General features: G+C 43.4%; 1 protein-coding gene across 2 annotated transcripts; it reads left to right on the top strand.

Annotated features, from left to right (window-relative positions):
• Positions 1-41353: 41353 nt before the first annotated feature.
• LOC144792500 (arylacetamide deacetylase-like) lies at positions 41354-239287 on the top strand. Of its 2 annotated transcripts, none has more exons than XM_078667548.1 (5): positions 41354-41625; positions 92133-92355; positions 192315-192384; positions 193774-193945; positions 234863-239287. In XM_078667548.1, the coding sequence occupies exons 1-5, from the start codon at positions 41485-41487 to the stop codon at positions 235469-235471; spliced, it is 1215 nt and encodes a 404-aa protein (XP_078523674.1). In that variant the 5' UTR covers positions 41354-41484; the 3' UTR covers positions 235472-239287. The 2 variants fall into 2 exon arrangements, with proteins under 2 accessions (XP_078523674.1, XP_078523675.1); XM_078667549.1 differs by lacking the exon at positions 41354-41625 and adding an exon at positions 42049-42414.
• Positions 239288-288358: the final 49071 nt, after the last annotated feature.

Below are 288358 nucleotides of genomic sequence, written 5' to 3' on the forward strand. Positions count from 1 at the left end.
CTTAGATACACTCAGTGTAAACAGACACTCACAGACTGTCACTCATCCATGGAGTTACTCACACACCTAGTCAGTCATGCAAAGAATCAATCACACCTCTATTTCCTCAACTATACAGTTATACACACCTTACTTATTGAAACATATACTAACACATATTTACTCTCTTACACAATCCCTGATACAAGTTCACAATGATCCATACAGCCACTCACACATTCACTGGCTCTTATGCATAGTTATTTATATATGTCAACTCTCACATGTACTGTGTTTTACATATGTACTTACTTTGACATGTAGCACTGAGATATCCATTCACTCACCAATACACTCATGCACACAGTCAACCGCCCATACAGCTGTTTCCACATGCACTTTTGAACCCATACATCTAGTGAATCAACTGCTCACACATCTATGCACAGAGTCATACACCTCCCAGCCACCCACACACACACTCAGTCTCCCATACAAATACTTGGGCAACCAATCAATAACCCATATAGTTACTCATATAGCTACTGATCAACACATGCAGCAGTTTACAGAACAACAGACATAATGATGCACAAATTAAAACAGTTTAGTCACTAACCCATGCACTCAGTGAGACACATTTAATCACTCACTCATACAGTCAGTCATTCTTCAATATGTAAGACATATTTTAACTTTACAGAAACATACAGTCAATGGCACATGTCACATCGACAGAGTGCAGATCGAGCTTTCACCCGGAGACGTTGTTGGCGGGTGCTGCCGTGCTTGAGGGCAACGTGGAGCGTGAATATGTATGCGGTCGGCCCGGCCGCAGCGGCTGGCACCACCCCGTGAGGACTGGGGGCCATGGGGCCTTGAATATTCTGGGCTCCGGTTGTGGACCAACAACAGGGATTTATGGCTCATCTACACTCTGGGGGCCCATTCAGGACCCTTCATGAACAGTAATAATTGGTGCAACCATCAAGGATTAATAAAGTTAGGCACTACAAGACCCACAAGACATTGCGTTCTACTCATCTGAGTTTGATTAATATGGGTGTGTCTACAAACGTACAATCTCTTCGTCGAAGCCTCTGATGAGGGCGGATGCCCAGAAACGCGTCAGGCTACAATTGTCGACATGAGGACTGTAAATCGACAGAGTGCAGATCGAGCTTTTACCCGGAGACGTTGTTGGCGGGTGCTGCCACGCTTGAGGGCAACGTGGAGCGTGAATATGTATGCGGTCGGCCCGGCCGCAGCGGCTGGCACCACCCCGTGAGGACTGGGGGCCATGGGGCCTTGAATATTGTGGGCTCCGGTTGTGGACCAACGACAGGGATTTATGGCTCATCTACACCCTGGGGGCCCATTCAGGACCCTTCATGAACAGTAATAATTGGTGCAACCATCAAGGATTAATAAAGTTAGGCACTACAAGACCCACGAGACATTGCGTTCTACTCATCTGAGTTTAATTAATGTGGGTGTGTCTACAAACGCACAATCTCTTCGTCGAAGCCTCTGATGAGGGCGGATGCCCAGAAACGCGTCAGGCTATAATTGTCGACATGAGGACTGTAAATCGACAGAGTGCAGATCGAGCTTTTACCCGGAGACGTTGTTGGCGGGTGCTGCCGCGCTTGAGGGCAACTTAGAGCGTGAATATGTATGCGGTCGGCCCGGCCGCAGCGGCTGGCACCACCCCGTGGGGACTGGGGGCCATGGGGCCTTGAATATTCTGGGCTCCGGTTGTGGACCAACAACAGGGATTTATGGCTCATCTACACCCTGGGGGCCCATTCAGGACCCTTCATGAACAGTAATAATTGGTGCAACCATCAAGGATTAATAAAGTTAGGCACTGCAAGACCCACGAGACATTGCGTTCTACTCATCTGAGTTTAATTAACGTGGGTGTGTCTACAAACGCACAATCTCTTCGTCGAAGCCTCTGATGAGGGCGGATGCCCAGAAACGCGTCAGGCTATAATTGTCGACATGGGGACTGTAAATCGACAGAGTGCAGATCGAGCTTTTACCCGGAGACGTTGTTGGCGGGTGCTGCCGCGCTTGAGGGCAACGTGGAGCGTGAAAATGTATGTGGTTGGCCCGGCCGCAGCGGCTGGCACCACCCCGTGAGGACTGGGGGCCATGGGGCCTTGAATATTCTGGGCTCCGGTTGTGGACCAACAACAGGGATTTATGGCTCATCTACACCCTGGGGGCCCATTCAGGACCCTTCATGAACAGTAATAATTGGTGCAACCATCAAGGATTAATAAAGTTAGGCACTACAAGACCCACGAGACATTGCGTTCTACTCATCTGAGTTTAATTAATGTGGGTGTGTCTACAAACGCACAATCTCTTCGTCGAAGCCTCTGATGAGGGCGGATGCCCAGAAACGCGTCAGGCTATAATTGTCGACATGAGGACTGTAAATCGACAGAGTGCAGATCGAGCTTTTACCCGGAGATGTTGTTGGCGGGTGCTGCCGCGCTTGAGGGGAACGTGGAGCGTGAATATGTATGTGGTCGGCCCGGCCGCAGCGGCTGGCACCACCCCGTGAGGACTGGGGGCCATGGGGCCTTGAATATTCTGGGCTCCGGTTGTGGACCAACAACAGGAATTTATGGCTCATCTACACCCTGGGGGCCCATTCAGGACCCTTCATGAACAGTAATAATTGGTGCAACCATCAAGGATTAATACAGTTAGGCACTACAAGACTCACAAGACATTGCGTTCTACTCATCTGAGTTTAATTAATGTGGGTGTGTCTACAAACGCACAATCTCTTCGTCGAAGCCTCTGATGAGGGCGGATGCCCAGAAACGCGTCAGGCTATAATTGTCGACATGAGGACTGTAAATCGACAGAGTGCAGATCGAGCTTTTACCCGGAGACGATGTTGGCGGGTGCTGCCGCGCTTGAGGGCAACGTGGAGCGTGAATATATATATATATATATATATATATATATATTCACTGAAAAAACCATAGGTTAGAGACCATATATAGTTAGCTGGACATTTTATTGACATAAAACCAATGAAATTCCATATATAGTTAGTTGCACTAACTATATATCGCGCACCCGCAATCCACTGCTGATGATGTCACATATTACATCATTCATGACATGGTCAGTGGCATTACTGATGACATCACTGATGACATCTCAAATGACATCACTGATGACATCACTGATGACATCTCAAATGACATCACTGATGACATCATCTAGTGTCTGTGTTTTTGTAAAGTTTAAATATGTTTTACATATTGAAGAATGAGTGGATGTATGGAAGACTGAGTGTGTGTGTGGCTGGCTGGGAGGTGTGTGACTCTGTGCATATCAATGTGTACTTGTATCAGTGATTGTATAAGAGAGTAAGTATGTGTTAGTATATGTGTGAAAAGTATGGTGTTCTGTGTTTAACTGTATAGATGAGGAAATCGAAGTGTGATTGATTCTTCACAGGACTGACTAGGTGTATGAGTGCATATGATAGTGTTGTAATAATGAGTGACTGTATGTATGAGTGATTGTATGGGTGAATGAGTGAATGTGTGTGTAGACGTAGGAATCAGTGAGTGCGTATGTAGTAACTGGTATTGGTGTGTCATGATGTCATCAGTGATGTCATTTGAGATGTCATCAGTGATGTCATTTGAGATGTCATCAGTGATGTCATCAGTGATGTCACTGAAGTATGGTGTTCTGTGTTTAACTGTATAGATGAGGAAATGGAAGTGTGATTGATTCTTTACAGGACTGACTAGGTGTGTGAGTAACTCCATGGATGAGTGGCAGTGTGTGAGTGTCTGCATAGGTGTATGAGTGCATATGATAGTGTTGTAATAATGAGTGACTGTATGTATGAGTGATTGTATGGGTGAATGAGTGAATGTGTGTGTAGACGTAGGAATCAGTGAGTGCGTATGTAGTAACTGGTATTGGTGTGTCATGATGTCATCAGTGATGTCATTTGAGATGTCATCAGTGATGTCATCAGTGATGTCATTTGAGATGTCATCAGTGATGTCATCAGTGATGTCACTGACCATGTCATGAATGATGTAATATGTGACATCATCAGCAGTGGATTGCGGGTGCGCGATATATAGTTAGTGCAACTAACTATATATGGAATTTCATTGGTTTTATGTCAATAAAATGTCCAGCTAACTATATATGGTCTCTAACCTATGGTTTTTTCAGTGAATTTTCAAGGTTTTGTAAATGCAAATTCCTAACTATATATGGTCTATAACCTATGGTTTTTTCAGTGAATTTCATTGGTTTTTTAAAAGCTAATATCTATAGCTGTAAAATATATTCTTTATTACGTGACGTATCACGTAGCCACGTGAGACGCCTCATGACGCGTCGCATAACCGTGACGTATCGGCTCTGCAGCGCAAACAAAACCCGTAACGTAAGCGTGCCAGAGCACGCTTACAGATATATATATTTTTTTTAACCTTAATTAGACAAAATCCACACGTGCACATATCTTGAGGCCTTGCAAAGGCACATCAAACAAACAGTCCCTACAATTTTGCCAAGTTTGCTGGAAATCTATTCCCTTAATTTTTTTTTTACTGTTTCTCTTGGTTTTCCCCTTGTTACGCTTACCGGGACGCTACCCGGTACGCGAACCGGACGCTCCAAAAACACAAGATGGCGGACTCCCGTTACGCTGCCAGTTAGCTGCCCGGTTTGCGTACCGGGAAGCGCCTCTACCGCGAAAAATCGCGGGGGACTTTAATATCCCCCTCATCAATCCTAGGGGGTCAGGAGGGGTTTACCTTGCCCCCTTTCCTTCATTTCCCCCTTCTTTTTTCACCACATCTTGTCTCTCGAACCTACCGAGAGACAAGATGGCGGCCGCTCCGGACTGTTTACAATGTTGACAGCTACGCTGCCGGTTAGCTGCCCGGTTAGCTGCCCGGTGAGCTGCCCGGTGAGCTGCCCGGTTCGCGTACCGGGACGCGCCTCTACGGCGTAAAATCGCAAAAAAAAATGTATTTTTATTTTTTGCCCCGCGGGGCACTTTAATATCCCCCTCATCAATCCTAGGGGGTCAGGAGTGGTCTACCTTGCCCCCTTTGCTTCATTTCCCCCTTCGTTTTTCACCACATCTTGTCTCTCGATCGTACCGAGAGACAAGATGGCGGCCGCTCCGGACTGTTTAGAATGTTGACAGACACCGGAGAGCCAATCAGCTTCGCTTCGCGAAGTTCCGTTACGCGTCAGGTACGCGAACCGGGGCGCTAACCGGAGCGCTGTCACAGATATATATATTTTTTTAAACGTTAATTTCTCAAAATCCACTGGAGCACATATATTGAGACATAGCAAAGGCACGTCGGGCAAACCATATCTACAATTTTGCCAAGTTTCATGTAAATCTATTCAGCCGTTTGAGCTAAAAGTGAGTCCAACCGCCCTATGGAAAAATGAATGGGAAAAACGCGTTTTGGGACCCCCCTTTTTTCTCGACCCCCCCTTGACGAAACCCCCCCAAATTTTTAGGGGCTGCTCAGAAACAAAATGTGCCATTTTCCTGAAAATTTCAGCCAATTCCGTCCACAAACGCCAAAGTTATTAGACATAGAATTTTCAGAAATCCCATAGAGAAAAAATCCTAACTATATATATACCCACTGGCTATCGCCAGTAGGTAATATACATATATAAACATATATAATCTGCATATCTATATAAATATAAATGCATGCATACATATACATATATGCATACATATGCATGTTATTTACATGAAAGTTTTAAAAACACTAATAAAAGCAAAGCTAAAAAGCCACCTCATTACAAACAGAATGGCTTTAACTTAAACGAGGGCGAGATCTATTGCATTTTCAATGCTTGTTTACTTTGGTTCTATCAAGAAGGCATTCAGATGTGTCACACATTTGCCATAAATTCTGAATGTTAGCACTCTAGTTGCTCATTAGATCACTGTAGTAAAGCTAGTGCTCACCAGGGAAGTCTGCTGCTAATCATGGTTTGCAGCCATTTTCCCGCATTTTTTATCCCGCAGACTTTCAGTCCGCATACCATTATCCCGCAAGGTCATTGACCTCGCATACCATTATCCCGCATTTTTTCAAAACGCATGTGCATTTATCGCGCATGCCTTTACAAAGAATTACGTTTTAAAGGCATGTATGGTAAATGCATTTGCGTTGTGAAAACCACGATGACGAGAGAGGTAAGTGGGTTTGTGTTAATATTTTCGTGGGTTAGTGATTGTGTAGTGTAGTGTAGTGTTGTGTAGTGTAGTGTTGTGTTAGTGTAGTGTAGAGTTGTGGTGGTTGTTTAGTGTAGGGTCATGCTGGGGGTAGTGTTTTAGGGTTTAGGGTTGTGTTGTAGTGTTTGCGTAGTGTAGGGTCATGCTGGGGGTAGTGTTTTAGGGTTTAGGGTAGTGTTGTAGTTTTTGCGTAGTGTAGGGTCATGCTGGGGGTTGTGTTTTAGGGTTTAGGGTTGTGTTGTAGTGTTTGCGTAGTGTAGGGTCATGCTGGGGCTAGTGTTTTAGGGTTTAGGGTAATGTTGTAGTGTTTGCGTAGTGTAGGGTCATGCTGGGCGTAGTGTTTTAGGGTTTAGGATAGTGTTGTAGTGTTTGCGTAGTGTAGGGTCATGCTGGGGGTAGTGTTTTAGGGTTTTGGGTAGTGTTGTAGTGTTTGCGTAGTGTAGGGTCATGCTGGGGTGTAGTATTTTAGGGTTTAGGGTAGTGTTGTAGTGTTTGCGTAGTGTAGGGTCATGCTGGGGGTAGTGTTTTAGGGTTTTGGGTAGTGTTGTAGTGTTTGGGTAGTGTTGTAGTGTTTGCGTAGTGTAGGGTCATGCTGGGGGTAGTGTTTTAGGGTTTTGGGGAGTGTTGTAGTGTTTGCGTAGTGTAGGGTCATGCTGGGGTAGTGTTTTAGGGTTTAGGGTAGTGTTGTAGTGTTTGCGTAGTGTAGGGTCATGCTGGGGGTAGTGTTTTAGGGTTTAGGGTAGTGTTGTAGTGTTTGCGTAGTGTAGGGTCATGCTGGGGGTAGTGTTTTAGGGTTTAGGGTAGTGTTGTAGTGTTTGCCTAGTGTAGGGTCATGCTGGGGGTAGTGTTTTAGGGTTTAGGGTAGTGTTGTAGTGTTTGCGTAGTGTAGGGTCATGCTGGGGGTAGTGTTTTAGGGTTTAGGGTAGTGTTGTAGTGTTTGCGTAGTGTAGGGTCATGCTGGGGTGTAGTGTTTTAGGGTTTTGGGTAGTGTTGTAGTGTTTGCATAGTGTAGGGTCATGCTGGGGGTAGTGTTTTAGGGTTTAGGGTAGTGTTGTAGTGTTTGCGTAGTGTAGGGTCATGCTGGGGTGTAGTGTTTTAGGGTTTTGGGTAGTGTTGTAGTGTTTGCGTAGTGTAGGGTCATGCTGGGGGTAGTGTTTTAGGGTTTAGGGTAGTGTTGTCGTGTTTGCGTAGTGTAGGGTCATGCTGGGGGTAGTGTTTTAGGGTTTAGGGTTGTGTTGTAGTGTTTGCGTAGTGTAGGGTCATGCTGGGGGTAGTGTTTTAGGGTTTAGGGTTGTGTTGTAGTGTTTGTGTAGTGTAGGGTCATGCTGGGGGTAGTGTTTTAGGGTTTAGGGTAGTGTTGTAGTGTTTGCGTAGTGTAGGGTCATGCTGGGGTGTAGTGTTTTAGGGTTTTGGGTAGTGTTGTAGTGTTTGCGTAGTGTAGGGTCATGCTGAGGGTAGTGTTTTAGGGTTTAGGGTAGTGTTGTAGTGTTTGTGTAGTGTAGGGTCATGCTGGGGGTAGTGTTTTAGGGTTAAGGGTAGTGTTGTACTGTTTGTGTAGTGTAGGGTCATGCTGGGGGTAGTGTTTTAGGGTTTAGGGTAGTTTAGTTGTTTAGTGTATGCTAAAGGCATATTCGTTCTAAAAGTTTTCGTTATTTTAATTTGCGACCTAATAGTACATGCGGGATTTTTTTTGCGGACTGATGGTATGCGGGATTTCGTCTTATATTCGCTAATCATACTTTCTATGGCAAAATGAACCCCCTCATTTTGTTCCTTTTTAAATTAAATGTTTTAAGAGTTACCACTTTATTCCAATCAAGATGGCTTCAGGTGTGCCATACCTTTGTAATAAGTAGGACTGTTAGCACTCTAGTTGTTCTTTAGAACACTCTGGGACATTCTGTCATTGGGCTATAGTTGGGCTACATCTGGCTGATATTTGGGCTACATTTGTTTTTTTTTGTCTCTGGTGGCCATCTTTGGGCTACATTGGGCTACATTGGGCTACATTGGGCTACATTTGGGCTCCAACATATATATAGCCCAATGTAGCCCAATATATATTTTTCAAAGTTAATTTTCGTAAAAACCACTGGAGCCTATATCTTGAGACATAGCAAAGGCACATCGGGCTACCAGTCCCTACAATTTTGCCAAGTTTGGTGTAAATCCATTCAGCCGTTCAGGCTAAAAGTGAGGCCAACCGCCCTATGGAAAATTGCATGGGAAAAACATGTTTTGGGACCCCCCTTTTTTCTCGGCCCCCCCTTGACGAAACCCCACCAAATTTTCAGGGGCTGCTCAGAAACAAAATGTTCCATTTTCCTGAAAATTTCAGCCAATTCTGTCCTCAAACGCCAAAGTTATTCGACATAGAATTTTCAAAAATCCCATAGGAAAAAAATCCTAACTATATATACCTACTGGCTATCGCCAGTAGGTAATATATATATATATATATATTCACTGAAAAAACCATAGGTTTTACACACGTTATAGTTAGGAAGTAGCATTTCCAAAACCTATGAAATTCACTGAAAAAACCATAGGTTTGACAACAGTTATAGTTAGCTGGAAATTTTACTGATATAAAACCAATGAAATTCCACGTTATAGTTAGTTGGACTCACTATAACTTGCGCGTGATGTCATTTGAGATGTCATCAGTGATGTCACTGACCATGTCATGAATGATCTAATATGTGACATCATCAGCTGTGGATTGCGGGTGCACGAAATATAATTAGTACAACTAACTATATCGGAGCAATTTCAATGGTTTTGTATGAGTAAAATGTCCAGCTAACTATAACACCACTAAAACTTATAGTTTTTTGAGTAAATTTCAAAGGTTTTTTAAAAGCTAATTCCTAACTATATAACTCCTGAAACCTATGGTTTTTTCAGTGAATTTCAAAGGTTTTTTAAATGCTAATTCCTAACTATATAAGGCCTGAAACCTATGGTTTTTTCAGTGAATTTGCAAGGTTTTTTAACCCCTTCCATGCTCATGACGAGCTCAGCTCGTCATGAGGCACACTGGAGCTGTGCTAATGACAAGGTGAGCTCGTCATGAACAATGGGATTCAATAAATGTCATCAAAGGAGGAAAATACCCTTAGCATTGAAGGTGTTAAATGATAATTCCTAACTATATAAGGCCAGAAACCTATGGTTTTTTCAGTGAATTTGCAAGGTTTTTTAACCCCTTCCATGCTCATGACGAGCTCAGCTCGTCATGAGGCACACTGGAGCTGTGCTAATGACAAGGTGAGCTCGTCATGAACAATGGGATTCAATAAATGTCAGCACAGGAGGAAAATACCCTTAGCATTGAAGGTGTTAAATGCTAATTTCTAACTATATAAGGCCAGAAACCTATGGTTTTTTCAGTGAATTTCAAAGGTTTTTTAAATGCTAATTCCTAACTATATAAGGCCTGAAAACTATGTTTTTTTCAGTGAATTTGCAATGTTTTTTTAAATGCTAATTCCTAACTATATAAGGCCTGAAACCTATGGTTTTTTCAGTGAATTTCAAAGGTTTTTTAAATGCTAATTCCTACCTATATAAGGCCTGATACCTATGGTTTTTTCAGTGAATTCGCAAGGTTTTTTAAATGCTAATTCCTAACTATATAAGGCCTGAAACCTACGTTTTTTGCATTGAATTCGCAAGGTTTTTGAAATGCTAATTCTATTAGCGGATAACGTTTTTAAATATTAAAACGTTTTTTAAATCTCAAATGCCTGCTTTGCTAACAGAGGATTTGAGAAGTCACTCAAAATGTGCCCTAATTTTTCTTTCTTCAGCACTAATCATAATTTCTATGGCAAAATGAACCCCCTCATTTTGTTCCTTTGCAAATTAAATGTTTTAAGTGTTAACACTTTATTCCAATCAAGATGACTTCAGGTGTGCCATACTTTTGTCCTAAGTAAGACTGTTAGCGCTCTAGTTGTTCTTTAGAACACTCTGGGACATTCTGTCATTGGGCTATAGTTGGGCTACATCTGGCTAATATTTGGGCTACATTTGTTTTTTTTTGTCTCTGGTGGCCATCTTTGGGCTACATTGGGCTACATTGGGCTACATTTGGGCTCTAACATATATAGCCCAATGTAGCCCAATATATATTTTTTCAAAGTTAATTTTCGTAAAAACCACTGGAGCACATATCTTGAGACATAGCAAAGGCACATCGGGCTACCAGTCCCTACAATTTTGCCAAGTTTGGTGGAAAACCATTCAGCCGTTCGGGCTAAAAGTGAGTCCAACCGCCCTATGGAAATGAACATGGGGAAAACACGTTTTGGGACCCCCCTTTTATAACAGCCCCCGCTTGACGAATCCCCCCCAACCTTTCAGGGAAGGACCGGAGCGCCGCGAGGCAAAGTTAAGGAAAATTTCAGGAAGATTCCTCAACCGAAGTTATTCCCAATAGAATGTTGCGATTTCCCTATGGAAAACAATCTTAACTATATATACCTACTGGCTATCGCCAGTAGGTAATATATATATATGCCTGCTTTGCTAACAGAGTTTTTAAGCACAGGCTCTTTTGTCTCTGGTGGCCATCTTGGGAGACTGCATATCAGAATTTTTTTAATGAAATATAAGAGGATTTGAGAAGTCACCCAAAATGTGCCCTAATTTTTCTTTCTTCAGCACTAATCATAATTTCTATGGCAAAATGAACCCCCTCATTTTGTTCCTTTGCAAATTAAATGTTTTAAGTGTTAACACTTTATTCCAATCAAGATGACTTCAGGTGTGCCATACTTTTGTCATAAGTAAGACTGTTAGCGCTCTAGTTGTTCTTTAGAACACTCTGGGACATTCTGTCATTGGGCTATAGTTGGGCTACATCTGGCTGATATTTGGGCTACATTTGTTTTTTTGTCTCTGGTGGCCATCTTTGGGCTACATTGGGCTACATTGGGCTACATTGGGCTACATTGGGCTACATTTGGGCTCTAACATATATATAGCCCAATGTAGCCCAATATATATTTTTTCAAAGTTAATTTTCGTAAAAACCACTGGAGCACATATCTTGAGACATAGCAAAGGCACATTGGGCTACCAGTCCCTATAATTTTGCCAAGTTTGGTGGAAAACCATTCAGCCGTTCGGGCTAAAAGTGAGTCCAACCGCCCTATGGAAATAACATGGGGAAAACATGTTTTGGGACCCCCCTTTTATCTTGGCCCCCGCTTGACGAATCCCTCCCAAACTTTCAGGGAAGGACCGGAGCGCCGCGAGGCAACGGTAAGGAAAATTTCTGGAAGATTCCTCAACCGGCGCCAAAGTTATTCCCAATAGAATGTTGCAATTTCCCTATGGAAAACAATCCTAACTATATATACCTACTGGCTATCGCCAGTAGGTAATATATATATATATAATGTTAATTTCCATAGGGCGGTTGGACTCACTTTTAGCCCGAACGGCTGAATGGTTTTCCACCAAACTTGGCAAAATTGTAGGGACTGGTAGCCCGATGTGCCTTTGCTATGTCTCAAGATATGTGCTCCAGTGGTTTTTACGAAAATTAACACTGAAAAAATATATATTGGGCTACATTGGGCTACATATATGTTAGAGCCCAAATGTAGCCCAATGTAGCCCGATGTAGCCCAATATATATATATATATATATATATATATATATATATATATATATATATATATATATATATATATATATATATATATATATATTACCTACTGGCGGTCGCCAGTAGGTATATATAGTTAGGATTTTTTCTCTATGGGATTTTTGAAAATTCTATGTCTAATAACTTTGGCGTTTGTGGACGGAATTAGCTGAAATTTTCAGGAAAATGGCACATTTTGTTTCTGAGCAGCCCTTGAAAATTTGGGGGGGGTTCGTCAAGGCGGGGCCGAGAAAAAAGGGGGGTCCCAAAACGTGTTTTTAACATTGAGTTTTCCATAGGGCGGTTGGCCTCACTTTTAGCCCGAACGGCTGAATGGATTTGCACGAAACTTGGCAAAATTGTAGGGACTGGTAGCCTGATGTGCCTTTGCTAGGTCTCAATATATGTGCTCCAGTGGATTTTGAGAAATTAACGTTCAAAAAAAGATATATATCTGTAACAGCGGACCGGGCAGCGCTCCGGTTCGCGGACTTTTCGCGGTACGGAGCTTTGTGAAGCGAAGCTGATTGGTTCTCCGGCGTCTGTGAACATTCCAAACAGTCCGTAGCGGCCGCCATCTTGTCTCTCGGTAGGATCGAGAGACAAGAGGAGGCCAAAGCGAAGGGGCAAATGACCATAAGGGGGCATAGTAGATCCTCGCTGACCCCCTAGGTTTGATGTGGAGGTTTTAAAAGGGTCCCGCGGGGCAAAAAAAAATAATAATAATAATAATCGAACGGCTGAATGGATTTGCACGAAACTTGGTAAAATATTAGGGACTGGTAGCCCGATGTGCCTTTGCTAGGTCTCAATATATGTGCTCCAGTGGATTTTGAGAAATTAACGTTCAAAAAAAGATATATATCTGTAACAGCGCTCCGCTTCGCGTAACGGAGGTTTGCGAAGCTGATTGGTTCTCCGGCGTCTGTAAACATTGCAAACAGTCCGTAGCGGCCGCCATCTTGTCTCTCGGTAGGATCGAGAGACAAGAGGAGGCCAAAGCGAAGGGGCAAATGACCATAAGGGGGCATAGTAGATCCTCCTTGACCTCTTAGGTTTGATGTGGAGGTTTTAAAAGGGCCCCGCGGGGCAAAAAAAAAAAAAATAATAATAATCGAACGGCTGAATGGATTTGCACGAAACTTGGCAAAATTGTAGGGACTGGTAGCTCGATGTGCTTTTGCTAGGTCTCAATATATGTGCTTCAGTGGATTTTGAGAAATTAACGTTCAAAAACAAGATATATATCTGTAACAGCGCTCCGCTTCGAGGAGATAAAATTATATCTGTATTACCTAGCTGTTGCTAACACCAGTTAGCGACGGCTAGTAGGAGATAGCGACCATCTTGGGCCCCACTTTGCATGTGAGTGATATTTATCACTAATGACATGCAAAGTGGGCATGCCAAGATGTTAGCGACTGGAAACAGTCGCTAACATCGCTATCTCCTATTATCAACTTTTGGAAATATTCACGATAAGCGCGAATATCTCCAAAAGCGAGCACCTGCCCTGAGCAGTTCTTAGCCATGTTATCCAATGGGAGGTGGATAACATGGCTAAGAGCATTAGCTCGGTAATGCATGAATATCGCTGAGTTTTCAGCGATATTAATGCATTGCGGTCGTTTTTTATCGTATTTGCGATAAACCTTGATAATAGCAAGGTTTATCTGCGATAATTTCTGACGATGCTTAGCGGTAAAAAATCGTTGCTAAGCATCGTTAGGGATAAATATCGCTTAACTTTGGTAATATGCCCCAACGTCTGTTAACGTTCGATTCGAAGGAAATCAGGAAGTGTTGAAAAACATTGTCTGCGCCATCTTGTCTTTTTTCAAATGCCACACTTTTGTCGTGCACGGCAGCCATTTTAGATGCCTTGACCAGACCCACTCTGTGCACGCTGTCGATCCTTAGCATGGCTCCCCACCCTCGCAAGCATCTCCCCCAGGCAGTGGTCACCCCCGCTCTCTGTCTTATGCATGGGTAATAAACCTCCCCCCATCTGCGCTGCTCTTCCCTGAGAATCACACCCTGTGCCCGCCCGACACCTCCCTTTCGCCGTATTCACTACCGCACCCTCTGACACTCCTTTTCCTCTGTGTCCGATTGTCCAGGCCGGTCCTAGGGTATCAGCTAGCCCTGCAGATGTAGTTTATGGCCCCAGCTGTAAAGAATCACCCCTCTTCAAAGGAGTTATAGTAGATCAAGGCCCACACTCGATGAGATCCGTCACAGCAGACGCGTTCCTATTATCTGAAAACCATCCTGTATTGTGATTGGGGAGGGGACCGAGCCTGAAGCGGAAGATTCCAGGGATGACTCTTTGTACATCAAAGTTTTTACAATTATGTGTCACATTAAAAATATATAGCACTCCGACAAAGTAGTAAGATTATAAAACTTTAATAACTTATAAATATATACAAGAAAACAAAAACAGTAATAACATATAAACATTTTTAGGGAAAAACAACGAAGTAGCGGTCGGCTGTGCGAATAGTCCCAACGCAGCACAACGTCCAGATTTCCGGCGTGGGGCGTCGCGGGGGGTGGGTCATCAGTAGCAAACTGTTGTGCGAATAGTTCCAAGGCAGCAGAACGATGGCACCAAGGTGATGTCCAGTAAGTTGCCGCACTGGTTTTGGTATCCTACAATGCTGCTCCGAATAACGGCGTGGGGCGCCCCGGGGGAGGCGGCGTGAACGGGCCTCTCCAGGTGGAGTGTCATCTGTTGTAGTGGGGCGCCCCTTTACCGTTTCAGTTGCCATTCCGTCCGTTTTTGGTCCACTGTGTCAAAAGCCGCAATTCAGCTGAGTTGCGCCCACTCTTGCGGTGCAGCGATAGGCGGCTGTCACAGGACTCTCAAAATGGCGGCAGGCTGTTTCCTTTTTGGGCCTGAGACACCTTGGAAATCGGACGCTTGTCTGCTAGGTCTTGGACCCCATTCTCGAAAGCGTCCCCTCCGCCTTGAGGATTCATCAAAAGTTTTGGGGGCCCCCGACTCCTGTAGGCTTCTGGTGGGGAGCGGTTGCCATGATTGCTCGCGGAATGATCACGACGGAGCCACGAGATGGTGGTGCTCTCATGCTGACTCCAGCTTCAGTCTGAAACATCCAGAAACAAGGTGGGGCTTTCATCGTTTGGGAAAAAAAAAAAGTTTTCATCCAATGAAAAGTGTTGTTTTTAGGTCATATGATCAAGCCTTCCATCATTAGGAAACCAAAAGTAAAATGAACCAATGAAAAGTTTTATAAACAAGTCACATGACCTGTTATGCGGCATAGGGTATAAAATGCGGAGAAAATACGTTGGCACGTGAGGCGGCGTCAGTAGCGGACCGATGTGCGAATAGGCCGAAGGCAATACAACGCGCCAAGATCCGGATGGCACCGAGGTGGTGTCCAGCAAGTTGCAGCACTGGTGTGGCCATCCTACAATGCTGAAAGTCGGCGTGGGGCGCCCCGTTGGCCTGTGAGTTTGCGTCAGTAGCGGACCGATGTGCGAATAGGCCGAAGGCAGCACAACGCGCCAAGATCCGGATGGCACCGAGGTGGTGTCTAGTAAGTTGCCGCACTGGTGTGGCCATCCTACAATGTTGAAAGTCGGCGTGGGGCGCCCCGTTGGTCTGTGAGATGGCGGCAGTAGCGGACCTATGTGCGAATGGGGCCAAAGGCAGCGCAACAATATTTTCGGAATAGAAGACACCACAAGGCGCTGAGATGCCAAGATCCGGATGGCACCGAGGTGGTGTCTAGCAAGTTGTGGCACTGGTGTGGCCATCCTACAATGGTAAAAGTCAGCGTGGGGCGCCCTGTTGGCCTGTGAGATGGTGTCAGTAGCGGACTGATGTGCGAATGGGGCCAAAGGCAGCGCAACAATATTTTCTGACTGACACCACAAGGCGCTGAGATGCCAAGATCCGGATGGCACCGAGGTGATGTCTAGCAAGTTGCTGTACTGGTGTGGCCATCCTACAATGGTAAAAGTCGGCGTGGGGCGCCCTGTTGGCCTGTGAGATGGTGTCAGTTGCGGACCGATGTGCGAATGGGGCCAAAGGCAGCGCAACAATATTTTCTGTATGGAAGATACCACTAGGCGTTGAGATGCCAAGATCCGGATGGCACCGAGGTGATGTCTAGCAAGTTGCTGTACTGGTGTGGTCATCCTACAATGCTGAAACTCGGCGTGGGGCGCCCCATTAGCCTGTGAGATGGCGTCAGTAGCGGACCGATGTGTGAATAGGCCGGAACCAGCACAAGGCGCCAAGATCCGGATGTCACCGTGGTGGTTTCATAGTTGAGAGGCACTTCATCTGCAGTGGGGCGCCGAGATCCGGATGGCACCGAGGTGATGTCTAGCAAGTTGCTGTACTGGTGTGGTCATCCTACAATGCTGAAACTCGGCGTGGGGCGCCCTATTAGCCTGTGAGATGGCGTCAGTAGCGGACCGATGTGTGAATGGGGCAAAGGTAGCGCAAGAATATTTTCTGAATAGAAGACACCACAAGGCGCTGAGATGCCAAGTTCCGGATGGCACCGAGGTGGTGTCTAGTAAGGTGCACTGGTGTGGTCATCCTACAATGCTGAAACTCGGCGTGGGGCGCCCCATTAGTCTGTGAGATGGCGTCAGTAGCGGACCGATGTGCGAATAGGCCGAAGGCAGCACAACGCGCCAAGATCCGGATGTCACCGTGGTGGTTTCATAGTTGAGAGGCACTTCATCTGCAGTGGGGCGCCGAGATCCGGATGGCACCGAGGTGATGTCTAGCAAGTTGCTGTACTGGTGTGGTCATCCTACAATGCTGAAACTCGGCGTGGGGCGCCCCATTAGCCTGTGAGATGGCGTCAGTAGCGGACCGATGTGCGAATAGGCCGAAGGCAGCACAACGCGCCAAGATCCGGATGTCACCGTGGTGGTTTCATAGTTGAGAGGCACTTCATCTGCAGTGGGGCGCCGAGATCCGGATGGCACCGAGGTGATGTCTAGCAAGTTGCTGTACTGGTGTGGTCATCCTACAATGCTGAAAGTCGGCGTGGGGCGCCCCATTAGCCTGTGAGATGGCGTCAGTAGCGGACCGATGTGCGAATGGGGCCAAAGGCAGCGCAACAATATTTTCTGAAGAGAAGACACCAAAAGGCGCTGAGATTCCAAGATCCGGATGGCATCGAGGTGGTGTCTAGCAAGCTATGCAGTTGAGTTGTGTGCGCACTTGCGGCGAATAGGTCGAAGGCAGCATAACAATGTTTTCTGAATAGAAGACACCACAAGGCGTTGAGATTCGGTTACCACCGAGGTGATGTCTAGCAAGTTGCCGCACTGGTGTGGCCATCCTACAATACTGCTCCGAATAACGGCGTGGGGTGCCCGAAGGGGGGGGGGGAGGCGGCGTGAACGGGCCTTCCTAGGTGGAGGCTCGTCTGCTGTAGTGGGGCGCCCCTTTACCGTTTCAGTTGCCATTCAGCTGAGTTTCGGCTGCTCTTGATGCTACAGCGACAGGCGGCTGCAACAGGACTCTCAAAATGGCGGCCTGTTCTTTGGATTTGGGCCTGGTCCACTAAAATGGCCCTGGGACACCTTAGAACTCGGACGCTCGATTTTTTTTTCCTTTCCTGTACATGCAAAAAAAGGTAAATGCCCGGTACGTTACACGCTTCATCTGCCACGATGAACTCTCCAGAGGAACCGAAAAAAAATATAGTTATGGTAACTATACCATGCATCGTCATATGGAGAGGTGGCACCAATTAATTATAGTGCTGCATAAAAGAGAGATTTGGAGGAGAACCCCTGACCTGCTAGTACATTCATCAAAGAAGTGGCACTGACAGCATCAGAGGCAAGGGAAACGGTCCCAAATATTTAGAAGAACTTTGGAAAGATTAAAATGACATGTTTAGATTGTGGCAAATTAATTTCATGTGGACAGATGAGTGTTACTCTAATAAATACAGCATATGAACATCATCATAGTCGATGGTTGGTAGAGACATTTTGACTATATCCTGGACCTGCCCGTCCTCGCCCAAAATGGCGCCGGAATAAATGGGACTCGTAACTCCTTGTTGTGTACTGGTTGCAGAACCTTGAAATCACGAGATACGTATGCAGTTTTGAAGCACATGGCGGGCGGGGACGAGAATTGATTGAATATTTCGACATCCCTATTGATATTAAGTTCTGATGTGTTATTGATTGCTGTACTATTGAAAGTTCGAATTAACGTCACCCATGGTACTTGCCCGCAAATGTATATCTAGATAATTTTATTGTAACTGGCCCTGTCGTATTTTAATTATAAAATGTACGTCCACCGATTCCGTAACTGTTAGACACCTTAGTTCTTGCAACCTAATGGCCCGCCCGTTACGTTCCTCTACAGTGTAAATGTCTACTCATCATATACGATTACAGTTTGCTCCGTGGCCGGCCCACGTGGTTATAGGCTCGTATTTGTATAATGAAATTTTCACAATAAAGGTTTTCAAAAGAAAACATGGTAGTAGTATATACATTGGTAAAGTTTTTAATAATAGTCACTGTTTTAGAATCATTAAAAGGCAAGTGAAATATAGCAGACCAATTACATGAAGGGTAAAAGGTATAATACGAAGGAACGCAGTAAAGATAAATGGTCAAGGGCTGTTGTGTTTTCTATTCCTGCAACATAAAGTGATCGATAAGAATCTCATATTCAGGCGTATCGGCGACTAAGACAGCAGGTCGACCCTCTTTTGCTCAACGGCTCCGTCATGGGACGAAGAAACGCTCTTTTTCTCGAAAAAAGAATATATTTTACTTGCAGGACAGTTGTAAATTTTCCGGGAAAGTACATTAGCCTGGAACATTATAACATATATTTAAGAAAAAATAATGTTCGGAAGTAATAAAAAGCGTAATTTTTAGGACATATGACCAAGCCTTTCATCATTAGAATAAGAAAAGTAAAATGAACCAATGAAAAGTTTTATTAACATGTCACATGACTTGTTATGCTTACGTTACGCGCTGCGCGCCCCGGATGACTTCCGGATGCGCTAACGCGGCGCGTCATATGACGCATTACGCGACAACGCAGGTCCAGAATATAGTCAAAATGTCTCCACCAACCAGCGGTCGGAACACAACCCCTTTCAGCAGGCTAAATAGTTCTGTTAAATGACAACAGAAGGGACAGGCAACAAGAACCATCAGTCAAAGAGGGGAGGGCTAGTTCTTCTCTACCGGGTTACATTGGGGCGCTACTGGAACTGATCGAATTGGTAGTCTACAGTGTTTCTGGATGTTTCAGACTGAAGCTGGGGTTAGCATGAGAGCAGTACCATTTCGTAGCTCCGTCGTGGCCATTCCGCAACCAATCATGGCAGCCGCTCTTTATCGTTATTTTGGGCGGGGTGGGTGGCGGAGCCGAGCTGTTTTGCAGCCATCATTGTGTGGAGTTCAGTTCATTTCACTAGTTTTGTATTTGTCATGAGGGGTTGTTCCTAATGTTTCTATTTTAGCGAGGTCAAAAAGAGATCCCATTAGTGGCCTACTGATTTTGCTCGATTCCTTTTCTTTTTTTTTTACACGATTTTTCGTTATCTGCAAAGACTAAACAGAGTATTGCGACTCTGTGTTTGTTTGTAAATAGAGAATGAACCAAAGAGAACCAATTCTAAAACAGTAAATACTTGGATAACAATCAATCAAATGGAGAGAGAAGCAGGCACGACGTATTACAACGGGGGCAAAGGCCTGCGTTAACTACCCTTCACTATGTGCAAAGAGAGAGTACTCCTAATAGAAATGAGGGGGGGGGGGCACCATTCAAAGCAGATCAGTGTGCATAAACACGAAAATGTTTTCACTTACCACGTACTTGACATTCGACAGTTTATGATATTTGCTATTAAAAAACCATTGAAATTCACTGAAAAAACCATAGGTTATAGACCATATATAGCTAGGAATTAGCATTTACAAAACCTTGAAAATTCACTGAAAAAACCATAGGTTATAGACCATATATAGTTAGGAATTAGCATTTAAAAATCCTTATTTTACTCATACAAAACCATTGCAATTCCATATATAGTTAGTTGCACTAACTATATATCGCGCACCCGCAATCCACTGCTGATGATGTCACATATTACATCATTCATGACATGGTCAGTGACATCACTGATGACATCACTGATCACATCTCAAATGACATCACTGATGACATCACTGATAACAACATCCAGTGATTTTATGTTTCTGTAAAGTTTAAATATGTCTTACATATTGAAGAATGAGTGGATGTATAAGTGTCTGGACGCAGGATTTAGTAGGTGCATGACTGACTGTATGAGTGAGTGATTAAATGTGTCTCACTGAGTGCATGGGTTAGTGACTAAACTGTCTTAATTTGTGCATCATTATGTGTGTTGTTCTGTAAACTGCTGCATGTGTTGATCAGTAGCTATATGAGTAACTATATGGGTTATTGATTGATTGTCCAAGTATTTGTATGGGAGACTGAGTGTGTGTGTGGCTGGCTGGGAGGTGTGTGACTCTGTGCAGATCAATGTGTACTTATATCAATGATTGTATAACAAGGTAAGTATGTGTTAGTATATGTTTGAAAATGTAAGGTGCTCTATGTTTAACTGTATAGACAAGAAAATGTAAGTGTGATTGATTCTTTACAGGACTGACTAGGTGTGTGGGTAACTCCATGGATGAGTGGCAGAGTGTGAGTGTCTGTATAGGTGTATGAGTGCATATGATAGTGTTGTAAAGATGAGTGATTGTATGTATGAATGATTGTATGGGTGAATGAGTGAATGTGTGTGTAGACGTAGGAATCAGTGAGTACATATGTAGTAACTAGTATTGGTGTGTCAATGGTTTCAAAAATTATACTCTGTATTTAACACTGGGTGAAACAGAGGTTATATTAAAATATGAGGAGATGCATTGTATTGTCACATGAATGATATCATCAGTGATGTGGTCATTGATGTCAAATGAGATGTCATCAGTGATGTCATCAGTGATGTCATTTGAGATGTGATCAGTGATGTCATCAGTGATGTCACTGACCATGTCATGAATGATGTAATATGTGACATCATCAGCAGTGGATTGCGGGTGCGCGATATATAGTTAGTGCAACTAACTATATATGGAATTTCATTGGTTTTATGTCAATAAAATGTCCAGCTAACTATATATGGTCTCTAACCTATGGTTTTTGCAGTGAATTTTCAAGGTTTTGTAAATGCTAATTCCTAACTATATATGGTCTATAACCTATGGTTTTTTCAGTGAATTTTCAAGGTTTTGTAAATGCTAATTCCTAACTATATATGGTCTATAACCTATGGTTTTTTCAGTGAATTTCAATGGTTTTTTAATAGCAAATATCATAAGCTGTCGAATGTCAAGTACGTGGTAAGTAAAAACATTTTCGTGTTTATGCACACTGATCTGCTTTGAATGCTGCCCCCCACCCCTCATTTCTATTAGGAGTACTCTCTCTTTGCAGATAGTGAAGGGTAGTTAACGCAGCCCTTTTCCCCCTTTGTAATTCGTCGTGCCTGCTTCTCTCTCCATTTGATTGATTGTTCTCTTTGGTTCATTCTCTATTTACAAACAAGCACAGAGTCGCAATACTCTGTTTAGTCTTTGCAGATAGCGAAAAATCGTGTAAAAAAACAAAAGGAATCGAACAAAATCAGTAGGCCACTAATGGGATCTCTTTTTGACCTCGCTAAAATAGAAACATTAGGAACAACCTGTTGAAAATAGCAATGCGTATGTACATAAGCGGCGTTCATTTGTGTTCACAGTACCCCTTGTTGATTGTTTCAATCGAGCATTGAATTGTTCGAAGTTGGTTCTCTTAAGGATCTTCTCTGCCTGCAAACGAGGAAGAATAGGAATATTCTCTCTCCCTTTGCAGATAGTGAAGGGTAGGTAACGCAAGCCTTTAACACGTCGTACCGTTTTCATTCCTCATTGATTGATTGATTGTCCGAACATTGACTGTTTGGGAATTAGTTATTTTTGGAGGTATTCCCTGTTTGCAAATAAACGTAGGAAAATCTTTGCAAGTAGTGAAAGGGTACGTAATGCGGACCTTTCTCCCCCGTTGTAATCTGTCATGCCTATCTACTCCCCACTGATTGATGCACCTGTTTCACCCGGACCATTTACTAGAGATACGTCATCTGGCCCGACCAGAGAGCACCCCTAGTGAAAAGGACATATGCAATAATAACGAAGTGATCACTGTATCCTGTTAACAGAAACTTTAGCATGAAACAACCTGGAAAGAAAAGAATTGGAAAACGAAAATCAGTAGGCCACTGATGAACATGAACTTTTATTAAACAACGAACAAAGAAACGATAACATAACGTAATGATAAAACCTATTAATGTCCTAGAAACAAGAAAACGTTAAAATATGCCAGTGGTGAGAGACCAGAAAAACAGTAAGAGAAACCAAATCACCCCTCGCTGTCCCACCGCCTGCCACGCCAAAAAAATCGATAGACTAGGGAAAATGCAAGTCAGTAGAACATCCGCCCCCACTCTGGAAACTTCCAAGGTGGGGCAGGGTTGCGGCTACGCCCAGCCGGGAGCAGCCCATATAAGGCAGGTCCTGCTGCCACGCCTCGGCCAGGAGATCCTAACGTAGGGTGTAGCCGGAGGAGAGGCCGAGGCCAGCGGGACCCGGCCAGGGGATTGCCTTTACAACGCTGAACAGTTGCAGGGGGGGGGAATGTCTCCTCGACCCTCCCCTCTCTCTCCCAGTCCGGCCGCGGTGGCCCTTGAGAGTTGCAGGTACTCCCGCCACATGCTCTTCCGGTCCGGCCACCAACGGTCGGGGGGCCGAGGACGACGGGATCCGGCTGCAGCCGATAAACCAAGAAGCCCGTTCATGGGGCCAGAGCCAGGGGCGTCCGGCCGACATCTACCGGAAGCCCGGCCCGAAGACGGACGGGACACTTCTTCTTTCATGAATAATGGCTGCGACAACACTGGGGGGGGATGTCTTGCACATGCCTCCGACCCCCCCCTCCCCCCTCGTCCTCATCGCCTGGTCCGGCCATAACAAATCTCAAGCGAGACGCCGTGGGGTGCACTGGGAGGGAGAGACGGTGCGAACAGGCCTCTCCCGCCTCCCCAGGTGGAGGCTTTCCAGCTGCACCCTCAGCGCTCCAGGCGCCCGGAAAAGGGTTCTTCCACTGTGGCCATGCTGCAACGTCTCGCCCGGCAGGGTGGAGCCCGTCCGCTCATTTGACCCCGCGATCGCCAGTAGCTACCGAACTCTCAAAATGGCGGTCGACCTGGCAAGAGCGGGCCCAGCATAAAGAAATGGCCCGGTCACTGGTTGACTCCACCACCGTAGTCCTCCACGACCTTGAAGATTCTAGAGGAGCCGCGGGAGTCTCCGACCCCCGATGGGGAATGACTGCCATGATCGCCCGTGGAGTGACGAAACTGTATCCGCGGCACGTCGGCGCTCCCATGCTGGCGCCAGCCTCACTTTGAATTACTAGAATCCTGCAGACCTCAGTTCCGGTGAAAGCACAGTGTGACCCGGTAGGAAAAATTGTTGCACCCCCTCCCCTTTTTCACTGATAGTTCAAACCACCGATCCTTTCCTTTGCCCTTTTAACGGAACTTTGGACTGCCTCCCCCTCTTTTACATTTTCTAGAGAAAACAAAACATTAACCACTACATTAGCATAGCAGTTGACACCAGAACTGTTTTCAAATTTAAAACCAACAACATCTTCAACAAAATCCTTTTTGTTTCTGCTGTGACCCTGCTACAGCACAGGCATTGTCCCCAGCAGTAATTCTGCGATGCCGGTAAGAATAGCTGTGGTGCCTACTGGACTCACTCACCCCCGCGGCGCCCCACGCCGTTATTTGCTGGGCGGCAACTTACTAGACATCACTTTCGTGCCATCTAGATTTCAGCGCGTTCTGCTGCCTTGGAACTATTCGCACAACAGACCGCTACTGACAAGAATATTTCATTATTGGTGCTGTCAATTTCAATAAATCTATTGGATAATTCAAAAGAAATTGCCACGGTCTCTTCGTTGTTTAAATGTTTTTACTGTTTTTGTTTTGTTGTATATATTTATATGTTATTAAAGTTTTATATTCCTACTACTTTGTTGGAGTGCTACATATTTTTAATGTGACACATAATTGTAAAAACTTTGATGTACCAAGAGTCATTCCTGGAATCTTCCGCTTCAGGCTCGGTCCCCTCCCCAATCACAATACAGGATGGTTTTCAGATAGTAGGAACACGTGTGGTGTGACGGATCTCATCGGGTGTGGGCCTTGATCTACTATAACTCCTTTGAAGAGGGGTGATTCTTTACAGCTGGGGCCATAAACTACATCTGCAGGGCTAGCTGATAGCCTGGACAATCGGACACAGAGGAAGAGGAGTGTCAGAGGGTGCGGTAGTGAATAGGGCGAAAGGGAGGTGTCGGGCGGGCACAGAGTGTGATTCTCAGGGAAGAGCAGCGCAGATGGGGGGAGGTTTATTGCCCATGCATAAGACAGAGAGCGGGGGTGACCAGTGCCTGGGGAAGATGCTTGCGAGGGTGAGGAGCCATGCTACGAATCGACAGCGTGCAGAGAGTGGGTCTGGTCAAGGCATCTAAAATGGCTGCCGTGCACCACAAAAGTGTGGCATTTCAAAAAAGGCAAGATGGCGCAAACAATGTTTTTCAACACTTCCTGATTTCCTTCGAATCGAACGTTAACAGACGTTGGGGCATATTACCAAAGTTAAGCGATATTTATCGCTAACGATGCTTACCAACGAATTTTTTACCGCTAAGCATCGTCAGAAATTATCGAAGATAAACCTTGCTATTATCAAGGTTTATCGCAAATGCGATAATAAACGGCCGCAATGCATGAATATCGCTAAAAACTCAGCGATATTCATGCATTACCGAGCTAATGCTCTTAGCCATGTTATCCACCTCCCATTGGATAACATGGCTAAGAACTGCTCAGGGCAGGTGTTACTTTTTGGAGATATTCGCGCTTAGCGCGAATATCTCCAAAAGGAGATAGATATCTTGCATGTTGTAATGCAAGTTATTGTGGTATATGGAACTCATACCATAATCTCTCAGGAAAGCAGAAACTGATCCTTTTGGGACCGCCTAAAAAGGCCTAGGGGGTGAGGAGTACTCTACTTTGCCCTCTTTTCACGTTCCGAACTATTTTATTTTACTCTCTTCTGTAATTACACAAAATAGCAGCGATAAGATGCATCGGAGACACACAGTGAGAGAAAGGAGGCCGGAGATGAAGAAGAGATGTCAAATACACATTGGAGATAATATAGTGGCAGAAGGGAAGTAAATATGAGTAAACTTACCATGTAACATAAAAATGTTGCACTCTATACTATAAGTCTCATTTTATACTACAATCACTTCGCTACAACCTCATAAATTAAAAATAAAAATGAATAATGTCTCAAACAATTTTTGATTTCTAAATATAAATTTATTCTTCAGAATTTTCTAAATTTGAAAGAACTAGTAACATGTCCTCATCAGCAATGTCCTCATGAAAAGTCTGCAATGATGATTCTTGTAACTCTATGGTCTCCAAACATTCGATAAATTCGCCATCAAGAGATTGATCAAAAAAATCATTCAAGTCATCTCCTCCTTGTGACAATATTTCATTATTGGTGCTGTCAATTTCAATCAATGTAGTGGAATCATTCAAGTCATCTCCTCGTGACAATATTTCATTATTGGTGCTCTCAATTTCAATCAATGTAGTGGAATCATTCAAGTCATCTCCTCCTTGTGACAATATTTCATTATTGGTGCTGTCCATTTCAATCAATCTAATGGAATCATACAAGTCATCTCCTCCTTGTGACAATATTTCATTATTGGTGCTCTCAATTTCAATCAATGTAGTGGAATTATTCAAGTCATCTCCTTGTGGCAATATTTCATTATTGGTGCTGTCCATTTCAATCAATCTAATGGAATCATACAAGTCATCTCCTCCTTGTGACAATATTTCATTATTGGTGCTCTCAATTTCAATCAATGTAGTGGACAATTCAAAAGAAATTGCCACGGTCTCTTCATTGTGAGCCATTTTATTTTGAAATTGCTTGCTGTAAATTGCAGAAAAAAATAATCACTTTCATTTATCGTTTTTAGTAATACATAATATAAAACTAACTTTATCAAGTATTTAGTATAACAGAAGGACTGCAAATAAATAACAGAAAACATTTTTCAAATTATCTTCAAGTGTACAACATAGTTCCCCTTACAAATTAACAACTCACCTTTTTAAAAGTAGGAGAAGTGTTAGTACTGTGTAAATCAAACACCAGAAATTCACCACCAAAAATTCCTCACAAATGTACCTCAGACAGTAGTATCACAAAATGGCTGTGGTTTCCTCTCATTTGAAATATATACATAACCAATTAACTTTCATCACACACAAATACAAAACCAAACTAACATTTTAATTGGTTCTAAATTTCAACACTTTCAAATGTGTTTTCCCCATGCAATTTTCCATAGGACATTTACATACGTCTACAGCCTGAATGGCTGAACGGAATTACACCAAACTTGGCAAAATGGTACATCAAACCTAAGAGGTCAGGAAGGATCTACTATGCCCCCTTATGGTCATTTCCCCCTTCGCTTTGGCCTCCTCTTGTCTCTCAATCCTACCGAGAGACAAGATGGCGGCCGCTACGGACTGTTTGGAATGTTGACAGACGCCGGAGAACCAATCAGCTTCGCAAAGCTCCGTAACGCGAAAAGTACGCGAAGCGGAGCGCTGTTACAGATATATATCTTTTTTTGAACGTTAATTTCTCAAAATCCACTCGAGCACATATATTGAGACCTAGCAAAGGCACATCGGGCTACCAGTCCCTAATATTTTGCCAAGTTTCGTGCAAATCCATTCAGCCATTCGATTATTATTATTATTTATTTTTTTTGCCCCGCGGGGCCCTTTTAAAACCTCCACATCAAACGTAGGGGGTCAGCGAGGATCTACTATTCCCCCTTATGGTCATTTGCCCCTTCGCTTTGGCCTCCTCTTGTCTCTCGATCCTACCGAGAGACAAGATGGCGGCCGCTACGGACTGTTTGGAATGTTGACAGACGCCGGAGAACCAATCAGCTTCGCAAAGCTCCGTAACGCGAAAAGTACGCGAAGCGGAGCGCTGTTACAGATATATATCTTTTTTTGAACGTTAATTTCTCAAAATCCACTGGAGCACATATATTGAGACCTAATTAAGGCACATCGGGCTACCAGTCCCTAATATTTTGCCAAGTTTCGTGCAAATCCATTCAGCCGTTCGATTATTATTATTATTTTTTTTTTTTGCCCCGCGGGGCCCTTTTAAAACCTCCACATCAAACGTAGGGGGTCAGCGAGGATCTACTATTCCCCCTTATGGTCATTTGCCCCTTCGCTTTGGCCTCCTCTTGTCTCTCGATCCTACCGAGAGACAAGATGGCGGCCGCTACGGACTGTTTGGAATGTTGACAGACGCCAGAGAACCAATCAGCTTCGCTTCACAAAGCTCCGTTGCGCGAAAAGTACGCGTCCTGGAGCGCTGCCCGGTCCGCTGTTACAGATATATATCTTTTTTTAAACGTTAATTTCTCAAAATCCACTGTAGCACATATATTGAGACCTACAAAAGGCACATCGGGCTACCAGTCCCTACAATTTTGCCAAGTTTCGTGCAAATCCATTCAGCCGTTCGGGCTAAAAGTGAGGCCAACCGCCCTATGGAAAACTCAATGTTAAAAACACGTTTTGGGACCCCCTTTTTTCTCAGCCCCCCCTTGACGAACCCCCCCCCAAATTTTCAAGGGCTGCTCAGAAACAAAATGTGCCATTTTCCTGAAAATTTCAGCCAATTCCGTCCACAAACGCCAAAGTTATTAGACATAGAATTTTCAAAAATCCCATAGAGAAAAAATCCTAACTATATATACCTACTGGCGACCGCCAGTAGGTAATATATATATATATATATATATATATATATATATATATATATATATATATATATATATATATATATATTTATATATAAACAAAGCTTCGCCAGATGCTTGAAGCGCCTCCAGTTATCCAATTATCGTTCTCAACAGGATAATAACGAAGAGTAGAACCCAGTTTAGTGCCAGAACAAAAGGTGCCTTTATTCGTGCAAAATTCTGCTCAGCATGCCGCCACGACGCGTTTCGACTGTCTCCACAGTCTTGATCACATGGTATGATTGTTATGCCACAAATGAGATATAAATAGTAAACACAAAGGGCGGACCATATCGTCCCACCCTCCATCAGTCACAGGTTCATTTCAAGGAAACAAAAGAAAGACTGAAGACCAAATAATAGTCTTCCGTCTAAAATGTGAATAAAACTCATAGTAGGTTAGTATAATACATAATTCATTGTATAGATATATACATGTGCAACAAATCGCAAAGGTCATATATATGTACATTTAAATTAATATAAAAATGTAACAACTTAAAACCATATGCCGATTTAAATCACATATAAAATCTTGCATTTCCTTGTTGACAACCTTGATTGATAAATCCCAAGTGGGAATTTGGACTAAAGTGCTATTATGAATATTTCGAATCTAAGTAGAAAACTCTTCTCAACATATCTCGCTAATGTGACTAGGAGCATTTATTGCTATATAGTGCAAAAATTTGTAGAAAGTGCTAAGTGCAAGAAATATATGAAATGATATGATTAAAATTGTTAAATTCATGTTAACATGAAAGAGAGAGGAGCCCCTCCCTTTTGTGAGTTTAGTTCTATAACAGATGTTTACAAACAGCTAAAGCCATTCTTGATCTAAAGAGCAACCAACTGGGTTATAAACATAAGAAACTATGATATTAATGACTTGTATCCCTGAAACGCCATGAATTTGATATAGAAGTCATTTAAAAAAAAAAAATTCATAGGCAAGTGTAGAGGTCCTCGCTTGCGTTTAAACCCCCTGGGCTACGGCTGTCCAGTTATATCTAGTTTCTAAAACCCTCAAGAGAGCATCTCTATTGCCCCCTCTTTTAAGGGGTGGGATGCAATCAATGACATAGTATGATAAATGTTTCGGGTCACTGTCATGGGTGCTCTCAAAGTGGCGTGCCACTGGGTAGGTTTGGTCTTTGGTACTGATTGCTCTTATGTGCTGCAGTATCCGCTTATGAGTCGGAAGCCAAGTGCTCCCTACATATCGGAGCTCACAAGGACACTGCAGCATATAAACTGCAAATTCAGTTTTGCAGGTAAGCTGTTTAATAATTAGTACAGGCAATTCTCTGAATGGTGTATCATATTGGGTCTTGCTGCAGCCATATTTACAAGCTTTGCAGCTTGAACATTTTTTGAAACCCTTCCTCAGAGCCATGAAGGTCTCTGGGATTGGTTGTTCCAAATGATTTTTAACCAAACGATCTGACATAGAGACAGATTTTCTAAATGAGAATTCAGGTTTCCTACCTACTAGGTCACCGATGACAGGATCCCCTGTCAACAGGTTCCAGTTTCGAGAAAAGATTTTACGAATCTCTTTGTGCTGGCGATTGTAGGTAACAATAATACGAGAGGAATCCGGTACAGGTGCAGTACCAATCATACTCTGTGTTGTCTTAGGTGTCAAAGCCTGTATTCTAGGTATGTTGTTCGAACGATTAACTGCTTTTTGAACAACCGCCTCCGAGTAACCTCTCGCAAGAAAACGTTTTTTGCTTGCTTCCTGGGCCATAGCACATTCTAACTCTGTACTACAAATTCTTTTGATGCGCAGCATCTCCCCAAAGGGGATGCTACGGATCAGATGATGGGGGTGCTGACTAGCCGCGGGTAGGACAGTATTGCCCGCTGTTGGTTTACGATGCAATCTAGTCGCTAATCCCCCTGATTCCACATAAACCTCAATGTCCAGAAAGCAAACTGACGTTGTACTCATTGTAGATGTAAAATGTAAATTTAAATCATTAGTATTAAGTTGTTCTACAAACATACGTGCCCCTTCAAAAGTGCCCTGCACAAAATATTCTTCTTTCCATTTTATGTGTTGTATTTATAGATATTGCTGTTTCTGTTACTAACATAGCTAGTAGAATTTGGTGTGAAGAGTGGTAAGACATATATATATATATATATATATATATATATATATATATATATATGTATATATATATATTACCTACTGGCGGTCGCCAGTAGGTATATATAATTAGGTTTTTTTTTAATAGGGATTTCTGAAAATTCTATGTTGAATAACTTTGGCGTTGATGGACGGAATTGGCTGACATTTTCAGGAAAATGGCACATTTTGTCTCTGACCGTCCCCTGAAAGTTTGGGGGGGTTTCGTCAAGTGGGGGCCGAGAAAAAAGGGGGGGTCCCAAAACGTGTTTTTAACATTGAGTTTTCCATAGGGTGGTTGGACTCACTTTTAGCCCGAACGGCTGAATGGATTTCCACCAAACTTGGCAAAATTGTAGGGACTGGTACCCCGATGTGCCTTTGCTATGTCTCAAGATATATGCACCAGTGGTTTTTACGAAAATTAACTTTGAAAAATATATATTGGGCTACATTGGGCTATATATATGTTAGAGCCCAAATGTAGCCCAATGTAGCCCAATGTAGCCCAAAGATGGCCACCAGAGACAAAAAAAAACAAATGTAGCCCAAATATCAGCCAGATGTAGCCCAACTATAGCCCAGTGACAGAATGTCCCAGAGTGTTCTAAAGAACAACTAGAGCGCTAACAGTCTTACTTAGGACAAAAGTATGGCACACCTGAAGTCATCTTGATTGGAATAAAGTGTTCACACTTAAAACATTTAATTTGCAAAGGAACAAAATGAGGGGGTTCATTTTGCCATAGAAATTATGATTAGTGCTGAAGAAAGAAAACTTAGGGCACATTTTGAGTGACTTCTCAAATCCTCTTATATTTCATTAAAAAAATTCTGATATGCAGTCTCCCAAGATGGCCACCAGAGACAAAAGAGCCCAAATGTAGCCTAAATATCAGCCAGATGTAGCCCAACTATAGCCCAATGACAGAATGTCCCAGAGTGTTCTAAAGAACAACTAGAACGCTAACAGTCTTACTTATGACAAAAGTATGGCACACCTGAAGTCATCTTGATTGGAATAAAGTGGTAACACTTAATACATTTAATTTGAAAAGGAACAAAATGAGGGGTTTCATTTTGCCATAGAAATTTTATATAGTTGAAGGCAAGGAGCCGAAACGCGTAGACCGTCCATTTTGATGCACTTTATCTTGCACATGGTGTAAATAAATTCGTGAAAACCAACCTGTTGCTGTGCCGTGTCTTCATCTACAGGATCGTCGGAAGGAGAAACAGAAGTAATATATATATATATATATATATATATATATATATATATTCACAGAAAAAACCATAGGTTTGAGACCATATATAGTTAAGTATTTGCATTTACAAAACCTTAAAAATTCAATGAAAAAACCATAGGTTTGAGACCATATATAGTTAGGTGAATATTTTAATCATAAAAAACCAATGAAATTCCATATATAGTTAGTTGCACTAACTATATATTTCGCGCACCCGCAATCCACTGCTGATGATGCCACATATTACATCATTCATGACATGGTCAGTGACATCACTGATGACATCACTGATGACATCTCAAATGACATCACTGATGTCATCAGTGATGTCATTTGAGATGTCATCAGTGATGTCATTAGTGATGTCATTTCAGATGTCATCAGTGATGTAATATGTGACATCATCAGCAGTGGATTGCGGGTGCGCAATCCACTGCGTCATCAGTGATGTCACTGACCATGTCATGAATGATGTAATATGTGACATCATCAGCAGTGGATTGCGGGTGCGCGAAATATATAGTTAGTGCAACTAACTATATATGGAATTTCATTGGTTTTTTATGATTAAAATATTCACCTAACTATATATGGTCTCAAACCTATGTTTTTTTCATTGAATATATATATATATGTATGTGTGTGTGTGTGTGTGTGTGTGTGTGTATGCGTGTGTGTGGTTGTGTGTGTGTGTGTGTGTGTGTGGCTCTCTCTGTGTGTGTGTGTAGGTGTGGCTCTGTGTGTGTGTGGCTCTGTGTGGATAGCTTTTTTTGTAGGTGGCTCTATGTGTGGGTGGCTCTGTCTGTGTAAAGGTGGCTCTGTGTAGGTGGCTCTGTGCGTGTGGGTGGCTCTATGTGAATGACTCTGTGTGGGTGGCTCTGTGTGTGTGTGGCTCTGTGTGGGTGTAAATGCAATAGGTCATGCATATGCGAGCGATTAAGCTATTGGCATTGTAAATTACAATGCCATTTATTTAACGATTAAGCTATTGGCAATGTAAATGACAATGCTATTTATTTATGATTTTAAAAAAATATATGTTTTTTAAAAATGTCATGAGCAATGCCAATAGCTTTACCTTTAATAATGCCGAGACCATTGCATTGTAAATGCTTGTTATATTAACTCATCCTGTTCCGCTCTCCTGTAGTTCAAGCCTCAATTCTGATGTAGTGCTAATGGAATAAACATACATTGACAAAGCTATCAGATCTAGCTTTTTGTGGGCGCCAATTGAGGTTCGGACAGGCAGGTAGGTGTGCATCATAGAATGAGGTTTGGCATTTATTATCATTAATAGGCTATGGTAAACTATCCAAAGATGGCCGACCATACCTCTCAACTATTCCACTGTGCCTGTTGCATTACTATACTGGAATGGTGAAGATTGTATTTTTAAAAAGTGTTTAAAACACCTTTCAAAAACAGTTTCTTAGCTTCCACTTGTAGAAGTGGCCCTCTTTCTGATTTTTAATCAACTCTTCACTAGTAACAAATTATGGAAAACCTATTAAAAATGGTCACTGTTAGCAGTGCCAATTCAGAATGTGGATCATTGCAATAAGAAGCGAGGCACAGTACTCGTTTCTGGGAGCTGCATGGCCCTTGCAATTGTAAAGAAACAGATTTATTGTTTAGAAGGAAAAACAGTACTGAAAACGGAGGCACATACTATTTGACCAGCCATGGCCCTGATGCAGACTATTTGTATTGAGCATGTGCAAAATGCTGTCACTCGGACAGAGGAGAACCAATGACTTAAGGAGACTGGCCCATTAACCATGAAGTAAGCTGTGGCGGGTGGAAGCAAAATGTGAAAGTCAGTTTAACAGACCGGTGGATGAAGACCATGTACATGTTGAATAAAAGTAGTCTAATGGTAGCCTAATCTATCTCAAAAGGCAGACCCAATTAGTACCTCAGCCAGGGGCCACATTACTGTTTTTCCATAGCTTCCATTTGGCCATGGCTACCTGGTCCCGGTCTTTATTCCCATTGTTGTGATGCTTGCAATTTTTGATAACTTTTTCCACAGAGACACTTCAATGAAACAAAAAAAATCAGATTGAAGTCAAATATACAGAAATCTAACTTGTCTAATGAAACATTACTGCACCCAATTTTTGAAACGTCCCTTCTTCTGATTTTGTCCCTGCATCTTGATGCTTTCAGAAGAGCTTGGTAACATTATCTTGTAGTCTTGAAACGTTGTTCTAGACAGTCGGATCTGCATTGAGTAATATTTATGTGTTTTTATAAACATTTCTTGTGACATTTAGTGTACTATAAAAAAGAAAACATCTGAATAATTAATTATCTCAGTTGAAAGATTTCACTTGGAATAGCGTGACTTGCCCAGCACTAAGGGTATACTCACAGTCAACACCTACCCCGCAATTTCCTTTGGATAATCAATATCTGACTGTTTACATGTGTACAGGTAAGTGGTCCATCAGTTAGCATGTTTATTCTTAACATCACACCTGCTGCGACGGCAACACTCTTATCCGGTGACACACTTCTTCGTCTTGAGTCACCCTTCCAGCTCCCAGTGACACGCAGTCTCTCAGAAGGCCCAGCTCAACAGCAGGTACTTCAATTCCCAGCAAGGGAAGGAAGGGGAGCTGGTTGGTGAAGTCTGTTGTCCCTGAGACAATCAAGAAAATAATAAAGAAATACTGGGGCCTAGTCGCATCCGAGATTGGGATCACAGAAGATCCATTGTAGTCAGTGTATATCTGGAAAAGTCAAAAACACTGGATTTAAGAACACAACTCAGTTTAAACCCAGTAACTGGCCATCACAAATGTGGACACTGTAAAAGCTGCCCACTTACCATTGAGGGAAACAGTTTTTCACACAATAATCGTACGTACACGCTATCTCATTTCACTAACTACAACAGTACCAATGTAATATACTCCATCAAGTGGCCCTGTGACAAACTGTATGTGGGTCAAACCACACAAAAGATCAAATGCAGGATCCTACAACACATTAATCGGATTAGATGCCATACTCGAGGGGCACCATTAGTTGATCATTTTGCCAATTCCTCACCTCACCCAGAAAGCAGTAGATGGACTGTGCTTGAAAAGGTACATCTACACCTTAGGGATGGTAACCTCTCTGCTTCTATAAATCTCTAAATCTAAAAGAACGCAAGTAGATCCATCTACTCAATACGGTGACTTGCGGATTGAATGAACATGAGGAGACCAACAAACAGATGGGCCAACTTAGAAACAGGTCATATTTGTCACATTCCATTCCATAACATGAATGTACCGGCTAAGACTAGGGGGCACATTAGTATGGTGGGCGGTCTTTGTCCGCCCACCATACCAGTGGGAAATGGGACCACCCGCAATGCTAGTGGCGGTCCCACACATCCCATTAGGATGAGCCTGCCACACTGGCGGGCGCATCCCTCATTTTTTAAATTGCAGCAGCCCTTAATTCATCGATCCCTTGACTGTTTACCACGGTTTTGGCTGAGAACTATTGAGCAGCTTGGAATCCCTTGGTCATTCATTTACAGGTATGCTGCCCTCATCCATGCTTGGTCTTCACACTCATAGTTGTTATACATATAATTCAAGGGACCTACAGTCACATTCCTTATGTTTTTCATAATTACTCTAGGGTACCAAGCCCTTTCATTAATTGGATTTTACCCTTGAATTACTCTCCTCAAGGCTTTGAGGTTGAGAATCAACTACACTGTAGAAATCGCAAGATTATCGGTGAGTGCAATGTTCGTACCGTTTAACGTTTTATTCATAATTGATCCTTAGACACTTGAACCCCTTTCTCATACTAGTCTTCTTTCAACAGTCTGTCCTTTTATTTGTCCTGAAGAAGACCCGTGTTGACACCCTCAATTAATGTAGATTGTCAGGGTCGAAACGTCGACAGCTTCTTTGTCAATACATTAGGTCCCCTAACAGATTAATTTATGTAATTCACTTACAAAGGTAGGGCGACCTGTGTTAGTATAATTGGACCTTCTTTTTTAGTATCTATCTGTGAAATTTTTTGTACAGTAATTGTTCATCTTCTTGTACAATACACAAATGTTGTCACTTTTTCACTTTCCTCACTATGTCAAATTTTGCACATATGAAGTAAAAAAAACTTTGCTAATAAGATGAATTAGATTTTTCTCTATTGTGTTCAAGTGCACATTGTATTTCAATCACGTTAATTGCATTGGCTATTGAAAACCACAAAGAAATTGTTTTGACCCAACAGAACCGATTGTCATATGTATAATACATGCCCAGGTTCTGAGGGATACTGGGTTACCCGATTGCTTTAGATAGAGTCCGTGAGACTTCAACAGGAGGCAAGCTCTATCTCAAGCCCTTGGGGATCCTTTACAAGTTGATTTGAAAGTAGCACAAAGTCCTTTCTCCTTTCTTTGGCAGTCAGGCAACCACTGCAGACCAATCCCCCAAACAGCACTCAGCTTAGGGATAGTCCCCTCCTTAGTTTCTCTGGTTCCTCTCCTCAGCAAAGATTATTCTTGTTTCCCAAAAGTGATCTAAAGTTCTTGGGTCTAGGTCCAAATATCTATACTAGCAAATCCTTTGTCCTCTGAAGGTAGAGGGTCCTGTACCTAGTCCAAACCAGTTCTGTGCAGTCCTGGAGAACTTTGTGACAAGACTCCTTCTTTCCTTTGACAGTGTGGGCCAGGGACATCAGACACACCACAGGAGGTGGAGCCAGCTTTGTGAAAGGCAGGCACAGCCCTATTCAGGTCCCAGGTGTTCCCCTCCCCTCACTCTACATGCAGATGGGTCTATTCAGCCCTGTGCTGACTCACCCTGTCTCCTGGAATGCCCCAACCCTTGTTACTCAAACTCCAGACAAGGAATACACAAACTGGCAGAGGCAGGCTTGAACAGTTAGGCAAGAAAATACCTACTTTCTAAAAGTGGTATTTTCAAACACAGAATATTAAAACCAACTTCACTAAAAGATGTATTTTATCATACTGAGTTTAGGCATACTAAACTCGAATTTTTACCTGCTTCCCACAGTCATTTACAACATGTTATAATCAAACTGCCCTTCTGGCCTATGCGAACAGGTAGCCTTGCAATAGTGAAAAACAAAATTGGCTGTAATTCACTATCAGGACATGCCAGCAACATCAGGGCATGTCCTACCGTTTACATACAATGTACACTGCCATGGGGGTACCTTGCGCCTACCTTAGGGGTGACTAATATGTAGAAAAGAGAAGGTTTAGAGACTGGCAAGTGGGTGCACTTGCCAAGTTGACAGGTAGCCCCAGGCTGCACACAGGCTTCGCAGTTGCAGGCCTGAGCCATATTTTACAAGCTGCTTCTGTGGGTGGCACAACCAGTGCTGCAAGTCCACCAGCAGCATTTGATTTACAGGCCCTTGGCACACATGGTGCACTGTACTAGGGTCTGACAAGTAAATCAAATGAGCCAATCATGGAGTCACTAATGCATTACATCAATTTGCAATGGAGAGCTGTTAGAATTGGGGGTCTCTAGTTGGCACAGGTAGGTACTTGTGACAAATAGGGACCCTCTCCTCTAGTCAGAGTAAGGGGAATTACATTCCTAAAATAACCCATGCTCACCCTCAAGGTAGCGTGGCCCGAGCAGTCAAGACTTATTTCAGAGGCGTTGTAAGTTAAGCACTTGTGACCACATACAATAACCCAGTGACAACACTACAAATGGACACCACACAAGGTTTTATATCAAAAATAAGTATATTTTATATAGAGTTACCACAAGACCAATAAACCACAAAAAGAATCCACAGTACTATTAGATTTCAAGAGTTCTGGTTAAAAAGGTTTAAATCAAGGTTCTGTGTGAGTCGGTAGCTCGGACGGGCTACAGCGTTGTAAAAAATAACAGAGTCTATCAAATCCAGCGGACGCGTCGGTACAGGTCCAGTCAGTGGTCGACAGACTCAGTCACAGTACCTTTTACTTGGGGCGGCCGGCACGGATGTGCGAGCGGGTTCCGGTGATCGTCGCGGTGCAGAAAGGAAGCACTGCAGGAGGCGTTGTCCCTCGATGTGGTGCAGGCAGCGGCCCGTTGACAGAGTCGGTGGATCCAAGGCTTGCGTTGCAGGGCGAGACGGTGCTTCGATGCGGTGCTTTCAGCTTGCGGTGCAGCGAACGAGCCGGAGTTTGGGAACTGGCATTGATCAGTAAGGACAGCGGGGCGAGTCGGGCGGTGCGTCGCAAAGCGTGCGAGGCGGTGCACAACTCCGGTGTGGTCACAGGACTCGAAGTCAGTAGCAGTGACCGTGTCGGTCAGACCAGTTCGATTCGGTGTAGCAAGGCCTTGCACATCGCGGTGTCCTTCCAGTCGCGGTGCAGGCTATGGCTCGGTGATGGCATCATGACAGAGCCGGTGAGCGCAGAGCTTGCATTGTTCGAGGTGGACATTGCTTCATGCGGTGCCTACAGGGCACCGGGCCGGTCTTGAGAGTCGGTCACAGCTCCCTGCCTCTGTAGCCACTTGTTTCCAGCAGCAATTCACAAAGGCTGGTGAAGTCCACTGGTCCTGGGACTTCGGTCAGGGGGCAAGCTCTCTTCCAAGCCCTTGAAGATCTTTGCACAAGTTGAAAGAAAAGTCCACAAAGTTCTTTCTCCTCTCTTTGGCAGTCAGGCAACCACTGCAGGCCAATTCCCCAAGCAGCACTTCAGCTTGGGAATAGTCTCTCCTCAGTTTCTTCAGGTTCCTTCTCCTCAGCAGAGGTTTCGTCTTGTAAGTTCAGAAGTGATCTAATTTCTTATAACTATACCCCAAAATCATTTGTTCTCTGAGGGGAGAGGGGTCTGTGCCCAGTCCAAATCAGTTCCGAAGCACTCTGTTTACCAGACTTCTCCTTTCCTTTCACAGCGCAGGGTAGGTACATCAGACGCCCCACAGGAGGTGGAGCCAGCATTGTGGAAGGCTAGTACAGTCCTGGAGCACTTTGTTGGCAGTCTTCCTTCTCTTCTTTCAGTGTGCAGGGCAGAGACATCAGACGCACCACAGGGGTTGGAGGGAGCACTGTGGGGGGCGGGCACAGTCCTATTCAGGTCCCAGGTGCCACTCCTCCCTCCCATCTAGATGCAGATCTCCCTATTCACCACCGGGCAGCCCCAGCCTGTCTCCTGGAATTCCCCAGCCCTGTCACACATTAACCCAGACAAGGAATACACAACCTCGCAGAGGCAGGCTAAAATGGTTAGGCAAGCAAATACCTACTTTCTAAAAGTGGTATTTGCAAACACAGAATATTAAAATAAACTTCACTAAAAGATGTATTTTATTATTCTGAGTCCAGGCATACTAAACTCGAATTTCCACCATGTTCTCTGAGTCGGCTAGGATTATAAAGTGTAATAATTCTAACAGCCCATTCTGGCCTATGGAGAACAGGTAGCCTTGCAATAGTGAAAAACAAAAATGGCTGTAATTTACTATTAGGACATGCCACACACATCAGGGCTTGTCCTACCTTGTACTTACAATGCACCCCGCCCGCGGGCCTACCATAGGGATGACTAATATGAAGTCAAGGGAAGGTTTAGGGACTGGCAAGTGGGTGCATTTGCCCAGTCAGCATGACGGTACCAGACTGCACGCAGGCTCTGCAATGGCAGTCCTTAGACACGTTTTGCAAGGCCACTTCTGTGGGTGGCACAACCAGTGCTGCAAGCCCACTAGCAGCATTTGGATTTACACGCCCTGGGCACACTCAGTGCACTGTACTAGGGTTTAGCAAGTAAACCAAACATCCAATCATGGAACCACTAATCAATACATCAATTTACAGTAGGGAGCACTCGCACTGTGGCACTGGACAGCAGTGGCACAGTGCCCAAAGCATCTAACACCAGCAAAAACACATGAGGCATGTCTCCATTATCTCCATTTGAATATGCCCCAGGTCAGGACAAACAGCAACATCATTCGGATCACCTCCTTCCTTCACCCTCTATATCAGTGAATGAATGCATGAGATATCATTCTTTTTGCTGCAGCTATGCTGCTACTGTCCTCCTCCAAATCAGGCCGAATGGCTCTACGTCAGGTACTCAAATTTCCCCTGCATTTAAGTGTGCATGGTGTTTCAATTTTCCTGGTTCGTCCTGTTACCAGCCCAAAAAAACTTTCCAACACTCTTGTACAAATATCCTAGTCTAAAGCAAGGTGCATCATTTTAAGCACATAGTTGAATATAGTGATGGCAACCATGTCTATGTTTTGCATTCAATCCCACAGTGAGAGTTTCAAGTAGCTTCTGATTTTCTGCTTCCCAGGCATTTGAAGTTATAGCCCACTCATGTGGAGGGAATTGCTTGATTGTCTTATTTCAACAGTGTTTTGTGTTTGGTGATGTTCTTCATATTTGCCCCTTTATTCGGTTATTTCCTAAAAGATTGAAAATAAATGATATATATTAACTGCTTGAAAACTATTTGGGGATTGGAGATTGTCAACATACATGAATATTATAATTATTTTTCTTGTTATTGAATGAAGTTCCACAGTTGATTTTGAGTATTTGTGGGTCAACATGTTTTCCATATGTATGTTAATGTATATACATTTCCTCTGGTGAATGTAAGCAAAGTTTTGTGATTTTGCCCACTGTGAGATTAAATCTACTTGACCCGCTCTCAGTCACTATTTCTTGCCAAAGGATGTTCTGTAGGTATAGGATGTTCTGTAGGTTGTTTGTGCTACAGAATATTCTGTAGGTGGGACATCCTGTAGCAGAGAATCATTTGGCAACCTGCAACCCTCCCTGGCCGTATATGTTGTAAAGGCTGCTATGCTTTAAAGATGAGTTGCAAATTTGTGATTCACACAAATTTGCTTCTGCTGTGCAACTGAGAGTAGTCCTTGGGGCAATAGGAAAAGAGACATGAGCTCTTGACTTTGTCATAGGATTCCAAGTGTAAGCCTCAAATCAGTGCTTTATTTGTGTTGGTGGTTGCAAGTGGGGCCCATCGGCACACATTTTTGGGGTTCGTGACTTTAATCCAGGACAAGAGGCAGAAATGTAGAAAATGAGAAAGGAGGAGGATCAGAAAGATGGGAAAACGGTCACAAATTCAGAATGCAGGAATGAAAAAGAACCAGCAAGAGTGAAATATATGGACAAGGAAGGTAGAGTGGTGTAATAAAGAGGAATAGTGTGCAATCCAGACCAGACAGCCCCAGTATTCAGCAACCCCGATATCCATCAGGACCCCTGCCCTTATTTATTTCACAAATTAAGCACTGCCTTAAATGTATTTGTTTGTATTTATGTAGCTATTGCATCCTGCTAAAAAGAAGGTTTAAAACCAAACCTCTTAATCATACATCACAGACAGGTCCAGTCCATAAACAGAGAGGCCCAGTTGCATGCTTCCCCAGTATTTAACAGAGTGAACTTGAATTCTGGAGAGTACTTTGCTAACGTGCCCTGAATGTCCCCTTAGAAAAGAGGAATTAGTGGAGGGATCAGTAATCCAACTTCAGTAATTCTACTCCCCTGGTAATTCTTTAATTCTTCACAAAGTCCCACCCAGAAATTCTGTTTGCTGAAACTAAACAGGTGTGTCGTGTTTCCACGGGTGACATAGCCCCGAAAGGGCGGTAACTGCCGTTACTGGCCCCATCAGATTTAGAAGCAAGAAAGCAAGTTAAATAATTGTTTATACATACAGTGATTTTTTCTTAAGGAATAATTGTTGGCAATCTATTTTGCTGAGCATTACGATTTCTTATTTTGTAAAATGCTAAATCATAAAGCAGAACTCGAATGTATTGCATAACCATGCACTCTGCCAGGCCACACAGATAAAGCCTTGAGACAAAGGCTAGCACGCCTGTTCTTGAAACTGCCTTGTGCAAACCTTGTTACTAATTCACAGCATGGACTGCTTGTGGTTTGCCAAACCCCTGCTCTCCTCTTATTGGACAGAGGGAACCTGAGTCCAAGTTCCACCAGGTGTCAGATGAAAGCTGCAACTGTAGTGAAACCCCGTGTGTGATTGTTCTGGCTAGAAGGAGATTTACCTCGAGCAGCACTGAATGAGTGGGTAATTTATGATGGCCTCGAAATTACTGTTCTTCACAATCGCTGCTATTTTTGTGGCGTATTGTTTTTACAAACCTCTTCCAGAAAACACCGAGGAAAGATGGAAAATGACTGTATTAAGTTGGATGTTTGGAACAGTTACACGTGTGGTAAGTTCCAAATGTTATCTTCAGACCTCTAATGCGACGACATACTCTAGAAAGTACTGTTTGCTGCTATATATATATATATATATATATATATATATATATTTGGAAAAATGTTAAATATGTAACTAAACCCAAGAAACCTCCTATAAAAATGATATGTCTAAATGCATTATTCGGCATCTTACATCATACGTAGCTTATTAAGGGTAACTTACATATGTTTTTTAATGTATGGAACGGTTTATGAACTGAAGATTGTCTTCCTGGCCAGAATACATTAATCTCAGCCATGGGATTTGTGTTGCATTGGGTAGGCGTAGGATCTCTTGGAGCTCAGTCCTATAATTCACGAGTTCTGGCGTGCTCCAGATGCGGCGCCAAAAGGTTATTGGTCTTAGTCCTAGCTCTTCCGTGATTGGTCTCAGACCCAGGTCCAGTCTTATCGGGAGGAGCGGGGTGCTTACTGGTAAAGCCGCCAACTGCCTGATGAATCTATTTTCGGTAGTCAGCAGATTTTGGGCAGGGATATGACCCCCCAGTTCCCCTCCATATAAAACTGCCCCTCTTGCCTGCATTTTGTAAATTTGAAGCACGGGACCAAAAGGTTTATAGGTCGACCTGCAAATGCCGCCCGTTAACTGGACCAGTTTCATGGCCTTGAAATTACTGTTCTTCACAATCGCTGCTATTTTTGTGGCGTATTGTTTTTACAAACCTCTTCCAGAAAACACCGAGGAAAGATGGAAAATGACTGGATTAAGTTGGATGTTTGGAACAGTTACACGTGTGGTAAGTTCCAAATTGTATCTTCAGACCCCTAATGCGACGACATACTCTAGAAAATACTGTTTGCTGTTATATATATTTGAAAAATGTTAAATATGTAACTAAACCCAAGAAACCTCCTCTAAAAATTATATGTCTAAATGATATGTCTAAATGCATTATTCGTTATCGTACATTATATGTAGCTTATTAAGGGTTACTTGCATATGTTTTTTTAATGTATGGAACGATTTATGAACTGAATGTTGTCTTCATGGCCAGAATATATTCATCTTTATTTCCCAATGCTGTGAATCTATTTCATGTACATGTGTGAAGCCTAATTTAAATAGAACAACGAAGACACAGAACTCTAATGAGGCAATTTTTATGCAAAGGCTTAGCAGCAGAGGTTAGCTAACTCCAGGACGCAGGGATTCAGTAAGTATTACACACGCACTCACATTGAATAAACTGACTATCCGCCAGAACTATTTTATTAATCAATATCGGCCTCATTTACAAAGCAATATGGCAGTCGCTAAGTTCAAATCGGAGCCTGGTATTTTTAAATGTGCGAAACTCAAATTGTGATTCGGTAACACATTACATAATCGCAGTTTGGATTGGCGAATAAATATCAAACAGGTCTTTGTAAAGGGTGTTTAAAGGGGTCCTTTCAAAATACCCATTTCTTTGTGTATTAATGTTTTGAGAGTGTAATCCGGTCACAAAACATTAATATTTTACCACCAAGTCAAAGGAGATGGTAACCATTCGTCAATGAGAAGGGGTCTCCATTACGAGGATACCTTAGCTCACGTACTGTTAAACTAAGCATGGGGGTGCCCCAGGGCTCTTGCTTGAGCCCGACCCTATTCAATATCTATGTGACCCCCACGTTCTGGGTCTACAATGATGAGAAACAGTAACATGTGAAGCTCTGCTCCTGAGATGCACACAATGGCTTGATAGATGGAGCTCCTTCCTGAAGCACAAATGGAGCTTACTCATTAGAAAAGGTAAGGGTTTCCCACTTTGGGTGACGGGCAGAGATCCAGGGCCAACAAACACTCCTTCAATTTGGATGCAGTGCATTTTTGTGGGCTGGCTTCTTAGGCTTTTGCAATGCAGGGAACAGCTAAGAAATGGCCTGAGTGAAAGCAAGCAACCTGCTGTCATATCCACTAAGGCTAGAAAGAACACCTGAAGGAAGACCACGATTTTGTACATGTGTTCATATGTGTGTATGTTTTGGTATTTACATAGCACAAAGCTAAATGGGGAGAAATTGACTGTTGCAATGGATGGCTGGGACATGAATCATAGTCCTTTTTTCTATCAAGTGTAATTTAACATACTTGCAGCATACACATGTTTACATTACACAGATGCATTACATACTATTAGTAATCCACAAAGTCTCCTAATTACATATCGTAGTATACAGGCACTGGTTTTCAGATCTGAATGGTACGAGTGGATGACTGGATGTGAAGTTTCAAAGCCCAACCCAGAAGCAACAGATATTCTAATCTTCTCTCATTAGATTACTCCTCATGCCCTTCATACTTGCTTTTGGTCTTCCCAATCAGCCCCTAACCAATGTATGTTCTCTCTGCATGAAATTCGGGTTTTCTGTTTGAGGAAGAGCTCTTTCTGCCTCCTCGGATAAGCAAACTATCCTCCACCTGTGTTCTGGTGCTCAAACTACTACCTAAAATTCTTCCATTCCTTTCGAGTTAATCTTGACATCTTGTTGTGCAGGCTACTATTTTAGTCACCTGGATTATTTCAATTCTTTATTTATAGGCTCACCATCCTTTTTTTGACTCATAGACTTCAGTGAATTCCGGTTGGCACCAAGGGTTCTGTGGTAAATAAATAAATAATACCTCTATTTTTGACTGGATATAACAATAACAGATAGCTCAATAAATAAGAGTCAAGATTCGAGGTAGTAGGAGTTTGCAGGTTTAATACAGCATAGAGGACAGGAACAGGACAACCTGCACGGGCAAGATCTGGGATGGCTAGCGCTGCACACCACTTAATAACAGTACACAAGTATATATACTAAAACAATTGCATTGCAGTGGATACAGTAGGCGTAGCAGTGGGAGGGGTTTGTAGCAGTCGCGAAAGATAAGGCTGAAAGTAGGTGTGACAAGAGGCGTGTACATAGACATGTGATCCAAACGTAACAGAATATGTCATAAATGGGGCGGAAACATGGAGGGGGCTACCTAAGGAGCCGGGACCTCTGACCTACTGGTGCGCGCAAGCTGGCAGTGACGTGTTACTAGGTAGAAGCTGGGAGCTATGACTTCTGAGCTAGAAGGAGAGACGAAAGTCTGGAGAGTCAGAGCGACATGTACCTAAACACTATCTAGTATCTGATGTTTAGAGAACATGTTGATAGAATCAAAAAGTTATCAGGGCAAAGGCTAACAGACACTAAGACTGGTGCATGCATTATTCCACATGTAGTGTGTGTTGAGGAATATTAAATGACCATAAATACAGTATTTCTCTTACATGGAGACGTAAAGGCTAGACGATGACTGAAACTATTGATGCGATTCAGTAGCTTAGGAATGCAGAGGAGGAGAGCTGGACTGATAACTGGAATCATAACATACTCTTGGCAGACTGGCAGGCAGAGCCAGGCCGAGCCGGGCACTCTGAGGCAGGAAGTAAGTGAAGGGTCAGGGATACAGGTGGGGGCTGCATCGCTCCTCAGCGAGGGTTCAGGAGACAGGAGCTGAATCTGAGTCTGGGCCCTTTTGAGGCCTAGGAACGGGGACTTTATAATGAAATAACGTGCACACTGTGAAACGTGGCAACGCAGCTTTACATAGGCCTGATATTCGTTGTATTCACGAAAACCGGGAACTGGCATACTAGAGTTGGACACAACTGTAATTGCGTCTTTAATTGATCATAAGGGAATACATATGCATATTAATCGTGCACATATAACATAACATGGGGAACACGTAGGGACACAGAACATGGCAAAATTTACTTTTCCACATTCCCTCCTTGTCACTACGTTTCCATCAGGAAACATCAATATTCATGATACCATCTATCATTTCATACAGTATCATTTGTTCGTCTCGAATTTTCTTGGAACTGGATTTAGGACGGGACTTGGGACTAGGAATACAAGAGGTAGCACAAATGCCGCAAATCGCAGGGCCACATTGTATACAGAGGCAGCAACTGAATATGATCGCTATTGCAATACCTAGAAGTGACAATATTTTCCATCCCCAGGCAGAAATAATACTCCAAAACCAACCGGACCATGTCCAGGTGCCTGGATCCTGGTGTAACTGATGGGCAATTTTATGAAGTCTGGTTATAGCTGAATAAACAGACGGCGCGTTATTTGGAATGAAAATGCAGCAACTAGATCCGATGACTCTACATGCTCCTCCTCTATCGGCCAGTATGACGTCAAGAACGAGACGATTTTGGAGCACGACAAATCTCATAGTAGATTGCTCTTCGGTTAAGTTACCTAGGGCAGAAGCAGTCTCATTCACTACTGCCTCAAGGGTTCTGGTTAATCTACGGATTAACTTACTATTCTGGATAGGTCCTATAAAGAAAAAGAATCCTCTATTGAAATCTGTATACTGTTCTAGAGCAGTTTCAGTTTGGTCGACAATCGGGGACTCGATCTCCCTTCTGTGTCTAATCTGTACTAGATGTGTGTTTCTGTGATAATCAGATGGGGCTAGGAAAACTGGTGGCAGTAGGAAGGCAATGTAACAGGTTCCCTCCCAATCGAGGGGCAGACGAACATATGCGGTCTGACCACAAACAAAATAAGAATGACGTGAAGCTTTGAAAATAGATTTCCCACTGTCACTATACTCGACAATAGTAGTACAATCACTATGTCCTACATGTACGGAACCGTTATTTCGGACACATAATTCGCCTTTGACTGGTAATACTGAAATAGCAGGTAAGTCTGGAGTAGGATCAGACTGAACATTCAGGACCATAAAATTCGAAGAATAATTACCTAAATTATAAACTTCATTTTCTAGATCTAACCCTGTTCTGTGGGGAAGACCTTGCTTGTCTGGAAAACATGTACTGTTCAGAAGGGACATATCAGTTGAGGATGACGTTAACATGGACCAGGCTCCACATGAGCCATTATGTGAGAACGGATAAGGAAAAAGTGGCAGAACTCCCTTCGGTGTCTGGAAAGGGGGGAGTCGACCACACACCCAACAATTAGTGGCATTGCTGGTCTGGTGTGAATAATGTAACATTCTGATGAAGGTATTATTTCTCATAGCAAGACGATAGGATAACTCGTGAGGAGGCAGATCACTAAACGTGTGCTCTACTGTAGCATTAGAAGATTTATTTACATGAGAAATTGGAAAACATAAATGAAATGCATAACTCGTGCAGCTAACCATCAAACTCAAAAATAATATGAAACTTAGAAAAACGATACATCGGATTGAGTTTTGACTAACTCTCTCACTATGGGGGTCTATTTCATACATGTCAGATACCTGTCTAACCGTTTCACCTAGGGGAGGACTTAGACAATTAAACTGGCTGACTTATTTTACTAGACCGTAGCTTACTTTTATACTCCTGCTGCGGAGTTTTCTCTAACAGGGAGGGCTTGATATCAATGTCATTTGCGGGACAGTCCTTGATAATAGGCAAATGTTCGGACTTAAAAGTGTCTGTAGAAGTGTCTTTGAGCTGTTTAGGTCTCAGTCCGTGAAATTTCTTAACATGCGACAGATGCACCCACCCCTTCCTGCCTTCCAACTTGACGGCAGTACGGGTGGTTAGGAGGACTAACTTCGGCTCCTTCCAGCGAGGCTCCAGCGGACTTGAACGATCAAAATTCCGGACAAGAACCAAGCTTCCTGGAACAATTTCATGCGGTTTCACCTCGGTATTGTCTGGAAATGCGGCGGCAACCTGTGAACGACAAGAGTGTAGGGCAGACATCAAGGAAGCTAGGTAATCTGTCAGCATATTACTGGAAACATCTGTAATACTTCGGGGTCTAGGTGTACCCCACATATTCGGGGGGCGGCCGAATACGACCTCATAAGGGGACAGACCTGATCTGGAATGTGCGACCATGCGCATATAGAACAGAGCGACTGGCAGGGCAACTAACCAGTCTACACCTTTTTCTTGACAGATTTTGGCAATGCGGATTTTCAAGGTTTGATTATGTCTCTCTACGAGACCGGCTGCTTCTGGATGGCGTACACAATGGAACTTCCACTGGTACCCTAACAAAAGGGAAACGTGCTTCATTAATTCAGATGAGAATGGTTGGCCGTTATCAGAATACACGACCCTAGGGAGTCCATAGCGGGGGAAATATTCACGAACCAGCTGCTTGGCAGTGGTCGCGGCTGTGTAATCTGGGACTGGATATGCTTCTGTCCACCTGGACAAAGCGCATACAACTACAAGGACATACTTGAAACCTCGACATCGCTCCATCTGAATATAATCCATCTGGAGGACTTCAAAAGGGTGGTCAGGGGGCTGGAATACACCTTGTTCCACCGGGACACTTTTACCTGGATTGAATTGACAACATATCATACAAGTACGGACTTTCTGCTTGGCTGCAGCTCGTAAATGCTTGTTAAACCAAATGTTCTGGATACTGTCTAACATGGCTTTTTCTCCTAAGTGTGCAGGACTATGTGCGGTATTGATAATGACTTGAACCATTGAGTCGGGGAGAAACCATGTGGCTCTACCCTTCGTCAACCATCCCTGATCTGTCTGGACCCCTCCTTGTTCGGACCATTTCTTGATTTCATTGGGAGTAGCATGTGACTGGATGTCTATGATATCTTGAGTGGGGTCCTTAACTGTCATACAAGTAGTCTGTTCTAGAGTGGATGTCGGTGTCTTGTTAACTGGTATGTCTGGTGTCTGTGCTGTAAGCTTGGCTGTTCTGTCTGCTAGATCATTACCTTGAGAAATAATGTCAGTGACTTTCGTATGTGCTTTGCACTTCATGATAGCGATAGCTGTCGGTAAATGTATTGCATCTAACAGAGCTTGAATGAGGAGACCATGTTGAATCTTGGTTCCATGAGAAGTCATGAAACCTCTCTCCTGCCAGAGCACTCCGAAGTCATGTACAACTCCGAATGCGTAGCGTGAATCTGTATAAATATTAACTTTCAGGTTCTTGGCGTGTATGCAGGCTTGAGTCAGAGCAACTAGCTCTGCTGCTTGAGCAGACAGGGTGTCAATACGGTGTGTCTCTATAACTTCAGTGTCAGTAGTCACTGCATACGCGGCTACTAGTTCTCCTGTACTCGTTCTCATACATGAACCATCCACATAAAGTGTCAGGTCGGGATCTGGTAATGGAATGTCTGTCAAATCTTGTCTTGGCTTTGTCATGGTGTTAACTACTTCCACACAGTCATGTGTGGCAGGATTTGAAGTAACTGACGGTAACAGTGTAGCAGGATTCAGAACATTGCAGCGTCTGATTTCTATGTGTGGCTGGAACAGTGTCAATTCATAACCTGTCAAACGTGCAATGGTCAAGTGCTGAGTCTGGGTTCGGTTTAGAAGAACTTCCACGGAGTGTGGAACTTGTACTGTCAAGGAATGTCCTAATACTATGGAATCACTTTGTCTGATAGCTAGTGCTGTGGCTGCAACTGACTTGAGGCACGCAGGCAGAGCCTGGGCTACAGGATCTAGTGTGCTCGAAAAATAAGCACAAGGCTTGTATTGTCCTGCTTTATCTTGTGTGAGAACAGATAATGCTGTACCATCACGTTCTGTGACAAAAAGTGCAAAAGGCTTATTGTAGTTCGGTGTAGCTAGAACAGGAGCTTGACATAAGGCTTTCTTTAACTCATTGAAACTAAGTGTGTGTTCAGATGTCCAAGGGAGGACAGTCGATACGGCTGCCTCCTGTGTCGTTAACTGTATCAGTGGCTTGGCTAGAAATGCATACTGAGGAATCCATTGTCTGCAATAAGAAGTAAGGCCGATAAAGGCACGTACCTCCTTCTGGGTCTTGGGCTGAGGAAGACTCGCTATTAACTGGATGCGATCGGGTGTCAACTGCCTACCCCACTTGGACAGTAAGTGGCCTAAGTAGATCACTTGCTGGACACAGAATTGAAGCTTCGAAGGGGACACCTTGTGCCCCATCTCGGCTAGGAAATACAGAACTGTAAGTGATGCTTGCTCGCAGTCACGTTCAGAACGGGCTGTGATCAGTAGATCATCGACATACTGGAGCAGGGCAGTGTCAGTTGGCATGTGAATATTGTCTAGTTGTCTCTTAAGTGCTTGACTGTAAATGCTAGGACTTTCTGTGAAACCTTGAGGAGCTCGTGTAAATTTATAGCTCCTTCCGTTTAAACAGAATCCGAAAAGGAACTGGCTGTCTGGATGAATGGGGACACTGAAAAACGCGTTCTTGAGGTCTATGACTGTAAAAAATGTGGCTTCAGAATCAATGGCTGTCAATAGGGAAGAGATATCTGGAACAACTGGGTACTGGGGAATAATACATTTATTGAGTTCTCGAAGGTCAATCACTAATCGATATACTGGAGGTGCATTTGGATCAGTACGTTTCATGACTGGAATGATAGGAGAATTACATACATTGGAGTCAGTTTCTACAACTACTCCTTGAGCCATGAGCTCGTCAATAATTTTGGACAAGGCTGCTACAGCCTCAGGTGGCAATCTGTACTGTCTGATTCGTGGTAACACTACACCTTGCTTGAGAGTCACACGATAGGGTGTGATTTGCATAAAACCGACATCAGTTGGACCTTGCGCCCATAGATGCTGCGGAACATTAGACAATCTTGGATCAAAATCTCGTAAAACATAGTGACCCTTGAAGTCACGTAAAAACAAACGTATTCCCTCTGGGGAGCAGCAAATAACTGCACCTAATTCTTTCAGTGTCTTAATGCCTAACAAATTTTCTGGACATGATTTCGTAAGTAATAGGTCAGTAGTTCGGGACAATGGACCTACTTCAAGAGTAACTGGCTTTGATATCTCGTTAACAATTGGCTTTCCTGAAAATCCAAGGGAAACATTTCTTGAGCCTGAGAGCGGAGCCCCTGGAACCTCGTCGCGACTTATGGTAGTCCTACTTGCCCCTGTATCAATCAGAAACTTTCTGTCTTTCCCTAATACTTGACTGTGAACATAGGGACCCTCTTGATCTACAGGAATCTCGATAAGAGGCAAGCCTACCTCCCTCTCTAGGCTGTTTCATGAATACGCTTGATACTCTGGATACTCTGACTGAGCATACTGGTACATCTGCTGTGTAACATGCTGTGTTGCAGCGATAGGCTGCGGTGCTGGAACTGTCTGTTGTGCATTCTGTGGCTGAGAAGTCTGTGAAACTTGTTCTTGTCTAGGCGGACGTGGTCTTTCTTTAGTTTTACCAGTGGCTATGTTGTGTTTCAGAACTGCACACTCGTTTATAAAATGACCTGGTTGTTTACAGTAATTGCAGGTCCCTTTAACAGGAACTGCAGGATGACTGGCTTGATTCGTACCCCTCTTCTGACTGTCTTGTGGAACAGATTGTGCAACTAGTACTTTCATTTTCGTGTCTTTCATACGTCTTCTCTCGTGTTCTTGCTCTTCTCTGATTCTATTCTGGTGGTACTGAAGCATCTGAAGCATTTGGGACGGGGTATTAGCTTGCCAAGTACTTTCGACTTTCAAAACTCGATTTTTAACTTGTGGACTTGAATTCTCGACTAATTTAGTAACAAAAAGATGAGGGTATGACTCGCTACTCGTCTTCAAACCACTGTTGATGCTAAAACATTTCTCAAATCTAGAATAAAAATCACTAGTATCTTCGTCTTGTTTCTGTTTACAGGCTGAGATTGCATCCCAGTCTTCCTTTTTAGTGGCTAATAATCTTGGCAAAACTTGTATTAATAATTCTGGTAATTCTTTACATTTGTCTCCAAGACCGGTACCTGGTACACGTATCTTATCTTCAGCTTCTAGAGCTGTCCAATCGATCTTTTTCTCTCCCACCTCCCAATCCTTTTCCTTGAGTTTTTCGTATACCCCTGCGGGCAACAGGACTTTTAACATTTTAATAATATCTGGATACGTGTATTCTCCCATACGGAGCATGTCTTTTAATTCACGGTGGAACCCTGCTGGATCTTTGTCGTGACAGGGAATTAATTTCTTCATCTCTAAGAGTTCCATCTTGGTAACTGGGGTGTAAACAAATACTCGTTGCATTTCACCATCTGGTGTCCTAACTGGGTGTACTTCTCGTAGCGGATGCTGTCTATCTATGTAAAACGGTTTACTTTCTGGAGGTGAGACGTGAACAAAATGCGGGTTCAAAAACGTTCTGTATTTGTGGCGCTGTTCTAGAATGACACTAATTAAATCAGTACCTAAACCTTTCCATCTATACTGGAGTAACTCGTTCAGGACATCATGTAACGGACCTGGATCAGAATGTTGACCCTCATACAGCGTAATGAGGTGCTGGATCATATACATACCCACCAGTCGCTGCTCGGCTGGGGGCAGTTTCAGAAACATTTGTGCCACTATTTCGTCTGGAAAAGTGGTAGAATCAGTAATCCATCGGACTGCTGATCGGGCTAGTTCTTGTTCATGCATAGTACTGAGTTCACTATAACCAATTCGTGATTTCAGAATGTGATCGGTAGCTTGAAATACTTGTTCTAGAGAACCTTGCTCTGGTGCTGGATGACGAAAGACTTCCTTGTGTTCCAGGCGTGAATGTCGGTCTGGAAATCTAGATTTACCTACATACGCTATTCTGGCGGTATTCTCGTCGTCTACCTCTTCAGTAGAAGAGTCATTTTCTTTCTCGCTTACTTGTGCTTCTTTGCGTTGTTCGTGTAACCTTATTATTTCTTTACGTATTTTCTTGTACATACTCTCTATACTATTGAGTGTCTTGTGCTTACCCTCGGCTATATTATCACTCCACTTTGTCAGAGCTTTCATTTCGGCCGGATCTTTAGTCGGGGAATCTTGTTCCCGTACTAAACAATTGATCAGAAACTTTAATAGCATGAACTGAATCTCGGCTTTCCTTTGAGACATGGCTTCGCCAATACTTTCTGGATCTTGTCCTGTACGAATGAAACGATACATTCTGTCTAGATCTTCTTTCATATTCGGTAGGGTGACCAAATACTCGGACACCTGCCTTATACGTACGGAGTATATAACCATACTATCCTCGCCTGGGACTGGATCATAACAGCATTCAGTAAGAAGTCGCCTGATTTCTGCAATGGACTTATATTTAGGCGTACGCTGTAACGCACGTTCATGTAACTCGACTGCCCCTAGACGTCTACTTGGCGGCGGCGTACCAGGAGGACCTCCTCCTGCGGCCCCTATACTGGAATCATCGACTGATACTCTTCGTGCTGGCAGAATGACTGAAGTAGCGGGAATTTGTACTACGGGCTGGACCGGGGGTACCGTAACAGGTACTGCAACAGGTGCCCCGGTGACTGGAGGAGCAGGAATTGCATTATTTACAGGAGCTGGCGGAACATGATTAGCATATTCTGGGACTGTGTCGTCCAAATAGGACGAGAGAAAAATATCAGCTGCGGTCGGTTTGTGACGTAGCTTGGTCGGAACTAATGGCGGCGGAAAATTACTGGATGCCTCCGGGGTCGCTTTTGGCAAGCCCTCGGCAAGAAGAGGATACATACCCTTAATGAGGGCATTTCTCTGTCTGTCTGACTGTTCGGTTTTAACTCGTTCACCTATCTCGATTAGTTCCCTTTGTTGGGCTCTTTCTGCGGATTCCCTACTTAATTCTGACTTCCTGATTTCTTTTTCGGTTCTTTTATGAGATTCTTTGCGCCATAACTCGATGGCATCTTTCTGTGACTGTCTGGCTTTCTTTTTCCATAATGCTTCTTCTACTCGCATGATGCACTCGGCATCCCACGTACCCGATACGGGCCATCTGTACTTTTCTTCTAACTGTTTGGTGTACTCCACCCATAAATCTAGATATAATATGGCGCTTATGCCATGCTTTTGATACATAAAGTGACCTGGACTGTCCCTAGGCGGGACAGGAACTGCTTCTTCGAGCAGACCTTTTCTAGTTTTTAACTGACGTAATTTCGAGAACAGAGGCATGACTGAACTGTAGTCTAGACACAATACAATACACAATGAACACGATAATTACACCACTTTCATACCACGACATTGAAATACACATTGAAATAACATTTAAAATAACAGTTCGGACAAGATACTACCTGAAATATTGAGAACAGAACACATGAATTTTCTCGAGAACAGAACTGACTAGAATTACTAGATGCACTGCTGAAACAGTACGAAACTTACCGGTCTCTTAAAGAGACACGTCAGGACCCGCATCCACCTAGGTGGACACTTCGTGTTGGATCTGTGTACCCCAAACCCACGGACCAGAGACAATGCAATTGACCCTGTCTAGATACTACCCCAGCAACGGTACTCACCGGGCAGCAAGAACGGAAGGCCTCGGACTGGACTGGACTGCTACGACGCCGGACGGACGAACTTCGGACTTCAGTTACGGGTGGGCCTCCGGATACCTCGGACCTTGGACTCTCGGCTTGGGCTCTGGTCGGGACTCGCCGCGTTCCTCCACCGCCTCGTCTGGATGCTGGACCGCAACCTCCGTCTCCTCCGTGGGCCTGAGGGATACTTGAAGCAGAAATATCTGCACGTGCACGGTATGGTTCCGTCACGGCTGCAGAGGGTCAGGGGGCTGGCGTGGCTTCACCGGCGCGTGGGGAAAGGGCAAGTCCCTGTTCGGGCGCCATTATGTGGTAAATAAATAAATAATACCTCTATTTTTGACTGGATATAACAATAACAGATAGCTCAATAAATAAGAGTCAAGATTCGAGGTAGTAGGAGTTTGCAGGTTTAATACAGCATAGAGGACAGGAACAGGACAACCTGCACGGGCAAGATCTGGGATGGCTAGCGCTGCACACCACTTAATAACAGTACACAAGTATATATACTAAAACAATTGCATTGCAGTGGATACAGTAGGCGTAGCAGTGGGAGGGGTTTGTAGCAGTCGCGAAAGATAAGGCTGAAAGTAGGTGTGACAAGAGGCGTGTACATAGACATGTGATCCAAACGTAACAGAATATGTCATAAATGGGGCGGAAACATGGAGGGGGCTACCTAAGGAGCCGGGACCTCTGACCTAGTGGTGCGCGCAAGCTGGCAGTGACGTGTTACTAGGGAGAAGCTGGGAGCTATGACTTCTGAGCTAGAAGGAGAGACGAAAGTCTGGAGAGTCAGAGCGACATGTACCTAAACACTATCTAGTATCTGATGTTTAGAGAACATGTTGATAGAATCAAAAAGTTATCAGGGCAAAGGCTAACAGACACTAAGACTGGTGCATGCATTATTCTACATGTAGTGTGTGTTGAGGAATATTAAATGACCATAAATACAGTATTTCTCTTACATGGAGACGTAAAGGCTAGACGATGACTGAAACTATTGATGCGATTCAGTAGCTTAGGAATGCAGAGGAGGAGAGCTGGACTGATAACTGGAATCATAACATACTCTTGGCAGACTGGCAGGCAGAGCCGAGCCGGGCACTGTGAGGCAGGAAGTAAGTGAAGGGTCAGGGATACAGGTGGGGGCTGTATCGCTCCTCAGCGAGAGTTCAGGAGACAGGAGCTGAATCTGAGTCTGGGCCCTTTTGAGGCCTAGGAACGGGGACTTTATAATGAAATAACGTGCACACTGTGAAACGTGGCAACGCAGCTTTACATAGGCCTGATATTCGTTGTATTCACGAAAACCGGGAACTGGCATACTAGAGTTGGACACAACTGTAATTGCGTCTTTAATTGATCATAAGGGAATACATATGCATATTAATCGTGCACATATAACATAACATGGGGAACACGTAGGGACACAGAACATGGCAAAATTTACTTTTCCACAGTTCCTACGTCTTCTTCTTCAGCATGCCTCAGTTCTTTTCATTGGTTGTCTTTGTACAAACACGTCCTTTTAAAATCGATGTGAATTGCCTTCAATGCTTTTCAGTGTTCCAGTTCAGCTTATCTTTAACACAAATTCTTTCGTCATCACCTTGGTTGTTCTCTTATGTTTTTTAAGGATCAGTTGGTATCAGTTTCAAGGGTCTCCCACGTCCGCGTGGGGCCTTTGCTGTTGTGGGAGTGAAACTTTGGAACCTTCTCCCGCGCCTCCCCTGTGGAGGCATAGTATTGACACACATTTCCAGATTTACGACTGCGCGTACATCTGGAAATGTGTCTCATTCCATGGGTGTTGTGTGGGAACACCCACAGCAACACCCATGGAATGCCCCTTCCACACAAAGTGCTTTGTGTGAAGGGGGCCATATTTACAAAGAGAGGAAAAGTAATGCAGGGTGGCTTTTCCTCTCCTTGTAAAAAAGTGACCTACTGGTGGCGCAGGGGGGGAGGGGGTGTAAATCTGCCCCTCAGTACTTTGGGTCATGTAAGACTTTAAGTGGGTTAGATCCGATTTAGCAGACCCTTTTCTCTGATGATGGAATGCCAGTGAAAATTAGGTTCTCCTATACTGGACTGTGCTAAATGGTTTTGCCTTCGCAAAGAGTCCGGTTTGCAGAATCGAGCCATTTAAAAAACACAAAAAAGACTTTTCTTATGTACAAAGCCCATGTTGCGATTCGGTAACCTGTTAACTCATTAATATTCATGAGGTATGTCTATTTGCGACTCTCTAGAAATGGCTAATGAAACTCTAAATAGTTTTACACATTAGGAATCACGATTTCCAAATTGTGATTCACAAACAATCGCAATTAGGAAATCACTATTCTTACCTTTCGTACATCTAGCCCAAAGTGACTAATCTGGGGAGAGAATGCAGGGTAATTCATTTTTCATTTAAATTCCCAGTGTTGGGAATTGCCTAGTTAGACACAGGGTCAAACCACTGACTTTTCCCTGAGTGTTAGTAGTAGTAGTACCAAGAGTATTAGTAATAGTAGCAGTAATAATAGTAGTAATAGTAGAAGCAAAAGTAATAGTAGTAGTAGCAGTAATAGTAGTACTGGAAATAGTAGTTGTTGTCATAGTAGTAGTCGAGGAAGGATTCTGAATTGCTTGACCACCCTGTGGCATTTGTGAATGCCAACTGTGACACAGTGAAGCTTGGATAAACCAGAAGGATTACCTAAGAAGAAGAAGGTTTTAATTGCAGCGTATTGTATCCCAGGGAACCTTCAAAGTGCATTTTACATGGGTAGTATGCTACTCCACTGAAGGTGCCTAGAGAGAGGGTTGTATGTGTAGAGTTAAAAATAGTACATCTAGACTTAGATCTATATATTTACCTTCACAAGTATGGGGTAGGGATATTAAGGATATAATACTTTTTTCAACCTGATATTTTGTCTAGATTTTGTTTAGATTATCCAGTTTCTCCCCTTAGTAGATTGTCTCTCCAGGAGAAACAACTTAGCAATGAACATTTAGGAAAATAAGTAGTTGTAAGTAAGAAACACATTTAGAAGAAATATATATTTTTTTGTATAGTGGTGGATAAAATAGGACTGTAAATTAGGATTTCAACGTAAACTGTAAAACGTGTTGGCACCTTTTGGTGGCAAGATGCAAACGAGCCCGATTCATCGAGTTTACACACTGTGGCTCCATTCAGAAAGGTGAAAACGTATATACTGACTGCCATACAGCCAATGGATGGGGCAGAGATGCTGAACAATATACAACAAATCATAATTTCTCTTTTATATATGTGCCCTCTGTGCTATTATCTTTGTAGCCTTAGGTGAAAGATGGGATAGATCAAAGTACATGAGCCAACGAGGCCATGTTTTTCCACACAAACTACGTAAAAATAAGTAAATGGAAAAGCCCACCTCCCAAACGAGAACAGGGTTTCCACTCTGGAGAAAAAGATAAGTTCAAGGTATCGAAGGCCATTTCATGCTAAATTGTGATACTTAGTTAAAGGGGGTTCCGTTGGTCAGGTCGTGAGGGATTACGGAGCAATGGACATAGACGTGTAGTAGGGACCAGTTGGGAAGAGTCTGAAGACATATTTCTGAAAGTGGGCTCAGTGCCAAATATTGAGAGCTGTCCAACAATGTCACCAAAGTGAGGCTGTATCTCCCAGGTGGCCAGCATGATGAAGATGTAATTTGGCTAAAACATTCACAGGGTTATAGACTAACTAATTCAAACAGTAGTGACAGTGAAGTGGGAATAGGGTCAGTAGTAATGTATGATTTTTAATACGCCCATCTCCAGAATGTCTAGGAGAAAAAGACCACTTTTACAATTGCATAAGTAGAAGCACATAATAGACTACTACATCTTTGCTACAGAGTTATAACACAAAAAGGCGAATTAATTAAACAAAATAAGTGGTAACGTAACTACAAGCTGTTTGTGAATTTATATAAAAAAATAATTAAGGAGGTATTCTACTGAAGGCAATATGCATCTGAGTAGTGGATAGAACATATTTGACCAAGTTGGTAAGCATATACTAAGGGGAGTTGTCAGCAAGCCTTCAAGGTGGCCTAACTGAGCTGCATAGAGTAGGAAAATGTATATCTTTTAAATCATAGAGTAAACACATGAGTGGAAGCCTATTAGGAATGTTGGTTAATTAATAACTTAGGGATATTCTAGTCTATGCTTAACCCTTGTTACGTAGGCATTAGTTGCCATTTCCAGTATATGTGTCAGTGTAATACTACTAAAACAAGGGGTGTATAGTTAGGACAGAAAATGGAGCCTGCAACAAATGTACACATGATAGATGGTGCAGATTGTTTGCTCTTTCATGCGTGCACAGTTCCTGGGAAAAACACTTATTTTTTCACTTGGTTCAGTATAGCTGTATTCTAACATGATGCAGAGGCAGGAATGATCCTAGGTACTTAGCCAATTCCTATGTGTTATATACCAGATATAAGGCAAAAAGATGTGCATTCTTCCAGTGGAGTAGAAAGTTCGGGTGGTACCCGGTGCAGAAAATTTCTGGTCACCCTCCCGCCCACATTGAAATGATTAAAATAAGGCAGAAAAAATATAGTTACAAATATTTTTGGCATTTTGTTACCACCCTCAGTGCCATTCTGTCACCCCCCTCAGTGATGACACCCGGGCCGGCCCGCACCCACCGCACCCCTCTTCATACGCCACTGCATAATTCCTTTGTCACAAGTGACTATGGCCACGCATTACGCACCTTGGATGCTTCCACCACTTTAATAACTATCACTATAAGGGGAGCAGCACTGCAATTAAGCCCTAACCAGTAACATCATTATTCAGGACCAGATTCTGCTGTTACTATGTCAGCAGTGGTGCCCTGTAGAATTTGTGCAGGCCCTCTTACATTAACCAAGTAAAACATCACAAAAAACAGTCATGCAAGCTAGATGATGGCACGCCTGGATAGAGGGAGAATATATTTTATACTTTGCGTACACAACATTATGAGATCTTCATATTTCTTGCCAACACAACACGTGCCATAAAAGCACTCCCAATTATCTAATCCTGCTCCTATCCACAACGCAACACTGAAAGCAATCCCAATCATCCAACTACTTTTTTGTTTAGATAAACACAACCAAATAATTAAACAGCTTCAGGTGGCCACTGTTTTTCCATGACAATTCCTTCATGTTTTCTCAGCCAGCCCAAACACATGGGCAGCCTGACTTTGATTGAGAATTATTTCATGCAGTGGGGAGGTTATGTTTGAAAAGGAGCTAGTGCGGTGCTTAATTTTTTAAAAAAAATAAAAAAATAGTGCCAGGGACCTCAACAGGAGAGCACTACAGCTTGCACCATCCGTTGCCCCTGCCAGCGGTGCCGGTGACAGTGCCAACACAACTAACAATCAGACTGGTTTGGGAGGAAGGTATTAGTCATTGTAAATGTAAATGTGAATTGAATTAATAAGCAGCTATTGTTGTAGTCATATCTAAATTAGGCAGACAGTGCCACCATGTGGCACATTGTCATAAGTGCTGGTGCTGGCAATTAAGTGCCGGTGCTGAACACCTGCAACCACCGGCTCAAATGAAGCACTGTGCAAGTTTTCTTTGCACTCCATATGGCTAGTAAGTATTGACCTGTTCCTGGATCTCAAAGAGTGTAGCTCGAATTGCGAAGTCTTGCCTTATCTCACTACATTTGTATCCCATTGGTCTATTGATGATGAAGTTACTGCCTGAAATTTGGCCCATTGCATGACACCTGAAACACAGTAAATAGCAGTTTATCACTTTAGGGAACATTTCATGATGATCCTCAAATTTACTTAGGCTTGTGAGACCTGTATCAACTATAAAGAGGCCATTCATTTTATTTGTTGCCTGAGATACATGCGACAGAGCATTCACCTGGGTTGTGCCCGTTTCTGGAAATGACTGCTGTTTTATTTTACTTTTTCACTGCAATGTGTAATGAGGGCATTGATGTTTGTTGAATGTGGTGTATGAGAATTCGATGATAGGTGGAGGGTGTTTCTTATTGACATCAGACAAGTGCAATGTAACTATCAGTGAAGTGCCTGGTCATTAGGTATGAGCGTAAAATCCGTTCCACTCGTGGATTTTGCGGATTTTCGGTAAATTCGCAATCCGCGAACTCTCGCGAACTTACCGAAAATTCGTAAATCCGTGCGAAGCGGATTTTTTTGCTTGGTCGCACTTGCCAACTAGAATACTATACAATTTCGCGGGAGTAAACACTCGCGAAAACGTAGATGCGGCGGGCAGCGACAATCTCGCAATTGCGAGATTGCAAAATTTGCAATTTCGCACAAGAAATCCACCAGCAGGCAGCATAAACCTTGAAAATTATGATTTTTATTAGCATAACTCCTCAGGTTGACATTTGCCTGCACTTTTTTTTGCAAGGAGTCCATTTTGGGGGGGGGGGGGGTGGGAGGAAGGAAGTGCCCCACAGTCTCCAACTTCCTGTTCCTGTCCAGCAGGCTTCTCTCAGTGCTTTCTTCATGTGCTGGTCACTTTGATTTGGATCTTGACCTGGAAGCACTCAGCAGGTGCAAAAGTTCAAACTCATCATTAGTAACCATTCCCTGTAGTGCTTCCTGAGGGGCCCCTCCAGAGTTCAGTTGCCTACTTGCAACTATTCTATGACCCTGCTCTGACCCTCACAGCAGGCTCAGAGAATAGCTACAAGTATACAACAAAGGTCCTGTTAAAAAAATTACACTGCAACAGACAGCAATTACAGATAAGGAAGCAGGTGCCAGGGATCTTGACCTGGAAGGATTACTTTTTGTGGATGCTGCTGGATATTTGGATTTTTGCAAAACTGAAAGCACTCAGCAGGTGAAAAAGTTCAATCTTATCATTAGTAACCATTCCCTGTAGTGCTTCCTGAGGGGCCCCTCCAGAGTTCAGTTGCTTACTTGAAACTATTCTATGACCCTGCTCTGTCCCTCACAGCAGGCTCAGAGAAAGCAATTACAGATAAGGAAGCAGGTTCCAGCCAGAAAGTTCAAATTCAGTAACACATTAATCAGCCCCTAATTCATTTATGTCAGTTGAGGCAGGGCAGGTGTGCTTTTCCACCCATAATCTACAGTGATGAACTAGAGGGTGGCATGGGTGAGCCAGAGGGTGGCATGGGTGAGCCAGAGGGTGGCAGTGGTGAAACAGAGGGTGGCAGTGGTGAAACAGAGGGTGCTGTGATGAACCAGATGTAGAAACAACATGTTCGCGACCGTTGCTACCCGAAAAGTAAGTTCGCGTTTGCGAACTGGTACAAAATCCTCGCGAACTGGCAGAAATCCATGCGAACACAAAAAAAAAATCCGCAAATTTGCGAGAGTTCGCGGATTTTGCGGATTGCGAATCCGTAAATACGCAATTTCGCGGATTGCCAATTCGCATAATCCGCCCATGCTTACTGGTCATTCACCCAGGGTAATGTTAATCACCTTCTTAAATCCATCTCTCTGTGGTTACCAGTCTCGGTACATCGCCTAAGTGATTTTGCAAAACCTCCCATTGGCAGTGAGAAGGAATGGTGTGTCATGTTTCTTATTTCTGGTGCTTCATGGTCTAGTCAGTGGTCGCTGTGGTGCCTGTTAGACTGAGACCTTAATTGCTAGTATTTCCATGGATATTGCAAAAATAATTGATGTAGCAAAATAATTTGAATTAGCCAAGATAACCCAAATGTTGAAGAAGAGTTGGGACAAGCAATTTTCCCATTATGGTTATAATGGGTCATTAGGTCTTAGTAAATCAGTGAAGCAGTAGTATTGCATCACATATAATTAGGTACTACATCTGTGGCAGCAAAGACAGAGGGCCATACAACAGCAAGATAACACAGCTTCTAAATATAAAAACATATCTGACATTGTACTAAGCTCTGTTATTAGCTCTATTTTGGCCAACGCTGGCACTGCAATGGTTGTCCTTCCTAAAGCCTTTGCTGGTCTTTCATTCAAATATCACTGTGTCATTTGCATTTGATGGCAAGTCTCTTCTAATAGAATATTTGCTACTGTAGAAAAGTGCATCTTTTGACATGGTTAAACCCCCACTTTTTGCCTGATGTCTGATATAATTTTGAACTGTGAGTGCACTGAGTCCCTGCTATTCAGGTGTTCCCAGTGTCAGATCCTCATTCCCTATGACTGTTCCATGATTGGCACACCATCAGTTGTCTCTGTAAGCCCCAGTAAATGCTACCACCAGTGCCCAGGGAATGAGGATAGAAGGTCACCTAGGGACACCTCACCCGGATCTGGCAGTGCTGCTATCGCAGGCTGTGTGTCAAGATACCAGACAACCTGAAGAGTAGACATGGCACACAACCCTGTATGCCTTGCGAACCCTGCACTGCACAAGATATAGGTAAGTCCCCCTATGGCAGGCCTTTAGCCCTATGGCAGGGTGCCCTATATCCTATGTGAGGGTCCATGGTCACAAGCAGATGGGCCCTATGATATCCAGTCCATCCTGGGTGTTGTAAGTAAACAGGGAGGCCACAAAGAGTACATGGGCTGGTTACTTGTCCACACAAGTTACCTAGCTCCATGATGGCTTCACGGATTCCTAAGACATATAGTACCAACCATCTTGTGTTAATAAATCCATGCTCCTGCCAGTATTGGATTTATTACATATTTCACACAGGAGACCCTGCCAGAGGGACCCCTGAAACAGACCAAATCCTGGTTTTGTTTCTGTCTGGTTTTAGACAGTCTGACATCACCAGACATATTTCTGTACCCCTGAGTAGAGAGCCAGAGCTCTCCTGATTCGAGAACAATGCCTGCTCTAGGTGGAGGTTATCACACCTTCCCCCCTTCAGGTTCTGCCTCTGAAGAAGCATGAACTTCAAAGGACATGCTGCCTTTGCATCCTGCCCCCAGCCTCCACTGTTAGAAGCAGATGGCACTCCCAGTTCTGCTCTAATTTTGGCTGGAGGATGGGCGGGAGGTAAAATTGAAGGTGAGTCTACCCTCACCCTGCACCATCCCTCAGGTGTGGCAGATGAGGTAGACTCCACTTTTCACTATCTGCAATCTCGAGAATGGGGATAGTAGCCCATTAGAAGTCAGGGTATGGCCACCCCCATGTGGGGTGAGCATAAAGAGGGAATAGACACCTTACGAGTAGGTAGCCCATTGGCTACTACCTTGCTTCCCCTAAAAATGCCCCTAAATTCAGGTTTTAGGTGGCTCACTGAGAACCTGACTTCAGAGTCAATGGACAGAGGAAGACAACAGAAGAGACCGCTGCAGTTCAAAAACTGAGACCCTATGCAAAATAAATAGGCATAATCCCCCACCGCTGCCAGAAACCCAACAATTGCAACCTCCTTTCTCTCCGGAAACCTGTGAGGCCCTCAAGAAACCCTAGATCCTCCCAGCCTTCTGTAAATTGCCAAAAACCTCCCATTGAGCTAGAGGCTAAAGTCCCCGTTGTCCGCTGGTAAAGGAACCATTGTGGCGAGGACCAGCACACTCCGTGTTGACACATCTCACCATTGAAAAGGAACCTTCCAGCCTCCAGTCCTGTGGTTCACCAGTCTGGTGGAATCAACCCCTGCAGGCCTCCATCAACTCGGGGGATCCTCTCTTCACAGCAACCAATGCTAGAACCAGCCCCGCTCTTGAAAGCCTGTATCCTCTTGCCAGTGGCATCAACGGCATACAGCAACAACGTTGGCACAACTGCCTCTACTGGGGTAGGCAGCCCTGCATCACACCTGTGGCTTGACAGCTGCAGGTAATCTTCGAAACCAACACCCATGACCACTGGTACCTCAGATCAAGGTCCAACCCAACTGCCTGTGATACCCGAATCCTGGACACCCAAAAACCATAAACCTTCTTGGCAAGATCACCTCTAACCTTCCAATGGACCGTGGTCATCTGAAACCCATTTGCAGAGTCCTCCTTCCAGAGAGTGTGACGGTAACTTAGCTGGTGAACCTCTGCTACCAAGACTCTACACTCCCTCAAGCCACAGCAACCGCTGGATTGGAAGTATTGCGGATCCATTGGCTTCCAGTGATCAGCTGACAGTGATGGTGGTGGTAACCGGGTTGGCGGGCAACTGAACTCATTTGCAATTATACCCTTCCATTGCGCTTCCTGCTGACCGTGATGGCAAAAATTTGATGGTATCAACCTCTAAAAGCCTAGATACTGAATGTACTGCATACTTTGAACTGCACTGCCTTTATTTCGATCCCCCAAAGTATACAAATTATTTATTCAACTATTGAGACTGTACAGAGTATATTTCCAATTTGAAGTCTTGGTAATCAAAACAAATATAAAGATTCTTGTTATTTTAATACAAAGTTGGTCTCAGATTTATTCTTGAGCGAGTGTCTCATTTATCGCCTCTGTGAGTACAACAAATGCTTAACACTGTCCTCTGATAAATCTTACGGCTTACCCACACTGCCACAAAAAGAGAGTTAGTATTATCAAATTACTACCTCTATCTTCCTCTGCAGATTTATTTGACTCTCTACATATTATTCTTCATTTCAGAACACTGTACAGAGAAGGGGTATCTTACTTTGGTGGATCAGCGGTGGGGTACACAACTTTGCATTTGCGGGACCTCTTTGTCAATAAGTGAACAAAGGAGTTAATCCATCAAAATTGCCTTTAGATAGTCTAATTTTTGATTTGGCCTATTTTTTCTCCAAATTTCTAAAATAAACTGCTAGGACCTTGGTTAAGTCCCTGAAACACACAGTTAGACATTTAAAAGTCAAGTACTTTAGTTAGGACAAAGTATTTTAATTGTTTTTGTCAATTTCATATAAAGATCCCAAATGTAGTGAAATAAAGCCTGAAACCAGTAGCCAGAAACGGGAGCTCGACCTGACCCCTTACATGGATCTAAACCATGTGCGTGGCAGAACCATCTGTGAGGGCTACGTTATCAGAATGGGCAACATTCTGAAAGCAGAATATCTCAGACAATTGATAGCTGAGATTGAGAAAGATCATCCAGGTGAGGTGGCCCAGTCTGAGGATGATGACACTATCAATGATAATAATAATGGGAGTGGACGTGAGTCAGTCACCTCCGAAACAGCTGAGACTCCTTCAGAGGACCTCCAGATAGAAAGATTGACCAAGAAACAGATTTTAGAAACCCAGGTCCTGGAACTAGAAAGACAAAGAAAATAGTTAGACTTAGGATCCATCTATGGTGACAGCATACAAATAAATATGGAGAGAGAGAAATCTTTGAACCTACGACTCCTAAAAGGAGTTGTCTCCCCATATGTAGAGGGTGATGATATCACCAAATAGTTCACAGCTTCCAAGCGAGCTTGTGTAGCAAGGGAAGAAACATTGGGTCTCTCTCTCTCTCATGGGAACTGTCCTCAGGAAAATGGTGGGTCAGACTCTTGACATTGAATGAGGCAGATTCTAAGACCTATGAACTCAAGCAGGGTACCCTGATTGAGAGCTTTGGTCTTACCACTGAAGAGTATATGATAAGGTTCTGGGAGACTCGAAAAACCCAGAGTCAGTCCTGGGTCGAATTTGGAGACTTTTCATTGAAAACACTAGATGGTTGGTTAACAGGTAACAATGTGAAATACTGTGAAGGGCTTTACAATTTAATTACGAAGGAACATCTTTTATGTAATAATTACAATGAGAAGCTACATTAGCATTTGGTAGACCTAGGTCCACTTTCTCCTTTAGAGTTGGCAAAGAAGGCAGACCACTGGTTCAAAACTAAGGTGACAAGAACTACCACTGGTGGGGGGAGACCAAAAGAAAGAAGCTCTCGCAAAGAGGGCAATCCTAAAAACTAACAGTCTTAGTCAGGCCCCCTAAGAATCTATTCAGGAGGGTGGGTCATGAGACTCTTCATAGCCAAGGGGCGGGTACCAGGGGAAGAACTGGGATCCCAAGAAGGCTTGGTGCCAGGACTGTAGGTCCTTGGGGCACTGAACTGGATACCCTGGCTGTGAAAGCAAGAAAATGCCTCTAGTCTTCCTGCAGTGAATGCAGTGGCCAATCTTCAAATGGGATCTCAGTAGGGCCCTGACCATGTCAGAGAGCTCACTGTGGCAACTCTCATAGAAGATGTGAACTTTGCCTCCTTAGTTGTCTGGCCCACTAAAATACAAAAATACGGATAGCATCCTGTGGTTAATGGTGTTAGAGTGGACGTATGGAGAGACACAGGTGCTTGTGTCACCATGAGGACTCAGAATCTAATGTCTCCTGATCACTACCTATCTAGAAAGTCCTATCCAAACACCACAGCTGACAATGTGACATCAAACCATCCCATGGCAGTCATGTCCTTTGACTGGGGGGGTGCTACCAAGAAAGAGGTAGCAGTCTCTCAGACACTCCCAGTTCAATGTTTGCTTGGTAACAATTTGGACATCTCACCCTGAGCTGAGAAAGAACTAAGGATCCATGCTGAAATCCTAAGAATCACACACAGGGCATGTGCAAAAACCCGAGCACAGAGCACAGCTCAGAGTGAAAAAGTGGTGCTGAAACAATGGCCCAGCCCTCTAAGAGAAAAGGCAGGAAGACTAGGGTACCAGCTTCTGAACAGGAACCCAACCTCTCTCCTCAGGGAAAAGAAGAGTCAACCCCAGAGGGAACTGAACCTCAGCAGCTGGAGCCTTACCAGGCTGTGCTCTTGGCCCATGAGGACCCTCTAGGGAAGACCTGTGCCTGGGGCAGAGGAACTATACCACTATTGAAATCCTGCAATAGCAAGCTGCTTCACAGGAAAGTGGTGATGTCAGTGGTTCTCACAAAACCTGATAGGAGAAGGGGATCCTTTACACGGAGGACAGAGAACCAAAGCCCGGTGCCACTCGGCAAGTAATAGTGCCTGAGATGTTTAGTGAGTTACTCCCTATTAGCTGGCCACCTTGGTCAGAACAAAACATGGAGTAGGCTTGTCAGCCACTTCTACCGGCCATAGATGCGCCAAAAGGTGAAGGAGTTCTACAACTCCTGCCCCACCTGTCAAGCCAGTGGCAAGACAGGTGGGCACCCAAAGGCCCCCTTAATCCCACTCCCAGTGGTTGGTGTTCCCTTTGAAAGGGTAGGGACAATCATTGTTGGTCCCCTTGACCCTCCCAAAGTATCAGGGAACAGATACATTAAGGTCTTAATAGATCATGCCACCAGATATCCTAAGGCTATTCCCCCTTAGACTACCACTGTCCCTGCTGTGGCTGGGGCCCTTATTGGTGTCCCCATACGAGGTGGTGCCAGCTACAAGTTAGGCTACCTAACACACATGTAGAACGGGTGTGGAGTGACTTACACGTTCACTACCCTCTACCACCGACAGTGAAATGACCTTGTTGAAAGATTCAACAAGACCCTGAAAGGTATGATTGGTAGACTCACTGGAACGCTCCAAAGGAAATGCGATGCTCTACTACCATGCATACTTTTGGCCTAGAGGGAAGTGTCACAGAAAAAATGTGGGGTTCTCTCCATTTGAGTTATGTTTGCTCATCCTGTCAGGGGCCGTTGTGCTTTGTAAAGAAGGAACAGAAGTAGTCTCTTGTCAAAAAGCAGGACATAGTGGACTATGTGCGTGGCCTCTGCTCTTGGATGGCTGAGTATATGGAAATGCAAACCACAGCTTTTAGGCCAGCCAGGAGCTCCAGAAGCAATGGTATGACCAAAAGGCTGCTATGGTGGAGTTCAGACCAGGGCAGAAGGAATGGGTATTGGAGTCTGTGGGCCCTAGGGCCCTCCAATATAAGTGGAGTGGACCCTATGCCATCCTATAAAGAAAAGGGGCAGTCACCTACTTGGTAGAACTTGGCACTTGCAGGAACCCCAAGCGGGTCTTCCATGTGAACTGCCTTAATTCCTATTAGGACAGGGCAGATGTGACCATGTTCATGGTTACAAATAAGGATCAGGAAGTAGAGAGTGAACCCAAAAGATGGGTCAGTAGAATGAGTGGTCTGGCCAGACATCCTCACATCCCAACAGCAGACTGATTGCAGGCAAGTCCTAAAATAGTTTGCTGAGTTCTTCTCTTTGAAACCTAGTCAGACTAGGTGGTGTGCCAATTAAGTGAACACTGGTGAAAGCATACCTGTCAAAAACAAAATTTACAGCCAGTCTGATCGCATAAAAAAGAGCATAAAAGCTGAAGTAAGCAAAATGCTGGAATTGGGAGTCATAGATCCATCTGAGAGCCCCTGTGCCCACCCAGTCATCTTAGTCCCCATACCTCAAACCCAGGGTTGTAAGAAAGAAATGAGGTTCTGTGTGGATCATAGGGGCCTCAATGCTTTGACCAAGATCAATGCATACCTAATTCCTAGGGTGACTAATTGATTGACAGCAGCCAAATATCAGAGTACTATTAATTTCACCTCAGGGTATCGACAGACAGGTCCAACTCCAGGAGCCAAAGAAAAATCTGCATTTTCAACTCCAGATGAGCATTATAAATTGTATGTAATGCATTTGGACTGAAGAATGCACCTGGCACTTTTCAGAAGTTGTTGACTAAAGTCTTGGCTGTCTTGGAATCCTCTAGTGAGGCTTATCTTGACGATATTTCTGTCTTTAAGTCCCCCTGGCCAGATCACCTGAACCACGTTAGGAAAGTATTGGAGGCTCTGTGCAAAGCAGGCCTCCTTATCAAGGCAAGCAAGTGCCAGACAGATCAGGGAAAGGTTGTATGTGCGGGTTACCTTGTAGGAGGAGGCCATGTCGTCAAGCATTGCAACCAAAGATCCACACTATTCTGGACTGGGTAGCTCCACTAACCCAGACTCAAGCTTCCTTGGCTTGACTGTGTACCACTGGAAGTTTATGAAGTTTTATGGCACCATGGTGGCCCCTCTTACAAAACTGACATCCAAAAGAATGCCCCAAAAGTTTAACTATATGGTGAGCTGTCAAATAGCTGTTAAAGCTCTGAAAGAAGTGATGTGACCTGTTCTGAAAGGTCCAGATTATGCCAAGCAAATCATTGTGCAGACTGATGATTTGCAACATGGGATAGGAGCATGCTCCTATCCCAAGTACACAATGAAGGTCAAGGCCAGCCTGTGGCTTTCATTAGCAGAAAGCTACTCCCAGGGAACAGCATTGGTGTGCCATTGAGAGGAAAGCCTTTACTGTGGTTTAGTGGTACCTGAAGAAATTGAGGCCATACCTGTTGGGCTCTCGCTTCATCGTTCAACCCGACCACAGGACTTTCAGATAGTTAATGCAGATGAAAGGAGGGAATCTCAAACTGCTCAGGTGGTCCATAGCCCCACAGGGAATGGACTTTGAAGTGGCACACCTATCAGGAACTGCCCATGTTAATGCAGATGGACTTTCCAGGTTCATCCACTTAGACAATGAAGACCTAGTCGGGGAAGGGTAGTCTCACCCTCTTTCACTTGGGAGGGAGTCATGTGGGAAAATGCTTCTTTTGACATAGTTAGCCCCCCACTTTTTGCCTGATGTCTCATGTAATTTCAAACTGTAAGTGCACTGAGTCCCTGTTGACCAGGTTCCCAGTGCCAGCTCTCCTTTCCCTAGATCTCTACCATGATTGGCACACCTGTTGCCTCCGTAAGCCCCAGTAAATGGTACCCCAGGACCCAGGGCATCAGAACAGAAGGACGTCCCCTTGGGACCCTTCGCTCAGATCCGGCAGTGCTGCTACTGCAGACTAAGTGTCCAAGGTACAAGACAAACTGAAAATTTGACATGGCACACAGTCCTGTGTCATCCACAATAAGGAGCTCAGGAGGGAAACAGCCAGTCAGGTCGCCCTCCGCTCCCAAGCAACAATAAACACAATAGACCCGACTGTAAAGGACATGATCCAATTTCATTTTTAGAGCTCGTGGTCGGGAACTGTTACCTCAACTCAACCGATGTTCTTTTCAATTACCAGTTTTATCCAGTCCTAAATGTCCCAAACATTATTTTTTATATAAACACATGTTTATCAGTCCACCCCATGTAGCTATACCCCCATGAAAGGTGTATACAAACAAAACATTGTGTGAAGGTGAGAAAGTACCTCACGTAAGCTACCAATGTACAGATTTAAGGCAACCATCCATGAATCATAATTTATGGCGCTAATTAGGCAAGAAATTGCAGAAAGAACCAAGGCAACAGAAGTATTTATCAAAAACACAATTTATCATTTATTTTTATTTTTTCAAAAATGGATGACCTAAGATATTCATATGTTCACATTCATATCCATCAATCATAATCCCATTAGGACTGTATACAGATTAAAAACATTGTTGATAGTGTAACATTTTGCACCAGGTTGATAAGTTGACACAATATGTTTTTAAAATGGATTCAATCGAAACAATGTTGCACGAATTCGAATGACTGGTGGTATTTTTACCCTCCGAGCCCACGCCCTGCCCCAGGAGTCGATACACATAACCTGGGGGACGCGAACCCACTCTCCTCTCCTCATCCAGAGGCTGGGCCTCCAATACAGCTTTGTGAATTGGCAACAGTGGCCCGGGCCGGCAACTCAGCTCCTCCGAGACTGACAGTCCGGGCCGCTTCAGTTGCGAAGATCTCAGGCTGCCACAAAGCACACACACACAGCGTCGCTCAGTCTTCCTTAAGCTTTGGGTGCACGATCACTAGGCACTCCACACACAGGTCTCAGGATGCACGAACATCATACGCACAGCGTCGCTGAGACTCACTTTAACTCCTGTGCACACGATAACAAGGCAAATACTCACGAAGGTCTCTGGCGCACAACGCACACAGCTGCGATGAGACTCACTTGGATTCCCATACACATAATAACAAGGGAAATCCTCACGAAGGTCTCAAGGTGCACAACGCACATGCACACACTGTCGATGAGACTCACTTGGATTTCGGTGCACATGATAACAAGGTAAATCTTCATGAAGGTCTCACGGTGCACAACGCACATGCACACAGTGTCGATGAGACTCACTTGGATTTAGGTGCACACGATCACTGGACAATCCTCACAAAGGGGTTCAGGCTGCACAAAGCATCACTGATCCTTGCTTGCACTCCAGGTGCCCACGATTACAGGGCACACCTTACGAGAGTCTCAGCTGCAACAGGCACGTACTCACAGTGTCGCTGAGATGCTCATGGAAACTTTTATGTTCCTGTGTTTCCAAACAGGGAGCCAGCTCACCTCGGGTCCTTGGTGATAAGTTACTTCAGGACACAGCACACAGCAAAGTCCTTCAAGCAGGGGGACACATCACTGAGCAAAGTCCCTTTAGCCTTTCCTTGGTTGAAACAGCAAACTGCAGGCTAGCCCCAGAACACACAGCAAGGGTCAGTCCTATCCTTCAGTTTCTTCAGTTGTTTCTTCCTTGGCAAAAGTCTTCTTGACCACGAAGTAGCTCCAGTCTTGTTCATACTTGATCAAGCCATTTTCCAAAGTTCAGGGGCTTTAGCTCTCATAGTTATACTGTTGTAAATAGCGGAGGCAGGTAGAAGTTTGGAAGTAATTTATTAGCAGGAGACAGTTTATACAACCACCAACAACAAGTACTCAGTCTAACTGTACATCTCCAAGTATGTAGAATGTTGAGGTAAGAATGAACCATAACAATTCTAATAGAACGTGTAAAGGTAGGATGCTACACACCTTCCCCCCTAAAAAAAACCAAAAAATTAAGGAAGAAATGGAAAAAAAAAAACAAAAAAAAAAAAAACTCAATGAAAATAGTCACGCAACTTTACAGGAGAGTGTTTAACTCAGACACTTTTTCTTAAAGCAAAATCATTGGAAAAGTCAGCATTCTGTATGATAACATTGTCACTATTTACATTGTCTACCCCACTAGATGGTTCCTCATCTTGATCGCAATTATCAGACATGGGAATAGGGTTGTCTACATTATGACTCTCACATCCAAAAGTGTCTAACAGAGGTGAGTAAGAGTCATCATTTTGTTCAACAGGACCATTAGGTTTAGAGACAGAATGATCATCGGCGGGAAGATAACTGGGAGATAATTTTGTGCTAGGATTCAACTCTTTACATAAAGAAATCCTCCTGAAGTTCCATATTTTGCCCCCATCAACCCTTACAGCTTTGGAGAACACTTCGGTAATTCTGCAAGGATCAGACCACTTGTTCCATCTGTTACCAAACACCCTACCAAACTTGACACACACAAAATCACCAACTTTGACCTTCCTGCAAACACTTTTTGATGACAAAAATGTAGTCCTCATTTTTTTTTGATATTTCAAAACTCTATCCTTAACCTTATCAGGATCCAAAGAGGATTCACATGGTAGTTTAACCTTCATCCACCAGGGGAGTAGTTTGGATCCAGGCTTCCTACCTCTAAGTAGTTCAAACGGAGATAAACCAGTAACGGAATTAGGTGAAGTGCGATATGAGAGTAACGTTGCACGTAAAGTTTTCCTCCAATCTAAATTGCTTTTGATAGCTAACTGTATGGACTCTTTGATGACTCTATTGAAGCGTTCAGTTTGACCATTGCCCTGGGGGTTGTAATTAGACACCCTTTTGTGCACAATGCCACACCTCTGAAGAAAAGATGAAAATTCTTCACTAACAAATTGTGGACCATTGTCCGACACAATCTCTGCTAGAATGCCTTCCCTACAAAAAACTTCATCTAGAAATTGAATCACCTGAGTGGAACCAACCTTGTCAACAATCTTTAATTCCGGCCACTTAGAATAATAGTCAATTAGAACTAACCCGAACACATTTTTGTGAGTAGATAAATCAAGAGGACCGATTATATCAATACCTACCTTCTTCCAGGGACAAGAAACAAATTCAATGGGAGAAACATCCACAGCTAAAGGTTTGACAGTTTTGTCGCTTTTAGCACAAGGAGAGCATGAACTAACCCATTTATCGACCATTTTATCTATACCGGGCCACCAGTAAAATTCACGAATGCGTCTTTTGGTGCTTGACATGCCCATATGGCCTTCGTGAGCCATAGAAATGATTTTTACTCTTAAGGAAACAGGAGGAACAATCTTATCGCATCTAATTATGAAACCATGATCAAACATAAGTTCATCTTTTACTTTGAAGAAAGAGAGAATATCACTAGACAAATTTCGTTCCTGGGGCCAACCATACTGTAAATACCTTGTAACCAAAGGCAAGATAGAATCATTCGCCATAGCTTCCATCCAATCAGTTTCAGAAATGCTATCAGAAGAACCTACAGTACTGCATTCGTTAACATCATCAATGTTAAAAACAACATCGGAATCATCTTTTAATTCGTCAGAGCAAATGGAGTTGACTAATGGCAACCTGGACATGCAATCGGCGTGAACATTTAAACGACCGGGGACATACTCAACCACACATTGGAACTCTTGTAGTTTTGCTGCTAAGCGTGCTAAACGCGCAGTCAGAGTTCTACCACCGCCAGCCGCTAACATGTTAATTAAAGGTTTATGATCAGTTCTTAGACGAAATCTAGTTCCCCAGAGAAACTGTCTAAAGTGCTCGGAGGCCCAAGTGCATGCTAACAACTCTTTTTCAATGGTAGAATAGTTGTACTCAGCTCCCCGCAAAGTCCTTGAAGCATAAGAGACTACATATTCTTCTCCGTAGTCTTTCTGCATTAAAACAGCGCCTAAGCCTACGTTGCTTGCATCGACACAGACTATACATTCTTTTCCAAGATTAAATGGCCTCAAGAAAGGAGCATTGGTAATTTCCTGTTTTAGTAAATCAAATGAACGTTGTTGATCATTGTTCCAAGAAAATTTTATATCTTTTTTTAATAACAGCCTAAGAGGATGTACTTTAGAGGCATAATCTTGAACAAATTTGCTGTAAAATTCGGTGAGACCCAAAAATGAAACAAGGTGCTGGTGCTTTAGATATACTTTTGATGTGATTGAGTTTAGGTTTAATGCCAAAAGAAGAGATTTCATGACCAAGGTATTCAACTTTACTTTGTCTAAATTTGCATTTGGATAATTTCAATGTCAAACCTTTTTCTTGAACACTCTTTAGAACTTTTACCAAATTTTTATCATGATCCTCAAGATCTTTCCCATGTACTAAGATATCATCCTGGAATGCGATCGCTCCCTCACAACTTTCTAATACATTTTTCATGAGCCGTTGGAACACAGATGCTGCACTGGCTAGACCAAAAGGCATTCGACAATATTGGAACATGCCTTCAGGTGTAATGAACGTGGTCAAAAATTTTGATTCTTCGTGCAGAACTACCTGATGATAGGCGCTGGTTAAATCAAGTGTGGAAAAAATACATGCGCCTGAAAGAGTGGAGATTAGTTCATGTATATGGGGTAAGGGATGTCTATCGATCCAAATCTCCTTGTTTAGACTGCGAAGGTCTACACATAGACGAAGTTCGCCATTACTTTTAAGCGATAAAACTACTGGCGAAACCCAAGGAGATGATTCTACGGGTTCAATTATTTTCTTGGCAATAAGATCCGACAGGATCACTTTTAATTTGTCGCGATAGGCCAAAGGTACATTTCTGACCTTATGTCGAATGGGAATGGCTGATTCTTTAAGGACAATACGGTGTTTAAAATTGGCAAAAACTCCCAAATTATCATTAAAAATAGAGGGAAATTCATTCTTCAATCGAGCAACAAAATCATTCTCAGGTGGAACTACATAAACAGGAGGAGAGGCATTGGGGTCAAGTTTAATCCCTAAATCATGTTGGTGAGGCCAACACAAGATAGATGCACCTTTAGCGGCAACATATACCTTTCCTCTAATAGTTCTATCTTTAAATTTAATGTCAGCCAACATGTAACCCTCAAGATCAATTTTCTTCCCAGTATATCCCCCAGGATGTATATCAGGAGGTAACAACTTTGTTGTGTTCCAATATCTGTCAAAAACATTTCTGCCTATAATGGTGTACCAGGCACATGAATCAATAAGCATGGATATTTCTTCTCCAATAATGAAAATAATATCACTAGGAAAACCTTTACATTCAGTATCACCCACACATAACATAGTGTTAATTTCAGATGGTTGTTCAAGGTCATCACATTCGTCATAAGACAAATAATTTACTTTCTGTGGAGACTTACACATTTTGTTAAAATGGCCCGGTTTTTTACATTTAATACATATTTTGTTCAATGCAGGACAACCTTTATAGTTTCCTACATAGTCATTAGCTCCACATCTGTAACATATAATTTGAGACTTCTTATTAAAGAATCTGTTATCTTTCCTAAAGTTTTCTTTTCTAGAAGGAAAAAATGTAGGTTTCCTATAATTGGAAGTATTTTTTACTAATAAAACTTCAGGAATTATTACTTTACTTTTTATATCTTGACCTCTTATTTCATTCACGAATAACTCGGATTGTTCAATGCCCTTGGCAATGTTTAACACGGCACTAAGGGAGGATTCGGTGCCCATCCATAACCGTTCTTGTATCTTTTTACTCTTAGTGCGCATCATGATTTGATCTCTCAAGACTTGTTCAAAATTTATAGTCTCGAAAGAACAAGAACCAGCCAATGTGCGCAAAGCAGCTACATAACTTTCAATGGATTCGTCATCTCTTTGTACCCTAGAATAAAATTTAAATCTTTCCATGACAATATTGATTTTCCTTCCAAAACGGATGCTAAGTTGCTTAACAACAATTTCAAAAATATTTAAATCACCAGAACCTATATTCTCAACAGGAGGCACATTTTCTAATTCTTTTAGTCCTGCACCACCTAAACAGTTCTTTAATAAAGCAAGCTTTCTTTTTGGAGAACAACCATCCTCCTCTATTACGTCTACATATGCCAAAAATGTTGGAAACCAAAGATCCCATTCTACCTTGGGATCACCAGCTGAGGGTAAAAAATGTGTAGGTGAGGTAATATTGTTAGACATTTTTAAAAGTACATGAGTAAAATAATGAACAAAAACAATAAAAGTAGTCACCGTTGTCTAGGCAATAGGTAAAGTTTGATGTAGGTTGAAGATGCAAATTGCAAATCTGCTTCAAAGTGAGTTTGTTGAAGAAAACGATGTTCCAAGTTCTACATGTGGAGAAATACTGTGGGAAAACGCTCTAGTTGTGGTGTTTGATTATAAAGTGTAATCTTGCGCGGGCTTTCGATCTTTAGCGCGCTTGCGCGGACTTCCGACCTTTGTTAGAGAAGGTTGTTATGGATACCAAGACTTGAAGATGGCCGCTGGAACGCAAACGTCGGATTATGCGTGAGGACGTGGCAAATGACGATTGCGCTACGTGATGACACAACGAGTCATGGAACGTTGAGAAGAGCGGAAATCCAGGCGCGCTGAACAATGAGTTCCAAGCTCGAGGTTGAAGACTCGAGCTGAACAGTTTCAGTAAGTTTTAAAAAAATGCATATTAGATTGACACTCTAATTAGTCATAAAAATAGTGTGAAAGTCGGAAAAATTAGGGATTTTGAAGCGGTTTCACACGAAGTGATAGAGAAGTCAACACTACGTTTTAGGCGTTTCAACAGTTAGATTATGAATGAAATGCAGGTAGTTAGACAGCCGCAGGTGCAATCAGGGCACATAAAATAACAGAAAGCTGCCGCTGGTGCTATCGATTTACACAGAGGGAAGAATATTTATAAAATAAGTACCTTAATTGACACGGTGAACGCTGTCTCCAAACTTCCTTTCAAGGAAAAAAAATCTTGTAGAAGTGAGTTCTTTACTTTTCTTGCTTCTTTTGCTTCTGTATCCCGATCATCGTCAAGATTATGTTGTAAATAGCGGAGGCAGGTAGAAGTTTGGAAGTAATTTATTAGCAGGAGACAGCTTATACAACCACCAACAACAAGTACTCAGTCTAACTGTATATCTCCAAGTATGTAGAATGTTGAGGTAAGAATGAACCATAACAATTCTAATAGAACGTGTAAAGGTAGGATGCTACATATACCCCTCAATGGCTTTGAAGTCTTTGTGCTTCAGGCCAGGGGTACTGACCCCTGTTCAAACCAGTTCTGGTGCCTCCCTGCCAGCGACACCTTTCTTCTTTTGATTAGTAGGGGTCTGGATTCTTAATCTCTCAGCAGGAGATGGGACAATTGTTTTATAGCAGCAACTCAGGCCTCTTCACCTCTAGGGGCTTCTCCTCCCCCTACACTCCAGATGCAGGTTAGCCTGTTGCTGTCTCACCTCCTCCCCTGGATCATGACATTCTCCAGATCCCATCGCTTTCAAATCCAGACAGTCAATCCACAGCCAGGCAGAGACACACAGAAATGTTAGAGCACAAAAACTCAGCCACTTCTAAAAGACTGGCTTCTTTCTTTTATTTTTTACAGAGTTTTATATAGCGCGAACTTAACCCAAATAGGGTATCAGAGCGCTTTACATAGCACCAGTTACATTACATGAGGACACATTCATTTTTGTTAGGCACGGGCAGATTACGTGATTTGCCCAGAATCAAGGATGTTCAGCGTCATTGCCGAGACTCAAACTCAGTTCCCCAGAATCGAGGTCAACTGCCCTAACCGTTAGGCCAACTCCTCTCCCCTTCTCAACACACAATGCAAAAACAACCTTCATAAAAAGATGTGTTGTTACATTGTGAGTTCAGGCACACTAAACTTCACATTTCCATCTTGAGCCTCTGGGAAGATAGGCTGGAAAAAATATTACACAGTGGCAAAGTGTCCAAAGCATCTAAGTTGGCAACACCATGTCAGAAAAAAAGGTCTGGAGGAAAGCAAAAAGTTTACGGACTTTAGCCAAAAAGGGCCAAGTCCTACACCAGGCAAGAGGACAGCAGGCAACAAGTCTGCACAGCAGGGCAGCAGTTCCTTCAGAGCATTAGTCCAGCAGAGTGGCAGTCCTTGTAGCAGCATAGCAGTCCTTCCTGGCCGAGTATCCATAGGTCCAGAAATGTACTGAAGTGCTAGTGTCTGAGGTCCTTCTTTCATACACAGTGGTGCCTTTTAAGTAGGAAGGAACTTCTAGATGCATGCCTTTGAAGTGCACAGATGCCCTTTCATCCTTGTGCTGGCTCCAGACTAACCACAGGGGTATGCAACCCTTTGTGTGGAACAGAACTCAGTCTATTAATGTGTAAGTGAGGTTGGGCCCAGCTCCTCCCTCCCAACCTACCATTGATGGCTCACGCAGTCACTCTTAAACTTTCAGAGGAGGAATACACAAAACCGAACAGTTAACTCCATTTAGTCATATGACCAGAGACAGGCTGCAGGCACCGAATGGCTATGGCAAGAAAACCTCAACTTTCTAAAAGTAGCATTTCCAGAATTATAATTTAAAATCTGACTTCAACATGATTTGGGATTTTAAATTTGGATCCCAGAGACACCAAACATGAACCAATTATCTATTCTCATTTGGAAATTACACTTATACAATGCAAAAGGGCAACACCAATGTTATCCTAAGGGAGAGATAGGCCTGGCAGTAGTGAAAGCCTAAAAGATTTGGGCCTGGCAAGGGTTTATTTTGACAGGTCAAAATGGCAGTTTAAAACTGCACACACAGACCCTGAATTTTCAGGCCTGGTACATGTTTAAAGGGCTACTTAAGTGGGTGGTACAATCAGTTTTGCAGGACCACTAGTAGTGGACTTTACTAGGCACCGATAAGTAAATTAATTATGCCAATTTGGTATAGCCAAAGTTACCATGTTTTAACCAGGTATCACAAGCACTTTGGCACTAGTTAACGGTAGTAAAGTGCACAAAGTCATAAAAGCCAACAATAACAAATTTAGCAAAAATTGGAGGAGTGAAGCAAAATGTTTGGGGATGACCCTGCAGGGAGGACCAGGTCCAATACAGCTCTCATTCAGCCTAAAGCCAGTTTAGAATAATCATTACCTTGATTGACTTCCTTGCTTAGGTAATAGTAATATGGTCACTGGCCCTATACTGCAGGGGCATTTTCCAGTTTCTCACCTCTCTGAACTCAGTTGGATCCCACTGTCTATACTCTCCTGAGCCACTGAACTGTCCAATAGGGAAGCCTTCTATCAAACAACATCCAAAGGTTTTTATAAATTACTTGTTATGATGTCACAATTTAAAACTAAGAGGCCCATTACAATGTTGGACGGATCCCTGTCCGTCTGACATTGGAAGCTGCAGTCCAACCTCAGCATTACCATGCAAAACTCATTGGGGTGTCGTCGGACAGATAATCCACAAATGGTGGCAGTGCCTGCTCAGCACCGCCATCAGGATTATTATGTCCATTTCTGACAGCCTTTCCATGTTGGACTTTCTGACATGGAAAGTCTGTTGGAAAGTGACTTTGAGGGCCCCTGCCACTCCCGCAGCCTTAATATGAGGCCTCAGGAGGCCACCTGAGGCTCAACCCCAAACATCCATCATGCATGTGGCAGGCACTGCATTGTGCCTGTCACATGGTGCATGGGTGTCTTAAAAGTGTATCTTTTCTATTGAGGCTTGAGCTGCAGACCGCAGCACAAGCCACAAAAAATACATACTTTCCTCTAAGATGTTGGTCGGGCGCTCGTCTGACCGACATCGTAATGGGCCCCTAAGTTGTTAAAATCCAGTGGTATTTGCAGCAGGAATTGCAGCAGGAATTGTAGAGAAAGAGAGTGATCCTTTCACCTTGAAATTCAAATGAAACATGACCAGGAGATGGACAAAGCCTTGGGAGGATTCTTCTGGACAGGAAAAGGAAGTTGAAGTCTCTGTGGCACTTTCTTCCTGATAAAAAATAAAGCAAAAAAAAAGTGTGCTTTGATGTAACAAAACTACCTCAACCATCTGTTTGACTACAATATTCAGTTAATAGGGTATTTTTGAGTTGATACAGCAGTCTCTGTAGTAGAAACTCCACTTGAGAAGCAGTCCTGACCACTGGCGACCACTAACATTACAAATGGTGCCGAAAAACTATTTGGTGACCGGAAATCGTGGCACAGGCCGGAAAATTTTACTTGCAAGTGCACGTTGATGGAGCCTTGCATTCTTTTCATGAACATCGTACTACTTGAACATCAGAACAATTCTTCCACATGCCAATTGGCAGCATTTGGCAGGGAGTCTGTGTTACAAGCGTAATGCGGAGTAACCAAATGTAGCCATTTTTCCTGAATGGTGTTTAGACTAGAGGCCCTTTCAAACTATTACAAATCCAACAATAATCTTTGTAACAAATCTAGCAGTTGTTGTAGATATATAAGAGCATCATCTGCATACAACATTACAATATCGTGCTTCAGAGTGCCAACTCCTCTGGCTGCCCTAACATATCTAAAATTAAGGGATACTAAGGTGCGCGCAGGGGAACATTGCTGCTACTGACATTGATATTTTGCACAGCCGCTAGCTCGTATTTTTCACAAGTTGCCTCAAGTTTTAAAAAACTGCTTTACTTAACCCATATTACCTCACTGTATTTCCTTACCTGCCCTTCGCTCCCTTGTCCGCCGTGGGTGCTCCTGTTTGTGCGGGGAAGACTTGGGCCAAAACCCACGATTTGGCGCTGACACCATCTTGGGAGTATGGGGTTTGCAGTCAAGTCGGGCTTTACTCCAGGGAAAAGAGGATAAAAGAACAATGATGGCCCGCAGCGGATGCGCGCAACTGCCGCGACCAAGGCAGTCCTGTCTGCGCCCATCTGCACCCATCCGGGACCAGGGGCCGGGACCCCTGTAAAAACTGCAAGGATTAGATACTCTACAGAAGATTTGTATAGACACAATTTACTCAAAGAAAATAATTGTGAAATTGAACCAGACGCAGGGGTGCCGGAGCCTGGCGGAGGCGGCACCCCTCGGAACGGTCGTTCGAGCTGCTGTGGAAACATGCTGGGCAGAGAGGGGTGACGGTGTGGCGTGTGGGGCCTATGGACCTGCTGGGCAGCAGCATCCGAGGGCCATAGCTAGTTATTGCAAGTGTTGCAAATAGAAATGGACCACCCCTCACAATATAGAGAAGACATATAAGGTACCAAGGAAGTCAGAAATAAGTCAGAACTGGGACTGCGGATTAATTAATAGCAGATCCTTGCCTAAACACACAATTGAATTACGTATATTACTAGAGGACACAAAACTAGATGTCCTATCTGTAACGGAAAGTTGGCTCAAAGAGCACTCCTCGACTGATATAGTAATGGTGGTGCCGCCAGGCTATGAGTTACATAGACTGGATAGGATGGGCCACATAGGAGGAGGACTAGCCATTATTTTGAAAAAGGAGCACAACTGCACAACGGAACAATTTGCTCTGAAAGGCTGTGAATGCCTCCTATTCTCAATACATCTAGCTCCAACCTTTACGCTATCTATCGTTCACCGGGTCCTTATGGGGAGTTCCTAGAAGAGCTACCTAACGCAATGGCCACTCAAAAAAGCTCACATTACAATACTTGGATACCTGAATCTTCACATGGAAGATAAAAGCACACCAAGTATAAAGAGACTGCTATCAGACCTAGAAAATCTACAACTGGTTCAGCTGGTAGAAACAGCTACACATAATAAAGAACACACCCTGGATGTGATAATCTCCAACGACCCCGATCTCACAGTTGCCTCCGCTGTTCCAGTGCCTTGGTCGGACCATTATTTTATTCCTTTCAAGGTACTAAAGTCAGGAAATGAGCACAGAAACATTGCACTGAGGAATGAGGTAATGAAAAGATCTTGGGATAAGATCCATCCATGTAATTGGCGGGACATTTTAACAGGCACAGTAAACTCACAATCAGATACACCAGGGTCAGCTGAAGAAGGCTACTCACAATGGGAATCCTGTATCATGCACTCACTAGACGTAGTAGCACCTAAGACCACTCACAAGCATAGAATCAAAACCAGAGCAGAAGGATGGTTTAACTCCCAGCTATTGGACCAAAAAAAGAGTGTAAAAAAATCAAAAGAGAGTGGAGAAAAAAGTATGATCCCCAACTCAAATCAAAGTATAAATTGGCTATTAGAAAGTATCATGATGACATCAAAATGAGTCAAACCAAATTCTTTGAGGAGAAAATCATGTGGGCTCAGAACTCTGCAAGGGAGCTGTTTTCAGTAATCAAGACCCTGACCACCCCATCCATCGATAGTTGTCCATCTGAAACTTCAGAGGACACAGGTGTAAGAACCTAGCTTCATACTTCCTCTTGAAGGTGACAGACATTTATAGTGGCTTCATAATGGATGGAGACCACATAATAGTGGAGGAGGAGGAGGAAGAACATGTAGTAGCCTCCTTACAACAGGTTGTCAGTATGGGGCGTAATGCTGGTACAGGCTTCTGCTCTTGGTAAAGCAGTTGTGTTGAGTTCTGCTGCAGAGGTACACTGAGGGCCCTACAATTAGTTTGACAGTGCAGGAGCTGGACTATAGCGCTCCCACACCGCCAAACCCATGTACGAACCGCTTGCCAGATCAGGGGTTTTCTTCTGTCTGGTGGGCGGTTCTTTAACATTCCCATGGCGGTGCCTACGAAATTAGCACTGTAATGGGACCGTCCAAGACAGTACCTGTATGGCATTAACTGCTGCAGTCCATAGCATCCAGGTGTTATGATCAATCTTATAAAATAACAATAAGTGTACTACACACATTTTGACATGTAGCTAAGATCGGAACGGAAAAAATATACATGAAAGCAATAATACCTCTTAATCTAGGAGTGCATACTAACCATGACCATCTGCATCTCTACTCTGTATAATGCATCTGGCAAGTTTATTCTCAATAAACAAATCACAAAAACAAAATATCATAAACAATCCTACCCCGCTCCCTCCTGGTCACAGACATAAAGAATCTCCGGTCATGCCATAAGTCACTTCACCCAATCGCTATATACCACTGTGTGATTATTCTAGGGTTATCACGGGAGCTTCCAAACGTTGCTCCCTTGAATCATCCTCAGTGCGGGCTACTTGTGGGCCCTCCAATCGCTGCACGTCAGTTGTAATCTCCAAGGGTACCTCCAACATCAAAGCATTCCAGGTCCTAGCATCCTCTTCCAACTTATCATCCCTCCTGACATTCTTCATACGGATCCATTCCGCTGTTGCCCATTCACTCAAATCCTTGGTCCAACTTTCCACCTTCGGGGGTTGGGAGCCCATCCAGTGGATTGCTATCCGTCTTTTGGCCAGCACTAGCCCCAGTTGGAGATATCTACATGTAAGCTTCTTACCTTTGAGGCAGGGGAATAAACCCAACAGTATCTCTTTAATAGACCGGTGTAGTGTCTACTCCATAAGTCGGCGCAATCTCTCTAGTATGGAGTCCCAAAAAGAATTCATTCTCAGGCACTCCCATACCATATGCAAAAAAGAGGCATCATCACAGCCACATCTGGGACAACAGGAGGAAAGATCTGGATATATTCAATGCAGCACTCGTGGGGCTAAATAGGTTTTATGCAATATTAAATTGGATGAGTTTTAATCTGGTATTGGAACTGATTTGTTTTACTCCCTCATGTGCCCTCTTCCATTCAGAATCTGTAAGGGGCACCTCCAACACTTCGTCCCATCTAGACTGAATCGTAAGTGGGTGCGCAGCAAGATCCACCCGTAATGCTCTATAAATGTATGAGACCAGTCTGCAGCCTCCAGCAAGACTCACAAGGGCCTGAAGGGTGGCAGCTATTGGAGGCTCCAGATCTCTCATGCCACTGCAGCCATTTTTTTATACTGAAGGAATTGACCCCTGCCCAGATCAAACACAGTCACTGCTTCCTCCCGGGTCAAAAAATGCTGATTTAAATACAGATCTCCCATCATTCTACAGATGCCCTCCACCCATCTAAAGACAGACATAACTTGACCGATCTGCCCAAATGGGACAACCACCCACAACGGGGTCTCAGGGGCATAGGGCGCTCTTCGTATTGTAACCTTAACTGCAGACTCCCATGTAGAGGCCACTTGCCTAATAATATACAGGAGATAATCAGGCACATGTGAGACCACCATCAGTAGGTCCGGGAGTGAATTATCCGCGTGAGTACCCCTCAACAATTGTTTCTCACAATTATCTTGATAGTCAAACCATTGTACAGCATGCTGGAGCTGCGCTGCTATATAATAAAATTCCAATTTTGGAACTTCCAGTCCTCCACGTTCTCTAGTTCTCTGCAATGTTTGCAACCCCACTCATTTTCTTTGTTTCGCCCACAGCAGTTCTAGCAGCAGGCGGACTAACTGGAGAAAGCACTCCCGTGGTATCCGATAAAGGAAGTTAAGCATTACATATAAACATTGGGGGAGGACCACTATTTTTATTAGAGCCACAGGTCCCATTAGTGATAAGGGAAAGGTAAGTCAAAACTTTACTGACCTGCAGACACCCTCTACATATCGTCCCATATTTTGTTTTAAATATGCCTCCTGCAAGTGAGTTAAGCGGACCCCCAAATAGCGCACTGAGTCTGAGACCCAGCTAAACTCCACAGTGGGCAGATCACTCTCCTCCTTGTCTCTTAGGTTTCCCATAGGAAATAGCTGAGATGTCCCGGGTTAAGACAAAGGTCCGACACCACCTCAAGAGCTGTGAATTCCTAAAGAAGCTCTGTGACCGAGTCCCCGGGACAATGGAGATACCCCAAGGTGTCATCAGCATACATTGACACTACATACACTGCCGGGCCTATCGTCACCCCCCACCGTGCCATCAAGTGTCGCAGTGCTGTCGCCAGTAGCTCCTTCATCAATGCGAAAAGGAGCGGAAACAGGGGGCACCCCTGATGAGTACTTCTCTGGAGCTCCAAACTGTCGGATACTTGGTTGCAGAGATGGACTCGAGCCCTTGGTCGAATATAAAGGACTTTCACCCAACTTATATAATTGCTGCCCACCCCCATTTTAGTGAGTACTGCCCAAACATAATCCCATTCAACTGTATCGAAGGCCTCTTTAATGTCTAAAAGTGCTGCTGATCTGTCAGCTTCCATATACAGTTGTTGTCGATAAGTGGTATATCTATGCTTCTCCAAACGAGACCAAGCCTCAAGCAATTGTCCCTTAACACGTGTACACTCGGTCATATTAGTCAAGGTCTTATAGAGTGTGGACTCATGTTTCCAAGTAGTCAATATCTGCCGTAAATTGGTGTTGGACCCCATAGGTAGTCCTCATACAGACTCCCCTGATCACAACTTTTAGCGCTTCTCATTCAGTGGCTCTAGTGGAGGTGGAGCCCTCAATTTTCCACAAAATAATGTTGAATAGCCTCCTTAACTGTTTCCACATGCGGGGAGTCCGTGAGGGCCTCCGCCCAAAGCCTCCAAAGCGGGATAGACGGTCGTCCCGGTCCGCTCAGCACCGTCAATACCAGCAGAGCATTATTGTATATATATAACGCGGCAAATAAGAAATGCCTTCCATTGCTGCGGAAAGGCCCGCGGAAAGACCACAGTGATCAATTTGGGAGAATGTTTTAGCCGCCGAAGCAGGAAAACTCTCTCTTAGTAGGGTTTTGGGCTCTCGATTCGTGCCTTAAATGCATACCCTGGAGTATATCAGCTAGGGACGCCGCAATGCAGGGTTTGGTACTTTTCCTCGTGGGCTCCCTGTCTAAGGTCCAATCAAACACACAATTAAAATCTCCAAAGAGGAAAATTTCAGCTCCGATATAGGGAGTCGCTGCTTTTAAAACTGCAGGGTAGAAATCAGCACAGTCTAGGTTGGGCGCCTAAACGTTTATAATGCAGTACTCTCTGCCCTCCCATTTACCAAACACAATGACATATCGCCCCTCTGGGTCAAGTACATGCTGGATATTGTGGAATGGAACTTCAGGCTCCACCCAGACGAGTGCCCCACGTGCGAAGTCTGAGTATGATGTGGCGTACAACTGTCCCCTCCACAGTTTATGAAGACTCAGTAGTGAATTTCCCCAGATATGTGTTTCCTGCAGTCCTGCTATTGCTACGTTATATCTCTTCAGAAATGCATATATTCTACAGTGCTTATCTAGGACAGCTAGCCCGTGGACATTCCAGCTAAGAAATTGCAATGTCTGTGCTGTCATATTGTCGTTGTAAAAAGCAACTGGCATCTACCACCTCCCTGAGCGTATCACCTCCTCAAGGGGGCTCAAATCCGTGTACCATGGCATAATATATTGTGACCAATAAACTTCCCCAACACAAAAAACAACCCCCAAAAGTCAAACAATGCAATCTCTATCCCCCACCACCGGGCAGTAGTAAAAGTTCACATGCACAATGAAGAATCCACATTAGAGACAGTACACACCGCCCCAAACTTCCCCCAACCCCCTTTTCCCCAATCCTGTAATGGCTGCACAACCTTTCCAGGCCGAGGCCCAGGGCAGCCGTATTCAACATATCAATATAAACATTAAATTAAATGCTGTGCAGGTAACGTTGAGGCGCGAGATTACTCTCAAGCTCCCTCAGCAGACCTGGGCTCTAGAGGGGGCGACACCATTCCGGCGGCCACTCATTTTATAAAATTACAAGATATACACCTGAATGGCTTCCGACCCATATAAATTAAAAGGAGTAAGAGGAGAAAAAAAAGAAACAGTTTAAACTCCTGCCTCCCAGACATCGTACATCAATGCACTTCCTAGGGCCACATAATATTAGATACTTGAGGACAGCTTATCTGCACAGTTCAGTTGTCGATGCTCAGTTCAAGACGAGGGTCATTCACAACTACTGCCTGGCCCTCCCTCGTTCCGCACAAGATCTGGTGCCAGCGGCACTGAGTCCGGAACCACCTCCGAATCCAAAGAGTGTAGGGTTCCATCTTGACAGACCGTGACACGGCCTAGGCTCATTGTTCTCCTTTTCAGTTTCTGACGGGTGAACTGTCTATGACCTCCCAGTGTGGACGGCAAGGAGTTAGTCTCCGCAGAACTCGTAGAGGGCACCAACCTTTGTCCCTCCGGGGCTTTGGCGTCCAACCAGTCTCTTGCCTCCTCAGCCGAGAAAGAAAACAGGACACGGCCTTCACTCACCATCCGAAGTTTCGCCGGGAACGTAAGACTGTATTTCAAATTCTGATCCCGAAGGTGACGTTTGATGGCCACAAAGGTCTTCCTCTGCTCCTGAACATGCTGCGTATAATCCGGATACACCGAGATAGAGTGGCCTTCGAAAAAGAATCATCATCCGCTGCGAGAGAGCTGAAGCAAAAGGTCCCGATCCCTAAAATTAAACAAATTTGCAATGATAGCCCGAGGGGGGCGCACCGTGTCTCAGGGGGGCCGCCAATGCTCAATGCGCCCTCTCCACACTGAAGAACTTCGATAACTTTGTAGGGGCCATCTCTCGGGTAATCCAATCCTCCAGAAACAGGTCAACTGCAGGACCCTCTACCTTTTCCGGTAAACTCACAAAACACAGATTTTCCCATCGGGACTGTCCTGCAGCATCTTCAGCCCGGTCATCGAGCTCGATCACCTGATGTTTTAACTCCACTACTGTGACACTGAGGCTTTTGACTTCTTCTCTCAGTGTACCAGTATCTTTCTCCGTGACCGTCACTCTGTCTGAAACCTTCGGATGGTCACATCGCAGGAGATTAACGTCAAAAGCCACTGTGTCAATTTTACGTATCATCTCATCTCTAGTGGACTGGATGGCACACAGTGCATCCATCAATGTTGGTGCCTCCTCTGCCCCACACTCCGCAGTACTTCTGTCCACTGCTGAGTTCTCATCCGCTTCCTCAGGGCCATGGGAGACTGGCTGGGCATAGTTTAACATTTTATTCGCTTGCGTCTTCACTGGGTTGTCCTTCCCCATGGCTCATGGAGGACTATTCAGGAATACCCTACGAATAACACCATTCACATGGGGGAACAGCCAAAGCGCCTCTACAAGGTGCAGCAAGCGTAGCTCAGCCACAAGTGGCCCTCGATTGCAGCTGGTTATACTCCCCATAGAATCACTGTTGAGGCACGGATCAATCAAATCATAGCTGTTCAGCACTTTCGTAGTCCATCATTCGTCTAGACCACTGCTCAGCGACCCTTACAAATAGGCCGTGGAACTTAGACAGAGGGGCTCCTCTAGACGCTCCAATAGTGGCAGGAACTTAAGCAGGATAATCAGGGTGTCAAATAATGTCCAAACCATCCCCTGTCACCAACGCACCTCTTAGCATGATCCCGAGTTGCTACTGGGATCAACTCACACCAGGGCATGTCAGACTCACCATGCGTTCCTCACAAGGCTTCCCAGCCATTAAGGTCAGTCACATATTCCACTTAGATCTTCTTTGGGTTCCCAGCAGAGGAGCACCTAGCCTCTAATAATGAAAATGACATGCAGAGGGTGTGCTGAATACCAGATACAGTCCACAGACTCTTAAGCTTGACTTGACTTAGTTTGGACCAGCCATAGGGAGAGAGGGTGGTGCAACTGTCTTGCCTACAGACTCCTCTTGTTGCAGAAGCCATACTGGCCTAGCACCGGTGCCTCAACGCACCAGGGACTCGTTGCTGCTCAGCTGCCTACTCTCCCTCTCTCTCCCTCTTTCCCCTTTTCCCCTGCCCTTTTTGACCAGCCTAGTGTCAGCTTTTATGGTTATTGCCACCACCCTCGGGTGATCATTGATGATTTGTCCAGCAGGCCCTTCCTGTACGCTGCAGGACAGGAAAGCGTCCCACTTCTTGGTGACATGCAGAATATTATTGGGCTACTCACCCAGTAGCCTGTATCAGTATCGTTGCTTGAAGCTCCTTGGCTGGCCAGGAGTTTCAGATTGTGCTGTTGGCTCAAGTTGCACTGTTGGTCTCATTTTGCTGCCCACGCCCCCCCCCCCCCGCGGCTCCGTGCTGCTTTGCTGGGGAGCATACTTTTTAGTTGCGGTCACAGTCACTCCCCAAGGTTCACCACAAGCAGTGCGGGAGGTAGGGAATAGTAGGTGCCATGGGAGCACCGGGGAGGGAGCTGCGTTAAGTCTGAAAACAGCAGCGGCTGCCATGCTGCAGTTACAGGTTCCTCCTCCTTTATGCATCATGGCAAAGAGCCGTGCAGCGAGAATATGCTTCAAAATATAATTTGGAATTTTTAAAGCGAGGATGGAGCAGACATATAAAATATGAGAGAAAAATTGTATTTGATAGTTGCAAGTCTCCTCCACCAGGACCAAAGCAAATGAGACAAAATACTAAACAAACTGGTAGTTTTAGATTTCAAGGCAGAGGTATTGTAATCAATAATCTTTATGACACTAGGGAACCCAAACTGGCAAGACATTTATTGGAGCCCAGAAATAGATGAGTTTAATTGAATTCTCTCCAAAAGGTGCTAAACATAAGGCAAATAATAGACGAGAAAGAGGGCAACCCTGCCTAGTGCAGTTTCCTCACAAAATGACTTATTGAGAATTTACAATATATCAATTTATTGAGTCTAATAAAATAGTGACCTTCAAAGATACATATTCAATTCATGAAAAATAAATATGTAAAACCTTTTTCAGAAGGGGCTCTCAGAAAACAAACTTTGGAAAAAACGCGTACAAAAGGACAAGAATTGACAAAATGCATGCTCGGGTTTGTAACAATAGCGAAAATAATGAGGATTTGATGCAATGATTATTCAAGACAAAGTGACATGATTGCAAGAATTTTACAGCAACATTGGAATGTAATTGTGAATGAGGAGGCACTGAGAGAATTGGTGAACAGCAGGTTATTGATGGAGTCTAATAATGATATATTAGAAGACTGTTGCACACAGTACAAGTTCATATTTATTAATCATATTATAGTTAATCAAATTGAATAATATTGTTTAAAGAACTGATTAATTGATGACTGAAAGACTATTATGAACACAAAAAAAATATTTAGCGGTGACCTAGTGAATGATAAGCAAAAAGCATTAAAGAAATACATGACAAGTTAAGTGTTTTTTGACTTTCATATATGATCCTCAAAAACTTGATTTAATCTCTGTGAGAAGAAAATGCATTTGGGGGAAAGAATTAGAGATCGCATTTCACTTGAAGTTAGGGCGGATATATAAGACCCAGTAATATGAATAAATACTGGGCCTTATGATGGACCAGTGCTCATAAATACAGTTAAAGACAATAATGGTAGGTGCTACCTAGAATGCTGTGCTTTATTGTCTGCTTATTTATTGTTAACATGTATTTATCCAAATAGGGAGTGTGACTTTGCTTTACTTTCTATTTAAATTCTAAAGGTGAAAACTACATTTCCTCTCAAGACAGCACAGTTTGTAAAACGTATATTAATACAATGAGAAAGGATGATATAAATACATGAATGAATATGAACGGAATACTTGAAAAAACAAAAATAAGTATGTAAACTTTTTGTAACTGTGGGGCAGATTTATGTTGTGTAAAACACCGGTGGCGCAACCTGCTGAGAGATATTTACAAGCACAGGTAAAGCCTGCCTAACTTTACCTGTGCTTGTAAATTGCACCCATTTTCATGCAAAACTTTGTGGCATATGTACAAGCCCCTATCGCCATGGGATTGTCACTTTTAGAGACGTTCCCAGGGCGATAGGGGCCTTGCCTTATGTACCCGGCACCATTAAGCCACTTAACGTGGCTTGACGCTACCTTGTACATAAGGCACCCTTTCACTCTAACTAAGCGTGAAAGGGGCGTGCAGTGGGTGTTGTGGTGGGCGTTCCACCGCAACATCCATTGTTGTTGATGCTGCCCCTATGTACAAGGATGGCGGAGGCAGCTGCAAAATTAAGACCAGTAAAATGCCAGTCTTAAGTTGGCGAAACAAGGAGAAATTAATTATTTCTCTTCGTTTTTGCCTTTTCCATGTGTGTTGCCGTGTGCAGCACACGTGGAAAAAGCAAAATGCCATGGTTTGTTTATGTACAGGAAGGTGTCCCTTCCTGTACATGAACAAACCTTTTTAAAAAATTCAATTTTGTAACTTTCATGTGTGCTGCACGAAGCAGCACACATGGAAGTTACAAAATGGCATTTTAGGATTGTTGATGTGCAGGAAGGGACACCTTCCTACACATAAACAATCCTTCGCTGAACGCAGACACCCTTGCACTCGGGTTGTTAAACTTAGCGCCATCGCAGAGGGCAACACTAGGCTGCACCACATTCTAGTAAATATGGTGCAGCCTTGCATTTAAGAAAGTGGCGGAGCACGTCGTTAAGCCAAGGAGGGTAATGGCACGCTCTGCCACTTCATTGTACATATCCCCCTTAGTGTGTTAGGGGCATGACATGGGTGTGCTGTGGGTGTTCCCATGCAAAACCCATGTGCACTGATGCATTTGCAGATTTACGAGCAATGGTAAATCTGGAATTGCATCAGAATGCTACGCCACTAGGGGTGGCGTAGCGAGGTGCAACGAGGAGAAATGTTTTAATTTCTCCTCGGTTTTTTTCCTCTTTCAATACGTGCTGCATTCTACACCACGCATTGGAAGAAGAAATCACATGAATTGATATTTTTTGTTCAGGGAGGTGACCCTTGCTGTACAAAAACAATCTCCCCACGACACAAGTATCCTTGCACCATGATGCAAGGGTTCCTGCATCGGCACATGGTAGCAGTTTGTGCATCAGCGCAGGGGGAAGCCTAGAGATGTGTCATACTGTTGGAAATATGCCACATCCATGTGCTTCGAAACTAACGCACCGCGGCGCACCAAAATGCACTGTGCTGCATTAGTTTCTTGTAAATCTGCCCCTGTAGGCCTTTGTGTATTGTGGGAGTCTCATCTTTAGAAGCAGTCATGTGTATGTACTTCCTATGATTTGGAGGGGATTAAGGTGCCCCTATACAGTTTTAACAAGGAGCTGAATATTATTTGTCAACCAGGAGAAAAATAAACATGGTACTGTATTTTGTGCAGTTGTTACTCATCGAACGCAAATAGAGTAACATCAATAAAGACACACGACTATAGCCTGATTTCTTGTTTGTTCAACTTCCTTTTTTTTTTACATTGAACCAACCAATTATTTGAAAACCTACCAAGCATTTGCATGCAACTGAATAGGTAACATTGTTTTAGTTTTGGGAAATATGTGATATGGCATTCTAAGTTTGACATGTAAATTACATTTATTACATGGATTATAGGATGCTGAGATATATTATTGTTTTATCTTTTGCAGGCAGAGTTTACTGATATGATTGGGATGGTAGATTACATGGACATGATGAATCTTCTTGTTTCATCTAACAATGCCCCTGCAACATCAGATGAAAACGTCACAGTGACGAAGACCACATTTAATAATGTTCCTGTTCATTTATATGTTCCAAAAAAGTCCTTACATACTCAAAGGAGAGCAATGATTTATTTCCATGGTGGAGGATGGTGCATAGGAAGTCCCGGTACGTCACATAGTAAAATGATGTCACTTAATGCAATAAGATAATTCATGCTTATTTATTTTTAGTTTATAATTTTTTATTCTAAGTAGTGAGTTGGATGAAATTTGAAAGAGACTGCTGTCATTTACCTCATCTCCAATGTGCACTTGTTGCTCTGGCTGTGTGAATTACCTCCTTTCCAACCCTCGCTCAGTGACTTCAGGTGAAGTTGAACACTGACAAAGCTAAAGAGGAGGACCCTAGAGTTTTCACATTCGTTCTTCACCCCCGTTAAGTTTATGGGTCCTTCACACGATGGATAAATCCAAGAAGAAACAGAGTGTATGTGCCCAAAACTGAGGCTTTTTTCAGTATGTGTTTTCTTCTGTTTCGTTTTTTCCTTAGAAGGCCAGAATCAAATACAGCCAAAATGTGTGGTGTCTTAAAAGCAGAGGAATCTATCTATGTAAAATGGATTTTGGACTAATTCATTTGTTTGTCAAGGTGTAAGAAAACGAGTGGATGTTTCTCCAGTTGACTTCTTGCAAGTGTGACTACATCCTAGGGGGATTATGACCTAAAATTCTTATATAAACACCTATAGTCTTGAAAACCATTGGGTGACAATACATTGATTGATATTGTATAACCCTACCTGTAGCAGCTGTTTGTTTTATTACTGTGGGTTTTTGTTTATGTCCTAAGACTTTTTGTTTGTATCATGAAGTTCATGTCCAGAGATCCTGAATCAAAAACAGAAGGAATTGTAGAAATTTGTATTGGCTGCTATTTCTAGAAACATGTATTGATTAGTAGGTAATTTCTCATTAAATCAAAATTCAATCAATAATTGTTTCATTCTGAGTAATTGCCATAGGCTATAATTGATCACCACCATATACTGTCTTCCTTGTTTCCTTGAGTAGAGATGTCTAGAGTTTGGCTGAGTTATATGGCCAGTAGAATAGTGGGCAGTACTTTTTTTCCCTTGGGTTATTCCATTCATGATACTCTACATGACAGTTTGGGAAAGTAAACAATGATCCTCCCACCAGGTTTGAATAAGGTCATTCGTATGATGTCTAAAACCATCCACTGGACACCAAAAATGTATGAGTATTTGTTTGGATTAGGGTTCTATCTCTGCCTTTTAAAAAGTATGGCAGAATTGAAAAAACAAGTGAAAAGTCACTGCCCCTTCCATCTGCCAGGTATGTCCCAGTTACGACTACTATAGCACACAAGAAGAGAGACATAAAAAAGAGATGATGGGCCCATTGATTTCGCAATTATGTCCCAGATCCTCCAGGACCTTCTTTCTACCTCTATCTATGTGGGCCATTAAGAACCTCTAGTTATGCCGCTCCTCCCTTATTCGCCTATATTTATTGTGGCACAAACATGCCCTGGAAAGGCAGCAATGACATTATATGAGCTCACAAATATGAATGTTAAAGATCATACAGAGAGCCGTTTTTGCAGAGCTGAAGGTTATTGCGAATCTTCGATCAATACTCAATGCCTCAGCTCATGCTCTAAATGGCATACATTTAAAAGATAGATTTCCAAAGGGACACTGGCAAACTGCATCATTTCATTTGATGATAGATTCAAGAAGTTACCTTATAAGGTATTCCATTCCAAAGTGGGCACCCATTTGGGAAGTATTGAGCTGCAGTCTGATTTTAGATAATTTTGGCAATTTACAAGAACTATTGGCCACAACTGTTAACAACACAAATAGGAATGTAGATGGTTTCAAACCTGATGCACCACCAATTGCTCATCACTGTTCAGATATGGCCATTTGAAGAGGAGAAGAAAACGTACTATAAAAATAATTTAAGGTTTCAGGGTCCTGTACAGCATAAAGGTGTATCTTTATTTTCATGAGCAATAAAGTAAATGGTGTTGTCACGTATAGTGATGAATCTATAAGAGAAGGTATGGATAGCCAAGGTTAGCTCACGCCAATCTGAGTAGAGGTTAAATTAGTGGATAACATGTTGGTGAGTAAAATGTGGAAACCCCTATTTTTTTTTAATTATGTTGTAGGTAAGATAAAGTGGCCACAGAGAATATCATTTGAAAGTCTTGAGGAAAGCTCCCACAACTTATAATCCACAGAATATAACCAGGCAATCCTAGATGTTTGTTATTGGATATGTAGCGGGCAACCCTGGAAGGGCTCAATCGTGTCAAACGGAATACATGACTGGCTCATATCTGTTCAGATGCCTGATTTACCAGCAAAACAGGTGGAAGAATCAACATGGAGTAGTATGTCATTAATAGATCATCACTCAAGGCTCAGGAAGCTTAACACCCATGGGAGGACATGGAGCAATCCTAGTAAGAGGCCAAAGGAAATCAATCTAAGTACTTGCCACTCCAAATGCTGGTTATGCACAGCATGTGATACTAGATACAACTTACATGTCTAATGGTAATCATGTTAAATTCATTCAGGATACTATCCTTTGACTTTCAAATATGATTTCAGGACCAGACTTATGTTAAATTTGTTAATATTGCATTAGTAGCTTTCAGAAATGAATGCATGAACTAACATTAGTAATATTTAACAGTGAGGACTTAGTGGATTTAATTTAAGCCCACCGAGAAATCTTCAAGGCACTGCAAATTGGCAAAATAATTCACTGTCATGCAAATGCACTGGGCTCATTTTCAAACACAGCTTAGGACACATTTTTTAGCATGCATATTTTTGCCACGTGCATGCCTTTACAACGCATACCTTTACCATTTAAGGTAAGTTGGGAGTGTGGGGTTCTTCCCCACAAATACATGGTTTTTATAAGTAAAAACAATGCATGGTAACGGCATGCATTGTAAAAGCATGTTCGTGGTAAAAACATGTACGGTAAAAAATGCATGGCAAAGGCATACTATGTCTTTACCTGAGTTGTACCGTCGTACAACCCAAAGATTTTAATAAGCCCAAGTATCAGTCTTTTTCTCTTGATGCCACAAGGGATTCCATATTTTATATTTACTGTCTTTCATGCAACTGACCATTGCATGAAATGTGGCACAGCACCAGCGTTAGTAAGAGTCACCTGACGATTATGTCACTTGCAGAACTCACCATAAGTCCGGCTGTTCTGCATCATTCAGAGCTGTGTCAAAAAAGGCAATTCTGCTCTGTGAAGACCAGCACAGGAGTCACATATGTAAAATGCCTGCTTTAGGATACACAACATAAGTTACATGTACCCATATCATATCATATGCCACTTGGCTCTTTGCTTGTGTCTGTTTTACTAAAATCTAAGGTTTTGTACTGGCTGTCTCTAGACACACCCTCCAGTGCAAGAGAATGATGAAGTATGAGGGTTAACTGTCAATGTAAAATATGTGTTGCAGAAGAAGGTTGATTAGTCACTGCTCTTTGTAGAGTTTTGTATGCCTCACTCAGAGTCACATAAGCCCTTGCACAAATCCTTAGTATGTCTGGTCCCAAGTTTAGAAGAGTAAAGGGAGGTTGGAATTTCCAGTGTCCACTATATTTCACTGTTGAACAACTAAGTTAAAAAAGTACTGATCATAAATAAACTTATAAATCTGCTTGTACTGCCGGATACTATTGGGCTGATTACGATGTCGGTCGGAAAGGATCTGAATGGCATTCGGGTTCATCCGAATCCGATTCGGAACCCGTCTTTTCGACCAATTCGCAAAACCTTCTGAACGCCCGATTACGATAGTCAGAAATCATTCGGACTTTCCGACTCGGTTCCGAACTGCATTTGGAGTAACCGAGTCATCAGAAGCCGACTCGTAAGGGTCTACGTAGCACGTTTCCGACCGACGTATTATGATGTTGGATTCGGACAGCCTTTCCGAATCGGTTGTCTGACATGGATTGGCTGTTGGAAGCCTACTTCGGGGGCCATAGCAGCCCCCCCTTCACCCAGGGCCCAACAAATGGACCCCGTGGGGGTACCCATGGGGCCCCTTTTCAATACCATGCACAGTGTGGCAGGCACTATAAGGTGCCTGCCACAGGGTGCTCAATTTACCCCACCTCCCCTTTTTACAATGGGAGCCTGTGTAGTCAGTCAGAACACAGGTCCCATTGAAGTCAATGGGAGTCCGACCGAACGGTGTTCAGAACCATTGTAATCAGTTGGTTGGACTCCCCGAATCTGATTCATTCAGAAACCATTCCGAGACCAAGTAGGTCGGAATGCTTTCCAACCGACATCGTAATGAAACTCAATGTATTACTGGATAGTGACTGCTGTGGCATGCTCATTATACTGGTTGGCGGGTAATGGGAGGTGAGGGACAGAAGGGAAGTTCTGCTGTTGTATTCCTAACAACCCAACAAAAGAAAATAGATTAAGAAAAAATACTGATCCTGTATTAACAGTCACGTTAGCATCTGTAGATGGGAACCTGGATTGCTTTGATTATAGAAATCTGAATGTCTAGATCATTGGAGAGGAGCTATTATGCATTTCCTTCACAAAAATGTTTCTGCTTGAGCACTTGATAACTATAGATCAATCTCACTTTTAGACACTGAGGCAAGTGGCATGCAGGCCAACTTCTACAAGACTTTGCACACCGGGCTGCAAACACAACATAATTCAACAATATTAAATGTGGTTTTTTTCAGACTGCTGTAAGGTAGATAAGATAGGAGATTTAACCAATTATGTTCTTGATCAAGTGACAGAAAGGTATTGTAGGCTTTATGTCTGTTGAACTGTCTAGAAATACATGTGAATAAAACTAATGCATTAGTATTTAGAAAAAAGGGGAGGCCCTTAGAAACCTAGGGCTTATTCCCAAACAGCATTTTGATGGACATTTTGTAGTACTACAAAACATACTACAAAAGGCTATTTCCAAACCTAAGTGCAGAGTTTATTCCTCTGCCATTCCCATGTTTTTCTGTAGGAAATAGGTGTGCAGTTTCTGTATGGACCTAAGTTGATGTTTTTTCAGTAAATTCGCAAAGGATAGGGGAGTGGCAGAAAAATGTCTGTATGTATGAATATTTGTATATATATATATATATATATATATGGATAGATGTAGATGGAATTTCTATAGTGCGAACCTAGAGAAAAGGCAGTGGAGCACGGTACATGGTCAATGGTAAGCTTTAAGTTGGCAAGTAATAGGAGAGGAAGTTGAGTTGTGCATTGTGGGGTAGTTTTCTTTAAAGAGGGGAGTCTTCAACTCTTAACGTATCTGGAGCAGCATTGGGGCAGCCCTGATTGATACAGAGATGTTGTTCCAGTTCCTGGGTGCATAGATGGAAAAGGACTGTTGTCTTTTTTTTTGTTTTTTACACTTCTGAAAATGGGGAATACTTATGACTAAAGGGGAGAGGAAGGGAATGGGTGGAGTAAGTAGGGTCTCAGGAAGGGAGGTTAATCACCCTCAAGAGAGTATGCCCATTCCTATCCAGAAACTGCACTTCTATGTCTATGTACGGGTATTTATAAAGCGCTACTGCTACTCCAAGGAGTGTCCTGGTGCTGAATGCCAAAAGTTAACAGTGGGGGCAAGGGAGGGGATTATGGGGTAGAGAAAATCCATGTTTTCAGTTTTTTCCGGAACACGGGCATAGACGTAATGCTTCTGAGGGTCAGAGGCCGTTTGTTCCAGAGGGACAGGCCCAGAAAGGAGAGAGCCTTTCCCCCCCAACCTGGCTTTTTTAATACTTGGAGTACTGGTTAGGAAAAGATTCGAGGAATGGAGATTTTTCTGTGGGACTTCGAGCGAGATCCTGTGTTTTAGGTAGCCAGGGCCCATTCCATATAATGATTCCTGAGTCACAAGTAGTGTCTTAAAGATAATTCTTTTCCGCACTGGAAGCCAATGGAGACTCCTCAGAAGGTTTGATATGTGAGCATCATGGGGGAGCATGAAGATAGTTTGGCCCGCTGCATTCTGGACCAGCTGAAGCCTGTCCATCAGATACTTGGGCTTGCCCAATTTAAGGCAGTTCCCATAATCAAGATGAGATATGATCAGGGCATGAAACACCTGTTGCCTGGCTGCCACAGACCGAAGGAACAAAATCTTCTGAAGGAGACGGAGGAAGGCAGAGCAGGTGTCCACTACCAAATTTAAATTGGTATGAAATAGTAGTTGATTATCAAATTCAAAACCCAAGTTTTTCACCACCTGATTTTTGATGACGGGGTGGGCCAGAAGGACTGAAGCTGTGTTTCTGCATGCAAGCCAAAGAAAAGCAGCTCCGTCTTTTCCGCATTACATTTCAGCTGGTTCAAGGCCAGCCACCCAAATACCGCTGAAAGACAAGTACTAATTAAATTGCCAGGACAGGGCTGGTTGTTCTTCCACATGAACAGCAGCTGGGTGTCGTCTGCATAAGACACCATTTATGCTCCTAAGGAATCCACCAAGTATGTAAAGGTGTGAGGTAGACATTGAAAAAAAGGTCAGACTCAGAGCAGAGCACTGCGGGACACCAACTATATATATATATATATATATATATATATATATATATATATATATATATATATATATATATATATATATATATATATATATATATATATATATATATATATATTCACTGAAAAAACCATAGGTTATAGACCATATATAGTTAGGAATTAGCATTTAAAAAACCTTATTTTACTCACACAAAACCATTGAAATTCCATATATAGTTAGTTGCACTAACTATATATCGCGCACCCGCAATCCACTGCTGATCATGTCACATATTACATCATTCATGACATGGTCAGTGACATCACTGATGACATCACTGATGACATCTCAAATGACATCACTGATGACATCTCAAATGACATTACTGATGACATCATCTAGTGTCTGTGTGTTTTTGTAAAGTTTAAATATGTTTTACATATTGAAGAATGAGTGGATGTATAAGTGTCTGGATGAAAGATTTAGTAGGTGCGTGACTGACTGTATGAGTGAGTGATTAAATGTGTCTCACTGAATGCATGGGTTAGTGACTAAACTGTCTTAATTTGTGCATCATTATGTCTGTTGTTCTGTAAACTGCTGCATGTGTTGATCATTAGCTATACGAGAGGCTATATGTGTTATTAATTGGTTGCCCAAGTATTTCTATGGGAGATTGAGTTTGTGTAGGGGTGGCTGGAAGGTGTGTGACTCTATGCATAGATGTGTGAGCAGTTTATTCACTAGGTGTATGAGTTCAAGAGTGCATGTGGAAACAGCTACATGGGCAGTTGACTGTGTGCATGAGTGTATTGATGAGTGAATGGATATCTCAATGCTACATGTCATAGTAAGTACATATGTAAAACACAGTACATGTGAGAGTTGGCATATATAAATAACTGTGCATGAGAGCCACTGAATGAGTGAGTAGTTGTATCGATCATTGTGAACTTGTATCAGGGATTGTATAAGAGAGTAAATATGTGTTAGTATATGTTTCAATAAGTAAGGTGTGTTTAACTGTATAGTTGAAGAAATGGAGGTGAGATTGTTTCTTTGCATGACTGACTGGGTGTGTGAGTAACTCCATGGATGAGTGGCAGTGTGTGAGTGTCTGTATACACTGAGTGTATCTAAGGTTATATTAGAGTCTGAAGAGGTTTATCGTATTAGCACAAGAATGATGTCAAATGAGATGTCATCAGTGATGTCATCAGTGATGTCATTTGAGATGTCATCAGTGATGTCATCAGTGATGTCACTGACCATGTCATGAATGATGTAATATGTGACATGATCAGCAGTGGATTGTGGGTGCGCGATATATAGTTAGTGCAACTAACTATATATGGAATTTCAATGGTTTTGTGTGAGTAAAATAAGGTTTTTTAAATGCTAATTCCTAACTATATATGGTCTATAACCTATGGTTTTTTCAGTGAATTTTCAAGGTTTTGTAAATGCTAATTCCTAACTATATATGGTCTATAACCTATGGTTTTTTCAGTGAATTTCAATGGTTTTTTAATAGCAAATATCATAAGCTGTCGAATGTCAAGTACGTGGTAAGTGAAAACATTTTCGTGTTTATGCACACTGATCTGCTTTGAATGGTGCCCCCCCCCCCTCATTTCTATTAGGAGTACTCTCTCTTTGCAGATAGTGAAAGGTAGTTAACGCAGGCCTTTGCCCCCATTGTAATCCGTCGTGCCTGCTTCTCTCTCCATTTGATTGATTGTTATCCAAGTATTTACTGTTTTAGAATTAGTTCTCTTTGGTTCATTCTCTATTTACAAACAAACACAGAGTCGCAATACTCTGTTTAGTCTTTGCAGATAACGAAAAATCGTGTAAAAAAAAAGAAAAGGAATCGAGCAAAATCAGTAGGCCACTAATGGGATCTCTTTTTGACCTCGCTAAAATAGAAACATTAGGAACAACCCCTCATGACAAATACAAAACTAGTGAGATGAACTGAACTCCACACAATGATGGCTGCAAAACAGCTCGGCTCCGCCACCCACCCCGCCCAAAATAACGATAAAGAACGGCTGCCATGATTGGTTGCGGAATGACCACGACGGAGCTACGAAATGGTGCTGCTCTCATGCTAACCCCAGCTTCAGTCTGAAACATCCAGAAACACTGTAGACTACCAATTCGATCAGTTCCGGTAGCGCCCCAATGTAACCCGGTAGAGAAGAACTAGCCCTCCCCTCTTTGACTGATGGTTCTTGTTGCCTGTCCCTTCTGTTGTCATTTAACAGAACTATTTAGCCTGCTGAAAGGGGTTGTGTTCCGACCGCTGGTTGGTGGAGACATTTTGACTATATTCTGTACCTGCGTTGTCGCGTAATGCGTCATATGACGCGCCGCGTTAGCGCATCCGGAAGTCATCCGGGGCGCGCAGCGCGTAACGTAAGCATAACAAGTCATGTGACTTGTTAATAAAACTTTTCATTGGTTCATTTTACTTTTCTTATTGTAATGATGAAAGGCTTGGTCATATGACCTAAAAATTACGCTTTTCATTACTTCCGAACATTATTTTTTCTTAAATATATGTTATAATGTTCCAGGCTAATGTACTTTCCCGGAAATTTTACAACTGTCCTGCAAGTAAAATATATTCTTTTTTCGAGAAAAAGAGCGTTTCTTCGTCCCATGACGGAGCCGTTGAGCCAAAGAGGGTCGGCCTGCTGTCTTAGTCGCCGATACGCCTGAATATCAGATTCTTATCGATCACTTTATGTTGCAGGAGTAGAAAACACAACAGCCCTTGACCATTTATCTTTACTGCGTTCCTTCGTATTATACCTTTTACCCTTCATGTAATTGGTCTGCTTTATTTCACTTGCCTTTTAATGATTCTAAAACAGTCACTATTATTAAAAACTTTACCAATGTATATACTACTACCATGTTTTCTTTTAAAAACCTTTATTGTGAAAATTTCATTATACAAATACGAGCCTATAACCGCGTGGGCCTGCCACAGAGCAAACTGTAATCGTATATGATGAATAGACATTTACACTGTAGAGGAACGTAACGGGCGGGCCATTAGGTTGCAAGAACTAAGGTGTCTAACAGTTACGGAATCGGTGGACGTACATTTTATAATTAAAATACGACAGGGCCAGTTACAATAAAATTATCTAGATATACATTTGCGGGCAAGTACCATGGGTGACGTTAATTCGAACTTTCAACAGTACAGTAATCAATAACACATCAGAACTTAATATCAATAGGGATGTCGAAATATTCAATCAATTCTCGTCCCCGCCCGCCATGTGCTTCAAAACTGCATACGTATCTCGTGATTTCAAGGTTCTGCAACCAGTACACAACAAGGAGTTACGAGTCCCATTTATTCCGGCGCCATTTTGGGCGAGGACGGGCAGGTCCAGGATATAGTCAAAATGTCTCTACCAACCATCGACTATGATGATGTTCATATGCTGTATTTATTAGAGTAACACTCATCTGTCCACATGAAATTAATTTGCCACAATCTAAACATGTCATTTTAATCTTTCCAAAGTTCTTCTAAATATTTGGGACCGTTTCCCTTGCCTCTGAAGCTCTCAGTGCCACTTCTTTGATGAATGTACTAGCAGGTCAGGGGTTCTCCTCCAAATCTCTCTTTTATGCAGCACTATAATTAATTGGTGCCACCTCTCCATATGACGATGCATGGTATAGTTACCACAACTATATATTTTTTCGGTTCCTCTGGAGAGTTCATCGTGGCAGATGAAGCGTGTAACGTACCGGGCATTTACCTTTTTTTGCATGTACAGGAAAGGAAAAAAAAATCGAGCGTCCGAGTTCTAAGGTGTCCCAGGGCCATTTTAGTGGACCAGGCCCAAATCCAAAGAACAGGCCGCCATTTTGAGAGTCCTCTTGCAGCCGCCTGTCGCTGTAGCATCAAGAGCAGCCGAAACTCAGCTGAATGGCAACTGAAACGGTAAAGGGGCGCCCCACTACAGCAGACGAGCCTCCACCTAGGAAGGCCCATTCACGCCGGCTCCCCCCCCCTTCGGGCACCCCACGCCGTTATTCGGAGCAGTATTGTAGGATGGCCACACCAGTGCGGCAACTTGCTAGACATCACCTCGGTGGTAACTGAATCTCAACGCCTTGTGGTGTCTCCTATTCAGAAAACATTGTTATGCTGCCTTCGACCTATTCGCCGCAAGTGCGCACACAACTCAACTGCATAGCTTGCTAGACACCACCTCGGTGCCATCCGGATCTTGGAATGTCAGCACCTTTTGGTGTCTTCTCTTCAGAAAATATTGTTGCGCTGCCTTTGGCCCCATTCGCACATCGGTCCGCTACTGACGCCATCTCACAGGCTAATGGGGCGCCCCACGCCGAGTTTCAGCATTGTAGAATAACCACACCAGTACAGCAACTTGCTAGACATCACCTCGGTGCCATCCGGATCTCGGCGCCCCACTGCAGATGAAGTGCCTCTCAACTATGAAACCACCACGGTGACATCCGGATCTTGGCGCGTTGTGCTGCCTTTGGCCTATTCGCACATCGGTCCGCTACTGACGCCATCTCACAGGCTAATGGGGCGACCCACGCCGAGTTTCAGCATTGTAGGATGACCACACCAGTACAGCAACTTGCTAGACATCACCTCGGTGCCATCCGGATCTCGGCGCCCCACTGCAGATGAAGTGCCTCTCAACTATGAAACCACCACGGTGACATCCGGATCTTGGCGCGTTGTGCTGCCTTCGGCCTATTCGCACATCGGTCCGCTACTGACGCCATCTCACAGGCTAATGGGGCGACCCACGCCGAGTTTCAGCATTGTAGGATGACCACACCAGTACAGCAACTTGCTAGACATCACCTCAGTGCCATCCGAATCTTGGCATCTCAACGCCTAGTGGTATCTTCCATACAAAAAATATTGTTACGCTGCCTTTGGCCCCATTCGCACATCAGTCCGCAACTTAGACATCACCTCGGTGCCATCCGGATCTTGGCATCTCAGCGCCTTGTGGTGTCAGTCAGAAAATATTGTTGCGCTGCCTTTGGCCCCATTCGCACATCGGTCCGCTACTGACGCCATCTCACAGGCCAACGGGGCGCCCCACGCCGACTTTCAACATTGTAGGATGGCCACAGAAGTGCGACAACTTACTAGACACCACCTCGGTGCCATCCGGATCTTGGCGCGTTGTGCTGCCTTCGGCCTATTCGCACATCGGTCCGCTACTGACGCAAACTCACAGGCCAACGGGGTGCCCCACGCCGACTTTCAGCATTGTAGGATGGCCACACCAGTGCTGCAACTTGCTGGACACCACCTCGGTGCCATCCGGATCTTGGCGCGTTGTATTGCCTTCGGCCTATTCGCACATCGGTCCGCTACTGACGCCGCCTCACGTGCCAACGTATTTTCTCCGCATTTTATACCCTATGCCGCATAACAGGTCATGTGACTTGTTTATAAAACTTTTCATTGGTTCATTTTACTTTTGGTTTCCTAATGATGGAAGGCTTGATCATATGACCTAAAAACAACACTTTTCATTGGATGAAAACTTTTTTTTTTCCCCAAACGATGAAAGCCCCACCTTGTTTCTGGATGTTTCAGACTAAACTGGCGTCAGCATGAGAGCACCACCATCTCGTAGCTCCGTCGTGGTCATTCCGCGAGCAATCATGGCAGCCGCTCCCCACCAGAAGCCTGCAGGAGTCGGGGCCCCCAAAACTTTTGATGAATTCTCAAGGCGGAGGGGACGCTTTCGAGAATGGGGTCCAAGACCTAGCAGACAAGCGTCCGATTTCCAAGGTGTCCCAGGGCCATTTCAGTGGACCACGCCCAAAAAGGAAAGAGCCTGCCGCCATTTTGAGAGTCCTGTGGCAGCCGCCTATCGCTGCACCGCAAGAGTGGGCGCAACTCAGCTGAATGGCGGATTTTGACACAGTGGACCAAAAGCGGACGGAATGGCAACTGAAACGGTAAAGGGGCGCCCCACTAAAACAGATGAGACTCCACCTGGAGAGGCCCGTTCACGCCGCCTCCCCCGGGGCGCCCCACGCCGTTATTCGGAGCAGCATTGTAGGATACCAAAACCAGTGCGGCAACTTACTGGACATCACCTTGGTGCCATCGTTCTGCTGCCTTGGAACTATTCGCACAACAGTTTGCTACTGATGACCCACCCCCCACGACGCCCCACGCCGTTATTTGCTGGGTGGCAACTTACTAGACATCACTTTCGTGTCATCTAGATTTCGGCGCGTTCTGCTGCCTTGGAACTATTCGCACAACAGTTTGCTACTGATGACCCACCCCCCGCGACGCCCCACGCCGGAAATCTGGACGTTGTGCTGCGTTGGGACTATTCGCACAGCCGACCGCTACTTCGTTGTTTTTCCCTAAAAATGTTTATATGTTATTACTATTTTTGTTTTCTTGTATATATTTATAAATTATTAAAGTTTTATAATCTTACTACTTTGTCGGAGTGCTATATATTTTTAATGTGACACATAATTGTAAAAACTTTGATGTACAAAGAGTCATCCCTGGAATCTTCCGCTTCACGCTCGGTCCCCTCCCCAATCACAATACAGGATGGTTTTCAGATAATAGCAACGCTTCTGCTGTGACGGATCTCATCGAGTGTGGGCCTTGATCTACTATAACTCCTTTGAAGAGGGGTGATTCTTTACAGCTGTGGCCATAAACTACATCTGCAGGGCTAGCTGATAGCCTAGGACCGGCCTGGACAATCGGACACAGAGGAAAAGGAGTGTCAGAGGGTGCGGTAGTGAATAGGGCGAAAGGGAGGTGTCGGGCGGGCACAGGGTGTGATTCTCAGGGAAGAGCAGCGCAGATGGGGGGAGGTTTATTACCCATGCATAAGACAGAGAGCGGGGGTGACCACTGCCTGGGTGAGATGCTTGCGAGGGTGGGGAGCCATGCTAAGGATCGACAGCGTGCACAGAGTGGGTCTGGTCAAGGCATCTAAAATGGCTGCCGTGCACGACAAAAGTGTGGCATTTGAAAAAAGACAAGATGGCGCACACAATGTTTTTCAACAATTCCTGATTTCCTTCGAATCGAACGTTAACAGACGTTGGGGCATATTACCAAAGTTAAGCGATATTTATCCCTAACGATGCATTGCAAAGATTTTTTTACCGTCAGAAATTATCGCAGATAAACCTTGCTATTATCAAGGTTTATCGCAAATACGATAAAAAACGACCGCAATGCATTAATATCGCTGAAAACTCAGCGATATTCATGCATTACCGAGCTAATGCTCTTAGCCATGTTATCCACCTCCCATTGGATAACATGGCTAAGAACTGCTCAGGGCAGCTGTTACTTTTTGGAGATATTCGCGCTTATCTCGAATATTTCCAAAAGTTGATAATAGGAGATAGCGATGTTAGCGACTGTTTCCAGTCGCTAACATCTTGGCATGCCCACTTTGCATATCATTAGTGATAAATATCACTCACATGCAAAGTGGGACCCAAGATGGTCGCTATCTCCTACTAGCCGTCGCTAACTGGTGTTAGCAACAGCTAGGTAATACAGATATAATTTTATCTCCGCGAAGCGGAGCGCTGTTACAGATATATATCTTGTTTTTGAACGTTAATTTCTCAAAATGCACTGAAGCACATATATTGAGACATAGCAAAGGCACATCGGGCTACCAGTCCCTAATATTTTACCAAGTTTCGTGCAAATCCATTCAGCCGTTCGATTATTATTATTATATTTTTTTTTTGCCCCGCGGGGCCCTTTTAAAACCTCCACATCAAACCTAGGGGGTCAGCGAGGATCTACTATGCCCCCTTATGGTCATTTGCCCCTTCGCTTTGGCCTCCTCTTTTCTCTCGATCCTACCGAGAGACAAGATGGCGGCCGCTACGTACTGTTTGGAATGTTTACAGACACCGGAGAGCCAATCAGCTTCGCTTCGCAAAGCTCCGTAACGCGAAAAGTACGCGAAGCGGTGCGCTGTTACAGATATATATCTTTTTTTGAACGTTAATTTCTCAAAATCCACTGAAGCACATATATTGAGACCTAGCAAAGGCACATCGGGCTACCAGTCCCTACAATTTTGCCAAGTTTCGTGCAAATCCATTCAGCCGTTCGATTATTATTATTATTTTTTTTTTTTGCCCCGCGGGGCCCTTTTAAAACCTCCACATCAAACCTAGGGGGTCAGCGAGGATCCACTATTCCCCCTTATGGTCATTTGCCCCTTCGCTTTGGCCTCCTCTTGTCTCTCGATCCTACCGAGAGACAAGATGGCGGCCGCTACGGACTGTTTGGAATGTTGACAGACGCCAGAGAACCAATCAGCTTCGCTTCACAAAGCTCCGTTGCGCGAAAAGTACGCGTCCTGGGCCGCTGCCCGGTCCGCTGTTACAGATATATATCTTTTTTTAAACGTTAATTTCTCAAAATCCACTGGAGCACATATATTGAGACCTACAAAAGGCACATCGGGCTACCAGTCCCTACAATTTTGCCAAGTTTCGTGCAAATCCATTCAGCCGTTCGGGCTAAAAGTGAGGCCAACCGCCCTATGGAAAACTCAATGTTAAAAACACGTTTTGGGACCCCCCTTTTTTCTCGGCCCCCACTGGACGAACCCCCCCCAAATTTCCAAGGGCTGCTCAGAAACAAAATGTGCCATTTTCCTGAAAATTTCAGCCAATTCCGTCCACAAACGCCAAAGTTATTAGACATAGAATTTTCAAAAAACCCATAGAGAAAAAATCCTAACTATATATACCTACTGGCGACCGCCAGTAGGTAATATATATATATATATATATACTACTATTATAAAGGAAGAACTTTGAGGCTTTGAGGCGGGTAAACTCGGGAACCACGGCGCCAATCCACACACCCGATACATTGTTGTAATCCTCAGGGTGTGCAGATGGACATAGGCTATATAAAGTAAAAATAAATACGTTATTAAAAAATATAAGTTAAAAAAAAGTAGTCCCTTCAAAGTAGCGCCAGCTGCGACGTGCTTGCTGACATCAGGAGCGGCGTACACGCGAGGAGCGGCGTACAGGAGCGGCGGAGAACAGCGTGGGGAGGAGCGGCGGAGATCAGCGCGGGAGGAGCGGCGGAGATCAGGGGAGCAGCGGACATGACCGGCGGACAGGCGGTGAGGATCGGCGGGCAGACAGTGAGGGGCTGCAGAGATTGAATATTTACTGTACTGTACAGCTCTAATAATTTAGTGAGAGCTGGTACCGGGGCCTATCGAAGGAGCTGCACTTGCTCTCCTATTAAAGGGCCCGCACCGGGGTTTTTAAGGCTGCAAACACTCCGAGCTCTTACGCTTTCTTCCCCATGGCAACCACTGTACCACTGCCATCTTTTCAGCCCCCCGCTGCAGCCGTCCGGACATCGCCACCAGTGCTGGGAAGGTACAAGCATGCCATCTCTGCATTGTTTTGGTATGCTGTTTTATGTTAAGGTAGAGGCTGTTTGTATAGCACCTGTGGCAGCCATGGATTGCTTCTAACCGCTGAAAATCATGTCAAATCGTCCGGTGTGCCGTGTTCTTCTCGGATGAGAGCGTAAGGTGCTGATAACATGGAATTGTGAAACGCGCAGAGCACTGCTATCAGGCCCATGAGCACAGTGAATATAAAGCGTGTCTGCAGTTCAGAAAAGGCATTTCCTTTGAAATTGAATCAATTAGTTGTCGGGGGAAGTGACGGGACAGTACAGGAACTTCTGAGGGGCAAGCAGGTACTCTGTGACGCTAACTACCTGCACTTTTCCATTAAGGAAACAAAGGAGGCTCAATAAAAAGAGCATTTATAAAAAATTTTTAAAAAAAGCAAAGAATGTATAAAGAAAGAAAGAGAAAGCACACGTAGACAATCTGTTCTCTTATGTTAATCACTGGCAGGTGGATGGGTAACGTTCAACACAATGAAAATAGAAGGGATTAAAAATATAAAAAGGTAGTGTACACAGCCTGTGCGTCACGCAGAGCACCCGGGTCACCCCTCTGCGGAGAACAGTCAACAAGTCCTAATAATGTGTCTTGTGGGCAGGTACCAAACGGGGCATTACAGCAGAAAAAAGTGACATGAGCAGTGACGTGGGCAGGTTACACAACGTCAGGGCGGGCGGGGGCCCTGACCCATGATTGCTCCCGGACAACGTTGGGACGGGCTGCTAGTATACATATATATATATATATATATATATATATATATATATATATATATATATATTCACTGAAAAAACCATAGGTTATAGACCATATATAGTTAGGAATTAGCATTTACAAAACCTTGAAAATTCACTGAAAAAACCATAGGTTATAGACCATATATAGTTAGGAATTAGCATTTAAAAAACCTTATTTTACTCACACAAAACCATTGAAATTCCATATATAGTTAGTTGCACTAACTATATATCGCGCACCCGCAATCCACTGCTGATCATGTCACATATTACATCATTCATGACATGGTCAGTGACATCACTGATGACATCACTGATGACATCTCAAATGACATCACTGATGACATCACTGATGACAACATCCAGTGACTGTATGTTTCTGTAAAGTTAAAATATGTCTTACATATTGAAGAATGAGTGGATGTATAAGTGTCTGGATGAAGGATTTAGTAGGTGCGTGACTGACTGTATGAGTGAGTGATTAAATGTGTCTCACTGAATGCATGGGTTAGTGACTAAACTGTCTTAATTTGTGCATCATTATGTCTGTTGTTCTGTAAACTGCTGCATGTGTTGATCATTAGCTATACGAGAGGCTATATGTGTTATTAATTGGTTGCCCAAGTATTTATATGGGAGATTGAGTTTGTGTGGGGGTGGCTGGAAGGTGTGTGACTCTATGCATAGATGTGTGAGCAGTTTATTCACTAGGTGTATGAGTTCAAGAGTGCATGTGGAAACAGCTACATAGGCAGTTGACTGTGTGCATGAGTGAATGGATATCTCAATGCTACATGTCATAGTAAGTACATATGTAAAACACAGTACATGTGAGAGTTGGCATATATAAATAACTGTGCATGAGAGCCACTGAATGAGTGAGTGGTTGTATCGATCATTGTGAACTTGTATCAGGGATTGTATAAGAGAGTAAATATGTGTTAGTATATGTTTCAATAAGTAAGGTGTGTTTAACTGTATAGTTGAAGAAATGGAGGTGAGATTGTTTCTTTGCATGACTGACTGGGTGTGTGAGTAACTCCATGGATGAGTGGCAGTGTGTGAGTGTCTGTATACACTGAGTGTATCTAAGGTTATATTAGAGTCTGAAGAGGTTTATCGTATTAGCACAAGAATGATGTCATTTGAGATGTCATCAGTGATGTCACTGACCATGTCATGAATGATGTAATATGTGACATGATCAGCAGTGGATTGCGGGTGCGCGATATATAGTTAGTGCAACTAACTATATATGGAATTTCAATGGTTTTGTGTGAGTAAAATAAGGTTTTTTAAATGCTAATTCCTAACTATATATGGTCTATAACCTATGGTTTTTTCAGTGAATTTTCAAGGTTTTGTAAATGCTAATTCCTAACTAAATATGGTCTATAACCTATGGTTTTTTCAGTGAATTTCAATGGTTTTTTAATAGCAAATATCATAAGCTGTCGAATGTCAAGTACGTGGTAAGTGAAAACATTTTCGCGTTTATGCACACTGATCTGCTTTGAATGGTGCCCCCCCCCCCTCATTTCTATTAGGAGTACTCTCTCTTTGCAGATAGTGAAAGGTAGTTAACGCAGGCCTTTGCCCCCGTTGTAATCCGTCGTGCCTGCTTCTCTCTCCATTTGATTGATTGTTATCCAAGTATTTACTGTTTTAGAATTAGTTCTCTTTGGTTCATTCTCTATTTACAAACAAACACAGAGTCGCAATACTCTGTTTAGTCTTTGCAGATAACGAAAAATCGTGTAAAAAAAAGAAAAGGAATCGAGCAAAATCAGTAGGCCACTAATGGGATCTCTTTTTGACCTCGCTAAAATAGAAACATTAGGAACAACCCCTCATGACAAATACAAAACTAGTGAGATGAACTGAACTCCACACAATGATGGCTGCAAAACAGCTCGGCTCCGCCACCCACCCTGCCCAAAATAACGATAAAGAACGGCTGCCATGATTGGTTGCGGAATGACCACGACGGAGCTACAAAATGGTGCTGCTCTCATGCTAACCCCAGCTTCAGTCTGAAACATCCAGAAACACTGTAGACTACCAATTCGATCAGTTCCGGTAGCGCCCCAATGTAACCCGGTAGAGAAGAACTAGCCCTCCCCTCTTTGACTGATGGTTCTTGTTGCCTGTCCCTTCTGTTGTCATTTAACAGAACTATTTAGCCTGCTGAAAGGGGTTGTGTTCCGACCGCTGGTTGGTGGAGACATTTTGACTATATTCTGTACCTGCGTTGTCGCGTAATGCGTCATATGACGCGCCGCGTTAGCGCATCCGGAAGTCATCCGGGGCGCGCAGCGCGTAACGTAAGCATAACAAGTCATGTGACTTGTTAATAAAACTTTTCATTGGTTCATTTTACTTTTCTTATTGTAATGATGAAAGGCTTGGTCATATGACCTAAAAATTACGCTTTTCATTACTTCCGAACATTATTTTTTCTTAAATATATGTTATAATGTTCCAGGCTAATGTACTTTCCCGGAAATTTTACAACTGTCCTGCAAGTAAAATATATTCTTTTTTCGAGAAAAAGAGCGTTTCTTCGTCCCATGACGGAGCCGTTGAGCAAAAGAGGGTCGACCTGCTGTCTTAGTCGCCGATACGCCTGAATATGAGATTCTTATCGATCACTTTATGTTGCAGGAATAGAAAACACAACAGCCCTTGACCATTTATCTTTATTGCGTTCCTTCGTATTATACCTTTTACCCTTCATGTAATTGGTCTGCTTTATTTCACTTGCCTTTTAATGATTCTAAAACAGTCACTATTATTAAAAACTTTACCAATGTATATACTACTACCATGTTTTCTTTTAAAAACCTTTATTGTGAAAATTTCATTATACAAATACTTGCCTATAACCACGTGGGCCTGCCACAGAGCAAACTGTAATCGTATATGATGAATAGACATTTACACTGTAGAGGAACGTAACGGGCGGGCCATTAGGTTGCAAGAACTAAGGTGTCTAACAGTTACGGAATCGGTGGACGTACATTTTATAATTAAAATACGACAGGGCCAGTTACAATAAAATTATCTAGATATACATTTGCGGGCAAGTACCATGGGTGACGTTAATTCGAACTTTCAACAGTACAGTAATCAATAACACATCAGAACTTAATATCAATAGGGATGTCGAAATATTCAATCAATTCTCGTCCCCGCCCGCCATGTGCTTCAAAACTGCATACGTATCTCGTGATTTCAAGGTTCTGCAACCAGTACACAACAAGGAGTTACGAGTCCCATTTATTCCGGCGCCATTTTGGGCGAGGACGGGCAGGTCCAGGATATAGTCAAAATGTCTCTACCAACCATCGACTATGATGATGTTCATATGCTGTATTTATTAGAGTAACACTCATCTGTCCACATGAAATTAATTTGCCACAATCTAAACATGTCATTTTAATCTTTCCAAAGTTCTTCTAAATATTTGGGACCGTTTCCCTTGCCTCTGAAGCTCTCAGTGCCACTTCTTTGATGAATGTACTAGCAGGTCAGGGGTTCTCCTCCAAATCTCTCTTTTATGCAGCACTATAATTAATTGGTGCCACCTCTCCATATGACGATGCATGTTATAGTTACCACAACTATATTTTTTTTCGGTTCCTCTGGAGAGTTCATCGTGGCAGATGAAGCGTGTAACGTACCGGGCATTTACCTTTTTTTGCATGTACAGGAAAGGAAAAAAAAATCGAGCGTCCGAGTTCTAAGGTGTCCCAGGGCCATTTTAGTGGACCAGGCCCAAATCCAAAGAACAGGCCGCCATTTTGAGAGTCCTCTTGCAGCCGCCTGTCGCTGTAGCATCAAGAGCAGCCAAAACTCAGCTGAATGGCAACTGAAACGGTAAAGGGGCGCCCCACTACAGCAGACGAGCCTCCACCTAGGAAGGCCCATTCACGCCGGCTCCCCCCCCCCTTCGGGCACCCCACGCCGTTATTCGGAGCAGTATTGTAGGATGGCCACACCAGTGCGGCAACTTGCTAGACATCACCTCGGTTGTAACCGAATCTCAACGCCTTGTGGTGTCTTCTATTCAGAAAACATTGTTATGCTGCCTTCGACCTATTCTCCACAAGTGCGCACACAACTCAACTGCATAGCTTGCTAGACACCACCTCGGTGCCATCCGGATCTTGGAATGTCAGCACCTTTTGGTGTCTTCTCTTCAGAAAATATTGTTGCGCTGCCTTTGGCCCCATTCGCACATCAGTCCGCTACTGACGCCATCTCACAGGCTAATGGGGCACCCCACGCCGACTTTCAGCATTGTAGAATGACCACACCAGTACAGCAACTTGCTAGACATCACCTCGGTGCCATCCGGATCTCGGCGCCCCACTGCAGATGAAGTGCCTCTCAACTATGAAACCACCACGGTGACATCCGGATCTTGGCGCGTTGTGCTGCCTTCGGCCTATTCGCACATCGGTCCGCTACTGACGCCATCTCACAGGCTAATGGGGCGACCCACGCCGAGTTTCAGCATTGTAGGATGACCACACCAGTACAGCAACTTGCTAGACATCACCTCGGTGCCATCCGAATCTTGGCATCTCAACGCCTAGTGGTATCTTCCATACAAAAAATATTGTTACGCTGCCTTTGGCCCCATTCGCACATCAGTCCGCAACTTAGACATCACCTCGGTGCCATCCGGATCTTGGCATCTCAGCGCCTTGTGGTGTCTTCTACTCCGAAAATATTGTAGAAAATATTGTTGCGCTGCCTTTGGCCCCATTCGCACATCAGTCCGCTACTGACACCATCTCACAGGCCAACAGGGCGCCCCACGCCGACTTTTACCATTGTAGGATGGCCACACCAGTTCCACAACTTGCTAGACACCACCTCGGTGCCATCCGGATCTTGGCATCTCAGCGCCTTGTGGTGTCAGTCAGAAAATATTGTTGCGCTGCCTTTGGCCCCATTCGCACATCGGTCCGCTACTGACGCCATCTCACAGGCCAACGGGGCGCCCCACGCCGACTTTCCACATTGTAGGATGGCCACACCAGTGCGGCAACTTACTAGACACCACCTCGGTGCCATCCGGATCTTGGCGCGTTGTGCTGCCTTCGGCCTATTCGCACATCGGTCCGCTACTGACGCAAACTCACAGGCCAACGGGGCGCCCCACGCCGACTTTCAGCATTGTAGGATGGCCACACCAGTGCTGCAACTTGCTGGACACCACCTCGGTGCCATCCGGATCTTGACGCGTTGTATTGCCTTCGGCCTATTCGCACATCGGTCCGCTACTGACGCCGCCTGACGTGCCAACGTATTTTCTCCGCATTTTATACCCTATGCCGCATAACAGGTCATGTGACTTGTTTATAAAACTTTTCATTGGTTCATTTTACTTTTGGTTTCCTAATGATGGAAGGCTTGATCATATGACCTAAAAACAACACTTTTCATTGGATGAAAACTTTTTTTTTTCCCCAAACGATGAAAGCCCCACCTTGTTTCTGGATGTTTCAGACTAAACTGGCGTCAGCATGAGAGCACCACCATCTCGTAGCTCCGTCGTGGTCATTCCGCGAGCAATCATGGCAGCCGCTCCCCACCAGAAGCCTGCAGGAGTCGGGGCCCCCAAAACTTTTGATGAATTCTCAAGGCGGAGGAGACGCTTTCGAGAATGGGGTCCAAGACCTAGCAGACAAGTGTCCGATTTCCAAGGTGTCCCAGGGCCATTTCAGTGCACCAGGCCCAAAAAGGAAAGAGCCTGCCGCCATTTTGAGAGTCCTGTGACAGCCGCCTATCGCTGCACCGCAAGAGTGGGCGCAACTCAGCTGAATTGCGGCTTTTGACACAGTGGACCAAAAACGGACGTAATGGCAACTGAAACGGTAAAGGGGCGCCCCACTACAACAGATGAGACTCCACCTGGAGAGGCCCGTTCACGCCGCCTCCCCCGGGGCGCCCCACGCCGTTATTCGGAGCAGCATTGTAGGATACCAAAACCAGTGCGGCAACTTACTGGACATCACCTTGGTGCCATCGTTCTGCTGCCTTGGAACTATTCGCACAACAGTTTGCTACTGATGACCCACCCCCCCGCGACGCCCCACGCCGTTATTTGCTGGGTGGCAACTTACTAGACATCACTTTCGTGTCATCTAGATTTCGGCGCGTTCTGCTGCCTTGGAACTATTCGCACAACAGTTTGCTACTGATGACCCACCCCCCGCGACGCCCTACGCCGGAAATCTGGACGTTGTGCTGAGTTGGGACTATTCGCACAGCCGACCGCTACTTCGTTGTTTTTCCCTAAAAATGTTTATATGTTATTACTATTTTTGTTTTCTTGTATATATTTATAAATTATTAAAGTTTTATAATCTTACTACTTTGTCGGAGTGCTATATATTTTTAATGTGACACATAATTGTAAAAACTTTGATGTACAAAGAGTCATCCCTGGAATCTTCCGCTTCACGCTCGGTCCCCTCCCCAATCACAATACAGGATGGTTTTCAGATAATAGCAACGCTTCTGCTGTGACGGATCTCATCGAGTGTGGACCTTGATCTACTATAACTCCTTTGAAGAGGGGTGATTCTTTACAGCTGTGGCCATAAACTACATCTGCAGGGCTAGCTGATAGCCTAGGACCGGCCAGGACAATCGGACACAGAGGAAAAGGAGTGTCAGAGGGTGCGGTAGTGAATAGGGCGAAAGGGAGGTATCGGGCGGGCACAGGGTGTGATTCTCAGGGAAGAGCAGCGCAGATGGGGGGAGGTTTATTACCCATGCATAACACAGACAGCGGGGGTGACCACTGCCTGGGTGAGATGCTTGCGAGGGTGGGGAGCCATGCTAAGGATCGACAGCGTGCACAGAGTGGGTCTGGTCAAGGCATCTAAAATGGCTGCCGTGCACGACAAAAGTGTGGCATTTGAAAAAAGACAAGATGGCGCAGACAATGTTTTTCAACACTTCCTGATTTCCTTCGAATCGAACGTTAACAGACGTTGGGGCATATTACCAAAGTTAAACGATATTTATCCCTAACGATGCATTGCAAAGATTTTTTTACCGTCAGAAATTATCGCAGATAAACCTTGCTATTATCAAGGTTTATCGCAAATACGATAAAAAACGACCGCAATGCATTCATATCGCTGAAAACTCCGCGATATTCATGCATTACCGAGCTAATGCTCTTAGCCATGTTATCCACCTCCCATTGGATAACATGGCTAAGAACTGCTCAGGGCAGCTGTTACTTTTTGGAGATATTCGCGCTTATCTCGAATATTTCCAAAAGTTGATAATAGGAGATAGCGATGTTAGCGACTGTTTCCAGTCGCTAACATCTTGGCATGCCCACTTTGCATGTCATTAGTGATAAACATCACTCACATGCAAAGTGGGGCCCAAGATGGTCGCTATCTCCTACTAGCCGTCGCTAACTGGTGTTAGCAACAGCTAGGTAATACAGATATAATTTTATCTCCGCGAAGCGGAGCGCTGTTACAGATATATATCTTGTTTTTGAACGTTAATTTCTCAAAATGCACTGAAGCACATATATTGAGACCTAGCAAAGGCACATCGGGCTACCAGTCCCTAATATTTTACCAAGTTTCGTGCAAATCCATTCAGCCGTTCGATTATTATTATTATTTTTTTTTTTTGCCCCGCGGGGCCCTTTTAAAACCTCCACATCAAACTTAGGAGGTCAGCGAGGATCTACTATGCCCCCTTATGGTCATTTGCCCCTTCGCTTTGGCCTCCTCTTGTCTCTCGATCCTACCGAGAGACAAGATGGCGGCCGCTACGTACTGTTTGGAATGTTTACAGACACCGGAGAGCCAATCAGCTTCGCTTCGCAAAGCTCCGTAACGCGAAAAGTACGCGAAGCGGTGCGCTGTTACAGATATATATCTTTTTTTGAACGTTAATTTCTCAAAATCCACTGAAGCACATATATTGAGACCTAGCAAAGGCACATCGGGCTACCAGTCCCTACAATTTGGCCAAGTTTCATGCAAATCCATTCAGCCGTTCGATTATTATTATTATTTTTTTTTTTTTGCCCCGCGGGGCACTTTTAAAACCTCCACATCAAACCTACGGGGTCAGCGAGGATCTACTATTCCCCCTTATGGTCATTTGCCCCTTCGCTTTGGCCTCCTCTTGTCTCTCGATCCTACCGAGAGACAAGATGGCGGCCGCTACGGACTGTTTGGAATGTTGACAGACGCCGGAGAACCAATCAGCTTCGCTTAACAAAGCTCCGTTGCGCGAAAAGTACGCGTCCTGGAGCGCTGCCCGGTCCGCTGTTACAGATATATATCTTTTTTTAAACGTTAATTTCTCAAAATCCACTGTAGCACATATATTGAGACCTACAAAAGGCACATCGGGCTACCAGTCCCTACAATTTTGCCAAGTTTCATGCAAATCCATTCAGCCGTTCGGGCTAAAAGTGAGGCCAACCGCCCTATGGAAAACTCAATGTTAAAAACACGTTTTGGGACCCCCCTTTTTTCTCAGCCCCCCCTTGACGAACACCCCCCAAATTTTTAAGGGCTGCTCAGAAACAAAATGTTCCATTTTCCTGAAAATTTCAGCCAATTCCGTCCACAAACGCCAAAGTTATTAGACATAGAATTTTCAAAAATCCCATAGAGAAAAAATCCTAACTATATATACCTACTGGCGACCGCCAGTAGGTAATATATATATATATATATATATATATATATATATATATATATATATATATATATATATATGTTTCCACAAGCAGAGTACGCCGAACACCCAGAAGTAGTTTGTTACTTTCTTTATTCTTCTATAGACAGCTGCAAAGTCTATGACATGCCACTACGCGTTTTTGCTAGTTCCACAACATGTTTCTGAAGCCGTCAGAAACATGTTGTGGAACTAGCAATTACTCAGCTAGGGACTACAAATCCCAACATGCCCAGCACTAGTCTCAAGGCACGGCGAAATGAAGACAGTCCGGAAGTCACTGCCACCTGACGAAAACGGAAGTTGGAAACGCGTAGTGGCATGTCATAGACTTTGCAGCTGTCTATAGAAGAATAAAGAAAGTAACAAACTACTTCTGGGTGTTCGGCGTACTCTGCTTGTGGAAACATGTCTCCGGGGGTGTGGTCGTTCCCCCAAAGCCGAACCAGCAGCGTGTGCGCCTGAATGACTGTTCGTGGAAAAATATATATATATATATATATATATATATATATATATATATATATATACACATATATATATATATATATATACATATATATATATATATATTGCTCCACTATGACATTTGGCATGCATTTCTGAGATAGACTCTTAAATGTGTTATACAAATCATATAGATACTCATTAAATTGAAACTGCATTGTCTATGCTCTTAATGTATCCAAAAGATAAATCAGTGATGCTCAAAGCAAGGCCTGGGGGCCACTTGTGACTCTCCTGACCTTCACTTGCAGCTCTCTGTTGATCAGTAGCCCTGGGTTGCTGTTTACTTGACAGAGCACTATTATTCAGAAAAAGGGTAAATAAATGGGCAGGCCATTAATTACAGGCTAACTGAAGTAAAAGAGAAGCAAAGAAGGTGTCCTGTACCACTTACATTTAGTAAAACCATCATTTGTAAAGACAGCTTGCAACAAATGTGTAAACATTTAATAAATGTCTTCAAAGTTTCAAAATGCATATTTCATTAGGCACACAGAAATGTTCACCTTAGTACATCAAATAATATCAGTGTGTTGGAAAGTAGTTTTTAAAAGTGCTAGTTTTCAAAAATAAGGCAGAAACATTTATTCCATCTCCCATCCTGACAACACTGGCAATAACGAACTAAGAAGCAAGTCAATTGATATGTGGATCCCTCGTCAAAGTTTATTAAATCAGATACAAGAGATACAAGAGAAGCTTCGTACAGTGTGCAGCTTGAACTCAAGTATTTCAAGGTGCTCCTACATGTGATAATGCAGAAAAATAAGGCAAAGGGAATTAAATCAATTGCCGAGTGGGCAAGCCAGGATTTATATCAGGGTTTCTGGTTTCACATTGTAAAATTCAATTTCTCTTCAATTTAATAAAATTACTTACTTTGTACACCTGACTCTCCCTGTGTAGCAATAGCAAACAGAGAAAGTTTACTCCAAGGTGAGGTAGACAGATAGCAATTAAGAAACAGCATAACACAGTATTATCAAATCTATGACTCTTCTAGAGACCACCGGCTTAATGTAGAGGGCCGGATGGAAATAAACTCTCAAAATATCTCCATGACTCACTTTCCACACCATGTACATGCTTCACTTCCCCTTCAACCACCTTACGCCCTCCCACTGTTCACTCTCACCGTACTTGCAACAATGTGGCACACTGCAGACCATAAATTTAAACCCTTAGAAATTGTTTCTTCATGTACCATTGATATAGAGTAATATAATCAACTATGTGTATTTTAACTGATATAAGTTGTCATATTAAACAGATCCACATTATTTGGAACTTAAAAACTCATCAGCCCATAACCCTGATAACAAGAATCAGAGGCAGTTCCCTATATATTGATATCATACCAGCAAATGCTGAACCTTTGTTTGCATCACATTGTATAGTATTCTAATGTACTGTTTAGTTCACGGTCAATATTGAGACTTTTGTCTTCTGTGCTTAATGTGTTGACTCATCATGTTTATTTCAATTCTAAGCTTCTGCTCTCTATCTTCACCTCTATGTCCCATTACAACAAGTTGGATCCCTAGTATTTTTATTTTCATAATCTCATTTTCTGTGTCTGTGTTGGCACATAAGCTAATTAAATGCTTATGAATAATTAATAAATACAACTTTTTGAAATGTATACATATCTTAAAAGACTGAATAAAAAAGAAATCTCCCCACTGTGACATTTTAATTTTTATTTAACATATAATACATTTTGTTATGTGTTGCATAACTTTAAGTATGTTTATTTCTTTAACTAAAGTTTAAAATTACACTTTAAAATGATGAAAACAAATATTTAATATCTGTCTATGCTGCTTTCATTATAAATAATTAAACAAAATGTGTATATTTTTGGCAACATAATTTTATTTATTAAATGGTAGTTTCTATGGGTGTTCTTTTAAGTCTCAGAACCCAATATTATCTTCAGAATGTGTTGCAGCACTTTTGAGAGTCTGTCTGTGGTGCTTGACTTACTCCAATGCTGAACAATAGTACATATACTACTGTTTGACACCTAAGGGATAAAGTAAGTTGAGACGTATAGTTTGTGAATAGCAATGGACCTACTTTTTGAGTTGGATGCTTGTAGTAGCCTGTCCCTCCCTAAACCCCTAACCCCCTCTTTATATTTTCCTTACTCCCTTCCATTTTATAGTAAGTATTACCAATTTCCATCTAGTCCCACTTGTGCTTCACACATTTACTAGGTAAACATAGGTGTAAATGTACAAAGCTCTCTACCACCAAGGCAGAAATCTATGCAGACAAACGAAAAGGAAGGAGGACTAATGTACTTGCCTTCATAAGCACTGTTCCTCTCCTATATAATGCAGGCTGCATCGCAAGTTTTTGGGATTATAGATTGAAACTCGATATGAAAAAACAAATATTACGACTGAGGAGTGGTATAATTCATTTCAAAGAGTATCATTATGTTTGCATAACTGGTATGACAGACCAGGCCTGTAGACTTTGTGCGGCTGATTCGGAGTCCTAAATGCACATTATCTGCATTTGTGAGACATAGCTATCCCAGACACGTTACTGGTTGCACCCGATTTTCTTACAGTTACATATAAGATAATGCCGTGAAGCAATTATGGCTGTTTATCGCCTCAATCATCCCAGCTTGCAGCGAGGTTCATGAAATTGATGCAGTATGAAATAAAGCTGCTGGAGGGAGCGTCAGATTAATCTAGGCCACAGTAAGTGATGCAAAATATAAGACCATCTTGTGCTACAGCACTACGTGGTCTCTTAGGGGTATATGATTTAAAATTCCCTTTTGCGATTTCTAAATAGCAATTTTTAAGGAATCGCTATTTAGAAATCGCAAAATGGTATGTATGTAGAAATTCGCTTTTTTTTGCGATTTCTTAAAATTCCTTAATTGCGATTAGCAAATTGCTAATCGCAATTAAGGAATAATTTCCCATTCATTTCTATTGGCCAGGAGGCTGATGTAAGTTGAAGGGACTCACTGACACGTCTCAGGTAGGCTTCAAAGTAGGTTTATTGTAGCACAGAAGTATACAGGTCCATCACCCATCTGGCCATAGCTCTAACTGCCACAGCCTAGAACACAGTGAGACATCAGGGTAGAACTCACAGGAAATCTAGAAGGTTAGCACAGGGAAAGACCAAGCACTGTACAACATATCTCCCCTCCTTATGCAACAGAAAGGAAATAAAAGAATAAGAAAAATAAAAGAACAAAATCTATTAATGAATGTAATCATCTAAGTAAACGGGAGGGTGGCGTAAGCGTGGACTTCTCAGGCTTGGGCCAACTGGAGTCAAGGAATCAGAAATGCGACCACCATCCTCACTGAGAGAAGAAGAAGCAGGACCGCCATCCTCCCTAAGAGAAGAGTAAGCATCACCACTACCCACTTCCCCCCGTGCAGTGGGCAGAGGAACACTTTGGGTCATGGGGTCACATTGAGAAGATAACATGTAGCCACTGCAGTTCCTCTCAGAATCCCCCTTAGAAGCAACCCCACACTTTTGATAAAGTGCCACTCTCCTGTAATTCCATTTCTCCCCATTATCCAAAAGAACAAAATGAGGAAAAGCTTTCTTAACACTAAAAGGACCTCTAAACTTTGTAAGTCCTTTAACACACCGACCAGGCTTAACTTTAACAAGGTCACCTGCTGAAATAGGCAAAGAAGCTATATCAGGTGAAGAGGACTGGCAATCTAGGTTTCTCAACTAGGACGGTGTTAACCTTGAAGTGGGAGAACGACCTCGCATCAACTCAAAGGGAGACCGTTCTCCTTTCCTGTGAGAAGTTGAGCGATATGCCCAAACAAGTTCTTGCACACGTTCAGCTGAAAAACAATCACTCGCCACAAACATCTGAATCACACCTTTCACCAACCGATTTATCCTTTCACACAAGCCATTACTTTCTGGATTGTAAAGAGACGTACGGTGATGTGTGATCCCACACGCACGTACAAAGGAAACCATCTTTGCAGAAGTCAATTGAGTGCCGTTGTCCGTAATTAGCACCAAGGGAAATCCCTCATCTATAAAGACACTCTTTAGAAACTTGATGGTGGAGTCAGTAGTAATCTCTCTCATAAAACGAACAGTCAACCATTTTGAAAAGCAATCAATCACAACCACAGCAAAGCGCTGTTCAGAGGGTAGTTCATTCATCGGCCCAATAAAGTCTAGGCAGATAGTGTGCCAAGGTAAATTTTTAAATGAAATGCTGCCTATTGAATTAGAACCAACAACCCTCAGACGTTTCTCTCCTTCCTTACAAAAATTGCATTTAACAACACAATCAATGGCGTCAGAATCAATTAGAGGCCACCAGAAATTCTCCCTTACACGTCGTCCCTTACACAAGTGGCCCTCATGGGCTAACCTGAGTATTCTACTCCTCAATGAACTGGGAGGAACAAAACGATCACCCCTCATCAACACATTCTCACCAGACACAGACAACTCACTCAAAATCCTAAGAAAGGGCCTAACTGGAGGTTCTAGCGTACTTGCCCTTCTTGATCCTTTAATAACAAGATCCACAACAGCTTTCAATACAGTATCTTCCTCCATGCCTTTTGACCACTCCTCAGCTGAAAAGGAACCTTCCCCCAATACCAAAATATCCTGTAGGGAGGCAACCGCAGCATCATCCTGCACGCTATCCAAAGTCTCCTGTGTACTATCTGCACGCACAGGAAGACGAGATAAGCAATCCGCCTGAATATTTCTCCAACCATGTACGAACTCTACCTCAAACTGATAGTCCTGTAAACGAGAAGCTAATCTGGCTAACCGGGGCGATCCTTTCCCCGTCCCTCCAGGAGCTAGGACATTGAGTAAAGGCTTGTGATCAGTGCGAAGGACAAATCGGGAACCCCACAAATATGTTCTAAAATAACTTGTGCCCCATACAGCTGCAAGAGCCTCTCGCTCAATCACAGAATAGTTTGATTCCGATGTAGACAATGGCCTAGATGCAAAAGCAACAGTCTTTTCCACACCTCTATGCTTTTGAAGGAGAACCGCACCCAGACCTATCCCACTAGCATCTACCATCAGGACAGAAGTAAGCTTAGTATCGAATGGGGTAAGTACATTAGCTGATTTGAGTTCAGATTTAATGTGACTGAAACAAGAATCCTGCTCACTAGACTACAGAAACTTTACTCCCTTTTTCAATAAGCACCTTAGAGGAGCAGTTTTCGTTGAGAAATCTCTCACAAACTTTGAATAGAACTCGATTAGTCCCATAAAGGACCTGAGTTGTTCCTTGTCAACAGGGGGCGGCGCTAACTCAATAGCTTCCAACAAATTTCTCTTAGGTTTAACACCCTGAGCAGAGACACAGAAACCCAAATATTCTACTTCTTCAACCAGGAACACACACTTCTCTCGCCGCAAAGTAAGTCCAGCCTCAGCTACCCTACCTAAAACACTTTGCAAAACACCATTGTGTTCATCCAATGAGTCCCCAAAAATCAGAATATCGTCCTGAAAATATATTACTTTGTCCAAACCCTTGAACACCTCAGACACCATACGCTGGAAAACGCTGGCAGCTGAAATGAGACCAAATGGTAAGCGAGTAAATTGAAACGTCCCTTATGAAGGCTGTCAAGTGTTTTGAACTATCCTCGAGACGAATCTGGTGGTATGCATGCTTGAGATCTAACTTACTAAAATACTTCGCCCCTTTGAGTGTGGAAATTAATTCACCAATATTCGGTAGTGGAAAAACATCCGCCACAACACACTTGTTCAGAGAGCGAAGATCAACACAGAACCTAATCTTATTGTCAGGTTTCCGCGAAATTACAACAGGGGAAATCCATGGGGAAACCTCTATGGGTTCTATGATTCCTCCTTGCAACATTTCCTCTAAGACTGACTTCACCTCGTTCCGCAAGGCAAAGGGCACCCTCCTCGCCTTGTGCTGAATGGGAATACTTCCCTCCTTCAACAGGATCCTATGTGAATACCCCTGAAACTCCCCTAACTGTTCCCTGAAGACATGATTGAAACTAGCAAGTATATCATTCACCGTAAAATCATCAATAACTAAGATTGGTTCTTCTGCTCTTGGATTCACCACAATGTGTAAGTCATATTGATGCGAACGTCCTAAAATGGCAGGGCCATCCACAGATACATAAACCTTACCCCAAGTGGATCTATTCTTAAACACAATTTTACCTTCAAAGTAACCAAGAAGATCCATTTTTTCGCCTTGGTAGCCGGAAGGAAAAATGTCGCAAACCTCCAAGTTCCTATCACCCCATACAGTTCTTAACAAGGATGCAGGAATGATTGTCCATTTTGAACCGGTATCAACCATAAGATTGATAGTTTTGCTGTCAATCATGAAATCAGCTTTTGGAATTCGCTCTCTTTTCTCGACACATGAACACACTGAATCACACAAAACTAGAATTTTGTTCACATCACGTTTCAAACCATCAAACTCATCCACCACAGTCACTCTCGAGTCAGACCTGTTCTTGCACATCTTTGCAAAGTGGCCTAACTTGCCACACCGCAAACACTCCTTGTTGTTTGCAAAGCAAAACTTGGCATCGGACATATGTGAATAACTACCACATCTTGAACACATTTTCGATTGCGTTTTGCTAAATGGCTGATGGGAAACATTTTTCTTCTGAAGAATATACCCTTTTTTTCTAACCATAGCAATGGCGGCTGCTTCACTATCACTGTTATCGCTATTAAATGTTTTACGAGAAACTTCAGCAATCTTTGAGTCAATACCACTTCTTTGCAGCTCCTTCATGCACTTTTCGCTCTCCTCAACAACTTTGGCCAGTTCTATCGCCACCTTTAATGTAGGATTCTTAGCTGCCCATAAGCGCTCCTGTATTTTGCGATTATTAGCTTGCACAATAAGTTGATCTCTAATGAGTTCATCCGCCATTTGTCCAAAGTTACACTTCACTGACAATTCGCGCAGACGCGCAACAAAATCATCAATACTCTCCTCCTCATGTTGTTTATTTTTGTAAAATTTGTATCTTTGTAGAACTAGATTCTCTTCCTTCCCAAATCTAGTCTCTAGCCTTGTGACAGCTTCCTTAAACTCGTCCATGAATGATTGAGACCCAGAAGTCAAAGCTTGAGGTAAAAATTTAAAAATGCGTTGCCCTTCTTTCCCCAAAGTTGTCATGAGAAGGGCTTTCTTTCTCTTGGGTGAAAAATCCTCACCATCTAATGCATCTATATAATTATTGAACATCACGATCCAATCCTCCCAAGCAGTAGATGGATTCCCTGGTTCACTAAGGAATTGCGGAGGAAGGGCCACATTGATTGACTGTGACATCGTGACTAAATTGTTTGATATTTATATATCTTAACAGGAATTGAAAGCAAATGAAAGATTGCCTCTGTGTATGATGGAATACCCAAGTAAAATAGAAAGAAAATGTTGTTTTAAATAGTCTATTGCAGGTAGCGAGTTTAGTATATGTGAGTCTATGAAACTGAGCAGAAACAGTGCGCCAGTTTAACTCATTACAAAAGATAATGTTGCTTTAAAACGACGTCAGACGCGCTCTGGAAGTAAGTTTGTGGCTCACCTTAACGAGGAGTCAAATTCTATAGACAACACCGCTGGCCTGTCCAAAATGCGAGTGTCGAGCTCGGTACTTGTGGACTTGTGCCAAGTATGCGCTCACAGCACGATTCGCTGCAATGGAAAATGACACAGCTGGAAGACAGGTATCCTGAGGCACAGCTCCGACGCAGTGCCGAAGGGTTTTTTTTTTTTTTTTTTCAAATATGGCCGACAACGTCAAACGTCACGCGGGTCACACGTCTGACCTTACGCTAGTGACGTATCGCTGACTCGCGCAGAGTTGAAACTCACGGAGATGCGTCAGCAGTCGCCCTGGTAACTGAAGATCATCAGCTCACCGGAGCCGGGTTGTCAGGGCAACGCTCGATGACGACAGTGCACACAGCCAACGGCAACAAGGAAAACTGAATTTACATCAAAAAGTTCATTTTTACCATGTCGCTCGGCGGAAAGTTGATTGATGGTAAATTTCCGCGAATATTTGCCGCGTGGGAATTCTTTGGTGAGAGGGAGCACTGTTCTTCGGTAAATCCGACGCCGCTGCAGCATTCGAGTCAGCACTCGAGTCTAAATGATGGCCAGATATATCCGGAGTCCAAGTCGCCAAATGATGTAAGTTGAAGGGACTCACTGACACGTCTCAGGTAGGCTTCAAAGTAGGTTTATTGCAGCACAGAAGTATACAGGTCCTTCACCCATCTGGCCATAGCTCTAACTGCCACAGCCTAGAACACAGTGAGACATCAGGGTAGAACCCACAGGAAATCTAGAAGGTTAGCACAGGGAAAGACCAAGCACTGTACAACAGAGGCCCATAGGAATGAAGGGGAAATTTGCGATTCGCAATTTGCTAATCGCAAATTGAGAATATTTTCAAGGATGCAGGGGTGTCCAAAGGACACCCTGTTGCACCCCTGAAATCTGCATGGGTGTACATGTGGCGCACATACATGCCCTAAGGGCATGTATGTGCGTCACATGGCACTTTGAAAAATGAAAAAATATGCATTTTGATAGGAAATCGCAACTTACCACCAACTATTGGTTGGTGGTAATTTGCGATTCCTTAAGGCCAATTTGCAATTTTTTTTGGCTTCTTACATTGCATGTAAGGAATTGCAAAATTTGCGGCGATTCCTTACATGCAATCGCAAGATAAGGAATCGCAAATTTTTCGATTCCTTATTTTTCAAGCAGATTTCCTTGATAGATGCTATTAGTCCAAATTGCATTCGCAAACGCCGAAATTCAGCGAATTTCGGCATTTGCGAAGTCAATTTGGCTTGATACAAAGGCCCTAAGTTATTAGCTGTAGTCCACCTCCGGCTGGTGATGCTGAGATGAGAAAACAGTGGGACGCTTCGACTAATATGCTAGTCTAAAAACTACAGAGAATAAATCACTTTATGAACTAGTACTGTACCGCTGTAATGCATTGTCACTTTACTCTATTGAATTATCATGATGTAACAAATCCCCATTGATGCAATCTATACTGCCTAGGGTAGTTTTTATTTTGAGGATCGAAACTGGGGGGTTGGAAAATTGAGGGAGGGTTCCTGCAGCATGTCAGCTTTCCCCCGATGAGCTATTGTTATGTGAGCATTTCGCAGTGAAGTAGAGTGTATGGGAGTTTTTATACTTACCTATGACCTAGACTAAGAGGAAAAATCAAAAAGCTATTTTATTGTATGTTTTAGCTAGTCCCGTCGTTTTCCTATTGGTACTGAACATTTGGAATACTTTTGTAAATTTTTTACATGACAGGAAAATAAATCATAGTTTTGTCGCAAGGGAGGGGGAAGCAGAGTGCTCCGCCTGCAGGTTAGTGAATAGCATTCTGTACGACAAGAGAGGCACTACTGTAGTGGAATAGTATGTACTACAAAATGCAGTTTGTGAATAGGACCCTCTGTCAAGAGTAGTGCTCCTATCCCTGAGCCAGCCTGCCTACTAGCTAAGAGAATGCTTTTAAATCGCATACAGGATGCTTTCTCAATGTTCAGCCTGCAAGCTGAGGTTGCTTGTCGGATGCCAATTTTCTTTATTACAAGAGTGGTTCTGTTCTTTATCCATAGCACAGACCGACTCCCTTTGGGAATTAGCATCTGTCTTCTTGCAATTTTTATTTGTGTAAAATAAAAAAGACACTGGGAGAGGCCAAGAGAGTTTTGCTGTAGTTGGAATCATATCCTCCAAATAACAGTATATTTTACTGACAAGCATTCATACACCTAAGCCATCTTCGCTGTCAATTACCTTTAGGTGACTAAGCAAGTCCCTTCATGAATAAGCAAAAAGTAGGCTTCTCTTGTTAAAAGAAGATTTGGAATGATGTGCCCTGGTGGCTGGAAAAGCAAGCAATTAATAAAGAAATATTAATATTTGGTGAGAGCAGCTGTCAAACACACTGACGATGAACTAAGGTTTATTTTTAGAAAACTTTCCAATGGTAAACATTAAGGTCCTAATTGCGAATTTGGAGGTAATGTGGTGAGGCAGCAAACCAGTGGCGAGGCCACCTGCCAGATCAGGAGTTTCCTCCTATCTGGCGGGCTTTTTTTGGTGTTCCCACGGTAATGCCTCTAAAAATGGCCACCGCAACGGGAACGCCAAAAACAGTTGCTGCATGGCATGGACTGAAAAGTCCATGCCATGCAGGAACTTGTGTGCATGCACACAGGGGGGCACATGTAGTGCCACCCTGTGTGCATCCACATGGCACAGGGTCTCTGCCAGGGTGTTTATTGAAAACTAACTGCCATGAAAACCCTGGCGGAGGGGAAACTCTTAATATGGACTTCTGGACCCGATGGAAAACCAGAAGAACTTTTTAAAGGTAATATTCTTCTCTGGATCCCATTACTGACACAAGTCATGGCAGCATGTTGTACCATAGGATTTATTGATACCTGGTCGGAATCACTTCTGTAACTATATGAAAAAGGTGACCGTCAGAATTCTGTCTGTTACCGGCCAATCTCTTTACTTGATTCATTGGTAAAGGTGGCAGGGCGCATTGTACTAAATAAGCTTCAGACTGGGATGAAGCCAATTAAATCTTATCTGATTGCAATTTGGCTTTCGACCAGGTCTTGGTAGGGTGAGCAGGCACTTAATTTGAACGGATTAATCGGGAAATACAAACTGTCCAATCAGGTTAGACTGTTTTTGGCTTTTGTAGAGTTATCATCAACCTTTGTTTTTGTGGAGCACAATAAATTATGGATTATAATTGCCGATCTAGGCATTGAGCAACCGCTATTAGATTTCCTGAGGCAATCATATACTAGCATCAAAGCAAGGATCCGATTTGGGGCTACGGGTGAGTGTATCACATTGTTCAGCGTAGAGAGAGGGGTTAGACAGGGATGTGTTTTGGCACCCTTTGATTTTACATTATGTATTAACAATTTGGGCCAGACATTGTCTGATCAGTGCCGGGATCTGCCACAAATTGGAAATCACCCAATACCTGCCCTTCTCTATGCTGATGATGCAGTGCTGATGGCACACACTCAGCAGGGGCTCCGTCTATTAACAAGTTTCACTACTGACATGCAGAACTTGGGGCTGCAAGTAAATAAATTGCAGAGCTTCATAATGAAAAGGAGGAAAGGGAACTTAAAGTGCAGGAATAATCTCGTAAACAATAAGAAGATTGACTTCACTGAGACATTTTCGTACCTGGGTATCTTCTTTGACCAGAATAGCTGTTGTTTTTTAAAGCTATGGCAGCCTTGGCTAACTTTTCAAGGATGCTGGTCAAATCACCGCCCGTAGAACTAATAAACATATATAAGGCCAAGTGTGTAACAACTACTATTTATGGAGCCGGTGTATGACGCTATTGTCAGCCACTACAACTGGTGGAGAATGCCTTTTTTTAAAATTTTACTAGCTGTTGCAGGGGATGTTCCACCTATGTAAGCCATGTGGAGCTGGGACTACCTTATCTAGCAGATATAATAATAATAATAATAATAATAATAATAATAATAATAATAATAATAATAAAAGCTTATAATGCGCCAAGTTACACTAGGAAATAGTGTGTCCCCGCGCTGTGCAGACAGAGGATCGGACCGGCTCAGTTTAAGCAGATATCGCAAAGGGGCCGCCGAGCATTCTCACTCTATTTCGGGAAGAGATGGGTTTTAAGTTGCTGTCGGAATCTCATCTCCGATGGTTCCATGCGGAACTCAATCGGTAGGGCATTCCATTGTTTACTTGCCAAGTATTTAAAGGAGCAACCACCCATATGGGCACGATACATTCTAGGTACTTGGAAGAGCATGCATCCAAGGGACCTTAGATTGCGCCTGGGCTGGTACTTGGTCAGTAATTTTTGAAGATAGATAGACCATATTCTAAGTGAGGCGTTACAAGGGTATGGATCAAAGTTTTCCTGCTATTAGCAGGGAGTAAGTCCAAGGTTTTTCGCAGGATTTTTAAAATGCCATAGCATTTACCTGCAACCCCTCGAGTGTGGTGTTCAAAGGACAGATTGACGTCCAATTTAACCCCTAGGTTTTTCACCTGCTCCGAGGGGTGAGGGGTAGGCCCTAGTTCTGGTGGCCACCATGCGGAGGACCAAATGGACGGTGCTTTCCCCACCACAGAAGCTCGGTTTTATTAGCATTAAGGTGCAAGCAGTTATTGTTCATCGAGCCAGCAAGTTTACCTAGACAGGCAGAGAAATTAGCTGCAGCTTCTTCAGGGGCTGGGACAGTGTCACCACCAGTTGGGTATCATCCGCATAGGACACTATCTCCACCCCATAGGTCTCAACTATCTTGGCGAGGGGCTCCAAATATAGATTGAATAGGGTAGGGATCAAAATAGAGCCCTGTGGAAACCCTTGCCTTACTGAACGTACTTCCGTTTTGTAGGGTGGGCAATGAACTTGGAATTTTCTATCAGCGAGAAACGAGCACATCCATGCATGGGCCGGTTCCTCAATTCCTGCTTCCCTGAGGCGGGAGAGCAGTAGGGGATGTGAGACGGTGTCGAATGCCGCGCTAAGATCTAATAGCAATAGCGCGGCCGTCCTCCCCTCATCTACTCTCCCGCGCAACAGTTCCGTGGAAAAGAGAAGAGCCGATTCTGTTCAGTGGTGCGCCCTAAAACCTGATTGCGAGGGGTGAAGAACTTGGCCCTCTTCTATGTATTTCATCATCTGTGTATTCACAATCTTCTCCACTACTTTAGCACAGAATGGTAGAAGTGAAATAGGGCGAAAGTTGTCTAGATGAGCTAGACTAAGATTAGCTTTTTTTTATGGGAATGACCTGCGCTGTTTTCCAGTCTTGTGGTACATAGCTCGTCTGAAAGGACAGTTCTGACATGTGACTTATATGATTTATGAGCAGTTCCGCCTGATTTCTAAAGATCTTGGGTTGTGCTGCATCTTTAGGAGGACCTGATTGAATGCTGCGGATTATTTTCAACAACTCAGAGTAATCCGGGACTGTAAACTGATTAAGGCAAAAGTTATTAGTCAACTTTATTACAGTGGTTTGATCTATGGGCGGTCATTCAGCTCCCATGGGGAAAGTATTATATATGGTTTCAACTTTTTGGTAGATATAATTAAGAAGCAGCCAATTCTTTTATGACATAATATCAGGTCTTCAGAGAAAACCAACCTTAATAAGGATAATATAAGGGACTTTTTTTAATTACAGCAGGTACTCAGTATACATTGGATGAAGTATGTCAAAGATTTCATGATCGACCTAGGTCATCCGGAATATTATGAACAGCCGTACTCCCTAGATCTAATTAACAGAAACTATTTTAAAAGAGAGTGCATGATGTTACTGGAGACTCTTAGATTATCCTCGGAACTGGGAAAGCAGAATGTTTGTAACAGTCAAACGATCTTGACCACTTATGACATGCAACTGTATTTACAAATCCTGGACGAGACAAAAGACTGATTTGTTTTAGCCTTTTTTAGGTTGGGAAAGCATAACAAGCTTTCCTGATTGGTGATGTTCCCTTTGTAAATGTCCCTGTAACGGTACATCACAGCAGACAACAATTCATGTTGTGCTTGTTTGTAAATTTTATAAAAAAGAAAGAACGATTTGGGTTTTACCAAGTTTAAGGTCGCTTGGGTTCAGGCAATGTCGCCCAGCATTTTGATTGGTTCATTTGTTATCCAACAAGTACATTATGTTGTCTATGGCAAGGCTTTTAAATTGTAGAAAGACCATTAGATTGTGAATTTTTGGTTAGTTAAAAGTGTCCGTGTTTTATGATAAATTATTTTTAATTATAGCGATTGTTGCTGAAGGAAATTAATTTCTAATCAAGATTGCTGTATATTTACCTAATTTACATACGATTATTAGCCCTGTAAATATCAACAGTTTTTTTTATATGTATTCTGCTTTTAAGGTTTCCTCTGAAGAAATCGAATAAAGCCTATTTTACTTGACTTGACTCTGTGAGTCTTTGAAAAATGATAAGAAATATTTTTGGGTGGAATGTATAAAAAGTTGCCACAAGAAAGAGACATCAACCAAAAAAGGCAATCTAAAATGGAGACTAAACACGGGCCATGCGCTACCCTCCCTTTGGTGAGAAAGGAGACTTATGCAGTAAAAGCTAGCCACTCTAAAATCATTTAATAGGCATAGCATTATACAATATACAAATAAAATAGGCACAATCGAAAGTTGTTAGAACTGCCAATCATAAAACCCCAAAAACTACTAAAAAATCAGTAAATACAATTGATCCACAGTAGCCTGAAGAGCAACTCCAAAGACTAAACTTGGCCAGTACCAGGCATCTGGAGAAGCAGAAGGCAGAGGTGCCAGAAGTGTAGCCTTAAACAAAGAGCCAGACGCCGTAGCATCTGGAGTGGAAGCATTAATCCAAAGTGGCTCAGGTGACTCATAGTAGGCATCCTGTAGCAATGGTAGCAACATAGGACAACACTGAAGGTGCACCCAGAATGGAAAGACAAAGACCAGTTGTCATTCAATTCGAGTAGCAAAGACAATTCAAAGTACTGCCCAATACATTTACGGCATGGAAGGACGTGTGTCAATTCCATTACTCTTTGGCCTTGTTGTGGAACATCCATTGAGGAGCAACAAATTTAGGACCAACACAGCAATCAACAGAGAAAATACCAACAGAATGCCTAGAAAAATTCTTGAAAGTAGAGTATATAAAACACAGAATCACTCCAAGTACAGTCTGAAATGAGGAAACAAATCCAGACCCTATCACTTTAAAAAAGTGTACAACACTGAGGTCAGGGTAAGTGAGAAACAAACTGTAAATCATCCCGTGCTCACCCTCTGATAACTTGGCACAGAGCAGCCAGGCTTAACGTAAGAGGCAATGTGTGAAGTATTTGTGCTACACTTCAATCAGTAACACAGTGAAAACATAACAAAAAGGCTCCTCACCAGTGTAGAAAAATAGCTCAGATTTGTATGAGTAAAACAAGACCTACACCACAAAAATCCAATATGTAGTAGTCAGCGGCGTTGAGGCATAAGCGTAGAGTGCGGTGGCAGACAGTGTAGAAGGCAGCAGAGAGGTCTAGGAGGATGAGTGGTGCGGTCTGCTGTTGTCTAGCAGGGTCCTGATGTCGTTGGTGGCAGCAATGAAGGCAGTCTCGGTGCTGTGGTTGCTGCGGAACCCTGACTGGGAAGGGTCCAGGTTTCTGTTTTCTTTGAGGTATCGGGTTAGCTGTCTATTGACAGTTTTCTCGCTTACCTTGGCTGGGAAGGGGAGCAGAGAGATGAGCCAGAGGCTCTTGAGGTCTCTTGGGTCTGCCCTAGGTTTTTTGAGGAGGGTTTTGATATCAGCGTGTTTACAGATCTCTGGGAAGGTTGCGGTCTCGAGGGAGAGATTGATGACATTGCGCAGGTGAGGTGTGATGGAGCTGCTTGCTCTGTTGAAGACGTGGTGCAGGAATGGATCTGACGGAGTGCTGGAGTGGATTGTGAGCATGGTCTTGATGGTGTCATCGATGCTCACACTGGCCCAGGCTAGCAGGGTGTTGTGGTCAATGGTGTGTTGAGGGTCTGTTGTGCTGCTGTCTGTTGGGGCTGTCTGGGTGTTGAAGCTGTCGTGGATGTCTGATATCTTGCGGTGGAAGAAGGTGGCGAGGGAGTCACACAGGGCTTGCGAAGGCGGGATGTCGTTGGTGTTGGACAGTTCCTTCACGATGTTGAAGAGCTCCTTGCTATTGTGTGCGATGTTGTCTAGGCGGTCTTTGAAGGAGGTCCTCTTGACCGCCCTGATGAGGTTGTGGTGGTTGCAGATCGCGTCCTGTGCCATTTCTTCTCTAGTTTCCGGCAGGCTTGCTTGGAGGCTAGGAGTTCTGAGGTAAACCAACTGGCCCTCTTGCTGGTGTCTCTGTGGGCGGATTCTTCAGCGGGGCAAGGGTGTTGGAGCAGTCCTCGATCCAGCGTTTGAGGCTGTGGGCAGCTTTGCCGGTGCTGAAGGGTTCAGTGGGTGGGATGAGAGCGAGGTTTGCGTGTAGTTGGTCCAGCAGCAGCGGGGGATCTGTTGGGTGCGGTGGTGTGTGGTGGGTTTCTGGAAGGTAAAGTGGATGCAGTGGTAGTCGGTCCAGAGGAGTTCGGTAGTGTGGCTGACGGAGACGTGCAGGCTTGAGAAGAAGACGGGGTCGAGCGTGTGGCCAGCGGAGTGAGTGGGCATCGTAATGAGTTGCTGCAGTCTGAGGTTGGCGATTTTATTGATCTGGGTTGTGGAGTTGTTGTCGTTGTTGTTGTTCTCAAGGTGAAAGTTCAGGTCTCCACGGGAGGATGTAGTCGGTGGAGGTCAGGGCATGCGTGCTGATTAAGTCGGCGATGGAGTCGCTGAACTGGGCGCGGGGTCCTGGGGGTCAGTAGACAAGGGTGCCTCTGAGGGTGGAGTTAGGGTCTGTGTGGATCTGGAAATGCATGTGTTCGACGGTGCTGAGCGCGTCGACGGTGCTAGTTGAGATCCTGATGATGTTCTTGTGGACGGTGGCGTTTCCTCCTCCGACACCATTGGTGCGGTCTCTGAGAAAGATCTTGTAGCCATCTGGGATGTCTATGGGGATGTCGGGTGCGGAGGAGTCGTTAAACCAGGTCTCTGTCACAAAGGCGACGTCCGCGGATGTTGTGTCGAGCAAGTCCCTGAGCTCGACTGCAAGCTTGCGTGCTGAGCGGGTGTTCAGTATTATACATTGGAGGTGGTTGGGGTCTTTCTTGGCAGGTGGTTCATCAGCTCAGAGGCTGGTGTAGCTGCAGTTCCAGCAGGTGAAGGGGCCGTGTGTGCATTTTGGGGTGGCCTTGAAGCAGGTGTGGCTCCGTCCGGAGTTGAGAGCGTGCAGAGTGCTGGCGTCGTAGTGGCGGCAGTCTTCGTGGTGGGTGCGGGGGCCAGGGGTTCTGGCACTGGGCGCGGTCCAGGCGCGGACGGGCGCAGACGGGCTTCCCTTAGGCGCCCAGCAGCCGGCATATATGGGGAGGTGGGAGGGAGAAGCAGCTGGGAGGTGGGGGTGGGGGCAGCAAATGGGCAATGGGCAGTCAGGGGGCGGGGCCGCAGAGGATGCAGCGGCGAGGGCGGTGAGGGACAACGTAGGTAGCAGAAGGAAAAAGGGGCACAGAAATGAGGGAAAAACGAGTGGCACAGAGGGCAGAAGGGCACAGAAAAAACTAGTGGAACAGAGGGCAGAAGGGCACAAAAAACAAGTTGGGCAGAAGGGCACAAAAAATGAGGGAAAAACTAGTGGCACAGAGGGCAGAAGGGCACAAAAAGACTAGTGGAACGAAGGGCAGAAGGGCACAAAAAATGAGTGGAACAGAAGGCAAAAGAGGCACAAAAACGAGGGAAGAAAGAGTGGCACAGAAGGCAGGCGGGCACAAAAAACAAGTGGAACAGAAGGATAAAGGGGTACAAAAACGAGGGAAAAATGAGTGGCACAGAAGGCAAAAAAGGCACAGAAATACAAGAAAAACGAGTGGCACAGAGGCAAAATACAGAATAGGGAAATACAGGGGCAGCTGAGAACAGAAGGCAGAACGGGCAGAGAGGCACGGGGGAAGCAAGGGGAACCGAAGGGAAAACCGGGCAGGGACACGGGGCAGTGAGGGGTACAGAAGGCAAGATCCGGCAGAGAGAGCATAGGGACAGTGAGGAGAACAGAGGGAAGAAAAAGGGGCACAGACCACGTACAGGCAGCAGGGGAAGACAGACAATAGCTGTCAAAGACACAACAATGAAAATACAGGCAATACAATAAAAGCAATAAAGCGGAGGATGAACAAACCTACCTATGGCCTACCACTGGCCACCAGGGATGATGCGCAGGTGATAGCCTGCGGGTGGTGGAGGGTCTCGAACGTCCTCAGCAGCGGCAGCTGGGGCAGGGAGACACAGGCGGTGCTGTGCGGAAGGGGAGCAACCTACCTGGTAGGGTTAAGGTCTTATACAATCACTGATACAAGCACACACTCATCCATACAGCCGCTCTCACAATCACTCACTCTGACATATAGTTATTTAAATACTCCAACACTAACATATACTGCCTTTCACATATTTAGTTACTCACAGATGTACCACTGAGACATCCAGTTTTTCACACACTCACCCACCCATACAGCCCTTCACAGATCCACTATTGAACCCATACACTCAGTGAATCACCCACTCACACATCTGTTCATGGAGTCGCACACCCCCCACCTACCCACACAGACACTCAGGCACCCATACAATACTCAGACAACAAATCAATAACCCATAGAGACACACATTAAGCTACTTACTGACCCATGCAACCCCTTACACACCAACTGACAGAATGATACCTACATTTACAGTTTAGTCACTAACCCATGCATTCAGTATGACATGTTTAATCACACATTTATACATGTATATAGACATTCACGCACCTACTAAATCATCCATTCAGACACTTATTTACCCACTCTTCCGTCAAAACACACACACATATATATATATATATATATATATATATATATATACATGAAAGTTTGGGGGTGATTCGTCAAGTGGGGGCCGAGAAAAAAGGGGGGTCCCAAAACGTGTTTTCCAGATGCAATTTTCAATAGGGACCTTTAGCCAGGGCTACAGCCCGAATGGCTTAACGGAATTACACCAAATTTGGCAGAGAGGTAGAGTTTGGTTAACAGATTGAGCTTTTTGTTAAATAGTGTAATTCCATTCAGTAGCAAGTAAAATCATACCGATAGCCAGAGACGGAGTTCTGCAAGCGTATGGAAATTCGCACAATTACGAGCACGAGCTGCATGCTGATTGGTTGTCAACTGTCTGTCAACACTCCAAACCAGGAAGTGTTGGCAGCCATCTTGTTCATCGCTAGAACCGAGTCACAATAAAACAGTAAAACAAAGTTGAGAAATAAGGAAAGTGGAAGGGTAGAAGCATCCTGACCCTCTAGGCTTGCTCAGGGGTTCAGTTATGAATTTTTAGGCTATTTTTTTAAATAGAAAAATCGCGGGGTACGTGTACGATAATTCGTATAATTTCGAGCACTAGCTTCATGCTGATTGGCAGTCAACTGTCTGTCAACACTCCAAACCAGGAAGTGTTGGCAGTCGTGTTGTTGGTCGCTAGAATCGAGTCACAAGAAAACAGTAAAACAAAGTTGAGAAATAAGAAAAGGGGGCTGGGTAGAAACATCCTGATCCTCTAGGCTTGCTCAGGGGGTCGTTCATGGATTTTTGGCTATATATATATTTTTTTTAAAGAATAGAAAAATTGCGGCGTACGCATATGGAAATCTGTACAATCAGAAGCTGCATGCTGATTGTCTGTCGATGCTTCAAACTAGGAATTGTTGGCAGCCATATTTTATTTTGAAGCATGTGGGGGGCTCGTGGCTCTCGTACATGCGCTGGGGACCGCCACCTTCCTGGGGCAGTAATATTTACAATAGGGGGGGTCCGTGACGGCACGGACCTCCCAGCCCCGGTGATTACTACTTTTCTGGACTTTTTAATGTTGGGAGGGGGTCGTGCGGTCTCCGTCCTGGAGCTCTTGATTGTTCTGGGGACCACCATGTCTCAGGGCAGACTCATGCAGTGTCCCGGGGTGTCTACCCCAGGGACACTGCTGTTTGGTATGGTAGGGTGGGAGCGTCGGTCTCCCACTTTAGCACAGCAAACCGGTTTCCTATTTCAAAGAGAGAGCAAGTTAAGCTGCTGTGTCTTTCAAGTAGGATAGCAGATTGATTTTCATTTGAGAGCAGCATATAAACTGCTCTCTCTGACAAAGCAATGGACTCGAAGGACGCGGGGAGCCGGCTGGGACCGTGGGGGAATTGGTTTTCCCCACACGGTCCCAAATGATATTTTTTGAATCCCGGGGAATGGGTTCCTTTGCAGCTCCTTAAATATTCATACATATAATTTTTGCAAAATGCTTTTTTTGTGTTGGGGAACAGAGTATTACTCCCGTGACTTTGTCATCCATGTATGTTTTTTGTTTTTCTTTACTTGAATTCCGTTTTATTTACAGTATGTTTCTACCTGTCTTCAGAATGAGTTCCACAGTATAGCGTCCGTTGCAGTGTCGTTAGCTTTTTTGTTCTCTTGCCTACTTACCAGTTTGTTTTCAAGATTTGGTGTCTTATTTCTGTTGCTTTCCTTTGTGTATCTTTTGTGCAGCCTTCTTTTGTGTATATTTTTTTTACCTGACTTTGTTTATTCAGTGTTTTATCCAGTGCTGTGAATATAGCAGTACATCTGTAGACATGTATTTTACTACTTGCCTTTGCCTCCCTCCACCCTAATTGACAACATAATGGGGTGAGTCAAACTAAGGCACTGCTGTTGTCACTGTTTTAAGTTTGTATGACAGTAGGTAGGATAAATAAATAAAGCACCTGACACAATGCAGAGTAACACTATTTATTGTATTTACTTTTCCAATGTCTTTAAAATAGAATACATTCATGTACAAAATATTGTTATATTTGAAAAATAAATAGTTAATATAATTTATATGAATCACCACATATGCTAATATTACAGTAAAGATAAAATGAAGTGTTTATGTACAAGGAGCTACAACATAAGAAATTCAGTATGGAAAATCAACAAAACAATTTGGAAGACACTTTCAAAATTAGTACCATTGTCAAAGAAGAGCTGAACATACGTTTTACAAAAAGCGAGAATGAAGAGGAAGATATAATTGCTGCTGATATTAGCTGTAATTTCCCAGAGTTAAGCTTAGATGTTGATTTTCTGGAAGCATTAGATGACATCAAGTATGATCATTAGGGCCCGGATCCCCCAGCATGCACCACGCCCGCCCAACCCACCATTTAGTCAAAACTTTGAGATACGGTGGGTGTATAAAAGGCCATGTTTAATGACAACACTCATAAACATGACAATACATGATTAACCAAAACACATTATCAAAAAACATTATCAACACCTATTATTGAAGCATATTATCGAAATTGCATTGTTCATTATTCAAACCGCATTTGCTCTTAAAATTTTCTTCTTTCCCCCAGCACCAAGGGGCCCTCTGGTTCGCATCTCCCAGGCTGCGATGCCCACGCAAGGTGCAACCCACCTGCGCCCCTGAGTGATGGGCCCAGCCCTCGGGTCCATGTCCGCAGTTTCCAGGGCCCCACCTCTCGTCCACCAGACTGCCCAGGATCCCAGGAGGCTCGTACCTGTCGCCCTAGCCTCCCCAACCGGTGGCCTCCATTCCCCTGCGGAGAGCTTACCTTCTCTCCCCTCAGTGCTGGCCTAGGGAGTGCGCAAGGCGGACTCCCGTCCATTTTGTAAGTCTATATCAATGGTCCAATGTCTCTTTTCCGCAACTCACCCCCTCAAACTACTGCATTAGGGGACTGGTGGGTGGGAGTTAAATTCTTAAGCTAAGGCGAGGGGTATGGGGTCCAGCAGGGTGAGAGCAGGTCCGGGGCAGGCGAAGGAAAGAGGCCGAGATCCCTGTGTTACTGACCTAAATAGGTCACGGCATCTGCCCCCGCCCCCACCGGACGTGCGTCACCTCCTGCCCCAGAAGCACTTCCTCTGGCCGGCCTTCCATAGGGCGGCCGGCCACCTACACTGACCAATGGCTTTGCGTAGGCCGGGCGGCGGGCCCTAAAGGCGCGCTCGTCTAGCCTCGCCCTTGGTATAGGGCCCGGATTCCCCAGCATGCTCCACGCCCGCCCAACCCACCATCTTGTCAAAACTTTGAGATAAGGTGGGTGTAAAAAAGGCCATTTTGTAAGTCTATATCAATGGTCCAATGTCTTTTTTCCGCCACAAGGGTGACTAGGGCACACAGGTCCGTCGCCCTTCCCCCTTCCACCAAGTTCAGCACAAAAGGCCATATCCCTTTGATCCATGTATCCGTGCCAGTGTCAGATAAATGAACTCCATCATGGTGAAACATTGCAGCTCCTGAAATCATCTTGTGTGGGAGGTGCAGCAAGCGGCCCTTCACTGAGCACAACTTTGCCAACTCCCCATTGAGACGTCTCACTGACACATTCAACACTCTAGCCCGGATTCCATCGCCCCACCACTGTCGTGGGATCATGCAAGACCATGCTATCCTGGCCTGTGGAAAGGTCTGCCACAGCCATGCAAATTCCGTGAGCAGCGCCTCCTTGACCGCCAAGCGTCCCCGGTCTACCATGTTGTTGCCCCCCAGATGGATGATGATCAGCTCCGGGGACTTCTGTCCCTCACGTTCTCTAATCTCCTCCACGAGCCGCCGCAGGTGCCGGATGCGCATTCCTCCTACACCGTGCCACAAAAATTCAGTCCCCTCCACACTTGGTGGTTTCTGCACTCGCCGCTGTCGCAATCGCACTGCTGCCCGCCGAACGAACGAGTGTCCCAGTACCCACACCACCTTTCTTGGCATACTATTAGTCGGAGAGGAAATAGAAAAGTCAGGCATAGACAAGGTAATCGCATCATGTCACAGCAACTCAGGCCTTATGTACCGCCTAAAACATTCGGACGACCAGCGGCCTACCTTCTTCACTGCATTAGATGACAACCCTGCCCCCGCCGCTAGTGTAGCTGCCCCTATCCTGAAGGAATGAGATGAGTAACCAGAGTCCCCTAGACCCAACTCTACTAGGGCCTTCCGCAGCACCGCTTTGAATTGGTACTGCGACACAGAGTCCCCACCCTCATGAATGAACAAAGCCAGACTCTTCCCACCAGGGCGGATGACTAAGTATGCCTGCATACAGGCGACCGGGCAGATAGGTGCCTCGGGCGTTGGGCTCAGCTGTATTACAGCCCCTTTCCCCTACTGTTCTGTCTTTGATTTCCTCAGGGTAACCACCAAACCCCCGGTGGCAATCCTGGTGTCCTCAAACTGAATCCCCCTTCCATGATCACTGTGAGATGTTCCTACAATCTCCGCCAGGCGGAATGCCCCGTAAAAAGCCAGGGAGAACACCGCCGCGAATAACGTGCCCTCGAATGCAGTGGTGCATAGCCTTGGGGGGGCCTCCAAGATGTTACTCAAGGTCCTAACGTCCAGTGGGTGTCTGCTATCCTGCTTAGGGCCTTCCAACCTAGCCCACCCTGACAAAGCTCTCTTGACAACAAATGACACCCCGGGGTCGCAAGTGCCCGTTAATCTAGCGAAGAAACCCACTGCTGACACATGAGCCCTAGCGTAAGAGAGTGACCTGCCCTGGTCCCTGATTTGTTGCAAGAAGTAATACATTGCTTGATCTGAAAACCAACATGAAAACCCCGCCTCTTGCACCAATGTCCTGTAACACAAAAAACTCTGCTGATATGCTTTCCGAGTGCGGTCACTCAATGAGGCTCCTACCAGCCCTCTAGAGCGGGGCTCCAATCCTTCACGGTGCTGGTGGGAACACTGTCATCTGGTCCTCCGCCTCGGGGTGGTACCTCCGGAAGTCCTGCAGCTTGGAACGAGACAAAGCATCAGCAGCATGATTGTCAACCCCTGGGATGTGTGCTGCCCTAAACAGCAGATTTAACCTCAAACATACCAACACCAGGCGTTTTAGCAATCTCAAAACATGCCTACATGTAGCCCCTTGCCTGTTGATGGCCTCCACCACTGCCATGTTATCTGACCAAAATATAACTGATCTATTCCTGAAGCGCTCGGCCCATATGGTTACTGCTACCAGAATTGGGACCAACTCTAAGAAGGCTATGTTTTTGGTCAGTCCACTCTCATGCCACTCAATCGGCCACTCCGCCCCGCACCACTGAGGACCCAGGATCACCCCAAAACCAATGCTGCCTGCTGCATCCGTGAACAAGCCCAGATCTGTGTTAGACAATGGGGGTGCCGGCCACACAATGGTGCCATTAATGTTTGTCAAGAAGTCGCGCCACACTCTTAGGTCATCTCTAACTTCCGCCCGGAGGTGCACCCTGTGGTGCTTCTGTGTTAGGCCCACCATAGCCCTAGCTATTGATCTCGAAAAGGGGCGGCCCATTGGGATAATCCTGAGGGCAAAGTTCAGCTGGCCTACCAAAACCTGCAACTGGTGTAAAGTTACCTTATGACCGGCCAACGCAGAGTCAATGGCCCGGGAAAAGGCCTGCACCTTGTCTAGCGGCAACCTGCACTCCCCTGCCACCGTATCAATCTCGATTCCCAGAAAGGACATACATGTCGCAGGGCCAACTGTCTTACCCGGAGCCAGGGGTATATTAAACTCCCTGAACATGGACACTAACTGTTCTAAAGCCTGTGCACATGTTGTTGAGGCCGCCGGTCCCATCACCATAAAGTCATCCAAATAATGCAACACATCCTTGCAACCTGTCCTGTGCGAGAACAACCATTGGAGCATAGAACTAACTGTTTCAAAGTATCTGCATGACACCGCGCACCCCATAGGCATACACCGGTCATAGTAAAATTGTTGGTTCACTGAAAGCCCAACAAATGATAATCCTCAGGGTAAACTGGCAAAAGGCGAAATGCTGACTCGATGTCTGTTTTGGCCAGAATAGCTTCCGGTCCTAGGTCCCTCAATTTCTTGAGGGCAGCATTGAACGAGGAATATGTCACTGAACATAGGGCCCGGTCAATAGCATCATTTACTGACGCCCCTTTTGGTGCTGACAAATTGTGAATCATTCTGAACTGGCCTGGCTCCTTCTTAGGTACTACCCCCAGAGGAGAACACACATAACCAGGAAGAGGTGGGGCCGGGAAAGAGCCCGCCACACACCCCAACCCTCGCTCCTTCTCCACTTTCAACTCAACTACCTTAGGCTGCGTCCGGGCTGACAGTAAGTTATTGCAATATTCTACAGGCTGGACCCCCTGAGCTGGAATGCGAAACCCTTCAGAAAACCCAAAATACAGTAATTTGGCTGCTGACCGGTCCGGGTACTGATTCAGCTAATAAATCAGTTTCCCTATGTCCACGGGAGTGGGCAGCTTAAGGCTGGGGAGGCTTGTTCTCCTTGCCCCCTCCCCCTCTTTCCTTGGACTTTTTAATACATTTGAACTCAGGGTGAGAGGGGTGCCCACAGTAGGAGCATGCATGTTTGTACCTGTACTTCTCGGTGGACCAAGTGCACATCTTTTTGGTAAAGGCCCAGCATGCACCCCTCTTCTCCCCTGGTACCCCCTGGGAAGTCCGAAAAGGCTGCCTATTGGCTTGTGACCCCCCCCGATTGGCCATTCACGCTTTTCAGCCATACATTAACTTCCACCTGATCCCACCCCATGTCGGGGTCCTGTACCTTTTCCCACCTGAAGTCTCTATCGTAATCCAGCCATGCTGTACCAACATGCGTAGTATGTGCCTTCAAAATCTTATGCATGTAATATACCAATGACCCTGCTAACTCTGGCTTTTTCTCAATGACCACTGTCATAAACACCTGGAAGCCAAAGAGCCAATTTGTGATAGATTCCTCCACCCTCAGTCTCCTGTCCTTAGAGGAGCTGTCTTTCCCGTCCCTTTCTTTGTTCTCTACCTCCCATCGTTTAGGTCTGATTAAAGAGAATATATCAACGTATTCCCCTTTCCAAATCTTTTCCTTCACTTCAAGTGACACGTGTTGCCAAACGGCCAGGTTTAGACAGTACATAACCATGGCCCCCCCCAGCTTGGTCACCCCTCCTGACTCACTGCTCTTGCTCTCAGGCTTACCTCCTGAATAACCGGGTGCATTTGGCATGGTTGGGGCCGCCTGTTGCGCTGCCGATATGTTGGTGGCCTGCGCCTTAACTAGGATGGCCAACTGTTTCCTAATCTCGCTGAGCGCGCCCTCCTCAGCCGTTCCTGGCACCCAGGGAGCGACGGCCGCGGTCGCCACTACCGGGGGAGGGGGGGAGCCAACACCACTGGCAACGCTCCTGCCCCCCAACTTCCTGTGGTTTGGACCCCGGCATCAATGCCCTCAGGGCACCCAAGATTTCTGCTAACGCGCCCCCTGTACCAGCAGCCCCAGGCTGTGAAGAGGAAGAGGCACTCCCAACCCGTGGGCTATTCGCGCTAGCCTCTTCTACTGTGGCCGGTGCTGGTCCCATTGCTGACAATGCCCCCCGGATTTCGGCCAAAATATCCCCCGTCCCATCGTCTGGTGGGGGTACCACCGGCGTACTGGGGGCACAGCTGTGCGGTACCACGGGCAGCTGGACTTGTGGTATGAGGGCAGGCACAATCTGAATCACGGGTTCCAGGGGAATGCATGTAGGAAGGCCCCTGCTCTGTCCCCTTTTGTTCGCCACCTTCTTGCTCTTGCCCTGACCGCCCGGCTTCTGAACCCTGGGCTTTTTAATTAGAGGCGGGAAGGCCGCTTTTGGAGGAACACCTTGCCTGCGGGGACGATCTACAATCACCGGTGGCTCTCCCTCGGGCTCGGAGTGCTGCCCCACCGCTTCCCCATCGCTGCTGTCCTCATCCCTACTGAGTTTCGCCAGTACTAACTTTAATAGCTGCGCGATCTCGGGGTCCTTTTCCTTGCGCTTGTGGCTCTGGTTCCTCGCTGGCATGATTCTCTTTTAATTTACGCGCACTACTCTTTCCAAGCCACACGAGCCCTTGTCCCACCAAAAGCGTCGCTCCCAGTGCGCCTCTGCCCCCGTGGCCCCCCGCCCTCGCAACCCACCAGGTCGTGAGATGCCGGAGCCCACTCCCCGCACTCAGGGACACTGTGTTCAGATGCGGGCCCCAGAGACGCCTACAGCGCCGTGCATGTATGCAAAAGGGGCTATTCTCTGAGCACCCACACCCGCCCACTGCCAACCGAGCCCCGACACCTCACCTGACGAGCCGGTCGCCGCTAACACGCTGAACGCGATCTCTCCGCCACTCTCCCCGAGAAATCCGCTGCTCCAATCTGCTCTCACGGCTGCAGGAAACCGCTGCCCCGCACGACTCCCGAGGAACACGAGAGAGAGGAGTGGGGAAAGACTACGGGGAGGGGAAAACTACGGGTCAATAGTAAAAAACTTAGACTCCAGTTAAATTCTTAAGCTAGAGCGAGGGGTATGGGGTCCAGCAGGGTGAGAGCAGGTCCGGTGCAGGCGAAGGAAAGAGGCCGAGATCACTGTGTTACTGACCTAAATAGGTCACGGCCTCTGCCCCCGGCCCCACGGGACGTGCGTCACCTCCCGCCCCGGAAGCACTTCCTCTGGCCGGCCTCCCGTAGGGCGGCCGGCCACCTACACTGACAAATGGTGTTGCGTGGGCCGGGGGGCCGGGCCCTGAAGGCACGCTCGTCTAGCCTTGCCCTTGGTAATGGCTTTTGAAATTGATAATGAGGCATATGAAATACATGATGAAATTATTTTAGAAGCTCTATTAAGTTATGAGATGTTATAAGAATACATTTATTAAAATGGTTTTAGACATTCTTCTTTCAAAATTGTAATCATTCAGGTAGTACAAAAGTAGTCATGTTGCAAAGTGGGACTTAGGGCATGGACTGCTTCAAACCCCTGTAGACTACGTATGCCTTCGTCCATGCACCGGCAAATTTGTCTTTTATGCCTTTAATTGCCCAGTCTGTATCCTTAAAGTTCCAGGTAAACACTAACACAGTTCTAGAAAGGCAGTAATTGTGCAATTTTCTTACTGCCTTCTGCTGGAGTAGTTGTTACAACAAAAAGGCTTGATAAAGGGCCTGCACTTTGAGTACAAATATGAAATAGAATAGTTAATAACCATAGCCAAGAATGGCAGCAAGTAGGTGTGTGTACGTGTAGATGGTGTCTTGATTGAGTGGAAGATGAATAAGGTGAAAAATAACAAAGGCAGCAGACCCGCACAATACCCACTGCCTTGTCAGGGAAGTGCATGTTTGGATTTCCAGTCCATTACATAGAGTGGGAGTTGCATTCCGCAGTGAGAGTCTTGAGAAACTGCTTCCATATTTAAATAAGCAAGCAAGCGAATAAAGTACACACTTCCGACACTGGGTAGTAGGGTTGAAAAATAACAATATTGGCCCATTTCTGGGGTTTGTCATTAGAATTTGAAAATTAGTCGGCAACCCCAGTAACTCTTAAGTGACTGACACAGATCCGGTAACCGAGACTGTATACAAAGAGCTCTAAGTCTTGGAGTGGGTGAGGCGCACCCGGCAACCCAGGTGGCAGATGGTGCAATTACTCTAGGAGTGAATGACATGCTGCACGCATTCATCAACTCAGGTGATACACTGTGCACTAACTTTAGGAGTGACTGGTGCACCCTGCAACCTAGGTAGCACTCAGTGTACCAATTTCAGGCTTGAGTGTCACACACCTGGCAAACTAGGTTGTAGTCGGTGAGGGGCCTGTGTTACACCCCTGCTCTCCCTTGCTGCAGTGTCTACCAGCAGATGCTGGGAGGGACAGCAGGGTCGGGATAGGTGTGTGTAAAGGGTCTGCACTTTGAATTACAATATAAAATATTACAATAATTTATAACCCTAGCAAAAAAGGCAGCAAGTAGGTGTGTGTATGTGTAGATGATGTGTTGATTGAGTGGAAGATAAAAAAAAATTAAAAATAAGAAAGGCTGCAGTACCCACTGCCTTGTCAGGGAAGTGGATGTTTGGATTGCCAGTCCATTACACAGACTGTGCGTCGGATTCTGCAGTGGGAGGCTGAGAAATGGGTACCACATCTAAGCAAGCAATGGAAGTGCACAAAGTACACGCACTGTGAGGTAGAAAGGATGCAAGAAAGGACGCAAGTGTGCAAATTACCCACTGCTATTCATGTGTAGTACTTACCAAGAAGGCTCAATAAAGGGCCTCTAGTTTGACTTTAATTACTTGAAGAATAATTGATAACCCCAGTGAAAAAGGCAGCAAGTAAGTGTATGTATGTGCCGATGATGTGTTGATTGAGTGGAAGATGAAAAAGGTGTAAAATAAAAAAAACAGCAAACGCACAAACTATCCACTACTTTGTCAGGGAAGTGGATATTGGGATTTCCGGCTCATTACACAGACTGTGTGTCGGATTACGCAGTGGGAGGCTGAGAAATGGGTATCACATCAAAGCAAGCAATGCAATCAGAATATGAAATTGAAGAATAATTGATAATCCCATTCAAGAAAGGCAGAAAGTGTGCAAATTAAGCACTGCTTTCGACTGAGGTAGTTGGTACTAATTACAAGATAATATCAAAAAAAGTAATGTTGAGCATAGTGATGCTCCTGCTCCCTGCATTTTATTAGGTCGATAGACTGTTGCCAGTAAGAGAAAAGTTCATCACAATAAATGCATACAATGTTAATTTCACCGAAATGAGGATCAATTTGTGGGTGTGGATTGCTTGCTGAATATGCTGGTGCAGCAATCGATGTGCTTGGTGCAGCTGCAGGTTGGTTTTCCTGTAACGTACGTGTTGGAGGTCAAGCAAAGTTATTGGGGTGCAAGTTCTTGATATGTTGCATCATAGCTGGTGTGCCAAAGGAGTATTTTTTAGATGGATTTCTCCTTTAAAGAGTTGTTTGGCAAATTTTGCAGGTTACTAACGGACCATTCATCTTTTTTTGCCCTTCAGGGTTAGTAAATAAGGTGCAAATTAGAGCTTTTTTCTTCTTCTTTGGAGGCTCATCTTCTAAATTTTCTACACCAATTGTTTCAATTGTTTAAAAAAAATCTGCAGGCAAATATAGAACTCTTCCCTTTAATCGTGTTAGTAAATCAGAAGGAGGCAATTTTCCTGTCTTAGGCTCCATACGAACAATAGCCTGAAATAGATGCACACATTTAATAAGAATAGACTCATAGGTATTTAAATCCTTCAGTTCAGAAGGAATAATTATGAACTCAAGATTATTATACAGAGCAACATTGTCCATTCTGTTCCACGTTTTCTTCTATTAATATCTCAGTTTCTGCACTGTCTACCTGAGGACCAAAGTAAGTAAGCTGAATTTCATCAGAGACATTTGTTACATCTGATACAGAGGCACGGAAAAGAGTAATGTTCACCTTTTTTTAACATTAGTGCTGGAATTTTTGCGTAATACAATGTTCTGACTATTTTCCTGATTTGAGTATGATGAACTGATAACATTCTGAATTGATGAAAAACACTTTGCTATACTTTTTTAGAAAGACAAGCCAGAGAATGACGTTGGAAAGCAGTATTTTTTCTCACTCTGCAAGAGTCTAGTCCTTGCCACATGTTAATCTTTTGTTTAACACTTTTCTTAATATAGTTATGTAAGAAATTGCATAGATTCTTGACTTACAGTATAAATACTACTACAATTGCAAATGTTCACTGGAGTTTTAGGACATCTCCATAAAAGTTCCCCAGCTAACACTTCTTTTGCATTTCTAGGAACAATTTTGTCTTTCACAATAGCACAAGCATTTCCAACTTCATAGGCACGACTACTAGTGTCATCTGCATGCAACAAATCGTTACTCTGAAGATAACTCTTATCATTAAAAGAAAGGCTCAGAACTTGAACTATGGTTCCATTCACCCCAAAAAAACTCTGAAAAATTACTTCTGTTAGTTTCTCTTTTCCACTTACTTGTGACCTTCATTAAAGGGATTAGTTTATCGAATGATCGAATTGTATTGATTACTAAAACAAATTTAAAATATTTAATTCGAAAGCTTTCTCAAGTAGATTTTCTATAGTTTTCTTTTTCATATAATATGCGGTTTTAAAAAAAATGTGAACACATAGTTGAATTGTGTCTGCATTAAATAAATGAAGGCTGAATTGTTCAAAGTTTAAGAAAATTTGAGGACATTGTGCAATTGTCTCTGTTTTAAGTAAATCAAAATTGTATTGTATGTTTTCTGTAGTGCTGGCGGTCTTGGTATCTAGTTGTGAACTCTACTGAGTGCAAGATTGATTGCAGGCTCTTCTCAGCACACATAATGAAGAGACATTTACATGCAAAACTGAAATGAAGTCGTGAACTCTGCTGTCCAAATTGTGCATCGAAGTTACTAATTGGCACAAACATCAATGAATGATATTTTGTACAGTTAACAGACTGTGAGGACACAGTATAATTGTCTCTGCCATAAGAAAAGCAAGGCTGAAAACAATACTGTCCTTAATGTAGAAGGAAAGCTGAATTCAAGTTGTGAACTGAGCTGTACGCAGTGTAGATTGAAGCCAGTTGTTGACACAAACATCGATGAATGCTATTTAGTCACAGATAATAGAATCTGAGGACACAGTATAATTGTCTCTGCCTTAAGGAAAGCAAGGCTGAATACAATGCTGTGCTTAATGTAGAAGGAAAGCTGAATTGAAGTTGTGAACGGAGTTGTCCGCAGTGTAGATTGAATGCAGTTGTTGGCACAAAGATCGATGAATGCTATTTTGTCACAGATAACAGAATCTGAGGACACAGTATAATTGTCTCTGACTTAAGGAAAGCAAGGCTGCATACAATGCTGTCCTTAATGTAGAAGGAAAGCTGAATTGAAGTTGTGAACCGAGCTGTCCGCAGTGTAGATTGAAAGCTCTAGTGAGCAGTTATAGATGAATACTATTTGTGACATTCTTTTACAAAATCGGAAGACATAAAATCCATTAGTCTCTACCTTAAATAAAGCAAGGCTGAATTCAATGTTTTCTGTAGTAGTGTAGCTCTTGCTATGAAGTTTTGATTTTTACTGACCGCTGAAAATATTGAAGGCTGTTGTCAGGACAGATATTGAAGATAATTTTAGTTCCAAAGCTGAATTGAAGTTGTGAACCCTTCTGTCCGCAGTGTACATTGAAGGCAGTTGTTGACACAAAGATCGATGAATGCTATTTTGTGACAGTTAACAGAATCTGAGGACACAGTACATTTGTCTCTGCCTTAAGCAAAGGAAGACTGACTACAATGCTGTCCTTAATGTAGAAGGAAAGCTGAATTCATGTTATAAACGCAGTTGTGCGTAGTGTATATTGAAGGCTCTAGTAAGCACAGGTATAGATGAATGCTATTTGTGACATTCTTTTCCAAATCAATGCTCCTGTTTCTTAGTTTTGATGAGGTTGATAGACTATTTCCCGTAACACAAAAGTTAACCTCAATACATGCATAGAAATTTAAGTTTACCAAAATCAAGATTAATATGTGAGTATGGACTGCTTGCCGGAGATGCTGTTGCAGCAGTTGATGTGCTTGGTGCAGCAGCAAGTGGGCTGCCCTTCAATCTTTGTGTTGCAGCTCAAGCAAATGCGTTGGGGTGCAAATTCATGTGTCACACTATATTTGCTGTGCTAAAGAAGTATTTTTTGTATGGATTAGCCTTTGAAAGAGTTGTTTGGCAAATTTTACAGATTACTTTGGGAGTATTAACCTTCGGCTGGGGTAGTAGCTATGACAAAAAGGTTCGATAAAGGGCCTTGACGTTCAATCAGAATATGAAATTGAAGAATAATTGATAATCGCAGCCAAGAAAGGCAGGAAGTGTGTATCTAAAGCAACAAAGTTCTGTGGAGTTTGTGATGATGTGTGGTCCAAGCAGGACGCATTGGTAGCAAAGTCTTTATAATCAAGTTTTCAAATAAATATTGGTTGTCCATTCACAGAAGTAAGTTGAAGTATATCTCCAAAAAGTATGATATAATTTTTTCTAAATAAGTCATCTCGTTCAATACAGTCCAGTGGTGATGATTTCTGGTGCACTGAGCTAGTAATCTTTGGTGCTGAGCTTGAACGTTCCCAGTGATGATGTGTGGTCGAGGGGGGGGGATGGGAGGTACAGTAATTGAAGTAATGTCTTTTGTCGATTGAATTCTGCATCAATTACATGTAAAAGGGACAGTATGTCTCACTGTGACATAAAACTGTTCACTCTTCTTTGTGATGATTTATTGTGCACTGAGTAAGTAGTATCTTTGGCGCTGAGTTTGTACGTTCCCTGTGCAGTGTAGTTTGAAGGCAACTGTTAACAGACATAGACAAATGGTTGTTGTCACTTATTTAAACAAAATCTGAAGACATACAGTAGAAACATCTCTAAATTAAAGAAATGAAGGCAGAATTTCCTACTGTTCAAACTTTAAGAAAATCTGAGGACATTGTGAAATAATCTCTGTTTTAAATAAATAAAGATTGTAGTGAACGTTTTCTGTAGTGCTGGCGCCGTTGGTATCTAGTTGTCAACTCTACTGAGTGCAGAATTGGTAACCTCAGCCAAGAAATGCAGCAAGTGTGCATATTTTCCACTGCCTTCGGCCAGGGTAGTAGCTACAACAAAAAGGCTTGTTAAAGGGCCTTAACTTTGAGATTATGAAATTGAAGAATAATTGATAACCCCAGGCAAAAAAAGCAAGAAGTAGGTGTGTGTATGTGTAGATGATGTGTTGATTGATTGGAAGATAAAAAAGGTGAAAAATAAGAAAGGCTGCAAACGTGGAAAGTACCCACTGCCTTGTAAGGGAAGTGGGTGTTTGGTTTGCCTGTTCATTAAACAGACTGGGCGTCGGATTCCACAATGTGTGCCTGAGAAACGGGTATCTCATCTAAAGAGTTAAGCAAGTGCACAAAATACACACAATGTGTGGTAGAAAGGACGCAAGTAAGGATGCAAGTGTGCAAATTATCCACTGCCATTCAATGGGTAGGAGTTACCAAGTAGTTTCAATAAAGGGCTTGGACTTTGAAGTTGAATTACTTGAAGAATAATTGATATCTCCAGCTAAACAAGGCTGCAAGTGTGCAAATTTCCCACTGCCTTCGGCAGGAGTAGCTGATAGAACGAAAAGGGCTCGATAAAGGATCTGCATTTTGAATAGGAATATGAAATTGAACAATAGTTCATAACCCCTGCGAAGAAACACAGCATGTGCGCAAATTTCACACTGCCTTCTGGCAGTACAGTACCTACATGAAAAAGGCTTGATAAAGGGACATGAGTTTGAATTAGAATATGAAATTCAAGAATAATTGATTATCACAGCGAAGAAAGGCAGGAAGTGTGCACATTTTCCATTGCCTTCGGCCGGGGTAGTAGCTACAACAAAAAGGCTCGATAAATGGTCTTGAGTTTGAATCAGGATATAAAATAGGTGTTACACATAGTTTAGTTTCCACTGAGTTAGTGGTACGTGAAACAACAAGGTTTGTGGAGCTTGCGAAGATGAGTGGTTTGGGTAGGACGTACTGATAGTAATTTTTTGGGTCTTGTGCATTCTGGCTTAGTAAGGGCAATTGGCAATTTTGTGTAGGTTTGAGGGAGATTACTTTATTTGGTACAATACCTTATACGTAATGAATGAAGAATCAGTTAAATTGTCGATGAATACGGACATGTGGTGATGGTAGGAGGTAGCGGTTACCAAGACTTCATTACAGCTGCACAATATTGGTAATTTAGTGTGTGTGAGTGCAGTGATAAGTGGTGGAATGAGTTAGTGGCACCTGAAGGAACAAAGTTCTGTGGAGTCTGCGATTATGTGTGGTCCAAGCAGGACGCATTGGTAGCAAAGTATTTAAAATCAAGTTTTTTAATAAATCTTGGTTGTCCATTCACAGAAGTTGAACTATATCTCCAAAAAGTTGGATGTTATTTTTTTTTTAAATAAGTCATGTTATTCAATACGGTCATGTGGTGATGATTTGTGGTGCACTGAGTTAGTAATACCTATGGCGCTGAGGTTGAACGTACCCTGTGATGATACATGATCGGGGGAGGAACAGTAATATGTCATACTTTGTTTTAAGAATTTGCTGCATTCTTAAATGCTTAAAGGCAAGCATTAAGTTTGATACCATGCTTAGGGCATCAATAATGAGAAGTTTCATTTTCGTCAAGAATCTTGAAACTTCACAACAAGCTTCTCCAGATAGTTTGTGGTATTCTAATTTGTTGTCATGCTCCACAGGTAGTATAAGTAAACGATGCATTAGTAGTATTGGATATGTTAACATTAGGTCATATTTTGAATATAAGGAACTTATTACAAATATGCAAGAAGCAAATGATGCTGATTATGGAAGTATTTTACAAGATATAAGAATTGGAGAAATGACAGAACATGGCAAAGTAGTTTTACAGAGACGATTACTTTTAAATTTGTTTCTAAATGAAAATATTGTTTCTAAGGTTGTTGGTAATTTAAAAAAAATTGACAACCCCAGTGAAGAAAAGGAGTAAGTGTTAAAATATCCTACTGCCTTCGGCTGGGGTATTAGCTACAACAAATAGGCTTGATAAAGGGCCTTGACTTTGAATCAGAAAATGAAATGGAACAATAATTGATAACCCCAGCCAAGTAAGGCAGCAAGTGTGCACATTTTCCACTGCCTTCGGCCAGGGTAGTAGGTACAACAAAAAGGCTCAATAAAGGGCCACGAGTTTGAATCAGAATATTAAATTCACGAATAATTGATAACTGCAGCCAAAAAAAGGCAGCAAGTTGGTGTGTGTTATGTGTAGATGATGTGTTGATTGAGACGAAGATAAAAAAGGTGAAAAATTAGAAAGGCTGCAGACACGCAAAGAACCCAGTGCATTGTCAGGGAAGTGGATCTTTGGATTTCCACCTCATTATACAGATAGGGCGTTGAGAAATGGTTACCACATCAAATGAAGCAATGTAAGTGCACTAAGTTACCACTGTGGGCGGTAGGGCTGAAAAATTACAACACCGGGCCCATTTCAGAGACTCAACTTTGAATTAGAATAATACTTGGGAAATGCAGAAAGAAAGGTAGCAGGTACATGTGTTTGAGATAGTGGATGTAGAATAAGGTGAAAGGGAAGAAAAGTAGCACATGCTGAAACAACCCACTGCCTTGTAAAGGAAATGGGTCTTTGGTTTTCCTGTCCATTACAGAGTGTTAGTCGGATTCCGCAGTGGGAGCCTGAGAAACGGGTATCTCATCTAAGGAGTTAAGCAAGTGCACAAAGTACACACACTGTGCGGTAAAAAGAACGCAAGAACGGACGCAAGTGTGCAAATTACCCACTGCCATTCAAGGGTAGTAGTTACCAAGAAGGTTCAATAAAGGGCCTGAACTTTGAATTACTTGAAGAATAATTGATAACCGCAGCCAAAAAAGGTTGCAAGTGTGCAAATTTCCCACTGCCTTCGACTGAGGTAGTAGCTAGAACAAAAAGGCTCCATAAAGGGACTTGATTTTGAATCACAATATGAAATTCAAGAATAATTGATAACCGCAACCAAAAAAAGCAGCAAGTGTGCAAATTTCCCACTGCCTTCGGCTGGGGTAGTAGCAACAACAAAAAGGCTCGATAAAGGGCCTCCACTGAATACGAAATAGAAGAATAGTTGATAACAATAGCCAAGAAAGGCAGGAAGTAGGTATGTGCATGTTTAGATGATGTGTTGATTGAGTGGAAGATGAATAATGTAAAAAATAAGAAAGGCTGCAACGTGACCAACTACATAAAGGGCAGCTTTCTAAACATGAACTCGCACAAAATGAAGGTACTCATGCTCAGACCCACCCCCTCAGCCTCGGACGACTTCTGCTAGCTGACTACACTGTGGACAGTACCAACACTTACCAACCATGTCTACAACCTAGGATTCATCCTCAACTCCTCCCTTTCCATGTGTAAGCAAGTCTACACCATCTCCTCATACTGCTATAACACCCTCCACATGCTCCGCAACATTTACAAGTGGATCCTAACCAAAAGAAGAAGAACAGTGACACAGTCTCTCATCAGCAGCAGACTACACTGTGGGAAAACACTCTACACAGGAATTGTAGCCAAACACCTACAACATATCCATAAAACCTCCACCCGAGTGATTATCAATGTCCCCTACTGCAGCCACATCACTCACCACCTGATACACCTACACTGCCTCAATATCAACAATAGGATCACCTTCTAGCTCCTCACCCTTCCTTACAAAATACTCTACAACACCAGACTAATCTACCGTAACAGCAATAATCCTGAAAGGCCAAATTGTGATCTTAAACTTTTGGCTTTAAAAATATTAGGTAAGAATTTGGTAACTCTTTAGGCAAACGTTGTTTAAAAACTGATTGACTATCATTACAATGTATCCAACCTTTCAGACATATTAAATAAACAGTGTAATGTCCAGATGTTGTAGAAGGTGCACCATGAAAAATAATTGCTACAGCTACAAAAGTTCTTTCTGATATTGAAACCTGACCAGCTACACATTTTTTAATGAAAGTTTCCAATTTTTTTATTGGCTGCAAAAGTGTGCAAATTACATAGTGTGTTTAGTTGGGGAAGTAGTTACAACAAAAAGGCTTGATAAAGGCCCCTTGTCTTTGAATTAGAATATGGAATTGAAGAATAATTGATAACCCCAGCCAAAAAAGGCAGCAAGTGTGTGTACGTGTGGATGGTGTCTTGATCGAGTAGAAGATGAATAAGGTGAAAAATAAGAAAGGCTGCCGATACGCAAACTACCCTCTGCCTTGTCAGCGAAGTGGATCTTTGGATATCCTTTTTCTTATACAGACAGGGTGTCAGATTCCTCAGTGGGAGCAGAGAAATGACTACCACATCTAAGGAAGCAAAGCAAGTGCGCTAAGTTCCCACTCTGGGCCGTAGCGCTGAAAAATAACACCGGGCCCTTTCCAGGGTCTCTACTTTGAATTAGAATAATAGTTGGCAAAGACAGTCAAGAAAGGCAGCAGGAAGGTGCCTTGTTGCTAGTGGATACAGAATAAGGTGAAAATTAAGAAAGGCAGCAGACGTGCAAACTACCCAGGGATTTGTAATGGAAGTGAGTGTTTGGTTTTCCAGTCCATTACACAGACTGTACGTCGTATTCCGCAGTGGGAGCCTGAGAAATGGGTATCACATCTAAGCAAACAATGCAAGTGCAGAAAGTACACACACTGTGCGGTAGAAAGGACGCAAGAAAGGACACAAGTGTGCAAATTACTCACTACCATTCACGGTTAGTAGTTACCAAGAAGGCTGAATAAAGTGTCTGCATTTTGAATTTTAATAAATTTTAGAATAATTGATAACTCCAGCCAAGAAAGACAGCAAGTGTGCACATTTCCCACTGCTTCGGACGGGGTAGTTCTTACAACAAAAAAGCTTGATAAATGTCTAATGACTGATGTGGCGGACAGTGATGCTCCTGTTTCTTATTTTTGATGAAGTTGATAGACTATTTCCCGTAAGATAGAAATTTAAGTTTACTAAATTCAAGATCAATATGTGAGTATGGACTGTTTGCTGAAGATGCTGTTGCAGCAGTTGATGTGCTTGGTGCAGCAGTAAGTGTGTTGTTGTGCAATCTCTGTGATGCTGCTCAAGCAAAGTTGTTTGGGTGCAAGTTGTTTACGTGTTGCACTAAATTTGCTGTGCCAAAGGAGTATTTTTGGGATTGATCACACCTTGAAAGAGTTCTTTGGCAAATTGTACAGGTTACTAATGGTGATTGTGTTTCAGTTAGTATGTGTCTGGACGTCGCTGGAATCTTTAAGGGACACATTAGGGCTTACATACTATAGAAATACTTTGTACTTAGTGACATCCAATTCTATTTTATGATGAACGGTTGAATTCTACATCCACCTTTAGGACTAGTGGGATGGTAGCATTTTAAAGTAATTGGCAGGTTACACTACATGTGTCCATGCAGCTAAAAAAAAATTTGCTTGGTTATGCATGGGCATCCTCTCCCACAAAACGTAGCACTCTGTATTCAGGATTGCAAAAGCTTGCCATAGGACTGACTGATGAGTTTATATATGTCAGTGAGAAAAGAAAAGAAAAACAAGTATGTTTCTTTTACATTAGAGATATACAGTCCTGAAATACTATGAATGTAAATCCATGAAATCTTTTTTGAAGGTATGGAAGAAAGCAATGAAAGGGTGTTTAGAATCAATACTGTCCAGCATAAAAAGTGCATGATTGTTCTTGTTGTTGAGTGTAAACACACCTTTTAGATTATGACTATGGAATAGTGGTGTAACTATATCATAGATTCTATTGTCAGATATCTACCATAGAGATAGTGGAATTACCACTACTTTTTAGAGTACCATTGGACAATCATGTGTAGAGGAGCGGTATTGCTTCTTCACCTTTAAAGAGAAGGAAGATTTACATTTATATTTCAACACCTAAACAAAATAATTGCTGAATTTCAAAAAGAAAATTAAGTAGGAATGTTAAAGGAAGTCTGGTCCAACTCTAAAAGCATTGTGCATATCGTGACAGCTGAAAGAAGTTTGTCAACAATAGTTTTTAAAAGACTTTAGACACAACACTCGATTATTGGACTGTGCAAATGTCTACTTAGATATGTTGTATGCGATCATATGTTACTTAAAAATAATTTTTTTACATATCTAAGCGGTAAAAGATAAGTAACTTTTCCATTTGGATTTAGAAAGTGAAGGTGGAGTCACCTGCTGCGTTCGAAACATTGGACCTGTTGGGAAAATAGTGAAAAGTAACTTGTTATAAAAATTGCATTGTTTAAAGGTCAATAGGTGTTTGAAAGAAAAACTTTATATGTATTTACATGGTAAGCATAGTTATCGCTCATCACTTAGTGAAAACATGGTAATGAGCCCATAAGTTGGAAGGGTGTATAGGCAGCTTTCCCACATGGTAAACGTAACTCTAAAAAGACCCTTGCAAATGCCTCAGTTATTTGAGTGAGAGTTACATGCTCCCTGTATTAGCAAATGTGAACTGGAGAGTTAATGCGGTCTAAAGACTCCAAGGACTTATAACAATTATAATGTTGTCTATTTACACTCATTCAGGGTACTTACTATTAACTTTTGCACGTATGTTGTTTAAGTACCTTGGTTGCAGACAACAATTATTTTCCACAGACTGTAAATGTAAAAAAAGATGTACAATAGGACATCGTAACAGCAATGCTAACAATTCAAAACTTAGTTTGCAATATATTATGTTTGAGTCTAGGTGTTTTTAGATCCAGGATTAGAGACAGTTACAACTGTTGCAAAAATATTCAAAATGCTTTACTACAAACAATATTGAAAATTCACAACTATAATGACAATATTTTACTATACTTTGTTAAAAAGTAATGATATGTCTTCGTCTATGAAAGATCTTGTATGAAAAAACAAAATAAAGAAGAATCCAATGTTCAGGACAACACTAGAGTGTGAGACCTCATTTATCATTGAAATGTTAAAGTCAAACCTATTTATTGCAGCTACACCAGAGGACACTATCATTATAACTGTAATCCTAAACACACCCCAGGTCAGTCCACAGAAAAGAGATCATTGTGGGGGAGTATCCCACCAATATACTTCTGGTGGGAGACTGCCCCACAGTGATGTCTGTTCTCTGGACTGTTAAAAAAACACAATCTATTGCAGGGCTAGAGGGATGTTTATAGACCGAGCCTAAGTATTATCCCCCGTAGGAATCAACAAACAACTACAAACTTAGGGGTCTAGATACGGATTCAATCGTAATCCTCTGCTCGTCAACACCTTATCAAAAGTACAAGGGTACGAACACAATAATAATACTGACAAACCAGATCACAAGATGTGAAGAACCAGTAACGTGAGTCACCCCTGGTGTAGGATTCCCATCAACAGTCTTGTAATGATCAATATTATCATTTGGAAGTCCTTATCGGGTATTGTGTCTCTAGATCATTGAGACCGGCATACCCCGATAACCAGATGCGGGGTACAGCGACCCACAATCACTTGGTACTACCACATAATGTTGATGTGATGGGAAGTGCAGTGTAAGCAAAAAAAGGGTAAGTGGTGCTCTTAAAAAAGGATAGGGAACTCAACCCAGAAAGCTTTAATAATTGTTGGCCCCTTCCTTAATAAAAACCAGAACAGTATAATATCGTCATCGCAGTCCAAACAAATAGCTGCGAGGAGACCAACATGTTTCAGCCACTAAGGGAAAACTCCTTCGGCTTTCGTCAGGGTCTCTGTTCTATAATAATACTACTGCATTAATTGTGAATAAAGTGTGAAAAAATAATAAGGGAAAAAACACACAAGTGAAAACCAGTAAAGGATATAGTATTCCTTCGACTGTGTCACCTCCTCTCTTCGGAACCTGGTTGGATATGTACTGTTATAGGGAGGACAAACATACAGGAAAATCACAATCCGCTAAACTGGTCTGTAGAAAACATAATAGATTGTTTCACAAAAAATGTAACTGCTTGCTTACTCACCCAGAGTATCTGGGGAGTGGACCTCACCTCTTCCTGGACCTGGCTCAGGATATATGAGACCCCGCTCTACAATAACAAAAACCAACTGCGTAAAATACAAAGCCCAGAGACCCAGACAAGATACTGCTCTGGCGATGTATATATCTACGTAATCCACGGTGTTCTGTACATGGAGTTGATTAACACCCATCAAGAGGTTCACACACACCCTCTATCCCTCTCCCTGTCAGCTACAGGCTAAACTGAACCTGCTCTGCACAGCTTCTTATATACCACATATGTCTGGCACAATAGCAAACCTATAATATCAAGCTGACAACACAGGTAATCATACCTGTCCGTCGGTATCTCCGGCCGTGACTGAGTCAGGGGGAGGCGCAGTCACCTGTGAGTACTGGCTATTTGACTGAAGCTCAGCATCACACAGCCAATCGATATCTGTCAGGGCGGGGCTGGCCCGGTCGCCACCACCCTAAAGATCACTAACATATCAAGCATTTATATCCACCTGCCGCTTACCTACTTGGTAATGCCCGCTGGCGGTCTCCGGTGTTGGTAATGCTCCAGTCTTTGGCAATGCCCTGTGACCCAAACAATTGCTGCCGCGCGCGCGTGATCTCGCGTGCATTGCCGAACTTGGACTACAGAATGACGTCACGTCATTCAAACTTGTAGTTCTATCTACGGAATATGCTTCCGCGTTGCTGGTGGAGCGAGGCAAGGCGCCGTATCACCCAGAAACTCTCATATCACGCACCACAATCCTAACTAACATGCCTGATCACAATACTGCTCCCTCGAGGTGTAGGGACTTGCAAAAAAGGCCATTATCGGAAGTGCCAGCTCTCACACTCCACCATGGCCACTTGCAACGCCCGTCCTTCGTTATTGGCGGTATGAAACTACAGGATGACGTCATATCGTAAGTGAATGTAGTTTTTAAGTTTTATAAATATTATATGCTCAAACAGACTCACGCACAGATCATAGGTCCACAGCAGGACGCAATTGATACCAACTGTCGTCACATATGTCTGTTGATATAGCAGATTAACAAATGCCATTTAAGCGTGGCAGAACGCAATCACTGTCAAATAGTACATCGCTGGATCAAACATTGGTATTAACGCGTGTATGGGCATAAGACCAAGCTGCAAAGAGGTTATTCGTAAAAAAGCGAACCCCAAACCTATAGGGGTTCTATAGGGGTAAATTCGCTAAAAACAGCTACCCTGAGACCAGGGATCGCCGTCACACAAGCCCAAGAATACTGAATAAACCAACAAACTACCCTACCATGCGCGAAACGCTGGAAATGGATATGACTATGACTGGTAGTGAGCATCAGACCCCCAGCGAAATACTTGTGAGAGAATCAATAAGTAGTGGACTATGCTCAAAAGAAGAATCATGTTATGTTATGTACAACAACAGATCCTAATGTGCTAGATCAAAGGTATGTCCAACGCATAACCCTAAATGCATATATGGGTAGAGTTATCAAGGGCTCAGGACAAGGCGAATCACGGAATGTCATCGTTCAACCCTTGTCTGTCTGTCCCCAAACGGAACACCCATTTTTGTTCCCGAATGAAAAGATATCTGGACACATCACTCACATGTGGTGGAATGTGTGGTTTCTCGAGAACATGCCATTTAAAGTCTGTCTCCGCATGATTACATGTGATAAAGTGCTTGGTCAGTTTAGAGATATCTTTCTTACAGCGGAAAGTACTTTTGTGTTCCTGCATCCTCACACGCACCTTTCTCGTGGTCATGCCCACGTATCTCTCATTGCACGTGCAAGTGATCAGGTAGATCAAGTGGGTGCTGTTGCAGTTAGTAAACTGCCGCAGCTCCCAAGGCTTATCCGTACCAATGTCCACGCTCGTGATTTTAGTTGTTAAAGGGCAAATGGAACAACCCCCACAGGGATGGTGCCCTACCACCGGCGGGAGATCCCATAGTGTGCCTAGCTCTCTCCTGGGTGTGGCTTTGGGTCGTGTGTGTACCAAACGGTCCCTCAGGTTAGTTGAGCGTTTAAAGGCAAAAAGCGAAAAGGGAATCTTTTCTTTCCCACTGTTCAGAATCCTCCAGTGCTTTCTAATCACTTTTTGAACATAGTTCGATTTAGTGTTGAACGTGCTCACTAAAGTCAGACGATCCAGTGGTGGTTTGTCTGTACGTGGTTCCAACAGCGCATCACGATGATTGTTGGCCACTCGTTTGTATGAACGCTGGACCAATTTCTTTGGGTAGTGTCTCTCTCTCAACTGTTTAGAAAGCTCCTCTGCATGTCGTTTAAAAGTTTCTGGGGTAGAACAGTTCCGATGGACTCGAAGAAACTGTCCAAAAGGCAGATTATCCCTCAGAGACTTAGGGTGTTGACTATCATATAGGAGCAATGAATTCCTTGCCATTGGCTTTTTGTACAATTCACTCTCCAACCCCCTCGAGGTGCTGTAGATCGAGAGATCCAAGAAGGGGAGTCTGTCTTTGCTCATTTCTATCGTGAACCGGAGGTAGTTGTTCTGGCTGTTAAGCCATTGATGAAACTGTATGACTGATTCACTCGTCCCTCTCCACACCATCAGAATGTCATCAATATATCTTTTCCACCAAATAATGGATGGAAAAAACGGGTTGGTGGGATGCAGAACAGTGGACTGCTCAAAGTGATGGACATAAAGATTCGCCAGCGAAGGGGCAAAAATACTGCCCATGCTGGTCCCAGAGACTTGGTGGTAAATCTGGTCCTCAAACATAAAGAAGTTTTCTTTCATGGCTATGGTAGCCAAAGCCATAATAAACGGTACTGGAGTGATCGAGTCCAATTCCGATTCCCCCAGGATGGACCTGATGGTATCCTGATGGTCGTTTTTTCCATCCATTATTTGGTGGAAAAGATATATTGATGACATTCTGATGGTGTGGAGAGGGACGAGTGAATCAGTCATACAGTTTCATCAATGGCTTAACAGCCAGAACAACTACCTCCGGTTCACGATAGAAATGAGCAAAGACAGACTCCCCTTCTTGGATCTCTCGATCTACAGCACCTCAAGGGGGTTGGAGAGTGAATTGTACAAAAAGCCAATGGCAAGGAATTCATTGCTCCTATATGATAGTCAACACCCTAAGTCTCTGAGGGATAATCTGCCTTTTGGACAGTTTCTTCGAGTCCATCGGAACTGTTCTACCCCAGAAACTTTTAAACGACATGCAGAGGAGCTTTCTAAACAGTTGAGAGAGAGACACTACCCAAAGAAATTGGTCCAGCGTTCATACAAACGAGCGGCCAACAATTATCGTGATGCGCTGTTGGAACCACGTACAGACAAACCACCACTGGATCGTCTGACTTTAGTGAGCACGTTCAACACTAAATCGAACTATGTTCAAAAAGTGATTAGAAAGCACTGGAGGATTCTGAACAGTGGGAAAGAAAAGATTCCCTTTCCGCTTTTTGCCTTTAAACGCTCAACTAACCTGAGGGACCGTTTGGTACACACACGACCCAAAGCCACACCCAGGAGAGAGCTAGGCACACTACGGGATCTCCCGCCGGTGGTAGGGCACCATCCCTGCGGGGGTTGTTCCATTTGCCCTTTAACAACTAAAATCACGAGCGTGGACATTGGTACGGATAAGCCTTGGGAGCTGCGGCAGTTTACTAACTGCAACAGCACCCACTTGATCTACCTGATCACTTGCACGTGCAATGAGAGATACGTGGGCATGACCACGAGAAAGGTGCGTGTGAGGATGCAGGAACACAAAAGTACTTTCCGCTGTAAGAAAGATATCTCTAAACTGACCAAGCACTTTATCACATGTAATCATGCGGAGACAGACTTTAAATGGCATGTTTTCGAGAAACCACACATTCCACCACATGTGAGTGATGTGTCCAGATATCTTTTCATTCGGGAACAAAAATGGGTGTTCCGTTTGGGGACAGACAGACAAGGGTTGAACGATGACATTCCGTGGTTCGCCTTGTCCTGAGCCCTTGATAACTCTACCCATATATGCATTTAGGGTTATGCGTTGGACATACCTTTGATCTAGCACATTAGGATCTGTCGTTGTACATAACATAACATGATTCTTCTTTTGAGCATAGTCCACTACTTATTGATTCTCTCACAAGTATTTCGCTGGGGGTCTGATGCTCACTACCCTGTCATAGTCATATCCATTTCCAGCGTTTCGCGCATGGTAGGGTAGTTTGTTGGTTTATTCAGTATTCTTGGGCTTGTGTGACGGCGATCCCTGGTCTCAGGGTAGCTGTTTTTAGCGAATTTACCCCTATAGAACCCCTATAGGTTTGGGGTTCGCTTTTTTACGAATAACCTCTTTGCAGCTTGGTCTTATGCCCATACACGCGTTAATACCAATGTTTGATCCAGCGATGTACTATTTGACAGTGATTGCGTTCTGCCACGCTTAAATGGCATTTGTTAATCTGCTATATCAACAGACATATGTGACGACAGTTGGTATCAATTGCGTCCTGCTGTGGACCTATGATCTTTGCGTGAGTCTGTTTGAGCATATAATATTTATAAAACTTAAAAACTACATTCACTTACGATATGACGTCATCCTGTAGTTTCATACCGCCAATAACGAAGGACGGGCGTTGCAAGTGGCTATGGTGGAGTGTGAGAGCTGGCACTTCCGATAATGGCCTTTTTTGCAAGTCCCTACACCTCGAGGGAGCAGTATTGTGATCAGGCATGTTAGTTAGGATTGTGGTGCGTGGTATGAGAGTTTCTGGGTGATACGGCGCCTTGCCTCGCTCCACCAGCAACGCGGAAGCATATTCCGTAGATAGAACTACAAGTTTGAATGACGTGACGTCATTCTGTAGTCCAAGTTCGGCAATGCACGCGAGATCACGCGCGCGCGGCAGCAATTGTTTGGGTCACAGGGCATTGCCAAAGACTGGAGCATTACCAACACCGGAGACCGCCAGCGGGCATTACCAAGTAGGTAAGCGGCAGGTGGATATAAATGCTTGATATGTTAGTGATCTTTAGGGTGGTGGCGACCGGGCCAGCCCCGCCCTGACAGATATCGATTGGCTGTGTGATGCTGAGCTTCAGTCAAATAGCCAGTACTCACAGGTGACTGCGCCTCCCCCTGACTCAGTCACGGCCGGAGATACCGACGGACAGGTATGATTACCTGTGTTGTCAGCTTGATATTATAGGTTTGCTATTGTGCCAGACATATGTGGTATATAAGAAGCTGTGCAGAGCAGGTTCAGTTTAGCCTGTAGCTGACAGGGAGAGGGATAGAGGGTGTGTGTGAACCTCTTGATGGGTGTTAATCAACTCCATGTACAGAACACCGTGGATTACGTAGATATATACATCGCCAGAGCAGTATCTTGTCTGGGTCTCTGGGCTTTGTATTTTACGCAGTTGGTTTTTGTTATTGTAGAGCGGGGTCTCATATATCCTGAGCCAGGTCCAGGAAGAGGTGAGGTCCACTCCCCGGATACTCTGGGTGAGTAAGCAAGCAGTTACATTTTTTGTGAAACAATCTATTATGTTTTCTACAGACCAGTTTAGCGGATTGTGATTTTCCTGTATGTTTGTCCTCCCTATAACAGTACATATCCAACCAGGTTCCGAAGAGAGGAGGTGACACAGTCGAAGGAATACTATATCCTTTACTGGTTTTCACTTGTGTGTTTTTTCCCTTATTATTTTTTCACACTTTATTCACAATTAATGCAGTAGTATTATTATAGAACATAGACCCTGACGAAAGCCGAAGGAGTTTTCCCTTAGTGGCTGAAACATGTTGGTCTCCTCGCAGCTATTTGTTTGGACTGCGATGACGATATTATACTGTTCTGGTTTTTATTAAGGAAGGGGCCAACAATTATTAAAGCTTTCTGGGTTGAGTTCCCTATCCTTTTTTAAGAGCACCACTTACCCTTTTTTTGCTTACACTGCACTTCCCATCACATCAACATTATGTGGTAGTACCAAGTGATTGTGGGTCGCTACCCCGCATCTGGTTATCGGGGTATGCCGGTCTCAATGATCTAGAGACACAATACCCGATAAGGACTTCCAAATGATAATATTGATCATTACAAGACTGTTGATGGGAATCCTACACCAGGGGTGACTCACGTTACTGGTTCTTCACATCTTGTGATCTGGTTTGTCAGTATTATTATTGTGTTCGTACCCTTGTACTTTTGATAAGGTGTTGACGAGCAGAGGATTACGATTGAATCCGTATCTAGACCCCTAAGTTTGTAGTTGTTTGTTCTCTGGACTGACGTGGGTTGTGTTTAGGATTACAGATATAATGATAGAGTGTGCTCTGGTGTAGCTGTAATATTTTTGCTTTCTGGGCCTTCTTTGGTCTTGAATATTATCGTTACCCTGGTGGGTGGGTACGTAAACACCATCTTTTGAGTACCTCCAACCAATAGGTTTACACTCTGGATATATAGACTTAGAATGTACCAAGATGTGGAGACCATAGAGCAAACCTATAACTTGTGTCATATTATTGTTTAAAGTCAAACGTGATGACTCCATTAGGTTCATTGCAATTTTCAGTCCATAATTCTTCAGAAATATTACATTAGTAAAAATCTGGGCTACTGGCTTATGAGTTGGGTAGCATTCTGCAAACTGAAAACATAATAACAAATGTATATATTGAGCAAAAGTCGAACCTGACTGGTTCAGAGTTGAGAATTTTAGTACACACATTTATGGCTAATTATTAGTTAAAGATAAGTAACTGTAATAGGAATAAATATATATATATATATATATTTGGTGTTGAGAGACATATGTTTGAGGGGAAGGCATCGATTAGTTGTAAAAATATATGAAAGCACACAAACTTCTAAAGAGGAACCAATATGTACATCATACGCTATTAGCTATAGTATATACTATTTACAAGTAGCAGAACGTGGTGTACCTGGTACAGGTTGTGAAGATTGATCACGTTGTGAAGATGGATAACGTTTTGAAGATTGATCAGTTGCTGGTGAATCATCACTGGTTATGCTTCCTGCACATTAATTTTGAAAAAGTAACATTTGTTAAAGAAGAAATTAGTTTAACAACCTAACACAAACGTTTCTTAAGCACAAAAAGTTAATGCAAAATAAAATTTTTATATGAATGTAGTTTGAAAAATATGTTGTGTGCAGAAAGTTTAAGCGAGGGATATAGAGTACAGTCTGCACAAATACAGAGGTAAGGCATGTGAAATGGATGCAGTTTCAAAACATAACAGTTTAACAAAGGGCGCTCAGGCCGTGCAGTGATAGGCGTGATTTTTATATTTAGAGTTTCTTGTGTGGGTGGCACAATTACTGCTGAGGCCCAGTAGTAGCATTTACATGAGCAGCCTTGGTATACATACCTATCAAGATTACCATTTTAATCATAGAGAAACAATTACCATTACAGTTTCAAAAAAGGGAGCAATTGCAATTAAAGACTGATCATGAAGTGGTGAAGTGTCGAAAACATGTATTTCGGTGAAAGCATGTCATATAAAGATGTACGATAGAGGGAAAAATGGTTAGGTAACCTAAGCCAAATAAAGGGCTAGTACAACACCGTAGTGTCAAAAGTATAAATCCAACAATTATTATGAATTAAATGTATGCTAGTCTGAGGAGGCGAAACTTTCGTAGGCCACCTAGAGCACAGAAAAAAACAACTATAGGTCACATGAGGAAGCAAGAAATTTTAAGTCTGGGGAGGATAAAAGGAAGCAAATATGATGATTAAGAGAGAGTACGTATGTTGAAACACAAAGCACGTGGCGTAGCACAAAATTGCAACATACATATTTATGAAAGTACAATATGTAAGAAAACAGGCTTGGGAAGGCCATTCGAGACAGTAATAAATATTAAAAATCATGGGAGAAAAAAAAAGGAAAATAAAGCTGGGAGGGCCATGTGACGCAGTCAAAAACATAATACTAATATAAATGCACAAATTGGACCAATACAGGCTAAAACACTGGCACAGTTCAAACATGACACAGAAATTTCTTGAAACACAATTTATTAAAAAAATGCGTAGGACGGCCCTGTCACGCAGAAGGAAATATTATGATTATCCATATATGAAAAATAAGAATAGAGACCTGGGAAGGCCACGTGAGGTACCAATAAATATGAAAAAAGTTACATGATGATCAGGAAGGAACAAGTACTATGAAGCACAGAGCATGTGCCGCAGAAAAGTAAAGAAAAACGGCTGGGAGGGCCACGTGACACAGTAAAAAAATAATACTAATATGAATACACAAATTGGATCAATAGAGGGTAAAGCACGGGGCACAATTCAAAAATACGACACAGAAATTCATGCACGCACAATTTATTTAACCAATGATGCAGCCGTCGGCCCCTGAACGTTCGGAGCACTACCAGGCTGGTGCTGCAAACGTTCAACATCCGACGTGGCCCCGCACACTCTTCAGAACGCCCACACTGCGCCAAAAGAACGGTTGCAGTAAATGGGTTAATTATGATAAACGATATATGATCAATAAGAATAGAGGCCTGGGAAGACCATGTGACGTAGCAATAAACATTAAAAGTGACGGGAGGATTAGGAGGTAGCAAATACAATGAAGTACAAAGCACATGGAGCACAAAACTAAAGCAAAACAGAGCTGGGAAGGGTATATGACGTAGTCAAAAAACAATACTATTATGAACGCACAATTTATAATAATACAGGCTAAAGCACGTGACAATTGAAAAATACGACACAGAAATTCATGCACGCAAAATTTATTTAAGCATTGATGCTGCCGTCGGCCGCTGAACGTTCGGAGCAGTACCTGGCTGGTGCTGCAAACGTTCAACGTCTGACGTGGCCCCGCACACTCTTGAGAACGCCCGCACTGCGCCGAAAGAACGGCAATGCTGCAATGGAAAGGCATAGGTCCACTGGCATCGTAATATGGTTGGCGGTGTCTCCCAGCCACCGCCACCATATATGTAAGCACTTTTTTCCACTGGTCGTGAAGGCGGGGGGTCATTTCTGTGAGAATAGCGGACGAATTGTCCCCGCCGGGCCGGTGGTGGCTACCGCCAGCCCGGCTGGGGCAATCCATCCACCATCCTAATCGGCCCCTAAGTCCAGGGCCGTCATTGGTGGTGTTTTCACGGTCTAGAAGAATGACGGCCCTGGGGAACCTCCTATTGACGAATGTATTGGTTTCCAGTCTTAGTAATAGCAGGAAAGCTACGTGGTGATATCTGGGACAGTGTGGGCGGGCGTGTACAGCGCATGTGCAAGTGTGAGTGTGTGGACCAATAATTAACAACAGAGAGACATGGGCGGGGTTTTCATGTGCGCAGAGGCAGGGCCAGTATCGTATCTCCAATGAGTGACCACTTGTAACCATTCTCGTAGCGTGCCATGTGCTCTGATTTGACAGTGAGAGAGTGATTGCACCATAGTTTGTACTGGTAATCATTCTCAGCACGTACCCTCGCATACGCTACAAATACGCTTGGATGTTACGTGTCGCATCAAAGTTTGTGTGTGACGTCATGTACGGCGCCCCGTACGCAAAAGGCGCAAATGTTTTTAATTGTTTAAAAATATATATTTATATATTTAATTAACATACTAATAGAGTACATTATCTAGAGTAGTTATGAAAATTATTTTTTTAAACTTTGGACAATCGTATATTACTTTTAAAAGCAATTATACAAATCGCGGTGGATTGTCATGCGTACTCGCTTCGTAAGAGCACATTAAGCTCAGCGTAAGCGTACGGAAAGCCATGTGACTTTAAAAGAAGAGATTTGTTTGGATCATAACAGTTCCTTTTGCAAATGTTGAAAGTTCCGTCCCTTTTTAATCATTTTACTTTGACTTTCTAAGAAGAAGCATTTCTTCTGAGAATCCTGTAAAATAGAAGGAAGACCACCATAATATCAGCAAGGGACTCATATTCCAGCCATTCTTCAGATGGAGAGTTCATTCCTGAAGAACCTCCAAAGAAGAGGAAAGAAGCTGTAATTTGGAAGTTTTTTACTTTTCCAGAAGGGGAAAAAAAGGTTAATGCTCCAAAAGTAACCTGTAAAAGTTGCCAAACAACTCTTTCAAGGGGTGATCCATGTAAAAAATACTCCTTTGGCACAGCAAATATGGTGCGACACGTGAAGAACTTGCATCCGAACAACTTTGTTCGAGCTGTAAGACGGAGGTTGCAGGACAACCCACCTGCTACTGCCCCAACCACATCAACTGCTGCAGTAGCATATCCAGCAAGCAGTCCACACCCACAAATTGATCCTGATTTTGTTGATGTTAAAATTGTATGCATTTATTGCGATAATCTTATGGGTTATGGGGAACAGTCTACTGACCTGATGAAACGCAGGATGCAGGAGCATCGCTGTCCTCGACATTCGTTTTTTTTTCCATTCTTTGGTTCATGTTGGATACTTGTTGAGTTTCAGTTCCATTTTTTTTGTTTAAAAAAAAACTTGTTGAAAAAACACAAAAAAATTGAAAACTAAAAACAGAAAAAAAAAAGATCTTTTTAGAACTACCTTCACTGGTCAAAGAAAGAACTATATTTCTATGTGTGTATAAAAGTTTGTCAGAATGAATGTGAAGTTTATAATTGAATGAATTAATACATTACTAGTGTATGGTGAATGTGAAAGTGCAGAACTATAAGAAAGTGCTTCAGCGTAAATCTATAAGCTGTTTATCTATAGTATACGGTAGTACCTCCGAAGCACTTGAATGTAACATATGCACATAAATATGTTACAAGTCTATGCTTCAATTTGCACTGCTGGTGAAACTGCCTGGATGAATTTGTATATTTTAGGGGTGGATTTACAACCCCCTTGTGTCTCTTTTATACAGCTGTTGCCTCACTTTTGTGATGCACTGGTGGTGTAAAATATGTGCCATGATATGTGGTATTTACAATGTGATGCATCTGGAAATTGCATCACATTATAAAGCCCTGCGCTACAAGGAGGTGATATCACAGTATACAATAACTGGCATATCTCTGGGGATGTAGCACTTATTGTACATCTGCTGATTAGTGTTTTAATGTAGTAAATGGATTCTTTTAAAACAGTGTATAGATAAACACATAGTGCTGTATGGTCACTACAATACTGAAACAGAAGTATGATAGTGTTTACTTGAAGCGTAGGAATACAGATTGGGGAATTGTAGGTATAAAAAACAAGTTTGTCGGTGCATAGAACACTGGATGCATAGTCTATAGGTGTTTGAAGCAGTACATGCCCTAAGGCACACTTTCACCATGAGTACTTGGGTAGTGGCTGAATGATTACAATTCTGCAAGGAGAGTGTCGCGTCAAAGCGTATCCGTAACGTGTGCGTGCGTACGCACAGAGGACGATTTACTGTACAATGGACAGCGCGATCACTGTACGCGTACGGTACAAATACTGAAAAAAACCAATGACAAATAAATCATAGGTTTCACACATGTTATAGTTAGGAATTAGCATTTAAAAAACCTTGCAAATTCACTGAAAAAACCATAGGTTTCACACACGTTATAGTTAGGAATTAGCATTTAAAAAACCTTAGAAATTCACTGAAAAAACCATAGGTTTTACACGTTATAGCTAGCTGGACATTTCATTCATACAAAAACCATTCAGACACTTATTTACCCATTTATTCTTCCATCGACCTTTTGATATACAGATATAAAAAAATATTTATTTTTCAGAAAGACACACATTCACTGGATGATGTCATCAATGTTGTCATCAGTGATGTCATGAGTGATGTCACTGACCATGTCATGAGTGATGTAATATGTGACGTCATCAGCAGTGCATTGCACGCGAGTTATACTTAGCTGAACTAACTATAACGGGGGAATTTCAATGGTTTTGGATGAGTGAAATGTCCAGCTAACTATAACATGCGTGAAACCTATGGTTTTTTCAGTGAATATATATATATATATACATATCACAGGAACTCATGCACAGCCTTCCATTGCCGGGCTGACCTTTGAAAAAGTTTGAAGCCAAACGAAAAGCGTCAGGATTGCCCTTTTCACTGCTCAAAATAAATTGATTGCATCATTCGTGCAGCGTGTTTGACTCACCTTCTTTCCAGCTTGGGAGAAGAATTGTAAGCCTTTATAGCGACGTGGGTCCAGTCGCAGAGTAACGAACCGACAACCAGAGCGCCAGGTTTCCCCACCCCGGACCATCAAGCGGTTAAAACGAACATGGGGGAAACGGTGCCACCAAAACACTGGAGTTTGGGATGTTTCCTCAGCAACCTTTGCCAAAATACGGGCTGCAGCGAGGAGCTACACAACTGGGAACCTTGCCCCAGTGAGACAGTTTTTAAAATATCGGCATTATTTTACCGGAGGGCTGTGAGACCACAAAGACCAGCATGCTGCGCCAAATACCACAGTGTGGTGTCCACTAGAGGGCCGGTTTTGTGTATAAATAATCACAGGAAATCATGCACAGCCTTCCATTGCCGGGCAGACCTTTGAAAAAGTTTGAAGCTAAACGAAACGCGTCAGGATTGCCCTTGTCACTGCTCAAAATAAATTGATTGCATCATTTGTGCAGCGTGTTCGACTCACCTTCTTTCCAGCTTGGGAGAGGAATTGTAAGTATATATATATATATATATATATATATATATATATATATATATATATATATATATATATATATATATATATATATGCCACAGCTTCTTCTTCCTACATTCAGTAGATCAAAGGACACGGCACAGCAACAGATGATTTTCAGCGTTCTTTATTTACACACCAGTGCAAAAAGTAACGTGCATCAAATGGACGGTCTACGCGTTTCGGCTCCTGCCTTCCACTGGACCATAGAGTCCCTAGGTCTAGACCTTACTTATAAGTGTAAACAGTGTGAGTACCCTCTACCATTTCCATGGTCATCTAGACCAACCCACCCAGCAAGGTGAGCACATGGCCAGTACATATTTAAAGGTATATACATTGATATGTACAATTAACGTACCATAACCAAAATCTATGACCATGCATTCAAAATAAAGTATTTTACCTAGTTTCATGGTCTATTTAACAGATCAATGTAAAATATATTAATGTGAAGTACCAATTGTCATACAGAGCCGACAATTTCTAAATAAAGTATTTACAGAAGATGATTATTTACATTTAGATCCATCTAATCATTGTCATGGTATTATGCTATACTTTTCCATGTAGAGATATTAAATCAAGGATTATATTAATTCAAGGTAAATGATGATTATACATTTTTGGTGATTATAAATTTTTTAGACAAACAGTCAGTTCATAAAGTTTTACGAAAAGAGAACCAAAATTTATGAAATTCAGTGATTGCTGCAATGATCTAAATAAAGTATCATATAACCACAGGAATAAGTTTCGATAGCATAAAATGTCATTATCCAGGTATTACACAACCTATCGTATATAGTTTTATGCACTATTTCAACAATTTTTCCTATGCAGGCAACCACATAATTTATGTGAAGTACTGTATTCTTATCCTATGCTCTTTCAAACTTCCTACTGTTATTAAACTATAAATCATCTTTCCCTGCATTTTTTATCTTTTAGTGAGAAGATTCTATGGGATCTAGGTAATTAGTCGGTTCTGGTTCAGAGCAATTATTCAAAACATGTACAGATTCCAGTATCAAAGGGACGGCACTCCCACAATTCATAGAGTCCCACATTTAGAAATCAAGGTCTCATTGAAATGTCTTTGTGTCAATTCACAAATGTACATACAGTTCGGCATCCAAATTATGACCAAACGGTGCCTCAGTTCCCATGCTTAGTATCATTCTCGATTCTAAACGTCTCAATTGTTGTAATTGATCACCACCTCGTTCTAGGAGTTTACACAGTTTTATTCCCGAGTATTTCAAAAGACTGGTGTCGCTCTGGTGGTATTGGGCAAAATGTGTGGCCATTGGGTAACACGGGTCCTTGTTTTTTATCGCCCGTAGGTGTTGTAGTATTCTCAACTTTAGCTTGTTTATAGTGCTCCCAATGTAGTACTTGCCACAAGGGCATTGAAGCCTATAAACTACACATTTGGATTCACATGTGATATGGTCATATATGGTTTCTTTTCTGCCATTCTGTAGTAGGTAGTATTTGATATTCACCCCATGTTCACAGGCCTTACACTTATGGCATTTCCAGAAGCCAGGTGTTGTTAGCCATCTCTGTTTTTTCTCCTCCTGCAATACCAGATGACTTTGTGTTAGTATGTCTCTCAAGGAGGAGGTTTTTCTGTATGTTATACTGGGATTTTTTGTCAAGCTCTCACTCAAAGTTTTATGCAGACGGAGAATTTGCCAATGTTTTTTGTAGGCTTTTCTCATTTGTGAGTTTTGATTATCATAGTCAACTATTAGTCTGGTTGTCTCGCTGCTCTGATCTATTTCTTGTTCTTGATCTCTCTTAAGTTTCTTATTTTTTGGGGATAATAGTTCTTCTCTTTTCTTCAGATGCATCCGGCTTTTTGCAGTGGCAATCACTTCCATCGGGTATCCTCTTTCAAGGAATCTGGAACCCATATTCTCTATTTCTTCATTCAAGTCATTTTCCTCGGAGCAGTTTCTTTTTGCCCTTAACATTTGGCCATAAGGGATGCTCCACTTCAATCTTGTTGGGTGTCCACTGTTAGCATGTAAGATGCTATTGCATGCTGTTGGTTTTCTGTGGATTTTTGAACAAAGTCTATTATTCTTGACAAAGATTTCCACATCGAGGAATATTAAAGAATGGGAGCTGATTGTAGATGTGAAGTTTAGACTGAATCGATTGTGGTTTAGGGATTCAGTAAGAGCTTTCAATGAGTTCTCATCCCCGTCCCAAATGACGAACAAGTCGTCTATAAAACGACACCAAAGTTTGATTTTTGGCCCATCCGGATTTTCATGGTCTCTCTTAAGCACCTCACTTTCCCATGCGCCCATCAAAATGTTTGCATAAGTGGGTGCAAATGATGTCCCCATTGCTGTCCCCTGCTTCTGGAGATACATCTCCCCCAGAAACAGAAATGCATTATGGGTCAGGCAGTATTTGAGCATATCCAATAACATTTGTGAGTGTTCTAGAAAATTTACAGATCGTGCCCTGAGGGCTTCTTTTACAGCCTCAATACCATCCTCATGGCGTATTGAGGTGTAATGGGAAGTGACATCGATTGTTGCCATTTGATAGGTTGACTTCCATTCACATGTGGATATTCTCTGCAGAAAATCCATTGTATCCCTTAAGAAAGAAGGTAAGTTGGTCACATAGTTCATCAGAAATATATCTATGAATCTAGAGGTGGATTCCAAAAGGGACCCTATTGAGCTCACAATGGGTCTCCCTGGTGGATGGTCTAGTGACTTATGGATTTTTGGTAGGAAATATATGGTTGCCATGATCGGGTTGTTGGTTTTTAGGTAGTTATACTCATCAAAATCCAATAGACCCCTATCCTTCCAGGTTAACAACATTGAATGATATTCATTTGTCCACACTTCCATCGGATTTATGGTCAATTTTTCGTAATGTTCCTGGATAAGAAGTTGTCGATTTGCCTCCTCAATATATATACATATAGTACCTACTGGTGGTCGCCAGTAGGAAGTTGTAATTAGGACCTAGATTCCATTGGAAGTCCGCAACATTCTATTGGGAATTGGGAATAACTTTGGCGCCGGTTGTTGAATCTTCGCAAATTTCCTGAAAGTTTTGGGAAGATTCGTCAAGCGGGGGCCGAGAAAAAAGGGGGGTTCCAAAACGTGTTTTCCCCATGTTAATTTCCATAGGACAATTAGACACGGCTACAGCCCAAACGGCTGAACGGAATTACAAGAAATTTGGCAAAATGGTAGAGTCTGATTCGCAGATCGCCCTTTTGTTTAAATGGTGTAAATCCCTCCAGTAGTTGTTGAGAAAATGAAATGTGAAACAATTTATATATCTGGGTGGACCCTAACCACACATCTCATTGTGAGATCTGATTGGCTGTCAGCACTTCATCCAAGAAGTGTTGGCAGCCATCTTGGGACCAATATACATGATAGCACCTCATTAAAAAGCATTGCAGTTAATAGAAGGTTTTAGGACTTTAGTTACATTATAAATCATTTGTTGATGGTACCATACTCATTTTAGGAATTGTGGTGTGTTCTAAGGTGATTTTACCATGTGAAAAAGCCTTCTGCTGGGATATCATGAATCATGTTTGAAAGAAAACTATTATCTCATGCTTTTCCACAGTGGTTTGGAAGGAGATCTATAAGCTAAACTAAAAGCATATTTTCTGTAAATTGACATTATCTTTCTCAGTCATGTGAGAATGAAGTCTGACATTCTCAGTAAAACATGTACATCCAACAAGGCCAGTTGATTCCATTGTGTTCTACTACAGCATCCCAGTGTGTTGTAAAGAACAACTAGAGCGCTAACAGTCCTACTTATGACAAACGTATTGCACACCTGAAGCCATCTTGATTGGAATGAAGTGGTAAGTCTGAAAACATCTAATTTAAAAAGGAACAAAACGAGGGGGTTCATTTTGCCATAGAAAGTATGATTAGTGCTTCAGAAAGAAAAATTAAGGCACATTTTGAGTGACTTCACAAATCCTCTTCTATTTCATTAAAAAATTCTGACATGCAGACTGAAATATGCACTTTCAATACCAACAGCAGACTTCCCTGGTGAGCAGTAGCTTTACTACAGTGATCTTATAAGCAACTAGCGTGCTAACATTCTGAATTTATGGCAAATGTGTGTCACATCTGCATGCCTTCTTGATGGAATCAAAGTAGAAAACTGAAAGTATTTCCTACTGAGGAGACTGTAGTAAATGAGGCAATTAGGAAACTTCATAACAAATAAGTCTCCCAAGATGGCCACCAGAGACAAAAGAGCCCAAATGTAACACAAATATCCCCCAGATGTTGCCCAAATATAGACCAATGACAGAATGTCCCAGAGTGTTCTAAAAAACAACTAGAGCGCTAACAGTCTTACTTATGACAAAAGTATGGCACACCTGAAGTCATCTTTATTGGAATAAAGTGTTAACACTTAAAACATTTAATTTGCAAAGGAACAAAATGAGGGGGTTCATTTTGCCATAGAAATTATGATTAGTGCTGAAGAAAGAAAAATGAGGGCACATTTTGAGTGACTTCCCAAATCCTCTTATATTTCATTAAAAGAATTCTGATATGCAGTCTCCCAAGATGGCCACCAGAGACAAAAGAGCCTGTGCTTAAAAACTCTGTTAGCAAAGCAGGCATTTGAGATTTAAAAAACATTTTAATATATAAAAACGTTATCCGCTAATAGATTTAGCATTCAAAAAACTTGCGAATTCAATGAAAAAACCATAGGTTTCAGGCCTTATATAGTTAGGAATTAGCATTTAAAAAACCTTGCGAATTCACTGAAAAAAACATAGGTTTCAGGCCTTATATAGTTAGGAATTAGCATTTAAAAAACCTTGAAATTCACTGAAAAAACTATAGGTTTCAGGCCTTATATAGTTAGGAATTAGCATTTAAAAAAACCTTGCAAATTCACTGAAAAAACCATAGGTTTCAGGCCTTTTATAGTTAGGAATTAGCATTTAAAAAACCTTTGAAATTCACTGAAAAAACCATAGGTTTCATGCCTTATATAGTTAGGAATTAGCATTTAAAAAACCTTGCAAATTCACTGAAAAAACCATAGGTTTCAGGCCTTATATAGTTAGGAATTAGCATTTAAAAAACCTTTGAAATTCACTGAAAAAACAATAGGTTTCAGGAGTTATATAGTTAGGAATTAGCTTTTAAAAAACCTTTGAAATTCAGTCAAAAAACTATAAGTTTTAGTGGTGTTATAGTTAGCTGGACATTTTACTCATACAAAACCATTGAAATTGCTCCTATATAGTTAGTTGTACTAACTATATTTCGCGCACCCGCAATCCACTGCTGATGATGTCACATATTAGATCATTCATGACATGGTCAGTGACATCACTGATGACATCTCAAATGACATCACTGATGACATCACTGATGACATCATCCACGTGACAATCACATACACCTTTTCATACACTATTACGATTTTTCATCACTCTTTGTAAAATACAGAGTATCATATTTAAATCCATTGTCACAGCAATACAAGTATCTAAAAATCCACTCAGTGATTCATAGATGTATACACACATCTAATCACTTACCTATGGATTCACTCATACATGCTGTCAATGAACAATAGAACACTTTCAAAAATACTAATACATCTATATCGACATTAAACAACGGCACGCATCCTATTCACATATGAAGTCATCCTACTGACTTATGCAAACAATGGATCATACTTACATATTTACTTAGCAAAACACTTATAGAAACACCACTTCTTCTATTCATTTAGATAGTAAGTCATACTTAGTGAATTATAAAATCAATATTACAAGTATACAGTTATCCATACAGTCACTCACGCAATCATTGTGTCTTATGTATACGTATTTATATACAACAACTGACACATACACTGCCTTTTATTTTTCTAGTTTGTTGGACCTGTACCATTGAGAAATATATTTGCTCATCACCACACCCATAAAGATATTCACTCACCCAAACAACTGTTAGAACATGTAGTTTTAACTTCATATATCTACTGAATCAACTACTCACACATCTTTGGACAGTCACACACCCCCCACCGAACCACACACACTTTCACACTCCCATACAAATACTCAGTTAACTAATCAATAACTAATATAGACTTTCACATAGCTAGTAACCAACTGTAGAATCAGTTTACACAACAACTGACAAAGTGATACAGATATTCACATAGTTTAGTCACTATCCACTATATTTAGTGAGACATTATAAATTGGTCAAGTAAACAGTCAATTACACTGCTACTAAATCCTCCATCCAAATATTTATTTATATATATCCACTTATTCTTCAATGCAAATTGCTATATATATAATGCATATTTAAATAACGAAGCAAACCACATTCACTGGATGATGTCATCAGTGAGGTCATCAGTGATGTCATTTGAGATGTCATCAGTGATGTCACTGACCATGTCATGAATGATCTAATATGTGACATCATCAGCAGTGGATTGCGGGTGCGCGAAATATAGTTAGTACAACTAACTATATAGGAGCAATTTCAATGGTTTTGTATGAGTAAAATGTCCAGCTAACTATAACACCACTAAAACTTATAGTTTTTTGAGTGAATTTCAAAGGTTTTTTAAAAGCTAATTCCTAACTATATAACTCCTGAAACCTATGTTTTTTTTCAGTGAATATATATATATATATATATATATATATATATTCACTGAAAAAAACATAGGTTTCAGATATGTTATAGTTAGGAATTAGCATTTCAAAAAACCTTAGAAATTCACTTAAAAAACCATAGGTTTTATGGGTTTTATAGTTAGTTGGACATTTCACTCGTACAAAACCATTGAAATTCCCCTGTTATAGTTAGTTGTACTAACTATAACTAATGTGCCCGCAATACACTGCTGATGATGTCACATATTACATCATTCATGACATGGTCAGGGACATCACTGATGACATCTCAAATGACATCACTGATGACATCACTGATGACATCATCCACTTGAAATTCAAGTTACTGGTAAGTATGGTTAGAATTACTTTTCAGGATCAGTACTGCGCTCAAAGATGCTGCACTGAGGTCTCTCCTGATAACAGGTGAGTAAATCGGAATTCGTAGTACATCCAGTAAGCACCACAGAGCTGCATAGCAGAAAGATGTAAAAAGGGGCATGGCCTGCACCACCTCTCTGAAACGCAGCGCAGTGGCGCGTCCTGGAAGCACCTGGTGGGCTACTTGGCTCCGATGGTCCCTCATGTTTGAAGTGGAATTTTTTGCCCAACTTAAAACGCGCCACAGGGCGTGTTTGCACACATCCCGTCAGGTCCCTCCACTCCCTTCACCACAGTTTAAACGTGCCCTGTCACCGTTCCAAGTTGAGAAATTAGGTCCCCTTCAATCCTAAGGGTCCCTCGGGTCAAACTAGCCCACTAGGTACCTCCAGTAAGCGCCACACTCTGCTACGCAGCTCCGTGCCGCTTACTAGATGTGCCTGGTGGGCTAGTTGGCCCCCAGGGACCCCTAGTATTGCAGAGTGTGTTTCTGAGAGGGCGGGGCCTAGGGACGATCGCGTCTTTTATAAAAAATAAAATTTGAAATGGGGGCTGTGTGGCCCCCCTTCCTTTTATTTTTTGGGGCCTGAGGACCCTATCCCCAGGGCTTGACCCCCAAATATACATTTTTTCCACTTTTTTACGGGAAGGGGCAACTTGCCCCCCCCTTCCCGTGGCCAATTCCAGGCCCTGGGGACCCCATCCCACTGGGCATGGCCAAATAATATTTTTTTATGGAGGGGGCTGCATAGCCCCCTCCTCAGGCCACTTCAAGGCCCCGGAGACCCCATCCCCGGGGCCGGCCGGCCTTTTTTGTTTGTTAATGGGGAGGGAGGCCCCCTGAGAGCCCCTACAGAATTTTCAAAAGCCCCGGGGGTGCAGGTCCCCGGGGCTGGGGGGCCTGAGAGCCCCCCACCCTTTTGAAACAAGCTCCAGGGGGTGGCAGTCCCTAGGGCTGCATGGGGGACCCCTGCATATATTAAAATAGAGCCCCGGGGTTGGCAGACCCTGGGGCTGGGGGGGGTGCCTCAGAGCCCCCCAGTTAATGCTTTTAAGTTCCGGGGTGGTGTTCCCCGGGTCTGGGGGACCTGAGAGCTCCCCACCCATTTGAAACAAGCCCCGGGTAGTGGCGGTCCCCGGGGCTGTGGGGGGGTTTTGAGCCTCCTGCATATATTAAGTAAGAGCCCCGGGGGTGGTGGTCCCTGGGGCAGTGTAGGAGGATTGGGACCCCGACTTACAAAAGGAGGAGTATCACCAGAGAGAATCTTGGATTCTTAATGGGATGTGTTTTGGAAAAAGGAAAAAATTCTTCCTTTTGTAAAAAAACCCTCACTCACCAACCTGGTGGTGACATGCTTCATCATCGGGGTCCACCCTGATGACCGAGGTGACACCTGGACTACAGTGGAGCTGGTTTTTGAGTGTTAAGTGCAGAAAAAGTGTTAAAAATTGTCCTGGTTTAACTTAATAGGAAAATTAATAAATGTTATTTGTAAGTAACTGGGCAATGTTAAAAAGAAGTGTGGAGATACTTTGAGGGTAATTAAGACCAAGAGTATCTCTGTAGGTGGTCAGGTCTACATGTGGATTGAGATCCCACCTGCACTATTTTTTTCATAATGCCCCCAGAATTTGCCCCCCCGGGGCTTATTACCATATTTACCGCGGGAGACCGCGTTTCTTTTTTTTATATCGCTAGGATGCTCAGACCCTACTTGCATCCCGTGATTTAAAAAAAATTATACTAATTTGGGGTCCTGGGCGTCCTTGTGGGACCCCCTGAGTAGGCCTAGGGGGTCAGGGTGTGTCTACCCTGCCCCCTTTTCGCGTTTTGCTGCGTTTGTGTTGGCTGGCAACACTTCCTGATTTTGACTGTTGACAGCCAATGAAAATACATCTTGTGCACGGCAGGGTGCTCGTAGGCTGCGCTTAGGGTATGCGGATAGGTACACGGATTCACCACGCCCATAGATATATAAATGACTTTAACTGTCATTTTCTCAAGAACTACTGAACGGATTTACACCAAATAAGCAAAAGGCACGAGTCTGAATCAAGACTACATCTTTGCCAAATTTGGTGTAATTCCGTTCAGCAAATCAGGCTGTAGCTGCGGAACCAAAGTTATTCCAAATAGAATGTTGCAGATGTCCTATGGATAATAGGTCCTAACTATAACTTCCTACTGGCGACCGCCAGTAGGTAATGTGTATGAAACATATTTAAACTTTGCAGAAACACACAGTCACTGGATGATGTCATCAGTGTTATCATCAGTGATGGTATTTGAGATGTCATCAGTGATGTCACTGACCATGTCATGAATGATGTAATATGTGACGTCATCAGCAGTGCATTGCAGGGGCGCAAGTTATAGCTAGCTCAACTAACTATAACGGCTGAATTTCTCGGGTTTTGTACTAGTGAAATGTCCAACTAACTATAATGTACCTGAAACCTATGGTTTTTTCAGTGAATTTCAAAGGTGTTTTTTAAATGCTAATTTCTAACTGTAACGTCCCTGAAGCCTATGTTTTTTTTTATTTATATATACATATATATATATATATATATATATATATATATATATATATATATATATATATATATATATATATATATATATATATTACCTACTGGCGGTCGCCAGTAGGTATATATAGTTAGGATTTTTTCTCTATGGGATTTTTGAAAATTCTATGTCTAATAACTTTGGCGTTTGTGGACGGAATTGGCTGAAATTTTCAGGAAAATGGCACATTTTGTTTCTGAGCAGCCCTTGAAAATTTGTGGGGGGTTCGTCAAGGGGGGGCGGAGAAAAAAGGGGGGTCCCAAAACGTGTTTTTAACATTGAGTTTTCCATAGGGCGGTTGGCCTCACTTTTAGCCCGAACGGCTGAATGGATTTGCACGAAACTTGGCAAAATTGTAGGGACTGGTAGCCCGATGTGCCTTTTGTAGGTCTCAATATATGTGCTCCAGTGGATTTTGAGAAATTAACGTTAAAAAAAGATATATATCTGTAACAGCGGACCGGGCAGCGTCCCAGGACGCGTACTTTTCGCGCAACGGAGCTTTGTGAAGCGAAGCTGATTGGTTCTCTGGCGTCTGTCAACATTCCAAAAAGTCCGTAGCGGCCGCCATCTTGTCTCTCGGTAGGATCGAGAGACAAGAGGAGGCCAAAACAAAGGGGGAAATAACCATAAGGGGGCATAGTAGATCCTCGCTGACCCCCTAGGTTTGATGTGGAGGTTTTAAAAGGGCCCCGCGGGGCAAAAAAAATAATAATAATAATAATCGAACGGCTGAATGGATTTGCACGAAACTTGGCAAAATATTAGGGACTGGTAGCCCGATGTGCCTTTGCTAGGTCTCAATATATGTGCTCCAGTGGATTTTGAGAAATTAACGTTCAAAAAAAGATATATATCTGTAACAGCGCTCCGCTTCGCGTAACGGAGGTTTGCGAAGCTGATTGGTCATTCTGTCACTGGGCTATAGTTGGGCTACATCTGGCTGATATTTGGGCTACATTTGTTTTTTTGTGTGTCTGGCGGCCATCTTTGGGCTACATTGGGCTACATTGGGCTTCATTGGGCTACATTGGGCTACATTTGGGCTCCAACATATATATAGGCCAATGTAGCCCAATATATATTTTTCAAAGTTAATTTTCGTAAAAACCACTGGAGCATATATCTTGAGACATAGCAAAGGCACATCGGGCTACCAGTCTCTACAATTTTGCCAAGTTTCGTGGAAATCCATTCAGCCGTTCGAGCTAAAAGTGAGTCCAACAGCCCTATGGAAATGAAGGAAATGAATGGGTAATTTGTAATTAGCAAATAGCTAATCGCAAACTAGGAATGGTAAAGAATCGCTATTTATTCCTTAAAGTTCGCTATTTAGGAAATGCAAAAAACTTTGATGATACATATGGCGGTTCATCTCTAACAAGATAAGAAGCATAGGGATACATTTATGATGACTGGCGCATCACCAGGGATGTGTTAGTCATTCTGTGCCGCTGTTCCGTCACCTATGGTGTGCTGCATTTACAATGCGGCGCATCATGGGGCAAAAACAGCACAGATGCGTGATGTATCTGTGCCGTAAAGGTGGCGCATTGCTGGAGTTGTATCGCAAGTGTGATGAAGCTCCAGCAAGGGTCGGGGGTGCCCCTGTCGCAGGGTTTCTGTTCTCACACAGAACTGTGGACAGAGGATTGGAACCTCGGCGAATTAGGGTGTCCCAAAACTCACGTTAGTAATCAAAAACTCCTTAGCAAGCTAGGTACAGTGTCACATTGGATATAACAAACTCTCAATGTTTAGACAATCCAGAATATGAACTTATAGTACCTCAGGATACGTGGAACTCATGAACAGTCGGTCGTTATATATTTCTTAGAAACCAGAACATGGAGTTAAGAAGAACACATGTGTATTTGAAATGTTTATTTACTAATGCCGTCTTCTCAGGCGTAGTATCTTAGATAATACAAGTACACATATTATCAGTAGCAAAATTACCAGCATAGTTACTAGTACATAAAAAGCGAATGGTGATAGTATGTTAACATGCTGTAAATGAATAAGAGTTAGCAACACTTATAAGCAGCCGCGGGCCGTGGAGGGAGTTACGGTGAGGCAGGGAGGCGGGGAGGGGGAGAAGCAGGGTGGAGAATACAAGTACACATATTATCAGTAGCAAAATTACCAGCATAGTTACTAGTACATAAAAAGCGAATGGTGACAGTATGTTAACATGCTGTAAATGAATAAGAGTTAGCAACACTTATAAGCAGCCGCGGGCCGTGGAGGGAGTTACGGTGGGGCAGGGAGGCGGGGAGGGGGAGGGGCAGGGTAGAGAGGGCTCCACCCTGCTTCTCCCCCTCACCGCCTCCCTGCCTCACCGTAACTCCCTCCACGGCCCGCGGCTGCTTATATCTCACCCTCCCTAATACATATATTATATTATTTGCTAAGAAGGTCTCTTTGTGTTGGTTTAGGGCGTGCCCATACTTTAGTGTCTTAGATTTGAAGGAATCACATCAGCATACACCAGCTCTCTCTTCATGTGAACCGCATCAACTGTTGTGTATGTGTGTTCGGCAAAGCAATATAAAACCCGCCTCATGCCCAGAATTGGTAGAAGTTGCACTTATGTTATGAGTATGAAGTCGTGGAGATCAGACCTCATAACAATTCTGTATCGTGTTGTTCTTGAAACTTTAGCACTCGCTGTACAGATATAGTTTAACAAGCAAAGCAGATAGTAGAGCAATAGCATATTATTCTCATGTAAACCACGATGAACTACTAGGTGGAAAGCTAAAGCAACAACTAAGTGTCGTGTGCAGAAGTTGCAAAAAAGGAAAAATGGCGTTTAAACCGGTAATGAGCCCATGCTAACTTAACACGGTGTAAAGATATCCAGGACCTAGATGACACCTCCCCATGATCCGGAAACGAACTGAATAAGATAATAGAAGTGCCATCTCATGAGAGCAGATTGCAAGTTTATATGTGGACGGTCCGCAAGGTAAAGCATTAAAAACTAGGAAAATTTAATGCTAAAGAAAAATAAAACAGCCAAGTACTTTATCGAGTCTTAAGCCAATAGGCAAGGTAAATAATAAAAACTTGACAAATAAGTCAATGAATTGTCAATGAAATGCTAGTACTCAGCATATCAAACATGAAAAAGGTCTATGACATAACTGTGTATGCAAAATAAGCTGCAACAGCCTCCAATAGGAAGTCACCGTCTTCATCCGAAAACAGTTCAGCCATCCAATTTAAAAGCGGAAAAGAACATACGTGCTCTCCCAGCACCGGATCCTCTATCACCATCAGAGGACAGCTCGGTGGGTTTTCAAGAAAGCTCTGTTCCAAGAAAGACTGTGCTGCCGCCAGTAAATTCCAGGGACCAATTAGTCCATGCATCAATGCCACAGCCATAATCCTTTCGCCAGGACAAACCAACTCGTGAGTAATGATAGGAGTCATCAGCTGATTAAAGTCGACGTCAGGAGAAACCGGTCCGCAGAGACACAAATCAATGGCCCAATCGAAATCACAGGTCAGGCAGTGAAATACAGGCTGGACACAGGTGAAGTAGGAGAATCGAAAAGATAATCCATATGCCGTGCTTAATATCGCCAACGGCATTGTGCCATAATATTCTAGCATGCGATTGCGGAACAGTGTTAGCAGCTGCAGGGTGGGAGGTTGCATAGGAGGGACATCCATATTTAAAAATGTAAAAAAGCACAAGAGCGTCCGCTGGTAATGCAAGTAAAAATGCCAATCGACGAAGCAGAGTGGAGAAAATAGAATGAAAGAAAGCAGGGATGACTCCAAAGATTTTCTCAAATGAAGTCACGAGACCACTGGTAACAACTTTAAAAAAGTGCGCCAGGGCCTTTGTGGAGGATGCGTTAAAGATAGTCCGAACCATCTTGCTGAAATTGAAAGGCAAATCTGAATTGAAAAGGGTCTGCACCTCTGTACGGGTGTTCGCTATGTGAAGCACGAAAGTTTCACGGGCCGAACTCAAGGCCACCTCTCTCTGAGACAAAAGAGCTCTTATTCTTGCCATGCCGTTGAAATCTCTCCCAAGGTTGGTATTTGTGGCCAGATTGAAAACTCCCTATGTTCATGTGTGGGAGGAAATAGAACATTTCTGCAGCAAATAACCCGTTCACTTACTGTTACGATAAAAGGAATACTTTTCATTAACTCAGAACAATCTTCATTATTGAGCATCAAATAACTACCATTTTCCAACAACTTGAACGTGGGGATGATAGCAGGAACTGGCGTGCCTTGCAACACGCAAGCCATATTTGGTCGGTGTTTGTTGCATGAACCGTGTAACTGTAGGTGCCTACACATTAGTGAATGATCTGGCGTCTCAGTGCATTCCTCTCCATTCAGATAAACTTCTTGATCATCTTTGAAACATCTGTATGTGTATGGAAGCGACCAGACCTCATGAAGAAAAGCACTACCTAAAGGTTCATAACGACCTATTGGTATATATTTCATACAATTTGAAAACTTATATAGAGCAAAAGGCAGCGTTATTAAACCGTGGATAAGGCACGTTGCCAAAAAACCCGCAATCCTCTGCTGATGATGTCACTGAGCATGTCATGAATGATGTAATATGTGACATCATCAGCAGTGGATTACGGGTAATAGTATCTCTAGTTTACTCCCCTATAGCTGTCTTTCTTTTAACATAAGTGTCTGTTTCCTTCCCTTATACTTACTGTTTTTGGTTCGCTTCCGGTTCGCGTACCGGCGAGCGAACTGGGAAGCGAACTAAGAGAAATAGAGGTTGGCACAGTTCCAAATATTGTACCAATTTTTTAATAACGGGGAGGTAGTTCTGAAAAGAACTTTTTTTTATTGTTTTTGTTGTTTTATATTTTTTTTATTATTTTTCAGAAAATTGTTTTACTTTTTTTGAATTTTTCTGAACAGTTTTATATTTTTGGGGGTTTTTCTTGGAGGGGGCAATGAAAACGATTCATTGTAAAGGGCTCAACAGGAGCAACAAAACAAAAAAAAAGTATTTATTATTTTGGGCGTTTCGTACAAACTTGCATATGATAGTCAATAGCTCTGTTGATCAGAGTGATGCTTCTTTCTCCGTAGCAAATGAATCCATCGCAAAATACGCAGATGTGTTTTACTTCACCAAATCTCATTTGTATATTTGGCACCATCTCCCTGTCCTCTGGTCCCGTTACTTCCGGTACAACAGATCTTCTGGCCATAATAGGGAGATTATCTAGGTCGTTCCGAAACTGTGCAGCACTGTAGTTGTTAGGATGCCACCTAGTCATATGGCGATGCATTGTGTAGTTTCCGAAACTGTATTTTTTCTCGGTTCCTCTGGACAGTCTATCTTGACATATAAGGCAAGTTACGTATCTTGCATTTACTTTTTTCTGACCTTTGGGAATTTAAAAAAATTGCCAAATGAAGTTTTCTTTCCGGTGAGACGTCCTGGGTTCCTCAGGCAAAAACTGCCTCTCTTCCTGCTCTTCCTCGTCTTCCTCTTCTTCCTCTACTTGCTGAATTATAACTTGAGCAGGTGGTCCACTCTTCCTTGGATGTGGTGGAGGTGGTGGGGAAGCACCAGCTGAAGCTACTAAAGAAGCCATTGCTCAGTGATCACAAAGGGTCTTTCTCTCACAATGATGAAAGTCAGAGTGAGGAAAGAAGGAGGGATTTTCATCATTTGGGAAAAACAAGAGTTCTCAACCAATGAAAAGTGTTCATTTTAGATTATATGACCTAGTCTTACATCATTAGGAAACCAAAAGTGAAATGAACCAATGAAAAGTGTTATTACCAAGTCACATGACTTGCTGTGTTTACGTTAAGCGCTTTGCAGGGCCTCCCGGTTTGCTTCCAGAAACCTGCGCTTTGCGACTCGCTTCGCGTACCAGTTCGCTAACGTAGCACGTCATATGACGTATCACGCGACAACGTGAAACGTCATGCGGACGGGAGGCGTCACGATGTTGTTTTCTAACGCGGCACTTGCGGTAAAGAAACGTTTACCGGCTCGCGGTCTATTTCGCGGCATCAAGGTCAGCTAACGGGAAGCTTCCCGATTCGCGAAGCGGGAACGAAGAAAAAAAAATATTTAAAAAAAAAATTATTCATAAACATATAAAATATATTTTTGGATTTAAAGAAGAATACATTTTACAGCTACAGATATTAGCTGTTAAAAAACCAATGAAATTCACTGAAAAAACCATAGGTTATAGACCATATATAGTTAGGAATTAGCATTTACAAAACCTTGAAAATTCACTGAAAAAACCATAGGTTATAGACCATATATAGTTAGGAATTAGCATTTAGAAAACCTTATTTTACTCACACAAAACCATTGAAATTCCATATATAGTTAGTTGCACTAACTATATATCGCGCACCCGCAATCCACTGCTGATGATGTCACATATTACATCATTCATGACATGGTCAGTGACATCACTGATGACATCACTGATGACATCTCAAATGACATCACTGATGACATCACTGATGACATCTCAAATGACATCACTGATGACATCATGACACACCAATACCAGTTACTACATACGCACTCACTGATTCCTACGTCTACACACACATTCACTCATTCACCCATACAATGACTCATACATACAGTCACTTATTATTACAACACTATCATATGCACTCATACACCTATGCAGACAGTCACACACTGCCACTCATCCATGGAGTTACTCACACACCAAGTCAGTCCTGTAAAGAATCAATCACACTTCCATTTCTTCATCTATACAGTTAAACACAGAACATCATACTTCAGTGACATCACTGATGACATCACTAATGACATCTGAAATGACATCACTGATGACATCTCAAATGACATCACTGATGACATCATGACACACCAATACCAGTTACTACATACGCACTCACTGATTCGTACGTCTACACACACATTCACTCATTCACCCATACAATTACTCATACATACAGTCAGTTATTATTAGAACACTATCATATGCACTCATACACCTAGTCAGTCCTGTGAAGAATCAATCACACTTCGATTTCCTCATCTATAGTTAAACACAGAACACCATACTTTTCACACATATACTAACACATACTTACTCTCTTATACAATCACTGATACAAGTACACATTGATATGCACAGAGTCACACACCTCCCAGCCAGCCACACACACACTCAGTCTTCCATACATCCAGTCATTCTTCAATATGTAAAACGTATTTAAACTTTACAAAAACACACAGACACTAGATGATGTCATCAGTGATGTCATTTGAGATGTCATCAGTGATGTCATCAGTGATGTCACTGACCATGTCATGAATGATGTAATATGTGACATCATCAGCAGTGGATTGCGGGTGCGCGATATATAGTTAGTGCAACTAACTATATATGGAATTTCAATGGTTTTGTGTGAGTAAAATAAGGTTTTCTAAATGCTAATTCCTAACTATATATGGTCTATAACCGATGGTTTTTTCAGTGAATTTTCAAGGTTTTGTAAATGCTAATTCCTAACTATATATGGTCTATAACCTATGGTTTTTTCAGTGAATATATATATATATATATATACATACATATATATATTACTCGAGGAGCCCAATAATTGAATTTCACTTTGAAGCCTGTTATGGGCTTTTTGAATGTGTCAGGAAACTGTAATTAATTTAAGTGTCCCTTAAATGGAGGGGTGGTAGCACGGATAAGGTGCAGCTTTACATTGTGCTTATCTGCCCTATGTTCATTCATCAGTCAATATGACATATTTTTGAGATGATATGGTCACAAATTGTACAAATGGGACTACAAATGACGTGAAGCTAGGTATCTGGGTAAAAAAAGTGTATATCGCTATTACAGTATGCCGCTTAAGGAGAGAATTTAGACCTTAAATATGTCAGCAACAGAGTCTACTGCGGCACATCACAAACATACTCCTCCTATGCCTGATCGAGTATGGAGTATGGGTCGAATCAGGTTTAGATATAACACCATATGCCTGATTTAGAGTGGACAGTGATATATGTTCTTTATTCATCGGAGAGAGCTGCCAAACTGTTAGCAAACTGATAGGAACCACCATGATGGTGGTTGCTCCCAATGACTACAGATGTCTGCAAGACAAATAGACATCTTTAAATGTGGAGGAGTACTTTGCCAATGCAACAGTGCCTTTTTTTTTTCATCGCCCTGACGGAGTACAATCAGATTCTGTAATTTAAGTCAGGCTCTAATTCATAATTCTAGGTCTGATGGAAAAGCTTTCTTCTGATGAAAACTGGTAATAAAAGAATAGAGAAACCCTTGATGTGAACATTTATTTTTCGTCATATGAAAAGAGAATTGAGATTAGCAAAACCTGACTTGGTGTTTTAATTTCTTCAAATATTGATATTGCATGGTGGCAGCCAATGCCTGAAATGTAATGCCAAAAACTATGAATTCCAGGCCAATATATAATTGTGGAGCTACTGTGCTAAAGTCCCAAAATACTGCAGCAATAATCTAGATGCTCCTACCTACATGTCTATGATTTAAAATAAAATAATTTCAGGATGTGAGGGAAATTGTTCTCATGTTCTAAAGTCATTGTTTGAAGAGACATTGGTACAATCACCACAATATTTTTCTCCTGGAGTGTTCAAATTCTCCACATTCCAGACGTAATGGGGAGGAGGTGATCATCCCGTCCTCCACATTGCAGAGGTTATAAAACACCCTTAATTTTCTGATGTTTTCCCAGCATATTACTGGATCTCAAATACCTTTTTAACATCCTACAATTATTTGGAAGAGATGATTAAAATGTGTACTTTAACCCGTGTTTTTTTGCATGTAAACCCTCATCAGAATAGGGGGTAAATGATCATACTAGAATAGTTGGATTTTCTTTGGTTCTGCCTAAGTCAAACAAATTACTTCCAGGCACATATATAAGCTTGGAATGGCAAAAAGAAGTTCATTGGGAAATCTCTCCTGAATCTTTGTAAAATATTTGAAAAATATGGGTTAATATATAAATTGTCTTTGTGCAGCAAAAAACTTGGTCAAATTGGTCATAGTAAAAAATGGAGCGGTAGGGCAGTGACTTCTTAATGTGTAAATTCTAAAAGGCATCTTAGCCCATATTTTTGTGGATTGTGACCAGTTACAAATATGCTGGGATGATATAGCTGTAAAAATAAGTTTAACAATTTCTCATTAAGAACAACTACTCCAAAAAGTTGTTCCATTTAATGATGACTCTAAGGGCCTGATTACAAGTTTGGCGGACAGGTTACTCCATCACAAGCATGACGGATATCCCGTCCACCATATTACGAGTTCTCCAACATGTAATGGAATATAATGGAACTCGTAATACGGCGGACGGGATATCCGTCACGTTTGTGATGGAGTAACCCATCCGCCAAACTCGTAATCAGGCCCTAAATGGGCTGGATGAAAAAAATAGCAGAACATGTGGAGTATGAATGCCATATTGTCTTTAACAAGCATGATTATCAACCTAGAATAGGAAACTTGATAACTGAGATGTTCCAAATATCCTTGGTAGAGCAAATAAGGCAGTTCAGGTGTGAAGACATATACAAATATATTCAAATGGGGAGGCCAACTATGGAATTGTATGTGAAAGTGCTCAAATGTTCTTTTACACATTTGAGCCTTAGATGGTCTGATTGTTTAATCTTGCCCAATACAGAAGATATAAAAGAGCTTTATAGGAGTCTGTGATATGTTTAACATTCTCAGATTTTGTATTAACTGACAATTTTCATATACAAGTTAGCCTAATTTATGTTTTTTGTTGTATTTGAAGGTGACAAAGATATTTTTAATTTTGCAGGCTTCTGTTTGATTTTTTGCAAAAAATCTGAAACATACGTGAAGGTTGAAAAGCTCCAGTGCAGTTGGACTTTAGTGTGAAAATTAGGAATTTCGCAAGTATAATTTTGCGCTAATAAAATTTGTTTTATATCGCTCTTGAGGCAAAGCCAATCCAAATATTAACTTTAATTCAAAATGCCCGTGGGTGGCAAAGGAGATATGGTTCCAGACTACTAGCAAGAGAAGGCTAAACTTGTCATGCACATGCAAAAAATCTCTCTGTTTCATGGACGAGAATAAAAACCATAAAGTGGGATCTCGGAAAGGAAACTACAAACAACAGTGGGACAGGAAGCTTTATGGGACTACACTCTTAAAAAAATAACTTTGCAAAAGTAACTTTGCACAACCTTAATTATTTGACAATTTATTTAACTGTGTCTAGTTTATATATCACTTACCTCACAAAACCATATAATTGTGTTACTATCATAATTAACTGTATAACTTTAAATAGCAATATTTAAATAATCGTAATATAAAGGCATTGTTTCGAACGTGCATCATTGTTTTAAAACCTTCCAGTTAAGCATTTTTCTTATGATTTACCTTATTGAATTGCAGCCATGAAGCCATGCGATCTTCTCATGAGATGGGTTGCGCACAGGCTGAACACAGTAGCTGTGTCAGTTGAGTAAGTATTTTGTTTTTGATGTTTTCAAAATGTGTTTTATTATGATACAAACTGTGGCTTTCCAACTAATTACTTAAACGTATGACTCGTGCACTGCACTCACTATTAAAATGTGCCAGTTCAAGACTCGCAGTTGTGGCTCCTCTACTAAAGCGGAGGAGCGTTGCCCCACTGCCTTGAAGCAGTAAAAGAAAGGAAAAAATAAAATGATAATAACATAATGTTATTATCATTTTTTTTGCCCTCCTATTGCGGCATGACTTTTTACAAAACTGCTGATTTCGAATGTATGCGGACAACTCTTGGTGATACTTTCACATTGTGACTTTACAAAAGGATTGAAAATATAACACCAATGTATTTGATTGCTATGCTCCAAATGACTAATTAACACATTTTTCATACACATTGAACTATAATTACAAAACAAAAAAGGTTAGATTTGATGTCTTTCTTAGACATAGCTTTCTCAGATTGTTGGAGGCTGAGAGGGAGGAGGAGGTACTTAGAAATCCACTTGTCAGAAGGATATATGGTATATTAATTTGTCCATCTATTGAACCCTATTTGATGTATGTTACCAAACCATTCCATCGCTTTCTGCTGGTGAGATTCCGGTTTAACCTCATTCACCTCACGCTGGGTATATTCCCTAAGTGTGGGAAACCAGAAGATGCCCCACCCTGCTCCTGTGACAGTTTTTCAGTTCAGGACACACTCCATTTGGTAATGTTTTGTGAGCGCTACTTGGAGGTGCGTAAAACATTTCTAAAACCAATCCTGGGGGAAATTGGTTTTGTACAAGTCAGGCCCGCCCTTATGCACCTACAAATGCTTAGTTCTGTTCGGGTCACGTACAGTGTAGCTAGCTTAATGGTGGCCGCAGCTCGAATAAACAAAAGAAGACCCCCCCTAACTGTATTCGCCCTGGAGGGTCTATCGTGGTCCATGGTTATAAATTGTTATACTGTATGATGTTTTTTATACTGCCCGGTAAGCCATTGAAGAAGGTCCCTTTTTAATATTTTTTGAAAATAATTTTTAAATTTTGATATCAAATATGACGTATTTTAATCAATGTAATTTTGTGTATATATATGAATTTCTAGAATTGATTGTGTACTGTCATTTTATATCTTTATTGCGCGGAGGATTGTCTTTCTTGTACTGTTTCTTTTATGATTTTTATTAATCGAAATAAAGAATTTTTGACTGACTGATGTCTTTTTGTCAGAAAGGAATGACAACAACTATAAATTTAAAAAAGCCATCTGAATTTCTGCCATCTATTACTTCATTTGAGCTTGGGGTTACATAACCACACATGGAACTGTGTGGTATCTTGTAGTCTACCGAAGAGATTGAATTAACACATTATTTCTCTTGCAGCTACCGGTTAGCACCCGCTCATCATTTTCCAGCACCATTTGAAGATGCATATGCTGTTACAAAGTATTTTCTCCAAAAAGGAATTCTGCACCTGTACAACGTTGATCCAGAAAGAATTTGCGTGTCAGGGGACAGTGCTGGTGGAAACTTGGCTGCTGCTGTGACACAGCAGGTATGAGATTGTCACTTGTAAGAGAAAAGTATTCTTATGTTGTAATAGAGCCAATTACACACTGCAATAACTGACATGGTTTGCAACAGTATGTACCCTCCTTTTGTGTACCTGGTGCAGATTAGAACTGTTCCCAGAAATAGAAGCACAATTATGTCTACAATGACATGAGTTAACTTTTTGATTGAACTAAAGGGAAAACTCTAAAGTCCACATTACATGAAATATGGTAATTCCGTTTGGCCATAAACATAATAATGGTGGCTGAATCAGTATTACGAACTTGAAGAAATATTTCACATCTGAGGGTCTTCCCTGTGGGGATCTTAGCAGGAAGAAACTGGTGAAATACACAAGGGGGGAAAGCACTAGAAGTGGGAAGTGAGAAGAGCATGTAGGAATTCAAGTGCAAACCCATTTTCTACAAAAATTCCCAGTTCTCATTTCCAATATACCAGACACCTAAGATCAGTCAGAATACTACTTGCACAAAGCCATTGAATACGCAGTACCACATCCACCTGACATTTTTCTCCTACCTTGCTTCCAAAGCCTGGAAAAAACTGCCTAAGCATATCAGAGCCATCTCCTCAGTTCTTCTGCAAGAAACTGAAGATAAGGCTCTTTGACTGGCCTCGGCCCAGGCTTGGCCTTTGCTACTCCTGCTTTCAGCACCAAGAAACCCTTCGGGGTGAGTTGTGCTCTATACAAATAAACACATAACATTACATAACAGAGGCTCAGAGTTACCTCGAATTCTGCACCTCAGATTGACCAAATCCCTTCATATTGGAATTTATGGCTGCTCGGTTACCAAGGTGGTGTGATGCCTTAAGAGTTGCACGTGTGTTGGAAAGAGAACTATTGAGACTGAAAGTGGTGGTGCCCTCACAAATGTGCGATATTAAGCAGGTAGTCTATGGACATCTGGGTTCTTAAGGCACTTACTAAAGACATCTGTCATGATGGTTGTGGCTACAAACTGCACCCACAAGCACATCACTGGCCTGTCTTTGGAATGTGGCATGGATTCAATCCTACAGAGGATTACAGCCTTTCGCTGCACCTCTACATGGTAGGGTGATTAATTCTGGAGGGCTACTAGACACTTTTTACTTTCTCAGGAAAGATGGCCAGATGGTCAAATTTCTGTACGCCACTTTTTTGGTGGTGCACACTTAATACTTCCAGAAGGACCACTGTGCATCGGGCACCTGTGTCACTGTTATAGGGTAGATGCATGGGAAAACATGACCGTCATTTTAAAGAGTCTGTTCACTATCCATACATTATGAAACACCCACTCTATTATGAACATCCACTGCATTTGCTCCTCCACATAGAGTATCGCAGAAGAGAAAGCACAACTATTTTCATCCCTTCTGTACTATGTATGTATTTCAGGAGCAATAAATCAACCTGTGTTGTTTACAAGTAAGACTGAGTTAAATGTTTTTCATGCACACAAAATGCAGAAATTTCAGATTATGCAGATTTTGCAACATTTTACTTAATTCTTTGCTCCATTATGGTGCTGAGAGAGAATATTGAGTTGGAAATATCTATTCCTATTCAAACTCACAACGCAGCATGAGAGATCACTGTGGGAGACAGTGACTTAGAGCTATTGGAGATTCTGGGCAATCATAAAACCTTGCACGTTTTCGTGGGTCCTTGAATGGGGGAATAGGGGATGGTGTGTACAGGGGTTGGCTGTGGGATATCTCTGCCTTGATGGTTATCATATACTGTGTTGTACCGAACACTTTCCCTACCGTTACACTCACTGGAGAGGGAATAGTAATTTTTACCCCTCCGTTATTCAACACTTTTCCAACTGTTGCACTCACTGGAGTGGGAATAGTAATGTTTACTCCTCCGCTATCCAACACTTTAACTACTGTTGCACTCACTGGAGTGAGAATAGTAATTTCTACCCCTCCGCTAGCCAACACTTTCCCTACCTTTGTACTCCCTTGATTGGGAATAGTAATTTTACCCCTCTGCTATGCAACACTTTCCCTACTGTTGCACTCACTGGAGAGGGAAATTTAAGTTTGAAAATGTTTAAATGGTTTCATGTTTTAATTTATAATATAATGTTGTTTTAATTAGATTTTATGTTATTGGTAAATATATATATATATATATATTTGTAAATATGTATATAAGTTTAAAATGATAAAAGAAATGAAAATTAATAGTTTATTAATTGTTTTAAAGTAAATATATATAAATTATTAGGTATGTTTGTTTAACTTTTTTTAATTACATATATTTATTATACTTCTATTATATATTAAATGTACTTAATTTTTTTATATAAATGTTATTATTTAACATATTTAACATTTATTATTTTATTTATATATATATATATATATATATATATATATATATATATATATATATATATATATATATAATTCAATATTTTGTACTACTACAGTTTTTTTACATTGATATTTTTTTCAATATTTTTGTACTTTCCTGTTTAAGTATAGGGAGACAATATTTTTGCATTCTATATTTTTGCATCCATATTTTTTACTTCTATATATTTAACATTGATATTTTATCAGAACCTCCATTATTACTGGTTGAAGCACAAAATGTCCTGCAAAAGCTCCTGCCGGTACCTTGAGTGACTTTTGAATCTGAAGGAAGCCCTAGCAATTAATTTTCACATGAGATGCCATCAGCAAGGATATTTCCTGAATTTTCACATGCTAGTTCTCCTGAGATACTTTTGTAAAATGCCCATGATGTCCAACCTTTTAGTAGAGCTTACTTCCCAATTGTTTTCAGCCATAACTCAAAGACAATGTATTAACTGACGGCATTAGCTTGTGGGGTGCTTCATAAATATAGGTATAAAAAAGGGAATTAATCTTTTGTCATGTGTTGCTTATTTTGGTTATCAAACTAAAACAAGCATTGAGATATTTCTCCCTAAATGGCAAAGAAAAAATATTCATTTGTAAGTGAGAGGCAAGGTCAGACTTATCTCTCAAAAATAAATCTTTAAGTCAAAACCCTTTTCTATATCTCCTCTCATGAGCGATCCTATGTACCTTCAACAGAACATTAGACCTGGGAGAAATTTAGATTACAACAGCGTAATTCGAGTCATTTTAAGAATTGCGCACCACGCCTATGATGCGCAATTCATAAATTATGCCATTAAGTCATTTCACATAAATACTCTCCATTTCCGGTTAAAAATGTAGCACACATTGCTAATTATCACTGCAAATGCACTGAAAGAACAGAGAGGGAGAGGGTGTTCTTTGCGGTGCTTTTGTCGAAATGCATCCTTCCGCCAAAGGATGAATTTCGCCCTAAAGTATAGTGAAGAATATTGTGAAAATACTACACGCCTGCTCCTGCACTTTACTGGAGACATCGGGCCCGGGGAGGACTACCCTCCCTGAATCTTCGGTCTCCTGAGATTGCCTGCTTGTCCGGAGGTGCATTAAATTGACATTGCGGCCATGTGGCCTATGTACGCCCCACCAGCTCCTGCACTTTACCAGCGACATCGGGCCGGGGAGGACTACGCCTCCCAGACTCCCCAGTCTCCCGAGATTGGCTACGCACCTGGTGGTGCATTCAATTGAGAGCGTGGCTCCTTGGCGCCCGTCAGAGCCCGGAGGAGGCTGGGCCACCTCCATTGGTGTCTGTTCGAGGACAAAGGGTTCTTGAGGCGGACCTTGTCACCAAGCGGATATTCAAGTACAGTTGCTCTTGTTCTTCCCTTTTTCTTTCTTTGAAGATCTAGCAAGGGAAGACACACCTCCTTTGATGGGGAAGCGTTACTGCCATCCTCGCTAACTGTTGTTACAGTCCCAGTGTCACTCACCTGCTTTAGCAGGATGGGCAAATGGGAACCCAAGAGAAGTCCGAATGATGCCCCAAACATGCTAAATGGCCTGCTGCGAGTGCTTCAGGTAATTGCGTAGTGGACGACATAGACACCTTAATAGAAAAAGTCAAAACCTGCTAAGTGGTCAAAAGAAGCCACAGAAAACTGGTCAGAAAATGGCTTTTATTTTCAACCGAAAAAATAAGATGAAAAAGTCACCACTCAAAGTTCCAGCTTCCTACGGGACAGCTTTGTGCTCTGCGCATTCTAGTGATCTATGGAACAGGGAGTAGCCGGACCCTGTTCTCGCATGTACTTTTCCTGGAAATGGTAATATGATCACCAATATTGAGGGAACAGTTGCCTTGGACATTGAATGTGCACATTGGTTTGACCCTCTTGCTATAATGAAGGAGGAAGTGTCTCCCAAAAAGACCACTATTGAGATTTTATCCACTCTGTGGCCCATGTGGCTGAGTCTAGGAGTATGTAGGGGAACAGACCTGGTAAAGTAGACAATAACACTTTTTACAGTGCACAGTCTGAGCTTAAAATAACAGTCAAGGAATTAACTCTAGAGGTACTATCACTGAAAAAAAAACTACAGGGTCTCTCGCGGACCAGCTTAGCAGGGCATGCCTAAGTACAAACAGAGGGATGAATATGGGTAACACCAACACGCTGAGTAGAGATTAGGCGGATATGGGAGAGGGACTCAGGAGCTCAGGGATCTCCACACAAACTATGATTTTTGCACCCCAGAACAAACCTGAAAACAAGCACACACACCATCAGCACTATCAGCGCTTTCAGACTCCAATGCCCTCTTTTTCCAACTGGGAGAGGTTTACCTTACTTCCCAATCCACACATAGATTGGGGTTCACAGGGCCGACTCTGCAAAGGCGGGAATGTTTTAGGGGAAATATACCCAGAGCCAGAATTTACCTCTGCAACTGTTCCACCAGAGGTGTTTGGCCTAATTCTTATTTTGGGAGACCGTGCTCTGTTGATGAAAAGGGAAAAGCCTGGAGGGGGCAAACAAAGGCAGCCCCTGGGGATCACTAAGAGGGCCCAGCAATAAAATGGATATAAAAAACATTCCCAAAGTGGGTTGTGCCTTAGAAGAATCGAGAGAAGCGCTGATTAATAAAGTTACTCATTGGATAAGGTAGGTGAGGCAATGCAGTTCCTTTGTAAGGTCAGACATAATAGCTGCTAAGCACTGTATCACAAACAAAGAAATTGACTATATAACATTATATTTGGTTAGTAGAGACCTAGTTAATGGTCTAGTCAATCTGGGCCTGCGCACTTTACCCCTTAACAGTCCATCCATTCAATTCAAATACTTTTTACCCAGCAAGAACCTGGGGCCAGATGTAGGTCGCCCAATACCGGTCGGTAACGGTCGAAATTACCGAATTTCAGCAGTTACCGACCGGTATTAGGCTACTGAGATGTAGGTGACCTAAATTGCAAATTCTGTAATTTACCGATTAGGGGCCAGATGTAGGTAATTCATATTTACCGACTCTTAAATACCGAATTTTACCGATTCAGTATTTAAGAGTCGGTAAATATGAAGGGGGGAGATGTAGGTATTTCCAGATGTTGAAATACCGAATCGTGAGAATTCGGTATTTACCGATTCGGTATCCCTATTGATTCCTATGGGCTGTGAATCGGTAAATACCAATTTTTGCAAAGGTGCAGGGGGTGTCACTTTGACACCCTCTTGCACCCCAAAAATAGGCATGTGTGCCATGTGGCACACAGACATGCCCTAAGGGCATGTCTGTCTGTCACATGGCTAGGTGTGCATGCACACATGTGCATGCACACCTGAATTCGGTATTTTAACACCCAATTGGATTGGGTGTTAAAATACCGAATTTGTAGGGCCTTTGGGACTCAGAAGAGTCCCACCTACATCTGGGATTTACCGAATCGGTAAAAATACCGATTCGGTATTTTACAGAATCGGTAAATTTACCGAATCGGTAAATTTACCGATTCTGTAAAATAATGCCCCTACATACCAATTCTTAAATACCGCTCGGTAACGGCCGAAAATACCGATTTTCGGCCGTTACCGACCGACCTACATCTGGCCCTAGGTATTTTAAGGAATCGGAAAATTACTGATTCCTTAGAATACCGAATCGGTAAATTACCAAATGTGCAATGTAGGGAGCACTCAAATGAGTGCTTTTCCCATTTTAGGATTCGTTATTTACCACTAACTATAAGTTGGTGGTAAATAAAGAATACCTTTGAGAATGCAAATCTGGGCATTTTCAACTGTGCCATGTGGCAGACATACATGCCCTTAGGGCATGTATGTGTGCCATATCTGCACACAAGCACAATTCAGGGGTGCAACAGGGTGTCAAAGTGACACCCTGGCACCCTCGAATGTGTCGCCCATTTTACCGAATCTGTATTTACAGATTCGGTAATTGCCATTCATTCCTATGGACCTCCAGGCCCATAGGAATGAATGGCAATTACCGAATCGGTAAATACCCATTTGGTAAATACCGAATCTTACCGATTCGGTAATGTTTACCAATTTTTTTGCTACATAGCATTTACCGATTCTAAAATACCGAATCGGTAAAATTCAGTATTCTAGAATCGGTAAATGTACTTTACCTACATCTGGCCCCTGGTATCTAATCCACAGCATGTGAAATCAACTGTTATTTCCAACAATAACAACTCTAGTGGCCACTCACAACCAGTGGTCAAGCATACCTGACACGTTCAGGGACTGTCTCCCCATTACGCTAGGTCATACACTTCAAAGGAAGGTGATCACTCCTTCACAGATCCACCTGCTGCTGGGGGACCTCACGAATAGTGTTATGGTGAGGCAATCCTTATATCCATTTACCAGACCACAATCCACCCTTATACAGCAGCCCCCCAGGAGGTGAGGCAATCCTTATTAGCTCTTGATCCTACAAAGAAACTGAGACTTCTGTCTTGGAACCTAGAAGGTATCAGGTCTAGAATCATTAAGGAAGAGTAGGGGAAATTTGTGAATAACTATGACATATGTCTATTTTAGGAGACCTGGGCCACAGAACAAATACTAAGAGTGGCTTTCACCAATTATAGTGCGGAAGCTGTACCTTCAAAGAAGGGATGCCCTGCAGGTGGACCCATTATCTGGATTAAAAATTATCTGGTGACTCGCATTACATTGATTCAAGTAATATTTTGGCCTTTAACATCAAAGGTACCACTATAAACAACTCATTGCTCCTGGTTAATATTTACAACAGATTTCCCTTCCAACACCACAACTCTTCCACAATTCTCGAACTAGGCAATATCCTTGGAAGGGAAGAGTCACAATATAATATAGTAATCGCAGGGGACCTAAACACAACTTTTGAACCCCTTGAGGTAATCAAAAATGTAACCGTTGAAGAGGATGCCGCATTAAGCATCACATCCTTGAGTCAGGAAAAGCCAGCCAAAAATGTGAGTGTAGCATTTCAAGTCACCTCTCTTTCTCTGAACTCTGGGCTGAGGGCTGTGAACGGATGTTCCACCTCTGACTTAAAGCTTGGACATACCTTCAAAAGAGCTAACTGCAAAACAGGATTCATTATTTTCTGCTCAATGGACTTCTTCGGCCCAAGCTGGTTGATATGTGGGTAACAGAGATTCGACAGCCACCACAATGCCTTAACCTTACTATTAACAGATGTGCTTAACACATATAGGCTTCCCTCCATTACAATCCTGCCCACTCCAACTGTCCTTAGCAACAACTGAAGGTGGGTTAAGTGGCCTAGTATTGTTAGCAATGCTGACACTGGCAAAAATCTATCATATAGTGGTTCAATGTGTAATCTACATGAGCAGTAGGGGATCCGAGAAGCAACCTCTGGTGGTCACATTTACAAACCTACTCAGTAACATCAAAAAGATTTTTTACAAGGGAACCAGAGGTAAAACAATAGGCAGAAATAAGAACACCTGGTTCGATGAGTCATGTAAGCTAGCTAGACAAACTTTGATGGAAGCGGTCAAGAACAGCTCAAGAACCATGGTAGCCATACAAAAGGAAGGCATATAAAAGTGCTCAGACAGAAGCTAATAGGAATTGGCACGAAGGTTATTGGCGAGATTTGCGAGCAACAGCACAAGTCAAAGATAGTAAACAATTTTGGCACCTAATATCAAAAGGTCTAAAGGTATAATTGGAGAAGAAAACTACTGCATACTGCCACAGACCTAGGAAGAACACTTTGGCCCATTGTATGCTGGACCAAATGATGTTAACAGAGGTATTACTGATTATCTAGCACTAGACCTTGATATAGACCCACTTATTTGTACTCTAGATGAAACTTAGGAAGATATTTACACTCTGCACTGGGGTAAAACACCAGGTTTAGATCAAAATCCCTGGGGACCTTTTTCTCTGTGAACCTAATATTTGGAGTGTGATATTAAGTTATACCTTTACTGCTATTTTATCAAAGGAGAAGACGTTCCTAACTCTTGGCTGGGTGCCGAGGTAGTGCCTATTTTTAAATAAGGGGATAAAACCAACCCGGCAAATTAAGACCCATCTGCCTCATTGACATTTCACAAAAAAAATTTGTCTGCAATTGCTGAACAGACTTCTTGATTGTCTAAATGATGGGAATATATTGTCACCCCTGCAGGCGGGATTCAGAGGTAGTACTAGCACCACTGATCAGCTTTTTTGATACTATGGAAATATGTGACAGTTAAAAAGGTAAAAAGGATCACTTGTATGTCGTGTTTGTCAACCTATGAGCCGCATTCGATTTAGTCCCCCACGAGAAACTGTGAGAAGTCCTAAACAAGATGGGGATTCTGAGGACTTTGCTACAAACTATCATTAGGCACCACAAGGACAAATATGCCCAGGTCAGGTGGAGGCTAGAGGGTGAGTTGACTGACCGGGTTAGGGTGAATAGAGGAGTAAAGCAAGGTTGGTCCTCGCGTCTACTCTCTTCACCCTTTACATTAATGTTCTGAGTGAATGTTTAATAGACTGCAAAGGTGACCCCCCCCCCCAAACTTGCAGGACAATTAGTTCAAGCACTATTTTTTGCAGATGATAGGCTACTTATATCTAGAACTCCGTCAGGGCTGCAAAGGCTGGTGGATCTGTTTGGTGAGGCCGGTGAAGAATTTGGTTGGGAAATTAACACCTTGAAAACAAAATTCATGGCAGTCAACTGCCACAAGTCAATCAGGGAAAACAAGGCTGGGGTCTTCCCTACTTGAGGAGGTAAACGAATTCAGCTATCTGGGGGTAAGGTTGTCTCATACACAATCATGGTCCCTACAAATTGCAAAAATTCAGCTTTCGTTACAACATGTTGCAACTGCCCTAACTGAAAACTGAAGAACTCAACATATGGACCATGGGCACCACTGATCCAAGTTTACCATGCTCAGGGCATTGGGGCGGTACTTTAAGGCCCGTAACTATGGGGCCATAATAACATAACTCCCATTGAAAAAAATCGAAAACAATTTCACAAGATCAACCATGGAGCTTCCCCGGAATGCTCCTTTGATACCAATGCGGCTTGACTTGGGACTGAAGAATGTCACTCATGTGATTGCTTTTAGGCCCCTTGCCTTTTGGATTGGCATTTGGTCAAACAACACCCTGCTACCTCTAAGAGCATCTCTACTCCATGTACTAACCGTTGATACTAAAGGAAGCATCAAGTGGTTTAATCTTATCAAGAACTGGATGGTCAAAGTGGGTATGAGCGACCTTTGGAGAAATACTGGAGTCACGTTGATGATACCTGGTTAAACAAAACTACGGAAGGAAGGCTGACAGGTAGATTCATCAGTTTTAAAGATAATATGTATCAAGAAGAATTCTTAAAAAGTGTAGAACCACAGGAAACAAAATCCCTGTATTTGAAATTTAGGTATAGCATTCTACCGGTTAACAGCTTCTGTAGAAAATGGAAGGGTGCTAATACCTCCCCCTTCTGTCCTGCATGCATGACTGAATTTGAAACCGAAGCACATTTTTTATTTTTCTGCCCCAAGTATACACATATTAGAAGAAACTGGTTAATACCTTTCTGTCGAATTTTAGCCACAAACCGATTGGTTGAGATCAATAGGATCGTAAAGAGCAATTGCATAGACTTTCTAGTTTTTATGGTGTCTAGATATCTGTTACTGGCCTGGAGACTGAGAAACAGTATACTGAAGCTGCCATGCAATAAGTGTACCAAATAGAATTTTAAGATGTGTTCTCTCTTTTATCGTGATCCATTGCTCTGCAGACTAGCATCAACTTATTGTCCTGGGATTTTTATGAGATGTTAATTATTTTTAGAACCAAACTAGTTTTTATAATATAAACTTGTATGTAGTAATTGAAGGATTGAATAATGCATGGATCACTGTGTGAGCATACTAGCAATATGAGAACATGCGTAAGATCAGAATCTACACAGCCCATCACGAGCAATGCTTTTGATGCCACATGTGGATTTTACATTGATCCCAAGTGGATGTTGTGGGTTTTACCATTTCATTAACCACGCACGATTGGTCCAGTTTCTAATGAACTGGTTCTTATTCCAATCTTCACTTAGTAACTCAAACGTAAGAATTCTGCACTTAGCACTTTACTTACTGTTACAGCTGATAGCAGATATCTTCAATACAATAAAGCAAGAACGTGAACTATGGTTTGTGATGTATTCCTATAGGTACTGTATCGATTCCCCTATTCCTGACCCTGGTTTGGTTAATAATTAACTAGCAGCCATCCAACGGTGCAAAAACCGTTATCTGATTAAGCCACACCACGGCACAGAAGCGCGTTATCTGATTAGGTCATAACGCATGCCATCTAATTAGACAAGCGATATTCCTCCAGCCCCTGATAAGGCATACGGAGTTCTCAAAACAAATCAAACTTACAGCGACCTGGGAAATTCCCATAACCATTGTTTTGATTTCACCGAGAACTTCAGCAAAAGAATGTGCGAACGAGCCCGTTCGTATGACATCCTTATTGACGTATATATGTCCATCCTTACGTCAATCTCGGCACCTTTCAGGTATAAATATTACCGACATTGCCTTAAGCAAACACATGCGGTGGTGACGAGATCGGAGCAGCGAGACGTGCTGAGGAGCCCAGCAGAGAGCGAAGCCCACAGGCGCTGCCCCGCCTTCCTGACGCGCTGAGAACGAGACGCTGCCTTTCTCCTGCCGAGAAATCCAGCTCCGGCGCTTCCAAGCAGCCCTCGCAGGCAGCTGGAATATCAAGATCTGGGATAAGAGATACCAGCCCTCCATCATTCTAGATCTCAGGTACAGAACTGAATAACCCCTCGCAGAGAAGTCTCGAATCAGTCCCTTGGCAATACAAACTTAACTTAAACTGCTACTTATCTACTCCCGCCCACGTATTAGGCTTAGGTCAGGTACATTGGGGTAGGCGTAGTTAGAAGCACCAGTTGAGTACGATTAGTCAAATGTATATATGTATGTATCTATTTTATCCATTTTAAAGTATCATATGGCTCAGAAACCATATCAATGCTTTTACAGTATTATTTTATAATTCTGTCTCTACTGTATGCACTTTACTTAACTACAAGTATTGCAATAATAGCGATTCATTTCTCTTGTATGAGAAAAGAGACTGATCAATAAATAACATCTTTTATTGAACCACGCCCATCTCTTATTTCTCTACAAACTGGTGAAACTAAGAATGCACGTACTGACTGAGTAAAATAAGTTGTCTATTGTTTTCACACGACTCTAGAGATACACTCTTGATTAGGGGAGAGCAAAGTTGTCATGTTCTATGGTTGTCAGAAACTAAATCCCTTCTTGTCTATCCAGGGAGGTTAAACTCTTCCTTGCCTATTCGAGAAAGTTTCTAGTGAACTCTGAGCTAGCTGGCAAACACAAAACTTTAAGTCTAATATCGTCGGTAGAAGACCTAGTTAACCTCTGCCCTAGGTCTATACTATTGAAGATATTATTCCAATGCGCAGAGCCTATTGGGATAATAGGAACTACACTACATGGCGCCCAACGTTTGGATAGGCGATAAAACTAACGCAAGACATTAGAGTAACTCAGTCGTGCTTTTTCACACAGACCCCTTTTTTCCCAAAATACTCCAAAGACGTCTGGAGTGGGTGAAAGGTCATATCCGCCAAACCTCGCAGGAGGAGACTCCTATGTATGGTTCTTGGTTTACTCAACGTTGAAGGATACACTGTTCCAAAATATTGTGCATCTAATCTTTATATTCCGTGGAAACTTAATCTGCAAACAAACAGAATAACCTTCATGTCAGTAAAATGTCAGACACTGAAGAAGAAAGAGAGACAGCTAGATTAGCATCTGAACTAATAGCAGCTGATAATACTCTGCTACAAAATGACCCGGATATAATACTCATCCCGGTCAACATAAGAAAATCTATAACCTTAAAACTTATAGAAAATGGACTGACACCAAGAGGTGGTACAGTCATATTCGTAATTGAGGCACACGAATATCGGCAGACAGAGGTATTCTATTCATGGATAAACTTTCCAGCAGCAAACGCTGTAACAAAGGACTTCCACTATTACAAAATAGAGGAACCTCCTAATGAGTACACTCCTTTCGAGGAGGTGGAAATACCACTCAAATTCCAAGAGCACCTGCTCTTGTTTAATGGCGCCCTAAAACATAATAATCACATCACCAGGCTCGGTCCACTAGGTAGACCAGGAGCAACGTGGCCGGTCCTAGCCGGATACACACCACATCCAGACATTGAAGAAATGCCTGCACCGGAACTTTTAGCACAACTAAAACAATTAATAAAAATACATAGACAATTAGTCCAATATGTAATGCAGACTTCAACAATCCAACCAGCAATTAAACTTCCACAGCTGACCAGTCATCAGGGGAACACAAATAAAATTACACCACAGAACATACAGTCCTGTCTAGGTAAGGTACCCGCAAAACGGGAACAAATTCCTTTCTGGCTAGCACAAAAAATAACTCAAATAGAGGCGGTGTTTCCAGATACCAGCCCAGTTGAGAAACACAGGATTCTGACTATCTGTCTTCCAATGGGAATCGCACCACATGTGGAGGACTGTGACACTTGGGGAACAGTCTTTGCTTCCATTTACACAAAAACACATGGTGTACCATCCATGTCAGTAATACCGGATGTGCTAAAACAGATTCAAGATGAATACGGTCCAGAACCCGCTTTAACTCTCGGTATGAAATTACTGAAAGACTTCAAGCAGGTTTCTGCAATATTATTAGCCAACATAAAGGGAGAAGCAGCAAATGTGGCGATTCGCCAGAGGTTAAAAGAGACAAATATAGCAGATCAACCATCGAAAATTGCCAGAATCATAGAAAAATCCTATGAAGAACTAGGAAGAGATAGTTTGGGTGGAATACCAGTGACACCCCAACTAGTTGAAAGTCCTGAAAAAATATTTATTAAAAATAATTTAAACACTCAAAAAAAGAGCTGGGATGGAAATAAGCAATCCAATCCTAAAGAAAAGAGATTCCAGTCCAGAGGAAGGTCGCCTCGGCGGAGAGAAAGATCTCCCGACCAAGGACGCAAGTCTCCCCAAAGGGAGCCCTCTGTGAAAAAATACAACCTTAGAAATAGGGACAATATAAAAAAACCTGATAGATATCAAGATATTGATACACGTCCCTCTCAATCTTTTCAGACTTCCTCGCAGAAATCAGAAAGAAGAGGACGATCAGAACAAAGGGAAGAGCACGTCAAGTCCAAAGACAAAGAACCTGCTCATCTGAATAAAAAATTACAATTTCCAAAAAAGAAGGTAGCCAGTATTAAAGTAATCAACAATGCCGAGAATACTGAGGACACAGATGAAAAACGGAGAATGGGCTCAGACAATGCTAGACAGCGCAGCAGAAGTGAGCATAGCTCGCAAAGTCCTTATGAATCATCTGGAGACAGTGGACACGAATGAATACATTCAGGTGGAAACTGCAGATACCAGAGTTAGCAAACCTCATAAAATATATGAAATAACATTGCGTATAGAGGGGGATAAGACTAGAAAAATAAGGGGCCTATTTTGGGATAATCTCTCCAAGGGCTATGACATTCTTCTAGCTGAACGAGACTGGCCTCCAGAGTTTGTCAGGGAGTGCCCACATGGCGAAGAAATAATTATGCCTGCCTTCTCAAACCATATTCCAATTCATAGAAAATATACACTTGCAAGAAAGTGGGCAGTAGCTCAAGCCCCTGCCTTATTTAAAAATCATGTGGGATGGGATGAGGACTCTCCTCCTCACAAAATCCAGTTAAAATCACGACCTACTACACAGAGGCAGTACCCGATTAAGCAAGAAGCTAAAAAACAGGTAAAAGAGATCCTAGATCAACTTGAATACCAGGGGGTGATTGAAACTTGCACCTCACAAATGAATAATCCTTTGTTTCCTGTCTCCAAGCCAGACAATTCATATCGTCTTGTTTTGGACTACAGACACCTTAACTCATGTTGCAAAACATTTGCAGTACAAAACTCGCATAGTGCTGCACTAATGAATAACATAGTGCGCAAGAAATACAAAACCACATTAGACATTTCTAATGGATTCTTTTGTCAAAATATAGCACCAGAGAGCAGATATTTGACGGCGTTCTCAATAAATGGCACGCAAAAAAAATTTCTGTTGTTTGCCCCAGGGGTTCAAGAACAGCCCAGGATTATTCTCAGCGAGAGTAACAGAATTACTACAAACATATGATGACGAGGCATTATCTTATGTCGACAACATCTATCTAACAGATAATGACTTGGATACTCACTTGAAGAGAGTGAACACCATAATACTTGGGTTCGCAGCAGAGGGTTACAAATTCAACTTTAAAAAGTCAAGAATTGCCCATCTAACAGTCCTGTTTTTAGGATATGAACTATCAAGTGAAGGCAAAAGCCTGGCTGACAATTTCCTAGAGAAATGTGCTGTAATCCAAGCACCTAGAACACTGAAAACCTAACAATCGATTCTAGGCTTCCTAAATTTCGGAAGAACTTACATTATAAATTATGCAGAGAGAATTAAACCTCTCTATGATCTAATAAAACCAGATTTTAAAAGAATCAATTGGACTCAAAAACACACAGAAATTTTGAGATCTTTACAAACAGATATGTTAGTTAAAACAAAATTACAAACACGTGAGAATACACGCAATCTTGTGATTCGAGTAATCCCAGGAAGATGCGGATTCACATACCTGACCTCTAATGAGGGGGAGAAGGTACCAATAGCATACAAATCACATTTGTACACAGAAGCTGAAAAAAGGTTCAGCATTGAGGAAAAGATTGTTTATGCGGCTCAAACAGCTGTAGCAAAAGAAAAATACCAAGCAGACGGTAGACAGGTTACAGTCAGAACAGCAGAATCAGCTTTTGAGGCGTTAACAACACCATGTAATTTACCGACAACTGCACTGAATCCAGAATGGATACAATGGGTAAATTCTGTTGCTACAGACAAAGTAAAATACTATTTTGACCCGGAAATGAAAGAATTAAAATATCTAGAATATGAGAAAGAATACCCTCTGCCAATCGACATTCTGCCTTTACGACAGTACGCCTGTGTAATATATACTGACGGGCATGCTCAACCCTCAGTTTGGGGAGAGCTGGCTTACATCGCCACACGCGAAATTGTAAAAGAAGTGTGGCGTGGAGGTAAATTAAGACCTCTACTTACAAAAACACACTCAGTGGAAAATAATTCAGAACAACAAACTGAAATAATATCATTAAAAATGGCGCTAGATAATGCCGATCGCGAATTCCCGACACTTATTGTGTGCGATTCGTATTACTGCGTCAAATCATACAATAACGATTTGCAGCAATGGATTGAAAACGGTTACAAAGATGACACAGGTGCAACCATAAAGCAAAAAGTGCTTTGGGAACAAATAGTTCTTTTAAAGAAAGAACTACCAAAAACTCACGTGATACATTCACTGAGTCATCAGCGTGATGGCGTTCACGTTGCAGGGAATTCATTGGCTGAGACAGCCACAGTGGGAGCAACTAAACCGGCTTCCGTAGCTACAAAAAAAGCGTACAGTAAAACACATTGACGGTGAAACTGTGCTGGCGGTGAAAACGTCATCAAAAGGCGACTGCTCAGCGCTACCGATCAATTATCCACTCAATTATACATACATAATCGATGCAAACTCAGTCCCTTTTGCTCAAATCCCTGGAGTGGGGGATAGAGTAATTCCAAACACGGACAGGAGAGGCTTGTTAATAGCAGACGCACATATGGGTGAGGGTCTCAGACACCTTAAGCAAAAAGATTCTCTGGAAGAATTACAATCAGTGTACTGGTGGCCAGGCATGAACCTGCATCATCACATTTTTGTAAAAAACGGCCCAGACTGCAATAGAGATCGCAGTGGCGAGCGGGGAGGACTATTGCCATGGCATTTCACTCCAGATAAAAAACAACAATAAGAAAGCACCCATCATGAAAAAAAAAAAAAAGCGTTATATTAACATAAAAAGACGAATTTTCACTTATGATGTAGACCCCAGCGCTCGGCTGACGTCTGGACTGTTATAAAAGGATTTGCAAGTCTATAATGGCATATACGCTAGGAGCATGCTACTTTTTGACTAATGTATTCCTTTTAGCCCTCAAGCTTATGGGGAAGCATGGCCAAATGAGCATTGCATAGCGGGACTCTTCTCACTTCCTTCCTGAGGGATACCGGATGGTGTAAAGAAAAAAACAAGACATAAAGCAATCTATAACGGAAAAGGTATTAGGTTCGGGTGCTGGGTGGGTCAAACATTTAATAAGTGTACAACGTAGTCTAAATAACCTGCCAAGGAATTCTCTGAAAGGCTTCAGTCCGTACGAACTATTGTTCGGGACTAGAATGATGATCCAAGATCTTGATATTCAGACTTCAGTGGTTAAAGACAAAAGCTTTGATATCAAAGATCGTTTGGCTATTTTACAGGACTTAAATGAAACAAGAAAAGACCTGAGCAACATAAACTGAAACAACAGCCAACAACCACTGAAGAGAAACCACCTGTCCCAGCAAGGCCTGTCTGGATTCCAAAAGTCGGGGATCTAGTCAGAGAAAAGATCGCGGTAAAGAAGGAATTTGGGCCTTCTTACAGAAAAGCAGTTCCTGTCTTGTCTATCAACGGAACAAGATCAGTAGTACTACCGCCCCTTGCTGGTAAAAAGGAGAACCGAGTCATATCCATCGACCTGGTAAAACCACAATCATGTGGCCGATAACAAACAGTAGGCCAAGTGGACTCCCGAGAAGTAGCAGAACACCAATGTTTGCTACAAATAGAGAGGCTCAAACTGGAAGACTGATCACATTTGGAAAATCTACAGTAAATCAACAAGGACTATGCAACAAAGCAATGGAACTTGAACCTCTTAAAACCCAAATTAAAACTTTTCATCAAGAAACAACAACCTATGATGATGTAACTGCAGACTTTGCTAATGAAACAAAGCAAAATCCAAAAGCAATTGGAACAATTGACAGAACAGCATCCGGCTACTTCATCAACTTCGATGATTCGTCTGAAGACCTGAGCGAAGCAAAGAAACAGCCATCAACAAAAACTTTTAAAGACAAAGCTAAGGAACTTTTTCAACAGCTGAAAGAAACCTATCTGATCTCTCCATGGATTGAATTTTGGGTGGCCTTCGGTGCATTTATCCTCATTCTTTGGCTCATCTTAGTAATATGTTTGGGACATTTTATTGAAGGGAAATATGCTAAAATGGACACAGCAAGCCAGAAAATCAACTTGGTCCTTAAACCACACACATCTTCACACATCGAGAAAAGAGAACTTTCCTCAGTAAACTTCACAGCCAATCCTATACCAGGCGGTGTAGCATGGGACAAAACTGATTATGAAATCTATGCTCCGGTTGAAATCCTGAAGTATCCACACCAATTCAAGATCTCATTGAGTGACTTTGTAAAACCAAGCTCATTTGCTGATGATTATGACTTTGAAAGTATTAATGATATGATGTCTGATCTTGTGATGTCTGCTACAACCATTATGGTAACCATTATCTACATAAATCTGCTCAACCTAGAAATGTTTTAAATTATAACCAATGGGAACATTGTGCTACTCCTCCAAAAGATAACTCGAAAACATTTTATGATAAATATTCATACTTTTCAGGGTTTAACACAAGTAATGCAGAAACATTTTATTTCAAATTGTCAAATAAGACAGGTATGAAGACCATGCTTACAAACACAAAATTGATATATTCCGATTCATTCTTTGAACAAATGAATACATTTGGGTTTGATTTCTGGAACAATAATATTGAAGCAAAAACTGTTTGGGGTACAAGAGATTGGCAAGTACAAGGTATAGAATCATTGTTTAGAGCCTGCATGATCCCAGAACAAATTATATTCTTGAACGACACTATTCAACAAACTACCTGTCTTGGCTTAGCCAAAATCAAAGATTTGAACAAATCGTCTATTCCAAAGCCAACAGTGAACAATAATAGCTCTATAGATGTTGAGATAGACGTAAACCATATATTAAACCAAAACAGAACACATCCAGAATGGAAAAAATGGTTGATCTGGCCCACAGATACAAATAACTGTCAAGACAGATTCCTGAACAAAATACAGGGGTTCACATTGACTAGGCCAGACCCTAGATATTCCCAAAGACACCATCCAGGGATAGTAACCACCTACAGCGTGGGCAAGCTCTGCCTTCAATGGCTACAAACGTCCACACTGGCTGAAATTAAGCAACACCTAACTTTACTTACAGAAGGTGCTGACTTGCGTGATTTCATATTGGGACCACGCAAACAGCGTAAAAAACGTTTCATAGCGGCCTCTATATATGCAGCTTATAACGAAGTCTGGAAAGCAGAAAAAATACGGGAAATTGACCGTATTAATTTGGAAAAATCACTTTCTGTGGTGGACAATGGGTTAATGACTCTGTCCTCCAGAATATATTCTCTGGACAGCATTGTGTCTTCAGCAATCGAAATAATATCGCAAGACTTACTGATGTTACAACACGGTCAGTCCCAATTGCGTTCTATTGTACAGCTTGGCTGGACGTTGCAAAATCTGCGTTCTGGCTATGTGCCTTGGCGTTTAATCAACACAACGTCATTATTTAATATCTTTCACCTCACTGATAAACAAATCAGTTTGGCACAGAAGGGTGCTGACTATACAATTGAGAGCATTGAAAAACTTGAGAGAGTTACCATTGACAATGTCAGAATGACCTGTCATTGAATGGATAATACATGGAATAATAAATATTCCGATAACAACTTTCCAGTTTCAATTCTGGCAAAAATATATACAGGCAGGCCAGTATGAAAGGTTGGGTGAAGGATACATTAAGTCAATATGGAACTTGCCCTATACACACGAATGTGTCAGCAATAAAGGCCAGAAAGTGTTTCTCAGTGGCGATAATTGTGCAAGATCACTGAGCGGTACACTTCTGTGTCAGGGTATTAGTTTGCACGGAGCCTGTGAAGGGACTTCAAATAACCTTTCATGTTACCAGCTAGGCACACCTGCAACACAAATCGAACCATTCTTTAGGAGACTCTCGAACGGGAGTTACGTTCTAATTGTAGATCGCAGATGTTGTAGTTTGCTGCCCGGTAAACCTTATCTCATAACTGTGACTAGGAAGGTCATGTGCTGTGAACATGTATTGTTCCCCAGCGAGTCTGCAGACAGGGAGGCATGGTTATGGCCCGATTTGAAAATTGCTTCTATTCGAATAGATACTTTAAGCAGAATGAAGACTGTGCTCCTACAGACGCCAACCAGGCTCACGTCATCAAAAGAAACGTATGATCTCCAAGTTGCAAGGACAACAGAAGAGATTCATTCATTATTATCAACTAATTCCCCCATACATTTCGCAGAAATACTGAACGAAATCTTAAATATTTCTGATACCACTGGTATCTCCAGTGTATTTAAAGCAGTGTTTTCGGGTGCTTTAACTCCATTCAAAGCAATCCTGGGTATTTTTCCAGACTTTGTCCATTCCATTTTTGGCGGACTTCCTCTCCTTTTAGGACTAGTAGCAGGTATTCTATTTTTGATCCTGTTATTTCGCTATGGCAAACCATGTCACAGACAAAACACCTGCGACAAGGGAAGAAATTATCCTAGTCATTGGCTACCGGGACCGGGTAACTAAAATCCTTGGACTATCCCGGCTTAGAGACCTGAACATGACTTGGTTTCTTTCATTTAGACCAATGTGGCAAAGTTGTGTTATGCCTGTATTAAGGTGCTTGCTATGCGGCGAAGAATGCGTGTTGGACACCTGTCTGGCACTACAATCGGATGTGCCAATGGACGCAGATACCTTGTTGGGTCCGGTAATGGCTCATGCATTGTGCTGTCCCCAGCGGCTACCAATCCTGATGACGGCATTCGTGGAGTCTTCACCACTACGATTGAGGGGTAGTGAAGTACAAGATGAAAGCAGCATCAATCAGGTACGATCTTCAGTCAGCTATGCTGATCAAAACATCAATGGAGGCAATCATGCTCAGGCTCATGAATGCATGGTAACAACTTTTTCCGAATTAGTGGAACTTACGCAAGAAGCTGTTGACAGTTTTTTCAACAGTCTAAATGATATGATGTTTTCACCAGAGCAGCAGGAATAACTTTGAGCAAACTAGCACTCGGAGTTCCCCACATCCTGAATTTGGCCTTCAACTTTTTTAAGGAAAAGCGATATGAAAACATTTTCTCAGCATTTTTTTCAAACTGCAAGAAATTTTTCCCCAATTCCAAAATATTTACGATTTTTGGGACACTTATCTTCTGCTTAAAGTAGACATTATTCTTAGAGAACTAAATTTCTATTTTAGGTAGTCACGAGAGATTCACTATCGTCTAGCACTATTATACATAACTTTATGATTGTGATGAAATGGTATCGCATTCTTTTTTCTGTATTAAGAGCCATTTCATGTGTGGATTTCGCATTTTATTCATGCTGAATTTAAAATATGCATTATATGTTTAGCATTATTAGACTGCTTGTGCATATAGTACATGTGATTGTGTTTCGTATATTTTATAATTCCAATTTTCAGAATACATATGAATGTATTTTGGGGTGGTACGGTATACACAAACGATACTGGTATTCACTATGCCTAGATTTGTAAATATGGACATAGTCTACGTGGAGTGGGTGTGATGTATTCCTATAGGTACTATATCGATTCCCCTATTCCTGACCCTGGTTTGGTTAATAATTAACTAGCAGCCATCCAACGGTGCAAAAACCGTTATCTGATTAAGCCACACCACGGCACAGAAGGGCGTTATCTGATTAGGTCATAACGCATGCCATCTAATTAGACAAGCGATATTCCTCCAGCCCCTGATAAGGCATACGGAGTTCTCAAAACAAATCAAACCTACAGCGACCTGGGAAATTCCCATAACCATTGTTTTGATTTCACCGAGAACTTCAGCAAAAGAATGTGCGAATGAGCCCGTTCGTATGACATCCTTATTGACGTATATATGTCCATCCTTACGTCAATCTCGGCACCTTTCAGGTATAAATATTACCGACATTGCCTTAAGCAAACACATGCGGTGGTGACGAGATCGGAGCAGCGAGACGTGCTGAGGAGCCCAGCAGAGAGCGAAGCCCACAGGCGCTGCCCCGCCTTCCTGACGCGCTGAGAACGAGACGCTGCCTTTCTCCTGCCGAGAAATCCAGCTCCGGCGCTTCCAAGCAGCCCTCGCAGGCAGCTGGAATATCAAGACCTGGGATAAGAGATACCAGCCCTCCATCATTCTAGATCTCAGGTACAGAACTGAATAACCCCTCGCAGAGAATTCTCGAATCAGTCCCTTGGCAAAACAAACTTAACTTAAACTGCTACTTATCTACTCCCGCCCACGTATTAGGCTTAGGTCAGGTACATTGGGGTAGGCGTAGTTAGAAGCACCAGTTGAGTACGATTAGTCAAATGTATATATGTATGTATCTATTTTATCCATTTTAAAGTATCATATGGCTCAGAAACCATATCAATGCTTTTACAGTATTATTTTATAATTCTGTCTCTACTGTATGCACTTTACTTAACTACAAGTATTGCAATAATAGCGATTCATTTCTCTTGTATGAGAAAAGAGACTGATCAATAAATAACATCTTTTATTGAACCACGCCCATCTCTTATTTCTCTACAAACTGGTGAAACTAAGAATGCACGTACTGACTGAGTAAAATAAGTTGTCTATTGTTTTCACACGACTCTAGAGATACACTCTTGATTAGGGGAGAGCAAAGTTGTCATGTTCTATGGTTGTCAGAAACTAAATCCCTTCTTGTCTATCCAGGGAGGTTAAACTCTTCCTTGCCTATTCGAGAAAGTTTCTAGTGAACTCTGAGCTAGCTGGCAAACACAAAACTTTAAGTCTAATATCGTCAGTAGAAGACCTAGTTAACCTCTGCCCTAGGTCTATACTATTGAAGATATTATTCCAATGCGCAGAGCCTATTGGGATAATAGGAACTACACTACAGGTTAACTCCAACACTTAGTGAAATCGAACTAGACAATCAATTATTGTAACTCAATTGTATATAATGTTCTTAAGTGCTGGGATTTTATCAGCTAATTCCTTGACTGGTAATTGGATCTTTTTAGATATTGTTTTATGTTGACTTGCTTCTATGATTTTTAAAAAATCTAATAAAGAGATTACTACTACTAGTAAAAACGAACAGTTTGCTTTTCATGTAATTATCCATAATTTTGTGAAATGTTGCTGTAATTACGCAAACGCCAATTACACACATTTTTTACACTAGTACAGAACATTGATATTACTTGCAGGCTGGTTTTAGGATAAAACTATGTCCAAATTCGAAAAACCAGGGACAATATAAAATATGTTTTATATGCCCTGGGAAGGAAAAACATTAAAAGTCATTTTTCTCTACTATAGTGCTACTAGCCCCATTGGCTAACATGGGGTGGCTTTATTAAACTTCATAAAGTCTATCTTTGCATTGTAGATAGCTAACAATACCATGTGAAGTATCAGAGTATGGTTACAATAAATCCAATGACTTGCCATGGTTAGTTTAATTAGAAATACAGGAAAGTAGTTATAGAACGTACAATCCAGAAGTTACCTAAAGCAGCCCTGTGGCAGCCTCTTCTGATTGGTCAACCTTTTGACAGCCTGAGCCAAGCTGCTCCATGAGTAGGGGTGAAGATGCTTGGGACTACAACAATAAAGCTATTTGGTGGGAAGAGGTTTGCTTCCTGGAGAAGCCAGGGAGAGGAACATGACTGGGTAGATAAGCTGGACCTCAAAGGCAGGAGCCTTGGCAGAAAACAGATGTCAGAGAACCCAGACAAATCCCACTAGCTAAATGGGAGACCCCCTCATTAGATTTGAAGAGGGGCTGGAAGGGGAGTGTAGCCAGGTGTTTGCCTCGCCTCTAAGTTGGATAACACAGACACACACACCAAGTAAAGATTTTCTCCATTTTTATTTTTGAGACAGTAGCACATTCTGGGTCAAAAATATGCCACACTTCAGAGGACGCGGTCATAGTAGAGGACAAAGCTTTATTCACATTGGTTGGGGTGTACCCCCTCCTCAAAGCACAGAATGAAGGATAAATGTGGCAGAGCAGCAGAACAGAAGGGGAAGGACTGACCTGCTGGACCCATGAACTGCACCACAGAATGCCTGCACTCTGAAAGAATGCACCTGCTAGACTCACAAGGCTCCACTAAGAAAGGACTATGCTGACTCAAAGGGAAAGGAGTGGACTCCCTAATCAGCAACAGGTACAACATAGCTGGAAGAAGTCACCTACCAAGCCAAAGAGAGGATCACCCTAGCTGACTTGTCCAACTGTATGTTTCCAGAATTTTGCAGTTGTTTCTGGGAAGCTGAGTTCTGGCCCCCAATCAATCAATCGATCAGAACATTTGTAGAGCGTGCTACTCACCCGTAAGGGTCTAAAGGCACTGAAGGGAGGGGGGGGGGAGCTGCTACTGCTCGAATAGCCATGTCTTGAGGTGTTTCCTGAAAAGTGAGATGGTCTTGGGTCAGTCGTAGGTGGGCGGGGAGGGAGTTCCACGCCTTGGCAGCCAGGTAGGAGAACGATCTTCCTCCGGTGGTGGTTCTGCGAATCCGTGGGACGGTGGGGAGGGTTAGGCTAGCGGAGCGGAGCTGGCGAATTGGTGTGTAGAACGTGAGGCGGTTGTTGAGGTATTCGGGGCCCCTTGTCGTGGAGCGGTTTGTATGTGTGGGTGGGGAGCCTGAACGTGATCCTTTTGCTGACGGGGAGCCAGTGCAGGTGGGAAGATATGTGTCTGTGGAGAGGAATGTCGAGGATGAGTCGTGCGGATGCGTTCTGTATGCGCTGGAGCCTTTTCTGAAGTTTGGCTGTGGTTCCTGCGTATAGGGCGTTCCCGTAGTCCAGTCAGCTTGTGACGAGGGCCTGGGTGACCGTTTTTCTTGTTCTGATCAGGATCCACCGGAAGATCTTTTGTAGCATGTGCATGGTGTTGAAGCATGTGGATGAGATGGCGTTGACTTGCTTGGTCATCGTGAGAGAGGAGTCCAGGATGAATCCCAGGTTGCGTGCGTGTCCGTGGGTGTCGGTGCGGTATCCAGCGCTGTGGGCCACCAGGAGTTGTCCCAGGCGGATGGGGATGGTCCGAGGATGAGGACCTCCATCTTGTCTGAGTTCAGTTTCAGATGGCTGAGCTTCATCCATTTTGCGACGTCTTTCATTCCTTCCTGGAGGTTGATCTTGGCGGTGGCTGGGTCTTTGATGAGGGAGAGTATCAGGTGGGTGTCGTTGGCGTAGGAGATGATGTTGAGGTTGTGTTTGCGTGCGATGGTGGCGAGGGGGCTCATGTATATATTGAAGAGGGTTGGGCTGAGGAAAGAGCCTTGGGGTACGCCACCGATGATCTTGGTGGCCATGGAGCAGAAGGGAGGGAGACGGACTCTCTGGGTTCTGTCGGAGAGGAACAAGGTGATCCAGTCCAGGGCTTTACCTTGGATCCCAGCGTTGTGGAGGCTGGTTATTAGGGTGCAATGTCAGACAGTATCAAATGCGGCTGAGAGGTCCTGATGTCGTCTGTGGATTCGATGAGGGCGGTCTCGGTGCTGTGGTTGGCTCAAAATCCGGGCTGGGATGGGTCGAGGGAGCCATTTGCCTCGAGGAATGCGGTCAGCTGTTTATTGACGGTCTTCTCGATTACTTTTGCGGGGAAGGGAAGAAGAAAGATGGGACGGAAGTTCTTGAGGTCTTTGGGGTCCGCTGTGGGTTTCTTTAGTAGGGCGTTGATCTCTGCGTGCTTCCAGCTCTCTGGGAAGGCGACGGACGTGAAGGTGTTGTTTATGACGTTCTGGAGGTGGGGTGCAATGGTGGTGTCGGCTTTGTTGAAGATGTGGTGAGGGCATGGGTCGGAGGGAGAGCCGGAGTGGATGGTGTTCATAACGTGGGTGGTGTCTTCAGTGCTGATGGGAGTCCAAGCCCTGAGGGTGGTGATAGGGGGCGTTGGTTCGGTGGCTGGAGGCGGAGTCTGGGCGCCGAAGCTGTCGTGTTTATCGGCGATTTTGCAGTGAAGAACGTGGCGAGGGAGTTGCAGAGGTCTTGCGATGGTGTGATGTCGTTGCTGCTGGCGCTGGGGTTGGAGAGCTCTTTTACGATGCTGAAGAGTTCCTTGCTGTTCTGTATGTTTTTGTCCAGCCACTCTTTGAATGATGTCCTTTTGGTGGTGCGGATCAGTTGGTGGTGTTTGCGAGTGGCATTCTTGAGGGCTGTCAGGTTTTCGGTCGTCTGTTCGCGGCGCCAGGTTTTCTCGAGGGTTCGGCAGGATTTTTGTGATTCTCTGAGGTCGTCGGTGAACCGTGTGGTTTTCCTGTTGCCAGGCTTGCCTGGAGGGTTCTTCAGTGGTGCAAGGGCTTTGGCGTAGTTGGTGATCCACTGTGTGAGGTTGCGAGCTACGTCGTTGGTGTCAGCAGTGTCGATTGGTGGGTTCTGGCTCAGTGATGTGGCTAGCTGGTCTGTGGTGACTTTGCTCCAGCATCTGTGGGGGATCTGTTGCGGGCGGCGGTGGGAAGTGGTCTTCTTAAAGGGGAAATGGATGCAGCTTTGTTCGGTCCAGTGTAGCCCGGCAGAGTGGCTGAAGGTAACGTGGCCGCTGGCAGAGAAGATGGGGTCGAGCGTGTGGCCAGCGTAGTGGGTGGGGGTGTTCACCAGTTGCTTGAGTCCCAGGTTGGCGATGTTGTCGAGCAGGGTGGTGGTGTAGTTGTAGCTGTTGTTCTCCAGGTGGAAGTTCAGGTCCCCTAGGAGGATGTAGTCTGATGAGGCGAGGGCATAAGGGCTGATGAAGTCGGCGATGGCTTCACTAAATTGTGTGTGTGGGCCCGGAGGTCTGTAGATGAGGGTTCCTGTGAGGGTGGTCTTTGGGTTGGTGTGGATATGGAAATGTAGGTGTTCAGCGGCAGGGAGGGTGTTTTCGGAGTTGGTTGTGACGCTGATGGTGTTCCTGTAGACGATGGCGATTCCTCCTCCGGTTTGGTTGACGCGGTCCTTTCGGGTGATCTTGTAGCGGTCCGGGATGGCTATGGCGATGTCGGGAGCTGAGGAGGCGTTCATCCAGGTTTCTGTGAGGAAGGCGACGTCCGGCGCTGTTGTATCGAGGAGATCCCAGAGTTCGATGGCATGCTTGTGGACAGAACGGGTGTTGAGTAGGATGCACTTGAGGTGGTTGTTGTTGTTGCCTTGTCCGGAGGGTTGGGTGCATGTTCGGATGCAGGTGAATTTGCAGGCTTCATAGGTGAGGGGTCCGTGGGTACGCTTCGGGGTAGCTCGGTAGCAGACAGATGGTCGGCCGGTGTTGAGTGCGTGGAGGGTGGCGGTGTCGTAACTCAGTCGGGTTTCTTGGTTTCGGAGGCCTCCATATGAGGGGCTGTGGGAGGGAGGAGCAGCTGGGAGGTGGGAGCGGGCGGCGAATGGGAGACCAGGGGGGCGGGCCGCAATGGACGCAGTGGCGGGAAAGCGCAAGGTAGTGGAGCAGGTGGGAGGGTGACACAAGAGGGGGCAGGGGTGGAGAGGGCACAAGAGGACACAAGGGGCGAGATAAACAAATAAGCGGCAACAAGAGGGCACAAGGGGTGAAATAAACAAGTAAGCAGCACCAGGAGGCAAAAATAAACAAACACAGGAAAATCAGACAGACGGGACCGCGGAGCTGAAGAAGTGGTCAGGACACAGACCAAGCGGGTAGCGGCAGCGGGACAGCCGCGCAGGAGGACCGTGTGGTGGCTAAGGGGGGCGACCTATCTGGTCAAGAGGTAATCCAGAGTCTCTGAACCCTTGGCATGAGCAAGTGGGCACTTATTTTCTCCAAATAAACCCAGAAGCATCCAGTATTCAAAGTTTAGAAACTTTTTTCAAACTTTTGCAGAAAAGTTCAAGGAAGAGACCGGCTCGACATCAAGAGTCAAACCGCCATTAGTGACTTACTAATCGGCCTGACCACGCTGGTTTGACCATCTGAAAGCTCTTTAACTCCTCACCATCGAGGATAAAGGTTTTCACAGATTTACTGAGGGATTGTGATGCAGCAGGCCTCCGTCGTCTAATCAAACTCCGCATTTAAGGAACCTGCAGACTTGTCATCAAGAGTAAAGCTCCAAGAAAAAGTTAAACTTTTGATTTCATCTTTCAACATTCATATCTCTGGTTCCCTACTTTGGATTCCTGTCATTTTGATGTTGTTTTGAAGATTGAAATATTATTTTTTTATAAATTGGTATTGGATTTTTTATTGTGTTGTGTATTTTACATATTTACTGTTTTGGTGGTATCAAATGCTTTATGCATACCTGTCTCCTAAGTTAAGCCTGACTGCTCGTTTGCTCAACTACAAAGGATTGAACAAGGATTACTTTACTGAGGCTTATCTGGACCTATTAGTGATTGTAGTATTCTTACTAGCTTGGAATGAATAACTGCACCTGCTAATAACCCAGCTTCCTATAGTAACATTTCATCTGAGGAACCACTGATTGAACTCCAATTCCTCTTGCCTGGCATTATGCCAAGTGTCTTGATTGTGGGCCCATGCAGTATGTTTTTTGGGTCCAAATGGAAATTAGGAGACACAGATGATGAGAATGTGAGGTACAGGCCGTTGACTGAAATACACTCTGGCACTGAAGGACGTCAATATGGGAAAATAAAAATGCGGAGCACAGAGAAATGAAGAAATGTAATAAACAAACACAGTAGTGGGGCACCTACACAATAGAGATAATTAGATAAATAAAAAAACACAGAAATGAGAGGCTTAGGCACTATGGAGGGGAGCTTTAGGTACTAAGAGGTATAAACACATGGAAAATAGGACATCTATAATGCAAAGCACCGATGGCAGCAAATTTTTGAAGCTCATTTAAAGTATGGTAGGTGGCCCGCCATCTGTCAAGTTGGTCGAGAGTATATCCTCTACCACCTTGGTTTGAACACAACTCACCATATTCAGAGATCTCTGCAGGCCCTGAGAAGATATATGTGTCTTCTGAGAAGCCACTGTCACCACTGCTCCTCTGAAGGCACTGAAGGTTTGGAGGGATATAATGATCCTTTAGCATTTGTTACTATGCAAATACGTTTGAGCATACATTTTGGTACTTTTGTGTTTTTGGTTTTGAACAAGCATCTCTGAGGGCCATTTTCAAATCTGAGGTGACAGCTGAAGTGGCTATGAACCAGGTGAGTTGAAGAGGTTGAACTTAAGTTGATGGGAGGAACAGTAACACTGAGGACCAGGAATAGAAAAAAAAGTTGGCTGTGCAAGCAAAGGGGATGGTGTAATCTTCGTCTTTGTGAACAGTGATTGATCAAGCAGATGTGGAGAGGCCTTGCACTCCTCATAAAATCATAATAAAGTTTCAAACTCAGACATATTGTAGAGGAGGAGTACCTTCAAGTTCAGTTAATTTCTCAGCAGGGTCAACCCAAAGGCATTTTGAAATCTTCTCCATCTCTCTCTTGGCAGTTAGTGCAACAATTCCTTCAGTCCTCTCATGGAGGGAGATAGAGAAGATACTCAGAGTTCTTGTAAGAAATTGGGAAATTAGTCAAAGGTGGTGACATATATTAATATCAATCCAAAAGTCACTATATAAATCTGAACTCAACCTATGATAGTTATGGCCCAGTGCAGACAGGCCAAAAGAGTAACACAGTCTTTAATACAGCATAATAAGAATTCAATCCAAATGAGAAAAATAGAGTACATTTTAATGAATAAAATGACAAAAATCAAATAAGGGAAACCGCAGGTATAAAGTTTTAAATTTGTGAAAAGGGTAAACCATCAAACGTGGTTAACTGGTGTCAGAATAATTTTAAGTCAAATACGATGGAGTAAGCATCAGATACAGAAACCAAGTTTGATTGTGTCTGAGATTTAACATTGTGACTTAGGCCTCATTACGATGGCGTTTGGACACCCGCAGTTGTTGTGTAGTTCCTACAAATCTATATAGGATCTGCTTGTTTCAACACCTTAAGCCAAGGGATTGGTGTCCAGACTGATTTCAGACACCACCAAAGGATATGTTAGCCTTTAGAACAGCTAGATCACAGTGCCACTATAAGCCCTCTAACCATACCAAGGAGCGAATGTTTCTGGCAACTATTGAACATGACAACCCTTGATCCTTTAGTGCTTTTTGCTCAGTCACTCGTACTCACTTGGTCTCAGAGAGATATACACAGAATAAACCATGGGGACATTTTTAATAAGCATTCATTAAACCAGCATCATTCTAGTATAAAACATGTTTGCTGCGACAATAATTAGACAGAAACAGATGTATAAGATTACAAGCACCAACAGAGTGAATAAAAGGTAGATTTCTACCATGGTGCTAAAACAGTGAATATATTCAGGCATATAGATACATGGAAGTAATCAAGCGTACTCCTAATATGCAAACCCCATCTAACTGTACCTAAGTGTACCTAGCATGTAGGTAGGTGTAAAGCCAAGAATCCCCTAGGAAAGAGCCAACCCCATTTCCTGATGAGAGAGACTAAGGACTCTTTCTTGGTCTCGAGTTGGACACCCCGCAGGGGATGTCAGACCACTGCGTGCTACAAGTTCTGTGTTCAGGATTGTCATCGTCTTGTGTCAGCATGGAAGCTTCTCCTCTGGTCACCCAGTGAAGATGTGGTTCTCTTATAACCGAAAGGTACCCTCAGGTGTTCTACCTATATTGGTAATGGTACTGTGGGCCTGTAGTCCAAGGATGACAATAGAGGTGTGTTAGACCTGGCATCTGTTGGTTTGTTTCCACTGTCTTTCTTCTTTATGACGTCCCAGTTTTGATACTGTTTTTGCTGGTTTAGTGTTTCTGCGCACTTTCTGACTACTGTTCAGTGTTAAAGTGCAAGTGCCCCTGTTGTAAATTGTTATTATAGATTGGTGTTTCCATGATTGGCATATTTGATTTACTGGTAAGCCCCTAGTAAACTGCACTGAGTGTGCCAGGGTCTGTAAATCAAATGCTACTAGTGGGACTGACATTAAGTGTAATGGGGTAACCCTATAAACCTCAGAACCTGGGCGGGTAATTAAACAAACAACAACGGTTCTGTCGGATTACAGTTCAATTGAACATAGTACTTAATACATGAATATAACCATCTACCTCATGAAGGATATATGCAATAATGAACACACTGACCACAAACAAAAATTACTTCTTTCGTGTTCCATCTTAACAAACATTTGTTTTCTGCAATCAATCAGATATGCTGTCCAATATACAGAGAATACATACACTGTGAATACATAAAGGGTCTAGGTCGTGACAGGTGACTCAGTGTTACAGAAGGCAAAACATGAATACATAAAACAAAAACTTTTTCAAAGATATCCACTGTCAAGCACAATAGTCACAAGAAATTTGAATTGTTCCTTTTGTTCAATGGGACTTTGTGAAGATGGGTATATCACATAGAACGTCGACGTTTCGACCCTGGGGACAATGTGCTGATTTATGCGCATCTAGAGCGAGTCTTCATCGGGATCATTCTGAAGAAACGAACCGAAGGATTTACTCATCTTCGCTGCAAGCTCGAGCAATCGCCAAAGCGGAGCAGACCCCCAAACAAGTTGCACCGGTTGGTGCTGAACAACCATCAATGAAAATTAAGAACCAGTGATTTACCCTGGTGTATGTCGGCTGACATGCACCATCTACATTAGAAGACCAGACAAATCACACACCGAGTAACAAGGTCGTCCATCCATTTTCCATTCCTGATGAAGACCCGTTCTAGATGCGCATAAATCAAGCACATCGTCCTCAGGGTCGAAACGTCGATGTACAATGTCATATACCCATCTTCACAAAATTGGACAGCATATCTGATCAAATGTTTGATAAGATGGAACACTAAAGAAGTAATTTTTGTTTGTTGTCAGCGTATTCATTATTGCATATATCCTTCATGAGGTAGACGGCTATATTCATGTATTAAGTACTATGTTCAATTGAACGGTAATCCGACAGAACCGTTGTTGTTTGTTTAACTAGTGGGACTGAGGCACAATATTCCACCCACATGAGTAGCCCTGAAAAGGTATCTCAGACCAGGCACTGCAGTGTCTGCACACAGTTTGTAACTGCCATGTCAACCTGGCAAGTGCACCCACTTGCCAGGCCCTAATATTCCTTTTTATTACATATAAGTCACCACAATGGTAGGCCCAATGTACCCCTGTGGACAGGATGCTGTGTGTGTTAATGGTAGAACATGTACTGGTGTGTGTGCGGCATGTTCTGTTAGTGAATTACAGTGCATTTCGTTTACCTCTATGGAAAGGCTCTCTGTCCCATAGGATAGAAATGGGAGTTTTACTTATCAAATCTTATAAGCATACCTACCCATTGGGACAAGATAGGGAAATGGTGTTTAGTATGCCTGGACTCAGAATGTAAAAATGCATCTTTTAGTGATTTGTATGTTCTGTGTTTGAAAATACCACTTTCCAAAAGCAGGTATTTTCTTGCTTAGCCATCCTGTGTGCCTCTGCTGGGTGTGGTGTTGACTGTCTAGTTTTGGAGTGATAGAGGATGGGGATGTGCATTCTCTCAGACACCCACCGGGGGGGGGGGGTTAATGTGCTTCCTGCCTTTCCTGAATGCGTCAGGGCTGGGCTGAATAGACCTGGGCTGCATTCAGAGTAGTGAGAGGAGTTTTCACTAGCACCTTAATATATGCCTGGTCTGCATTTAGAGTGGGGGAGAAGATTTCCCTTGCTCCTGATTAGGCCCCGTCTGCCTTGTACAATGCTGTCTCAACCTCCTGCTTGGAAGCTGGGCCGGAGAGGACCAAACTGGTTTGAAATAAGCACAGACACTCTGCCTGAGAGAACAAAGGAATTTTATTATAAATATTGGGACCCAGACCACAGAACTTTAGAACTCGCTAGAATCAAGGCACCTGCCAAGAAGAAGACCTGGAAAAGTTGCCGGGAGGAGCACTACCCCTTGGCTGTGTTTTTGCTTTATTGACTTGGCCTGCAGTTACTCCTTCTACTTTGGGCAGTTAAAGGACGGGACTGAACTTTCTTTACTTGTGCTGAGTATCCCCAAGGGCTTGAAGTAGAGCTTGCCTCCTGTTCTGCAGTCTCAGGGACTGCACGGACTTCACCAACCACTGGGTACCGCTTTTGGAACTGCTGTTTCATTTGCCATAGAGAAGAAAAATGCAACTGACTCTTACACTGAGTCCATGTCCTGAAGGCACTGCAGAGGGCACCGGCGCATTTTGCACTTCAACCCTGGTCTCACCGACGACGATGACCGCCACCGCTGCCACCAATGTAGGGATTTGTGCATTGGGTTTATTTTGGACTGCAGCGTGTGATGCAGCCCGCAGCACACATCTCAATACCAAATATACAGATTGTGACCACCTTAAATGGCCGTTGCACCCTAATCCTGATGGCAGGACAACTGACAGCTAGTTGGTCAGTCCCGTTACCGAAAGGATGGGGGCCGGACGCTCATCCGACTGCCATCATAATCGGTCACTTTTTTTCAAAAATGGAATTCAAAACAATCAAACAGGGCAAGGCAGCTGGTGGAAGCCAAAGAGGGCTCCATGAGTTTGGATAACCATTGGACGTGGTCCAGTGAACCCATTGGTTTTGGTGGAGAAAGCTCAGAGCTTGAGAAATTTGGATTTCACACCCAGGGAAGTCCTCTTACTGACCGGATACTTTTGGAACCTTCGCCTGGTCAGGATTTCATCTTTCGTACTTAGTCACTCTCTTTGACCTTGGAATCCTTCAGCAGGACAAGGATGGGTGCAGATTGTAGCTGAAGAGGGCTCTACAAGGCTGGATATCTTCTCTACAAGGTCCTGCTAAACCTGATTTGGGCTGCGGAGACACTCTAAGCAGGAGAAACCTACATTTTCAGCTCAACTGCAACGGACTTTGGGCAGATCAGCTTGACAGGTTTGTCCCAATCCTCTGAAAGGTCTTCAAGTTTAAACATTTTCTAAGTTTCTGTTTGGAGGTAAGATAAGTCCAGCCAGGTACATGCCAAGGGTTCCATAACCTTAGGAACAACACTTGGGGGTTTGAACTCTCTCGAGCAGACCCCAACAGTAGTGTCCAGGGTTCAAGGCAGGTCCAGTAGAAACTGATCATTTGGGCAGTGGCCAGAAAAGGACTCTTCTAGTGTTTTCTGTCCCTATACCTTGAACAGGAGGTCACCCTTCTGACCCTTAGACTGCACAGCTGGGTACAAGAAGGAGCAGGTCCAATTCTCCAAGGCCCCTTTCAGTTCATGAACAGCATGCTCAGTCCAATTCTGTTCTTCCTCAGGACTAGGAGTGCCACCTCACTAACCACTAGAGCAAACGTTCTGATGGGAAATCTTACAACTTTTTCAGCAGTTCATGTCTGCCCTAGTGCAAATTTACACAATGCTCCATACTGCAAATTGTGAAAGCCTTCTCCTTTTCTGCAGAGCCTGGGTGCCCACCCAGAGGCTTGTTCAATGTAACGAGCAGTCCTCCGCTATGGTTACTCTCTAAATCCAGGCCATTATTTCTGTTCTGTGGGCCGATAGTACACCTCATTCAGGGCTATTGCCACCTGTGTGACACAACATTAATACAAAGTAGCCATTGGGAGGTTGAGGCAGGGGAAAGGTAACTTACTAAAAGTTAATTTTCCTTAATATTTATCAAGCACTACACTGGCAACTCCTGGTGAGTGCCCATCAGTGTAGGGCTTCTTCTTGGGACATATAGTGTCCCCTTTCTTGCACCCTGATGGGAGACCCTGGCCTGGTATGATCTTCTTGCCTTCTTCCCACTAAACCCTTCCATCCCATGCTCTGAAGAGGAATGGGACTGCCTTCCCTGAAAACTATTTTGGGGACCTTTGGAGAACTCCCTTGTTTTATCTGTGCCTCACTTCCTTCTGTGGAAGGAGTCCTGAACCACATTTCTTGTGGTTCCTTCCTGGTACCTTCTTGGACACTCTAGTGGTGAACTGGAGGTCAGATTCTTTCCCAAGCTCTCTGGGCACAGGTTGGAATCTATCAGGTGCTGGCACATCTCTGTAAAGCTATTAGTCAAGATGTTTTCCTACATAAACAAACTGTACATCCCATCATAATGCTTTACTTTTCTGTCATTCACCCAACTTTCCATTTCCATGCTAAAGGCATCTACAAAGTGAACCTATGACTGGTGTGCCTGCTTCTGGTTATCCCAGAAGGTTAGGTGATAATTCTCTGAGGTAGAGCAAATCTGCTTATGAGGACCTCTTTCATGGTGCCATATTTAACGGTTTCAGATGCATCCAGGGCCAATAATATATCCCTTTCAGCATGTACTTCCACAAGCTACCCCTCAGTCCTCCTCTGGGAATCTTAGAATTTGTAAATCACTTCATAAGCTGAAAACCACATAACAATGTCATCCCCACATATGACTTTGGGGACTGTACTTTACCATATGGAGCATTCCATAGGCAGGCAGAAATTTCTGATTGGTAAAGTATGTGGACAAAAAGGTTATTTAAATACAAAACATATTTTACATTATATATACATATTTTAATATATCTAGTTAAAATGTAGAACAGAGGATAAATGCCACAGCACTATTAACTTTTTAAAATTAACTCTGTAATGAATTTATATTTATTAAATTACATTACAAAAACACAAAAAAATAAATTTTAAAATAACCCGATTGATTTTAATATGCCTTAATAACTATTATAAGTGATGTATAGAATTAAATGTAATTCAATGACATTTTATAAAGTTAAGTTAATTTTCACTTTAAAAATGCTTGTTAAAATATTTTACACTTCAATATTAAACATGTACAATTTGTATTAACATTATATTAAATGTATATATATATTGTATCTATTTAAAATAACTTGATTTAAGTTAACATTATTTCCTATGGTTCTTTTTTTGTCTCTACCACCATTATTTTCTATGGGATGGTGTTGCAGTACCAGTGATCATATGTGGTGCTGGACTTACTAGTACTTTGGCAGCAGTAGCAACTACACTCATAAATGTGACTCTACATCCTTTTTCAGGGGGTGGTACATGTGAGATACATTTTTAGCAACTTTACACTCACAATTTGTGAATAGTCAAAAAGTAGTAAACTTACTCAAACATTGAATTTACCTTTGTGAATCTGCCATTCTGTCAAGGTACACAGGTATGGAAAACGTTTAAAAATGTACATACATGTTGAGTTAAACATAGTAAATTTGTACCTTATAGTGGTTGTTAGTATTACACACTCAATATTGCTGCAAGTTAATATCGTGCATTCAGTTTTGTGGAAAGGTACATCTATTTTGTCACCTATATTCTCACACTGAGACCTGACTTTATATATATACACCAAGGTATCTTACAAACAATCCAGTCCTAATGATTCCCTCTTCAACTAATTTTTACTTTATCTTCACTAAACCTGCTCTACTTGCAGATCATAACACCTTACATTTTGGAAAGATAGCAGTATCAGAATATTCTTAACAAGATACTATGAAATGAAATGAAATGAAAAGAGTATTTGTAAAGCACGGTAGCTACCCTGAGGCGTCCTAGCTCTGCGGACAATCGTGTGTGAGAGGGCAAGGGGAGGCTGTTCTAGTCATTAAACAACTGGGTTTTGAGTTTTTTTCTGAAGGACATTAAGTTGGGTTCCCCACGTAGGTGGAGGGGTAGGGAGTTCCAGAGTTTGGTTGTGTTGTAGGAAAAGGAACATCCACCACATCTAACCTTTTTGACTCTGTGTACTGTGAGAAGGTATGAGAGGGTAGATCTAAGCTGTCTGTTTGGTTGGTATGGGGAGACCAATGTGTGATTGATAGTGGTGCCTGTTTTTCAGAAGGCTCGATGTGCGATGCATAGGGCCTTGAATGCGATTCTGCCCCTGACGGGGAGCCAAAGGAGCTTCCTGAGTTCTCTTTTGACTGGGGTGTGACGCTGGATCTGGAGAAGGGTGCGTGCCGCACAAATCTGGATGACCTGCAGCTTGTTTAAGGTGGACTGAGACCATCTCACCTTATCATGTAATCCAGATTGCACCATCTCTTCTTTCAAAAATATTTCTTGTTCCAGAAGATCAACCCATTACCATAGGATCTCAATCCAGGGTGGAACAGACCTGTTGCAAGATCACATTAAATTAGGCCCCCTCTTACTTTCTTACATTATGTCTATTGCTAAATAATTTCCTCAATGTGGTTGGATGTGTGCGTTTGGGCCAAATATTAGTACTAATCTTTGTACAAACACTTGCAGTAACTGGAGACCCAGTCTATTGTGCAAAAGAGTCACTAAAAGTGAAAAATAAAATCAACAGCACAGGCACTACATTTATTTCTATCAGTTTGTAAACTCTTGGATGAGACCCAGTACTATTTTCTATAAGTCTTAGGGCCATATGTAAGAAGCAGTTTTGTGATCGCAAACACAGCGAATCGCAACAAAACGGTGTTTGCGATCGTAATACATAGCTTCGCTATTTAAGCGGCACATTTAAAATTAGTGATTAGCAAATATGCGAATCATACTTCAATGCAATTTATTTGCGAAATCGCAAAATGTGACAAAACAATAGCGAAACTCGCAATTATAGAGCTCGCAATTAGTGATTTCGTTAAACGGAATGCATGAAAAAAAGCGCAATTTGAGAATTGTCGAAATACGCAAATTAGAGAATTGCAATTACCACCAAGTCGGAGCAGGTGGTAACCAGGTGCAAACTATTTAAAGAGGCCCACAATGCAACATATTTTTTCCACAATGGCTGGGCTGTATGTAATAGCCAGGAGGCTGCAACTCAGAGCTGCTGCACAGAGAAGGCGACGCCAGGAAAGGATCTTTTGAGCGAGTATAACCCTATTTCAGCGGACGGAGGAGTAGATCCATACAAACTACAGTCTGGATGAAGAGAGCATCCTGGAATAAATGGCGGCGCTCAAACCTATACTTGAACACTCCACACGCAGGACACACACCATCCCCACCCATATCCAGGTCCTGTGCTCACTGCACCGCTTGGCATCAGGTGGCTTCCAGGGGGTGATAGTCACAGTAGGAGGGGTCTCACAGCGTGCATTGTCACACTTTTTCCATGTGATCCTTGATGCCATGGTACAGAGGCTGCATCACCACATCCACTTCCCCAGCACACTACAGGCTCTAGACCAGACCAAGCAGGAGTTCTATCAAATTGCACAATTTCCCCAAGTCATTGGATGCGTAGATGGGACCCATGTCGCCATATCTCCCCCTTCCAGAACAAGTATGTGTTCAGGAATCGCAAATCCTACCATTCACTGAACATACAGGTGGTGTGTAATGCCAAGAACATTATCACCGACATCGTCGCAAAATACCCAGGCAGCACACACAACGCTTTCATCTTCTGCCACAGTGGGATACACCGTTGACTCACTAGTGGGGAGTTTGGTGAGGTATACCTACTAGGTAATTGCATTTGTTCGAAGGACACACTAGTAAAGGACAGCATCGGCAGGACAGTGTTTAACTATATTCCTCCCACCCCACAGGTGACAGTGCATATGCGGTCCATGAATACATACTGACTCCTTTCCTGAATCCTGCCAATGCTGGGGAGCGGAGGTACAACAGTGCCCACATAGCAACCAGATGTACCGTTGAGCAGACCTTCGGAATACTCAAGAGCCATTTCCGATGCCTGCATAAGAGTGGAGGGGCATTACGATACAGCCCCCACACCTGTTGCAAGATAGTGGTAGCGTATGCCATGCTGCACAACATCGCCACCAAGATAGGCACACCAGTGGAGCTCACCAAATCTGAATCATTAGATGAGGAGGGTCCAGGACGCATGCAAGGCAGTGTAATTGGTGCAGCTGATGGGCGCCAAAGGCGAGATGAGATCACACAGAACTATTCTAGGTAAGAAAAGATGACACAATGCTAAATATCTATTACAAGACTGTGTTCAATTTCCTTTAGTACAGGATATATTTCGGCACACAGCCTGTGTAGCACACAATGTATTGTTTAGTGTCCAACACAAGTTAGATTCACAGTGCAAATGAATAATCTTGACCAAGTGTCTGTGTACACTGAGTTGATGCACCCATCCCCATGTCCAAGTCTGAGCACCTCAACTGCGGCGCTGTCGGCCCATAGCCCTTCGCTGTGGGTGCACAGTGCCCTCTTCACCTGTCGCAGAAGCCCTTCTGTGATGCACACCACGGCGCCTGTCGTTTGGGGGCGGGGGTGTAATGCTGCTCCTGCCAGATTGGGCATCCTTGTCTGTTGGAGTGAGGACTCCTGGGCAAGTAGTGGCAGCTTCCCGCAACTGATTCACAGCACATGTTACCTGTACCAGGACCCTTGCCACCTCCTGGCTGCAGTGTGCCACCTCATGCTGCATACTGATGCTGTGCCTTGACATCACAAAGGTCGCTGAGGAAAGGCGGTTGACCGCCTTGGTGTAGAGGTCTAGGCGCTACCTCTCCCTGCCCCTAGCAGCATGATCCGCCCTCAGTTCAGCACAGAGTGCCTCCAGGGATCCCCTCATGCCCATGAAGACAACCCTGATTTGCTTCTGTATTGACCGTATGTTTCTTGCCTGCAGGCACTGGACTTCTAACATGTGGCCCTCAACCCCTCTGAAGACTGTGTCCTCTCCTGTGACTGCTTCACTCGTGGATGCTCTTGTGACTCCTGCACTGGTGGATGCACGTGCCCTGCACCTGGATGGTGTTGGCGGTATTGGATCTGGACATGCTTGAGCACGGTGTTGTAGCTCTGACTGTCCCTGGAATAGTTGGGCATCGACATCGGTGTCCTGGGCTTCTTCCTCCAGCGGGGGCAATGATGGCACTGCAATCCACCTGTTGCATTTTGGAGGGATAACTGGGCTGCCCTCCTCCATTTCTCCTCCTCCACTTGCCCTGACTCCTCTGGGTTGGGGGATTCATCCTCGCCTCCACTGATTGTTCCCTGTGTTCTTGCTGGTGCTGTGGACGTAAATGCACACATTCATTTTCTGTATTGCCTTGCATTCGTCATGCATTAAATTTCTCTGTTTGGAGTTACATGCGTCCTGTCGTTCTATATTTTGCCTTTCATGATGCACACATACTGGTTGAGACTGGCTGGGTGTCAATGCTCCACTGTTGGGTGCATGTGACTGCATCTCCCATAATGCATTGCTGTGTGTGCTTGTGTACCTTCACTGGACTTATAGCTTCGTTGTGCCCCTGGGTCTCTCCTGGGTGTGTGGGGGAAGTAGGGAGGTATCAGGGGTGTGATGGTAGGCTTCTTACCTTGTCTTTGTTCCGGGGGGGTCGGAGCTGTCCAGGTCTGCCATGCCCATAACACTGTCCGGAAGCGGGTCCCCTCAACAATTTCCTGGAGTGATGTTAAAGCAGTGGCAGTAGAGGTCCCACCACCGGTCTTCTTAGCCTGCTCCAGCTTGGCAGCAATCTTCTCCTTTGAGCGCTGGCGCATGTCATACCAGTGCTTTCTGAGGTCTTCCGCGCTTCGGTGGGTGACGCCAATTGCGTTGACTTTACGTTGGATGTCTGCCCATATCATTCTCTTGCGTGTCTCAGGCACACGCTGAGACTTCTTGCCAAAGAGGATCTCATGGATAACAACCATCTCCTGAATCAGGACCTCCAGCTCACTTTCTGAGAACTTGTGTTTCTTTGTCCTGGGTTTCTCCCCCTGCTGGTTGTCCTTGCTGGCCATGTCTCCAATCTCTGCCATTGAGTGTAGCACTGCAGTGACGCCTCACCTCCACTTCTAGTCTCTCACTGTGCTTCTGAAACTCAGGTGCAGCATGGGTAGTCACACTTCCCGGTTGTGATGTCATCAACCTGCACCTGAGTTTCCGATTCTCGAAATTGCGAATTCTCTATTTTGCTATTTTTTAATTAAGGAATCGCTATTTGGTAGAACGCAATGGAAATAGCGATTTTTACGGATTCGCTATTTTTTTGCGAGTTTTTATTTACATACCGTTTTGCAATTCTCAATTTGTGATTCGCTATAAATCGCTATTTAGGAATCGTAAAAAAGGAGTTTAATAAATATGGCCCTCATTGTATTTAAGCATGTTAGCATGAGTTATAGCTTTCAGTGAACAGTTTGCATTAGGTAGTGAATAGTTGGATAAGAACATGAGCAGCAATGTATGAGCCACTTCTTTTTAATTATGTTTGTACATAAGATTGATTTGTCTGTCATGAAGATAGGCTGGAATCTAAACAAATTGCAAAATATTGTCTTTACAGCTACAAGAGGACAGTGAAGTTGATGTTAAGCCTAAAGTTCAAGCTTTGATCTACCCTGCACTGCAGAACATTGACCTGGACACCCCATCATATCGCGATAATAGTGACATGCCTGTTCTTAATAGGAAAAGCATGGCCAGGTTCTGGAGTACATACTTTACCACTGACAAGTCTTTATTTGAAGCCATGGAATCCAACACACATATCACTTCAGAATCAAACACTCTGATTAAATTTGCAAACTGGAGTAACCTCTTGCCGGAAGAGCTGAAAAAAGATCATGTTTATCACAGCCCAAAAGATGGAAGATCAGAATTTCTGAAAAAGTATCCTCAGATTACAGATCCTAGGGCAGCACCGCTTTTGGTTGATGATGAAAAATTGAGCAAATTGCCCCTAACATATATAGTTACCTGTATGTATGATGTCCTAAGAGATGATGGTTTTATGTATGCAACGAGACTCAAGCACGCAGGTGTGCAAGTTATGCATGACCACTATGACAATGCATTTCACGGCATGCTGGGCTTCATTACCTGGCCGACAGACCAATCACTGGGAATGAGAATGGTCAATAACTACATCAAATGGCTGAATGAGAATTTGTAAAGAACATCAATTAGGAAAGCGCTTTTTGGGAAAACACGCTTTTCACACTGAAAATGTTCAATAAAAAAATTACATTTGAATGCAGAAGAAGGAATCCGATTAGGGGTTGTATTAGTATGTTTGTCAATGATTTTGAAAATAGTTTTCTACAAATCATGAATAAGGTAAGCAATTGAAATTGAAATCTCTTAAAGTATAAATGTCAAATTACTTTTCACTTTTTGCTTAACATTACATGCTGGGCTAGGTGATTGCAATGTGGTAAATGATTTAAGATAACTGCCTAAGAAAAATATGTGCATGGTATTGAAAGCTAGTAGACTAAAATATGATTTTGGCTAACGACCTTCTGTACAATCATGTGATTGTTTGGGAAAAATAGTTTCTACATTACAGTGCAGGGTTTGTACTACGTAACACTGGCATGCCTTGTTTTAGAAATTAGGCAATTGCATGTTTTTTTAGATAATGCATATGTAATATGTAATAATAGCCTCTTTCTCACTCCTCAAATGTATTGCATTGTGCAGAGAGAATTATAATAGTTAGATATTTATTTTCTTTATACTAGAAAATTGTTACAAGTATAAACACAGACATCGGCAGTTTATGAATGTAGGAACTCACCACTTCCTGGGACTTATTTACAAGCCCCTTGCGCCCCCGGTGCGTCACTTTTAATATGGGAAAAAGTGACATACTGGCGGCGCAAGGGGATTGTAAATAAGCCCCCCCCCCCTGTTTTCAGGTTTTTGCACTAATGATGATACATGGCGTATCAATGGGACATAAAAAAGCAAACAGCAAATAGCAAAGCCTCTAGCTCTGGTTTGTAACAGAAAGTATCACTTCATTTCTTTATGCATTTCTGCGTGTTTTTGTTGTAAAAATTAACAACTAATAAAGAGGCACGTTCAGTTACAAGCCTGAACGATGAACTTGGGAAAAGCTTGTTTATGAAACTAATTTAATTCAGCACTATAGAGAATCTGCTCCAAACATGGTGATTGTGGCTACTGTCATCGGGGTGATTTGAGGCCTGTATCAACGAAAGAAAGGATCCCGAGCTATCAGCATTTTAGTAACAGTCGGGACAGAGTAGATCATTTCTTCTTTTAAATTGTCAGCCATTAAAAGGGCAATATTATCTATGGCAAAGCACAGGTGTGGCTTTAAAGGTATCACAAGTCACTTGTGACAGGCGTGAATCGGATTGGCAAAAAGTAGTTCCATGATGTACACTGCACACTGCACTATTGATTCATATGCCATACAATATGGGGCATTTCACCGAGCCCCAGTTTTATTATCCACCTACACTGACACTTAAAACTGCTTAAACTCTGCCACTAACAAACTGGACATTTACCTATGTATACGGAGGTGGTCTGCATTGTCCGCGAGAGCACTGCCTTAGCTTTTGTCAATGAGTTGTTGGGTTTCAGAATGTCTTGAAAACGTTGTTTGTAAAATGCAACTGACCTCAATCTTCAACTTTTTAGAGGTGCAGATGTCCACAATGTTGTTAGTTTCTACCCTACAGGATAGGATGGTCTTCATTCTAAATCAAATTAATCCATTTGAAGCATATTGTTCTGGTCACCACAGTTGCTTCTTAAGTTAGGGGTGGGGTCACAGTATCCTCTGCTGTGAGCAGAGAGGTTCTCACCCTTCTGCAGCCAACTGCATTTTTCCTATTCCAGACACTGATTTAAAAATTATCTCAAGCTGATTTTCTGATGAAGCTCCTTAGCAATAATATCGCATTCCAGCAACATTAATTTGTGCCATTGTAGACTGCAAACCCGCCAGCATGTAACAAGCATTGGTATAAGGTCTGGCATGTTGAAGATCGATGCAGCTGCAAAAAAGGTCTTTCACAAGGGTACATTGCTACAGGACACTAAAGAAGTAGTCAGATGTATTTGCTTGAAAAGGTTTTCAGAATAATGCAGTACCAAAACATGTTAATAGACACCTTCTTTAGTCAGATGCAACTGATTAAAAAGGCTCTCAGAATGTGTGGTCCCTCAAGCTGTTACAAACTTTTCTCCACAAGTAAAATGTGCTTGAAATGTCTATCACAAAGATGCAAAACTTCAAATGGTTACTAGATTTCCTTTAGTTTTAGTGCCAAAATGCAACTGCATGAAAAGTATTACAAAAAGCTTCAGCTCCACAGGACATTACTAAATGTCCCTGTGGAGTCAGATGTAGTTGCTTGAAAAGACTTCCACAAAGATGTAATCATCCAAGACATTTCTAGATGTGCCTCTTGAGTCAGATGTAACTGCCTGCAATGTATTTCACAATGCTTCAGTATTGTAGTAACTGACTCCAGGTAGCTGTGATGTATTTCAAGTAAATTTATTGAGTTAGTTACAAGGGGAATAGTTTTAGAGTTGCAGCCCCACCAGGAGCAGTCTGTCGGCTGCTCAGTCCATACTCCAAATGACACACTCAAGCATCCAGCACCCAAACAATCCATTCAAGACTCTCACACCAACATTCTATGCATCACATTCACACTGGCTGAGCAGCTAGGAAGTAAGTAACCAGATAAATACAACACAGGTTACAACATAAAACAAAAATAGCAACCACAAAGAAGAAGAAGGTTCAAACAAGGAGAACCCCAAGAAATAGAAAAATCGAAAAGTAGAATAAAAGCGAGAAGAAAGTGAACCCAAAGCTTGATAGGATCATAACAAAGAAACCAAGAAAAGTCAAGTGTTAGCAAAGAAGAAACTACCACGGAGATATTCAAGGGTAAGTACCAGAGAAAGAGAAAATGAAATAACAGATTAAGACTGAAGTATATGAGAAATGGAAAGAAAGAATAAACAATGTAGGAAAGAATAAACAATGTAGAAGAGGTTCATACAGATATATACAATATATATATCACCCACCCATCATCCTCAAATGATATATATTTTTTAAACATTAGAAATCGCTGATGGGCCATGCATTTAAATAGGTGCCTCTTTTGTCTGAACTGTGGTTCTCTCTGAGGTATGTATGGTACTCCCTAGCATGTCGTCTTTGATAGCTCTACAGTTCTTATCTGGGTTAGGTACAGATTTGAAAGAAGAGTTCAGAACAGTACTTTTTTGTCTCGTATCAGAGTTTGTTTGCTGGAAGAAACACTCAGTTATATGCTATGTGGCGTGCTCTGGGCTTGGGCTCAGAATCTCCAGTAATGCCCTCTTGATCCTTTTTGAGCTGGAGATAATGTTGGTAGAGGCTATAGATGCAGACCAGGTGATCTCACCTATGGACCTTTCTAGGAAGGAGCTGCTCTTGGCACCTGGTGTTCCAGTATGCTATCTACTTCCCCTTTGCTGGCTTTCACAGTTATTTCACGATGCCAACCTTTTTTTTTTCTCTCGCAGAAAAGCCAAATGATAGGTTTTGTATTCTCTCCAAAGTTGCTGCTCTGGAACAGTCCTACTGTTCTATAGAGATGTCAACAACTATTTTCTTTCATATACAACTACTTGCATGTGCCTAAAATGGAAACAAAACCTAGAATGTGTGTTGGTCTTACCAAGTGGCGAAAGAAGGGGCATCATGTTCTAGCCAATGTTTCTGATAATGTAGTGGGTGTTGGGGGTCTGTGTCCTGCTTTTCCCCATTTTCTAGTAACCAAGTGCATTTATTGACCATCTCTTTCTATGAACTAACCTCTGCATGTATAAAATATAATATTCACAGAATGTTGTAAATAAGATGTAATTTTATTTATTGTGGTACTTGCATTTGTCTGTTTATGCACTTCTCGGCTTTTAACAATAAACTTTGTGTTTGGAAGTCTTCTATTGTTTTTAGCATGTGATGGTAACAAGAATAAGCGTAATCTAATATCTATGCCATTAGTATGAAAATGTATTTCTGTTGAACCTACAGCAAATAGTAGCCTACAGAACTTTGTACAGTGGAAGTCATGTCCATGAGGCATGAATGTCTTTTTCGAAAGACTAAGGTGGCAAAGAAAATGAAAAAGTAAAAAAGACCATAATATCAAATTTGTTATGAGGCAATGCAAGATTATTGGGTATCTGATATAGATTTTGGTGGTAAAAACTGAAACTGTGACATGCCCTTGGTACAGTAATAGGTGCTGCGCTAAAAGTGAATGGTTCTATCCTCGAGTCACATTTACACCCTTTTCCCATCAAGAAGCTATTAAATTAATACTGTCGCATAAATGTATTAACAAATTGTATTTGTTTTTAACAAAAATGTTCCTTACTAGCGGAAAAAAAAAAAAAGAAATCGCTGACGGACACCCGTACTGACTTTCCCCAAAATACAGGTGAATAAACAGACCACAAAAATGGAACCCCAACAACAACGGAAGAAAATAGTTAGGGAAAAGAAAGAAGTCTGCTGTCCTTAAATCTACTCTGACCAAGGGGCAAACAACAGCGCATGTGGCACATGGTAACAACACACTACACAAAATATTCCTCAAAGAAGGGTATGTAAAGTTAATTCACAAACATGGGACACAAACCCAATGGACACCCTGAGGTAGGGGTTGTGTGAATAAACACAGTGCAATAATAACACACATGGGACTTACACCCAATAAAACCCCAATGTGGAGGTTAGCAATGTGCACAAAACAATAGAATACTTGGGACTGGTACCCAGTGGAACCCCTGTGTGGAGGCTAGAAATGTTAAGCACTGAACAAATGAACGGGTGGGACTTGTATCCATTGGAACTACGTAGATGGGCCTAAAACCCACTAAGACTGCGTAGATGGGACTAACACCCACTACAAAAACAATGGAAAAAACATGGGACATGTACCCATTGGAACTACATAGATAGGACTAAACCCCACTACAGACTGCATAGATGAGACTAACACCCACTACAAAAACAATGGGAAAATAAAACATGGGACTAACACCCACTACAAAAAACAATGGGACTTGTACCCATTAGAACTAAGTAGATGGGACTAAAACCCACTACAGGCTGCGTAGGTGGGACTGAAGCCCACTACAAAAACAACGTGTGAAGCAAAGGGTGACCACACTCATGAACTGTAAACACATTGTTGAAGGAGACTAAAAATCATCAACTTTGAAAAGGGAGAGAACCCCCTGAAAACACCCCTCTAGTAAGGGTAAAGACTAACTGTCCATGTCTCTTGATTACATTCCTTTAAACTGAACATTAGCCGGTGAGTGACCTCACGCTCCAGTAGTACTACTATAGATACAACCTCGTATTGTGCACCCCACTTGAAAAGAAGAAAGAAAACCATGTTAGGAGACTAGCGACTAAGAATGCTAACAATAGACCGCACAACACAGATGTAAGGTATTTTCATGCTGTGAGCCCTTCTCACGTGTAATCCTCCCCGTAGGTCGTCAAAATATAAAATCAGGTCAAAGTTTCACTCCGATCCATTCTAGGGCAGATTGTTGCTGATGATCACAGTCTAGACAGATGCCCCGTGCCTCTCCTTGAGGTAATCTGATCAGCGCTTCTTGGATTTGTGCCTCGATGTTGCCAGTAGACTTTCTAACTTCGCTGTCGGGCACAACTTGAGTGCAAATTACAATTCCATACAAATGTGCTGGCATCACCAACAAAAAAACGAAAGGGAACACTGTGACAATGTTGTGGGCCCCAAATATTGCAGCTACATTCAAGGTACTCATGTGCTGTTTTGACATCTGCACCAAGCGTATTCTTTAGAAACCAAACCGTGGCCCACGGATGAGCAGGCGTTCTGTAGGAAACATGACAAACTTGAAGGAGAACTTTCTTAGTATCCATGTCAACCACCACGCAGAAGGAAGAATGCAGCATGTACATTGCGGTGCACCGGATGGCCAATACCGATCAATCCAAGCCCGCAACTTGCGTGAAGTAACTAATTTCAAAATGGTGGCCCGCATGAGTTGCATGCGCCAGGTGGCTCCAGGAGTGTGCGTGCACTAAACGTTGCCGCTTAGCAATAACGAAGTAGTGAAGGCTGGATCATGAAGATTCCGGGATTATGAAGCAATTCCATGCGACTCCCAAGCTGAAGGTAAGTGCACATGTGTCACTTGACTCGTGCCCAGTTTGAAATGTAGCGCTGTGGTTGAACTGCCAAATTAGCGTCAATCAAAAAGTCCCACACAATTCGCCGGTAACATGGCAGAATTATCAAGAATTACAAATGCAAATAGATAGTACTCACAACAAAGGTGTTGCTTTTTCCACTGGCACTACATCCATGGTGCATTTGAAAACTCAGCATATGAAAAAATCATGTATTGCTCCGCATCAAAAATACATGCACTGCATGCCACACTGTCTTTCAACAAGAATGAAGACAAAAGTAACACATTCTTAAAAAGCAAAGCTGTCCTTGTTAACCGAGAAGGCATGAAGAGGTAGTGTGCAGCAATCACAAATAGAGTGTTCACACAAAGCTTCTAGTTGACTGTAGCTTGTAGGTAAAATCGATATAGATGTAGAAAGTACCCAATGAAAGATGTGGAAGTGGTGAGGATCACACCACTTACTCACTTGAATAAATGTCCAAGCTGGGCTGTTCGCTGACAAGTGCTAAGGGTGACACAAACTGTAACAGTAGCTTGAAGTACAAGCAGGTTGGGGCCGTCCGGTGAAAAGGCACTGGTGGGGCTGTCACGCCTTGAACTTCCAAACAGAGGCTTCTTCTTTGTATTTTAGGTTTCCTTTAGAGATTTCTTGTTTCAGAGTCCTTTTTAAAACACGCATAGTTTCTTATCCCATCCTCGTTGCCAAACTTCTGTAGTGATGAAGTACGTAGCAGAGATGTAGTTTTATGTAGATTTATTGAGTTCAGTTACAAATAGTTGAGTTGTGGAGTTGCAGCCCCACCAGGAGCAGTCTGCCTGCTGCTCAGCCCATACACCAACTGTCACACTCAAGCATCCAGGCACCCAAACATTCCATTCAAGACCATCACACCTTGCATCACATTCACACTGGCTGAGCAGCAAGGCAGCAAGTATCCCAATACATATAATACAGATTACTACAAGTATAACAACTAATTAATAGAGGATGCTTTCAAATCAGACTGCTTGACAGGGGCGGCTCCTTCAAGTGGGCATCGGAGCGCCACCCCACTGCTTTCTCACAGTGCCAGAAGCAGAAATGTAAAATAGTATACATACCATTTTATGTTTCTGCTTCTCTCACTGCAAGAAAGCAGAAGAAGTGTATGCCTAGTTGGGGTGGGTGGGTTGGGGTGGAGTGGAGTGGCTAGCCCAATGTTATGGGCGCTGACTGTTTGGTCAGCCCCAGGGCCGACCAAACCAGTCATAGCACTCTCCTTTTTCTCCTTGTAGGCTACTGCGCTGCCTGCATGGAGAAAATGGCCTCCCCATAGACGCTTGTATGGAAGACGTCCCAGCCAATTACCACGCTGCCATTGCAGCATTGTGATTGGCTTAGAGGAGGAGAGGGAGGCTGCCTGCTTCTGCTTCCTTTGAGCACTGAGCATGAGATGCGACGCAGGAGTCCTGGACCAGAGGCGAAGGTAAGTTCTTTTTAATTTTTTTTCAATTAAATTAAAATATTCCAATGAAATCCCCGTGCGACCGCCTCCCCACGCAACCCCCCCCCACCCACCCGCGAGTCATACCGGCCATGACTGCTGCTTGAAGTCCTTCACAGCGCTGCAATCCTGAAAAACAGTCATATAATTTCAATCTAATGAAATGCTACTGCTTGGAAAGTCTTTCACAAAGTTACAGCTTCACTATATATCCCTATCAAGATAAATTAACTGCATGCAGTCTTCCAGGAAGAGGTCGTACCTACTCCTGTAATTAAATGTTCCTTTCTAGAGAGATGCAACTGCTTAAAAGAGCTTTCATAAAGCTGCAGTAACACCATATGTTACAAGATTCTCTACTAAGTCAAATTCATCCGTGGTAAAAGCATTCAGAAAGATTCAGTATGTACGACTGTTATTAGATGTCCCTCTAGACTGAGATGCATCTGCTTGAAAAGTCTTTTTTAAGAATCCCCTCTCAAGTCAGATGTACGTTTCAAAATCTTCCACAAAGTTCCAACTCCGCAAGGCATTACTTGACACTCCTCTCGATTGAGATGCAACTGTGTGAAAAGTCTGTCACGATGATACAGTACTGCAACATGTTACTAGACATACTGCTGTACTCAGGTGTAACTGTTTAAAAAGTCTTTCTAAATCTTCAGTATTGCAACAAATTATCTGAAGTTCCAAGTCAGCTGCAACTGGTTGAATACTTTCATAGAGCTACAGTCTTTTTTAAGACATTCCTAGATGTTTCATTTTACTCAGATGCTACATATTCTAAACTTTTTCACAAAACTGCAGCCCTGCAAATTATTCTACATAGCCATCTCAAGTCAGATGCAACTACTTGAAAAATCTTTCACAAATCTGCAGTTTCTCAGATGTTACTAGGTACCCCTTTTGAGGTATTTGCAATTACATGAAAAGTCTTTCAAGGTGCTGCAGTACAGCAAACCATTAATAGAGGTTTCTCTCAAGTAAGAGGCAACAGATTCAAAAACGTATCAAAAAGCTGCTTTCAACAGTCCCCCAGCTGGTGAACAGCCCTGACGAGGTGTGAAAACTGCTCCTATACAGAGGCAATGGCCTGGATATGGGGAGCTGTTTTAGATCCCCACAGCTGAAAGCCCAGTTGTGCTGTGCCCAAGAACCTAAGCTATTTTAAAGGGAACTTCCCTCGCACAAGCAAATGTAGATGATGCCTGGCCCCTTCCTTTGTCCTCTCAGTCAGGCAGACAAAAAACCAGTGAGGGGGAAGACTGGCCCAAGAACTGGTTTGGAGTGACCACAAAGACTTCACTGGGACTACTTCCATAACCTATTCAATGTTGTGGAGCCTGCTGTCATGCCATGCAGAAGGATTTTGACTTTCAGAAAAAAAGACTAATCACCAAAGTGAAACCTCTGAACAGGTAGACCAGTTGGTGTATCTAATCCGTGCTTCATCGCAGAGTGCCTAAAATCCTCCCTAGATCCCAGCCTACCGTTACTTTTGACTACCATTGATCCCGTACACTTTCTAGTGATATTTTTACATACATTTTTCAAAATGTAAATCAGTGGTTCCCTTTTTTGGATTTATGGCGTTTGGGCGTCTTCTTCCTCATTAAATGTTTCTCCAATTGGAGTGGGATTTTTATTGTGCTCGATTTTTTATTTTACCTGTTATAGTATTGCTAAATGCTTCACACATTTTCTGCAAGTTATGCCTGTCTGCTCTGGTCCAAAGCTAACAAGGGTTGAGCTCAGGGTCAAATTACTTAAGCCTTTTAGATGATCTAATAGGATAGGAACTTTAGTACTTATGGTGGATCTTTATCCCCTCAACTAATACACCACTTTCTCACATAGGTGTTCAGTGGTGGACTCCAGAACCTGTGTTTAGTAGTACAACTCAGCTATTAAGTTGAAAACTAAACATTTCCAAATGTAATTGACAGCAAAATTGATTGTTGATTTTTAATTAGACAGGGAACCCCTGAGAAAGAAGGGGCAAGGGGAAATTTGTCCCAAATGTATTTTCTAGTGCATTCTCCAGGGCTGGGATCAACACAGGCTCTGCCAGTATAAGGCCTTCTGACTTAACTATCTGACCTGGCTATTTAGCTCTTGGAGCTCAGTGACAAGTAGTTAGCAGGGGAGCTGCAAGCTAAATTGGTAGCTATAGCACCGGGGGAAAAGACACCTGCACTGGAAGGAAAGAAACTGGCCTTGGAGGAGAAGAATGCCAGCCTAGGACTCCTGCAGTTCAATGAAGATAGTGGTAGCAATGGTGAGATGTCTTCTAGCTTTGTGGTGAGCGGTGACATTGACAAATGGATCACTTTCTCTTAAAGGGAATTGAGAATGTGCAGGTTAGCCCAACATCACGAGGGGCTTACTCTGAGAAATAGTACCTTTACAGGAGAAGGACACACCCCTGACTCTAGAAGAGGGGGTAGCAGATTCATGCACTCACATAAAAGATGCCCCAGTGCAGAGGTCTGGGCTTACACTTGAGGAGCACCGGATTTTGTCGATATCTCAGTGAAAGCACTGAAGGGATGCGTGAAAATGGAATGCATTCATTACCTATGATGTGTTATATATTCTGTTCATGAACTAGAACATTTTGATACAAGCATCAAGTGGATTCCAAACTGTCTGACCACAGGCATCTTGGAAAGACAGTTTATGTGTGGGTAAGCACTAGGGAGCATACAAAGTCCTGGGGATGATCCCAAGAAAACAGATCCAGTTCCTCCTTAAGGGAAGGGTAGGAGCAACAAGGATAAAAATAAAAGCGTTCTCAAAGGTGCCTCAAAACCCAAATCAGGAGGGGGGGGGTTGTGTAGTTTTCCTAAACCTAAGTGGTATGGGTACAAGGGAAAAGAGTACTGTACCACCTCTAAGGCTGGTCTGTCACAAGCCCGGGATTGAGAAGGGAGACTCTGTTTGTTCTAAGAAGCCCTTCCCACTGATGGCCAGTTCCAAGGCATTGCAAGTGTAGGAATTGGGATGTAAGTTGGCCAAGTGGAAACCAGGGTTTGAACAGAAGACACCTTAGTCTCCGTGGATGTTGAAGCTCTGGCCACCTTACCACCCAGCACGGCGAAGTACAGGCAATGGCCAATTATTAGTGGACCCAGGAAGAAGCTTGAGGGCTACAGGAGCCAGCATGACCACGGTGGTAGACAGGCTTGTGTAACCAGAACTAATCACCCCTGATGTTTTATATTGGGCAGTCAACCTTGACATTGAGGAGGAACTCCTTCCCATGGTGATGGTCACCTTTGACAGGGGAAGGGCTACTGGCCCCAGGAAGTCAGCTGTGAACCATGCCTTTGCAGTGGAGTTCCTGTTGGGAAACTACTTTAGCTACCTTTGCCTGTGCAGAGGTGGAAAGGAGCAACCATGATGAAATGAGGGGGTCTGCCTGTGCAGGTGTGCATGACCACAACTCATCAAATCAAAGGGACCTAGAGTTTGAAACAATGACCCAGGTTCCTGCAACCAAGAGGCAGTAAATGAGATGAGAGAAACCAGTCTCAAAACTACCCACGGCCAGAAGGAATCTTAACACCAGGGAGCCTAAAGTTGATGAACATCCTGTCCTGAGAGACTTGCAATAACATTTTGAATCGCGTGGGGGCAGGTTGACCCTTCAGGGAGGAATTCTATGAAGTGTGGAAAGTATTCCCAACTCTTGAAAGCCTCCGGCTCTAGACAAGGTCCAAGAACAGGCAGATACCAGTAGAACCCATAGGGTTTCCTGGTAAAAGGGCGTCCTGTACAGTGAGGCTAGGGACCCACACCCTGGGACAAACACAATTCTCCACCAGCATTTCAGGGTATTCCTTTTAAATGTATCCCATGATATTTAATTTATTACACAGATGGGGTGAATTAACTCTAGGAGAGTTCTGATGCTCCCATTGGAAGTCCTAATATGTTTTCACATCAAAGTCACATGTGGTGCTTAAGTAGAGAGGAATCACCCTAACCACTAAAACCAAGACCCTAAGGGCCTTATAACATAAATTAAATCATTAGCACACACCTAATTAGGGAATTATTTCATCAGTAATGACCACACGAAGAGATTCTTTCTGGTCTTTGTCTTTAATTTCCTGTGCCCTGCTGGGCACAATAAATTAAAGCTAAAGACCAGAAAGAATCTCTTTGTGTGGTCATAACTGATGAACTAAATTCATGATATTTAATTTGCTCGCATATGTGGCCGACCAAAACCTGGGACAGATTGGTCAATCACCTTAACTGGCCCCAGATGTCTGAAAAGGTGATGGAGATCTGTCGCTCATGCGCAATCTATCAAGCCACTGTCAAGACAGGAGGACAACACAAGGCTCTCCTGATCCCTCTACTCTTGGTTGAGACATCTTTTGAGAGAGTGGGAATTGACACTGTCTAACCCCAAGACCCTAAGAAATCTTCAGAGTGCAGGTTCACCTTAGTGGCCGCGGAGAACACCTTAAAGTACCCAGAGGTCATGCATCTGAGGATGTTTGTAGCGGGCGCTTGTAGCGGCCAAGACACTGCTTGGTATCTTTTTCAGAGTAGGGTCCACAAAGAGACAATCTCAGATAGTGGGACAAACGTCATGTGTTCATACTAGAAGGATATATGGCATGAGTGTGGGGTGACTTGCAAGTTCACTACTTTTAGATTTGGGGGTCTCTAGTTGACACAGGTAGGTACTTGTGACAAAGAGGGACCCTCTCCTCTAGTCAGGATAAGGGGGATTACACTCCTAGAATAACCCCTGCTCACCCTCTAGGTTGCGTGGCACGAGCAGTCACGGCCTATTTCAGAGGCGCTGTAAGTTGAGCAGTTGTGACCACATACAGTAACCCAGTGACAACTAAGTATGGGCAAAATTTGGGAATTCGCGATATGCGAATTCGTGGCGCGAGCAGTCAAGGCTTATTTCAGAGGCGCTGTAAGTTGAGCAGTTGTGACCACATACAGTAACCCAGTGACAACTAAGTATGGGCGAAATTAGCAAATTCGCGGTACGCGAATTCGTGTGAATACGTACTTGCGGTCAGCAAAATTTGCGAATCTGTGCGAATTTGCGGATTTTTTATTTTTGCTTGTTCGCAGGGTTTTTTTTCAGTGCAGCTACCGCGAAGTTACCCATGCAGTCGTACATGGGCGCGGCCATCTTGTTTTCAGTGTTCGCGTTGCGTATTTCCATTTCCGGGCGCTAGTTACATGCTCGCGTTGGGCATTTCCTACGTGCGGGCGCAATTACGTGATCGCGTCCATTTTTGCGTGCTCGCGGGGAAAATATCACGCAAACTTACCCACGTGGTCGCAATGTGCGCGGCCATCTTGTTTTTCATTCATTGCTATGGTTCTGGGCATGCTTTTTCTATCCTGCTTTTAATCTTTGCAATCTTTTTTTGTTTGTTTGAACTTTTTTTATCTTTTTCACTCATTATCTATCCCTCTATTTTTCTACATCTATATTTTGTGTTTTTTTTCAACTTTTTGTTACTTTAATACCTACTTTTTTTGTTTAGCTCTCGCTTTTCTTTTATTTACTTTTTTTTCCCTATTCTTTTCTTCTTTCACCCAGGACCATGGCAAAGGGAGCCGGCAAGTCTAAGTGGAACGGTCCTGCACCCCGTAGCCGGCTCCCTTGTGGGCGCTTAAGGGGGGAGGAAGTAACTGCCCGGGAGATCTTTAGCGCGGTGGAGGTGGCCACACTGGTTTTCTTTGTCCAGTGCCACCTCCCCAAGACCGTCGCGGCAGGCGGCAGGAGGCAGGCCCGGTACCAAGTACGGGCTCCGGGAGCATCGCCAGCTATGGGGGAAGGTGTGCAGGGCCATGTATCGGGAGTCTGGGGTCCGGCGCACCTACAACCAAGCAACGCACCGGTGGTCCGACATCCTGGACTGGGAACAAGACCTGCTCGACCTGCTTGGCGTGGAGATCCCTGGGCTTGGTGAGTAGTAGTAGCTATTTAATCACTACTTTGTTTTCTCCTGCTCTGTGTTATTATGATATTGCAAATATTTGTTCTTTCCGAAGAGCAAGAATTCTGCCGATTACATTGCAGGTAAATTATGTTTCAAAAGCTTCTGTGATTGCAGGTGCTCGCCTGCTCACTGGCGGCGCTACTATGCTTACTTGTTTTAAATGTTGTGCTCATTTGGCCTGGGTGATTATGTATGAGTGTCCTCTACAGAAGTGCGTAATGCTAGACACTAGAGATTACATTGCAGGTAAATTATGTTTCAAAAGCTTCTGTGATTGCAGGTGCTCGCCTGCTCACTGGCGGTGCTACTAAGCTTACTTGTTTTCAATTTTGTTCTCATTTGGCCTGAGTGATTATGTATGAGTGTACTTTACAGAACTGCGTAATACTAGACACTAGACTAAGTCCAGTCCTTCCTTTGTACTCCTGCCACTAAGAAGAGATAGTGGTGGGGGATTGATAGTTTGAGTATATTATGACTGGTCATTTAGTAGGAAACTTTAGTGGTCTGCAATCATGACAAACTGTCTCTGTTACTTTGCGTGCTGCGGAGTACTGCCTGCCAGTCCTAGTAGAACCTTTTTGTAGTTGGTTTAGTGAGTTACATAACTCTCCCAGTGGACAGTCCGCAAATCCAGCAATACTTATATCCTAGTAGACCACATCAGATAGGTCAATAAATTTAGTGCAATTGTTGTCTATTTCCACGAAATATTTTGTTATTGTTTTTTTGAAATGTTTGATTTGGTTGACAATATTCATCCATGTTTGTGTCTTTCTTTCATGTTGTACAGCAGCTCCGCCCAGGGGCAAGAGGACAGAGGAGGAGGTAGCAGGTCCGGCAGAGCAGGAACAACAGGAAGGCCAGAATAGGTCCGCCGAGGGCTACTCTGCTGGCCCCAGTAAGTTTTCCTGTTAATATTATTAATTATACTTCCCTATCTTTTACAGCACCTATTTATTCCAAACGTTCCTCATAATTCTATTTTTTCCTAAATCGTCTTTGATCTTCTTGTAGAGTGTTTCTAAATTTGTATCCTGCCTCTACTATGACTCTCTTTGCTACTACTAGATTATTATTAGTCTGTCTGTGTAGCTAGCTAAGCTTGCACAGTTGGCAAAATCTGTTAACCGCTTCGATGCTCATGACGAGCTCAGCTCGTCATGAGGCACACTGGAGCTGTGCTTATGACGAGCTGAGCTCGTCATGAACATTGGGATTATCAATCAATCAGCACAGGAGGGGAAAAGTCATAGCAGCCAAGGTGTTAAACAAAACTCATATTCAGCAATAGCTCTAGGCACTGAGTGCAGTCCTCTGGGTTGCCAATAATGTTTATTGAAGTCTTCTAAATGTTTATGCTTTGACAATTCCCAACAATAAAATGTCAATGGCCACCAAGAATAAGATACTAATTTACTTTTTGTTTGGATAGGAGGACATACTACTGCTGTTGCAGGGACTATTCTGCACATACAGAACTATGGACAAGAAATAGGGCATTGGTGATTATAGGCGCAGTTGGATGTATGACATTACAACGCATGATTTTACCACGCATGCCTTTACATCGCAGTTTTTACAACGCATGCTGTTACAACGCATAGCCCTTAGGGGTGCTGGATAGTGAATAGTTTTATTTACTATTCCAACTCCAGTCCCCGTGGATAGTAGGGAAGGTGTTGGATAGTAAATTAAAACTATTCCCTATCCTAGAGCGCCCCCCAGTGCAATGCGTTGTAATGGTTTTTGTTGTAAAACCTGCGTTGTAAAAGCACTGCGTGGTAAAAGTTGCGTGGTAAAGGATGTTTCCCGGCGCAGTTAGACTTTCCACATACCTCCGTCAAAACAGAAGTTGAACCCCCAATCTCCTTACTGACTAGCTAGTGTGTCAGAGAGTCATTATTTAGCTCCCGAATGCAGCGATGATCCCCAATGATTATACAACCCAGAACATAAGACTATGGAGTTAGAGTCCCAACCTCTCAGAATCACGGACTCATGCTTGCAAATTGCAAACCCTTTCACTCACTCTATGTCAGTTTTAAAGCTTTATTAAAGGTAAAACATCTAGCTCTGTGTGTACTCTGTAAAAATGTAAATTGTGTATTATATAAAAACACTAGCAGCCCGTCCTGACGTTGTCCGGGTATGAAATAGAATGTGTGTAATGTGTGTATTTGACAAGGGCAATTTATTTTAAAATCTCGCGGTAGACAACATTTTTTGTTTCATTAGAATAGGGACAGAGAAGGGTCAGCTGCAGCCCTGGTTGATGTTAGCAGGCGCGTGTAATTGGTGCAGTGATCCGCCACCTGAGCCCGGCTACAGCCCTGGTTGATGTTAGCAGGCGCTTGTAATGTCGTTGAATGAGATAGTTATCAGCCGCGGGTAAATCCGTTTAATGAGAGAGTTCAGTGACAGCGAGTAGGAGAGGCTGCAGTAATTGTCCCCGCAGACACGCTCATTTGCGTGTTCCCCCGCTTGAGGTCCAGATGCAGGCCTGTTTGATGTTAGCAGGCGCGTGTTCCCCCGCTTGAGACCGAGCTGCAGCCCTGGTTGATATTATCAGGCGCGTGTAATTAGTGTACTGATCCGCCTCCTGAGCTCGGCTAGAGCCCTGGTTGATGGTAGCAGGCGCGTCTAATTTCGTTGAATGAGAGAGTTGAGTAACAGCGCGCAGGAGAGGCTGCAGTAATGTTACTTACTAGGCCTCCAGCTGAACGCGTTTGTCATGCCCCCAGCACACGGCCACAGCAGACGATCTTCTGATTAATGTACGACCCACATGGCATGAAGGGCGGAACGTAGCACACGCTCCCAGCATTTCTCACGCCCCCAGCGTGCCCCTTGATGCAGCGCAATTGCGTTCACATGGCATGAAGGCTGGACACACGCCCCCAGCGTGCCCCTTGATGCTGCGCAGCAACGTAATTGGCGCTTGTATGTACGACTCACATGGCATGAAGGGCGGACACACGCCCCCCGCGTTTGTCATGCCCCCAGCGTTTGTCACGCCCCCAGCACACGCCCACAGCCCACAATGTGATGGCCATACCACACGCCCCCAGCGTTAGTCACGCCCCCAGCCCCCGCCCACAGCACAACGCAGACACGCCCATAAGGGACTACTTTGCTGGCACGGGTCTTTTACCTTTTAAATGTATATGGTGTCCTACGGTACAATTGTATGTCTTGCACTGTATGATTGTGATGAACACCACTGTTTCTTGAAAAGTTAATAAAAACTATTTAAAAAATAATGTATATGGTGGCCGTCTCCATAGCCTATGTCCTTCTGCTGCAACTACCCTTTCCAACGCTGTATTGGGTGTTGTGATTGGTGCTGTGGTTACTGAGATTACCCGCCTCAAAGGTTTGGGCTCTCTCTTTATAATATTAGTATGGATTTATTAAAATCAATGTCATATAACAAACGGTGAACGACTGAAAAGTAACTGATTTCACACATAAACTGTGGGCGAACCCTCACCTGGTTGGAACTTAAAGTCTTGGTGGGGGATGAATCATTGATGACTCCGCCTAACATATGATGATGATCTTGCGCTTGTTCGTAGAAGGGAAGCTTCTGTCTGTTATGAGAAAAATGGTGCGTGTTAAAAAGCAAGCATTCATCAGTTGTGTCAAAAAGTGTACCATCACAAGTTATGGCTAAGCATAAATAAAAAACATCCTTCCCTGAAGAAAGGGACATTTTTAGTTTTTAGACTAGAGAGTCACAAATTCTTAATTTTGTTTATGTTGTACTAGTAAAAAAATTGTATTCCTAGACAAAATAGGGAGTTGTGTATATGGCATCTAAAAATATTTAAAATATTTTATAGGCGTAACACCATCGGCACAGCCAACCACCAGTGCCAGGCCAGCGTGGAGGTGGGCACTCCAGGGTCGGATGCGGTGCCACAGCCAGCAGGACCTGCTGTGGGGGATGCCACGGTAGTGGCGGGCAGAGGTAAGCTATTATATGCCTTACTTATTGAGATTGCAGAGTGGGCTCTCTGCAGGGGTGTATATGTTGTACAGTACATGTACACTTTACTGTTAAGAAGACTTACAAATTTAGAATTAAGTTTTTGTCAACCAGGTAGAAGACAGTCACCCTTGACTTCTCATTAGCAATAGCGGCGGGAGTTGATGAGTAACCAATGGCCTCCTCTAAATTTGACTTCAACTCAGCTGTGAAAGTTTTATTGAGAAGCCAAGTCAGATCAGAGATGAACTTGATGGATGGGATGAACGAAAAGGGAAAGAAGGGTGTAAGGAAGGACGAGCGAGTGAAAATTAATGACTGGCAAAGAATGTTACTTGTTTTGAATGCTGCCCGAGGTGGCTGGAAATCTGATGCATGGCCGGTTGAAGGCTGAAGCAAGGATGGGTGGAAGGGGAAAGAAAAGAGGACTGCCTGGGTGGGTGAAACAGAAACTGTATGTGTGCGCAATATATCCTTTGGTTCAAATTCAAATGCAAGTCAAGCACGGATGCATGGCTGGCGTTTTACAAAATAAAATAAAAAGGTTGTTTTTCGGTGAGAAAAAGTAAGGTTTGTCCAGTTGAGAGTCAGGCATTAAGAAGAATGATTGACATTTCCTTTGAATGGATGGATGCCTGCCTGCCTGGATGGTATCTTCCTCATAGTTAGCATAGGTGTATGTAGACAGAGTAGAAGGTCACTGGATGAAGAGTGTTACTTTTGAAGAGCATATAACACCGCACATCCGTGCCAGAGTAGCAAAGCCGAGGAAAGTAGAAGTTGTAATTTTTCAGAATACTACCATGACTAGTAACAGTAGTTTGCAAGCACAGCACATATCCAGCGATTACGGTGACCACTCACTCACTACCTCTGTTAACCCGTTGGGCGCGGCCGCGATTCTGCGCCTGTGCGGCTGTTTTTAAGAGTGGGCGGGATCATGACGGCCCCCAGCTGTCATCAGCACACGAGCACCGTGATGCATGACGGCTGGGGGCCGTCATCAGCATGGAAAGGGTTAATAATTTTTTTACAACTCTGTCATTCATGCGTGGCCTATCGGTGTTCACTCAATCAAAAACAAAGCACCTAAATGTCATTCCATGTGTAAGCAAATATACTGTGAAGGGATAGATGATCATATTATTTATCTTCTTCATTTTCCTTTTGTAGTAGGCAGGGGCAGGACAGGGTGAAAGTTAAATTAATTAAGCAGTAGCCCTTGTAACAAAGTATGGCCAGTGCTACCCGTAATAGAAAAGTAAGAGCTTCACCACCTGCATGTACTGGACTGGTAACAGTAACCCAAGTCTGTGTCATCATGGCTTGCGTCTGTTTTTTTCGGGTGCAAGTTGACTGCGCTGGCATTATGCCAGCTTCCACAAGTTTACGTACCAATTTCGCTAAACAAGAGAGAAGAAGAAAACTGGTGTACTGTCTGAGTCTAATGTAGTGAGACCATATAGTGCTAGTAGAATTCCTGACACTCCCACTAATGTTATAGCAGAGGGCAACGAAGTGGGAGGTTAGATAGATACGTGCCACAAGTGTTATGTACTGTGCTTGCAAGTTGCTAGTGCTACTGTGACACAACTTTCTGCTGAATTATTTTGTGTTAATCTTCAAGAGCATTGGTTACAGTATGTTTTTCTTTCTTCATATAGATACTCCTTCCAAACTAATAAGAAAAGAGTTGGCTAGATGGGACCGGCAACGGAAGCTGGAGGCAATTGTCGCAGAAAATCGGCGGCTGGTGGCCCAGGAGGAGGAGGAATCGCAGTCGACATCGACAACAGCTGCATCCTCCTCCGCTGCCCATGGGTCATACGGTCAGCGCAAACCTCCAGCGGTACGGAGCCACGGTCTGGCAGCCACCCGCCACCGCCGAGCAGCAAAAACAACAGCTGCCCCCACAGTTCCTGAAAGGGCAAGGGTTGTGTGCACCGCTTGACCCTCAGAGTGTCCAACCTTGAGCAGGAGATGGCGAGGCTGAAAGCCCCGCTCAAGGACCTCCAGAGAGAGCACCGTGGCCACCTGGCCAAAAGAGTCTGCCGGCGGAAGTAGAGAGGCTGTCCCTTGCCCCTTCTTTAAAGTTTTTTTGGGGGGGGGGGAATTGGGCATTGGGGTTTTGGAACTTTTCTTCGTGACATTTCATGGACATTGGTTGGGGTTAGGGAGGGGGTGGGTCGGGATTTTGGGGGATTAGCTTATTTTTGTTAGAGTGTAAATAATTATTTATTTTAAACTTAAACATATCATACGCGTTTTTACTGTTTTGTGGGAAAGGCAGGGGGGGTTAACTCAATTGTACGCTTGTTTTCCTGAAACTCATCTGGCTGGTTGATTCAAATTGTCTAATCGTCCAAATTTGTACAAAAGTCCCACTGACAGAGTTAGTGAATTCAATTGTCCTACTACTTTACTAGTACTACCGTCAGTCTCTCCTCTCCTCCTACTCCATTATTCTTCCTCCCCCACAATGCTGATCTTACCTGTGATTCGTGTTTGAGAATAGGGCTAGGGACAGGACTGGCTGCATATCAAATGGCAATTGAGGTTGGCTATGTAATCCTGGGCGGATGAAATGTCATAGTTGTGGTGGTAGTAGTAGTGGTACACACTGGCAGTAGCAGCATATGAAAAAAAAGGAAATGAAACATTGAGTGGCCTGAGTGGAGCATTAGAACAGTACGATAGATAGTACAGTACACAAGAACAGTGTCATAAATTGTAGCCTAAGCAATGCTAAAGTATTAAAAATATAAGTACTAGTTGAGTGGAGTATGGCTACTACAAGAAATAGTACTGAAGGTGAAGGACACAGCAGCATAAACATTTGTCATGTGTAGGAAGAGGATGTTGTTGATGATCAATCCACTTGATGGCGCACATGAAATTCTGATTTGATTTGCAAATACTGATGTGTGTGTGTCAAGCAGAAGAAGATAAAGAATATATCCTCGGATTCCTTCACCAGCCTTGAAATTGATTTTCTGTTGCTTTGACCTTATCCTCCCCAGCAAGTGTGTGGAATTATTGTTGTCATTTAGTCACACCTCAATGAAAACCACACAGCCCAGGGGAAGAGAGTTAGGGTTTGAAAATTGGATGGGAATCGGAGGTTTTGGGAAAGTTTTGTGGAGATAGGAAAAAAAACACAGCATGGAAAACAACAAATGAAGAAAAACAAGTCTTTGGATACGAAGATATCCATAAATCTTTTAAGGGACATAAAGGAAGTGCACTTCTGCATGCATGAAGTTGTTTGCTAAATGGATGGTTAGGTTACTGAAAAGTAGTACTTACTACAACTTACTAACTATGAAGAAACAATTTGACAGTACAGGGCTGTAGTAAGTACGCAATTTCACTTGCCTATCTGCCCTCAGAGAGAATAAACACTTATTAGTACATTAAATTAGTTTTCAAAATAGCAAAGAAACTTATCAAATAGCTGGAGGGATGAATTTGAAGCAGAGAGCAAACAAACGCACAGAGTCACACTCACAGAAGTTCACAACAATAACATTATTTAAAGGATAAGGAGAAGTGAAGAGGATACTGTAACTGTATGTTGTAGTTGTCCTGTTCAATTTGGGAAGTTGCATGCATCCAGTCATTCCTCTTATTTGCGGTTCTCCTCCATTCCATCTGACGCTCCGTCAATCAATCTTGGTGACCAGACACTGCCTGCCTGGCGGATGCGGAATTGCGGATCGCTAATGGTAAGCCTGAGTTACTCGTTTTTCCCATTGCACAGGGTAAAAGCCGGCCTGTAATTGTTGATGGAAAAACAGGAAGTGATATTAATAAAAATATAAGGTACGGTGTGTAGTGCAAAAATAACACTTTCAGTATCAGAGGCGACAGTATTACATTCAAGCATCATTTCTAAAGTGCGTACTCTGAGTATCCTTTTCAAGGATAGTAATTAGCACAGCAGGCCAGGGCCATGCAGACGGTCAAGGCAGGCCTCACTGATTGAAGCAACCTGATGTAGCATACCTCTTTGACACAGACAGACAAAGCATATCTAATTGTATGCAGCAAGCCACATAGCTGCAATTTTACATGAACTGCTGTCTGGACTCTGGCATAACAACACTACACTGGCTCGATCACTCTATACCACGACTAGACAGACATGTAATTCTGCTTTAGTTGTTGTTGACTGGTTTACCTGTTTGTCACTCACGAAATGGCCATAGTTCTTCCGTAAACTGCCGATGATGATCCATCCATCCCAGTGAGTGGCTGTAAAGAAAAAAGATATTATGTAACTTTGATCATCAAGACTCATCATCATCATGGCATATTGGCAATCTCAATGTTGTTCATGCAGTCACAGTCTACACACACAGTGAGTCCAAGGACATTTTGCATATTAAAAAATGCAACGTAGTGGCTCCTGCAGTAGAAGTACAATTTGAATTAAACAATGTAAAAAAAACGAGTAGGCTTGAGTTACATTTAGTATGTAAAAGATTAAATAATAGCAGAAGACATATGATTCATTTCATGCACAACAAACAAACACCAATTGCTTTCATCAGAGCCAGACAGCCAGTGCTGTCCACTGCATGCCATCTCATAATTCATTACCTGTTCCACTTTTTGTCCGCATCTTCTTCTTAAAGTGAAGGCCCACAGGGCAGCCTCTCGTGTCAATTTCAGAAGTAACTGTCAGCAATCAACATATAGTCAGTAATTCCAGTCCCACTTCTTTTAGGGAACTCGTCTACGAAGCAACAGTTTCTTGATTCTGTGTAATCCAGCCATCTGCCTTGAGGGAAATGGATAGGGGGAGTCTGGAGGAGGAGGATAGAGGAGCATGACTGAGTTGTGAAATTGTGAACTTCATGAATGCAGACAGCGGCACCTTCAATAAGGAAATAAGACGAAGACAGGGCTGGTGATGGAAGGTAAAAGTTGCAAAACAAAGAACGACACACAGGAATAAAACGTGAATAAGGATGAAAAAAAGGAAGTCAGTATTTCAGACCTAGGTGTCAGGGAAATAGAGCTCGTCCTCAAACTCTGTGATTTGCAACGGGAGTAGGTCAGCTAACAGAGAAGAACTTCCATCACCTAAGTCGGTGTCCTCCTCTTCTTCCTGTGTGGATTCTCGTATTTTGTAATCTGGTGGTATGAAGTGCTTATTCATCTTGATCATTGTTAACCTCTCCACATTTTTGGGTGAGAGGCGGGTCCTTTTTGAAGTTACAATGGCTCCAGCAGCACTGAAAACACATTCAGAAGACACACTTGCGAGTGGGCAAGACAAATAATTTAGAGCCAGCTTGGTGATCAGTGGCCATTGACCCCTTTTCCCAAACCAATACATCAATGGGTTTTGATCAATGTAGACCTCTGTTGGGTCATCCAGATAGGCCTGCACCATCCACTCAAGGCCATCCAGGGGTGCTCCACATTGTGTACCATCTGTGGCCTTTGCATCAGCACTGGAACAAGCAAACCCTTGATGAGTTATCCAATCCGCTTCCGACAATATTATGGCTGGGCCGGGTGCAGGTGAGGAGGATGATGATGATATGGTTGTGGCTGATGGTAACGGCTCTGAGGGAAAGTGACTGCCTTCGGCCACAGAAGTGGACCTTGGCGCCGGATGGCCTGCTGATTCAGTAGTACTTGTGGCATTTCATTCAATTTCCTGCCGCTCTTTTTCGAACCAAGTGGCTGACAGAGCTAGCCAATGTTTGTACTTTGAAACATCTGCTTCTGTAAAAGGAATGAATGTATTGCTGGCCAGTGCATTTTTGTACCGTGGATCCAAAATAGTGGCACAAATGTAATGTTGATCACAATGTATTTTATTAAGCCTTGCATTGTGAAGTAGGTGAGTTAATAAGCTTTCCGCCAACTGATATGCGTCTTGGTTGTCAGTATCATTTTTTAACTTTGAAGACACCGCCTTCAGTTGGTGCTCTAGCATGCGCAACAATGGGATAGCTTTGCCCAAAGTACAGTCCTCCCTGCTGACTTCACGCGTGAAGACCTCAAAAGGACGACGCATGTCTGTCAGGCTTTTAACTAGGTCCCATTCCTCCACCTCTAGCCTCATGTCTTTCATAGAAGAACCCAGTGCAAAGACATACTCATTGATTAACAAGCACTGCTCAAACAGACGCTCAAGCATGTAGAAGGTTGAGTTCCAATCTGTTGCCACCTCCTGGATGAGTCCTCTGACTGCCACTCTACGGTCACGTTGAATGATCCTCAGCTGCTTCCGAGCCTTAAAAGAATGGTTGAAATGTGTGCAGATTTTTCGGCAGGTGGTCAGTAACTTGCTGACTTTGTTTTCTTTTTTCAAGAAATCTTAAACAATAATGTTAATACTGTGCGCCAAACACGGCACTCTGAAATAGCCACCATAATTCATGGCCCTAACTATATTACTGCCAATATCCGTGGAAACATAACCAATCATGCGCTTTCTTGGATGCAGCCATTCAAAGACCTTACTGTTAAACTCCTCCAAAATGTTTACTGCAGTATGAGATTTCTCCATGGCAAACATGGCTACTTTTGCAGGTTTCCGAATAGATTGAAAAATTGTGTCTCTGTCAACACCTGCAGATAGCTTCTCTCTAACCCCTGCAAAAGAGACCCAGTGTGCAGTGAGGCACATGTAATCAAGGGCTTGGCAACTGGTCCACATGTCTGTTGTCAGGTGGATAGTGTGAACAGTACTCTTCTGCAAAGCTGCCCCAATCACCTCCAGCCCATCTTAATGTAGTGCTGGAACCGCAACTCTGGCTAAATAGGACCGGCCTGGAACCTTCCATTTAGGGCAGACTGTTGCCACAAATTCCGAAAACCCATCCCTTCCATGAAAGAAAAAGGGAGAAGGTCCACGCTAACATTTTAGCCAGCATTGCATTATAAAGACGTGCCGTTGGGTGGTTGCGTTCAAATGGCGCCTCCGACCAAAACATGCTTTTAATGGTGGTCTGGACCGTTTTCATATGTGATGAGGAGGATCCAGACCTCTTCAACCCAGTTAGGCTCATTGATGTACTTTTTCGCATTGGTGTCTCTACCAGACTACTGTGCCTCCTTGATGTTGTTGGGGTAGAGGAGGGTGTGGGCGCTACCACTGGAGTGCTGCTGCCAGGGGTACTGTGTGTATCAGAAAAAAAGTCTCTCGGTTGTTCACCTCCCCCTGCACGATCAGCTCCTCTTCGTCATCAGATGCAATATCAATGTCTACATTTGGATTTGTACTTTTGGTTTTCCGGATTTCACTTAGGTGCGCCTCCCACTGGATAATGTGGTTTGGCCTCCGGTACCATAGTTGGTACCAAGCTTACCCCGACTAACTACTTGTTTACAAATCGAACAAATGACTAGGTTTTCCGCCTTTTTGCTAATACTAAAGAAGTCCCAAACTGGGGACTGGAGATTTCTGGTGGTGGTGGTGGTGCTACTTTCAATGCCAGATGAAGTGGAGGATGGGCGTGAGTGAATTTGACTCTGTTGTGCACTTACAGCACCACTACTTCAGGTAATGGAGGGCGAGCTGGATGGAGGTCCCTGCCGGCCCTTCTGACGAGAAAATATGGAAGCTGTAGGTCGTGTTGGTGTAGTAGTTACCTGTGCTGGTGGTGGTACCAGTGCCACGCTGCCCACATCCTGCACAGCAGCATTTCGGGATAGGGTAAAAATGTATGTCTGCTGCATGCCCGCTGGGGCTGGAGTGATGACTGTAATGACTTGGTTGTCATCGTCAGACTGTTCGTCAGCAGCAGAATACACCACTTCTACTTCTTGTTCGTCGTCATCATCCATAAGTGAAAGCCTGGCGGGAACCCTCCTTTTAGCTACCTTTGTCGGCTCATGGCGTGCCTCCTTCTCAGACTGCATTGGTGGGTTCCAATCAACATCTAGATCATAAGAAGGAAGGGGGCTTGAAGAAGAACTTGTACTAGCCCTCCTTGACCTTTTTCTTGCTGGGTATCTGGAAGACAATGGATCATCAGGAGGAGTAGCTTGCTCGGATGATACCTCCGCTTGAATCTCGATTTCCTGATGTGCCCCTACTTCTGGAGGAACAAGCATTGTGGGAAGTTGTGCCTCTCCATGCGCCTCTACTTGCGCCTCTACTTGCGCCTCTACTTGTGCCACTCCTTGCTCCACTCCTTGCGCCACTCCTTGCGCCCCGTCTTGCGCCACTCCTTGCGCCTCTACTTGCGCCTCTACTTGCGCCACTCCTTGTGCCACTCCTTGCGCCACTCCTTGCGCCTCTCCTTGCGCGACTCCTTGCGCCTCTCCTTACGCCTCTTCTTGTTGCACCTGTGGTTGTCGTTGCGGCTGTGGTTGAACACTCGTCAGCTGAGTTATACCCTGCGTTGATTGGATCCTACTTTGCGATGAGTCAACGCCAACATCACTGGTCGATGGAGAAACAGCAATTAAAGATGCTGCCTCTGCGGCACTCACGGACTTGGGCCTAACTTGGCGTGGTGGCACTGAGACCAATGAAGCTAAGGTGCTGCTCCCCGCTTGGTCCCCGGCGGACACCGCTGCTGCAGGCGTAGTTTTTTTTTTCCCAAAAAAGTGTTTGTCGGCACACCAGTCTCCTTGGTAAGTGGCGCCACTTGCTTCTTCTGCTCCTTCTTACTGGCAGTGGCACTGACAACTTTCTGGGTAGAGGAGCTACAGACACCTTTCTTTGGGCCCATCTTCTTCAGATGTCAGAACAGCAGGGCGCTGTTGCACGAGTTGCAGAGTTGTCTGTGGCCACCACACGTGACGTCACGTGACGTTGTGCACACACCGCAGCAGGACTTCTTCCTGGCACTACAGCAAGTGATGATGATAAGGATGATTTTGTCAGTCTTTGTGCACCTAAAGCAAAGGAACCCAGAGGAACATCAGTTAAATAAATGTTGCAAATGTGGTGCTTCAATTAATATTTGAAACTAGGCATTTATTATTATACACACCCAAAAACGGAAAGACCCAAAATAAAAATTGCAATTCTAATCCAAAATGGATGTTTAATTTAATGGATGAGAGAGACCCCACACAGAGAGAGTTGTTTCATGCACCACTGACTACCCCTGGGCATAATGGATGAAAGCAAGGTAGACTGGGTGCAGGCCTATGGCACAAAGCACACTGCCTGGCTTCAAAATGGCCCCTAGACCCCCACCCACATGGCCAGGCTCTGGACCAGGCCTCAAAATGGCCCCCAACCACTGGGCCAGGCCCTGGATCAGGCCCCAACAACAACACCCAAAAAATCGAAATACACACAAAAATCACCCCAATCCAATGCCATCCATGCCTTAAATGATGTTTAAAATCAAGAGACCCCACAGAAAGACTTTGCCCATGCACCACTGTCTACCCCTGGGCATGATAGATGAAAGCAAGGCAGACTGGGTGCAGGCCTATGGCACAAAGCACACTGCCTGGCTTCAAAATGCCCCCTAGACCCCCACCCACATGGCCAGGCCCTGGACCAGGCCTCAAAATGGCCCCCACCCACATGGCCAGGCCCTGGACCAGGCCCCAACAACAACACCCAAAAAATCGAAATACACACAAAAATCACCCAAATCCAATGGCATCCATGCCTTAAATGATGTTTAAATTCAAGAGACCCTACAAAAAGACATGGCCCATGCACCACTGACTACCCCTGGGCATAATGGATAAAAGCAAAGCAGACTGGGTGCAGGCCTATGGCACAAATCACACTGCCTGGCTTCAAAATGGCCCCTAGAGACCCCCACCCACATGACCAGGCCCTGGACCAGGCCTCAAAATGGCCCACACCCACATGGCCAGGCCCTGGACAAGGCCCCAACAACACCCCAAAAATCAAAATACACACAAAAATCACCCCAATCCAATGGCATCCATGCCCTAAATGATGTTTAAAATCAAGTGAACACACAGAAAGGCTTGGCCCATGCACCACTGACTACCCCTGGGCCTACTGGCTAGTGTTGCTTTAACACGCACCCCAAACTTACAAAAAACATCCACATTGATTTAATAACAGTGAGCTATTCAATTACATGCCATAAATGATATTTAAGTTCAACAAAACTCCCAGAAACAGTTGTATCATGCACCCATGACTAACCCTGAGCCTACTAGATACTGTGGCTACCCACAATATATATTTTTTAAAGTTGTGAAAAAGTTTATAAATTGTAGTTGCAGGAACTGCAATGCCCCAAACAAACAACACCAACTTACTTATAAAATCTCAAATCCAAAAGTGATCCAAACAAAAAGTCCTCAAAAACAAATATCCAGCAGCAGCCACAAAGAGTAATCATTCCAGCTCCAGATCCAAATGAAAAGTGACCAGGACATGGACAAAGCACTGGGAGGAGCCTGCTGGACAGGAACAGGAAGTTGGAGACTCTGGGGCACTTCTTTCCTCCCAACCCCCCAAAACTGCACTCCTTGCACAAGTGCAGCCAAATGTCAATCTGAGGAGTTATTCTGATCCAAATCATCAATTTCAGAAGGTTTATGCTGCCAGCGATAGATTTCTTGTGCAGAATTGCAATTTTTGCTATTTCGGGAAAGCGAGCTGTTCACATCTCCCGCCGGATGTCAGCTGCGTGGCGCATCGACATGTTCGCAATTGTTTACTCTCGCGTTGCGTGATCTCGGGCCCTTATGACGTATTCGCGTTCTGAAAGTCTCCCAGTGCAAGATGGCGGGACGCTATGACGTACTCGCAGTCGAAAAGTCTCACGCGATCACGCCATGATGTACTCGCGGTCGAAAAGTCTTGCGCGATCACGCCATGACCTAGTCGCGGTCAAAAAGTCTGGAGCGATCACGCAGCAAGATCGAAAATGGCGCAGCGCATGCAAACTGGGAGGAAAACAACTCGGCGAACTCAGAATCATGGTAAGTCATCGCCACGCGCGCCAGATTGTATTTTTGAAGCGCGACCAAGCAAAAAAAATCCGCCAACTCCCGAATTGCGAATTCTTTGACAAATGTGCGTGATTCGCGGACCGCGAAATTGCCAAAAATTCATAAATTCCGCGAGCGGAATGGATTTTCAGCCCACACACTACAAATGGACACCACACAGGTTTTGTATCAAAAATAAGTAGACTTTCTATAGAGTTACCACAAGACCATAAACGACAAAAATACACACTATGATTACTTTAAGATGGTAGATTTACGCTTAGTTCAGTTCAGTTCTTAGATGCGACACTCTGCATCAATGTACCTTAAGTTGCGTTGCGCTTCCACGACAAGCAATGTCGCAGCGATGGGAAATGCGGCAAAGTTCAGATACAAAGAAATAAAGACGCTTCTCGGGGATGCGAGAAGTTCTCAGTTCGATGCGTGGACTGCAGCGGCGACACCCTTACAATGCGATGACAATAGCTCCAGAGGCAACTCTCTTCTCCCACGATGCATGAAGCTTCCGCTCAATGCGACAACTAAAGCGGCGACATCCAAGATGCAACGGGAGCAGCTCCGACGGCGGCGCGCTTCTCGGGGATGCAAGGTGCTCTTGATTGATGCGGTGCAGTGCGACAGTTCCAATGTTGACACCCTCCTTCGGAGTTACGAACGCAGGCACTGCAACCGCGACACGCTTCTTCTTGTTGAGTCGCGCTTCCAGCTCCTTGCGACACGCAGTTCTTCAGAAGGCCCAAAACAGCAGCAGGCTCTTCCATAAGAACTCTGGGGAGCTGGGGGTGAAGTCTGTTGTCCCTGAGACTTCAGCAGGAGGCAAGCTCTTTTCCAAGGCTTTGGAGATCCTTCACAAGTTGAAAGCAAAGTACACAGAGTTCCTTTCTCCTTCCTTTGGCAGTAAGGCAACCACTGCAGGCCAATCCCCCAAGCAGCACTTCAGCTTGGGAATAGTCTCTCCTCAGTTTCTTCAGGTTCCTCTCCTCAGTAAAGGTTTCTTCTCTTGTAGTCCAAAGTGATCTAATTTCTTGGGATCAGGGTCCCAATATTTATACCCCAAAATCCTTTGTTCTCTGAGGGGAGATGGGCCTTTGCCCAGTCCAAACCAGTTCTGAAGCACTCTGTTTACCAGACTTCTCCTTTCCTTTCACAGTGCAGGGTGGGCACATCAGACACCCCACAGGAGGTGTAGCCAGCATTGTGGAAGGCAAGTAAAGTCCTGGAGCACTTTGTTAACAGGACTCCTTCTCTTCTTTCAGTGTACAGGGCAGAGACATCAGCTGCTCTGCAGGGGGTGGAGCCAGCATTGTGGAAGGCAGGCACAGCCCTATTCAAGGTTCAGGTGTAACTCCTCCCTCCCATCTAGATGCATATCTCTTTATTCACCACCGGGTGACTCAGCCTGTCTCCTGGGATTCCCCAGCCCTGTCACTCACAAAACCAGACATAGGAATACACAACCTAGCAGAGGCAGGTTTGAATAGTTAGACAAGCAAATACCTATTTTCTAAAAGTGGTATTTGCAAGCACAGAATATTAAAATAAACTTTACTAAAATATGTATTTTATTGTTCAGGCATACTAAAATAGAATTTCCACCATGTTCTCTGAGACAGTTAGGATTATAAAATGTAATAACTCTAACAGCCCATTCTGGCCTATGGAGAACAGGAAGCCTTGCAATGGTGAAAAACAAAAATGGTGGTAATTCACTAATAGGACATGCCACACACACCAGGGCTTGTCCTACCTTACAATGCACCCTGCCCTTGAACCTAAAATAGGGGGGACTGATATGAAGAAAAGGGAAGGTTTAGGGACTGGCAAGTGGGTGCACTTGCCCAGTCAGCATGACAGTACCAGACCGCACGCAGGCTCTGCAATGGCAGACCTTAGACACATTTAACAAGGCTGCTTCTGTGGGTGGCACAGCCAGTGCCAAAGCATCTAACACCAGCAAAAATACATGAGGCAACAGCAAAAATGGAAGGGAGACCCACACCAATGGTGCCAGGCCTAACAACTACCTATTATAACCTCCAAATTGAGTGGCTTTTGGAGAGAAACAGCAAGACCATTAAAGTCATTGTTCTGGGATTATCTAAAAACTTCCACAGTATTGGATGTCCGGCTACCTTCCCTATTATTTGCCTGCAGGGAGGTTCCACAAAAGAGATTGGGCTTAGCCACCTTGCACATTTGTATGGAAACCCTGTGTTAGGTTCCTTAAGCCTAGAACAAGAAAGGTATGAAAAGCCTCTCAAGGAACCCAAAGACTAGATTTCGGCCTGCGCTCATGGAAAGGGCTAACATAAACTTGGGGATCAGTTCGGAATGGGTCAAGAACTGGTATGGCCAAAAAGGCTACCTTGGTAGAATTCCAGCCAGGCTAAAAGGAGTGGGTTGTGGAGCTTGTGGCACTCTGGGCCCGCCAGGGCACATAGACTAAGCCCTACACAGTGCATGAGAAGATTGGTGAAAATGTTAAATAAAAACAATAGATAGCAGTCACACAAAAATCAAAAACACAATAGGATTATGATTGTACAGGTATAGATAACATATTTACAAAATTGTTAGTGATAAGTGACTTTGGAAGAGAAGAGAGTTGAGGTCAGTTTTGAAAGCCTAGGTAGAGGTGGTGGTACGGAGTAGTGGAGGAAACAAGTTCCAGATTCTGACTGCATTGCCTGAGAAGGATTGAGCCATTGATCTTTCCCTTTTGAAGGTGGGGGCTAAAGCAGTAATTTTTCTGCATTACGTGGTCTAAAGCTTCCAGAGATTTTTGGTTAATTTGCCAGGTATCGAGGAGAGGTAGTGTGCAAGGCTTTGTGGGTGATACATGCAGTCTTGTAGATTGATCTTGCTTCGATGGGAAGCTATTGAAGAGAAAAAAGTATGGGTGTGATGTGGTCACTTTTTTATCCCCAAAGACAAAACGAGCCACTGAATGTCCACACATAGCTGGTCACATTGGGGCATAGAGGCAATTTACAATGCTTAATATGTATGTATAGAAATTTGTGCAGAGGTTCAAAGTTTCTTTGGGAGGCAACACTGTTAAATTCCAGGCGTTCATGATTACCAGGCCTGCCTAGTCTTGACTCCACCCCATGCCTTCTTCTACCACAACCCTATCATTCATGTATCTTCATCTCAATCTTGGAGGTTCTTTTCCATGACTGCCTTCTCACTTCGTCACTATTTTCCTCTATTTATCTTTCTGCTGTTCCCTTTTTCTCCTGTTCTGCCTTTCTATCTCTCGCTCTGAGTCATGGCTATCATGATAAGCTGCAACGGTTCAGCGTGGCTGTTCTGATGGATTTGTATTGTGTACAGACCATCTTCATCTCTAAAAGTCACAGAGTTGGTGCTGCCGGCAGCAACACATGAAGACAGAGACAAGCAACCAGGGCTCAGTGTTTCTTAGCTGTGCTGTATGGAATGCACACATTTACTTTCGAAATTGAGACCTAACAGTGCTTTAAACAGTGCAAACACATAAAAATAAATGTTGAGCTCTGATGTTAATCAGGCGCAATAGCTCACGGTGCCTGCCATCTGGGAATGCCCACACAAAGCAAGCACTAGAGGAAAAGAAAGAGCCTTCCCTTTTTTTTATTAACTCCTCTTGTTCAGCTCCCTTGTAGTTCAAGCCTCAATTCTGATGTAGTGCTAATGGAATAAACATACATCAACAAAGCTATTAGGTCTAGTTTTTTGTGGGCGCCAATAGGGTTCTGACAGGTAGTTAGTTGGGCATCATAAAATGAGGTTTGGCATTTGTTATCATTAATAGGCTATGGTAAACTATTCAAAGATGGCCGACCATACGTCTCAACTATTTATTCCACTGTGCCTGTTGCATTACTATACTGGAATGGTGAAGATTGTATTTTTAAAAAGTGTTTAAAACACCTTTCAAAAATAGTTTCTTAGCTTGTACATGCAGAAGTGGCCCTCTTTCTGATTTTTTTTCAACTCTTTACTGTTAAAACATTATGTAAAACCTATTAAAGATGGCTACCGTTAGCAATGCCTATTCAGAATGTGGATCATTGCAACAAGAAGCGTAGCACAGCACTCGTTTCTGGGAGCTGCCTTGCCCTTGCAATTCTAAAGAAACAGATTTATTGTTTAGAAGGAAAAACAATTCTGAAAACGGAGGCACATACTGTTCCACCAGCCATGGCCCTGATGTAGACTATTTGCATTGAGCATGTGCACATTGTACACAAGCAAGATGCTGTCACTTGGACAGAGGAAATCCAATGACTTAAGAAAAATGGCCCATTACCCATGAATTAAGCTGCGGCAGGTGGAAGCAAAGTGTGAAAGTCACCCTACCAGACCGGTGGATGAAGACCACGGGCCACTGTACATGTTGAACACAAGTAGTCTAATGTTACCCACAGCTATCTCAAAAGGCAGACTCAATTAGTACCTCAGCCAGGGGCCGCATTACTGTTTTCCCATAGCTTCCATTTGGCCGTGGCTACCTGGTCCCGGTCCTTATTCCCTTTATTGTGATGCTTGCAATTTTTGATAACTTTTTCCACAGAGACACTTCAATGAAACAAGAAAAATAAGATTGGAGTCAAATATACAGAAATCTAACTTGTCTGATGAAACATTACTGCACCCAATTTTTGAAACGTCCCTTCTTCTGTTTTGTCCCTGCATCTTGATGCTTTCAGAAAAGCTTGGTAACATTATCTTGTAGTCAGTCTTGAAATTTTGTTTTAGATAGTCAGATCTGCACTGTGCAATATTTATGTGTTGTAATAATCATTTATTGTGACGTTTAGTGTACTATAAAATAGCAAAACATCTGAATAAGAAATTGGCTCAGTTAAAAAATTTCACTCGGAATAGCGTGACTTGCTCAGCACTAAGGGTATGCTCACAGCCAACAACTACCCCACAAATTCCTCTGGACAATTAATATCTGACTGTTTACATGTGCACAGGTAAGTGGTCCATCAGTTAGCATGTTTTTTTTATTAACATCACACCTAAATGATTAAGTATTTCATTGTTGCTTTGACTAAATACAACTTTAATTGCCTACTAGATCATAAATCATGAAACTACACAGAGGGGTTTTGAGGCTGCCCCTTCAGCTTTTTGTCACTTTTTGTCAAGTGAATTCAGTTATGCTTGCTGATATTGTTTTTCCCATTGTCATTGTGAGTCAAATTGTTGCTTTTCCACATGGAGGTGAAACTGATTAGGGTGTGCACCCAACTAATGGGCCGATTATGATGCAGTCGTAAAAGGTTACAACTCTATAGAGGCTATCGGAAAGGAATCCCACAGGTCATTCCAGCTGGCTTCCGACGGGCTCGGAAGCCCATCGGCCAGTCAGAATATGGCCTGTGATCCCTAGGGCGGCTCTTTCTGCCCTAGGGATTATGAAATTGGGTTGTGGCTGCCTTTCCGTGCCTGCCTTTCCGACACCTTGAGGTGCCTGCCACGGGTGCAGGGATGGACTACACCTGCCATTTTACAATGCGAGTTGTTAGATTTGGGGGTCTCTAGTTGGCAGAGGCAGGTATCTTTGACCAAATAGGGACCCTTGCGTCTAGTCAGGGTAAGGGGGTACACTCCTAAAATAAACCCCGCTCACCCCTTGGTAGCTTGGCACGAGCAGACATGCTTATCTCAGAGGCAGTGTGTAAAGCATTTGTGAACACATACAGTAACCCAGTGACAACACTACAGATGGACATCACACAAGTAGTAGTATAAAAATAAGCATTTTTATATAGACTTAACACAAGACCACAAATGACAAAACAACACAATACTGTACTTTACAAATGGTAGAATTAGCTCAGTTCTCTTTAGATGTAAAATGTGACACTTTAAGTTCAATGTACCTTTAGATGTGTAACGCTATACAACAAAAGTGTTGCAGGGAAGGTGATGTGTTGGTTCCTTACACGCAAGAATGGTGATGCGTCGGGTCCCTATTGCGCATCCGTGGCGATGCGACCAGCAGCGCCGTGATGCGATAAAGATCCAGTGCAATGAAACAAAATGGCATCTTCTTCTTGATGCGAAAACGATGCATGCATGCCTGACGGCTGTGCAGCGACTCAACGTTTCTTCTGAGCATCGACAGGCTCTGCCACACACTTCTTCGGTGATGCAATGGGTTCTGCTGCGACGGCGACACTCTTCTCCGGTGATGCGAGATGCTTCGGGTGATGCGATGGTGACAGCGGCAGCGGCGGTACACTTCTCTGGTGATGCGACGGCGTCTGTGGTGAAGGTAACACTCTTATCCGGTGGTGCGACGACAACTGCGGAGGGGCGACACGCTTCTTCATCTTAAGTCGCACTTCCAGCTCCCAGAGACACAAAGTCTCTCAGAAGGCACCGCTCAACTGCAGGCACTTCAAGTCTCAGCAAGGGAAGGCAGGGGAACTGGTTGGTGAAGTCTGTTGTCCCTGAGACAATCAAGAAAATAATAAAGAAATACTGGGACCTAGTCGTATCGGAGATTGGGATCACAGAAGATCCATTGTTTGCATTTAAACGTGGACGAAACATCAGACACATTGTAGTCTGTGCATATCTGGAAACGTCAAAACCATGACTTAAGAACACAACTCAGTTTACCCCCAGTAACTGGCCATCACAAATGTGGACACTGTAAAAGCTGCCCCTTACCATTGAGGGAAACAGATTTTCAGACAATAATCGTACGTACACACTATCTCATTTCACTAACTGCAACAGTACCAATGTAATATATGCCATCAAATGCCCCTGTGACAAACTCTTTGTGGGGCAAACCACACAAAAGATCAAATGCAGGATCCTACAGCACATTAGTCAGATTAGATCCCATACTCAAGGGGCACCATTGGTTGATCATTTTGCCAATTCCTCACATCACCCAGAAAGCATTAGATGAACTGTGCTTGAAAAGGTACATCTACACCCAAGGGATGGTAACCTCTCTGCTTCTCTCAATCTAAAAGAATGCAAGTGGATCCATCTACTCAATACGGTGACTTGCGGATTGAATTACCTTGAGGAGACCAACAAACAGATGGGCCAACTTAAAAACAGATCATATTAGTCACATTCTATCTAATGACATGAATGTACCGGCTGAGACTAGGGGCCATATGTATCAAGGAACCATTTTGCGATTCTGTAATAGCGATTTTTAAGAAATCGCTATTTCAGAATCGCCAAATGGTATGTATCAAGAAAAATGCAATTTTTTAGCGATTTCTTGATATTCCTTAATTGCGAATTCGCAAATTGCGAATTCGCAATTAAGGAATACTTTCTCATTAATTTCTATGGGCCTCCTGGCCCATAGGAAGGAATGGGAATTTATTCACAATTTGCGATTCGCAATTTGCTAATCGCAAATTGAGAATAATTTCAAGGGTGCCGGGGTGTCCAAAGGACACCCTGTTGCACCCCTGAAATAAGTATGGGTGCACATGTGGTGCACATACATGCCCTAAGGGCATGTATGTGCGTCACATTGCACTTTGAAAAATGCTGAAATTGGCATTTTTCAAGGAAATCGCAACTTACCACCAACTAGAAGTTAGTTTAATTTGCGATTCCTTAAGGGCATTTTGGAATTTTATTTTGCTTAATACATTGCATTTAAGGAATCGCAAAATTTGCGATTCCTGAAATGCAATCGCAAAATAAGGAATGGCAAATTTTGTGATTCCTTATTTTGCCCCCAAATTCTTTCATACATACCATTTTGCGAAAATTAGTTCGCAAACGCCGAAATTCTGCGAATTTCGGCGTTTGCGAACCCATTTGGCCTTGATACATATGGCCCCAAGTTCACTCTGTGCTTAAATATGGACCTGTCTGTGATGTAGGATTAAGAGGTTTGGTATTAAACCTGCTTTTTAGCAGGATGCAATAGCTACATAAATACAAACAAACACATTTAAGGCAGTGCTTAATTTGTGAAATAAATAGGTCCTGATGGATATCGGGGTTCTGAATTCTGGGGCTGTCTGGTCTGGATTGCACACTATTCCTCTTTATAACACAACTCTACCTTCCTTATCCTTATATTTCACTCTCGCAGGTACTTTTTCATTCCTGCATTCTGAATTTGTGCCCATTTCCCCATCTTTCCGCTTCTCCTCCTTTCTCCTTTTCTGCATTTCTGCCTCTTGTTCTGGATTAAAGTCACGATCCCCAAAAATGTGTGCCGATGGGCCCCACTTGCAACCACCAACACAAATGAATCACTGATTTGAGGCTTACACTTGGAATCCTATGACAAAGTCAAGAGCTCATGTCTCTTTTCCTATTGCCCCAGGACTACTCTCAGTTGCACTACAGATGCACATTTGTGGGAATCACAAATTTGCAAATCATCTTTAAAGCATAGCAGCCTTTACAACATATACGACATGGGAGGGTTGCAGGTTGCCAAATGATTCTCTGCTACAGGATGTCCCACCTACAGAACATTCTGTAGCACAAACAACCTACAGAACATCCTATACCTACAGAACATCCTTGGCAAGAAATAGTGACTGAGAGCGGGTCAAGTAGATTTAATATCACAGTGGGCAAAATCACAAAACTTTGCTTACATTTACCAGGGGAAATGTAAATACATTAACATAAATATGGAAAACATGTTGGCCCACCAATACTCAAAATCAACTGTGGAACTTCATTCAATAACAAGAAAAATAATTATAATATTCATGTATGTTGACAATCTCTAATCCACAAATAGTTTTCAAGCAGTTAATAGATATAATTTCTTTTCAATCTTTTAGTAAATAAGCCGAATAAAGGGGTAAATATGAAGAACATCACTTAACACAAAACAGTGTTGAAATAAGACAATCAAGCAATTCCCTCCACATGAGTGGGCTAGAACTTCAAATGCCTGGGAATCAGAAACTCAGAAGCCACTTGAAACTCACACTGTGGGGTTGGATACAAAATATAGACATGGTTGCTATCACTATGCTTAAGACTAGGATATGTGAACAAGAGTGTTGGAAAGTTTTATTTTGGGTGGTAATAGGACTAACTAGGAAAATTGAAACTCCATGCAACACTTAAATGCAGGAGAAATTAGAGTAGCTGACGTAGAGCCATTCGGCATGATTTGGTGGAGGACAGTAGCAGCATAGCTGCAGCAAAAAGAAGGATAGCTCATGCATTCATTCACTGATAGGATGAAGGAAGGAGGTGTTCCTAATGGTGTTGCTGTTTGTCCTGACTAGGGGCATATTCAAATGGAGACAATGGCCTGCCCAGGAGACTACAAAAATCTGCTGGGAAGAGAGGTCAATCTAAAGTGGAACTCATAACATGTACAATTTTTGTTCCCATGTCCAGGGCATGACTTTATGCAAGTAGGTAGTAGCTGGTTTATAATTAATAGGTGTTTGGACTTTGCCCTTTTTGCAGGGTCATCCCTGAAATTTTTGCCTTCCTCCTATATTTTTTCTGACATGCTCTTGGTGGTTTTAAGACTCTGAGCACTTTACCACTGCTGATTAGTGCTAAAGTGCATATGCTCTCTGTGGCAAATTGATGTAGAGAATTAGTGACTCCATTATTGGCTCATTTGATTTACTTGTCAGACCCTAGTACAGTGCACCATGTGTGCCCAGGGCCTGTAAATCAAATGCTGCTGGTGGACTTGCAGCACTGGTTGTGCCACCCACAGAAGCAGCTTGTAAAATATGGCTCAGGCCTGCCATTGCGGAGCCTGTGTGCAGCCTGGGGCTACCATTTCGACTTGGCAAGTGCACCCACTTGCCAGTCTCTAAACTTTCTCTTTTCTACATATGAGTCACCCCTAAGGTAGGCTCAAGGTACCCTCATGGCAGTGTGCATTGCATGTAAACGGTAGGACATGCCCTGATGTGTGTGGCATGTCCTGATAGTGAATTACAGCCAATTTAGTTTTTCACTATTGCAAGGCTATCTGTTCGCATAGACCGGAATGGGCAGTTTGATTATAACATCTTATAACTGACTGTGGGAACCAGGTAGAAATTCGAGTTTAGTATGCCTGAACTCAGAATGATAAAATACATATTTTAGTGAAGTTGGTTTTAACATTCTGTGTTTGAAAATACCACTTTTAGAAAGTAGGTATTTTCTTGCCTAACTGTTCAAGCATGCCTCTGCTAGGTTGTGTATTCCTTGTCTGGAGTTTGAGTGACAGGGGTTGGGTTGATTCCAGGAGACAAGGAGAGTCAGCAGAGGGCTGAATAGACCCATCTGCATGTAGAGTGATGGGAGGGGAGCACCTAGGACCTGAATAGGGCTGTGCCAGCCTTCCACAATGCTGGCTCCACCTTCTGTTGTGTGTCTGATGTCCCTGGCCCACAATGTCAAAGGAAAGAAGGAGTCTTGTAAACAAAGTGCTCCAGGACTGCACAGAACTGGTTTGGACTAGGTACAGGATCCTCTGCCTTTTGAGGACAAAGGATTTGCCAATATAAATATTGGGACCCAGACCCAAGAACGTTAGATCACTTTTGGGAAACAAGAAGAATCTTTGCTGCGAGGAACCAGAGAAACTAAGGAGAAGACTATCCCTAAGCTGAGTGCTGTTTGGGGGATTGGCCTGCAGTGGTTGCTTGACTGCCAAAGAAAGGAGAAAGGACTTTGTGCTACTTTCAAATCAACTTGTAAAGGATCACCAAATGCTTGAGCTGAGAAAGAGCTTGCCTCCTGCTGAAGTCTCAGGGACTATATATAAGGCAATGGGGTAACCCAGTATCCCTCAGAGCTTTGGCATGTATTATACATATGACAATTGGTTCTATCAGGTCAAAACAATTTATTTGTGGTTTTCAATACACAATGCAATTAACGTGATTGAAATACAACGTGCACTTGAACACAATAGAGAAAAATCTAATTATTCTTATTAGAAAAGGTACTTTACTTCATATTTGCAAAATTTGAAACAAAGACAAAAATTATCAAGACATAAAGGCTGTCCGATAACTTAATTAAAAAACGGCACTTGTGAACGTGACAATAGTGACATAGTGAGTGAAGTAATAAAGTGACAAAATTTGTGTATTATAGAAGAAGATGAACAATTACTGTGCAAATAATTTCACAGAGAGATACTAAGAAACAGGGTCCAATTATACTGACACAGGTTGCCCTAGCTTTCTAATTTAATTACAAGAATTCATCCGTTAAGGGACCTAATGTATTGACAAAGAAGCTGTCGACTGCATGTTTTAAAATGAAAATCATGGCATGAAGGCATGTCATCACAAAGAGGGACATTACTGGAGTGGTGAATGCAATCCAAGCCAAAATGCAAGTACACAGAGTGCATCGTAATGGAAGCTCAAGGCTGCATTGTAATTGAGGAAAAAGAAGAAGGAACATCGGGTCTCAGACAGTGCTGCCCGATCATGTGGAAAATTAATTAGTTATGCTGGAGTCCAAACAGCACATATCTTGTGAATCATAGAAATATCTGTCGAGTGTACTGCTGGGACTGAGAATTCTTCGCCTAGCAGACGTGTAAATCAAGCCATGCACCACATCATAATGAATCAGAGCTGCATTTGGCTGTGAAATAGGAATGAAAGGACGGGTCTAAATTATCTCATCAAATGAATATGAAACTAGATAAGGCAGAGCAGGGGCGGCCTTAGGCATGTGCAAGCTGTGCACCTGCACAGGGCCGCCAAACCCCAGGGGCCGCCACGCCAATATATATCCTTTATATAATAATCCTCTGAGGATGGATACATATTTGCGTGGCGGCCCCTGGCAAGGATTTGGCGGCCTCCGGCTCTGTTCCACTTCCAAACACCATGACTCCCCCCTCTTCACTGGTCTCCGCGCCTGCGTTCCTCCTGGTTCCTGATTGGCTTCTTTGTTTCCCTACCCACTGCTGGCCCACTGGTACAGGTGTATATAACATTACAAGCAAAATAAAGAGAATTCGAGTACCTGAATCTGGTTATTCGAAGCAAAAGAGAAAGGCGGCTCAGCAGGCTTTCGTAGCATCACAGGAAGGGGCAATCCTGAACTTTATCACCCAAGGGATACCTAAAGATGGAGAATCCTCCGGCCAGAGTACTGTGATACACTAGGTAAAACAGGCGCAGACGACCATAAACAAGAACAAAATAATGATGATATCCATGAGCAAAATGATACTCGTGGTGGCCCCTGGCAGGGATGTTTCCGGGCAAAGAGGCCACTGATTGTTTCTCTGTGAGGGGGTTGTGGCTCCGGGGCCCCTGTCATGGCCCTGGCACTGCAGCCGTCTGTGCCAGTCCCTCAAGTTGTGTGTCACAATATACCCTACTCCTCCTAAATGTTATCGTTCTGAGACGAATTCGAAAGGGTAGGAGCAGCCGCAGGTACTGATCATCTAATGCCTTTTCTAGACGCTTTATTCAAACACCATCCTGAGCCCCGGGGGGCACCGCCCCACCAGGACCCCCTCTTCCGGGGTCCCCTACCTACGCTCCCTGCCCAGGGCCGCCATGAGCCTAGAGACGCCCCTGGGCACAAATTTACAGGACACGTACCATCTGGTGACTGACTGGTGGCAGAAATGCGTAAAATGGTTCTGGAGCTGCGGAACTTGGCGTGCTGAAAATATGTACTCTTTCCTGCGTCTTAAGTGCACATTATGCATGCAGCAGCTAAAACCGGCAGGTACCGGAGAGTATGCATGGAAAACAGACTTCCCGGCGATAGGTCAAGTTTGTGATGACTCCTGGTGTGTTTCTAAACAACATGTTAATGGTTTCTGCCATCTGATATGCAAGTACGACCAGAACTCATACAATATTGCAATTCTTGTCTCGTCTGTCAAATTTAAATTACATATTGATTTAAAGTGCATCGTGGTTATGGTCATTTCAGTGGGAACATGCATCAACATTTCTCAATACACTTTGACAATGAAACATCATTGCGCTGTGCAAATTATAGATCCCAGAGCTCATACAATGTTGCAATTGTTGTCTCATCTCTTAATCTTGAACTACAGATTGGTTTTAAGTTATGTTCATTTACATGGGAAAAATGCATGAACAATTCTAAATGTACTTTGAAATTGAAACATGGGGCTGTGTAAAATACAGACATCAGTCTATTGGGTACATCAATGTCATATATGAAAACCAAGCACATTTATATTTGCAAGGTGTGGGCAAAATTAGTACACTATTGTGAGAAGTTGGCCTGATATATGATGTTTCCAATTCTGGAACCACCTTGTATCAGTCCAAACAACCCTTATGGTGTCTGGTTGTAAGTCAACCTTATTAGACAAGCTATCCTAGGGGTAGCATGGACTAAGCAGCCTAAAGGCTTAACTTAAGAGGTCGTGTTAAGCGAGCTGTTTTACCACATACAATCCTGTAATATCAAATGAAAGGACACCACACAAGTATATATTATAAAAATATATGTATTTATTACTAAAAACAATCCCCAGTATTCTTTATGAATAAAGGGGTACAAGCGTTAAATCAAAAGCACAGTATAACATACAAAGTTGCACAATTTTGGATGAGGCCATGGGGCCACTCAAACCATATACTAAAAAAATGGTATAAGAGAGACCATTCGATCAGTGGTTAGGCCTAGGGCCTAGGGAATTGCTGGGAGCAGTCGGGACAAGCAATGCTGAAGTCGGGAAAAGCCCGCGGGATTCGGGTGCAGTGCAGAAAGTGCACGCATGCACCAATGTTAACCAATGGTGCGTAAAAGTTACAAAGTTAAAGTTTAAGGACACTTCCGCTGAACCTAGAGGAACAAAACTTAAGACACACCCTAGAGGTGTGTACCAGTGTGGGAACACCGGCGTTGCAATGTTACCTTACCCACAGGAAGCGGGTGCACAGGGTCGAAGTTGAGTCGGGTTTCGTCACGCAGGCTCTTGGTGCTTGGAGCTGAAAGGGCTGCAGGCGAGGTGAAGGAGAAGTGTCCGGTGGAGTCCAAGGGTGGACTCAAGTCGAAAAGTACCTGAAAGCAGAGGGGACAGAGTCTGGGTCACTCAGCAGTGACCAGGGTGGAACCAGGACGGAACCAGGCAATGTCGGGCGCAATCAGGTAGTTGTCGAAGAGCTTCTCTCCGCTGTCACGTGGGCTCTGGGGCATCTACGAAGTCCAGGAGCAGGTCACGATCTGTCCCACGCAGGCTCTCGCCGTCGGCGCTGTCGGCTTCAAGATTGGAGCAAACAACACTTGGCAAAAGCAATCCACGCGGAACTGGAAGATTGCTTCTCACTCGGACCAGGAGGGTCAGAGTGGGGGCTCCTTTTCAGGGGAGCTGGTGCAAATCTGGAGCAACCAGAATCACAAGTCGAATTTCAAGTTTCGTCGGCACAGGGGCCACAAGCCAGCGGGCAAGGGACTGGCCAACGCGTTGAGCCAAAAGAAGCAGAAGGGCCCCACGCAGCACTCGTCGAGTGTGGAGGGCTGAACTACGGTGCAAGAGTGGCTCAGGGTTGGGGCTTCTCAAACCCCGTTGTACAGCTTCGGGGTCACTCGTGGGCTGCACGGTCAGCGTCTCGTGGTCTTTCCAAGATGGCGTGCCCCACGCTTCCGGTCGCCTCCACGGGTCTCAGCTCTGCAGGGACTGTGGATCGGGCTGTTAGAAGGCAGGCAAGCTTGATCTCGTCGATCTCTGTCGCTCGAGTTCCGGCAGGAACTGCAACAAAGCAGACGTCGAGGGCTGGATGGTGCCTGTTTGCACAGAGTGGTCACTCCTTGACCACAAGGGAGATTCTACAGTCTTCTACGTTGAGTAGGATGTAGAAGGGTCCAGAGTTTCGTTTCTTATGTTTCATCAGGATAATCCGAAGTGCATTGGCACTGCTCCCACTCTTATTCGAATCTGGGGGGCTGGATTACCTGCTAGGTCCCCTCCTATGGGTGGGACCCAGGAAGTGGGTGGATACACCCCCTTCCTTTGATCCTGGCCGCGCTGGGACAGGGGCTGGAGTGCCCCAGAACCGGTTTGGCCGGATTATGCAAGGGGCAGCATTGTGCTCCCCAGGCAGTGTCTGGTTTCTTTCAAACCTCTCTGCTACAATCCACTATCTCCTGTCTGGGGGGTTGTAACACCGCCCTGCGACAGGAAACCCTTTGTCCAGGCCCCTTGGGCTGAGTTTCAGTCAGCTTCAGGAGGTCAGACTTGTGTCTGTGGCAGAAGCATCCATTTTGTGGATCTGAGGCCCTTTTAGAAATTAACCGCATTTAAGTAAAGTAACATGTCTTACCCCTCTAGAGGGGTGGAATGCTATCCCCGTCGCCAGAACTGGCGAGGGGATAGTATTCCAAATCGTATGACACCTTACACAACATGTTTTGATAAAGCCAAACCAAAGTTGCTATATAACCGCGAGGATTTATAATGCACTTAAGAGTATATGGTATGGCATTATCCTGAAACAGCTTAGGGATTTGTTCCCGATGGCTGCAGACAGGCTCAGCTCATGCTAGAGCTCCATCTCACATTAAACCACGCACTCTGCCTCCAGGATTGATAAGGCCTTCCATAGGAGTGACTCATAGGTTTATATGTGTCCAGATATAGGTTTAGATATAGGTATACTATATCTAAGCAAGAGGTGATTACACCACCTTGCCCCAGCTGAGTGATCAGCCAGTTGTGTCAATTTAAGAACCAGCCAGGGGTGGCAAAAGATATGCTGCAGCCCCTGGTAGGCCTTGGTGGCACCTATGCCCTGAGCACCTATAGTGCATGGTACAGGGGCTGACAAGGAGTCCATTTCCAATTGTGGTATGTACCTATAGCACATGTATTAATAATTTAGAGAGAGAACAGCAGGCTGGGGGTCTGATTAGCAGGCCCACAGCCTCAGTAGTCTAAAACCAGTGAAGCAAAAAGCAAAAATTTGGGGTGACCATAGGATAGCATACCCTACTCTCCTACACAACCCCCCCCCCAACGCAGGGACATTAAACTAACCTTGACCAGATAAGTCTTCATGTTCTAAGTGGAAGTACCTGGAGAGACCATCTGCATTACCATGGTCAGTCCCTGGGCGGTGCTCCACTGTAAAGTCCATCCCCTGTAGAGAAATGGACCACCTGAGCAGTTTGGGATTTTCACCCTTCATCTGATTGAGCCACAAGAGGGGCTTATGGTCTGTCTGAACTAGGAAGTGAGTTCCAAACAAGTAGGACCTCAACTTCTTCAGGGCCCAAACCACAGCAAAGGCCTCCCTCTCAATGGCTGACCAACGTTTCTCCCTTGGGGTCAGCCTTCTGCTAATAAAAGCAATGGGCTGGTCTTGACCATCTTGATTAAGTTGTGAGAGCACAGCTCCCACCCCCAACTCAGAAGCATCTGTCTGTACAATGAACTGTTTGGAGTAGTCAGGACTCTTCAGGATAGGTGCAGAGCACATGGCCTTCTTCAGGTCATCAAATGCCTTCTGACAGCTAACGGTCCACTGAACCTTTTTTGGCATCTTCTTGGATGTCAATTCATTTAATGGTGTCACAATGGATCCATAGTTTTTCACAAACTTTCTGTAATACCCATTCAGGCCCAAGAAGGCTCTGACTTGTGTCTGGGTAACTGGAGGAGCCCAGTCCTGTATGGTCTGGATTTTGCTCTCCAGTGGTTGAACCTGACCCCCACCTACTAGGTGGCCCAGGTACACAACCTTACTCTGCCCTAGCTGGCACTTTGTAGCCTTGATAGTCAGGCCTGCCTTTTGCAGAGCCTCCAGAACCTTCTTCAGGTGGATCAGGTGATCCTCCCAGGTGGAGCTAAAGACATCAATATCATCTAGATATGCTGCACAAAAGTCATCCAACCCAGCAAGGACTTGATTCACCAACTTTTGGAAGGTGGCAGGTGCATTCTTCAAACCAAAGGGCATCACCACAAACTGATAATGTCCACTGGGGGTAGAGAATGCTGTCTTGGCTTTTGACTCCTCAGCTAGTCTGATTTGCCAGTAGCCAGCTGTCAAATCAAATGTGCTCAGAAACTTGGCAGAAGCCAATCTGTCAATGAGCTCATCTGCTCTTGGAATGGGATGTGCATCTGTCCTAGTGACAGCATTGAGACCTCTGTAGTCCACACAAAACCTCATTTCTCTCTTTCCATCTTGGGTATGAGGTTTTGGCACAAGGACTACTGGGCTGGCCCATGGACTCTCTGATGGCTCAATCACTCCAAGCTCCAACATCTTTTGCACCTCAGCCTTGATACAATCCCTGACATGGTCAGGTTGCCTGAAAATCTTATTCTTGACAGGCAGACTGTCACCAGTGTCCACCTCATGGGTGCACCAGTTTGTCTGGCTGGGTGTGAGTGAAAACAAGTGTCTGTGGGCTTGCAAAACGTGTCTGCAGTCCATCTGCTGCTGGTCAGTGAGGCTGCCTGCCAAGGCTACTCCATCAACTGAACCATCATCAGGGTTCTGAGAAAGCAGGTCTGGGAGAGGGTCACTCTCTTCCTCCTGTTCCCCATCTGTGGCCATGAGCAAGTTCATGTCCTCCCTGTCCACAAATGCTTTCAAACGATTCACATGGAGCACCCTGTGGGGGCTCCTAGGGGTTCCAAAGTCAACCAGATAGGTGACTTCTCCCTTTTTCTCAAGGATAGGGTAGGGTCCAGTCCATTTGTCCTGGAGTGCTGTTGGGGCCACTGGCTCCAACACCCACACCTTCTGCCCTGGCTGGAACTCACCCAGAACAGCCTTTTGGTCATGCCAAGCTTTCTGTAATTCTTGACTGGCCTCCAGGTTTTTGGATGCTCTTTCCATATACTCAGCCATCCTGGAGCGGAGACCAAGTACATAGTCCACTACATCTAGCTTAGGCTTTTTGAGAGGTAACTCCCATCCTTCCTTCACCAAACATAGTGGACCCCTCACAGGGTGGCCAAACAAAAGTTCAAAAGGGCTGTAGCCAACCCCCTTCTGTGGGGCCTCTCTGTAAGCAAAGAGCAAGCAGGGTAAAAGAATGTCCCATTTCCGCCTAAGCTTCTCTGGTAATCCTTTTATCATTCCCTTGAGGGTCTTGTTGAATCTCTCCACAAGCCCATTGCACTGTGGGTGATAGGGTGTGGTAAACTTGTAGTTTACTCCACATTCCTTCCACATTGCTTTCAAATAGCTAGACATGAAGTTAGCACCTCTGTCTGATAATACCTCCTTTGGGAAGCCCTCTCTTGAGAAAACTGCAATTAGGGCTTTTGCCACCACAGGTGCTGTGGTGGTCCTTAGGGGAATAGCTTCTGGATAATTGGTGGCATGATCCACTACCACCAGTATAAATCTGTTCCCAGATGCTGTTTGAGGATCCATGGGACCCACAATATCTATTCCAACTCTTTCAAAGGGTACCCCCACCACAGGTAGTGGTATGAGGGGGGCCTTTGTTGTGCCACCTGACTTACCACTGGCTTGGCAAGTGACACAGGAGCGACAAAACTCCTTGACATTTTCTGACATGTGAGGCCAGTGAAAGTGTGAAACAAGCCTGTCCCACGTTTTGTTCTGGCCTAAGTGTCCTGCAAGGGGAATATCACGGGCCAAGGTAAGAAGGAAGCCCCTAAACTTCTGAGGTATGACCAACCTCCTGGCTGTACCAGGCTTGGGGTCTCTAGCCTCTGAGTAAAGGAGTCCATCATCCCAATACACAGTATGGGTACCTTGGGCATCCCCAGCAGCCTCAGCAGCAGCCTGCTGTCTGAGGGATTCAAGTGAAGGGCAATCTAATTGAGCCTGCCTCAGGTCTGCCCTTGAGGGTCCCCCTGTCCCCAGAAACTCAACCTGGTCAGGTTCAAGTTCCTCAGAGACAGTCTCCTCTTGGACTGCAGAATCAGTTTCCTGTGAAACCTGATCCTCAACCTGGGGCAAGGTGGAAGGCTCAGCCTTTCCTCTCTTGCTCCTTCTCTTGGGTTGTGGTTGGTCTATTGTTTCCAGATCCACCACTGGTTCAGGAAGGCACTTCTTAGCCTGAGACCTTGTCACTGCAAGGACATGAGCTGAAATCCCCAGCATTTCTGCATGAGTCCTGTACTCCACTTCTGACCAAACTGAGCTTTCAAGATCATTGCCTAACAGACAGTCTACTGGGAGGTCTGCACTCACAACAACTTTCTTTAGGCCATTTACCCCTCCCCAGGAGAAGTTCACAACTGCCACACTATGGGAAGTAGTGGAGTTGCTTGCATTGGTCACTAGATAACTTTTACCTAGTACAATCTGTCCAGGGTCCACAAAGTCAGGTGTCACCATTGTGACACTGGCACATGTGTCCCTGTAGGCCTGAGCCAGTTCCTCATTGATTAAAGGCGTCTGCCTATATTTGCCCAGGTTACTGGAACTCACTGTAGTGGACAAAGCTAAGTCCACATCATATAGGAGAACTGCCTGAGTAGGGATTCTGACTAGGCCAGATCCTACTTCAGTACCCAGGGTCAACCCTACTACACCCTTTGGCTGTGTCCCACCACTGCTTACTGAACTAGGGGGTGCAGGTGCTTTAGGAGCTGCAGTGGTGGGGACTGGATTTGTCTTGGTGCATTCACTGCCCCAGTGTGAAACTGATTTGCAGGTATTACACCAAGGTTTTTTTGGGCCATTATTCTTCTTTTTCTTGTTTCCATTTTGGGAACCACCCTCCTTATTACTATTTTGGGGGCCTGAAGACTTCTGGTCCTTTTCTTTATCTTTCTGATTTCCACCCTTCTGGTCTGTTTTCTTCTGGTCACCACCTTGGTTCTGGGGTTTCTGCATAATCCTTGGTCTGACCCATTTGTCTGCCTTCTTTCCCAATTCTTGGGGAGAGGTCAGATTAGAGTCAATAAGGTATTGATGCAACAGCTGGTTTGTACAGTTATTAAGGATCTGTTCTCTCATGATAAGATTGTACAATCCTGTATAGTCTGAAACTTTACTTCCCTGCAACCAACCCTCCAGAGCCTTAGTGGCACAATCTACAAAATCAGTCCAGTCTTGAGTCTGTGCTTTTTGGGTGTCTCTGAACAACAACCTGTATTGCTCAGTGGTTAGGCCAAACCCTTCAATAAGAGCACTCTTCAAGACAGAGTAGTTTTTGGCATCCTCAGGTCTAACTGCGAGGAGCCTGTCCCTCCCTTTCTCTGAAAAGGAGTACCATAAAATTGCAGCCCACTGATCCTGAGGAACCTGCTGTACCATGCAGGCTCTCTCAAGAGCAGTCATCCATTTGTGGATGTCATCCCCTTCCTTGTAGGGGGCCACAATTTTTGTCAGGTTTCTATTATCATAGCTCCTGTCTTTTTCCCTAGGAATATTGCTGCCACCAGTGACATCTAAGCCACACAATTTCTGCTCTCTTGCCAAGGCAAGTCTAGCTTGAGCCAGGGCTACCTCCTCCCTCTCTATTTGGAGTTTGACAGCTCTCATCCTGGCCTTATGCTCAATCTTTTGTGAGGCAGTCATACCTCTCTGAGATTCTCTTGAGGCACTAGAAATATGAGAGTCCCCTGATGGAGATCTCACTCTTCTGTTGCCTGTGAGAATGCTCTGGTGGGATCTGGGGAGGTGCTGGCCCTCTCCATTTCCCAGTAGGTTTAAGTTGGCCTGGTTAAGCCTGGCAACTACAACCTGGTTAACCCCTTGATCCTGATCTTCAGGGTCATCTACCTCTGAGTCCTCTTCCTCTTCTACCTCCTCTTCTTCCTCCGGGGTGGTCTCAGTGGCTGTGGGGTCCACTCCATCTCCGGATTCTAAGGGAACTGCATTTGCCTTTTCCAAGTCATCCTGTTCTAGAATGGCTCCCAGGGAAGGACTGGTGGGACTTCTGCCCCTTTTTGACCCTCTTGAGATGCACAAGGCAACCAAGTCTTTGTGGGTTAGTTTGTCATAGCTGGAAGTTGCCTGGGTAAGGTCAACTGTCACAGGAACAGACCCTGAGGCTTTTCCTGTGTCAGACATGACTCTAGTGTGGTGTAAGTGATGCACCTACTTACACTAAGTGTTTCCCTACTGTACCTTGCTAGTGAGTTGTAGTCAGGGTGTGCTAATCCCTTTAATCTACAACTACTAAGTTCAGTAGAACTTAAATATGCTAAGCTTTTGATTTATATGTACCTAGAGGTACTTGATGTGATCTTTCAATTTGATAAAAAGATTGCAATGGTAAAACAAACAGCAAGCTCAAATCCGCACTGCTGCTCACCAATGTGAGAAGTTGGCCTGATATATGATGTTTCCAATTCTGGAACCACCTTGTATCAGTCCAAACAACCCTTATGGTGTCTTGTTGTAAGTCAACCTTATTAGACAAGCTATCCTAGGGGTAGCATGGACTAAGCAGCCTAAAGGCTTAACTTAAGAGGTCGTGTTAAGCGAGCTGTTTTACCACATACAATCCTGTAATATCAAATGAAAGGACACCACACAAGTATATATTATAAAAATATATGTATTTATTACTAAAAACAATCCCCAGTATTCTTTATGAATAAAGGGGCACAAGCGTTAAATCAAAAGCACAGTATAACATACAAAGTTGCTCAATTTTGGATGAGGCCAAGGGGCCACTCAAACCATATACTAAAAAAATGGTATAAGAGAGACCATTCGATCGGTGGTTAGGCCTAGGGCCTAGGGAATCGCTGGGAGCAGTCGGGACAAGCAATGCTGAAGTCGGGAAAAGCCCGTGGGATTCGGGTGCAGTGCAGAAAGTGCACGCATGCACCAATGTTAACCAATGGTGCGTAAAAGTTACAAAGTTAAAGTTTAAGGACACTTCCGCTGAATCTAGAGGAACAAAACTTAAGACACAGACCCTAGAGGTGTGTACCAGTGTGGGAACACCGGCGTTGCAATGTTACCTCACCCACAGGAAGTGGGTGCACAGGGTCGAAGTTAAGTCGGGTTTCGTCACGCAGGCTCTTGGTGCTTGGAGTTGAAAGGGCCGCAGGCGAGGTGAAGGAGAAGTGTCCGGTGGAGTCCAAGGGTGGACTCAAGTCGAAAAGTACCTGAAAGCAGAGGGGACAGAGTCTGGGTCACTCAGCAGTGACCAGGGTGGAACCAGGACGGAACCAGGCAATGTCGGGCGCAATCAGGTGGTTGTCGAGGAGCTTCTCTCCGCTGTCACGTGGGCTCTGGGGCATCTACGAAGTCCAGGAACAGGTCACGATCTGTCCCACGCAGGCTCTCGCCGTCGGCGCTGTCGGCTTCAAGATTGGAGCAAACAACACTTGGCAAAAGCAATCCATGCGGAACTGGAAGATTGCTTCTCACTCGGACCAGGAGGGTCAGAGTGGGGGCTCCTTTTCAGGGGAGCTGGTGCAAATATGGAGCAACCAGAATCACAAGTCGAATTTCAAGTTTCATTGGCACAGGGGCCACAAGCCAGCGGGCAAGGGACTGGCCAACGCGTTGAGCCAAAAGAAGCAGAAGGGCCCCACGCAGCACTCGTCGAGTGTGGAGGGCTGAACTTCGGTGCAAGAGTGGCTCAGGGTTGGGGCTTCTCAAACCCCGTTGTACAGCTTCGGGGTCACTCGTGGGCAGCACGGTTAGCGTCTCGTGGTCTTTCCAAGATGGCGTGCCCCACGCTTCCGGTCGTCTCCACGGGTCTCAGCTCTGCAGGGACTGTGGATCGGGCTGTTAGAAGGCAGGCAAGCTTGATCTCGTCGATCTCTGTCACTCGAGTTCCGGCGGGAACTGCAACAAAGCAGACGTCGAGGGCTGGATGGTGCCTGTTTGCACAGGGTGGTCACTCCTTGACCACAAGGGAGATTCTTCAGTCTTCTACGTTGAGTAGGATGTCGAAGGGTCCAGAGTTTCATTTCTTATGTTTCATCAGGATAATCTGAAGTGCATTGGCACTGCTCCCACTCTTATTCGAATCTGGGGGGCTGGATTACCTGCTAGGTCCCCTCCTATGGGTGGGACCCAGGAAGTGGGTGGATACACCCTCTTCCTTTGATCCTGGACGCACTGGGACGGGGGCTGGAGTGTGCCGGAACCGGTTTGGCCGGATTATGCAAGGGGCAGCCTTGTGCTCCCCAGGCAGTGTCTGGTTTCTTTCAAACCTCCCTGCTACAATCCACTATCTCCTGTCTGGGGGGTTGTAACACCATCCTGCGACAGGAAACCCTTTGTCCAGGCCCCTTGGGCTGAGTTTCAGTCAGCTTCAGGGGGTCAGACTTGTGTCTGTGGCAGAAACATCCATTTTGTGGATCTGAGGCCCTTTTAGAAATTAACCGCATTTAAGTAAAGTAACATGTCTTACCCCTCTAGAGGGGTGGAATGCTATCCCCGTTGCCAGAACTGGCGAGGGGATAGTATTCCAAATCGTATGACACCTTACACGACATGTTTTGATAAAGCCAAACCAAAGTTGCTATATAACCGCGAGGATTTATAATGCACTTAAGAGTATATGGTATGGCATTATCCTGAAACAGCTTAGGGATTTGTTCCCGACGGCTGCAGACAGGCTCAGCTCATGCTAGAACTCCATCTCACATTAAACCACGCACTCTGCCTCCAGGATTGATAAGGCCTTCCATAGGAGTGACTCATAGGTTTATATGTGTCCAGATATAGGTTTAGATATAGGTATACTATATCTAAGCAAGAGGTGATTACACCACCTTGCCCCAGCTGAGTGATCAGCCAGTTGTGTCAATTTAAGAACCAGCCAGGGGTGGCAAAAGATATGCTGCAGCCCCTGGTAGGCCTTGGTGGCACCAATGCCCTGAGCACCTATGGTGCATGGTACAGGGGCTGACAAGGAGTCCATTTCCAATTGTGGTATGTACCTATAGCACATGTATTAATAATTTAGAGAGAGAACAGCAGGCTGGGGGTCTGGTTAGCAGGCCCACAGCCTCAGTAGTCTAAAACCAGTGAAGCAAAAAGCAAAAATTTGGGGTGACCATAGGATAGCAGACCCTACTCTCCTACAACTATCGTGTCTGAATTGCACAGTATGTCAAAGGCCAAGCACCACACATATACAATGAATTTTGGAAGAATGTTATGATGTGAAATCATGTGGGTTAAACATCAGTATACGTTGGAGTGCAACTATTTTGGGGATGTTGGAAGGTGCCACGTGTCGGGAAATACGTGGCTACCTAAGTGGTAAACAGAAGCTTAGTAGGTACCTAGGGGTACATGCATCATTGGTTTTTGCATTCGCAAACGGTGCGAATCGCAAAAATCGGTCGTTTGCGAATGCAAAGAACATTTTTGGGATGCATCATTTTTTTTCCATTTTTCGCAATTTAAGAAATCGCAATTTTCAGCGATTTCTTAAATTGCTATAACATTTAAGAAATCGTAAATTTTGCGATTTTTTAAATGCTATGCATGATTTTTTTTTATTTGCGAATTCGCAATTAGGAAGGGGAAAATTACCATGAAGTCAACCTTCATGGTAATTTG

The sequence above is a fragment of the Lissotriton helveticus genome, chromosome 11 (assembly GCF_964261635.1).
Source record: "Lissotriton helveticus chromosome 11, aLisHel1.1, whole genome shotgun sequence".
NCBI lineage: Eukaryota > Metazoa > Chordata > Amphibia > Caudata > Salamandridae > Lissotriton > Lissotriton helveticus.

What these genes read in the sequence shown, in the direction of transcription:
- LOC144792500 (XM_078667549.1), top strand. Translation starts at nt 42,250, where the DNA reads ATGCCGCCCGTTAACTGGACCAGTTTCATGGCCTTGAAATTACTGTTC. An exon ending in TTGGAACAGTTACACGTGTG is followed by an intron (nt 42,415 to 92,132) that starts GTAAGTTCCAAA and finishes TATCTTTTGCAG; the next exon opens with GCAGAGTTTACTGATATGAT. An exon ending in CTGCTGCTGTGACACAGCAG is followed by an intron (nt 193,946 to 234,862) that starts GTATGAGATTGT and finishes TTGTCTTTACAG; the next exon opens with CTACAAGAGGACAGTGAAGT.